At 48.5% G+C, this 235,214-nt stretch overlaps 5 protein-coding genes across 11 annotated transcripts in view; 3 read left to right on the top strand and 2 right to left on the bottom strand.

The window, feature by feature from the left end:
• Nucleotides 1–2,413: 2,413 nt before the first annotated feature.
• On the bottom strand, nt 2,414–11,359 carry RPS10 (ribosomal protein S10). The gene is made up of 6 exons (XM_075315750.1): nt 11,265–11,359; nt 7,962–8,111; nt 7,703–7,874; nt 3,597–3,674; nt 3,460–3,515; nt 2,414–2,501 (listed from the first exon to the last, which is right to left on the bottom strand). Exons 2-6 carry the CDS (start codon nt 8,109–8,111, stop codon nt 2,457–2,459), a joined length of 501 nt encoding a protein of 166 aa, XP_075171865.1. The 5' UTR covers nt 11,265–11,359; the 3' UTR covers nt 2,414–2,456.
• Nucleotides 11,360–11,456: 97 nt separating this feature from the next.
• On the top strand, nt 11,457–72,438 carry CCDC13 (coiled-coil domain containing 13). 2 transcript variants are annotated; one of them, XM_075316891.1, is made up of 15 exons: nt 11,457–11,537; nt 16,271–16,483; nt 30,289–30,437; nt 35,646–35,788; nt 36,064–36,138; nt 38,964–39,080; nt 40,886–40,990; nt 46,215–46,379; nt 46,470–46,646; nt 46,777–46,977; nt 48,135–48,262; nt 49,729–49,809; nt 64,414–64,679; nt 70,957–71,059; nt 72,043–72,438. In XM_075316891.1, the coding sequence occupies exons 2-15, from the start codon at nt 16,275–16,277 to the stop codon at nt 72,206–72,208; spliced, it is 2,085 nt and encodes a 694-aa protein (XP_075173006.1). In that variant the 5' UTR covers nt 11,457–11,537; nt 16,271–16,274; the 3' UTR covers nt 72,209–72,438. The 2 variants fall into 2 exon arrangements, with proteins under 2 accessions (XP_075173006.1, XP_075173007.1); XM_075316892.1 differs by having other exon boundaries at nt 11,483–11,526.
• Nucleotides 72,439–83,146: 10,708 nt separating this feature from the next.
• RPS23 (ribosomal protein S23) lies at nt 83,147–120,965 on the bottom strand. Of its 6 annotated transcripts, XM_075315744.1 has the most exons (6): nt 120,900–120,965; nt 116,378–116,429; nt 101,869–102,831; nt 101,395–101,451; nt 101,088–101,123; nt 100,468–100,730 (listed from the first exon to the last, which is right to left on the bottom strand). In XM_075315744.1, exons 2-6 carry the CDS (start codon nt 116,425–116,427, stop codon nt 100,481–100,483), a joined length of 1,356 nt encoding a protein of 451 aa, XP_075171859.1. In that variant the 5' UTR covers nt 116,428–116,429; nt 120,900–120,965; the 3' UTR covers nt 100,468–100,480. The 6 variants fall into 6 exon arrangements, with proteins under 6 accessions (XP_075171863.1, XP_075171861.1, XP_075171862.1 ...); XM_075315746.1 differs by lacking the exons at nt 100,468–100,730; nt 120,900–120,965 and adding an exon at nt 86,256–86,342 and having other exon boundaries at nt 116,378–116,506; XM_075315747.1 differs by lacking the exons at nt 100,468–100,730; nt 120,900–120,965 and adding an exon at nt 86,256–86,342 and having other exon boundaries at nt 101,088–101,120; nt 116,378–116,506.
• Nucleotides 120,966–168,351: 47,386 nt separating this feature from the next.
• HHATL (hedgehog acyltransferase like) lies at nt 168,352–196,929 on the top strand. Its single transcript, XM_075315742.1, has 12 exons — nt 168,352–168,563; nt 174,211–174,354; nt 174,451–174,518; nt 174,741–174,854; nt 175,230–175,424; nt 180,358–180,567; nt 180,681–180,852; nt 186,917–187,061; nt 187,407–187,442; nt 191,405–191,606; nt 195,601–195,742; nt 196,706–196,929. Exons 2-12 carry the CDS (start codon nt 174,249–174,251, stop codon nt 196,825–196,827), a joined length of 1,512 nt encoding a protein of 503 aa, XP_075171857.1. The 5' UTR covers nt 168,352–168,563; nt 174,211–174,248; the 3' UTR covers nt 196,828–196,929.
• A 26,622-nt stretch (nt 196,930–223,551) lies between these two features.
• KLHL40 (kelch like family member 40) overlaps nt 223,552–235,214 on the top strand; it is a 16,270-nt gene continuing 4,607 nt past the window's right edge. The window contains exons 1-3 of the mRNA XM_075316890.1: nt 223,552–224,862; nt 234,132–234,292; nt 234,696–234,803. Coding sequence (XP_075173005.1) covers nt 223,726–224,862; nt 234,132–234,292; nt 234,696–234,803 — 1,406 coding nt within the window. The 5' untranslated portion in view covers nt 223,552–223,725. The remainder of the gene's footprint in view (nt 224,863–234,131; nt 234,293–234,695; nt 234,804–235,214) is intronic.

The raw sequence follows: 235,214 nt of genomic DNA, 5'->3' as shown, positions 1-235,214 counted from the left end.
ATCTACAGGGCAGCAATTCCCCATAGGGGGCAGCAGAGAGCGCTTTCCTTCTGGCAGAGAGCTAATTTGTATTGTCTGATGGAGTCCCAACCTGCAGAATGACAACTGGGACCCTCTATAAGAAGAAGAAAAAAAAAGGGTTGGCATTTGCGTTTATACTTTGCTTTTTAGAGAAAGGTGCTGCAGAGTATAAACACACTAAGGCTATGTGCACACGTTGCGTATTTCGTATTTGCATGGTTACGCTGCGATCTGCACCGCAGCATAACTGCATGCGTCCTGCGTCCCCTGCACAGTCTATGGAGATTGTGCATGAAACGTGTGCACGTGGCGTCTTAAGAGCGCAGCGCTTCGGCTGCTGCCCGAAGCGCGCATTCTAATAAGTGACATGTCACTTACTCCGTGTGCTCTGCCTGCAGCCCCTGCTCTGTCTATGGGAGGGGCTGCATGCAGAGCGCATGGAATCAGCTTTTTTTTTTCATTACGGACTCTTTCTGTAGCGATTTGAAGCGCACGTGTGCTGTTCAGATCGCTGCAGAAATTTCTGCAGGGACAAACGCAACGTGCGCACATAGCCAGTGTTAAAAAGGAGTTATCTGCAATTTTGTTTTTTTAAAAAGTCTGAAGTGTTAAAAATATACCAAAAAAACATAACATACAGAACCTTCACACTCCTACTGGTGCTCCCTGGCTTCCTCTAAGAGGAGCACATCACATGACAGCTGCAGACAATCATTAGCTGCAGTGGTCACAGTACAGGCCCAGAGGGTCTAATGTGGAAGAGAGGACTGAGGCAGCGGTATAGTGCAACAACAGAGGGACAGACATGGAAGTGAAAGGACTGAGGCAGCGGTATAGTGCACCGGCAGAGAGGCAGACATGGAAGCCAAGGGACTGAGGCAGCGGTATAGTGCGAGGATAGAGGGGCCGGCGTGGAAGTGAAAGGACTGAGACAGCGGTATAGTGCACCGGCAGAGGGGCAGACATGGAAGCCAAGGGACTGAGGCAGCGGTATAGTGCACCGGCAGAGAGGCAGACATGGAAGCCAGGGGACTGAGGCAGCGGTATAGTGCGAGGATAGAGGGGCCGGCGTGGAAGTGAAAGGACTGAGACAGCGGTATAGTGCACCGGCAGAGGGGCAGACATGGAAGCCAAGGGACTGAGGCAGCGGTATAGTGCACCGGCAGAGAGGCAGACATGGAAGCCAAGGGACTGAGGCAGCGGTATAGTGCACCGGCAGAGAGGCAGACATGGAAGCCAGGGGACTGAGGCAGCGGTATAGTGCACCGGCAGAGAGGCAGACATGGAAGCCAAGGGACTGAGGCAGCGGTATAGTGCACCGGCAGAGAGGCAGACATGGAAGCCAGGGGACTGAGGCAGCGGTATAGTGCGAGGATAGAGGGGCCGGCGTGGAAGTGAAAGGACTGAGGCAGCGGTATAGTGCACCGGCAGAGGGGCAGACATGGAAGCCAAGGGACTGAGGCAGCGGTATAGTGCACCGGCAGAGAGGCAGACATGGAAGCCAGGGGACTGAGGCAGCGGTATAGTGCGAGGATAGAGGGGCCGGCGTGGAAGTGAAAGGACTGAGGCAGCGGTATAGTGCACCGGCAGAGGGGCAGACATGGAAGCCAAGGGACTGAGGCAGCGGTATAGTGCGAGGATAGAGGGGTCGGCATGGAAGTGAAAGGACTGAGGCAGCGGTATAGTGCACCGGCAGAGGGGCAGACATGGAAGCCAGGGGACTGAGGCAGCCGTATAGTGCACAGGCAGAGGGGCCGGCATGGAAGTGAATGTGGTTGAATTATCACCTTCACGTGACACCTACAAGACCCGAGCCAGGGACCTGCTCTCATCATTGCCATCTTCGTACTCCTATGGAGCACAGACATGAGCTGGACTTCAGAGGAGACGGGGATTCCATATACCGGTATACTACAACACTGTGGTACAAGGTGATAGATAGTATAGGGACCACAAAAAAAAAAAAAAAAAAAAAAAAAAAAAAAAAAAAAGAGAACCGCTGCATCCCAAAAAAAACAAACCTCAGATCAAGATATTAAAAAATTAACATCCGGTAAAGGCCATCAATAGGCGTGAAACCATCAGAACTGTATTTATTTGCTACCTCCCCCCCCCCCCCACACCTGCCCAAAACTGTGTATTAGCACCTTCTGCTTTGTCTTGTCTGTGGCCAGACATGTATCCTGCACAGGCGGCCGCGGGGTCCAGCTCCGGAAGGTGAGGGCAGACTGGCAGTGCCCACACGAGGAGTACAGCTCCGGTCCTGTGCAGACCTCCACCACCACACTTATTAAAAGAGAAGCACTGACAGCGACACATAATGGACACAAATCCCTAAATACCGAAACCCTGAAGGGGTGGGAAATATTAAAAGAAAAAAGGAAGAATATGGTTGTGTCGCAAAAGGTTTTATTGAGAAATAAAAGAGAGCCTCATCACTGTGGGGGTTGTTGTCCGCGTCCACGTCCGAAGCCTCCTCTCTGCAAAACAAGACGACAATGATGAGGATAAGACATGGAGGACGGCGTCACTGGCAGTCGCTGAACCACACACTGTCCGCCACATCCACTTCTGCTCGGCGGATTCTGTGTCACGGTGGATCCGGTGCTACTGTGGCTTCCATAAGAAAACCGAAGCCGGATCGCGGATGTGACAATTAGGAGTCATCCCGCGCCCAAACAACATAACTAGTGCACCCCTTTCCAATCCACCACCCCCCCAATTGCAAAGTCTCCGGTGGTCCCCCTGGTCCTTGGTCATAGAATGACCATTTGTTATCCATAATAATAATAATAATAATAATAATAATAATAATAATAATATTTATTCATTTATATAGCGCTATTAATTCCACAGCGCTTTACATACATTGGCAACACTGTCCCCATTGGGGCTCACAATCTAAAGTCCCTATGAGTATGTTTTTGGAGTGTGGGAGGAAACCCACGCAAACACGGGGAGAACATACAAACGCCTTGCAGATGGTGTCCTTAGTGGGACTAGAACCCAGGACCCCAGCGCTGCAAGACTGCAGTGCTAACCACAGAGCCACCACAAGACTGCAGTGCTAACCACTGAGCCACCGTGCCGCAGCCTAATATGCTGCGGTACTGGCATCATAGCTGCCATCCATTATACAGTTATGGCTGAAAGTGATGGCACCTTGAAAGTGTTCCAGGAAATTATTGTAATTAAACATGTTTATTTTCTTTGTGCGTAGACAAAAAGAAAAAAAAAAAAAAAGGGAGGCAGCTTGGACATAATTTCACAAAAAAAAACAAAATCACAGTAAGTTTACTGGGAAAAATGCTTCATTTTCTGCAAAAATTTCACGGGTGCCAACACTTTCAGCCATGCCTGTATATATTCACACCAAAAAGCCATTGTGGGAACTTAGCCTGAGATAGAAATAGAAACCTGGAGGATGATAAAACTTACAAACTGGAATTCTGTAGCAGCTCCGGCGCCGGCCTCTGCTTTCTTGTCTGCACCAGCTACAAGGGGAAAAAATAGAATCATAAAGATCACGGCACCAACAGGTCCAAATGTACAAGTCATTTCAATGGGAGACTTACGTGGAGCAGCGCTGCGTCTGTAGGTGTCTCTGTCGGTCTCGCCACGGGACAAGCGGGCAGGACGCTCGCCCTCCAAACCTAGGAGAAAGAAGAGTCGTGATTTTACTGAATGCAGTTAGTATTGGTCAGAAAAAAAAATAAAATAAAGGAAACTCCTTTTATTTTAATAATTTTCCGCGCCTTTCTTGGCAGAGCGGGGACTGTCTGTGGAGCGCGATCCTCCCCGAGGACCAACTGTGAAGGAGTGAGGTGCGTGCCTCGCAAACAGCGGAAGCTAAGGCCGGTGCTTATGTTAGGCTATGTGTGCATGCTGCAGTTTTTGGTGCAGTTTTGTAGTCAGAAAGTGCATACTTGACTTCACAGCAAAGTCTAGGAGTATTCAGATTTGCCGTGCGCACGTCGCAGTTTAGGTCACAATTTGTCAATAAAAAAAAAGCAGCGTGTTTTTTTCTAGCATTTTATTGGCTTGCTCCTACTGAAAAACCGCATCAGAAACGCATGGTCAAAAAACGCACCATTACAAGCGCATTTCTTGCATTTCCAGGCTCTGGGACACGGTGCAGTTTTGGTTGAAGTTTTAGTGCAGTTTTTTTTTACTATAAACTGCAGCGTGCGCACATAGAATATTCCGGTAGCGCTATAAGGCTATCCTGGGATTTTAGTCCTGATCCTGACACTCCACAGCCTTTACGAGTCTGCACCCCGATAGATGAGATCTGCTCAAATATTCACAAGACTTGTCCACGGATTGCTTTCTCCTTCTTCCACAAACTATAAGGCTATGTGCGCACTTTGCGTTTTTTCATGCGTTTCCAACTGCAGCGTTTTAATGCCAAAAGGCATGCGTTCTGCTTTTCAAGCAAAGTCTATGGGAAATAGGGCATTCTTGTGCGCACTTTGCGGTTCAAAACGCTGCGATTAATTTGCATAAATTTGGGCAAAAACTCAAGTGCTCAAAGAAGCAACATGTCAATTGTTTTTGCCATTTGGGCTGTGTGTTGGTAACATTGGAGTCAATGAGATCCATCAAAAAGCACAATCAAAATGCTATTTTTTACATGCTTTTTTGCTGCAGAATACAGCTTTTTTAACTAACTAAACGAATGCGTTTTGAACTTTAAATTAATGGCATGATATGTCCCTTTACAGACACACATAATCCGACAATTAAAATAATGAAAATCCAATATATAGCGTTATTATAGTCATAAATATGACAATATATGCTTATACTTAAATTTGCTATTTTATGTATATTTTTAATAACGATTTTTTTATCATTTTTTCCCCTTTTTTCATAGTGTTTGTATGTTTAAACTTTATTTAGTTGTGTACTTGTAGTCAAAATGCATCTGACTTTCAGCAAGGAAAAAGCAGGTAAAACGCGGTAAAACCGCACGCGTATTTATAGAGTTTTGGTGGACCTAATTAATTTTGGCAAAGACAATTTCTGCCAGAGGATGCGTTTAGAACTGCAACTAGCTCGACGCAACGTGCGCATATAGCCTAAACCCCGCAACAACCTACTGGTAATAATAAAAAATAATATTATTCATTTATATAGCGCTATTAATTCCGCAGCGCTTTACATACATTGGCAACACTGTCCCCATTGGGGCTCACAATCTACGTTCCCTATCTGTATGTCTTTGGAGTGTGGGAGGAAACCGGAGGAAACCCACGCAAACACGGGGAGAACATACAAACTCCTTGCAGATGGTGTCCTTAGTGGGACTAGAACCCAGGACCCCAGCGCTGCAAGGCTGCAGTGCTAACCACTGAGCCACCACAAGACTGCAGTGCTAACCACTGAGCCACCGTCCCATGTATCAAGGCTTCATATTTGTAGCAATTTTTCTATTTGTTTCAGCAGAAAACATTTTGATACTTTATATCAGATCTGACAAATATACACTTGGAGATGCCAAACATTTATTTTTCTTATTAACATTTGTTATTTGAATGTTGGGGGCAATACTGCAAAAATAAGTTGTTTTCATGTCCTGATGATCACAGGAGGCAATGAGCGATGGTAGAGACCTCCTCTGATCCGAACCGTCTAGACGCTGCTGTTGAAATAATCAGCGGCATCTAGGAAGTTCAGCTCCGGTGACTTGCAGCAGATAACCTCAGGTGCCGCGCCGTAGAGCAAGTGCATTATGTACCGTGGATACTAAAGGGGTCAATGTGCTGTGGGAATCCACCCTCGGTGGCATCAGTAATACACTCGTCTAAAAACCAACTGTAGCGCCACATTCAGAGACAAATACTGAACAGTTAAAGGGTTTTCTACCAGCCAGGCCGAGCATTTCTGAGCCCTACATTCCCCGCCATGGCTGTGAAGGGGCTGAATATTTAATGTCAAGGACAGGACTGGGTCCCCCATTCCCACCTGGGTGAATAACGAGCCTGGAGATGGGGTGCACAAGTGACCATTCATCTCTTACACAGACTATGATAGCTAAAGTTTCTTCAGAAAAGCGATCATGCTATTAGTTTTAAGGTGTTTTAGCAGACTCCCAATCAGCTGAATGGATAGGTAGAGGTGATCCAGATTTAACCAACTGATCGAAAAATAATCATACAAGTCGCCTTCTACTGGCATCAATATAAAGGATACCTGTCATCACATACAAAGGCCCTGAACCACCGCCATAGCATTATACCGCAAAATAAGTGAAAAAGATGTCACTATACTATAGGCGAAAAATGAAAACAAAAGGTAAAGTCACATACACCCTGTAAGGAGCCCTGGTCTCAGGACTAGTCACGCAGTCCTACCTATATACTCATCACCTCACTGTACAGGGACCGGATGCCACAATCCAGGACTACAAGACTACTTGCGGGACGATGACCGCCCATCCGACGAGTCATTTTACCACAAGCAATTTAGGAACCGGAATCTTCAGTTAAAGTGAACCAGTCGGGTGCAATGTGCACCCAGGAGCACGAGCCGTTCTGGGTGTATATTGCTAATCCCTGCCTATCTGTCCCTGTACACACCAGCATAGATAAAGAGATCTGTAGAAAAAGTATTTCTTAAGATCTTTTTATCTTATGCTAATGAGCGCAGGGACTAGTCCTATGGCTGTTATATTCCCCGAATAGCCGCCCTCTTCGCATGTTATTATGCCCACAGGGGCGTGCTAACATGCTATTCAACATAGCGTTCCCAGTGGTGCCGTGTGTTCCCGCTTCTGAATGCCGGGCACATCCAGTCATGCGCAGTATGATGCCGGGTGTATGCGTCCCGGCTTCAGAAACGTCTACTGCGCATAAAGTGCCGCGACATTCAGAAGCGCGGTCACAGCGAACACTGGTACACGCGGCACCGCTGCATTTAATAGCATATTGGTCCCACAGGGGTGTACTAACATGCTAAGAGAACGGACTAGTCGGGAGATATAACGCTCTAGGGACTAGTCCCCGCGTTCATTAGCATATGATAAAAGATCTTTACAAATACTTTTTCTAAAGATCCCTTTTATCTATGCTAGTGTATACAGGGACAGTTAGGCGGGGATTAGCAATATGCACCCGGAACTGCTTGTGGCTTTGGTTTCATACAATATGTTGCCCCATCTATTGCATCCCTGTGAATCCAGCCTTAGGCTATGTGCGCACGTTGCGTACTGTCCCTGCAGAAATTTCTGCAGCGATTTGAACAGCACATGTGCGCTTCAAATCGCTGCAGAAAAGCCGATATCATGCACTCTGCATGTAGCCCTTCCCATAGACAGAGCGGTGACTGCATGCAGAGCGCACGAAAGAAGGGACAGGTCACTTCTTAGAACGCAGCGCTTCGGCAGCAGCCGAAGCACTGCGCTCTAATATGCCACATGCGCACGGCCCCTGCACAACCTCCATAGATTGTGCTGGGGACAAAGGACGCATGCGGTTACGCTGTGGTGCAGATCGCAGCGTAACTGCATGCAATTACGCAACGTGCGCACAAAGCCTTAGGTTCACTCCCCATAAAGCAGTCTAGGCACGCTCAGTCCCTGCTATCGTTTGGTATGAAGATCATACTCCCCAGGGGAGGTCAGTGACTAGCGGGCCCTTTCTGGTGTCCCCTGTCTCGTGCGCCCCTTGCTCCCGCTCACCTTTGGGTCGTGGTCTGCCGGTCTCGGGACGACTCCTCCTTAGAGTAGCGGGGACGATCTCTGGGGGCAGGTGCAGGAAATCCCGCAGATACTGGATGCCTTCATTTGTCAGGTACCAGTAGAAGTGACGCCAGGCAAACTGCTCCTTCACATACCCACGGGACTTCAGAGACTGCAGGGGAGAAGCAGGGAAGAGTCATAAATTGTCTGAGCACAGCATACCGGTGTAGTCACCCTGCACCTGCACACGGGGACGGACCTGCATGGCCTTCATCACGTGGAGGTTGGGCACGTTCTTGTCGCTCAGTTCTGGATGCTTTGGCATGTGGACATCCTTCTTGGCCACCATAACTCCCTCCTTAAACAGGAGCTCGTAGATGGCAATGCGATCTTTCTTGGGCATCAACATCTAAGAGGAAAGAAAGAAAGACTGATGATCTGGAGAACATACGGCAAATCAGACGTTAGAATTAGGCAGGAACTCCATGCATTTTGGCCTTGATGTTACGGTTTTGAGCCCGATCACAGGTTTTATAACCGGAGCTCAGCAATAAGAATCAATCACTTCATCAGACATTCACACACACAGCGGGATATTCATGCAAAGCACCAGACATGTGGGACATAGGGATAATGGGAGTAGGGCCCGTAATCACTGCAGGAGCTATGGTGGGGGATGGACATAAAGCTCAGGATGGGAGATAAACGGCTGGGATCAGACGTATCACAGAGGGTTAATACTGATGGCCGTATGTAACTGGCTAAAGAGAGGTTTGCAGCCCCTCTGCACCCCATTAGCCAAGTCTGTAGATCCTTGCAGGAGGCTCACGTTTTTTTAGGAGGGAAACGCACATCTTCTATAGTCATTTTTTTTGCTCAATGTAGTAATAATGCGTCTGTTGACCCTTTCAACGTAGCGCAGCCAACCAGAGCCCGGCAGATCCACTATAATGAGCAAACAAATGGGGTAAATTCTACCCGCAGTCTTCTCGAGCTCACCGCACACCTGCTGAAACGCTGCACTGGAGACAAGGAAAAAGACTTGTAGGAACCTGGTGAAGGAGCCAGTTTGGGGCCGCTCCAAGGACCCCCACCCTACGACTTGTCTACCACTACCTGCTGGAAAAAAAAAACTAATCTAAAGATGCGCCAGCCACCTCCGCAGCAGGGAGAAGGATCACCGGGCTCTAGTCCGTAGCCAAAGATTACAAACATGGCTGCCGCTCAGAATGCAGCAAATCTTTTTGCTAATCTCTATAGTGCGGGGGTCGGGATGCTCCAGACAATCACCAAGAATTGCCCGGGTCTTTAGCGACACTTTGCTCAATCCAAAAGGGTGGGCGCCCCCTCAGTTCAAGGCCCTCACACACCAGTACGGCGGGCGCCCTCTCAGACCAATGGGAGTCCAATCTCTGGGAGCCAAATGCAAAACATGAAACTTTAATCCCCCTTACAAAGATGAGCCGCAGTGCCCGACCACCGCCCCATTCATTGGCCCCATAGGGAAGTGTGCTCACTCTTTTCCACAGGGCTCAGGCATACAACCCGCTGCCGTTCATTCCCTATGGGGCCGGTGTGCTCACTTTTCCGAAGGGCTCAGGCATACAACCCGCTGCCGTTCATTCCCTATGGGGCCGGTGTGCTCACTTTTCCGAAGGGCTCAGGCATACAACCCGCTGCCGTTCATTCCCTATGGGGCCGGTGTGCTCACTTTTCCGCAGGGGTCAGGCATACAACCCGCTGCCCCGTTCATTCCCTATGGGGCCGGCGTGCTCACTTTTCCGCAGGGGTCAGGCATACAACCCGCTGCCGTTCATTCCCTATGGGGCCGGCGTGCTCACTCTTTTCCGCAGGGCTCAGGCGTACAACCCGCAGCCCCGTTCATTCCCTATGGGGCCGGCGTGCTCACTCTTTTCCGCAGGGGTCAGGCGTACACCCCACTGCCCCGTTCATTCCCTATGGGGCCGGCGTGCTCACTCTTTTCCGCAGGGCTCAGGCGTACAACCCGCAGCCCCGTTCATTCCCTATGGGGCCGGCGTGCTCACTCTTTTCCGCAGGGGTCAGGCGTACACCCCACTGCCCCGTTCATTCCCTATGGGGCCGGTGTGCTCACTTTTCCGCAGGGGTCAGGCGTACACCCCACTGCCCCGGTCATTCCCTATGGGGCCAGTGTGCTCACTTTTCCGCAGGGGTCAGGCGTACACCCCACTGCCCCGGTCATTCCCTATGGGGCCGGTGTGCTCACTCTTTTCCGCAGGGGTCAGGCGTACAACCCACAGCCCCGTTCATTCCCTATGGGGCCGGTGTGCTCACTTTTCCGCAGGGGTCAGGCGTACAACCCACAGCCCCGTTCATTCCCTATGGGGCCGGTGTGCTCACTTTTCCGCAGGGGTCAGGCGTACACCCCACTGCCCCGGTCATTCCCTATGGGGCTGGTGTGCTCACTTTTCCGCAGGGGTCAGGCGTACACCCCACTGCCCCGGTCATTCCCTATGGGGCCGGTGTGCTCACTCTTTTCCGCAGGGGTCAGGCGTACAACCCACAGCCCCGTTCATTCCCTATGGGGCCGGTGTGCTCTCTTTTCCGCAGGGGTCAGGCGTACACCCCACTGCCCCGGTGATTCCCTATGGGGCCGGTGTGCTCACTTTTCCGCAGGGGTCAGGCGTACACCCCACTGCCCCGGTGATTCCCTATGGGGCCGGTGTGCTCACTTTTCCGCAGGGGTCAGGCGTACACCCCACTGCCCCGGTGATTCCCTATGGGGCCGGTGTGCTCACTTTTCCGCAGGGGTCAGGCGTACACCCCACTGCCCCGGTGATTCCCTATAGGGCCGGTGTGCTCACTTTTCCGCAGGGGTCAGGCGTACACCCCACTGCCCCGGTGATTCCCTATGGGGCCGGTGTGCTCACTTTTCCGCAGGGGTCAGGCGTACAACCCACTGCCCCGGTCATTCCCTATGGGGCCGGTGTGCTCACTTTTCCGCAGGGGTCAGGCGTACACCCCACTGCCCCGGTGATTCCCTATGGGGCCGGTGTGCTCACTTTTCCGCAGGGGTCAGGCGTACAACCCGCTGCCGTTCATGCCCTATGGGGCCGGTGTGCTCACTTTTCCGCAGGGGTCAGGCGTACAACCCACTGCCCCGGTGATTCCCTATGGGGCCGGTGTGCTCACTCTTTTCCTCCAGCCCCATAAGCAGTGATAGTCGCAGCGGTCAGCGTCCTAGTAGGAGACAGAGGTTGCTCTCGGCTGGACACAGCCCACCAGACTTTGTTTTCTCTGGACAATCCCTTTAATTCTCCAAAAAGTTACAAAAATTATAAAAACTGACTGAAAACGAACCCCCAATCTCCGGGGCCTCCACTACCCCAGCGTCCCCGCTGCCCGCCCGGGAGGCCGCAGCCTCTCCGCCTCTATTATCACCTCACTACACGCTACAGCGCACACATATATGGCGGCTCCGCTCCATCCACAGCTCCCGCACACATTGCCCCATCACCAGGCACCGAGCAGCCCCGGATGGCCGCTATCTACACCGGATTCCCGGGCCCCGGCACAAACTCACCTCTGCAGCTTTCTCGGAGGCCTGAGGAGGAAAGGAAAGAGCATGCGCAGAACAGCCGCACTTCCCTCTGAGAGCAGGACCCCGGATGAGGTGTCTTGGGTTGTGCCTGTTTCCAAATGCTGAGCGCGTGGCCACGTGACGTCAGTGCGTGCGGCCTTCACCCGGCTAACAGGGAGGGGCGCTGGATGATGACGTAGCGGCACAGTTTCTATGGCGCCCGTCTCCCTGGTTACGCGTCCTCTTCTTTTTCTTCTTGAGGACGGTGAGAACGGGGTGAGTGATCTGGGGAGACGGGATGACCGGTCACATCCTCTGTAGATCAGTGCCTGCACTGCTGAGGATGCGGCACAGTGTGTGAGGATGAAGGCTGGCATAACACACTCTATAGAGTGTAAACATCTATCCCCTCCCCCATAGTGGACAAACTCAGGTGCCCCCCCCCCACAATAATCAGATCCCCCCATACAGGACAAACTAAGGTCCCCCCATAATAATCATGTCTCTCCATAGTAATCAGAGCCCCACAATAATCAAATCCCCATATAATAATCAGATCCCTCATAATAATCATCAGATCCCCCATAATAATCAGATCCCCCCATAATAATCAGATCCCCCATAATAATCAGATCCCCCATAATAATCAGATCCCCCCATAATAATCAGATCCCCCATAATAATCAGATCCTCCCATAATAATCAGATCCCTCATAATAATCAGATCCCCCATAATAATCATCAGATCCCCCCATAATCATCAGATCCCCCATAATAATCAGATCCTCCCATAATAATCAGATCCCCCATAATAATCATCAGATCCCCCCCATAATCATCAGATCCCCCATAATAATCAGATCCTTCCATAATAATCAGATCCCCCCAAAATAATCAGAGCCCCCCATAATAATCAGCAGATCCCCTGTAATAATCAGATTCCCCTACAATAATCAGATCCCCCACAATAATCAGATCCTCCCATAATAATCAGATCCCCCCATAATAATCAGAGCCCCCCATAATAATCAGCAGATCCCCCGTAATAATCAATTCCCCTACAATAATCAGATCCCCCACAATAATCAGATCCTCCCATAATAAATCAGAGCCCCCCATAATAATCAGAGCCCCCCATAATAATCAGATCCCCCCATAATAATCAGATCCCCCCATAATAATCAGATCCCCATATGTGACGGGGTAAGGACCGGGGATTATTAAACTGGTGGCAGCAGAGGGAATGGAGAACAGTGGCCCGGCAATGAATGAAGCCATCACCTCAGGATACAGGGATTGGACTGTGAGGAGCCTACAAAGCCGTGAATTAGGGATCCATTACTGAGGATCAACTGGTTGAGGCTTTGGAAGGAGCTAGCCTTCAAGATGGCACCGAGAGGGATCCCCAGAGCAACTGGAGGGAAGACGCGACCTGGAGGTAAATACCCGGAAGAGTCAGAGGGCTGTGGTATGAGGAGGAGGTGGCATTGCTGGGGATGAAGCCACCATAGAAGATAAGCAGGAGGCCACTCGGAGAGCTTAGGAGAGGCAGCTCCTTGTGGAAGCATCTAGAAGCCCCAGGCAGACCTTCACCACCACACCCACCATGAAGGAATCCCCAAGAGTGTCCCACAAGGACTCTAAGCCATTCAATGAGGCTTCAGGGACATTGAAGGCTTCTTCCAAGACTTCGGACACCAATGTCAGTTCATGGAAGTTCCAGAGATGGAGTGGGTCAGACACCTGGTGGGGCTCACAGAGGGTGGAGCTGCAGAGGCGTATCGAGCTATGGACCCTCGATGTCCGTGAGTATGAGGACATTAAGAAAACCGTCCTGGAACACTGCGGTAACTCCAGACATTTCCAGGACTCAGCTCCACACATCGGACTGTAATGGAGCAGGCTCTTATGTATACCCATAGGGTCAAGCAGGCGTGTCATCTCTGGCTGGAGGGACGGGGGCCCTAACTATGGGGAAGGTCCTCCAGGACATCCAAAAAGAGCAGTTCTTTGCCAAATGCCCTGCTGAGATCAGAAAATGGGTGCGATAAAGAAAACCAGCAACCGTGGAACAAGCTGCTGCTCCAACTGATGAGGGGCCTCAGTGGAAGATGCTGGAGGATGGAGAGAGGACTACCAGCACCCCACCACCGGAGGTCCCATCCTTCATTCCCCAGTGTTCTTGTCCCTCTTGGTCAACATCTCATGTTGATACCCGTGTGAATGTGACTCCAGTTGCTCCTACCACATTTTCTGGGATGCGACAAGGAGTGATCGTAGAAGATCGCAGATGTTATGGTTGTGGCATCCTTGACATCAGCAGGCCACATGCCCAGCTAACCAGTGGAGAAGCCATCCTCCAATACAACAATCACCTCCGGCACCTGCACATCGATATCAGTCCCGGGGTTCCCCTACCTCCTGCCCCAGAATGTAAATTGGGGGTAGTACGACTCAGCGCAGGTGTCATCGATGGGGGCAGCCTGGGCATCTGAAGACACCTGCCCTGCCGGTCCATTGAAGAGTGAGGTGAAACAGCCAGGATCGGGGATTATCATTGAATTTGCTGGATGTCAGTGGAGAAATATCCCAAAAGAGACTGTAGATCTGGACTTTGGTTTTGGGATGATGAGCGGCCTGCAGATATTATCCTACTAAATAATGTGGGAGATCTACAATGCTGATTTGTGGGTAAGTCAAAGAAGATACGATATGGAGCTCGGTCCTTCAAACCTACAACATCACCATACAATATAGAAGATGCAGCCAACACCAAACTGTTGATGAGCTGTCCAGACAGGAGAGCCCTGAGTCCTGTCAGCCATGTCTATTTGTACGTGATAAGCGACCTGTTGAGATCACTGGTCTGTACACAAGTTGAGGGGGGAAGGGGTTGTAACAAAGTATCACCCCCATCCTATTGTATGGAGTGTAATGTAATCAGGCCTACTTTAGCATTTCCTGTCCTGTATCTGGTGGGGGCTTGTGAGCCTTTATTCCTCTCTGCAGGGGGCTTCCCTAATACACAATACATGTAGACAGGCTGGAGCCTGGGTTTCAGGAACCTTCTTCATACTTTGAGATACAGGTAGACAATATTTAACGGGGTGGGTGTGAGCACTTCTGGGAGGGAACCGATCCAAAGAGGGGCAGAATAGTAAGCCCTTCTGGTCAATAGCTAGGATCTCTTCCTGCGGCCGGGTCCTGGTGCCGTGTGTGGACCACTAGAAATTGGAGATCAGTTGGCACGTGGTATTGTGTTGTGTTGCCCATCCTGCTGGATTTGGGGACCTCAGCTAAGGACTGTTGTTGCATTTTCCTTGGAATCAGATTATAGGATTGCTCCCCGGATCTGTCCTGTTTGTTACGGCAATCTTGCAGACTGTAAGGCTATGTGCGCACGTGTGCGTATTACATGCAGTTACGCTGCGTTCTGCACTGCAGCGTAACTGCATGCGTCCTGCGTCCCCTGCACAGTTTATGGAGATTGTGCAGGGGCCGTGCGCACGTGGCATGTTAGAACGCAGCGATTCGGCTGCTGCCCAAATCGCTGCGTTCTAAGAAGTGACATGTCACTTCTTTCGTGTGTTCTGCACGCTGTCTATAGGGAGAGGCAGCAAGCAGCGCGCACGAATCTGCCGGCACCATGCGCTTCAGAACGCAGCTTTTCAGCTGCGCTCTGAAGCGCACATTTTCGGTGCGGTGCAGAGCGCACACAGTGCGCACATAGCCTAAGGAATGATATCCATGTCTGGTGTTTTCTTTTTCCAGTTCAAATAAAGTTTTTTTGGATTATTCATTGGCCCGCTGTCCCTGCCTGCTCTGTCACACCCCTCATCACTCACTAATAATCAGGAGACCCCATGATAATCAGATCCCAATACAATAATCAGATCCCCATAACAATCAAATCCCCCATAATATTCAGTTCCCCCATAATAATCAGATCCCCATAATATTCAGTTCCCCCATAATAATCAGATCCCCCATAATAATCAGATCCCCCATAATATTCAGTTCCCCCATAATAATCAGATCCCCCACAATAATCAGATCCCCCATAATAATCAGATCCCCCATAATAATCAGATCCCCCCATATTAATCAGGAGATCCATAATAATCAGATCCTCCCAATAATAATCAGGGGATCCCATAATAATCAGATCCCCCCATAATAATCAGATCCCCCATAATAATCAGATCCCCCATAATAATCAGATCTCCCATAATAATCAGATCCCTCCATAATAATCAGATCGTCTATAATAATCAGATCCCCCCATAATAATCAGATCTCCCATAATAATCAGATCTCCCATAATAATCAGATCCTCTATAATAATCAGATCCCCCCATAATAATCAGGAGCTCCATAAAAATCAGATCCCCCCACAATAATCAGATCCCCCATATTAATCAGGAGCCCCATAATAATCAGATCCCCCATAATAATCAGATCCCCCATAATAATCAGATCTCCCCATAATAATCAGATCTCCCATAATAATCAGATCCCTCCATAATAATCAGGAGCCCCATAATAATCAGATCCTCTATAATAATCAGATCCCTCCATAATAATCAGATCGCCCCATAATAATCAGATCCCCCCCATAATAATCAGATCTCCCCATAATAATCAGATCTCCCATAATAATCAGATCCTCTATAATAATCAGATCCCCCCATAATAATCAGGAGCCCCATAATAATCAGATCCTCTAAATTAATCAGATCCCCCCATAATAATCAGGAGCCCCATAATAATCAGATCCCCCCATAATAATCAGATCTCCCATAATAATCAGATCCTCTATAATAATCAGATCCCCCCATAATATTCAGATCTCCCATAATAATCAGATCTCCCATAATAATCAGATCCCGCATAATAAGCAGATCCCCGCATAATAATCAGATCCCCATATAGTAATCAGATCCCATAATAATCTGATCCTCCCCATAATAATCAGCTCCCCCACAGTAATCAGGTGTTCCTCCCTACAGGGTGATGATGGACCCGGACTCCGCTGTGGAGGAGAATCTGCGGCTGCAGTTCCGGGCGTTGCAGGAGCAGCAGCAGAAGCGTCTGCAGAGACTGATCGAGCGCAAGAGGGAGAAACTCAACGAGGATGACAAGAAAGCCGACGCGTTCGGTGTCCAGGACCGGCTGAACCTGCTGCACACGGACAGCGAGTCCTCCACTGAGCTGGGGAAAAGGTGGGACCCCCACCTCCATGTGACCCCTGCAGAGTACGGGTCGATCTGGTTACTGCACGCTGTGATGGATCGCCTCCAGATATTGCAGGGGCTATAGCCTCAGTACTACATAGTGTTATCGGAGCCACATTACTTATCCATAAATGTGTCAGTGAGCACAAATACATGTTATACACCTGCCTGACCCGGGATCCAGAATGCAGCCACCTTCACCAGCTCCTGTATATCAGCACAGCTTCATTCCTGCAGAGATTTCCCTCATGAGGAGCAGTGAGTGAAATTCCCCTCCTGTAGACTCTGCCTTCATCCCTGATCACTCCCCTCCTGCAGACTCTGCCTTCATCCCTGATCACTCCCCTCCTGCAGACTCTGCCTTCATCCCTGATCACTCCCCTCCTGCAGACTCTGCCTTCATCCCTGATCACTCCCCTTCTGCAGACTCTGCCTTCATGCCTGATCACTCTCCTCCTGCAGACTCTGCCTTCATGCCTGATCACTCCCCTCCTGCAGACTCTGCCTTCATCCCTGATCACTCCCCTTCTGCAGACTCTGCCTTCATGCCTGATCACTCTCCTCCTGCAGACTCTGCCTTCATGCCTGATCACTCCCCTCCTGCAGGCTCTGCTTTCATCCCTGATCGCTCCCCTCCTGCAGACTCTGCCTTCATGCCTGATCACTCCCCTTCTGCAGACTCTGCCTTCATGCCTGATCACTCCCCTCCTGCAGACTCTGCCTTCATCCCTGATCACTCCCCTTCTGCAGACTCTGCCTTCATGCCTGATCACTCTCCTCCTGCAGACTCTGCCTTCATGCCTGATCACTCCCCTCCTGCAGGCTCTGCTTTCATCCCTGATCGCTCCCCTCCTGCAGACTCTGCCTTCATGCCTGATCACTCCCCTCCTGCAGACTCTGCCTTCATGCCTGATCACTCCCCTCCTGCAGACTCTGCCTTCATGCCTGATCACTCCCCTTCTGCAGACTCTGCCTTCATGCCTGATCACTCTCCTCCTGCAGACTCTGCCTTCATGCCTGATCACTCCCCTCCTGCAGACTCTGCCTTGATGCCCGATCACTCCCCTCCTGCAGACTCTGCCTTCATGCCTGATCACTCCCCTCCTGCAGACTCTGCCTTCATGCCTGATCACTCCCCTCCTGCAGACTCTGCCTTCATGCCTGATCACTCCCCTCCTGCAGACTCTGCCTTCATGCCTGATCACTCCCCTCCTGCAGACTCTGCCTTCATGCCTGATCACTCCCCTTCTGCAGACTCTGCCTTGATGCCCGATCACTCCCCTCCTGCAGACTCTGCCTTCATGCCTGATCACTCCCCTCCTGCAGACTCTGCCTTCATCCCTGATCACTCCCCTTCTGCAGACTCTGCCTTCATGCCTGATCACTCTCCTCCTGCAGACTCTGCCTTCATGCCTGATCACTCCCCTCCTGCAGACTCTGCCTTCATGCCTGATCACTCCCCTCCTGCAGACTCTGCCTTCATGCCTGATCGCTCCCCCCCTGCAGACTCTGCCTTCATGCCTGATCACTCCCCTCCTGCAGACTCTGCCTTCATGCCTGATCACTCCCCTCCTGCAGACTCTGCCTTCATCCCTGATGACTCCCCTCCTGCAGACTCTGCCTTCATGCCTGATCACTCCCCTCCTGCAGACTCTGCCTTCATCCCTGATCACTCCCCTTCTGCAGACTGCCTTCATCCCTGATCACTCTCCTCCTGCAGACTCTGCTTCATCCCTGATCACTCCCCTCCTGCAGACTCTGCCTTCATGCCTGATCACTCCCCTCCTGCAGACTCTGCCTTCATCCCTGATCACTCCCCTCCTGCAGACTCTGCCTTCATGCCTGATCACTCCCCTTCTGCAGACTCTGCCTTCCTGCCTGATCACTCTCCTCCTGCAGACTCTGCCTTCATCCCTGATCACTCTCCTCCTGCAGACTCTGCCTTCATCCCTGATCACTCCCCTCCTGCAGACTCTGCCTTCATGCCTGATCACTCCCCTCCTGCAGACTCTGCCTTCATCCCTGATCACTCCCCTTCTCGAGACTCTGCCTTCATGCCCGATCACTCCCCTCCTGCAGACTCTGCCTTCATGCCCGATCACTCCCCTCCTGCAGACTCTGCCTTCATCCCTGATCACTCCCCTCCTGCAGACTCTGCCTTCATCCCTGATCACTCCCCTTCTGCAGACTCTGCCTTCATCCCTGATCACTCCCCTCCTGCAGACTCTGCCTTCATCCCTGATCACTCCCCTCCTGCAGACTCTGCCTTCATCCCTGATCACTCCCCTCCTGCAGACTCTGCCTTCATCCCTGATCACTCCCCTCCTGCAGACTCTGCCTTCATCCCTGATCACTCCCCTCCTGCAGACTCTGCCTTCATCCCTGATCACTCCCCTCCTGCAGACTCTGCCTTCATGCCTGATCGCTCCCCTCCTGCAGACTCTGCCTTCATGCCTGATCACTCCCCTTCTGCAGACTCTGCCTTGATGCCCGATCACTCCCCTCCTGCAGACTCTGCCTTGATGCCCGATCACTCCCCTCCTGCAGACTCTGCCTTGATGCCCGATCACTCCGCTCCTGCAGACTCTGCCTTCATCCCTGATCACTCCCCTCCTGCAGACTCTGCCTTCATCCCTGATCACTCCCCTTCTGCAGACTCTGCCTTCATGCCTGATCACTCTCCTCCTGCAGACTCTGCCTTCATGCCTGATCACTCCCCTTCTGCAGACTCTGCCTTCATGCCTGATCACTCCCCTCCTGCAGACTCTGCCTTCATCCCTGATCACTCCCCTTCTGCAGACTCTGCCTTCATGCCTGATCACTCCCCTCCTGCAGACTCTGCCTTCATGCCTGATCGCTCCCCTCCTGCAGACTCTGCCTTCATGCCTGATCGCTCCCCTCCTGCAGACTCTGCCTTCATGCCTGATCACTCCCCTTCTGCAGACTCTGCCTTCATCCCTGATCGCTCCCCTCCTGCAGACTCTGCCTTCATGCCTGATCACTCCCCTCCTGCAGACTCTGCCTTCATGCCTGATCACTCCCCTCCTGCAGACTCTGCCTTCATCCCTGATCACTCCCCTCCTGCAGACTCTGCCTTCATGCCTGATCACTCCCCTCCTGCAGACTCTGCCTTCATGCCTGATCACTCCCCTCCTGCAGACTCTGCCTTCATCCCTGATCACTCCCCTCCTGCAGACTCTGCCTTCATCCCTGATCACTCCCCTTCTGCAGACTCTGCCTTCATCCCTGATCGCTCCCCTTCTGCAGACTCTGCCTTCATGCCTGATCGCTCCCCTCCTGCAGACTCTGCCTTCATGCCTGATCACTCCCCTCCTGCAGACTCTGCCTTCATGCCTGATCATTCCCCTCCTGCAGACTCTGCCTTCATCCCTGATCACTCCCCTTCTGCAGACTCTGCCTTCATGCCTGATCACTTCTCTCCTGCAGACTCTGCCTTCATCCCTGATCACTCCCCTCCTGCAGACTCTGCCTTCATCCCTGATCACTCCCCTCCTGCAGACTCTGCCTTCATCCCTGATCACTCCCCTCCTGCAGACTCTGCCTTCATGCCTGATCACTCCCCTCCTGTAGACTCTGCCTTCATGCCTGATCGCTACCCTCCTGCAGACTCTGCCTTCATCCCTGATCGCTCCCCTCCTGCAGACTCTGCCTTCATGCCTGATCGCTCCCCTCCTGCAGACTCTGCCTTCATCCCTGATCACTCCCCTCCTGCAGACTCTGCCTTCATGCCTGATCACTCCCCTCCTGCAGACTCTGCCTTCATGCCTGATCGCTCCCCTCCTGCAGACTCTGCCTTCATCCCTGATCGCTCCCCTCCTGCAGACTCTGCCTTCATCCCTGATCACTCCCCTCCTGCAGACTCTGCCTTCATGCCTGATCACTCCCCTCCTGCAGACTCTGCCTTCATCCCTGATCACTCCCCTCCTGCAGACTCTGCCTTCATCCCTGATCACTCCCCTCCTGCAGACTCTGCCTTCATGCCTGATCACTCCCCTCCTGCAGACTCTGCCTTCATGCCTGATCACTCCCCTCCTGCAGACTCTGCCTTCATGCCTGATCACTCCCCTCCTGCAGACTCTGCCTTCATCCCTGATCACTCCCCTCCTGCAGACTCTGCCTTCATCCCTGATCACTCCCCTCCTGCAGACTCTGCCTTCATGCCTGATCACTCCCCTCCTGCAGACTCTGCCTTCATGCCTGATCACTCCCCTCCTGCAGACTCTGCCTTCATGCCTGATCACTCCCCTCCTGCAGACTCTGCCTTCATGCCCGATCACTCCCCTCCTGCAGACTCTGCCTTCATCCCTGATCACTCCCCTCCTGCAGACTCTGCCTTCATCCCTGATCACTCCCCTCCTGCAGACTCTGCCTTCATGCCCGATCACTCCCCTCCTGCAGACTCTGCCTTCATCCCTGATCACTCCCCTCCTGCAGACTCTGCCTTCATGCCCGATCTCTCCCCTCCTTCAGACTCTGCCTTCATCCCTGATCACTCCCCTCCTGCAGACTCTGCCTTCATCCCTGATCACTCCCCTCCTGCAGACTCTGCCTTCATCCCTGATCACTCCCCTTCTGCAGACTCTGCCTTCATGCCTGATCGCTCCCCTCCTGCAGACTCTGCCTTCATCCCTGATCACTCCCCTCCTGCAGACTCTGCCTTCATGATTGATGACTCCCCTCCTGCAGACTCTGCCTTCATCCCTGATCACTCCCCTCCTGCAGACTCTGCCTTCATGCCCGATCACTCCCCTCCTGCAGACTCTGCCTTCATCCCTGATCACTCCCCTCCTGCAGACTCTGCCTTCATCCCTGATCACTCCCCTCCTGCAGACTCTGCCTTCATCCCTGATCACTCCCCTCCTGCAGACTCTGCCTTCATCCCTGATCACTCCCCTCCTGCAGACTCTGCCTTCATCCCTGATCACTCCCCTCCTGCAGACTTTGCCTTCATACCTGATCACTCCCCTCCTGCAGACTCTGCCTTCATGCCCGATCACTCCCCTCCTGCAGACTCTGCCTTCATGCCTGATCACTCCCCTCCTGCAGACTCTGCCTTCATCCCTGATCACTCCCCTCCTGCAGACTCTGCCTTCATCCCTGATCACTCCCCTCCTGCAGACTCTGCCTTCATCCCTGATCACTCCCCTCCTGCAGACTCTGCCTTCATGCCTGATCACTCCCCTCCTGCAGACTCTGCCTTCATGCCTGATCACTCCCCTCCTGCAGACTCTGCCTTCATGCCTGATCGCTCCCCTCCTGCAGACTCTGCCTTCATCCCTGATCACTCCCCTCCTGCAGACTCTGCCTTCATCCCTGATCACTCCCCTTCTGCAGACTCTGCCTTCATGCCCGATCACTCCCCTCCTGCAGACTCTGCCTTCATGCCTGATCACTCCCCTCCTGCAGACTCTGCCTTCATGCCTGATCACTCCCCTCCTGCAGACTCTGCCTTCATGCCTGATCGCTCCCCTCCTGCAGACTCTGCCTTCATCCCGGATCATTCCCTTCCTGCAGACTCTGCCTTAATGCCCGATCACTCCCCTCCTGCAGACTCTGCCTTCATGCCTGATCACTCCCCTCCTGCAGACTCTGCCTTCATGCCTGATCACTCCCTTCCTGCAGACTCTGCCTTCATGCCTGATCACTCTCCTCCTGCAGACTCTGCCTTCATCCCTGATCACTCCCCTCCTGCAGACTCTGCCTTCATCCCTGATCGCTCCTCTCCTGCAGACTCTGCCTTCATGCCCGATCACTCCCCTCCTGCAGACTCTGCCTTCATGCCTGATCACTCCCCTCCTGCAGACTCTGCCTTCATCCCTGATCACTCCCCTCCTGCAGACTCTGCCTTCATCCCTGATCACTCCCCTCCTGCAGACTCTGCCTTCATGCCCGATCACTCCCCTCCTGCAGACTCTGCCTTCATCCCTGATCACTCCCCACCTGCAGACTCTGCCTTCATGCCCGATCTCTCCCCTCCTTCAGACTGTGCCTTCATGCCCGATCACTCCCCTCCTGCAGTCTCTGCCTTCATCCCTGATCACTCCCCTCCTGCAGACTCTGCCTTCATCCCTGATCACTCCCCTCCTGCAGACTCTGCCTTCATGCCCGATCACTACCCTCCTGCAGACTCTGCCTTCATGCCTGATCACTCCCCTCCTGCAGACTCTGCCTTCATGCCTGATCACTCCCCTTCTGCAGACTCTGCCTTCATGCCTGATCACTCCCCTCCTGCAGACTCTGCCTTCATCCCTGATCACTCCCCTCCTGCAGACTCTGCCTTCATCCCTGATCACTCCCCTCCTGCAGACTCTGCCTTCATCCCTGATCACTCCCCTCCTGCAGACTCTGCCTTCATCCCTGATCACTCCCCTCCTGCAGACTCTGCCTTCATGCCCGATCACTCCCCTCCTGCAGACTCTGCCTTCATCCCTGATCACTCCCCTCCTGCAGACTCTGCCTTCATCCCTGATCACTCCCCTCCTGCAGACTCTGCCTTCATCCCTGATCGCTCCCCTCCTGCAGACTCTGCCTTCATGCCTGATCACTCCCCTCCTGCAGACTCTGCCTTCATCCCTGATCACTCCCCTCCTGCAGACTCTGCCTTCATCCCCGATCACTCCCCTCCTGCAGACTCTGCCTTCATGCCCGATCACTCCACTCCTGCAGACTCTGCCTTCATGCCCGATCACTCCACTCCTGCAGACTCTGCCTTAATGCCCGATCACTCCCCTCCTGCAGACTCTGCCTTCATCCCTGATCACTCCCCTTCTGCAGACTCTGCCTTCATCCCTGATCACTCCCCTCCTGCAGACTCTGCCTTCATGCCTGATCGCTCCCCTCCTGCAGACTCTGCCTTCATGCCTGATCACTCCCCTCCTGCAGACTCTGCCTTCATGCCTGATCACTCCCCTCCTGCAGACTCTGCCTTCATCCCTGATCATTCCCCTCCTGCAGACTCTGCCTTAATGCCCGATCACTCCCCTCCTGCAGACTCTGCCTTCATCCCTGATCACTCCCCTCCTGCAGACTCTGCCTTCATGCCCGATCACTCCCCTCCTGCAGACTCTGCCTTCATCCCTGATCACTCCCCACCTGCAGACTCTGCCTTCATGCCCGATCTCTCCCCTCCTTCAGACTCTGCCTTCATGCCCGATCACTCCCCTCCTGCAGTCTCTGCCTTCATCCCTGATCACTCCCCTCCTGCAGACTCTGCCTTCATCCCTGATCACTCCCCTCCTGCAGACTCTGCCTTCATGCCCGATCACTACCCTCCTGCAGACTCTGCCTTCATGCCTGATCACTCCCCTCCTGCAGACTCTGCCTTCATGCCTGATCACTCCCCTTCTGCAGACTCTGCCTTCATGCCTGATCACTCCCCTCCTGCAGACTCTGCCTTCATCCCTGATCACTCCCCTCCTGCAGACTCTGCCTTCATGCCCGATCACTCCCCTCCTGCAGACTCTGCCTTCATCCCTGATCACTCCCCTCCTGCAGACTCTGCCTTCATCCCTGATCACTCCCCTCCTGCAGACTCTGCCTTCATGCCCGATCACTCCCCTCCTGCAGACTCTGCCTTCATGCCCGATCACTCCCCTCCTGCAGACTCTGCCTTCATGCCCGATCACTCCCCTCCTGCAGACTCTGCCTTCATGCCCGATCACTCCCCTCCTGCAGACTCTGCCTTCATCCCTGATCACTCCCCTCCTGCAGACTCTGCCTTCATCCCTGATCACTCCCCTCCTGCAGACTCTGCCTTCATCCCTGATCACTCCCCTCCTGCAGACTCTGCCTTCATCCCTGATCACTCCCCTCCTGCAGACTCTGCCTTCATGCCCGATCACTCCCCTCCTGCAGACTCTGCCTTCATCCCTGATCACTCCCCTCCTGCAGACTCTGCCTTCATCCCTGATCACTCCCCTCCTGCAGACTCTGCCTTCATGCCCGATCACTCCCCTCCTGCAGACTCTGCCTTCATGCCCGATCACTCCCCTCCTGCAGACTCTGCCTTCATGCCCGATCACTCCCCTCCTGCAGACTCTGCCTTCATGCCCGATCACTCCCCTCCTGCAGACTCTGCCTTCATGCCCGATCACTCCCCTCCTGCAGACTCTGCCTTCATCCCTGATCACTCCCCTCCTGCAGACTCTGCCTTCATACCTGATCACTCCCCTCCTGCAGACTCTGCCTTCATGCCCGATCACTCCCCTCCTGCAGACTCTGCCTTCATGCCCGATCACTCCCCTCCTGCAGACTCTGCCTTCATCCCTGATCACTCCCCTCCTGCAGACTCTGCCTTCATCCCTGATCACTCCCCTCCTGCAGACTCTGCCTTCATCCCTGATCACTCCCCTCCTGCAGACTCTGCCTTCATCCCTGATCGCTCCCCTCCTGCAGACTCTGCCTTCATGCCCGATCACTCCCCTCCTGCAGACTCTGCCTTCATGCCCGATCACTCCCCTCCTGCAGACTCTGCCTTCATGCCCGATCACTCCCCTCCTGCAGACTCTGCCTTCATCCCTGATCACTCCCCTCCTGCAGACTCTGCCTTCATCCCTGATCACTCCCCTCCTGCAGACTCTGCCTTCATCCCTGATCACTCCCCTCCTGCAGACTCTGCCTTCATGCCCGATCACTCCCCTCCTGCAGACTCTGCCTTCATCCCTGATCACTCCCCACCTGCAGACTCTGCCTTCATGCCCGATCTCTCCCCTCCTTCAGACTCTGCCTTCATGCCCGATCACTCCCCTCCTGCAGTCTCTGCCTTCATCCCTGATCACTCCCCTCCTGCAGACTCTGCCTTCATCCCTGATCACTCCCCTCCTGCAGACTCTGCCTTCATGCCCGATCACTACCCTCCTGCAGACTCTGCCTTCATGCCTGATCACTCCCCTCCTGCAGACTCTGCCTTCATGCCTGATCACTCCCCTCCTGCAGACTCTGCCTTCATCCCTGATCACTCCCCTCCTGCAGACTCTGCCTTCATGCCCGATCACTCCCCTCCTGCAGACTCTGCCTTCATCCCTGATCACTCCCCTCCTGCAGACTCTGCCTTCATCCCTGATCACTCCCCTCCTGCAGACTCTGCCTTCATGCCCGATCACTCCCCTCCTGCAGACTCTGCCTTCATGCCCGATCACTCCCCTCCTGCAGACTCTGCCTTCATGCCCGATCACTCCCCTCCTGCAGACTCTGCCTTCATGCCCGATCACTCCCCTCCTGCAGACTCTGCCTTCATCCCTGATCACTCCCCTCCTGCAGACTCTGCCTTCATCCCTGATCACTCCCCTCCTGCAGACTCTGCCTTCATCCCTGATCACTCCCCTCCTGCAGACTGCCTTCATCCCTGATCACTCCCCTCCTGCAGACTCTGCCTTCATGCCCGATCACTCCCCTCCTGCAGACTCTGCCTTCATCCCTGATCACTCCCCTCCTGCAGACTCTGCCTTCATGCCTGATCACTCCCTTCCTGCAGACTCTGCCTTCATGCCCGATCACTCCCCTCCTGCAGACTGTGCCTTCATGCCCGATCACTCCCCTCCTGCAGACTCTGCCTTCATGCCCGATCACTCCCCTACTGCAGACTCTGCCTTCATGCCTGATCGCTCCCCTCCTGCAGACTCTGCCTTCATGCCTGATCGCTCCCCTCCTGCAGACTCTGCCTTCATGCCCGATCACTCCCCTCCTGCAGACTCTGCCTTCATGCCTGATCACTCCCCTCCTGCAGACTCTGCCTTCATCCCTGATCACTCCCCTTCTGCAGACTCTGCCTTCATGCCCGATCACTCCCCTCCTGCAGACTCTGCCTTCATGCCTGATCACTCCCCTCCTGCAGACTCTGCCTTCATGCCTGATCGCTCCCCTCCTGCAGACTCTGCCTTCATGCCTGATCGCTCCCCTCCTGCAGACTCTGCCTTCATGCCTGATCACTCCCCTCCTGCAGACTCTGCCTTCATCCCTGATCATTCCCCTCCTGCAGACTCTGCCTTAATGCCCGATCACTCCCCTCCTGCAGACTCTGCCTTCATGCCCGATCGCTCCCCTCCTGCAGACTCTGCCTTCATCCCTGATCACTCCCCTCCTGCAGACTCTGCCTTCATCCCTGATCACTCCCCTTCTGCAGACTCTGCCTTCATGCCCGATCACTCCCCTCCTGCAGACTCTGCCTTCATGCCTGATCACTCCCCTCCTGCAGACTCTGCCTTCATGCCTGATCACTCCCCTCCTGCAGACTCTGCCTTCATGCCTGATCGCTCCCCTCCTGCAGACTCTGCCTTCATCCCTGATCACTCCCCTCCTGCAGACTCTGCCTTCATGCCCGATCACTCCCCTCCTGCAGACTCTGCCTTCATGCCCGATCACTCCCCTCCTGCAGACTCTGCCTTCATGCCCGATCACTCCCCTCCTGCAGACTCTGCCTTCATGCCCGATCACTCCCCTCCTGCAGACTCTGCCTTCATGCCCGATCACTCCCCTCCTGCAGACTCTGCCTTCATCCCTGATCACTCCCCTCCTGCAGACTCTGCCTTCATCCCTGATCACTCCCCTCCTGCAGACTCTGCCTTCATCCCTGATCACTCCCCTCCTGCAGACTCTGCCTTCATCCCTGATCACTCCCCTCCTGCAGACTCTGCCTTCATGCCCGATCACTCCCCTCCTGCAGACTCTGCCTTCATCCCTGATCACTCCCCTCCTGCAGACTCTGCCTTCATCCCTGATCACTCCCCTCCTGCAGACTCTGCCTTCATGCCTGATCACTCCCCTCCTGCAGACTCTGCCTTCATGCCTGATCACTCCCCTCCTGCAGACTCTGCCTTCATGCCCGATCACTCCCCTCCTGCAGACTCTGCCTTCATGCCCGATCACTCCCCTCCTGCAGACTCTGCCTTCATCCCTGATCACTCCCCTCCTGCAGACTCTGCCTTCATCCCTGATCACTCCCCTCCTGCAGACTCTGCCTTCATGCCTGATCACTCCCTTCCTGCAGACTCTGCCTTCATGCCCGATCACTCCCCTCCTGCAGACTCTGCCTTCATGCCTGATCACTCCCTTCCTGCAGACTCTGCCTTCATGCCTGATCACTCCCCTCCTGCAGACTCTGCCTTCATCCCTGATCACTCCCCTCCTGCAGACTCTGCCTTCATGCCCGATCACTCCCCTCCTGCAGACTCTGCCTTCATGCCTGATCACTCCCCTCCTGCAGACTCTGCCTTCATGCCTGATCACTCCCCTCCTGCAGACTCTGCCTTCATGCCTGATCGCTCCCCTCCTGCAGACTCTGCCTTCATCCCGGATCATTCCCTTCCTGCAGACTCTGCCTTCATCACTGATCACTCCCCTCCTGCAGACTCTGCCTTCATGCCCGATCACTCCCCTCCTAAAGACTCTGCCTTCATCCCTGATCACTCCCCTCCTGCAGACTCTGCCTTCATGCCTGATCACTCCCCTCCTGCAGACTCTGCCTTCATGCCTGATCACTCCCCTCCTGCAGACTCTGCCTTCATCCCTGATCGCTCCCCTCCTGCAGACTCTGCCTTCATCCCTGATCACTCCCCTCCTGCAGACTCTGCCTTCATGCCCGATCACTCCCCTCCTGCAGACTCTGCCTTCATGCCTGATCACACCCCTCCTGCAGACTCTGCCTTCATGCCTGATCACTCCCCTCCTGCAGACTCTGCCTTCATGCCTGATCACTCCCCTCCTGCAGACTCTGCCTTCATCCCTGATCACTCCCCTCCTGCAGACTCTGCCTTCATCCCTGATCACTCCCCTCCTGCAGACTCTGCCTTCATGCCCGATCACTCCCCTCCTGCAGACTCTGCCTTCATGCCCGATCACTCCCTTCCTGCAGACTCTGCCTTAATGCCCGATCACTCCCCTCCTGCAGACTCTGCCTTCATGCCTGATCACTCCCCTGCTGCAGACTCTGCCTTCATCCCTGATCACTCCCCTCCTGCAGACTCTGCCTTCATGCCCGATCACTCCCCTCCTGCAGACTCTGCCTTCATGCCTGATCACTCCCCTCCTGCAGACTCTGCCTTCATGCCTGATCACTCCCCTCCTGCAGACTCTGCCTTCATGCCTGATCACTCCCCTCCTGCAGACTCTGCCTTCATGCCTGATCGCTCCCCTCCTGCAGACTCTGCCTTCATCCCGGATCATTCCCTTCCTGCAGACTCTGCCTTCATCACTGATCACTCCCCTCCTGCAGACTCTGCCTTCATGCCCGATCACTCCCCTCCTAAAGACTCTGCCTTCATCCCTGATCACTCCCCTCCTGCAGACTCTGCCTTCATGCCTGATCACTCCCCTCCTGCAGACTCTGCCTTCATGCCTGATCACTCCCCTCCTGCAGACTCTGCCTTCATCCCTGATCGCTCCCCTCCTGCAGACTCTGCCTTCATCCCTGATCGCTCCCCTCCTGCAGACTCTGCCTTCATGCCTGATCACTCCCCTCCTGCAGACTCTGCCTTCATGCCTGATCGCTCCCCTCCTGCAGACTCTGCCTTCATGCCTGATCGCTCCCCTCCTGCAGACTCTGCCTTCATGCCTGATCACTCCCCTCCTGCAGACTCTGCCTTCATGCCTGATCACTCCCCTCCTGCAGACTCTGCCTTCATGCCCGATCACTCCCCTCCTGCAGACTCTGGCTTCATGCCTGATCACTCCCCTCCTGCAGACTCTGCCTTCATCCCTGATCACTCCCCTCCTGCAGACTCTGCCTTCATCCCTGATTACTCTACTCCTGCAGACTCTGCCTTCATGCCTGATCGCTCCCCTCCTGCAGACTCTGCCTTCATCCCTGATCACTCCCCTCCTGCAGACTCTGCCTTCATCCCTGATCACTCCCCTCCTGCAGACTCTGCCTTCATCCCTGATCACTCCCCTTCTGCAGACTCTGCCTTCATGCCTGATCGCTCCCCTCCTGCAGACTCTGCCTTCATCCCTGATCACTCCCCTCCTGCAGACTCTGCCTTAATGCCCGATCACTCCCCTCCTGCAGACTCTGCCTTCATGCCTGATCACTCCCCTCCTGCAGACTCTGCCTTCATTCCTGATCGCTCCCCTCCTGCAGACTCTGCCTTCATGCCTGATCACTCCCCTCCTGCAGACTCTGCCTTCATCCCTGATCACTCCCCTCCTGCAGACTCTGCCTTCATCCCTGATCACTCCCCTCCTGCAGACTCTGCCTTCATCCCTGATCACTCCCCTCCTGCAGACTCTGCCTTCATGCCCGATCACTCCCCTCCTGCAGACTCTGCCTTCATGCCCGATCACTCCCCTCCTGCAGACTCTGCCTTCATCCCTGATCACTCCCCTCCTGCAGACTCTGCCTTCATCCCTGATCACTCCCCTCCTGCAGACTCGGCCTTCATGCCCGATCACTGCCCTCCTGCAGACTCTGCGTTGTGTTCGCTTTCCTCCTTCTCTGCAGTTCTCTTTCTCGGATGCTTTCCCCCTCTCCGCACTTTAGTCTTCTGGGTACAGCCTCCTCCTCCGCTCTGCTGCTCTCTCAAATGTGTCCAATGTAATCCTATAGGATTCCATTAGCTAAAATCCAAGACCATAGCTAAAATCCAAGGACGACCCTCAGGTCCATCACTGGGACTAATCCTCCGCTTTTCACAGTGTCCCCATAAAGTGAGCGGCACATTCTGGTAATCGGCGATTTCCCCGTCCTGGATCTACGGCTGCAGCCAGTCACTGCGCCCGGTTCCCCAGCGCCATGGATTGAGTCTGTATGACCCGAGTACTAATCCTTTCCCACATTCCAGGGTCCTGGAAGATGAGAACGAGCAGCTGCAGGGCCAGATCCGGGAGCTGCAGGACCAGAACGGCCGGATCCACAAACTCCTCAAGGAGAAGGACTTTGAGATCAAACATCTGAGGAGGAAGGTAGAAGAAAGCAAGATGGCGCTGACAGGTGACCGCACCCCGACCGCAGGGACGCAACCGCGTACAACAAGAAATGGAAGCAACAAAATAACAATATACAACAAATCAGGTTTATGTATTAAATAATTAACATCACATAAAAGATAAAAAGGGGAAACAAGAGGCACAAAATATCCGAAAAGCAAAGGAGGCGCGAGACATAAGGCACCGGGATATTCTGTGCCTCTTGTTTTTTATTTTTATTTGTGATGTTAATTATTTAATAAATAAACCTGGTTTGTCCTATATTGAAGTTGTTACTCTTGTGTTTTTGGTCTAATCTCTACAGGAAGATTTATATCCTTGATTTTTTGGTATTTATATTCTGTATCAGACTGGAAGTTCTCCGGCTACAACTGCGGGATTTGTGGTGAAAGTGTAACTCCGCTGTCACTATCACTCGGATGTATCATCACTGAAGCTGACAATGACGGGGCTGGAGCGGTGATAGAGCGCGGTGATAGAGCGCGGTGATAGAGCGCAGTGATAGAGTTTGGTGATAGAGCGCGGTAATAGAGTGCGGCGATAGAGCCTGGTGATAGAGCGCGGCGATAGAGCCTGGTGATAGAGCGCGGCGATAGAGCCTGGTGATAGAGCGCGGCGATAGAGCCTGGTGATAGAGCGCGGCGATAGAGCCTGGTGATAGAGCGCGGCGATAGAGCCTGGTGATAGAGCGCGGCGATAGAGCCTGGTGATAGAGCGCGGCGATAGAGCCTGGTGATAGAGCGCGGTGATAGAGCCTGGTGATAGAGCGCGGTGATGGAGCCTGGTGATAGAGCGCGGTGATGGAGTGCGGTGATGGAGCTCAGTAATGGAGCGCGGTGATAGAGTACGGTGATAGAGCGTGGTGATAAAGCGCGGTAATAGAGCCTGGTGATAGAGCGCGGTGATAGAGCGCGGTGATCGGCCCCTTTGTGGTTGTTACGGGCGCCAATGTGCAGAAAACTTCAGCGGGATCCCTTAGGAGTCTTAGGCGGGCTTTGCACATTGCGACATCGCAAGCCGATGCTGCGATGTCGCACGCGATAGTCCCCGCCCCCGTCGCAGGTACGATATCTTGTGATAGCTGGCGTAGCGAAAATTATCGCTACGCCAGCTTCACATGCACTCACCTGCCCTGCGACGTCGCTCTGGCCGGCGACCCGCGTTCTTACTAAGGGGGCCGGTCGTACAACGTCACAGCGACGTCACACGGCAGGCGGCCAATCAAAGCGGAGGGGCGGAGATGAGCAGGATGTAAACATCCCGCCCACCTTCTTCCTTCCGCATAGCCGGTGGAGGCAGGTAAGGAGATGTTCCTCGCTCCTGCGGCTTCATACACAGCGATGTGTGCTGCCGCAGGAACGAGGAACAACATCGTACCTGTCGCGGCAGTGTAATTTTGAAAAAGTCGGAGCCTGCACCGATGATACGATAACGACGCTTTTGCGCTTGTTCATTGTATCATCTAGGATTTACACACTACGACATCGCAAGTGACGCCAGATGTGCGTCACTTTCGATTTGACCCCACCTACATCGCACCTGCGATGTTGCAACGTGCAAAGCCGCCCTTAGAGTATGTGTGCACATGCTGCATCTTTGTGGTGACCACGAAGATGAACGTTTTTGGCTCCAAAAAACGCACCCACGACAAAAATGCATAAACAAAATGCATGTGTTTTTGACGCTTATTATGATCAATGCAGTGAAATCTATTGCCTGGAAGGACTCAAAAACACAGAAAGAATTGCCATGCTGTATTTTTGTGAGAACAGACTGTCTGGAACACCAATATGTGTGAGCTGGGTGCTAGCTTAAAAAACACATAACTATAGTAAAGTGAAAAAGCTGCACACTAAACACTATATTATAAGGAAATATTGGTAAAGCATAACCACTATAGGAATATAAGAACAATGAAAAATACATTTGGCTAACTGGAAAAAATGGAAAACTGCATAACTGCTAAGGATATTTGAAATAGAACAGATATTTAGCAAATGTATTGATCAATGCAATTGTGCCCGAATACCACGACAAGGTAATCTCTTATTATTTGGGAACCTAACCATAAAGGCCTCTATATGTGCGACTAAAAATCTGCAGGTCTGGGCAGACAGACTCCTGGCTATACAGAGTGGTGAACGGAGCATAGCAGACGGGCGGGGTCCTCAGACAGAAATAACTGAATGCTAATGAGAAAAAACTATCTGGAACACCAATGTGTGTGAACTAGGTGCTAGCTTAGAGGCATTTACGGTTAGGTTCCCGAATAATAAGAAAAAATATATATATATAGAAATAAATTCTTATATGTAAAAAATCTGTGCTGAACCAAGGTATATTTGTATTGATATTTATATTTTAATTTCTATTTCTACTCACAGAATGGGGATATTTATGGTTAAAAGATTGCAAGAAAGAAGTACGTAAAACACATAAATTTGCACAACAATAAAATAATCACTCAAAAAAAACGCTTAAAAGACGCTTATAAAAATGTGGAGCCCCGGCCGGCGGCTGCCATCTATTTTAAAATCCCCGGCCGGGGCTCCACAGTTTTATAAGTGTCTTTTAAGCGTTTTTTTTGAGTGATTATTTTATTGTTGTGCAAATTTATGTGTTTTATGTACTCTTTTCTTGCAATCTTTTAACATAAATACATAAATATCCCCATTCTGTGAGTAGAAATAGAAATTAAAATATAAATATAAATACAGATATACCTTGGTTCAGCACAGATTTTTTACATATAAGAATTTATGTATATATATATATATATATATATATATATATATATATATACTAGAAGGTGGCCCGATTCTACGCATCGGGTATTCTAGAATTTACGTATTGTGTAGTTCATGTATGATTTTTGTTATATATATATATATAGATGTTGTTGTCTGTAGTTACCAAGTGTTTGTGTAGGGCGCTGTACATGTTCTGGGTGTTGTCTGGGTGTGGCGGGGGGGTGAGAGCGGTGTTGTTTGTGTGTTGCGTTGTTCGTAGAGCGCTGTGTGTCTGTAGCGTTGTGTGTGTGTTGCATGGTTTGTGTGGGTGTGGTGTGCGTGTGTGTGTTTTGGGGGGAGGTATGTTTTGTGCAATGTGTGTGTTGCGCGGTATGTGCGTATATTTGTGTATGCTGCGGTGTTTGTGTGTTGGTTGTTGTGTGTGTGCGGCGTTGTCTGTGTTTGTGGGTGTCAGTGTAGGGCGGTGTTTGTGGTTCCCAGTGTGTGGTGTGGTGTGTTGTGCGGTGCGCATGTGGCGGTGTGTGTGTGTTTTGGGGGGAGGTGTGCACCCCCATCGTGCTCCATCCCCCATGCTATAATAGTTCTCCTATTATACTCAGAGAGGAGTATAATAGGAGGATAGGAGGACTGTAATAGGAGGAGTAGTCCTGGGGGGAGAGGAGTATAATGCCGGCTCCCTGCACATGTGTACCGGGAGCCGGTGTACGCTGGTAACTATGATACACATCGGGTAACTAAGGGACCTTAGTTACCCGATGTGTATAATGGTTACCAGCGTTCACCGGCTCCGTCACGATCCCAGCATCGCAAGGTTATGTCTGGCGATGCGTGCGGAGGGCCGGGGCGAGCGGTCAATCCATGCGGAGGGCGGGGCCAGGCCAAGGCGAGCGACCAATCCGTGGGGGGGCGGGGCCAGGCCGAGCCCAGCGGCGACCAATCCGTGGGGGGGGCGGGGCCAGGCCGAGCCCAGCGGCCAATCAGACGGTTGTCACTGTAATGACACTTATTACCGTGACACAATTTTGGAGCAAGACAGACAGACAGACAGAATAAGGCAATTATATATATATATATATATGTTCTAGGTTAAACCCAGGCAATAAGGGGTTTATTACCTTAAAAATCTAGCTGCAGATCCATAAAAACATTGGGTCATAGCGCTGACCTTTTTCCATACAGATTTTTCCCGAATAATAAGAGATTACCTTGTCGTGGTATTTGGGCACAATTGCATTGATCAATACATTTCGTAAATACCTCTTCTATTTCAAATATTCTTAGCAGTTATGCAGTTTTCATTTTTCATGTTTTCTGTTTTTTCCAGTTAGCCAAATGTATTTTTCGTTGTTCTTATATTCCTATAGCGGTTATGCTTTACCAATATTTCCTTATAATATCGTGTTTCGTGCGCAGCTTTTTCACTTTACTATATGCTGTATTTTTTGTGGCCATCACAAAGTTGCAGCCAAAAAAAAAAGCGGCAAAGTGCAAACAGAAACACTGTAATTTCATGGACTTTGCTAGGGAAGGAAATTAATGCGGTTTGGGGACCAAAAGTGCACCCCAAAAATGCTGCAAAAACACAGCACAGTGTGCGCATGAGGCTTTAACCTTAAATCTAAAGCTCTCTAGATAATGGCATTAACCCTTCCCAAGCCCAACCCACCAGGAAAAATAGATGTTAATAGACTTGGATAGAAATGAGCAAAAAATATTCACACCCCCCGGGTCCGGATCCTTTTGAGTCCATCCGTGGCAGTGAGATGAGGGCAGCAGTCTAAAGCCGGCACCTCGTGTGACATCATGATGCGGGGGCCCAGGACGGTCCATGCACGGTCCATGCGGAAATTACCCTGCGGTAGACCCTGCACGGTCCATGCGGAAATTACACTGCGGTAGACCCTGCACGGTCCATGCGGAAATTACCCTGCGGTAGACCCTGCACGGTCCATGCGGAAATTACCCTGCGGTAGACCCTGCACGGTCCATGCGGAAAATACCCTGCGGTAGACCCTGCACGGTCCATGCGGAAATTACCCTGCGGTAGACCCTGCACAGTCCATGCAGAAATTACCCTGCGGTAGACCCTGCACGGTCCATGCGGAAATTACCATGCGGTAGACCCTGCACGGTCCATGCGGAAATTACCCTGCGGTAGACCCTGCACGGTCCATGCGGAAATTACCCTGCGGTAGACCCTGCACGGTCCATGCGGAAATTACCCTGCGGTAGACCCTGCACAGTCCATGCGGACGTTACCCTGCGGTGCGGATTTGGAATCATCAGCTCGGTGATTTATGGTGCAATGTAGGGGATAAAATCTGCAACAAATCCGCATGTATCCGCTCGTCTTCTGATATTTAATACTAAAACCTCCCAATGTAATAACAGGTGATCTGCTATGTGTAGAAAGTCATTAGAACGAGCCGTGCCGTAATAACTCTCCGTCCGTCTGACCGCAGGGACGGCCGGCCTGGCTGGGGATGTCGCAGCCACGAAGATCGTAGAATTGTCCAAAAAGACCCGGGAGCTGAGCGCTGAAATAGAGAGCGAGAAAAGCAAAGTGAGACAACTAAATAACAAAGTGAAGACGCTGGAGAGACAGGTAAGAAACAGACCACAGGGGGCGCTGTGCCCGGCCTGACCTAGCAGCTATGGCTGTAACTATCACTCCTACTGTACACAGCTCCCACCCATGCAGAGCGATGTGTCTTCATGGTTACTCTTCTACAGTCTGATCCTTACGTGATTTACCTTAACCCTCTCTGCCTCTTCTCCTACCATCTGTGGCAGGGTTTGGGGTAATGACTGCAGAGTTGGAGCACAGTCTGCATATGGGTGTTATTCCTCATTTTTGGGGTATCTGAACTTTTCTTGCAGCTTCAGAACTCAAGTCTTGGTGAAAACGTTGGGAAGGACACGAGAGCTGAGCTGAAGGTCTCCCGCTCTGCAGAGGTCAGTCCAGTGAGTCTACGGCTTAGAGGGGACGTCCATTCATCCAGGTCTTATACAGTGTGTCTACCCATATCCTGTCCACCGCCATTACCTTGAGAACGGCGGCAGCTATAGGCATAGAAGTGGTGTCTAGGTATAGTAAAGTAGTCATGCGCTACACAATGAAACCACCTATAGCGCCACCTGGTGGAAAACGATGGAGTTAGCATTTTTATCTCGAAAACGGAACAAGGTAGAGAAAAAGAGCAAATTACAAAGTTGTAGGGCATCATCAATTCAATAAGAATCCACATCTTGCATACAGAAATGCTATGGTATAAAGCCCATGACCCCCCCCAAAACACTGAATGCTGGTCACACATATGGCGCTCATTAGTGTCCCCCGTCAGCTGCAATGCACATCTGGCCTCTGCACAGCATACTGTATCTTGCTGCAATGCACATCTGGCCTCTGCACAGCATACTGTATCTTGCTGCAATGCACATCTGGCCTCTGCACAGCATACTGTATCTGGCTGCAATGCACATCTGGCCTCTGCACAGCATACTGTATCTTGCTGCAATGCACATCTGGCCTCTGCACAGCATACTGTATCTGGCTGCAATGCACATCTGGCCTCTGCACAGCATACTGTATCTTGCTGCAATGCACATCTGGCCTCTGCACAGCATACTGTATCTTGCTGCAATGCACATCTGGCCTCTGAACAGCATACTGTATCTTGCTGCAATGCACATCTGGGCTCTGCACAGCATACTGTATCTGGCTGCACGTTGTGCAATATGGTAGGTGACACGTTGGCACAAGCATCTGTGATACGTGGTCGTAGGTCCTGCAATGTTGGTGGAGGGGTCGCATACACCTGATGTGTGATGTGACCTCACAGAAAGAAGTCCAATGGGGTCAGGTCAGGTGAGCGTGGAGGGCACTCCACACAGCCACCATACCCAATGACTTGTAGGAAGGTCTCCATGAGGTATCGCTTCACGTCCGCAGCCTTGTGAGGTTTACACGTTCTAATCATAGCATTTCTGTATGCAAGGTGTCGATTCGTATTGAACTGATGATGCCCTACAACTTTGTCATTCACTTTTTTTCTCTATCTCGTTCCGTTTTTGAGATAAAAATGCTAACTCCATTGTTTTCCACCAGGTGGCGCTATAGGTGGTTTCATTGCATAGAGCATGGCTACTTTACTATACCTAGACACCACTTCTATGCCTATAGCTGCCGCCGTTCTCAAGTTAATGGCAGTGGACAGGATATGGGTGGACACATTGTATATAGGTGCGGTGTATACAGGAGATGGGTGGACCCACTGTATATAGGTGCGGTGTATACAGGATATGGGTGGACACACTGTATATAGGTGCGGTGTATACAGGATATGGAGGGACACACTGTATATAGGTGCGGTGTATACAGGATATGGAGGGACACACTGTATATAGGTGCGGTGTATATAGGAGATGGGTGGACACACTGTATATAGGTGCGGTGTATACAGGATATGGGTGGACACACTGTATATAGGTGCGGTGTATACAGGATATGGGTGGACACACTGTATATAGGTGCGGTGTATACAGGATATGGGTGGACACACTGTATATAGGTGCGGTGTATACAGGATATGGGTGGACACACTGTATATAGGTGCGGTGTATACAGGATATGGAGGGACACACTGTATATAGGTGCGGTGTATATAGGAGATGGGTGGACACACTGTATATAGGTGCGGTGTATACAGGAGATGGGTGGACACACTGTATATAGGTGCGGTGTATACAGGATATGGAGGGACACACTGTATATAGGTGCGGTGTATACAGGAGATGGGTGGACACACTGTATATAGGTGCGGTGTATACAGGAGATGGGTGGACACACTGTATATAGGTGCGGTGTATACAGGAGATGGGTGGACACACTACATGTTACACGTGAACCTGCGCTCTCACCGCACCGCAGCGTCCAAGGGATCATAAATGGTCTCGGATCACTAACATTCACATGAGCCCAACAAGCCAACCCCACCATTATACTAATAGAAGAGCGGAATACGCCGCAGTCAGACGCCGGGGTTCGCTCACACTCCCTTTATAGTCATTTATGGGGTCACACTGAAATACAAGACACTTTACTGATTTTTACCCCAACATCTACCAGGACCTCACATTGTGTAGTGGGTTTTATAGCGGGGTTTGTCGTATCACACGTCACATGTAATCACACATCCATGTTACTCATCCATTTTTTGCGGACAGCTTTCAGTCACATAGCGTAGAGTGGGTGTAGTCACATCCGCTAATATTGGGGTGAATACAGCCATATGCCACATTCACACTTGGGTTGTCCGGCCTAAATCCGCAGATCCGCAGTTTCTCAATGTGTCCCTCTCTATGCAACTGCTGAAAACAGACCCTGACTAGAGGCTGGAGACCCCACTGAATACAGGAGTAGTACACGAGGCCGTCCCCATCTAGTCAGATTTTGGCCGGGAGTCTACCTATTTCATACTCGCGGTCACGTGACCTCCATTATCGGCTCTGACCCCGTGCAATCCTTACAGTGCACACAATGCGAGGAGTCACACGTCTGCAGTCACAGAGCGACACATACAGAGACTGCGGACTTGTGGATTTAGAGCGGACATCCCCTATAAAGTGAATGTTATTTAAGCTGTAGTACTAAGACCAACCAATACACAGTGTTTGGCGGACTCCTATACATACCGCCACAGCTGGAGCTAGTAAAGACTGGTGAGTGGGGATGCCAGCCATATTCCTTCACCTCGTCTTCTGCCGTTATATGTCTGCAGCAGGACAGCTCGGAGATGAAGGCTGTACAGGAGAAGCTGGCGGCGGCCAACCTGAAACTGTCCGAATATCGGAACCAAATCCAAACCACCAGGCAGGAGCTGAAGATGGCGCAGAAGGTACGGCTCCTCAGAGTAGAGGTGCGCAATGTACAGTCATATGAAAAAGTTTGGGCACCCCTATTAATGTTAACCTTTTTTCTTTATAACAATTTGGGTTTTTGCTATTTCAGTGTCATATATCTAATAACTGATGGACTGAGTAATATTTCTGGATTGAAATGAGGTTTATTGCACTAACGGAAAATGTGCAATCCGCATTTAAACACAATTTGACCGGTGCAAACGTATGGGCACCCTTATCAATTTCTTGATTTGAACACTCCTAACTACTTTTTACTGACTTACTAAAGCACTATATTGGTTTTGTAACCTCATTGAGCTTTGAACTTCATAGGCAGGTGTATCCAATCATGAGAAAAGGTATCTAAGGTGGCCACTTGCAAGTTGTTCTCCTATTTGAATCTCCTATGAAGAGTGGCATCATGGGCTCCTCAAAACAACTCTCAAATGATCTGAAAACAAAGATTATTCAACATAGTTGTTCAGGGGAAGGTACAAAAAGTTGTCTCAGAGATTTAAACTGTCAGTTTCCACTGTGAGGAACATAGTAAGGAAATGGAAGACACAGGTACAGTTCTTGTTAAGCCCAGAAGTGGCAGGCCAAGAGAAATATCAGCAAGGCAGAGAAGAAGAATGGTGAGAACAGTCAAGGACAATCCACAGACCACCTCCAAAGACCTGCAGCATCATCTTGCTGCAGATGGTGTCAATGTGCATCGGTCAACAATACAGCGCACGTTGCACAAGGAGAAGCTGTATGGGAGAGTGATGAGAAAGAAGCCGTTTCTGCAAGCACGCCACAAACAGAGTCGCCTGAGGTATGCAAAAGCACATTTGGACAAGCCAGTTACATTTTGGAAGAAGGTCCTGTGGACTGATGAAACAAAGATTGAGTTGTTTGGTCATACAAAAAGGCGTTATGCATGGAGGCAAAAAACACGGCATTCCAAGAAAAGCGCTTGCTACCCACAGTAAAATTTGGTGAAGGTTCCATCATGCTTTGGGGCTGTGTGGCCAATGCCGGCACCGGGAATCTTGTTAAAGTTGAGGGTTGCATGGATTCAACTCAGTATCAGCAGATTCTTGACAATAATGTGCAAGAATCAGTGACGAAGTTGAAGTTACGCAGGGGATGGATATTTCAGCAAGACAATGATCCAAAACACTGCTCCAAATCTACTCAGGCATTCATGCAGAGGAACAATTACAATGTTCTGGAATGGCCATCCCAGTCCCCAGACCTGAACATCATTGAAAATCTGTGGGATGATGTGAAGCAGCTGTCCATGCTCGGCGACCATTAAACTTACCTGAACTGGAATTGTTTTGTAAACAGGAATGGTCAAATCTACCTTCATCCAGGATCCAGGAGCTCATTAAAAGCTACAGGAAGCGACTAGAGGCTGGGATTTCTGCAAAAGGAGGATCTACAAAATATTAATGTCACTTTTATGTTGAGGCGCCCATACCTTTGCACCGGTCAAATTTTGTTTAAATGCGGATTGCACATTTTCTGTTAGTACAATAAACCTCATTTCAATCCAGAAATATTACTCAGTCCATCAGTTATTAGATATATGACACTGAAATAGCAAAAACCCAAATTGTTATAAAGAAAAAAGGTTAACATTAATAGGGGGGCCCAAACTTTTTCATATGACTGTAACTTAAAGGGGTGTTCCTGTAATCTCGAATTCTAACAGACACTTATCGACAAAACTGCGAATGAGTAACATTTTGGAACACCCCTTTAAGGTTTGTGCATCCTAAGATTAGATTTACATTGTCACATGCACCTGCAGGTGTTAGTCAGCGAGATCGGGGAAGATGTGACCATTTCTCAGCTGCTGTCCTCCGCGGGCGGCTGGAGGGGGCGAGCGCAGCAGATACTGGCGCTGCAGGGACGGGTGAGTACAACTGGGGGGGACCTGTGCGTGAGCTGCCACCTAATGGCTGTAATGTGCACTGCAGCCTGCACAAGTAACTCACTAAAAAGGACATCAACCCCCAAATTACTGTAAACAAGACTACTCTCCAATAAATGGTTAAATTACAGTGCCTTGCGAAAGTATTCAGCCCCTTGAATTTTTCAACCTTTTCCCACATTTCAGGCTTCAAACATAAAGATAAAAATGTTAATGTTCTGGTGAAGAATCAACAACAAGTGACACAATTGTGAAGATGAAGGAAATTTATTGCTTATTTTAAACTTTTTAAAAAAATAAATAACTGTAAATTGGGGCGTGCAATATTATTCATCCCCTGTAAGTTAATACTTTGTAGCGCCCCCTTTTGCTGTGATTACAGCTGCGGTCTCTTGGGGTATGTGTCTATCAGTTTTGCACATGGAGAGGCTGACATTCTCGCCCATTCTTCCTTTGTAAACAGCTGGAGCTGAGTGAGGTTGGATGGAGGCGTTTGTGAACAGCAGTTTTCAGCTCCACAGATTCTCGATTGGGTTCAGGTCTGGACTGTGACTTGGCCATTCTAACACCTGGATGCGGTTATTTGTGAACCATTCCATTGTAGATTTTGCTTTATGTTTGGGATCATTCTCTTGTTGGAAGACAAATCTCCGTCCCAGTCTCAGGTCTTTTGCAGACTCCAACAGGTTTTCTTCAAGAATGGTCCTGTATTTGGCTCCATCCATCTTCCCATCAATTTTAACCATCTTCCCTGTCCCTGTTGAAGAAAAGCAGGCCCAAACCATGATGCTGCCACCACCATGTTTGACAGTGGGGATGGTGTGCTCAGGGTGATGAGCTGTGTTGCTTTTACGCCAAACATATCGTTTGGCATTGTGCCCAAATAGTTTGATTTTGGTTTCATCTGACCAGAGCACCTTCTTCCACGTTTGGTGTCTCCAGGTGGCTTGTAGCAAACTTTAAGGCTACATGCGCACGCAGCTTCTTTTTCGTGTTCACAAACTGCACCTTGTCAGAGAGAGCCTGGAAATGTCACAAAAAATGTAGGTGCTTTTTTGGTGCGTTTTTGCTGCTTTTTTGGTGCGTTTTTGGCTGCAGTTTTGTCAACAATTGTTTCATGTATTTTTCAGTTCAAACAAGCCCATAAAGCTTGTTGAATTGAAAAAAAAAAAATTAGAAATAAATAAATAATTAAAAAAAACTGGCGTGCGGTCCCCCCCAATTTTAATGCCAGCCAGATAAAGCCATACGGCTGAAGGCTGGTATTCTCAGGATGGGGAGCTCCACATTATGGGGATCCTCCCAGCCTAACAATATCAGTCAGCAGCCGCCCAGAATGGCCGCATCCATTAGATGTGACAGTTCTGGGACTGTACCCGGCTCTTCCCGATTTGCCCTGGTGCGGTGGCAAATCGAGGTAATAAGGAGTTAATGGCAGCCCATAGCTGCCAATAAGTCCTAGATTAATCATGTCAGGCGTCTCCCCGAGATACCTTCCATGATTAATCTGTAAGTTACAGTAAATAAACACACACCTGAAAAAATCCTTTATTAGAAATAAAAAAACACTAACAAATTCCCTCGTTCTCCCATTTAATAACCCCGACAAAGCCCTCCATGTCCGGCGTACTCCAGGATGGTCCAGCGTCGCTTCAAGCTCTGCTGCATGGAGGTGACCGGAGAAGCAGAAGACACCGCCGCTCCTGTCAGCTCCACGCAGCAACTGAAGACAGCCGCGCGATCAGCTGCTGTCACTGAGGTTACCCGTGGCCACCGCTGAATCCAGCGGTGGCCGCGAGTAACCTCAATGACAGCTCAGCTGATCGCGCTACTGCGTGGAGCTGACAGGAGCGTGGAGGACGGGACTATCAGCGGCGGCGGTGGCAGCGAGAGGGGTCCATCTTCTCCCCTGGGGACAGCGGTACTTTGGGGAACACGTGGAGGACGGGACGGGACCACTTGCCTGACCTCACTTCCTGACAAATCACCTGCGTTTTTGGTACCAAAAATGCAGGTAAAAGGCAGGTAAAATGCACCACTTTTGATTAGCATGCATTTTTCCTGCGTTTTTGATGCCCTCATTGATTTCAATGGGTGACAAATGTTGACAAAAACGCAGGAAGAATGAACATGCTGCATTTTTTTTGTCACAAACTTTTGACAAAAAAAACGCTGACAAATAAACTGCAATGTGCGCATGACAAATCTCACTTCTCATAGACTTTGCTGGGAAGTCAGATGTCAGAAAGTTCTGCTGACAAAACTGCAGCCAAAAAAGCAGCAAAAAAGCAGCAAAAAAAGCAGCGTGCGCATGTAGCCTAAACAACACTTTTATGGATATCTTTGAGAAATGGCTTCTTCTTGCCACTCTTCCATAAAGGCCAGATTTGTGCAGTGTAGACTGATTGTTGTGCTATGGACAGACTCTCCCACCTCAGCTGTAGATCTCTGCAGATCATCCAGAGGGATCATGGGCCTCTGGCTGCATCTCTGATCAGTCTTCTCCTTGTGTGAGATGATAGTTTGGATGGACGGCCGGGTCTTGGTAGATTTGCAGTGGTATGATCCTCCTTCCATTTCAATATGATCGCTTGCACAGGGCTTCTTGGGATGTTTAAAGTTGTGGAAATATTTTTGTAACCAAATCCGGCTTTAAACTTCTCCACAACAGTATCCTGGACCTGCCTGTTGTGTTCCTTGGTCTTCATGATGCTCTCTGCACTTTACACAGAACCCTGAGACTATCACAGAGCAGGGGCATTTATACGGAGACTTGATTAGGCTGGTTTCACACTACGTCTTTTTAACATCCGTTTTTACTTCAATGCATTTTCAATGGAATCGCGTCCACCTGCGTTCGCATGCGTTTGCGTCCGTTAGACGCAGGATCCGTCCTTTTGCGTTATTTTAACATGTTTCAAAAACGCAACATGTAGCGTTTTTGAGCTCCGTCCAAGGACTGCAATCTCTCTCTCTCTCTCTCTCTCTCTCTCTCTCTCAGCAGCTGCAGACACTCGTAACCAACATAAATATCGGGTATCCAAGGCCGATGTTTACCTTGGTTACCAGCGTCTGCAGCTGTCACAAGCCTCCTCCCAGTCTAGTTCCCCTCACTCCCGATCACATGACTACAATGCCCGCCCCTAAACATCCAGTGCAGGATCCTCCAAAATAACATATGCGTTTGCATACGTTATGTGCTGTAAAAGCAGGATCCGTACTTCCGCTAAAAAAACCTTTTCAGCGGATGTTAAAAAGACGTAGTGTGAAACCAGCCTTACACACAGGGGCTTATATTTATCATCATCAGTCATTTAGCACAACATTGCATCATTCAGAGATCCTCAATCAACTTCTGGAGTGAGTTTGCTGCACTGAAAGTAAAGGGGATGAATAATATTGCACGCCACAATTTTCAGTTATTTATTTTTTTAAAAAATTTAAAATAAGCAATAAATATCGTCCAACTTCACAATTGTGTCACTTGTTGTTGATTCTTCACCAGAACATTAACATATTTATCTTTATGTTTGAAGCCTGAAATGTGGGAAAGGTTGAAAAAAATCAAGAGGGCTGAATACTTTCGCAAGGCACTGTATATTCCAATATGGCATTTTTGACCATTCTTGCACACACACGCTCCTCACATCCTCCAGGTCCCGGCTCCTTCTGTGAACTCTGAGCTTTAGATCCTTCCATACTTCTGACTGCAGAAAGTAATAAAAATGCCTGAAATCATTCTCTCTCTCTCTCTCATTATTCTGCATTTGTCAAATAGAAATCATATTGGTTCCTAATGGACCAAAAACAGGAAAGGTTTATTCTGATTTCATGTCAGATAGTGAGAAAAACCTGCAGATGTGTCTGTATAGAGAGCGGAGGAAAAAGCTGCAGATGTGTCTTTATAGAGAGCGGTGGGAATAACCTGCAGATGTGTTTTTTTAGAGAGTGGAGGGGGAAAACCTGCACATGTGTCTGTATGGAGAGCGGAGGAAAAAACTTGCAGATGTGTCTTCATAGAGAGCAGAGGGAAAAACCTGCAGATGTGTCTGTATAGAGAGCGGAGGAAAAAGCTGCAGATGTGTCTTTATAGAGAGCGGAGGAAAAAGCTGCAGATGTGTCTTTATAGAGAGCGGTGGGAATAACCTGCAGATGTGTTTTTTTAGAGAGTGGAGGGGAAAACCTGCACATGTGTCTGTATGGAGAGCGGAGGTAAAAACCTGCAGATGTCTGTATGGAGAGCGGAGGACAAAACCTGCAGATGTGTCTTCATAGAGAGCGGAGGGAAAAACCTGCAGATGTGTCTTCATAGAGAGCAGAGGGAAAAACCTGCAGATGTGTCTTTATAGAGAACGGAGGGAAAAATCTGCAGATGTGTCTTTATAGAGAGCAGAGGGAAAAACCTGCAGATGTGTCTTTATAGTGAGCAGAGGGAAAAACCTGCAGATGTGTCTGTATAGAGAGCGGAGGGAAAAACGTGCAGATGTGTCTTCATAGAGAGCGGAGGGAAAAACCTGCAGATGTGTCTTCATAGAGAGTGGAGGGAAAAACTTGCAGATGTGTCTTCATAGAAAGCGGAGGGAAAAACCTGCAGATGTGTCTTCATAAAGAGCAGAGGGAAAAACCTGCAGATGTGTCTTTATAGAGAGCGGAGGAAAAAACCTGCAGATGTGTCTGTATAGAGAGCGGAGGAAAAAGCTGCAGATGTGTCTTTATAGAGAGCAGAGGGAAAAACCTGCAGATGTGTCTTCATAGAGAGCGGAGGGAAAAACCTGCAGATGTGTCTTTATAGAGAGCAGAGGAAAAAACCTGCAGCTGTGTCTGTATAGAGAGCGGCGGAAAAAGCTGCAGATGTGTCTTTATAGAGAGCGGAGGGAAAAACCTGCAGATGTGTTTTTATAGAGAGCAGAGGGAAAAACCTGCACATGTGTCTTCATAGAGAGCGGAGGGAAAAACCTGCAGATGTGTTTTTATAGAGAGCGGAGGGAAAAACCTGTAGATGTGTCTGTATAGAGAGCGGAGGGAAAAACCTGCAGATGTGTTTTTATAGAGAGCGGAGGGAAAAACCTGCAGATGTGTCTGTATAGAGAGCGGAGGGAAAAACCTGCAGATGTGCCTATATAGAGAGTGGAAGGAAACTAAGTGTTTACACTGTATATAACGGTCTCCTTCATCCCTTATGTGACCCGTTCCTGTTTCCCCCAAGGTGCGGGAGCTGGAGGCTCAGCTCGGGCAGGCGAGGAGTCCGGCCTCGGAGCTCAGCCTCGAGGAGGAGATGTTGGGCATTTCTGTACCCCGGAGACTCGCGGCTCAGGAGAAGAACCTGTTCAGGATCCGCAACCTGGAGAAGGAAAGGAAGGAGACTTCAGAGGTGAGTGATCCGCCCGTGTGGCACTATATGGCAGCACATTGTGTCGCCTCTACAGCACGGAGCCTTGATTCTCGTTGTGTGTGATCCTAGCGGCTGACGGCAGAATACGACGCTCTGAAGAAAGAACACGAGGAGCTCAAAAAGAAGTTTGATGGCTCAAAAGCCAGGAACAAGTCCTTGTGTAATGAGCTGAAGACCCTGAAGATGCAGATGGTGACGCTGCTGGAGAAGGGGAAACACGACGACGAGCTGATCGATGCCTTACTGGTAAGGTACAGCGGGGCGGGAGACCTGCGCCCTTACCTGTGTGCGTAGTCACAGCCGGGGCGGGAGACCTGCGCCCTTACCTGTGTGCATAGTCATACATAGTCATGCTGTAATACACGTATCCTTCCAGAACCAGCAGAAGAACTTGCAGGAAATTTTGAGTCGCCTCAGTCAGCAGGAGCAGACGCACCACAACTCCCAGCAGACCCTGAACCTGCAGCTGAACAGCGAGAGCCAAAAACAGAACGCCCTGGTGGCCCAGCTGAAAGGGATGGTGGCCGAGAGGGAGGCGAAGGTGACGGAGCTCGAGAAGGAGCTGCAGCAGCTGAAGGTGAGACGTCCGGCTCCTGTCCAGTAATGTCTGTATGCTACATATGGAGAAAAGTATGTGCACCCCAGAATTAAGATTTCCCTTCACTGGGACCAAGGAGCCGCAGCTGCCCCCTGATAACAGCCCGGAGCATTATCCTCCTCCACCATCTGTAGAGCGGGCACAATGCAGTCAGGGGGTAACGTCCTCCATCACCAAACCCAGACTCTTCCATCACACGCAGACGTGTGATCCGTCCCTGCACAGAACACGTCTCCTCCTGAGCCCAGGGGTGGCGGCTTTACACCGCTCCATCCGATGCTCATTGTGCTTGGTGATGTAAGGCTCGGCATTGTGCTTGGTGATGTACGGCTCGGCATTGTGCTTGGTGATGTACGGCTCAGCATTGTGCTTGGTGATGTACGGCTCGGCATTGTGCTTGGTGATGTATGGCTTGGCATTGTGCTTGGTGATGTACGGCTCAGCATTGTGCTTGGTGATGTATGGCTCGGCATTGTGCTTGGTAATGTATGGCTCAGCATTGTGCTTGGTGATGTATGGCTCGGCATTGTGCTTGGTGATGTATGGCTCGGCATTGTGCTTGGTGATGTACGGCTCGGCATTGTGCTTGGTGATGTACGGCTCAGCATTGTGCTTGGTGATGTACGGCTCGGCATTGTGCTTGGTGATGTACGGCTCGGCATTGTGCTTGGTGATGTATGGCTCAGCATTGTGCTTGGTGATGTATGGCTCAGCATTGTGCTTGGTGATGTATGGCTCGGCATTGTGCTTGGTGATGTACGGCTCAGCATTGTGCTTGGTGATGTATGGCTCGGCATTGTGCTTGGTGATATACGGCTCGGCATTGTGCTTGGTGATGTACGGCTCAGCATTGTGCTTGGTGATGTACGGCTCAGCATTGTGCTTGGTTATGTATGGCTCGGCATTGTGCTTGGTGATGTACGGCTCAGCATTGTGCTTGGTGATGTATGGCTCGGCATTGTGCTTGGTGATGTACGGCTCAGCATTGTGCTTGGTGATGTACGGCTGGATGTTATACATCGGGGAGGTGGGGGGATGGGTCGGATGTTATACACCGGGGGCAGTGGCACAATCGCTTCTTCCATACACTGCACTCACCTTCTGTTTTATGTGTAATTCTGGATTTCTAATCACAGAGCCCGTATGAAAAACAAGCGAGAAGTAAAAGTGCCGACACCAAAAAGTCAGCGGAGGGGATGAGAGGTGAGGACCGCACCCCGGAGAGATCAGCGTCAGACAGCGAGGACTCGCTCCACTCATGCAGGTAACAGGACCCCGGGAGCAGGGATCGGTAGCGGGATTATTACCGGTAGATGCTGTTCATAGATAAATCCAACCAGGAAACATTCCAGTATAAAGCTAAACTAAAAGCCACTTTGTGATGGCAGCGTGTATGTGACGGGGCAGCGCGGCAGTGCACAGTGTGGCAGTATTATTAGGTTATGCCGAGGATTGGTGATAACGTCCTGATCACTGGGGGCCCATAGTTGGTGCCAAGAACCGCGGCTGGAAAGGTCCTCCATGTGCATGGAGCAGTGGTCGATCCTGGACATTGCGGCTCCATTCACTGTTATGGGAGCTCTGCATGATAAGACCACCGCTCCATTCACTGTTATGGGAGCTCTGCATGATAAGACCCCTGCTCCATTCACTGTTATGGGAGCGCTACATGATAAGACCCCCGCTCCATTCACTGTTATGGGAGCTCTGCATGATAAGACCACCGCTCCATTCACTGTTATGGGAGCTCTGCATGATAAGACCCCTGCTCCATTCACTGTTATGGGAGCGCTACATGATAAGACCCCCGCTCCATTCACTGTTATGGGAGCTCTGCATGATAAGACCACCGCTCCATTCACTGTTATGGGAGCTCTGCATGATAAGACCACCGCTCCATTCACTGTTATGGGAGCTCTGCATGATAAGACCCCTGCTCCATTCACTGTTATGGGAGCGCTACATGATAAGACCACCGCTCCCTTCACTGTTATGGGAGTGCTGTATGATAAGACCACCGCTCCATTCGCTGTTATGGGACCGCTGCATGTTAAGACCCCTGCTCCATTCACTGTTATGGGAGCGCTGCATGATAAGACCCCTGCTCCATTCACTGTTATGGGAGCGCTGCATGATAAGACCCCCGCTCCATTCACTGTTATGGGAGCGCTGCATGATAAGACCCCCGCTCCATTCACTGTTATGGGAGCGCTGCATGATAAGACCACCGCTCCATTCACTGTTATGGGAGCGCTGCATGATAAGACCACCGCTCCATTCACTGTTATGGGAGCGCTGCATGATAAGACCCCCGCTCCATTCACTGTTATAGGAGCGCTGCATGATAAGACCCTCTCTCCATTCACTGTTATGGGAGCGCTGCATGATAAGACCACCGCTCCATACACTGTTATGGGAGCGCTGCATGATAAGACCCCCGCTCCATTCACTGTTATGGGAGCGCTGCGTGATAAGACCACCGCTCCATTCACTGTTATGGGAGCGCTGCGTGATAAGACCACCGCTCCATTCACTGTTATGGGAGCGCTGCATGATAAGACCACCGCTCCATTCACTGTTATGGGAGCGCTGCATGATAAGACCCCCGCTCCATTCACGGTTATTGGAGTTCTGCATGATAAGACCCCCGCTCCATACAGAATACATGCTCCGCTCTCTTCTATAGGACGGGGCTCGTATATAATGTCATTAATGTCTCCTCTCATCCAGGACAGTCTCCAAACTGGGCCATGAACTGATAGAGGCAGCGCCGGCCTCCACCGCTGCACGCCCCGGATCAGCACCGCACAGGTACACACCGCATTCACTGCATGGGATAATCAGTATAACCTACAGCTTTTATCAGGGGAAATACAGAAGCAGCAGATGACGATGACTCAGGAACCGGGGGAACAAGATCCACAGACCCCAACATCTCCCCCCATAAACTGATCTACACGACGCGCAACACCACTCATCAGGAGACCCCAAAAAGAGGCTAAACCCAGAAAATCATGTGAATAATGGGGTCTCGTTAAACCATAGGAATTTTTCTACTTGTTATATAAAATTAATGCTTTATTAATATCAAATGAACATACATACATGAATTACATAAAATAGGGGGGAAAAGGAAAGAGGATAGTTAGCCCTGTCCTTTCTCCTACCTCTAATACGGGGGTCGGCGTCCTACAGTTATAGACGCCCCCGTTCCACGACGACTGACCCTGGGTGGGCCCTACCAACAGAAACAAAAAACCTATTGCTCACAGTCATCAATAAGAGCTAATTATACATGACGTCTTTATAACAATAATTGCATACTTAGTTTAAGGTTCCAGATTGGTCCGATTTTCATATGTTTTTCTCTATGGTTACTCAAAGAGTTCACAACGCCTATATCTTTAAAGTGTAACCCTTGTGATCCTCACACCAGCAACCTATAATTTTGGGGAAAGCACATGGAGTAGGGCTCACTAAGATAATATAATATACATTACATAGGCACAGGTAAAAGGTAAAAAGAACTACCTTACTTAGATCTGAGAGAGTGAATACTTCCAGATGGTCAATCACCCTGTGGTAACACACGCTGGATCAGTGCTGACTCCTGCATTAATAGGCAGGAACTAGCACAGCCATGGACCTATATGAAAACATACAATACTTAGTATGTATCACAATTGTAAGCCATGCCCAGTAGTCCAGGAATTGGCAATATAACCATAATTAATTACCTGGATAATATCCCACAATGGGGTAACGGAAATCCCCAGCAGCAGGTATCTAAGATGTATAACAAGGAAGAATATATCGATCTATTTAAGTCTTTTAGCCTGTATTCCCACATGATGTAAAGGGTCCTACCTTTTGAGGTCCGTATGGAGGGTCCCAGGTCCGGTGCTCAGTGATCGCTAGCCTGTCTGGACTGAGCACCCTTTTTAAAGCAGGGTTTGGCGCCATAATCCGGAGAACCGGAAGTGACGTTACGCCATTTGTTCCCCACCTCCTCTGATTCCCGGTGCTAGGTTTACGTCATCGTCATCACCCGATCATGTGACCGGGTGATGTGCAACCATGTTTCCCTTCCCTGTGTCTTAGAGATAATGGTTCCGTGGTGAAAACTGTTCCACATACTCGCGCATGCGCAGTATCAATATTGTTCCCGTTTTTTAAAAAGAAAAGTATAAGTGCGTCTACAAAGAATTGTAGCATAAGTTATAATTCGATATGGCGTATACCCTGGTATATGTGGGTCATTAGACCCTGGGACCTTAATCTTTCGTTATACGGAGTTGTTGGTCCTAATTTGCTATTGCGTTAGGACACCCAATGTAAATAAGATATATTGATGGACTTAATCTATCATAATATAACAATTTGAGGGACAATTAAAAAATGAGTATGTTATTTATATATGTAGTAGGTCATAAATAACTAGTTACTAGTGTGTTGAGTACTGTAACTGAGGCCCATAGAATTTCTTATGGGTATATAGGATAAAAAAAGGGGGCGTCCACTACAGACATAGTGTCCCTAATTAGTGTGACTGGTAGGGTATGTGCGCACGTTGCTTTTTACCTGCTTTTTACCTGCTTTTTACCTGCTTTTTTGCTGCTTTTTCTTCTGCGCTGTTTAATGCCAAAATGGATGTGTTCTTCTGTTCAAGCAAAGTCTATGGGAATTTGGGTTTCTTGTTCACACTATGTTGTTCAAAATGCTGCCTTTTTGTGGCAGAACTTTGGTCAAAAACTCAGCTTTGCAGTGCAAAACCCAAATAGCAAAAACAATTGACATGTTGCTTCTTTGAAAAGCTGAGTTTTTGACCAAAGTTCTGCCTCAAAAAGGCAGCATTTTGAACAACATAGTGTGAACAAGAAACCCAAATTCCCATAGACTTTGCTTGAATAGAAGAACACATCCATTTTGGCATTAAACAGCGCAGAAGAAAAAGCAGCAAAAAAGCAGGTAAAAAGCAACGTGCGCACATACCCGTACTTAGTTTTATTCAGATGAAGGGCGTGAAACTAATCTGTTCATTTAGGCCATCTGGATGCACTGAGCCCATCCAGAAGATCCATCTCGCTTCTCTTTGCAAAAGGAGCCACGTCCCAATTACCTTTTCTTTCTGGCTCCGGTATTGTTTCAATAGCTTTGAAACCAATACCTTCCGTTTTTCCTGCATGTTCCAAATTTATATGGCGTGCAATTGGTGTGTCACGTTGATTCCTGATATCTCCAAGGTGTTCCCCTATCCTGACCCTGAACTGTCTTTTTGTTTTACCTACATAGTTTTTGGGGCACCCACAGCTGAATAGGTAGATAACCCCCTGGGTCCGACAATTGGCGAAGTTTCTATTAGTGTATATTCTGCCTGTCTTTGCGCATTGAAAATCCTTAGAGGGGGAAATAAATTTACAGAATTTGCAAGACCCACACCGAAAGGTGCCATTTTCTCTTGACCTCAGCCACATACTCCCGGATGTCGTTGGGGCCACATAGTGACTTCTAACTATGTGGTCCTTCAGATTTCGACCTCTTCGGAAGGTCACTGAGGGGTAAGGAAGGATATTGTCCACAATGTCCAAGTCCTGTTTCAATATACCCCAATACTTCCCAAGTATCTTCATGACCTGGTTATTTTGGTCATCAAAGGTTCCTACTAGTCTGGTTATCCCTCCTACTTTCTCTCTAAGTGTAGAATTTAGTAACACATGTCTATCCTTACCTGCCGCGAATTTGTAGGCTTTGTGGATCACCCTACCTGGGTATCCCCTATCCAAGAACCTCCTAGTGAGTTGGCCTGCCTGTCTGTCAAACTCATGTTTGTCTGAGCAATTCCTGCGTATCCGCAGGAATTGGCCCTTCGGTATACCTCTTTTTAGACTCTCGGGGTGGTGGCTATTCCACTGGAGAAAGCTATTGGTGGCACTCGGTTTCCTGTATAGGGTTGTTTGTGGAACAACACTTTGTTATTCCACTTATTTTCTAGAGTGGTGAAAAGGAATTTATCAGTACGGGTTAGTAGTAGTGTCCTGACACAAACTTGACACCCTTTGGAGATAATCATTGGATAATAATGAGGGCATTATTTATTCTGTGTTTTTTCAGAATTACCAAACGGAATATCCTTCAAGGTACAGTTGCAAAGCCCCTGATGAGCCCTTAGAATTTAAAAAAAAAAAGGGCGAAACGCGTCGGGCAGTCTTTTGAAAAACTAATTGGGCAGCAAATTATTCTATATGTTTTCCTATCTGTATCTGTTACTGAGCACACAGACCAACTGACAGTCTCTGACCCTAAAGGTACCGTCACACTAAGCAACTTACCAGCGATCCCAACAACGATAGGGATCGCTGGTAAGTTGCTAGGAGGTTGCTGGTGAGATGTCACACTGCGACGCTCCAGCGATCCCACCAGCAACCTGACCTGGCAGGGATCGCTGGAGCGTGGCTACACGAGTTGCTGGTGAGCTCACCAGCAACCAGTGACCAGCCCCCAGCGCAGCGTGGAAGATGCTGCGCTTGGTAACTAAGGTAAATATCGGGAAACCAACCCGATATTTACCTTGGTTACCAGCGCACGGAGCTACACGTGCAGAGAGCAGGGAGCAGCGCACACTGAGCGCTGGCTCCCTGCTCTCCTAGTTACAGCACACATCGGGTTAATTACCCGATGTGTGCTGCAGCTAAATGTGCACAGAGCAGGGAGCAGCGCACACTGAGCGCTGGCTCCCTGCTCTCCTAGTTACAGCACACATCAGGTTAATTACCCGATGTGTGCTGCAGCTAAATGTGCACAGAGCAGGGAGCAGCACACAATGCTTAGCGCTGGCTCCCTGCTCTCCTAGTACAGCACACATGGGGTTAATTACCCGGTGTGTGCTGCAGCTAAATGTGCACAGAGCAGGGAGCAATGCACACTGAGCGCTGGCTCCCTTCTCTCCTAGCTACAGCACACATCGGGTTAATTAACCCGATGTGTCCTGCAGCTACATGTGCACAGAGCAGGAGCCGGCACTGACAGTGAGAGCGGTGGAGGCTGGTATCAAAGGTAAATATCGGGTAACCAAGGACAGGGCTTCTTGGTTACCCGATGTTTACATTGGTTACCAGCCTCCGCAGAAGCCGGCTCCTGCTGCCTGCACATTTAGTTGTTGCTGTCTCGCTGTCACACACAGCGATCTGTGCTTCACAGCGGGACAGCAACAACTAAAAAATGGCCCAGGACATTCAGCAACAACCAGCGACCTCACAGCAGGGGCCAGGTTGTTGCTGGATGTCACACACAGCAACATCGCTAGCAACGTCACAAAAGTTGTTCGTTAGCAGCGATGTTGCTTAGTGTGACGGGGCCTTTAGGCCCCCAAATCCCCGTAGGTCATATGGTGATACAGACAAATTAGCCATTATTGACTGAGCACCTCTTCCTCACAGTGGTGTTACTATTGTTGGGGTTGATCCATTCTTTAGAGGGATGCACATGCTAATCAATAGGGAGGGCAACCCAGGGTCAGTCGTCGTGGAACGGGGGCGTCTATAACTGTAGGACGCCGACCCCCGTATTAGAGGTAGGAGAAAGGACAGGGCTAACTATCCTCTTTCCTTTTCCCCCCTATTTTATGTAATTCATGTATGTATGTTCATTTGATATTAATAAAGCATTAATTTTATATAACAAGTAGAAAAATTCCTATGGTTTAGCGTAATATCTACTTTAATATTTAAATCGGTATATAATGAATAATGGGGTCTCCAATATTGTCTGTGCCCAAATATGATAAGAGCCGATCCCCACAGGGATGTAAATATCTAGGTTTATTACCCTCTTACCAAAGGGGTCCGCACGATCACGCCCCCAATAGTATATATCCCGGGTATTATGGTGCACTAGGGCTCATTGTTCCCCTTTATGGCCACTGATCCATTGCTGAATAGAGCTTCTCATAATGCAGAATCACACTGCTAATCTGCTGTTTGCTAAGAATAATGGTCAGCACCAGAGCTAGCCCCCCACATGTGCATAACAGTAATGTGAACCCCTCATATCAGTGACAGCAATGCTGAGTGCTGCCAATTGTCTGTATGCGGGGTCTGCTAATAAATGACAGGGCATTGTGCAGGGACCTGCTCCTCGTGTATGTACAGAGCCGCAGGAGGCTGCACAATGCTTAGATAGACTATCAGTGAGACTCATTGTCTGTATTTGGGTCGCACAGTATCACAGTAGATTACTTGGAGCTGGTGTGTTGGCAATGTATTGAATTTACAGTGCCTTGAGAAAGTATTCAGCCCCCTTGAATGTTTCAACCTTTTCCCACATTTCAGGCTCAAACATAAAGATAAAAATGTTAATGTTCTGGTGAAGAATCAACAACAAGTGGACACAATTGTGAAGATGAATGAAATGTATTGCTGTTTTAAACTTTTATAGAAAACTAGAAGGTGGCCCGATTCTACGCATCGGGTATTCTAGAATTTACGTATTGTGTAGTTCATGTATGATTTTTGTTATATATATATAGATGTTGTTGTGTGTAGTTACCAAGTGTTTGTGTAGGGCGCTGTACATGTTCTGGGTGTTGTCTGAGTGTGACGGGGGGTGAGAGCGGTGTTTGTGTGTTGCGTTGTTTGTGGAGCGCTGTGTGTCTGTAGCGTTGTGTGTGTGTGTTGCGCGGTTTGTGTGTGTGTGGTGTGTTTTGGGGGGAGGTGTGTTTTGTGCAATGTGTGTGTTGTGCGGTATGTGCGTATATTTGTGTGTGCAGCGTTGTCTGTGTGTGGGTGTCTGTGTAGGGCAGTTGTTTGTGGTTCCCAGTGTGTGTGTGTGGTGTGTTGTGCAGTGCGCGCGCGTGTGTGTGTGTTGGGGGGAGGTGTGCACTTCCCATCGTGCTCCATCCCCCATGCAATGCACTCACCATCGTGCTCCATCCCCTATGCTGCGCACCCCTCATCGTGCTCCATCTCCCATCCTGCGCACTCGTAAACGTGCTCCATCCGCCATGCAGCGCACTCCCCATCGTGCTCCATCCCCCATGCTGCGCACTCCCAAACGTGCTCCATCCGCCATGCTGCGCACTCCCAAACGTGCTCCATCCCCCATGCTGCGCACTCCCAAACGTGCTCCATCCGCCATACTCCGCACTCCCCATCGTGCTCCATCCCCCATGCTGCGCACTCCCCATCGTGCTCCATCCCCCATGCTGCGCACTCCCAAACGTGCTCCATCCGCCATGCTGCGCACTCCCCATCGTGCTCCATCTCCCATGCTGCGCACTCCCAAACGTGCTCCATCCGCCATGCTGCGCACTCCCAAACGTGCTCCATCCGCCATACTCCGCACTCCCTATCGTGCTCCATCCCCCATGCAGCGCACTCCCCATCGTGCACCATCTCCCATGCTGCGCACTCCCAAACGTGGTCCATCCGCCATGCTGCGCACTCCCAAACGTGCTACATCCGCCATACTCCGCACTCCCCATCGTGCTGCATCCCCCATGCTGCGCACTCCCAAACGTGCTCCATCCGCCATGCTGCGCACTCCCAAACGTGCTCCATCCGCCATGCTGCGCACTCCCAAACGTGCTCCATCCGCCATGCTGCGCACTCCCAAACGTGCTCCATCCGCCATGCTGCGCACTCCCAAACGTGCTCCATCCGCCATGCTGCGCACTCCCAAACGTGCTCCATCCGCCATGCTGCGCACTCCCAAACGTGCTCCATCCGCCATGCTGCGCACTCCCAAACGTGCTCCATCCTTCATGCTGCGCACTCCCAAACGTGCTCCATCCGCCATGCTGCGCACTCCCAAACGTGCTCCATCCGCCATGCTGCGCACTCCCAAACATGCTCCATCCGCCATGCTGCGCACTCCCAAACATGCTCCATCCGCCATGCTGCGCACTCCCAAACATGCTCCATCCGCCATGCTGCGCACTCCCAAACATGCTCCATCCGCCATGCTGCGCCAGCATCAGACTCTCTACCCGCAGCATCAGCCTCTCTCCTCCCAGCATCAGCCTCTCTGTCCCCAGCATCAGCCTCTCTGTCCCCAGCATCAGCCTCTCTGTCCCCAGCATCAGCCTCTCTGTCCCCAGCATCAGCCTCTCTGTCCCCAGCCTTCCCCTGGATAAGCCTCTCTCATCCCAGCATCAGCCTCTCTGTCCCCAGCATCAGCCTCTCTGTCCCCAGCATCAGCCTCTCTGTCCCCAGCATCAGCCTCTCCATCCCAGCCTTCCCCAGGATCAGCCTCTCTCATCCCAGCATCAGCCTCTCTGTCCCCAGCATCAGCCTCTCTGTCCCCAGCATCAGCCTCTCTGTCCCCAGCATCAGCCTCTCTGTCCCCAGCATCAGCCTCTCTGTCCCCAGCATCAGCCTCTCCATCCCAGCCTTCCCCTGGATCAGCCTCTCTCATCCCAGCATCAGCCTCTCTGTCCCCAGCATCAGCCTCTCTGTCCCCAGCATCAGCCTCTCTGTCCCCAGCATCAGCCTCTCTGTCCCCAGCATCAGCCTCTCTCATCCCAGCATCAGCCTCTCTCATCCCAGCATCAGCCTCTCTCATCCCAGCATCAGCCTCTCTGTCCCCAGCATCAGCCTCCCCATCCCAGCCTTCCCCAGGATCAGCCTCTCTCCTCCCAGCCTCCTCCAGCACGCCATGCTTCTCTGCCGACACTCACAGATCCGATCGCATACACTCACACACACCGACACACACCCGATCGCATACACTCACACACACCGGATCGCATACACTCACACACACCGACACACACCCGATCGCATACACTCACACACACACACATTGACTATATTGCACATACGCGCTCATACTCACAACATCCGGAGATACCACATGCTTCTGGCCATGTGATCCTCCGGCAGGTCCTGGAAGGTCACAACAGCAGAGTATCGAGGCCGAGAAGCAAGCGATATCGCCGGATGCTGTGAGTGTGTGGATGCGATGTGTGTGTGTGAGGTGTTTGTGAGAGTGAGTGTGATCTGATGTGTGTGTATGTGTGTGTGTGTGTGCTGTTATGTGTGTGCGTGTGGATCTTCCGCCGCTGCAGGTTGTACAGTACTCACCTGGGAGCCGTGACCGTGTCAGTTCGGGGAATGCGCGGGGGAGGGGCAGAGCTAACGTCCATTGCGTGAGGGGGGCGGGGTGTGGCGTGGCCGAGTTGCCAATGCCTGCAGGGTGCCGGGGCGAGAGGCCAATCTGTGGGGGGGCGGAGCCTGGGCGAGCGGCTGGCCAATCCGTGTGGGGGCGCAGCCTGGGCGAGTGGCCAATCTGTGTGGGGGGGCGGGGCCATGGCGAGCCCAGCGGCCAATCAGCTTTGTGTCACCGTAAGGACACAATGTCACCGGAAGGACACAATTTTGAAGCATGACAGACAGACAGACTAAGGCAATTATATATATAGATAACTGAAAAGTGAGGCGTGCAATATTATTCATCCCCTTTACTTTCAGTGCAGCAAACTCACCCCAGAAGTTGATTGAGGATCTCTGAATGATCCAATGTTGTCCTAAATGACTGATGATGATAAATATAAGCCCCTGTGTGTAATCAAGTCTCCGTATAAATGCCCCTGCTCTGTGATAGTCTCACTGCTCTGTGTAAAGCGTAGAGAGCATCATGAAGACCAAGGAACACAACAGGCAGGTCCGTGATACTGTTGTGGAGAAGTTTAAAGCCGGATTTGGTTACAAAAAGATTTCCACAACTTTAAACATCCCAAGAAGCACTGTGCAAGCGATCATATTGAAATGGAAGGAGGATCATACCACTGCAAATCTACCAAGACCCGGCCGTCCATCCAAACTATCATCTCACACAAGGAGAAGACTGATCAGAGATGCAGCCAAGAGGCCCATGATCCCTCTGGATGATCTGCAGAGATCTACAGCTGAGGTGGGAGAGTCTGTCCATAGCACAACAATCAGCCGTACACTGCACAAATCTGGCCTTTATGGAAGAGTGGCAAGAAGAAGCCATTTCTCAAAGATATCCATAAAAAGTGTTGTTTAAAGTTTGCCACAAGCCACCTGGAGACACCAAACATGTGGAAGAAGGGGCTCTGCTCAGATGACACCAAAATCACACTATTGGGGCACAATCCAAATGATATGTTTGGCGTAAAAGCAACACAGCTCATCACCCTGAACACACCATCCCCACTGTCAGACATGGTGGTGGCAGCATCATGGTTTGGGCCTGCTTTTCTTCAGCAGGGACAGGAAAATGGTTAAAATTGATGGGAAGATGGATGGAGCCAAATACAGGACCATTCTTGAAGAAAACCTGTTGGAGTCTGCAAAAGACCTGAGACTGGGACGGAGATTTGTCTTCCAACAAGACAATGATCCCAAACATAAAGCAAAATCTACAATGGAATGGTTCACAAATAACCGTATCCAGGTGTTAGAATGGCCAAGTCACAGTCCAGACCTGAACCCAATCGAGAACCTGTGGAAAGAGCTGAAAACTGCTGTTCACAAACGCCTCCATCCAACCTCACTCAGCTCCAGCTGTTTACAAAGGAAGAACGGGCGAGAATTTCAGCCTCTCCATGTGCAAAACTGATAGACACAAACCCCAAGTGACTGCAGCTGTAATCGCAGCAAAAGGGGGCGCTACAAAGGATTAACGTGAAGGGGATGAATAATATTGCACGCCACAATTTTCAGTTATTTTATTTTAAAAGTATAAATTTCCTTCATCTTCACAATTGTGCCACTTGTTGTTGATTCTTCACCAGAACATTAACATTTTTATCTTTATGTTTGAGCCTGAAATGTGGGAAAAGGTTTAAAAATTCAAGGGGGCTGAATACTTTCGCAAGGCGTTGTATTGGGGTTTAACATTGCAACATTAAATTGAACATGTCACCAGGTTTTCCCCTATGAGTGGCGGCCACCACCAGTGAGCCCTTATATACAGGATTCTAGAATTACTGTATATAAGAGCCCAGACCACACTGTAGAAAGTAAAAAAAAAGGTGTTTTCTACATTATACAGAGCGGCCTGGGCTCTTATATACAGATTCTGGAGTCCTGTATATAAGAGCTCACTAGTGGTGGTCGCAGCTCATAAGGGAAAATTCTGTTGACAGGTTCCCTTTAAGCACTTTTCAGCAATGGATCAGTGGCCATAAAGGCTGAGCCCTAGTGCACCATAATACCCGGGATATATACCATTGGGGAGTGATTGTGCGGACCCCGCGGGTATGAAGATAATTCACCTAGATATTTACCTCCCTGGGGGGATCAGCTCTTATCATATTTGGGCACAGAAGATATTGGAGACCCCATTATTCATACGATTTTCTGGGTTTAGCCTCTTTCCTTTTTAGGGTCTCCTGATGAGTGGCGTTGAGCGTCGTGTAGATCAGTTTATGGGGGGAGATGTCGGGGTTTATGGATTATTTATTTTATTCTCCCGGTTCCGGATTCTCAGGACATCGTCATTTACCTCTAGTGCTTATGTATTAATCATTGTCCTAATAAAGATTATAATTTATATTGAATGTCAGTGAAGTTGTACTGCTCTGGGATTATCATGAATATTCAGGGATTTGGAGTCATTCATTGCATCACACCTAATAGCATCACTAGTGCATCCATAATGTCAGACATCACTAGTGCACACAATGATACTGCAGACATTACTAGTGCACATGATGGCTCTGCAGACATTACTAGGGCACATGATGGCTCTGCAGACATTACTAGTGCATATGATGGCTCTGCAGACATTACTAGTGCACATGATGGCTCTGCAGACATTACTAGTGCACATGATGGCTCTGCAGACATTACTAGTGCACATGATGGCTCTGCAGACATTACTAGTGCACATGATGGCTCTGCAGACATTACTAGTGCACATGATGGCTCTGCAGACATCACTAGTGCACATGATGGCTCTGCAGACATCACTAGTGCACATGATGACTGCAGACATTACTAGTGCACATGATGGCTCTGCAGACATTACTAGTGCACATGATGGCTCTGCAGACATTACTAGTGCACATGATGGCTCTGCAGACATTACTAGTGCACATGATGGCTCTGCAGACATTACTAGTGCACATGATAGTGTCAGACATTACTAGTGCACATGATGGCTCTGCAGACATTACTAGGGCACATGATGGCTCTGCAGACATTACTAGGGCACATGATGGCTCTGCAGACATTACTAGTGCACATGATGGCTCTGCAGACATTACTAGGGCACATGATAGTGTCAGATATTACTAGTGCACATGATGGCTCTGCAGACATTACTAGTGCACATGATGGCTCTGCAGACATTACTAGTGCACATGATGGCTCTGCAGACATTACTAGTGCACATGATAGCGTCAGGCATTACTAGGGCACATGATAGCGTCAGGCATTACTAGGGCACATGATGGCTCTGCAGACATTACTAGGGCACATGATGGCTCTGCAGACATTACTAGTGCACATGATGGCTCTGCAGACATTACTAGTGCACATGATAGCGTCAGGCATTACTAGTGCACATGATAGCGTCAGACATTACTAGGGCACATGATGGCTCTGCAGACATTACTAGTGCACATGATGGCTCTGCAGACATTACTAGTGCACATGATGGCTCTGCAGACATTACTAGGGCACACGATGGCTCTGCAGACATTACTAGTGCACACGATGGCTCTGCAGACATTACTAGTGCACACGATGGCTCTGCAGACATTACTAGTGCACATGATGGCTCTGCAGACATTACTAGGGCACATGATGGCTCTGCAGACATTACTAGGGCACATGATGGCTCTGCAGACATTACTAGGGCACATGATGGCTCTGCAGACATTACTAGGGCACATGATGGCTCTGCAGACATTACTAGTGCACATGATGGCTCTGCAGACATTACTAGTGCACATGATGGCTCTGCAGACATTACTAGTGCACATGATGGCTCTGCAGACATTACTAGTGCACATGATGGCTCTGCAGACATTACTAGTGCACATGATAGCGTCAGGCATTACTAGGGCACATGATAGCGTCAGGCATTACTAGGGCACATGATGGCTCTGCAGACATTACTAGGGCACATGATGGCTCTGCAGACATTACTAGTGCACATGATGGCTCTGTAGACATTACTAGTGCACATGATAGCGTCAGGCATTACTAGTGCACATGATAGCGTCAGACATTACTAGGGCACATGATGGCTCTGCAGACATTACTAGTGCACATGATGGCTCTGCAGACATTACTAGTGCACATGATGGCGTCAGGCATTACTAGGGCACATGATGGCTCTGCAGACATTACTAGTGCACATGATGGCTCTGCAGACATTACTAGGGCACACGATGGCTCTGCAGACATTACTAGGGCACATGATGGCTCTGCAGACATTACTAGGGCACATGATGGCTCTGCAGACATTACTAGGGCACATGATGGCTCTGCAGACATTACTAGGGCACATGATGGCTCTGCAGACATTACTAGTGCACATGATGGCTCTGCAGACATTACTAGTGCACATGATGGCTCTGCAGACATTACTAGTGCACATGATGGCTCTGCAGACATTACTAGTGCACATGATGGCTCTGCAGACATTACTAGTGCACATGATGGCTCTGCAGACATTACTAGTGCACATGATGGCTCTGCAGACATTACTAGTGCACATGATGGCTCTGCAGACATCACTAGTGCACATGATGGCTCTGCAGACATCACTAGTGCACATGATGACTGCAGACATTACTAGTGCACATGATGGCTCTGCAGACATTACTAGTGCACATGATGGCTCTGCAGACATTACTAGTGCACATGATGGCTCTGCAGACATTACTAGTGCACATGATGGCTCTGCAGACATTACTAGTGCACATGATAGTGTCAGACATTACTAGTGCACATGATGGCTCTGCAGACATTACTAGTGCACATGATGGCTCTGCAGACATTACTAGGGCACATGATAGTGTCAGACATTACTAGTGCACATGATGGCTCTGCAGACATTACTAGTGCACATGATGGCTCTGCAGACATTACTAGTGCACATGATGGCTCTGCAGACATTACTAGTGCACATGATAGCGTCAGGTATTACTAGGGCACATGATAGCGTCAGGCATTACTAGGGCACATGATGGCTCTGCAGACATTACTAGGGCACATGATGGCTCTGCAGACATTACTAGTGCACATGATGGCTCTGCAGACATTACTAGTGCACATGATAGCGTCAGGCATTACTAGTGCACATGATAGCGTCAGGCATTACTAGGGCACATGATGGCTCTGCAGACATTACTAGTGCACATGATGGCTCTGCAGACATTACTAGTGCACATGATAGCGTCAGGCATTACTAGGGCACATGATGGCTCTGCAGACATTACTAGTGCACATGATGGCTCTGCAGACATTACTAGGGCACACGATGGCTCTGCAGACATTACTAGTGCACACGATGGCTCTGCAGACATTACTAGTGCACACGATGGCTCTGCAGACATTACTAGGGCACATGATGGCTCTGCAGACATTACTAGGGCACATGATGGCTCTGCAGACATTACTAGGGCACATGATGGCTCTGCAGACATTACTAGTGCACATGATGACTCTGCAGACATTACTAGTGCACATGATGGCTCTGCAGACATTACTAGTGCACATGATGGCTCTGCAGACATTACTAGTGCACATGATGGCTCTGCAGACATTACTAGTGCACATGATGGCTCTGCAGACATTACTAGGGCACATGATGGCTCTGCAGACATTACTAGGGCACATGATGGCTCTGCAGACATTACTAGTGCACATGATGACTCTGCAGACATTACTAGTGCACATGATGGCTCTGCAGACATTACTGGTGCACATGATGACTCTGCAGACATTACTAGTGCACATGATGGCTCTGCAGACATTACTAGTGCACATGATAGTGTCAGACATTACTAGTGCACATGATGACTGCAGACATTACTAGTGCACATGATAGTGTCAGACATTACTAGTGCACATGATGACTGCAGACATTACTAGTGCACATGATGGCTCTGCAGACATTACTAGGGCACATGATGACTCTGCAGACATTACTAATGCACATGATGACTCTGCAGACATTACTAGTGCACATGATGGCTCTGCAGACATTACTAGTGCACATGATGGCTCTGCAGACATTACTAGTGCACATGATAGTGTCAGACATTACTAGTGCACATGATGACTGCAGACATTACTAGTGCACATGATGACTGCAGACATTACTAGTGCACATGATGGCTCTGCAGACATTACTAGTGCACATGATGACTCTGCAGACATTACTAGTGCACACGATGAGATTTCAGGCTGTAATTGAGCTATTGTTCTCTGGTGACAGCCCGGAGCTGCGGCTTTGGCAGGCGCAGGCTGCGGAGTTCAGAGCGCTGTGCCAGGCCGCCGAGGTGGAGCGGGACCGTCTGGTGGAGTTTGTGTCCGTCCTGCAGAGGAGGGTGGAGGAAAGCAACAAGAAGGTCCTGGAGGCCGAGAAGAAGCTTCAGGAGGAGAGGAAACGCTCCGTGCTCCTGGAACAGCAGATGGAAAAGATGAAGATGGAGGCAGGAAAAAACGGAAGTACCCAGAAGCTGTCTGCCCGCGGCAAGGCTGGTACGTAACCGCCATCTGTGGAGTTCAGGGGTCAGGTGTGGAGTCACCTATAATACAGGGAGAACGGAGACCCCAGGGATAATACAGGGGCAACACACGCCTGGCCGAGGATGGTCAATCCCATTATATATCCCTGGCGCCCCCTGCTGGTTCACTGTCTTCATAGACCAGCCGCGCTTCCATCGCTCCAGGGGTTGCAGTAGTAAGCACTGAACGGAGCGTTTCTCCCCCTAACACTGCGTTTTCTTTGTCGCTCCATTGGGAGACCCAGACAATTGGGTGTATAGCTTCTGCCTCCGGAGGCCACACAAAGTATTACACTTAAAAGTGTAAGCCCCTCCCCTCTGCCTATACACCCCCCCGTGCATCACGGGCTCCTCAGTTTTTATGCTTTGTGTTGAAGGAGGCACACATGCACGCAAGCTCCACAATTTAGTCAGCAGCAGCTGCTGACTATATCGGATGGAAGAAAAGAGGGCCCATAACAGGGCCCCCAGCATGCTCCCTTCTCACCCCACTCTGGTCGGCGGTGCTGTTAAGGTTGAGGTACCCATTGCGGGTACAGAGGCTGGAGCCCACATGCTGTTTTCCTTCCCCATCCCTTAGGGGCTCTGGGTGAAGTGGGATCCTAACCGGTCACCATGCATGGGACCGGGCTCCCTCCGCAGCCCCTGGGGGAATCTGCTGGACAGAAGCCGGGTATCATCAGGGACAAGGCCCTGCTACTCTGAGGTACTCTGTGTCCCCTTGGGGACGGCGCATAGAGCGCCTGTGTTATGGACGCTAATGCAGCTGCTGGGTGTGTTAGTGCGCCGGGACTACCGCGCTGACCGCGCTTGTTTGCCGGCCGCGCTTATTACTTTAGTCCCCGGCTTTTGCGGCCTAGTACCGCATACTCCCGCCCCCGGGCCTGCCCTTCAGGGGTAAGGGCGGGACGCTGCACTGGACGTCAGCGCTGAGGGCTGGAGCATACTTTGTATCCTCCTCCCCCCTCACTGAGCACCGTGGGGCACCAGATTCCCGCACTTTCTGAGGCACGCCCACGGCTCCCTCCTCCTCTCAGAACGCTGGCAGCCATTCCTGTCAGCACTTCAGACGCTGGAGAATTTCAGAGGGGAGACAACACCGAGCTCCACAGCTCTGGGAGGCCCGGGCAGGGAATCTGGTGGTCACACAACCGCTGCAGGCGGTCGGTAAGCCGCACCTGTTACTAGGTGCTGGCCCCCTGGGTGCCGAAGTGTATATTTATATACTTATTTTGTATACATTTACTCTATACGGCTGCACTATTTGCTTTTGGCTATATACCCTCACTGATTGCTCTAAGGGGAGACAACAGCATGTCGTCCGCAAAAAGCAAGGGTGCCAAGGCACAGGCTTACTTTGCAACCTGTACCTCATGTGCGGCTATGCTACCTGCAGGTTCCACCTACCCTCATTGTGTGCAATGCTCGGCCCCTGTGACACTCACTCAGCCGGAGCCTCTGCCACTGGTGGAACCCCCGGCCCAGGTGGAACCACCTGCTGCCACTGTCCAGGTGACAGGGACAGAGTTTGCAGTATTCGCTGACAAACTGTCTGAGTCTATGGATAAATGGTCTGTTAAAATACTAGAAGCTTTGCAGTCCAGACCGGTAACACTGGCCCCGGGCACAGTTGAATCATTGACCCCAGGCCCCCCTCGGTTGGAGCAGCAAAGTGCTCCTGGGGCGACTCATAGGTCCCACGGTGAGGACTCTGACACGGACCGCAGTCCCAGACCGACTAAGCAGGCTCGCTGGGAAATTCCCTCGACTTCATCACACTGCTCAGGGTCTCAGCATGAGGACTCTCTGGAGGATGAAGCGGAGGTGGCAGATCAGGGCTCTGATCCTGACGCCGCTCTCAACCTTGATACACCTGAAGGGGACGCCATAGTAAACGACCTTATAGCGTCCATCAATCAGGTGTTGGATCTTTCTCCTCCAGCTCCTCCGATTGAGGAGTCAGCTTCTCAACAGGAGAAATTCCATTTTAGGTTCCCCAAACGTCCACGGAGTGGGTTTCTTGATCACTCCGACTTCAGGGATACAGTCCAGAAACACCGAGCTTTTCCAGATAAGCGCTTTACTAAGCGCCTTAATGACACTCGTTATCCCTTCCCCCCTGACGTAGTCAAGGGTTGGGCTCAGTGTCCCAAGGTGGATCCTCCAGTCTCTAGACTGGCGGCTAGATCCATAGTTGCAGTGGCAGACGGTGCATCACTCAAGGATGCCACTGACAGGCAGATAGAGCTCCTGATGAAATCCATCTATGAAGCTATTGGCGCGTCCTTTGCTCCGGCATTCGCAGCCGTATGGGCACTCCAAGCTATCTCAGCTTGTCAGTCTGAGATTAATGCAGTCACACGTGCCTCTACTCCGCAAGTAGTGTCCTTAACCTCTCAGGCGTCGGCGTTTGCGTCCTACGCCATGAATGCTGTCCTGGACTCTGCGAGCCGTACGGCGGTAGCATCCGCCAATTCGGTGGCAGTCCGCAGGGCCATGTGGCTACGTGAATGGAAGGCAGACGCTGCTTCCAAAAAGTTCTTAACCGGGTTGCCATTTTCTGGCGACCGCCTGTTTGGCGAGCGACTGGATGAAATCATTAAACAATCCAAGGGAAAGGACTCATCCTTACCCCAGTCCAAACCAAACAGACCTCCACAAAGGAAGGTACAATCGAGGTTTCGGTCCTTTCGGCCCTCAGCCAGATCTCAATTCTCCTCGTCCAACAGGCCACAGAAGGGTCAGAGGAACTCCGATTCATGGCGGTCTAAGTCACGTCCTAAGAAGACCGCCGGAGGAACCGCTCCTAAAGCGGCCTCCTCATGACTTTCGGCCTCACCAAACCGCATCCTCGGTCGGTGGCAGGCTCTCCCGCTTTTGCGACGCCTGGTTGCCACATGTCCAAGACCGATGGGTGAGAGACATTCTGTCTCACGGTTACAGGATAGAGTTCAGCTCTCGTCCCCCGACTCGTTTCTTCAGAACATCTCCACCCCCCGAGCGAGCCGATGCTCTTCTTCAGGCGGTGAGCACTCTGAAGGCAGAAGGAGTGGTGATCCCTGTCCCCCTTCAGCAATGGGGTCACGGTTTTTACTCCAACTTGTTTGTGGTGCCAAAAAAGGACGGATCTTTCCGTCCCGTTCTGGACCTAAAACTGCTCAACAGACACGTGAAAACCAGGCGGTTCCGGATGGAATCTCTCCGCTCCGTCATCGCCTCAATGTCCCAAGGAGACTTCCTAGCATCAATCGACATCAGAGATGCTTATCTCCACGTGCCGATTGCACCAGAGCATCAGCGCTTCCTGCGCTTCGCCATCGAGGACGAACACCTTCAGTTCGTGGCACTGCCTTTCGGCCTGGCAACAGCCCCACGGGTCTTCACCAAGGTCATGGCAACAGTGGTACCAGTCCTACACTCTCAGGGACACTCGGTGATCCCTTACTTAGACGATCTGCTTGTCAAGGCCCCCTCTCGGGCGGCATGCCAACACAGCCTGAACATTGCTCTGGAGACTCTCCAGAGATTCGGGTGGATCATCAATTTCCCAAAGTCAAAATTGTCACCGGCCCAATCACTGACATATCTCGGCATGGAGTTTCATACTCTCTCAGCGATAGTGAAGCTTCCGCTGGACAAACAGCGTTCACTACAAACAGGGGTGCAATCTCTCCTTCGAGCCCAGTCGCACCCCTTGAGGCGCCTCATGCACTTCCTAGGGAAGATGGTGGCAGCAATGGAGGCAGTTCCTTTTGCGCAGTTTCATCTGCGTCCACTTCAATGGGACATTCTCCGCAAATGGGACAGAAAGTCGATGTCCCTCGACAGGAACGTCTCCCTCTCGCGGGCAGCCAAGGCCTCCCTTCAGTGGTGGCTTCTTCCCATTCCTGCCCCCATCCTGGGCTGTGGTCACGACGGACGCGAGTCTGTCAGGGTGGGGAGCGGTCTTTCTCCACCACAGGGCCCAGGGTACCTGGACTCAGCCAGAGTCCTCTCTTCAGATCAATGTTCTGGAGATAAGGGCAGTGTATCTAGCCCTAAAGGCGTTCCAGCCGTGGCTGAAAGGCAGGCAGATCCGAATTCAGTCGGACAACGCCACGGCGGTGGCATATATCAATCACCAAGGCGGCACACGCAGTCGGCAAGCCTTCCAGGAAGTTCGGCGGATTCTGCTGTGGGTGGAAGCCACAGCCTCCACCATCTCCGCAGTTCACATCCCGGGCGTAGAAAACTGGGAAGCAGACTTTCTCAGTCGCCAGGGCATGGACGCAGGGGAATGGTCTCTTCACCCGGACGTGTTTCAAGAGATCTGTTGCCGCTGGGGAACGCCGGACGTCGATCTCATGGCGTCTCGGCACAACAACAAAGTCCCGGCATTCATGGCACGGTCTCAAGATCACAGAGCTCTGGCGGCGGACGCATTAGTTCAGGATTGGTCGCAGTTTCGACTACCTTATGTGTTTCCTCCTCTGGCAATGCTGCCCAGAGTGTTACGCAAGATCAGGTCCGACTGCCGCCGCGCCATCCTCGTCGCTCCAGACTGGCCGAGGAGGTCGTGGTACCCGGATCTGGGGCATCTCACGGTGGGCCAACCGTGGGCACTACCAGACCGACCAGACTTGCTGTCTCAAGGGCCATTTTTCCATCTGAATTCTGCGGCCCTCAACCTGACTGTGTGGCCATTGAGTCCTGGATCCTAGCGGCTTCAGGGTTATCTCAAGAGGTCATTGCCACTATGAGACAGGCCAGGAAACCAACGTCAGCCAAGATCTACCACAGGACGTGGAGGATCTTCTTATCCTGGTGCTCTGATCGGGGGTTTTCTCCCTGGCCATTTGCCTTGCCCACTTTTCTGTCCTTCCTTCAATCCGGAATGGAAAAGGGTTTGTCTCTCGGCTCTCTTAAGGGACAAGTATCGGCGCTCTCTGTGTTTTTTCAAAAGCGTCTAGCCAGGCTCCCGCAGGTACGCACGTTCCTGCAGGGGGTTTGCCACATAGTCTCTCCTTACAAGCGTCCGCTAGAACCCTGGGATCTGAACAGGGTGCTAACGGCTCTTCAGAAACCACCTTTCGAGCCAATGAGAGATATTTCTCTATCACGTCTCTCGCAGAAGGTGGTCTTCCTAGTGGCAGTCACGTCACTTCGGAGAGTGTCTGAGCTAGCTGCACTGTCATGCAAGGCCCCCTCCCTGGTGTTTCACCAGGACAAGGTGGTTCTGCGTCCGGTTCCGGATTTTCTCCCTAAGGTGGTATCCCCTTTTCATCTCAATCAGGATATCTCCTTACCTTCTTTTTGCCCTCATCCAGTTCACCAATGTGAAAAGGATTTGCACTTGTTAGATCTTGTGAGAGCACTCAGACTCTACATTTCCCGTACGGCGCCCCTGCAACGCTCGGATGCGCTCTTTGTCCTTGTCGCTGGCCAGCGTAAAGGGTCGCAGGCTTCCAAGTCAACCTTGGCTCGGTGGATCAAGGAACCAATTCTTGAAGCCTACCGTTCTTCTGGGCTTCTGGTTCCGTCAGAGCTGAAAGCCCATTCTACCAGAGCCGTGGGTGCGTCCTGGGCATTGCGGCACCAGGCTACGGCTCAGCAGGTGTGTCAGGCGGCTACCTGGTCGAGTCTGCACATTTTCACTAAACACTATCAGGTGCATACCTACGCTTCGGCAGATGCCAGCCTAGGTAGGCGAGTCCTTCAGGAGGCGGTTGCCCACCTGTAGGAAGGGGCCGTGTTACGGCTCTATTACCGAGGTATTCTTTTACCCACCCAGGGACTGCTTTTGGACGTCCCAATTGTCTGGGTCTCCCAATGGAGCGACAAAGAAGAAGGGAATTTTGTTTACTTACCGTAAATTCCTTTTCTTCTAGCTCCTATTGGGAGACCCAGCACCCGCCCCTGTTCCCTTCGGGCTGTTGTTCTTTTGTGTACACATGTTGTTCATGTTGAACTGTTCTGGGTTCATGGTTTTCAGTTCTCCGAACATCCTTCGGATTGAATTTACCTTAGACCAATTTATATGTTTCCTCCTTCCTGCTTTTGCACCAAAACTGAGGAGCCCGTGATGCACGGGGGGGTGTATAGGCAGAGGGGAGGGGTTTACACTTTTAAGTGTAATACTTTGTGTGGCCTCCGGAGGCAGAAGCTATACACCCAATTGTCTGGGTCTCCCAATAGGAGCTAGAAGAAAAGGAATTTACGGTAAGTAAACAAAATTCCCTTCTTCTCCCCCTAACACTGCGTTTTCTCCGCAGCTTTGTCCCTCAACAACTCCAGACACTTCCTGAATCTGAATGAAATAAGTGAACTCTCGTCCAACGTCCCCCTGGAGACTCAGCTGGAGGAACTCCGCACACAGTAAGGCTGCCCTCCGCCCCGGCACCGTCTGTGGCCCCTCATAAATGGCCCCCCACAGACAGATCCGCTATAGCCATAAGAGATCATCTGGAGGGTGATTACTGGGGGCAGTTGATCCCCCCTTAAGAGATTTTTAGGTCTTCTTTAAAAGGTACCTGATCCTCCAAAACAAATTGCAGTTTCTTTGATATTAGGGAGGATTTTAAAGGAATTGTCCTCTTGCATAATCTCTTTGCCATTGAGGAGCATGTTGATTGGGTGATTGCTGCGGACCCTGTAGCTGAAAACCCCCCCGACATGTAGGAGGCTGCATCCACTGCAGATGAGGCCTACTACATGGTGTTCACTTAAAGGGGTTTAACCAAGAGCTGGGAATTTGAGATATTTAAAAAATAAAATAAGAAAAACCCTACTGGCCTTCTTCAGACCTCTGCTGCTCCTGTGCGGCTGATCCAGGGGTCCCCGCCAGTCTCTGATTTCCTGCTGCTGTCATGTGATCAGCATTCACGTGACCATCGCAGCCAATCACAGGCCTGCATGTGTGGCACATGACCTCCAAGAGCCAATGATTGGCTTCAGAAGTCACAAATGTTGTACAGTACTCAGTGCAGGAAGTGGAGACCGGTGGGGACCACCACAGCGGCAGCAGAGGGCGATATGGCAATTATAGGATTTTTTTTTCTCTATTCTTGGTTGTTTAAATAAATCCTAGAAAGTCCCTTTAAACAAATTAGGGATCATGTAATCAATGGCCACACGGAGTCCTCCAGAGCGGCAGCTTCAGCTATTAGACACTTTCTCTAATAAGAGGGTTTCTTCCATGACGTCCGTATATCCTCAATGACGGGGTGGTCCTAATCCCTTTAAGCCCCCGCTGTTAGAGGGACGGCTACTATGATAGGAATGGAGCAGTCAGGAGCGGTAACAGCAGCCGGGTCCACGAGCAGCGCAATCATTTTCTCTCCATTACCTCCTTATTTCAGGCTGGACATTCAGGTGGATGAAAACGAGGCTCTGAAAACGTCTCTGAAGAGCGCGCTGAGGACCAAGGAGGACGACCTGCGGCTCTACCACGACATGATCACCCAGGTGAAGCAGATCTTCCTCCAGGCCCTGCGGCAGCACAGGCAGGAGCACAGCGCCCTCTAGTGTCACCCAGGTGAAGATCTTCCTCCAGGCCCTGCGGCAGCACAGGCAGGAGCGCAGCGCCCTCTAGTGTCACCCAGGTGAAGATCTTCCTCCAAGCCCTGCGGCAGCACAGGCAGGAGCACAGCGCCCTCTAGTGTCACCCAGGTGAAGCAGATCTTCCTCCAGGCCCTGCGGCAGCACAAGCAGGAGCACAGCGCCCTCTAGTGTCACCCAGGTGAAGCAGATCTTCCTCCAGGCCCTGCGGCAGCACAGACAGGAGCGCAGCGCCCTCTAGTGTCACCCAGGTGAAGATCTTCCTCCAGGCCCTGCGGCAGCACAAGCAGGAGCGCAGCGCCCTCTAGTGTCACCCAGGTGAAGATCTTCCTCCAGGCCCTGCGGCAGCACAAGCAGGAGCACAGCGCCCTCTAGTGTCACCCAGGTGAAGATCTTCCTCCAGGCCCTGTGGCAGCACAAGCAGGAGCACAGCGCCCTCTAGTGTCACCCAGGTGAAGATCTTCCTCCAGGCCCTGCGGCAGCACAAGCAGGAGCGCAGCGCCCTCTAGTGTCACCCAGGTGAAGATCTTCCTCCAGGCCCTGCGGCAGCACAAGCAGGAGCTCAGCGCCCTCTAGTGTCACCCAGGTGAAGATCTTCCTCCAGGCCCTGCGGCAGCACAGGCAGGAGCGCAGCGCCCTCTAGTGTCACCCAGGTGAAGATCTTCCTCCAGGCCCTGCGGCAGCACAGGCAGGAGCGCAGCGCCCTCTAGTATCACCCAAGTGAAAATCTTCCTCCAGGCCCTGCAGCAGCACAGGCAGGAGCGCAGCGCCCTCTAGTGTCACCCAGGTGAAGATCTTCCTCCAGGCCCTGCGGCAGCACAGGCAGGAGCGCAGCGCCCTCTAGTGTCACCCAGGTGAAGATCTTCCTCCAGGCCCTGCAGCAGCACAGGCAGGAGCGCAGCGCCCTCTAGTGTCACCCAGGTGAAGATCTTCCTCCAGGCCCTGCAGCAGCACAGACAGGAGCGCAGCGCCCTCTAGTGTCACCCAGGTGAAGATCTTCCTCCAGGCCCTGCGGCAGCACAGGCAGGAGCACAGCGCCCTCTAGTGTCACCCAGGTGAAGATCTTTCTCCAGGCCCTGCGGCAGCACAGGCAGGAGCGCAGCGCCCTCTAGTGTCACCCAGGTGAAGATCTTCCTCCAGGCCCTGCGGCAGCACAGGCAGGAGCGCAGCGCCCTCTAGTGTCACCCAGGTGAAAATCTTCCTCCAGGCCCTGCAGCAGCACAGACAGGAGCGCAGCGCCCTCTTTTGTCACCCAGGTGAAGATCTTCCTCCAGGCCCTGCGGCAGCACAGGCAGGAGCACAGCGCCCTCTAGTGTCACCCAGGTGAAGATCTTCCTCCAGGCCCTGCAGCAGCACAGGCAGGAGCACAGCGCCCTCTAGTGTCACCCAGGTGAAGATCTTCCTCCAGGCCCTGCGGCAGCACAGACAGGAGCGCAGCGCCCTCTAGTGTCACCCAGGTGAAGATCTTCCTCCAGGCCCTGCGGCAGCACAGACAGGAGCGCAGCGCCCTCTAGTGTCACCCAGGTGAAGATCTTCCTCCAGGCCCTGCGGCAGCACAGACAGGAGCGCAGCGCCCTCTAGTGTCACCCAGGTGAAGATCTTCCTCCAGGCCCTGCGGCAGCACAAGCAGGAGCGCAGCGCCCTCTAGTGTCACCCAGGTGAAGATCTTCCTCCAGGCCCTGCGGCAGCACAGGCAGGAGCGCAGCGCCCTCTAGTGTCACCCAGGTGAAAATCTTCCTCCAGGCCCTGCAGCAGCACAGACAGGAGCGCAGCGCCCTCTAGTGTCACCCAGGTGAAGATCTTCCTCCAGGCCCTGCGGCAGCACAGACAGGAGCGCAGCGCCCTCTAGTGTCACCCAGGTGAAGATCTTCCTCCAGGCCCTGCGGCAGCACAAGCAGGAGCACAGCGCCCTCTAGTGTCACCCAGGTGAAGATCTTCCTCCAGGCCCTGCGGCAGCACAGGCAGGAGCGCAGCGCCCTCTAGTGTCACCCAGGTGAAGATCTTCCTACAGGCCCTGCGGCAGCACAGGCAGGAGCGCAGCGCCCTCTAGTGTCACCCAGGTGAAAATCTTCCTCCAGGCCCTGCAGCAGCACAGACAGGAGCACAGCGCCCTCTAGTGTCACCCAGGTGAAGATCTTCCTCCAGGCCCTGCGGCAGCACAGACAGGAGCGCAGCGCCCTCTAGTGTCACCCAGGTGAAGATCTTCCTCCAGGCCCTGCGGCAGCACAAGCAGGAGCGCAGCGCCCTCTAGTGTCACCCAGGTGAAGATCTTCCTCCAGGCCCTGCGGCAGCACAGGCAGGAGCGCAGCGCCCTCTAGTGTCACCCAGGTGAAAATCTTCCTCCAGGCCCTGCAGCAGCACAGACAGGAGCGCAGCGCCCTCTAGTGTCACCCAGGTGAAGATCTTCCTCCAGGCCCTGCGGCAGCACAGACAGGAGCGCAGCGCCCTCTAGTGTCACCCAGGTGAAGATCTTCCTCCAGGCCCTGCGGCAGCACAAGCAGGAGCGCAGCGCCCTCTAGTGTCACCCAGGTGAAGATCTTCCTCCAGGCCCTGCGGCAGCACAGGCAGGAGCGCAGCGCCCTCTAGTGTCACCCAGGTGAAAATCTTCCTCCAGGCCCTGCAGCAGCACAGACAGGAGCGCAGCGCCCTCTAGTGTCACCCAGGTGAAGATCTTCCTCCAGGCCCTGCGGCAGCACAGACAGGAGCGCAGCGCCCTCTAGTGTCACCCAGGTGAAGATCTTCCTCCAGGCCCTGCGGCAGCACAAGCAGGAGCACAGCGCCCTCTAGTGTCACCCAGGTGAAGATCTTCCTCCAGGCCCTGCGGCAGCACAGGCAGGAGCGCAGCGCCCTCTAGTGTCACCCAGGTGAAGATCTTCCTACAGGCCCTGCGGCAGCACAGGCAGGAGCGCAGCGCCCTCTAGTGTCACCCAGGTGAAAATCTTCCTCCAGGCCCTGCAGCAGCACAGACAGGAGCACAGCGCCCTCTAGTGTCACCCAGGTGAAGATCTTCCTCCAGGCCCTGCGGCAGCACAGACAGGAGCGCAGCGCCCTCTAGTGTCACCCAGGTGAAGATCTTCCTCCAGGCCCTGCGGCAGCACAAGCAGGAGCGCAGCGCCCTCTAGTGTCACCCAGGTGAAGATCTTCCTCCAGGCCCTGCGGCAGCACAGGCAGGAGCGCAGCGCCCTCTAGTGTCACCCAGGTGAAAATCTTCCTCCAGGCCCTGCAGCAGCACAGACAGGAGCGCAGCGCCCTCTAGTGTCACCCAGGTGAAGATCTTCCTCCAGGCCCTGCGGCAGCACAGACAGGAGCGCAGCGCCCTCTAGTGTCACCCAGGTGAAGATCTTCCTCCAGGCCCTGCGGCAGCACAAGCAGGAGCGCAGCGCCCTCTAGTGTCACCCAGGTGAAGATCTTCCTCCAGGCCCTGCGGCAGCACAGGCAGGAGCGCAGCGCCCTCTAGTGTCACCCAGGTGAAAATCTTCCTCCAGGCCCTGCAGCAGCACAGACAGGAGCGCAGCGCCCTCTAGTGTCACCCAGGTGAAGATCTTCCTCCAGGCCCTGCAGCAGCACAGACAGGAGCGCAGCGCCCTCTAGTGTCACCCAGGTGAAGATCTTCCTCCAGGCCCTGCGGCAGCACAAGCAGGAGCGCAGCGCCCTCTAGTGTCACCCAGGTGAAGATCTTCCTCCAGGCCCTGCGGCAGCACAAGCAGGAGCACAGCGCCCTCTAGTGTCACCCAGGTGAAGATCTTCCTCCAGGCCCTGCGGCAGCACAGGCAGGAGCGCAGCGCCCTCTAGTGTCACCCAGGTGAAGATCTTCCTCCAGGCCCTGCAGCAGCACAGGCAGGAGCGCAGCGCCCTCTAGTGTCACCCAGGTGAAAATCTTCCTCCAGGCCCTGCAGCAGCACAGGCAGGAGCGCAGCGCCCTCTAGTGTCACCCAGGTGAAGATCTTCCTCCAGGCCCTGCAGCAGCACAGGCAGGAGCACAGCGCCCTCTAGTGTCACCCAGGTGAAGATCTTCCTCCAGGCCCTGCAGCAGCACAGGCAGGAGCACAGCGCCCTCTAGTGTCACCCAGGTGAAGATCTTCCTCCAGGCCCTGCAGCAGCACAGGCAGGAGCGCAGCGCCCTCTAGTGTCACCCAGGTGAAGATCTTCCTCCAGGCCCTGCGGCAGCACAGGCAGGAGCGCAGCGCCCTCTAGTGTCACCCAGGTGAAGATCTTTCTCCAGGCCCTGCAGCAGCACAGGCAGGAGCACAGCGCCCTCTAGTGTCACCCAGGTGAAGATCTTCCTCCAGGCCCTGCGGCAGCACAGGCAGGAGCACAGCGCCCTCTAGTGTCCCCGACAGTGACCGCCCCCAGCGGATCTAACACTGAGAACTTAAGTGTCTCAACACTTGTCCCGTCAAACTGAACCAACCAGCACTTACATATATACTCGACAGACCCAGATCCTGTATACAGTGCAATGTTTCATCCGCGTCTCCTGCTGGGGGATAACGACAGCTTTTATGCTCAGAGTGAGGGTCTCCGCTGGTGCCCCCTTGTGTTTGGAGCACATCCCGGCTCAGATTGCCCCTTATCCTGGTTTTCAACGAGTAGCCAAGTAAAGGCCGGTCTCACTCCTCCAACATTCATGGCCCGAGTACAGAGCGCAATGTCCAGAACAAGGCAGCGGTCGAAACTCAGCAGCCCACGGCTACAGTCACACATCAGTCTGTGTAAAAGGCACCAGGTTTGTCTGGGGTCGTGCGGTCATTTTTTTTTATGAAGCAATAAACTTTCAGAACACTTTTTTTTTCTATCCATGAACTTGGAATGCATCAATTAAAAATGGATGAAACCGATGGAAAAATAAGAATAAAAGGACATTTTTTTTTACTTTTTATGACTTCAGAATATCAATAACAAATAAAGACAAATCTCTTGATTTTGAGTCACAAAACCTAAGCGGGTGCAAAAAAAAAAAAAAAAAAAAAGGGACAATGCAGACAATGTTTTTGTTGCATTAGGGGTAAAATTAGGCAGAGACCCTCACCAGACTCAGGAACCCCTGGAGGAAAAAAGGGGGCAGCAGCTTTTATTTTCACCATTTTGTAAGCCACTGGCATCATTAGAAGTATCTAGGCATCGCTAGCATGAGATGGGACTGTTAGGGACCGGTTATATTGCAGTTCTCATATTCCTGTACATTTCACCCCCACCCTTGGTGAACACGCGCCCTGTGATTGAGGGTCTGCACACAGATCCTGGTGGACGGTGATTATACCTCTTTTTGTAACCGCACTGCCGCAGCTTCTGATCTGTTGTGTAGATTTTTTTTTTTTGTTTTTTAAATCGTTAATAAAAATTGTCTGGTCTGTAACACGCCGGCTATATAATGAAAGGATGTCTGTTGTAGTCTTTAGAGATATATAATAAAAAAAAAAGTACACATTATTGGCAACAGTGGTCCAGAGCTGTACAGGACGGTTTATAGGCAGCTGATAACTGATCGTGGAGGTGCTGGTGACCGGCTGTCGATTTACACAGCGCAAAGTGAGTGACGTAATACACAGGAGCATCGACCCAGCGCACAGCTTCTGCCATCACTATATTGCCAGGTGTCGGCCTCCTCAGCCGTGACCCACATAATACTGGTTCCGTTCCTCTAATGTTCCTACAAATGCACCAGTTACATTACAAGAATAATTTCCCAGTGGTCTGTTACTTCCCAGCTACTTGCCCTAGTTTTGATAAAATTATTTTATCTGTTGCAGTTTTGCTCGTCTCCTTAAAGAGAACGGCCCAGCACTATGCAGCGGTGCAGGTGTGTGTGGGTCAGGTCTATATTCCTCCTCCTCCTGCACTTTCTATGGTGCGCCCCCTTTTCTTTATATATTGTGCCGCTATTGCTGCTGTTGGCATCGCGTGCATTGATTGCCACAGTAATTTTGTCTTCATTATAATGGTGTCAGGTCCACACCTGCTGCAATCTCCAGCACCATTTTATTGACAGCAGCAGGGGTGCGTGCACAGAAAAAAACCCAAAAACAAAAACACAAACCCTGCGCATATGCAGATGCCGCGCCGCCTTCTCCAGTGTCTCCAATAAAATGGCTTCAGATCTCAATGCACGCAGACTCCAGCACCATTTTAATGAATACCATGTGGCAATGTGCACACACCACCACCAACAGCGGTGCAACACGAAATTTAAATAAAAGGGGGCAAGCCAGGAGGACGAAAATACAAAGCACCCAACCCAGAGACCTGCCCCCGATGCACCCGTGAATCAAAGTGCAGGGCATTTCTGCTACTTTGATTAAAAGGTAAGGTGTCTTTTTTTATAATAGTGATGAAATCAAGTATTTGTAATCCAAAATTAAAATTGACTGTTTAGTTTTCATTTAATTCTAGTGTTACTGAAGCACTGGGGGCGGCCATCTTTGATTTGCTGTGAGTAACGAGTTACTCACCTCCATTATGGCAGCCCCTGGGCATAGAAGCCCATTGTCAGACTGCGACCCTACACTTAACACAGAAACAGGGTCTGCTGTCCAGATCACAGCAGAGGGAGGAGATCAGCGCCATCTTTGTGGAGCTCACAGCATCTGCTAGGTGCTCCACTTTCCCCGTCACCTGCTGGGATGGATGGGGCGAATACCAGTGCCAGGCAGTGGTGATTGCACTGTAACTGATCCTAGCGTACTGCTCCCCCCTCACGTGCTCACTTTGGGCTTCTGCTCCTTGCTGCTATGCACTGTGATTGCTGACCAGACAGGCTGCAAGGGGCACAGGTCAGAGGCGAGTGCATGCGGATCACCCCTCCTCACCACATGTCACCTGGGATCTCCGATCCCGACTAGCAGCCCAGTATATGGGGTCGTGGGATACAGGCAGTGGGGCATTGGGATACAGTGCAGCACGATGCAGCTGGCCTTAGTGACACAAACATATTAGGATCACTTTTCGGTCACCAACAAAATGGCTCCGCACTGTGATCCTAAACTTATTGTTTTTGTCTATACAAGCCCCCACCTGATTGTAAAGTGCTGCAAAATATGTTGGCGCTATATAAACTTTTATTATTATTAATTATTATTAAACTTCATTCTCTTATCCTTTTGGAAATACCCAGATTGGGAGGTCAAGGCGCAACATCACACACAGGAGAGCAGATTCTGCCCACGTAATGTGAGCTAGTTCTACAGTAGCTCTAAAGTCGGATTTCTGCAGCTGCTCCCCCTAGTGTTTAAGGCTATGTTCACACTAGAAAAATGATTTTTCTTAAGAAATTTCTTAAGAATGCACCTGTGTTAAAAAACGCACCAAAAACGCACCTGCGTTTTTGCCGCGTTTTCGGTGCGTTTTTACCGCTGGTTGCTCCCTGCGTTATTGTGCCAATTATATATGGCACATAACGCAGTTAGCTGCAGAAAAGAAGTGACATGCCCATTCTTTTTCTTAAGAAAAAAACGCAGTGCGCGCACAGCTAATTTTTTTTGCCATAGGTTTTGCTGGGGAATGTCTGCAGAAAGGTTACAAGAATTTCTCAAGAAATTTCTGCAGCAAAAAACGGACCAAAGACGCAGGTAAGAAACGCAGTGTGTGAACATAGCCTAAGAGTGGAAAATATCAAACTTAAATTTTTTTTTTATATTTCTCAATTAAAAACAAATATTAAACATAACATTAATACTTTTTTTTAGTTATTTGACGACACCTTCCCTTTAAATATATTTAAATCAACCAAGCACCAGATCTTTCCTTAACAGGTATGCCTGGATCCAGCATCTTACTGCCTGTATGGCACTGCCTGGATCCAGCATCTTACTGCCTGTATGGCTCTGCCTGGATCCAGCATCTTACTGCCTGTATGGCACTGCCTGGATGCAGCATCTTACTGTCTGTATGGCACTGCCTGGATCCAGCATCTTACTGCCTGTATGGCACTGCCTGGATACAGCATCTTACTGCCTGTATGGCACTGCCTGGATCCAGCATCTTACTGCCTGTATGGCACTGCCTGGATCCAGCATCTTACTGCCTGTATGGCACTGCCTGGATCCAGCATCTTACTGTCTGTATGGCACTGCCTGGATCCAGCATCTTACTGCCTGTATGGCACTGCCTGGATCCAGCATCTTACTGCCTGTATGGCACTGCCTGGATTCAGCATCTTACTGCCTGTATGGCACTGCCTGGATCCAGCATCTTACTGCCTGTATGGCACTGCCTGGATTCAGCATCTTACTGCCTGTATGGCACTGCCTGGATCCAGCATCTTACTGTCTGTATGGCACTGCCTGGATCCAGCATCTTACTGCCTGTATGGCACTGCCTGGATCCAGCATCTTACTGCCTGTATGGCACTGCCTGGACCCAGCATCTTACTGTCTGTATGGCACTGCCTGGATTCAGCATCTTACTGCCTGTATGGCACTGCCTGGATTCAGCATCTTACTGTCTGTATGGCACTGCCTGGATCCAGCATCTTACTGCCTGTATGGCACTGCCTGGATCCAGCATCTTACTGCCTGTATGGCACTGCCTGGATTCAGCATCTTACTGCCTGTATGGCACTGCCTGGATCCAGCATCTTACTGCCTGTATGGCACTGCCTGGATTCAGCATCTTACTGCCTGTATGGCACTGCCTGGATCCAGCATCTTACTGTCTGTATGGCACTGCCTGGATCCAGCATCTTACTGCCTGTATGGCACTGCCTGGATCCAGCATCTTACTGCCTGTATGGCACTGCCTGGACCCAGCATCTTACTGTCTGTATGGCACTGCCTGGATTCAGCATCTTACTGCCTGTATGGCACTGCCTGGATTCAGCATCTTACTGCCTGTATGGCACTGCCTGGATTCAGCATCTTACTGCCTGTATGGCACTGCCTGGATCCAGCATCTTACTGCCTGTATGGCTCTGCCTGGATCCAGCATCTTACTACCTGTATGGCACTGCCTGGATCCAGCATCTTACTGCCTGTATGGCCCTGCCTGGATTCAGCATCTTACTGCCTGTATGGTACTGCCTGGATTCAGCATCTTACTGTCTGTATGGCACTGCCTGGATTCAGCATCTTACTGCCTGTATGGCACTGCCTGGATCCAGCATCTTACTGCCTGTATGGCACTGCCTGGACCCAGCATCTTACTGCCTGTATGGCACTGTCTGGATCCAGCATCTTACTGCCTGTATGGTACTGCCTGGATTCAGCATCTTACTGCCTGTATGGCACTGCCTGGATTCAGCATCTTACTGCCTGTATGGCACTGCCTGGATTCAGCATCTTACTGCCTGTATGGCACTGCCTGGATCCAGCATCTTACTGCCTGTATGGCACTGCCTGGATCCAGCATCTTACTGTCTGTATGGCACTGCCTGGATCCAGCATCTTACTGCCTGTATGGCACTGCCTGGATCCAGCATCTTACTGCCTGTATGGCACTGCCTGGACCCAGCATCTTACTGCCTGTATGGCACTGCCTGGATTCAGCATCTTACTGCCTGTATGGCACTGCCTGGATTCAGCATCTTACTGCCTGTATGGCACTGCCTGGATTCAGCATCTTACTGCCTGTATGGCACTGCCTGGATCCAGCATCTTACTGCCTGTATGGCTCTGCCTGGATCCAGCATCTTACTGCCTGTATAGCACTGCCTGGATCCAGCATCTTACTGCCTGTATAGCACTGCCTGGATCCAGCATCTTACTGCCTGTATGGCACTGCCTGGATCCAGCATCTTACTGCCTGTATGGCACTGCCTGGATCCAGCATCTTACTGCCTGTATGGCCCTGCCTGGATTCAGCATCTTACTGCCTGTATGGCCCTGCCTGGATCCAGCATCTTACTGCCTGTATGGTACTGCCTGGATTCAGCATCTTACTGCCTGTATGGCACTGCCTGGACCCAGCATCTTACTGCCTGTATGGCCCTGCCTGGATTCAGCATCTTACTGCCTGTATGGCTCTGCCTGGATTCAGCATCTTACTGCCTGTATGGCACTGCCTGGATGCAGCATCTTACTGTCTGTATGGCACTGCCTGGATCCAGCATCTTACTGTCTGTATGGCACTGCCTGGATCCAGCATCTTACTGTCTGTATGGCACTGCCTGGATCCAGCATCTTACTGCCTGTATGGCACTGCCTGGATTCAGCATCTTACTGCCTGTATGGCCCTGCCTGGATCCAGCATCTTACTGCCTGTATGATACTGCCTGGATCCAGCATCTTACTGCCTGTATGGCTCTGCCTGGATCCAGCATCTTACTGTCTGTATGGCACTGCCTGGATCCAGCATCTTACTGTCTGTATGGTACTGCCTGGATCCAGCATCTTACTGTCTGTATGGTACTGCCTGGATCCAGCATCTTACTGCCTGTATGGCACTGCCTGGATCCAGCATCTTACTGCCTGTATGGTACTGCCTGGATCCAGCATCTTACTGTCTGTATGGCACTGCCTGGATCCAGCATCTTACTGTCTGTATGGCACTGCCTGGATCCAGCATCTTACTGTCTGTATGGTACTGCCTGGATCCAGCATCTTACTGCCTGTATGGCACTGCCTGGATCCAGCATCTTACTGTCTGTATGGTACTGCCTTTACTTCATGTAGCAAAATCCTACTACTATTAGTTGCCTTTAACAAGCTCTGAACCACCACTTCGCTCTGTCTACAGTGCACAGAGGAAGAAGCTGCCTATCAATGGCAGGCAGAGGCTGATCAACGACAGCACTGGAATCAGGATCTCTACACTTTGATGCTGTAGCATGATATATATTATAATGGGGGGGGGGGGTAGAATGCATTATCTTGCACAACTAAATGCACTCTAAATACGTATGTACGTAACTGCAGTAATAAGCCCAGAGCTGTTCCTGCAACTACCCGCACAAGTCAGGACGACAAACCGGAGTGTGGGGAAAGCTGTTTATTGGAGGGGATGGCAGAACACGTCTAGGATCTGGGCCTCTCCTTCTTGCCTTTGTACAAGGCCAACAGCGACACATTGGCGACTTTCACAACCTTGAACCTAACACCGGGAATGTCACCAACGGCGTGACCGGCCCGACCGAACCCAGCCACCAAAACTTCATCGTTCTCCTGAAAGAGAAAAGGGGAAACATTCATGTCACAAAGAATCACTCAAAACACTAAGTGCACACCCTGTGTGTGTCTGCTGCAGGGGGTGCACTGTACACTCATTCCTGTATTCTCGCCGTCTGCAGACCCTTCACTCACTCCTGTATTCTCACTGTCTGCAGACCCTTCCCTCACTCCTGTATCCTCGCTGTCTGCAGACCCTTCTCATTCCTGTATCCTCGCTGTCTGCAGACCCTTCACTCATTCCTGTATCCTCACTGTCTGCAGGCCCTTCACTCATTCCTGTATCCTCACTGTCTGCAGGCCCTTCACTCACTCCTGTATCCTCACTGTCTGCAGGCCCTTCACTCACTCCTGTATCCTCACTGTCTGCAGACCCTGCACTCATTCCTGTGTTCTCCTCGCTGTCTGCAGACCCTTCACTCATCCCTGTATTCTCCTCGCTGTCTGCAGACCCTTCACTCATCCCTGTATTCTCCTGTCTGCAGACCCTGCACTCACTCCTGTATTCTCCTCGCTGTCTGCAGACCCTTCACTCACTCCTGTATCCTCACTGTCTGCAGACCCTTCACTCACTCCTGTGTTCTCGCTATCTGCAGACCCTGCACTCATTCCTGTAGTATCGCTGTCTGCAGACCCTTCACTCATTCCTGTATTCTCCTCGCTGTCTGCAGACCCTGCACTCACTCCTATATTAGTGGAGGAACCTCAGTAAGATTTCTCCTACCAGTTGCTGTTACATTAGAAGTTTTCCTTATAAAACTGTTGTGAGAAGTCAGAGCCTCCACAATTCACAAGAAAAAAAGAAAGCTAACCTATAGTGGTTAAGACAACCCCTCTAATCACACAGGTCGCTGTAAGCAAGTTATCCTGCTGGGGCGAGGGGCTGGAGCTGCTGAGATTAGTCCCGGGGACGGGGGGAGGGGTAGGTACATTGTTGGAAGGCTGGCCGACCCTCCGTTGACTGTGCTGCCCCCAACGACAATTACCTCAATGAAGTTCAAGCAGCCGTCATTGGGTACGAAGGCGGTGATCTTCTTGCCGTTCTTGATGAGCTGCACTCGGACACATTTCCTGATGGCAGAGTTGGGCTGTTTGGCCTCAACACCACTAAAAAAGACAAGAACAGACCAGGATAAGATCAGGCTGCCAATCACACAGTGCCCGCGATCACAGGAGAAGATCAGGCTGCCGATCACACGGTGCCCGCGATTACAGGATAAGATCAGGCTGCCGATCACACGGTGCCCGCGATCACAGGAGAAGATCATGCTGCCGATCACACGGTGCCCGCGATCACAGGAGAAGATCAGGCTGCCGATCACACGGTGCCCGCGATCACAGGAGAAGATCAGGCTGCCGATCACACGGTGCCCGCGATCACAGGAGAAGATCAGGCTGCCGATCACACGGTGCCCGCGATCACAGGATAAGATCAGGCTGCCGATCACACGGTGCCCGCGATCACAGGAGAAGATCAGGCTGCCGATCACACGGTGCCCGCGATCACAGGAGAAGATCAGGCTGCCGATCACACGGTGCCCGCGATCACAGGAGAAGATCAGGCTGCCGATCACACTGTGCCCGCGATCACAGGAGATCAGGCTGCCGATCACACGGTGCCCGCGATCACAGGAGAAGATCAGGCTGCCGATCACACGGTGCCCGCGATCACAGGAGAAGATCAGGCTGCCGATCACACTGTGCCCGCGATCACAGGAGAAGATCAGGCTGCCGATCACACTGTGCCCGCGATCACAGGAGAAGATCAGGCTGCCGATCACACTGTGCCCGCGATCACAGGAGAAGATCAGGCTGCCGATCACACTGTGCCCGCGATCACAGGAGAAGATCAGGCTGCCGATCACACTGTGCCCGCGATCACAGGAGAAGATCAGGCTGCCGATCACACTGTGCCCGCGATCACAGGAGAAGATCAGGCTGCCGATCACACTGTGCCCGCGATCACAGGAGAAGATCAGGCTGCCGATCACACGGTGCCCGCGATCACAGGAGAAGATCAGGCTGCCGATCACACGGTGCCCGCGATCACAGGAGAAGATCAGGCTGCCGATCACACGGTGCCCGCGATCACAGGAGAAGATCAGGCTGCCGATCACACGGTGCCCGCGATCACAGGAGAAGATCAGGCTGCCGATCACACGGTGCCCGCGATCACAGGAGAAGATCAGGCTGCCGATCACACGGTGCCCGCGATCACAGGAGAAGATCAGGCTGCCGATCATACGGTGCACATGATCAAACACCGCAGTCAGGCTTAGTTCACACACTGAAGAAAAAACAAAAAGCCAGCACTAAATGTGCACTTCAGCACTAAAAATTCCAAACTGTACTTATAAAAAATTGAGATTTTTCAGCAAAAAATTGCAGTTTCTAGAGCTGCCTCGCCACGTCATAGCAAATCTCATTTGAGGCAGTCCTACACTAAAATATTTTTATAAAATGTGCCATACGGCCTCACATATGAATAGTAGAACTGCTCTTAGCAGCACTCACCTGGTCTATTTCAATCCCGTACCCATGACTGAGTCATGGCTGTGGGCGGGACAGGTCCAGGCAAATGCTGCATGAAGTAAATAGCCTGTGGACAAGGCCTGATGACTGAATGTGAACAGCCACCAACCGCCAAAATCTAGACAGGTGGAATACATCCCAAATTGGGGTGCATAGCAAGGTGGGGGTCAGCCACCAACCAATTCAATGAAGAAAAAGCAAAAAGCAGCACCAAATGTGCACTACAGCACTAAACATTCCAAACTGTACTTATTATAAAAATGTTGAGAAGTTACAGTTCGGGCATTTAGGACGGGCTGGTGCTGCCTCTTACACTTTTTCCAGGACGATGCCTTTGGCGTGGGACGCGCCTCCGAAGGGGTTAGCCTTGAGCGCGGTCCCCAGGTGGGCCTTCTTGTACTGCTTGTCGTGCCATTTCTGCTCACGCCGGTTGTCGCGGAGCTTTCTTGCTGTACGGAGACCACGGCACTTACCTGAGACAAGAGAAATAAATTAGTAAGAGGAAAAAAACCTAAAATCCATCAGTTGCCCAGGCATGCTGGGAGTTGTAGTGTCTGACCAGCGTAAACAGTCAAAAGTTTCAGAACAGAACCGCCGTAAGGACTCAAATGGGTTTTCTTTATGGCCTTCAGATTGCAATACCTTCTTACCCCCTTGGGCTAGTGGTGTAAGGTGCATTTAGTGCATCAAGAGAAAGGCAGAATAAGGGGAAGAAGGAAATTTTGTTACTTATGTTACTGCTGTGGATATTGTTTACGTTCATATCTTTAGAGAGGATTTCAGTTAAGTGGATTTTTTTTTGTTTTACACATACAAATTTTAATAAAGTTTTTTGCCTTTTCACTTTTTTTTATTCCTGAGTGACAAATATCTGCGCCCCCCGCATACTCTGTCAGTGTCCGCCCACTGCTGTCAAGGTGGCCAGCGCACGTGGATTGATGCAGCCTGTCAGGAGCTGTAGTGATCGGCTGCAGCTCTCAAGTGCCAGTCAGGCCAGAAAAGCCGACCAATAGGGGGCACGACCAGAGGAATGGGGGGGGGGGGGGGAGCAGGTAAGCACGTTATTTTTACCACATAGCGGCCATATGTAAAATTAGAGCCTTTCATTTTGTTTGTTATTAGCCCAGTATAGGGAAAATGTGCAAAGATGGCCACTGTTGCAGAAACTGCAACAGCCATCATTATCCATGGCATGCAATGCATAAAACAGCCAGGATCGGCGTCATCTCTGATCCCTGCCATTAGAGAGGGGGCAAAGCTGCAAAATCCACAAGTTACGGCACAGGAAGCATTAAAGGAAGAGTTTAGGAGGTAGCACTCATCACCCACAAGAAAGCTGTGGATCAGTGTTAATACACAGACTGCTAAAACATAGGGGGGGAAAGGTGACGGGGACAGGTATGGTGAGCAGTGGGGGAAGCGTAGGGGGAAAGGTATGGTGAGCAGTGGGGGAGCGTAGGGGGAAAGGTGACAGGGGCAGGTATGGTGAGCAGTGGGGAAGCGTAGGGGGAAAGGTGACGGGGACAGGTATGGTGAGCAGTGGGGAAGCGTAGGGGGAAAGGTGACAGGGGCAGGTATGGTGAGCAGTGGGGAAGCGTAGGGGGAAAGGTGACAGGGGCAGGTATGGTGAGCAGTGGGGGAAGCGTAGGGGGAAAGGTGACAGGGGCAGGTATGGTGAGCAGTGGGGAAGCGTAGGGGGAAAGGTGACAGGGGCAGGTATGGTGAGCAGTGGGGAAGCGTAGGGGGAAAGGTGACGGGGACAGGTATGGTGAGCAGTGGGGAAGCGTAGGGGGAAAGGTGACAGGGGCAGGTATGGTGAGCAGTGGGGAAGCGTAGGGGGAAAGGTGACAGGGGCAGGTATGGTGAGCAGTGGGGGAAGCGTAGGGGGAAAGGTGACAGGGGCAGGTATGGTGAGCAGTGGGGGAAGCATAGGGGGAAAGGTGACGGGGACAGGTATGGTGAGCAGTGGGGAAGCGTAGGGGGAAAGGTGACAGGGGCAGGTATGGTGAGCAGTGGGGAAGCGTAGGGGGAAAGGTGACGGGGACAGGTATGGTGAGCAGTGGGGAAGCGTAGGGGGAAAGGTGACAGGGGCAGGTATGGTGAGCAGTGGGGAAGCGTAGGGGGAAAGGTGACAGGGGCAGGTATGGTGAGCAGTGGGGGAAGCGTAGGGGGAAAGGTGACGGGGCAGGTATGGTGAGCAGTGGGGAAGCGTAGGGGGAAAGGTGACAGGGGCAGGTATGGTGAGCAGTGGGGAAGCGTAGGGGGAAAGGTATGGTGAGCAGTGGGGAAGCGTAGGGGGAAAGGTGACAGGGGCAGGTATGGTGAGCAGTGGGGAAGTGTAGGGGGAAAGGTGACGGGGACAGGTATGGTGAGCAGTGGGGAAGCGTAGGGGGAAAGGTGACAGGGGCAGGTATGGTGAGCAGTGGGGAAGCGTAAGGGGAAAGGTGACAGGGGCAGGTATGGTGAGCAGTGGGGGAAGCGTAGGGGGAAAGGTGACAGGGGCAGGTATGGTGAGCAGTGGGGGAAGCGTAGGGGGAAAGGTGACAGGGGCAGGTATGGTGAGCAGTGGGGAAGCGTAGGGGGAAAGGTGACAGGGGCAGGTATGGTGAGCAGTGGGGGAAGCGTAGGGGGAAAGGTGACAGGGGCAGGTATGGTGAGCAGTGGGGGAAGCGTAGGGGGAAAGGTGACAGGGGCAGGTATGGTGAGCAGTGGGGGAAGCGTAGGGGGAAAGGTGACAGGGGCAGGTATGGTGAGCAGTGGGGAAGCGTAGAGGGAAAGGTGACGGGGGCAGGTATGGTGAGCAGTGGGGAAGCGTAGGGGGAAAGGTGACGGGGGCAGGTATGGTGAGCAGTGGGGGAAGCGCAAGATCAGGGTTTGTTTTTAACCCCTTCCAGGTTATTAGAATTATTCAGAAAATAAATTAATACAAGTCAGCAAATTTTTCACAATAAAAAATAAATAAATCTGCAAATAAATGATTTTTACAGATCGCTTTGCTCATCGCCAGCTGTCGCCCCAATAGAAGGAACTGACTGCGGATTCATGTACAATATCACACCACATATAATGTAGCACTAGGACGACAATGTCTACACATGTATACGGGATTATACTGTATGTGTAATAATGTAAGGGATATAGTAAGAGGATATTAATATTTAACCCCTTACAGACAGATATACCGATACATCAAAGGTTGTGCGTTTCCCCGCATGTCAGCTAACATATTCGGAGATCCACCGGAGCCTGTAAAATCGTTAAAGGGAACCTGTCAGGTCCCTTGTGTGTTCTAACCTCCAAGCAGGGTGATGTGTGGCCTAGTAACCCCTTCCTACCCATCCGTGTTGTAATAATGTGTAATATGAATGTATTAAAAAAAAAAATTATTACTTACATGTTCTTTATGTAAATGATCAGAGGGTCTAGTCCCATGGACGTTGCATTGCCCCATGGGCATTTGCATGGTTTATGTGGTATCACAGCCCTGTGGGCGATACCATGGATTTGCATGAGTGACGTCCTTGAGATCCCACGCGTGCGCACTTACCATACCCGCAGCTTTGTTATCTGGGTGCTTACTTGTCGGCTTCAGACGCGCTTTGTGCATGGTCGGAACTGCAGGAGTCTTCTGAGCATGCGCAGAGCGCGTCTGAAGACAACAAGCAAGCACTGGTATAACAAGGCTGCGGGCAATGGTAAGTGCACACGTGCGGGATTTCAAGGAGCTCACGGTGACGTCGCTCATGTAAATCCATGGTATCACCCGCGATACCACGGAAAGCATGCAAACGCCAACAGGGCGATGCAACGCCCAGGGGACTAGACCCTCCGATCATTTACATAGGGAACATTAAGTAGTAAAAGGTTTTTTTTATACATTCACATTACACAATATTACAACACAGGGATGGGTAGGAAGGGGTTACTAGGTCACATCACCCTGCTTGTAGGTCAGAACGCATATGGGACCTGACAGGTTCCCTTTAAATCTTGCCATCAATCTCTTGACTGCGGGATGCTATGCACCAGCGGGGAGAGAGTCATCCCCTGCTCCTATTGGTGGCCTCGTGACATGGCGCACCGATGAGTTGCCATAACAGCCGGGGGTCCACTGCTGACCCCCATCACGGCCATGCTATAGTTCCTGTGAAACCAATGATCACAGATGAAGATTTGCCAGTAGAAAAACATTGGCGGGGGGGGTTTGGGGGAAAAAAAATTTTTTTAAATAGAAAAAAAATTTTTTGCACTATAGGAAGAAGGGGTGGAGCAAAAAATACAAAAAAACCCCACCAAGTGGTGAAGGGGTTACTGTGCAGTAATAGCAGCATTATACAGCTCAGGTGCTATATATGGTGTAATACAAGGAGCGCAGTGTGTAATATAGTCACATCCGCCGCAGTATACACGTGTAGTGTGATATATGTGATAGCTGGAGGGACAGGAGGGATACCGCTCCATTACATAGAGTAACACGGCGCAGTGCTGTAGTAGAAGGCCGGTCACACGGCAGCAGCCTGCGGCCTCCTCACACGCTGGCCGTCATGGCGCCTCCGCCCCGGCCGCATGGAGTCACCAGTCTGCCCGGGTGTCCTCTCCCACAGCCCCGTGGCTCCCCGGACACCCCCGGCCGCTCCCCGCGCCTCTCCCGCACGCTCAGCCTCACTCACCCATCCTGCCTGCACGACGGCCAACTGCGGAAAGAACGATACCCAGAAGCCACCGAGAGACCCAGGCGCTGCCAGGACCCCAGAGAGGCTGTCCTGAGCTATGCCTGATCCGGAAATATCCACTCTACAGCCTGTTTCGCTTGATAGGCCAGCCTCACATACGGGATATCTGCCTGGACGTGATTAATATTGTCCCCACACGACTCGCTGATGATTTTATGCTTCAAATGTTGCAGCTTTATTTTGCTCGACTCAGGCAGTAGTCGGCTAGCGCCTTAAGAAAACTACAACTCCCATGATGCTTAGCGTTTCCTGGGGCTTTAAACAGGCTTCTTACAAAGGCGTCTGGTCACGTGGGCATAGCCCTCAACTCATGGCAGCTGTGTGGCACGGAGCTGAGACCTGTAGATCCCCCCCCACCCCACACACACTATGGTTGAGCCTAAAATATGCGGGCTCCTGTTGATATATTAGTGAGGACATTAGGACGTATGGGTTACTGGTATATGTTCCCATCTTGATATAAATGTTCCAATCCTGGGGGCTCCTTCGCGGTATATATGTCCCCATCCTGGGTCCCATCCTAGTATATATGTCCCCACCCTGGGTCCCATCCTGATATATATGTCCCCACCCTGGGTCCCATCCTGGTATATATGTCCCCACCCTGGGTTCTATCCTGGTATATATGTCCCCACCCTGGGTCCCATCCTGGTATATATGTCCCCACCCTGGGTCCCATCCTGGTATATATGTCCCCACCCTGGGTCCCATCCTGGTATATATGTCCCCACCCTGGGTCCCATCCTGGTATATATGTCCCCACCCTGGGTCCCATCCTGGTATATATGTCCCCACCCTGGGTCCCATCCTGGTATATATGTCCCCACCCTGGGTCCCATCCTGGTATATATGTCCCCTCCCTGGGTCCCATCCTGGTATATATGTCCCCACCCTGGGTCCCATCCTGGTATATATGTCCCCACCCTGGGTCCCATCCTGGTATATATGTCCCCTCCCTGGGTCCCATCCTGGTATATATGTCCCCACCCTGGGTCCCATCCTGGTATATATGTCCCCACCCTGGCTCCCATCCTGGTATATATGTCCCCACCCTGGCTCCCATCCTGGTATATATGTCCCCACCCTGGCTCCCATCCTGGTATATATGTCCCCACCCTGGCTCCCATCCTGGTATATATGTCCCCACCCTGGGTCCCATCCTGGTATATATGTCCCCACCCTGGGTCCCATCCTGGTATATATGTCCCCACCCTGGGTCCCATCCTGGTATATATGTCCCCTCCCTGGATCCCATCCTGGTTTATATGTCCCCACCCTGGGTCCAATCCTGGTATATATGGTCCCATCCTGGTATATATGTCCCCATCCTCGTATATACAGCTCTGGCAAAAATTAAGAGACCACTGCATAGTTTTAAAAAAATCAGCATCTCTACATGTCTGATAGCAATTGTTCCATTCCAGTATCAGTTGAATTCCACCAGAGTCCACCTCATTCTACTTAATGAGCTTCTGATTAGGTGATCACCTGAACGAAATTTTATGTAAGGAAGGAAAGCATAAGAAACACTGCTGTGGTCTCCACAATCCTCCTGCAATAGGAGAAGCTGGAGGCAAAACAAGTGCTAGGAATATCCCAAAAGTAATAGGAATGAAAAAATAACTTTTAACCATGCCAAAGGAGGTGAAAAGTCTTGAGTGAGGAAAAGAAGGGCTCAATTCTGGCTTTACGAGCAGAGGGATACAGTGAGCATCATGTTGCCTCCATCCTTAAAATTTCTAAGACGGCCGTCCATTACAACAAGGTGAAGCAGCAGACATTGGAGACAACAAAGCTACAGCCCGGCAGAGGGCGAAAGCGACTCTCCACTGACCGGGATGACTGTCATCTTATTCGAATATCACTCAGCAACCGCAGGATGACATCAAGTGACCTACAAAAGGAAGGGCAAATGGCAGCCGGGGTGAAGTGCACGGCAAGATCAGTTCATAACAGGCTCCTAGAGGCAGGGCTCAAGTCATGTAAAGCTAGAAAAAAGCCTTTCATCAATGAGAAGCAAAGGAGAGCCTTTAAGGATATAAGGATTGGACCATAGAGGACTGGAGTAAGGTCATCTGCTCTGATGAGTCTAATTTTCAGTTTTGCCCAACACCTGGTCGTCTAATGGTTAGATGGAGACCTGGAGAGGCGTACAAGCCACAGTGTCCTGCACCCACTGTGAAATTTGGTGGAGGATCGATGATGATCTGGGGATGCTTCAGCAAGTCTGGAATTGGACAAGTTAATCTTTGCAAAGGATCAAGCCGCATACAAGGTTATCCTGGAAAAACAGTTGCTTCCTTCTGCTCAGGCAATGTTCCCCAACTCTGAGGACTGGTTTTTCCAGCAAGACAAGGCGACATGTCACACAGCTAGGTCAATCAATGTGTGAATGACGGACCACCACATCAAAACCCTGTCATGGCCAGCCCAATCTCCAGACCTGAACCCCATTGAAAACCTCTGGAATGTAATCAAGAGGAAGATGAATAGTCACAAGCCATCAAACAAAGAAGAACTGCTTACATTATAGCACCAGGAGTGGCATAAGGTCACCCAAAAGCCGTGTGAAGAATGGTGGAAAGCAGCCAAGACGCATGAAAGCTGGGATTGAACATCATTGTTTTTCCACAAAATATTAATTTCTGAATCTTCCTGAGATAAAACATTATTAGTATTGTTGTGTGTAAATGATTCTGAACTTGTTTTCTTTGCATTATTTGAGGTGTGAAAGCGCTGTGCATTCTGTGCATTGTTCTGTTATTTTCACCATTTCTCATTTTCATAAAATAAATACAGAATTTATTGCTTAGAAATTCAGAGATGTCGTCAGGAGTTTATACAGTCATGGCCAAAAGTTTTTAGAATGCTACAAATATTAATTTTTACAAAGTCTACTGCTTCAGTTTTTCTAATGGCAATTTGCATATACTCCAGAATGTCATAAAGAGTGATCAGCTTAACAGCAATTACTTGCAAAGTCAATATTGGCTAAGAAAATGAACTTCAACCCCCAAAACACATTTCAACATCATTGCTTTCCTGCCTTAAAAGGAGCAGCTAACATTGTTTTAGTGATTGTTCTATTAACACAGGTGTGGGTGTTGATGAGGACAGGGCTGGCGATCAATCAGTCATGATTAAGTAAGAATGACACCACTGGACACTTTAGGGCTGCTTCTCACTTGCGAGTTTCTCGCAGTAGAGCAATGTGAGAAAATCTCGCATTGGAATCGGACACATGTTAGTGAATGATTCAGCTCTCATCTGCGATTTTTTTCTCAGTCCAAATCGGACCGAGAAAAAAATCGCAGCATGCTGCTTTTTTGCGAGTTTCTACTGCGAGTTTCTCCAATGCAAGTCTATGGGAGCGTGTAAAAAATCGGATGTCACGGGACGGCACTCACACCATCTTAGTGACATCCGATTTTCTAAATACATTTCTCGCATGTTTCCTAAAACACTGGAAACGAGCGATGTCTCCCAATGTCTGTCAATCACTATTCCCTGTCAGTCGGTCTCTCCCTCTCGGTCTCTATTCTCTCTCTGTCGGTCCGTCACTATCTCTGTCCCTCTCTCACAGTCTGTCGGTCAGTTTCCACCCCTCTCTCATACTCACCGATCCCCGGCGCGGCGCTGCACGGCTTTCTCACTGCTCCGGCGGCTTTTACTATTTTGAAAAAGCCGGCCGCTCATTAAAGAATCTCGTATTCCCTGCTTTCCCCGCCCACAGGCGCCTATGATTAGTTGCAGTGAGACACGCCCCCACGCTGAGTGACAGGTGTCTCACTGCACCCAATCACAGCAGCCGGTGGGCGGGTCTATACTGTGCAGTGAAATAAATAAATAAATAATTAAAAAAAATGGCGTGCGGTCCCCCCCAATTTTAATACCAGCCAGATAAAGCCATACGGCTGAAGGCTGGTATTCTCAGGATGGGGAGCTCCACGTTATGGGGAGCCCCCCACCCTAACAATATCAGCCAACAGCCGCCCAGAATTGCCGCATACATTATATGCGACAGTTCTGGGACTGTACTCGGCTCTTCCCGATTTGCCCTGGTGCGTTGGCAAATCGGGGTAATAAGGAGTTATTGGCAGCCCATAGCTGCCAATAAGTCCTAGATTAATCATGTCAGGCGTCTATGAGACACCCTCCATGATTAATCTGTAAATTACAGTAAATAAACACACACACACATGAAAAAATCCTTTATTGGAAATAAAAAACACAAACACATTCCCTCATTACCAATTTATTAACCCCGACAAACCCTCCATGTCCGGCGTAATCCACGGACTCCAGCGTCGCTTCCAGCATGAAGGTGACAGGAGCTGCAGAAGACACCGCCGCTCCGGTCACCTCCAAGCAGCAACTGAGGTGAGTAGCGCGATCTGCTGAGCTGTCACTGAGGTTACCCGCTGTCACTGGATCCAGCGGTGACAGCGGGTAACCTCAGTGACACCTCAGCAGATCGCGCTACTCACCTCAGTTGCTGCTTGGAGGTGACCGGAGCGGCGGTGTCTTCTGCAGCTCCTGTCACCTTCATGCTGGAAGCGACGCTGGAGTCCGTGGAGTACGCCGGACATGGAGGGTTTGTCGGGGTTAATAAATTGGTAATGAGGGAATGTGTTTGTGTTTTTTATTTCCAATAAAGGATTTTTTCATGTGTGTGTGTTTATTTACTGTAACTTACAGATTAATCATGGAGGGTGTCTCATAGACGCCTGACATGATTAATCTAGGACTTATTGGCAGCTATGGGCTGCCAATAACTCCTTATTACCCCGATTTGCCAACGCACCAGGGTAAATCGGGAAGAGCCGGGTACAGTCCCAGAACTGTCGCATATAATGTATGCGGCAATTCTGGGCGGCTGTTGGCTGATATTGTTAGGGTGGGGGGCTCCCCATAACGTGGAGCTCCCCATCCTGAGAATACCAGCCTTCAGCCGTATGGCTTTATCTGGCTGGTATTAAAATTGGGGGGGACCGCACGCCATTTTTTTAAATTATTTATTTATTTCACTGCACAGTATAGACCCGCCCACCGGCTGCTGTGATTGGGTGCAGTGAGACACCTGTCACTCAGCGTGGGGGCGTGTCTCACTGCAACCAATCATAGGCGCCTGTGGGCGGGGAAAGCAGGGAATACGAGATTCTTTAATGAGCGGCCGGCTTTTTCAAAATAGTAAAAGCCGCCGGAGCAGTGAGAAAGCCGTGCAGCGCCGCGCCGGGGATCGGTGAGTATGAGAGAGGGCTGCTAACTTCAGTCACTCGGGGGATTAGTGGTCACCGGTGAGCCCTTCACTGGTGACCGCTAATCAGGGCGCGACACAGACAGAGCCGCGGTATGACAATGAAGTCGGGTGAAGTTCACCCGAGTTCATTCTGACAGTGCGGCTCTGTCTGTGTCTGCTGTCATCTGCCATTCAGCTCTGCTACATGGCTGTCTGTGTCTGCTGTCAGCGGCCATGTAGCAGCGCTGAATGGCAGATGACATAGTAAAAAATACGCATTACACACGCTAGTAAAATCTCAGAAATAGCATCGCACTTGCGTTGCACTCGCACCTAACGTGAACTAAAATCAGCCGAGTTTTTTTCAGCCCAGTCGGACCGATTTTACTCGCATAGATGTGTTTCCACCCTTAAAAGGAGGCTGGTGCTTGGTATAATTGTTTCTCTTCAGTTAACCATGGTTATCTCTAAAGAAACACGTGCAGCCATCATTGCTCTGCACAAAAATGGCCTAACAGGGAAGAGTATCACAGCTACAAAGATTGCACCTCAGTCAACAATCTATCGCATCATCAAGAACTTCAAGGAGAGAGCTTCCATTGTTGCCAAAAAGGCTCCAGGGCGCCCAAGAAGGACCAGCAAACGCCAGGACCATATCTTAAAACTGTTTCAGCTGCGGGATGGGACTACCAGCAGTGCCGAGCTAGCGCAGCAATGGCAGCAGGCTGGTGTGAGTGCTTCTGCACGCACTGTGAGGCGGAGACTGCTTGAGCAAGGCCTGGTTTCAAGGAGGGCAGCAAAGAAGCCACTTCTCTCCAGAAAAAACATCAGGGACCGACTGATATTCTGCAAAAGGTGCAGGGAGGGGACTGCTGAGGACTGGGGGAAAGTCATTTTCTCAGATGAATCCCCTTTTCGATTGTTTGGGACATCTGGAAAACAGCTTATTAGGAGAAGAAGAGGTGACGCTACCACCAGTCTTGTCTCATGCCAACTGTTAAGCATCCGGAAACCATTCATGTGTGGGGTTGCTTCTCAGCCAAGGGAATCGCACCACTCACAGTCTTGCCTAAAAACACAGCCATGAATAAAGAATGGTACCAGAATGTCCTCCAAGAGCAACTTATCCCAACTGTCCAAGAGCAGTTTGGCCCCAACAATGCCTTTTCCAGCATGATGGAGCTCCTTGCCATAAAGCAAAGGGGATCACTAAATGGCTCATGGAACAAAACATAGAGATTTTGGGTCCATGGCCTGGAAACTCCCCAGATCTTAATCCCATTGAGAACTTGTGGGCAATCATCAAGAGACGGGTGGACAAACAAAAACCAACAAATTCTGGCAAAATGCAAGCATTGCTTATGCAAGAATGGACAGTTATCAGTCAGGATTTGGTCCAGAAGATGATTGAGAGCATGCCCGGGAGAATTGCAGAGGCCCTGAAGAAGAAGGGTCAACACTGCAAATATTGACTTGCTGCATTAACTCATTCTAACTGTCAATAGAACCTTTGGTCTCATAATATGATTGCAATTATATTTCTGTATGTGATGTAAACATCAGACAAACACAATAAAACACCAGAGGGCAACAGATCATGTGAAAATAGCATTTTGGTGTCATTCTCAAAACTTTTGGTCATGACTGTAGAATAAAGAACAATTTACATTTTACTCAAAAATATAAAGAGAAAAATCAGAAAAACTGACAATTGTGCAAGCGGTCTCTTAAATTTTGCCAGCGCTGTATGTCCCCATCCTGGGTCCCGTGTTGGTATATATGTCCCCATCCTCGGTCCCATGCTGGTATATATGTCCCCATCCTGGGTCCCGTGTTGGTATATATGTCCCCATCCTCGGTCCCATGCAGGTATATATGTTCCCACACTGGGCCCCTTCTCTTAACACAAGAAAAAAAATAACATTCTACTCACCTTTGCCGTCTCCCATGTTGCACGGTCCTCTGTAGGCAGCGTCAGCTGGTGGCCTCTGTTTGGCTGGCAGCATGTATTGCAGTGCAGGGAACTGACAGGACTCTGTGGCGCAATACATTTCAGCTGTATTGTGCGCCCACAGACAGACTTGCAGCTGAAGCAGGCACTGGGGTTGGTGGCGATTGTTTTGCTCCTACCACCACCTTTGTCATTGCGCCTCCCCCAGCATCCAGCACAACGCAAGCAGCGCTATGTAAGTAACATAAAACCCTCCTTCACGTCGCCCCACATACGTTAGTCATCATCTTTCACACTCAGGCAGGTAACATCACCCCCTTTTCCATACAGTCGGACTAGAGTAACATCACCTCCTTCCCCACGTAACTCCCCAGCAAGCAGCCCCACGAGAGTAAAATCACCCCCTACCAAGGCAGCTCCCCAGCACCACGCGAGTAATATCACCCCCTTTTCCTTCATGCGGCCCCGCAGCTCCGCTCCATGCAGCACGCAGCCCCGCTCCACGCAGCACGCAGCCCCACTCCACGCAGAACGCAGCCTCACGTGAGTAACATTACACCCAAGCCCTACACATAAAGTGATCACACTGCGATGCCACCCGGAGTGGAATCTTTACACTGATGTCCCTGGTTACGGAGCCACCTTCTCCGCTGAGTGAACAATTCTCAGTTGTCACCTAGAAAGGAGTTTGGAAACTGCACAAAACAATTCGGCAATTAGCAAGACGCCCCCTATAAAAGAGCAGTCCTGCAGGTGGTGACCGCAGACCATTTCTCTGTTCTCATCCTTTTTGGCTGTTGTTTTGGTCACTTTTGCATATTGTCATTGCTCTCACCCCTAGAGGTAGCATGAGGCGATGTCTACCACCCACAGAAGTTGCTCCGGTAGTGCAGCTCATCCAGGATGGCTCATCAATATGAGCTGTGGCAAGACGTTTAGCTGTGTCTAGACTAGGAGACAGGCCAGTACACCAGGAGACGTGGAAAGGGCCGTAGAACGGCAGCGACCCAGCAGCAGGACCGCAACCTCTGCCTTTGTGCAAGCAGGAGCAGCGCCAGAGCCCTGCAAAATGACCTCCAGCAGCCACTAATCTCCATGTGTTTGCTCAAACTGTCAGGAACAGCCTCCATGAGGGTGGTATGAGGGTCCGACATCCACAAGTGGGTGCTGCGCTTACAGCCCAACACCGCGCAGGGCGATTGGCAGATCCGACACCGGCACCCCGTGCTCTTCACGGATGAGATCAGGTTCACACTGAGCACGTGGCATTATGTCTTGTCCTTTCTCGCAGTCTCCACCGCTAATTCATTCACTTTAAAGTAAAAAAAGAGAATGGCCTCCTCGGGGGACCCCCGGCTCCTCCACTGCATCCCTCTTGTGGCCGGTGTGTTCATGCTAAATGATGCAACCGGCACCATGACGTAATATCGCCAGCGGAGCTACATGAAGGCTTCCTGATCCTCCAAGAGTGACGGCCATCGATCTTCCCCCCACAGAGTGACTGATGGACCACGGATCCCCCCAGAGTGACTGATGAGCCACGGATATCCCCAGAGTGACTGATAGGCCACGGATCCCCCCAGAGTAATGACGGGCCATGGATGTCCCCAGAGTGACTGATGAGCCACGGATATCCCCAGAGTGACTGATGAGCCACGGATATCCCCAGAGTGACTGATGGGCCACGGATCCCCCCAGAGTAATGACGGGCCACGGATCTCCCCAGAGTGACTGATGAGCCACGGTTCCCCCCAGAGTGACTGATGAGCCATGGATATCCCCAGAGTGACTGATGGGCCACAGATCCCCATAGAGTGATGGGCCACAGATCCCCAACGGAGTGATAGTTCACAGATCCTCCAAGAGCGACGGCCATAGATCTTCCCCCCCAACAGAGTGATGAGACTTGGATTCTCCAAGAGTGATGGCCATGGATCCTCTCCTACACTGAGTGACTGACGGGCCACAAATCCTCCCAGAGTGATGAGCCACAGATCCCCATAGAGTGACAGGCCACAGATCACCATAGACTGACAGGCCACAGATCCGCATAGACTGAAGGGCCACAGATCATCCAAGAGTGATGGCCATGGATCTTCTCCCCCACGGAGTGACTGACGGGGCACAGATCCCCCCAGAGTGACGAGCCACAGATCCCCATAGAGTGGCGAGCCACAGATCCCCATAGACTGATGGGCCATAAATCCCCATAGAGTGACGGGCCACAGATAATCCAAGAGTGATGGCCATGGATCTCCCCCCCCCCACCGGAGTGACTTATGGGCCACAGATCCTCATAGAGTGGCTAACGGGTCACAGATCCCCATAGAGTGACAGGCCACAGATCCCTCCAGAGAGATGGGCCACGGATCCTTCCAGAGTGATGGGCCATGGATCCCCTTAGAGTGACGGGCCACGGATCATCCCAGAGTGACAGGCCACGGACACTGTCCAGAGTGAAGGGCCACGGATCCCCCTAGAGCGACGGGCCATGGATCCCCACAGAGTGATGGGCCACGGATCCTCCAGAGTGACAGGCCACGGATGCCCCTATATTGATGGGCCACGGCTTCCCCCGGAGTGACGGGCTATGAGCAGTAGTCCAGATTGCTGTTCTAAAAATCCTTCCGTGGTTGCTACAGACACTGTGATACCAAAAATGTGTAGTATGTTTGTTTGCTTTGTTTTTTAAATAATAAAGGACTTTTTCCCAGGCTCACTCTCAGCCCTCTCCGCATCTACACCGGTGGTCCGGGGCTCAGTTTGAAGCCAGTTGGGGTCACAGTCCAAGTCGGCCGGGGTCACGGACACAGCAGGGTTTCTGGGGCTCGGTTGTGACTTTATACTTTTTTGGTCTGTGTCCCCTTTTCTTACCCCGGCACCATCCTCCTTAGTCCTTGGTGTCCTTACACAGCACCAAAATAAGGATCTGAAGAATCTGCAGGAGATAATATCGGGGTGAGGATTCCTGAGAATGGACGGGTCTGGGGGGGACAAGGGGTCTGCTGAGAAGGGTCCAAACTGGGGAGGAGGGGGGGGACCATTTCTCTGTGATCTTGCTATAATTCCTGGAGACCCCAGATGCTTTTGGGGAGTCTTACACGCGGGTCCCCCACAATCTGCAGGGAAATGTTTGGGAAACTCCAGGAAATCTTAAGGGTAAACTGCATTAGTGTAAATGTGAGTAATTTGGCTTTCGGTAATAGAGAGGGGTCCTAACGGGAGAACCCTCCCCGTTACCTCTATTTATTCTAATCTGGCAGGAATAAAGGGATCTCCATAGTTTTGCACATACCTGGAAGGTTTTCTCTCCCCTTTGCTGCTTTTGCTGCTAATAGGAAAGATAAGAATTCATTATTAATACATTTTGGGGTAAAAGTAGATGAGAGTCAAATTCCTGTAACAACTCCCCCCATCCTCCTCCTCTACCTCTGGAGCACTTTATGCAATCACAGATAAATAACTTTTATATCCTTTTTGCCGCCACCAGAGGGCGCTCACCGCAGACTGATTTATGAGTCTGTGTTTCCTGTATAAATCCCTATGTAGTGAGCGCCCTCTAGTGGCAGCACCAAATAAACCGAAGATAAACCGTCACTCACGTGTTCTTCTCTTTGTATCTTCTGAGAAATTTTGGTCTCCACCACCTGCGTCTTGTCCTAAGAGAGAGATTAAAAAAAAACAAAAAAAAAAACCAAAAGTGGTAAATTTTAGATGTGACCTGAATGTCCGCTACAAGGACTTCAGTCTTAGGGCATGGTCACGTGTGACGTTTATTTTTTGTCTTGCGCCCATACACTTGCATTGGTGAGTCTGATCCGATATTTGCAGATATACGCAGCACGCTGGGATTTATTCCTCAGTCCGAAAACAGCAGAGGAAAAAACAGAACATCACGGACGCATTGAATAACATGGGGCGAGGGCCGCCTGATTACGGGTCACACTCGGTGATTTATAAGCAGAAGTGAGAGGACACAAACTGTGTATTATTCATTATAAGTCACAGTAAAATGTAAACTCTGCGGTCACTGCACGGAGAATACAGGGGGGTATATACACACATATAGCACATACCTCTCTACGGCTGTGGCCTCTGATTTTCTCTCCTCCTCTTCCTCGATGTTACTCTCCTCCTCTTCCTCGATGTTACTCTCCTCCTCTTCCTCGATGTTACTCTCCTCCTCTTTCTTGATGTTACTCTCCTCCTCTTTCTTGATGTTACTCTCCTCCTCTTTCTTGATGTTACTCTCCTCTTCTTCCTTGATGTTACTCTCCTCCTCTTTCTTGATGTTACTCTCCTTCTCTTTCTTGATGTTACTCTCCTCCTCTTTCTTGATGTTTCTCTCCTTCTCTTTCTTGATGTTACTCTCCTTCTCTTTCTTGATGTTACTCTTCTCTTTCTTGATGTTACTCTCCTCCTCTTTCTTGATGTTACTCTCCTCCTCTTTCTTGATGTTACTCTCCTCTTTCTTGATGTTACTCTCCACTTTCTTGATGTTACTCTCCTCTTTCTTGATGTTACTCTCCTCCTCTTCCTTGATGTTACTCTCCTTCTCTTCCTTGATGGTACTCTCCTCCTCTTCCTCAATGTCACTCCCCTCCTCAATGTCACTCACCTTCTCCTCTTCCTCGATGTCACTCTCCTCCTCCTCTTCCTTGATGTCTCTCTCCTCCTCTTCCTCAATGTCACACCCCTCCTCCTCTTCCTCGATGTCACTTTCCTCTTCCTCAATGTCACTCTCCTCCTCCTCCTCGATGTTACTCTCCTCCTTCTCTTCCTTGATGTAAATCTCCGTGATGTTTCTCTCCTCCTCCTCTTCCTCGATGTCACTTTCCTCTTCCTCAGTGTCACTCTCCTCCTCCTCCTCGATGTTACTCTCCTCCTTCTCTTCCTTGATGTAAATCTCCGTGATGTTACTCTCCTCCTCCTCTTCCTTGATGTCACTTTCCTCTTCCTCAGTGTCACTCTCCTCCTCCTCCTGGATGTTACGCTCCTCCACCTCCTGCCTCTTCATCTCCTCCTCGTCTTCCTCCACCCTATAAGTAGATAAGGCAGTGAGAGTTCGGTACGCATTCTCTGTGCTCTATAGATGTATTATTTATTTCCCGTACTTTTATAGCACCATTATACTCATACACCGCTGGGGCTCACAATTTAAATTCACTATCTGTACATTTTTTTCTGTTTGGTAAGAAACATAAACCCATGAAAACACCGAGAAAACACAACAACTCCTCATAGATGTTGTCTTTAGTTGAATTTGAACCCAGGAATTTAGCAGTGCAAAGCAACAGTGCTAACCACTGAGCCACCGAATAGTGCTAACCACTGAACCCACCGTACAGTGCTAACCACTGAGCCACCGAATAGTGCTAACCACTGAACCCACGTACAGTGCTAACCACTGAGCCACCAAATAGTGCTAACCACTGAACCCACCATGCAGTGCTAATCACTGAGCCACAGTACAGTGCTAACCACTGAGCCATTGAATAGTGCTAACCACTGAGAGACTCTACAGTGCTATCCACTGAGCCACCATGAAGTGCAAACTGACCCACCATACAGTATTAACCAATGAGCTACTGTGCAGTGCTAATGTGTCGCCCTGGGCAAGCCAGGGGACACAGGTCACACACCACCACACCCTACATCCCAGGTAGGAACATCTAAGCTAACCAAAAATCCTTGTTGCCTTCCTCCAGAGGCTGATGATACACACCAGGGGGTGGGCCAGGCGGTTGGCTCCGCCCACCGAGGAGTTCACAGCTCTGGAGGCGGGAGAAACCAGGCAGTCAGCTCAGGGACGAGCTTGAGTAAACAACGAAGTCGAGTCAGGGAGGAGGAAGTGGAAGGAGTGGAGGAGTAGCCCAGACAGGGCTAAAGTAAACAGCTAAGTGAAAGTGAAGGAACAAAAGGAGTAAAGGAGGAAAGCAAGAGTGGTGACAGAACAGAAAGAGTGTGCAAAGCCTGAAGAGTCCAGCTGAGTGCAGGGCAGGTCAGCAAGGTCAGCAACGGCGGTGACTGTCTGGAGGGGGACCGTTTGGAAGTTCCTGGAAGGACCCCATAGGCTGTGTGCCCGGTGGTCTGGAGCAGTGTTCCGAAGGACAGTCAGCACCAGGGCAGGGGCCTCTCGGACCCCGGCAAGGCTTGTAGTCACCGTAATTTGCCGAATCCGTCAGTGAAGGGGACGTAGATCCCCCAACAACCAAGTCCCGATTGAAGGCAACAGCCCAGCCAGTGTAAGAGAGACACCGCCACCGCCAAGGCACCAGTTTCTTAGGGCCAGCGCCTGCGGGCAAAGAGTAGAGCTCCTCCGGTCCAGCTTGAAGCCGGGGAGCGGGTTACCGGTGGGGACCCATCGCAACCAACAAGTACACAAAGGTGCTAGGAAGAGGGACATCACCGTCACCTACCGGGAGAGCAAGTGCAGCCGTCTGTGGGACCGTTTTACCAGCCGTTTGGTTTACCGTAAAAACTGTGTCAACGTCTCAGGCTGAGTGAGTACCACAGTGCCGCAAGGCACAGCGCTGCCCCCGCGTCCCTGCGCCCACCAGGCCCTGCACCCCCCAAGCCATCACCGGGCCCCGGGATCACCAACCCCTACCCACGGAGGGGCAACACAACACCTGGCTGCTCCGCATCACCATCCCCGGGATCCCCATCCAGAGCAGCGGTGGTGCAATCACCACAACCGTGGGTGGCGTCACGGACAATAAACAATCCCCACACCCAAACAACCCCTTTCACTCACGGGCGAGGAGTGCCGCTCGAGAAACCCCCGGGATCCGGCCCACAGCTCGAGCCACCACTGAGCAGCAGCCGCCGGACCCGAGCAGAAGGGGTGAGCGTAGTGTGCTGACACCCTCCTCTCCGCCCGCGACACTAACCACTGAGCCACCATGCAGTGCTAACCACTGAGCTACCATGCAGTGCTAACCACTGAGCTACCAAGCTGCTAAATGATCTTTAGCAGTCACTGAGGATCTCTACAGTACCCCAGAGTAGCAGCATTACCCAGATCTGTGCCCACATACAAGCCCTTCTCACTGGTATCCAAAAAGGACCCCCATTATTTACAGGGTAATCCTGAGTGTGGCTCATATTCTTCCCACAGTCTCAGACTTTCTGTTAGCAGCCTATGAAGACCAGTCTCCCTCTCCCCATATTATGACGCTCCTGTGGGTTTGATAACATGATTTGCAAGAGTCGGCAACACCGCCTGCTCTCCGCATCTGTGACGCCCTGGGCAAGCCAGGGGTCACAGGTCATCACACCACCACACCTTACATCCCAGTTAGGAACACCAAAGCTATCAAAATCCTTGTTGCCTTCCTCCAGGGGCTGATGTTCACACCAGGGGGTGGGCCAGGCGGTTGGCTCCGCCCACCAAGGAGTACACAGCCCTGGAGGCGGGAAGAACCAGGCAGATAGAAGTGGAAGTTCAAAGTAGAAGGAAGTGGTAGAGGAGCTAAGTGAAAGTGAAGTGGTAGTAGAGCAAGGAAGAAAAGGAACAAAAGTGTACGTAGAAAGGCCTGAAGTTAGTCCAGCTAAGTGCAGGACAGGTCAGCAAGGTCAGCAACAGCGGTGATTGTCCGGAGGGGGACTGCTCGGAGGTTGCTGGAAGGACCGCGTATGGGTAGTGGCCCGGCGGTCTGGAGCAGTATACGAAGGACAGTCAGCACCAGGGCAGGGGCCTCTCGGACCCCGGCAAGGCTAGGAGTCGCCATAATTTGCCGAATCCGTCAGTGAATGGGACGTCGATCCCCCAACAACCAAGTCCCGATTGAAGACAACAGTCCGACCATTAGTGAGGAACACCGCCACCGCCAGGGCACCAGCTCCTCGGGGCCAGCGTCTGCGGGCAAAGTAGGGCTCCTCCGGCCCATATCCAAGCCGAGGAGCGGGTTACCGGTGGGAACCCATCACAACCAACATAGAAATATCAGGTGCAGGTCAGAGGGATATCACCGTTACCTGCTGGGAGAGCAAGTGCAGCCGTCCGTGGGAACCGTCTTTCCAGCCGTGTGGTTTACCGTAAAACTGTGTCAACGTCTCAGGCTGAGTGAGTACCACAGTGTCGCAAGGCACAGCGCTGCCCCCGCGTCCCTGCGCCCACCAGGCCCTGCACCTTCCACTCCATCACTGGGCCCTGGGATCACCAACCCCTACCCACGGAGGGGCAACACAACACCTGGCTGCTCCGCATCACCACTCCCGGGATCCCCATATTGAGCAGCGGTGGTGCTACAAATCACCACAACCATGGGTGGCGTCACGGACAATCTCCCCCAACAAAATTCCCCTTTTCACTCACGGGCGAGGAGTGCCGCTCGAGAAACCCCCGGGATCCGGCCCACCGCTCGAGCCACCACTGAGCAGCAGCAGCCGGACCCGAGCAGAGGGGTGAGCGCGGGGCCGGCACCCTCCTCCCCGCCCGCGACAACTTGGCGTCACGAACAGGATCTTACCGCTCTGCCGTTGGGTAGAGGTGCGCCTTGTGACCGCCGGAGGTATCCGGCTGAAAATTTCCAGAAGTCGCCATCTTTGGCGCGAAAAGTTCCCGCTCGAGCGTCTTCTCGAGTAGCAGAGGCGCGAAGGCCAAAACTCCGCCCCAATAGAGGAGTGGCCGGAAAGAAGCTAAGGGGGACGCAGATGGAGAAATGGCAGCGTCCTCGAATTGGAGTGCGAGAATACCCACCACCGGAGTACCCAAGCTCTGGGGGAAACGAGGCGGAGTAGCTTTTGAGGACTGCGGCCCGGGTGAACTCCCCGCCGGGACCGCTGCGTGGCTGGAGCGGGAGTTGGGCCGATTCTGCGTGAAGGTGAGGGCGCAGAGCCTGCAGCAGTTGATGGATTGGAAGGCAGAGATGCGAAGGATGGTTGCCGTAGTGGGGGCCCGTGAGCAAGGGGCCGCTGCAGCCGTGCCGCGTCGCGATCAGTCCACCCAAACCCCAGAACCGGCCCTGATTGAGTGGGAGACGGACATCAGCACCACGGCTGGGGGTCTGGAGAGAATGTCGTTGATGGAGGAAGAGGTCCCAAGCATGCCGCCTCCGCCGCCATTCCTAACGGCTGTTAGCGGTTCGGGGTTGAACTGCCAGTGGGAAGAAAACCCCATGTACCGCTCGGTCCCGGAGTGGGCCGACCCCCTGCGGTGGTAGCCGCCTCAAGGGCAGCGGATGCCCGCTGCAGCAGTCCCCGTTGGGACCACCTTTGTGTTTGTTTGAAAAGTTTACAGTGAATGATGAAAAATGATTAACCGAAGTTTAACCTGATTCTTTGTGATTGAACCGGCTGGAGCCGTCACCGTTGTCCCCATGGGGACCGTTTAAAAAGTTGTTTTGCATGGGAACTATCCATGGACAAGCCCGTGAACTTGCAGGGCAACCACAAACGTTAAGTGGCTTGTAAGTATGTTGTTTTACAGTACCGTTTTCCGCATTTGCCGCCTCCGGAGAGGCAGGTTGGAGGGAGGGCCCTCAGCAGAGCAGGCTGGGGCCCAGCCACCAAAGGAACCGGTGGCTACCCTCTGGAGGGGAAGGACAGATCCCGCTCGGGTGACTTGTGCTGGACTGTGGGTCAAGGGGTGCTGCCTTGGCTTTAGGGGCAGCATCAGGGCCAGGTTGCTTGGGTGGGAGAGAGCGGAAACCGTACCCGTAAAACTGTTTAGTAACGTTTAAGAAATGTGCCTCCCGTTGTGGGAAGATGTTATGAATCATATGTTATCTTTTTACATTTTACAGAAAAATAAAACCGGTGTTGGACGGGCAGCCCGCGGACGGTCTGCATTTTGCTAAGGGGGAATGTGACGCCCTGGGCAAGCCAGGGGTCACAGGTCATCACACCACCACACCTTACATCCCAGTTAGGAACACCAAAGCTATCAAAATCCTTGTTGCCTTCCTCCAGGGGCTGATGTTCACACCAGGGGGTGGGCCAGGCGGTTGGCTCCGCCCACCGAGGAGTACACAGCCCTGGAGGCGGGAAGAACCAGGCAGATAGAAGTGGAAGTTCAAAGTAGAAGGAAGTGGTAGAGGAGCTAAGTGAAAGTGAAGTGGTAGTAGAGCAAGGAAGAAAAGGAACAAAAGTGTACGTAGAAAGGCCTGAAGTTAGTCCAGCTAAGTGCAGGACAGGTCAGCAAGGTCAGCAACAGCGGTGATTGTCCGGAGGGGGACTGCTCGGAGGTTGCTGGAAGGACCGCGTATGGGTAGTGGCCCGGCGGTCTGGAGCAGTATACGAAGGACAGTCAGCACCAGGGCAGGGGCCTCTCGGACCCCAGCAAGGCTAGGAGTCGCCATAATTTGCCGAATCCGTCAGTGAATGGGACGTCGATCCCCCAACAACCAAGTCCCGATTGAAGACAACAGTCCGACCATTAGTGAGGAACACCGCCACCGCCAGGGCACCAGCTCCTCGGGGCCAGCGTCTGCGGGCAAAGTAGGGCTCCTCCGGCCCATATCCAAGCCGAGGAGCGGGTTACCGGTGGGAACCCATCACAACCAACATAGAAATATCAGGTGCAGGTCAGAGGGACATCACCGTTACCTGCTGGGAGAGCAAGTGCAGCCGTCCGTGGGAACCGTCTTTCCAGCCGTGTGGTTTACCGTAAAACTGTGTCAACGTCTCAGGCTGAGTGAGTACCACAGTGTCGCAAGGCACAGCGCTGCCCCCGCGTCCCTGCGCCCACCAGGCCCTGCACCTTCCACTCCATCACTGGGCCCCGGGATCACCAACCCCTACCCACGGAGGGGCAACACAACACCTGGCTGCTCCGCATCACCACTCCCGGGATCCCCATATTGAGCAGCGGTGGTGCTACAAATCACCACAACCATGGGTGGCGTCACGGACAATCTCCCCCAACAAAATTCCCCTTTTCACTCACGGGCGAGGAGTGCCGCTCGAGAAACCCCCGGGATCCGGTCCACCGCTCGAGCCACCACTGAGCAGCAGCAGCCGGACCCGAGCAGAGGGGTGAGCGCGGGGCCGGCACCCTCCTCCCCGCCCGCGACACATGTCTCACATGTGTGCACACCCTTGGTCATTTCATGCCAGCTCTCGATGAAGCTGGATACATGTCCCCAGCTTTCTAGGTGCAGTGTGCATGAAGCTGGATACATGTCCCCAGCTTTCTAGATGCACTGTGCATGAAGGTGGATATATGTCCCCAGCTTTCTAGATGCACTGTGCATGAAGCTGGATACATGTCCCCAGCTTTCTAGATGCACTGTGCATGAAGCTGGATACATGTCCCCAGCTTTCTAGGTGCACTGTGCATGAAGGTGGATATATGTCCCCAGCTTTCTAGGTGCACTGTGCATGAAGCTGGATACATGTCCCCAGCTTTCTAGATGCACTGTGCATGAAGCTGGATACATGTCCCCAGCTTTCTAGGTGCACTGTGCATGAAGGTGGATATATGTCCCCAGCTTTCTAGGTGCACTGTGCATGAAGCTGGATACATGTCCCCAGCTTTCTAGATGCACTGTGCATGAAGCTGGATACATGTCCCCAGCTTTCTAGGTGCACTGTGCATGAAGGTGGATATATGTCCCCAGCTTTCTAGATGCACTGTGCATGAAGCTGGATACATGTCCCCAGCTTTCTAGATGCACTGTGCATGAAGCTGGATACATGTCCCCAGCTTTCTAGGTGCACTGTGCATGAAGGTGGATATATGTCCCCAGCTTTCTAGGTGCACTGTGCATGAAGCTGGATACATGTCCCCAGCTTTCTAGATGCACTGTGCATGAAGGTGGATACATGTCCCCAGCTTTCTAGATGCACTGTGCATGAAGGTGGATACATGTCCCCAGCTTTCTAGGTGCACTGTGCATGAAGGTGGATATATGTCCCCAGCTTTCTAGGTGCACTGTGCATGAAGGTGGATATATGTCCCCAGCTTTCTAGGTGCAGTGTGCATGAAGCTGGATACATGTCCCCAGCTTTCTAGGTGCAGTGTGCATGAAGCTGGATACATGTCCCCAGCTTTCTAGATGCACTGTGCATGAAGGTGGATACATGTCCCCAGCTTTCTAGATGCACTGTGCATGAAGCTGGATACATGTCCCCAGCTTTCTAGATGCACTGTGCATGAAGCTGGATACATGTCCCCAGCTTTCTAGGTGCACTGTGCATGAAGGTGGATATATGTCCCCAGCTTTCTAGGTGCACTGTGCATGAAGCTGGATACATGTCCCCAGCTTTCTAGGTGCACTGTGCATGAAGGTGGATATATGTCCCCAGCTTTCTAGGTGCACTGTGCATGAAGCTGGATACATGTCCCCAGCTTTCTAGGTGCACTGTGCATGAAGCTGGATACATGTCCCCAGCTTTCTAGATGCACTGTGCATGAAGGTGGATACATGTCCCCAGCTTTCTAGATGCACTGTGCATGAAGGTGGATACATGTCCCCAGCTTTCTAGGTGCACTGTGCATGAAGGTGGATATATGTCCCCAGCTTTCTAGATGCACTGTGCATGAAGGTGGATATATGTCCCCAGCTTTCTAGATGCACTGTGCATGAAGCTGGATACATGTCCCCAGATTTCTAGATGCACTGCGCATGAAGGTGGATATATGTCCCCAGCTTTCTAGGTGCACTGTGCATGAAGCTGGATACATGTCCCCAGCTTTCTAGATGCACTGTGCATGAAGGTGGATATATTTCCCCAGCTTTCTAGGTGCACTGTGCATGAAGGTGGATATATGTCCCCAGCTTTCTAGGTGCACTGTGCATGAAGGTGGATATATGTCCCCAGCTTTCTAGGTGCAGTGTGCATGAAGGTGGATATATGTCCCCAGCTTTCTAGGTGCACTGTGCATGAAGCTGGATATATGTCCCCAGCTTTCTAGGTGCACTGTGCATGAAGCTGGATATATGTCCCCAGCTTTCTAGGTGCAGTGTGCATGAAGGTGGATATATGTCCCCAGCTTTCTAGGTGCACTGTGCATGAAGCTGGATACATGTCCCCAGCTTTCTAGGTGCACTGTGCATGAAGCTGGATATATGTCCCCAGCTTTCTAGGTGCACTGTGCATGAAGCTGGATACATGTCCCCAGCTTTCTAGGTGCACTGTGCATGAAGCTGGATATATGTCCCCAGCTTTCTAGGTGCACTGTGCATGAAGGTGGATATATGTCCCCAGCTTTCTAGGTGCAGTGTGCATGAAGGTGGATATATGTCCCCAGCTTTCTAGAAGCACTGTGCATGAAGGTGGATACATGTCCCCAGCTTTCTAGGTGCACTGTGCATGAAGGTGGATATATTTCCCCAGCTTTCTAGGTGCACTGTGCATGAAGGTGGATATATGTCCCCAGCTTTCTAGGTGCACTGTGCATGAAGGTGGATATATGTCCCCAGCTTTCTAGGTGCAGTGTGCATGAAGGTGGATACATGTCCCCAGCTTTCTAGATGCACTGTGCATGAAGGTGGATACATGTCCCCAGCTTTCTAGATGCACTGTGCATGAAGGTGGATACATGTCCCCAGCTTTCTAGGTGCACTGTGCATGAAGCTGGATACATGTCCCCTGCTTTCTAGGTGCACTGTGCATGAAGGTGGATATATGTCCCCAGCTTTCTAGGTGCACTGTGCATGAAGGTGGATATATGTCCCCAGCTTTCTAGATGCACTGTGCATGAAGGTGGATATATGTCCCCAGCTTTCTAGATGCACTGTGCATGAAGGTGGATACATGTCCCCAGCTTTCTAGGTGCACTGTGCATGAAGGTGGATATATGTCCCCAGCTTTCTAGGTGCACTGTGCATGAAGGTGGATATATGTCCCCAGCTTTCTAGGTGCACTGTGCATGAAGGTGGATATATGTCCCCAGCTTTCTAGGTGCACTGTGCATGAAGGTGGATATATGTCCCCAGCTTTCTAGATGCACTGTGCATGAAGGTGGATATATGTCCCCAGCTTTCTAGATGCACTGTGCATGAAGGTGGATATATGTCCCCAGCTTTCTAGGTGCACTGTGCATGAAGGTGGATACATGTCCCCAGCTTTCTAGGTGCACTGTGCATGAAGGTGGATATATGTCCCCAGCTTTCTAGATGCACTGTGCATGAAGGTGGATATATGTCCCCAGCTTTCTAGGTGCACTGTGCATGAAGGTGGATATATGTCCCCAGCTTTCTAGGTGCACTGTGCATGAAGGTGGATATATGTCCCCAGCTTTCTAGGTGCACTGTGCATGAAGGTGGATATATGTCCCCAGCTTTCTAGATGCACTGTGCATGAAGGTGGATATATGTCCCCAGCTTTCTAGGTGCACTGTGCATGAAGGTGGATATATGTCCCCAGCTTTCTAGGTGCACTGTGCATGAAGGTGGATATATGTCCCCAGCTTTCTAGGTGCACTGTGCATGAAGGTGGATATATGTCCCCAGCTTTCTAGGTGCACTGTGCATGAAGGTGGATATATTTCCCCAGCTTTCTAGATGCACTGTGCATGAAGGTGGATATATGTCCCCAGCTTTCTAGGTGCACTGTGCATGAAGGTGGATATATGTCCCCAGCTTTCTAGATGCACTGTGCATGAAGGTGGATATATGTCCCCAGCTTTCTAGGTGCACTGTGCATGAAGGTGGATATATGTCCCCAGCTTTCTAGGTGCACTGTGCATGAAGGTGGATACATGTCCCCAGCTTTCTAGATGCACTGCGCATGAAGTGTACATGTCGCGCCCAAGGATATGAGGTACTCGGTCCCGGGCAGTGTACGTCTTGGGAATGTCACGGTGGTGGCCGTTGCCCGGTTCCGTGCCCTGGTCCCTTTTTGTAAAGGGGGTATAGTTACAAGAGATTAGGTTAGTGTTCATATGTGATGCCACTTGTGGTGTTGCGGCTATAGGCAGCCACCGCTGCAGAATGTCACTACTAGGGTTGGTGTTATTTGCAGCCTGGATGTTAGGCCCTCCGCAAGCAGGGCCGGGCCCCAGACGATGGGTGATGTGACCGGTGCTAGAAGAAGGGAGTCCACACCAAAGTTCAGTGCAACTGGTTTTACTCACTGTCCGGTGATGGTAACTGGTTGCCCGAGGCCGGCTGGTTTCACCTCCAGGTCTCCTTTGTCCCAATGCCAGTCTGGTTCTCTGGTACCTTCTTCCCTTGCACCTCTCTCTTGTTAGTGGGTCCCCGTGGCGTAGAGCAACTGGGGGTGCCCGTCCGGTGTTTTTTTCACTTCTGTCCGCCTGACGGCAGCGTGAACCCTGTGGGGATGGAGTCTCTTGTCCTGTCCCCGGTTCTCCCTTTGCTACTGAGTCTTCGGATTCTCAGGGTCAGCGAGGTCCTTGATGGTCTCCTCGCTGTGCAGGTGTTCACAGGTCAGCTTGGAGCTCTTTCCTGTCCTAGGGTCCTGTACCCCGTCGGTGCGTAGTTCCGAGAGTACTCCACCGGCAACCACCTCTCCTGGGTACCAGGTCACCATTAACCCGAGTTAGGACGTCACTTCACTTTCACCTTCGCACTACTGTCCTCACACCTCCTCTGTCACAGCTCGACTCACTACTCTACACAGTCCACCCCTCCCACCTGGTCAACTAGTGGACTGGACTGGCTCCACCTCTAGGCGGCTATCCATTGGTCCGACCCTAGCCCTGTACCATTGTATGGGGGAATGTGGGGGAAAACTTTGATTACATGGGTTTTTGATGTTACCGGCATTGGATATCTGGGTTCCTAAGGGGGTAGACCCTGCATCCTGGTGGGGATGCAGAACCTTGTAGCACCCTGAGGGGTTCATGGGGCCTACATACGCCCCATCTGCCTGTGATGTTTCTGCAGGTGGAGACAATGATCGCTGATAATGTCGCTCCATATAGTGAAGATGAGAATGTTCTCTGGGTATAAACAGCAGCTGAGCGTTATGATAGTTTATATACAGTGCCTTGTGAAAGTATTCAGACCCTTGAATTTTTCAACCTTTTCCCACATTTCAGGCTCCAAACATAAAGATACAAATGTTAATGTTCTGGTGAAGAATCAGCAACAAGTGACACAATTGTGAACATGAACAATATTTATTGCTTAGTTTAAACCTTTATTAAAAAATAATAAACTGAAAATTGGTGCGTGCAATATTATTCATCCCCTTTACTTTCAGTGCAGCAAACTCACTCCAGAAGTTGATTGCGGATCTCTGAATGATGCAATGTTGTCCTAAATGACTGATGATGATAAATATAAGCCCCTGTGTGTGATCAAGTCTCCGTATAAATGCCCCTGCTCTGTGATAGTCTCAATGTTCTGTGTAAAGCGCAGAGAGCATCATGAAGACCAAGGAACGCAACAGGCAGGCCCGTGATACTGTTGTGGAGAAGTTTACAGCCGGATTTGGTTACAAAAAGATTTCCACAACTTTAGACATTCCAAGGAGCACTGTGCAAGCGATTATATAGAAATGGAAGGAGCATCATATCACTGCAAATCTACCAAGACCCGGCCGTCCATCCAAACTATCACCTCACACAAGGAGAAGACTGATCAGAGATGCAGCCAAGAGGCCCATGATCCCTCTGGATGATCTGCAGAGATCTACAGCTGAGGTGGGAGAGTCTGTCCATAGCACAACAATCAGTCGTACACTGTACAAATCTGGCCTTTATGGAGGAGTGGCAAGAAGAAAGCCATTTCTCAAAGATATCCACAAAAAGTGTTGTTTAAAGCTTGCCACAAGCCACCTGGAGACACCAAACATGTGGAGGAAGGTGCTCTGCTCAGATGAAACCAAAATCACACTATGTGGGCACAATGCTAAACGATATGTTTGGCGTAAAAGCAACACAGCTCATCACCCTGAACACACCATCCCCACTGTCAAACATGGTGGGGGCAGCATCATGGTTTTGGCCTGCTTTTCTTCAGCAGGGACAGGGAAGATGGTTAAAATTGATGGGAAGATGGATGGAGCCAAATACAGGACCATTCTTGAAGAAAACCTGTTGGAGTCTGAGATTCTTTTGACCTGAGACTGGGACAGAGGCAAAATCTACAATGGAATGGTTCACAAATAACCGTATCCAGGTGTTAGAATGGCCAAGTCACAGTCCAGACCTGAACCCAATCGAGAATCTGTGGAAAGAGCTGAAAACTGCTGTTCACAAATGCCTCCATCCAACCTCACTCAGCTCCAGCTGTTTACACAGGAAGAATGGGCGAGAATTTCAGTCTCTCCATGTGCAAAACTGATAGACACATATGTAGCGGCCCTGAAACCATCAGGGTGCTACAAGGTTCTGCATCCCCACCAGGATGCAGAGCCTACCCCCTTAGGGACCCGGAAACCCAGTGCCAATAACAACAAGAACCCAGGTAATCCCACTTTTTACCCAACAATCCCCCATACAATGGTACAGGGCTAGGGTGGGACCAATGGATGGCCGCCTAGAGGTGGAGCCAGTCCAGTCCACTAGTTGACCAGGTGGGAGGGGTGGACTGTGGGGAGTAGTGAGTCGAGCTGTGACAGAGGAGGTGTGAGGACAGTAGTGTGAAGCTGGAAGTGAAGTGACATCCTGACTCGGGTTAACAATGACCTGGTACCCAGGAGAAGTGGTTGCCGGTGGAGCTGGTGGAGGACTCCCGGAACTACGCACCGACGGGGTACAGGACCCTAGGACAGTAAAGACCTCCAGGCAGACCTGTTAACACCTGCACAGCGAGGGGACCATTAAGGACCTCGCTGACCCTGAGAATCCGAAGACTCAGTAGTAAAGGGAGAACTGGGGACAGGACAAGAGACTCCAACCCCACAGGGTTCACGCTACCGTCAGGCGGACAGAAGTGGAACAACACCACCAGATGGGGACCCCCAGTTGCTCTACGCCACGAGGACCCACTTACCAGAGACTGGTGCAGGGGAAGAAGGCACCAGATTACTAACTGGTACTGGGTACAAGGGAACCTGGAGACGAAACCAGCCGGCTTCGGGCAACCAGTTACCATCACTGGACAGTGAGTAAAACCAGTTGCACTGAACTTTTGTGTGGACTCCCTTCTTCCGACACCCACTACATCACCCATCCTCTGGGGCCCGGCCCTGCTTGCGGAGGGCCTACCATCCAGGCTGCAAATAACACCAGACCCAGTAGTGACATTCTGCAGCGGCAGCTCCATCCCCATAGCTGCAACACCGCAAGTGGTGTCACGTGTGAACACTATGTTAATCCCTTGTAAATAGACCCCCATCACAAAAAGGGCCCAGGGCACGGAAACGGGAAACAGGCAACGGCCACCACCGTGACATTCCCGAGACATACACATATCCCTGGGCGGGACACATACCCCGAGCGACTGCAGCTGTAATCGCCGCAAAAGGTGGCGCTACAAAGTATTAACTTAAAGGGGATGAATAATATTGCACGCCCCAATTTTCACTTATTTATTTTTTAAAAAGGCTAAAATAAGCAATAAATTTTGTTCAACTTCACAATCGTGTCACTTGTTGTTGATTCTTCACCAGAACATTAACATTTTATCTTTATGTTTGAAGCCTGAAATGTGGAAAAAGGTTGAAAAATTCAAGGGGGCTGAATACTTTCGCAAGGCACTTTACATTTATAGTAATAATTCTTACCTGACTCCATCCAAATGAAGACGTCCGAATGCCCAATACGCAGGAACCATCGCTGAAGAGAAGAGGAGATAGAAGAGAATGAAGGACACAAGAGGAGGACCATACAACAGAAGAAAAATTACACCATAAACATCAACCTACGAGGAGTGTCAGCTCTGCAGCTCACTTTAGAAAGACTGATGTCATATGCAAGGGGGCGGAGCCAGAATCCCCAACATTCCGTGACATCATCAGCAGGAGCAGTGACTGTTATTTAAAGGGACCACGCCAGGCCGTGCAGCCCATTCAATTCAATAACGATTAAATGGTCTCTAATTCTCCACCTCGGCCCCTGAAACCATTTAGAAGGGCCACAATGTGATTATCGCGGTACAGTATAATGCTGGATAGTTTCTGCTGGTTTTAACATTGATAGATCCACAGCAATCCCCCATATATCCCAGTAATACAAATTACATGGTGTGGATCAGGGGCTGGCGGTCACATTTTGTCCTGAGGGGCCGCACACAGCAGTGGCCCACCCTTAGTGTAGGTTCACATGATATATTTTTGGTCCTAGTGCTGTCTATGAAAAATCAGAGAGCACCTGGACACCACTCAGACCAATGTTATTCACTGATGAGGCTTGTCCATTCAACTCTATGGGTGTGCAAATAAAAAAAAATCTGATTCCATACAAAGCCGCCCTATAGCATCCAATATCTACAGATACATTGCAGGACTGTAACAGGAAACTGTATTTAGTCTTGTAAATTTGTAATAACTGATGATTTATAAAAATGGACTACACGTACCATAAAAACCTTCTACCTAGAGTCTTGTACGTAGAACTTCTGCATTCCAAATCGAAATCTGGTATAAATCTCTCTAATGAGTGGGTTCAATGCAGCGGAGTCTATTAGGAAATATTCTCACCAAAGATCCAAACACTCAGTACACGGATACAGTACAAGAACAAGGTAAGTACATACAAGTGCATCTCAATACATTAGAATATCCTCAAAAAGTTAATTTATTTCAGTAATTCAATACAAAAAGTGAAACACATATATTATATAGAGTCATTACACACAGAGGGATCTATTCCTTATATATTATATAGAGTCATTACTCACAGAGGGATCTATTCCTATATATTATATAGAGTCATTACACACACAGGGATCTATTCCTATATATTATATAGAGTCATTACACACAGAGGGATCTATTCCTATATATTATATAGAGTCATTACACACAGAGGGATCTATTCCTATATATTATATAGAGTCATTACACACAGAGGGATCTATTCTTATATATTATATAGAGTCATTACACACACAGGGATCTATTCCTATATATTATATAGAGTCATTACACACAGAGGGATCTATTCCTATATATTAATATAGAGACATTACACACAAAGGGATCTAGTTCTATATATTATATATAGTCATTACACATAGAGGGATCTATTCCTATATATTATATAGAGTCATTACACACAGAGGGATCTATTCCTATATATTATATAGAGTCATTACTCACAGAGGGATCTATTCTTATATATTATATAGAGTCATTACACACAGAGGGATCTATTCCTATATATTAATATAGAGACATTACACACAAAGGGATCTAGTTCTATATATTATATAGAGTCATTACACACACAGGGATCTATTCCTATATATTATATAGAGTCATTACACACAGAGGGATCTATTCCTATATATTATATAGAGTCATTACTCACAGAGGGATCTATTCTTATATATTATATAGAGTCATTACACACAGAGGGATCTATTCCTATATATTAATATAGAGACATTACACACAGAGGGATCTATTCCTATATATTAATATAGAGACATTGCACACAAAGGGATCTAGTTCACATGTTTATTTCTGTTAATGTTGATGATTATGGGTTACAGCCAATGAACACCCAAAAGTCATTATCTCAGAAAATTAGAATATTATATAAGACCAACTGAAAAAAATATGTTACACTCAGAAATGTTGGCATCTACTGAAAAGTCTGTAGAGTAAATGCCTCAATACCTGGTCGGGCTTCTGTTACATGAATTCCTGCATCAATGCGGCAATGTGGCTGGAGGCGATCAGCCTGTGGCACTGCGGAGGTGTTATGAAGCTCAGGTTGCTTTGATAGCCGCCTTCAGCTTGTCTTCATTGTTGGCTCTGGTGTCTCATAGATTCTCTATGGGGTTTAGGTCAGGCGAGTTTGCTGGCCAATCAAGCACAGTGATACTATGGTTAGTAAACCAGGTGTTGGTACTTTTGGCAGTGTGGACAGGGGCCAAGTCCTGCTGGAAAATTAAATTTTCATCTCCAACAAGCTTGTCGGCAGAGAGAAGCACGAAGTGCTCTAAAATTGGTCTTGATAAGACACAATGGACCTACACCAGCAGATGACGGCTCCCCAAACCATCACTGATTGTGGACACTTCACACTGGACCTCAGCAGCTTGGATTGTGGCCTCCGCTCTTCCTCCAGACTCTGGGACCGCGATTTCCAAATGAAATGCAAAATTTACTTTTATCTGAAAACAACACCTTGGACCCTGAGAACAGTCCGGTTCTTTTTCTCCTTGGCGGAGGTAAGACGCTTCTGGCGTTGTCTATTGGTCATGAGCGGTGACACAAGGAATGCGACACTTGTAGCCCATGTCCTGCATACGTCTGTGTGCGGTGGCTCTTGACTCCAGCATTGTCCACTCCTTGTGAATTTCCCCCAAATTTTTGAATGGCCTTTTCTTAACAATCCTATCAAGGCTGCGGTTATCTCGGTTGCATGGCACCTTTTTCTACCACACTTTTTCCTTCCACTCAACTTTCCATTAATATGCTTGGTTACAGCACTCTGTGAACAGCCAGCTTCTTTATCAATGACCTTTTGTGGCTTACCCTCCTTGTGGAGCGTGTCAATGACTGCCATCTGGACATCTTACAAGTCAGTAGTCTTCCCCATGATTGTGTAGCCTACTGAACCAGAGTAAGGGACCATTTTAAATGATTTGGAAACCTTTGCAGGTGTTTTGTGGTAATTATTCTAATTTTCTGAGATAATGACTTTTGGGTTTTCATTGGCTGTAAGCCATAATCATCAACATTAACAGAAATGAACACGTGAACTAGATCCCTCTGTGTGTAATGACTCTATATAATATATAATAAACATGTGAAACAGATCCCTCTGTGTGTAATGACTCTATATAATATATAGGAATAGATCCCTCTGTGTATAATGACTCTATATAATATTACACATGGATGGATCTATTCCTATATATTATATAGAGTTATTACACACAGAGGGATCTATTCCTATATATTATATAGAGTCATTACACACAGAGGGATCTATTTCATGTGTTTATTATATATTATATATAGTCATTACACACAGAGGGATCTATTCCTATATATTATATAGAGTCATTACACACAGAGGGATCTATTCCTATATATTATATAGAGTCATTACACACAGAGGGATCTTTTTCACGTGTTTATTATATATTATATAGAGTCATTACACACAGTGATCTATTTCATGTGTGTATTATATATTATATAGTGTCATTACACATGGATGGATCTATTCCTATATGACACTATATAATATATAATACACACATGAAATAGATCACTGTGTGTAATGACTCTATATAATATATAATAAACACGTGAAAAAGATCCCTCTGTGTGTAATGACTCTATATAATATATAGGAATAGATCCCTCTGTGTGTAATGACTGTATATAATATATAATAAACACGTGAAATAGATCCCTCTGTGTGTAATGACTCTATATAATATATAGGACTAGATCCCTCTGTGTGTAATGACTCTATATAATATATAGGTATAGATCTATCTGTGTGTAATGACTTTATATAATATATAGGAATAGAGCTCTCTGTGTGTAATGACTCTATATAATATATAGCAATAGATCCCTCAGTGTGTAATGACTCTATATAATATATAGGAATAGATCCCTTTGTGTGTAATGACTCTATATAATATATAGCAATAGATCCCTCTGTGTGTAATGACTCTATATAATATATGCGTTTCACTTTTTGTATTGAATTACTGAAATAACTTAACTTTTTGTTGTCTAGTTTATTGAGACGCATGCCTAGATAGGTAAAGATGCTGGTTGCAGTTCTTCCTATCATCCTGCAGAGGTCACTCTCGGTACTTATTGATCCTCAGTCAGTTGTTGGTGTATGTGCCGCTCTTTTCTGGAGGACGGTCCTGAAACGTTATGTTAGTTATGTCTCCTCTCATTTTATTCAGGATGGTATCTAAACTTTGATATGAATTTATAGAGACTGCGCCAGCCTAATTCATGGTTGTACGTCCCAGATCATCACCTCACAGGTAGACCTAGGCCAGGGATGGCGAACCTTTCACACTCCGAGTGCCAAAACTGAAGCCCTAAACTCATTTTTGTTTCCGATTTCTATTGTGTAAATAATTGATTTTAACCTTACCTCTGCAGTCTTCTCTTCTCCTCAGCAGGGGGCATCACGCTCATGCATGCTTACCACACATTGAAGCTGAGCCCCTGCCCTCTCCAGACACAGCAGTTGGATTGATCTGTCTGGAAAAAAATGCAGCATATTAGACAGAGATTTTAGCCTGGAATGCAATCAGATGTCCCCCTGTAATCCACATCTACATTTCAAAGTCTGAACATCTCGAAATCCCAAAAAGACGTACGAGTGGCTCCCCTCCCCCTTCATTGTGTAGTTATGTCCCCTTCCTGGCCACTTCCTGGTGAACCCCATCCTGATATATATTTACTACATTCTGGTATATTTGTACCCATCATGGCCCCATCCTGGTAAATGTTCCCCATCCTGGTAAATGTACCCCCATACTGTTAAATGTTCCCCCATCTTGGCATGTACCCCATCCTGGTAAATGTCCCCATCCTTGCATGTTCCCCCCATCCATGCATGTTCCCCCCATCCTAGCATGTCCCCCCATCCTGGCATGTCCCCCCATCCTGGCATGTCCCCCCATCCTTGCATGTTCCCCCCATCCTAGCATGCCCTCCCATCCTGGCATGTCCCACCATCCTGGCATGTTCCCCCCATCCTAGCATGTCCCCCCATCCTGGCATGTCCCCCCATCCTGGCATGGTTGTGGCTAAATCCTAGTGGGTACAAGGACTTGTGGGCGTGACCGGTTTGGTTAGTGGGCGTGATGGCTTGTTTGGTGGGCGTGGTGATGTTTCCTCCTTGCCAGTATAATCATGCAAGTGGGGGCTTAGCCCCACCCTGCACCACACCCACCAGGGGGTTGTCTATTTTAATCAACTCTATACCCATGTGAACTTGGAAGAATAATTCTGCTTCCAGGTATCAGCTATGTTGGCAGAGGCCTCGCCCCTTCTGGTCACATGGGCATAACGTCAGCAGAGGTCCCTCTGGCCACTAGGATTTAAACTTTACCATGCGCCGCTGGACCCTCAGTTCCTGCGCGGCCACAAGACGTCATTACGCCGGCGTCGCTTACTGACGCTCCGATGTCTCCTAGGCAACAGGCCTGCGGCCTAGGAGGGGAGTGACAGAGCGAGGAGAAATATCTCCTCCACTCCAACACAACTTTGAACTGCCGGCACGATCACACCAGCAGTGCAAAGCGGCTGAATGAGACGACAGCGCGCGTGCCGACAGAAAGGGCTCTGCATGCCAGAGACTCGCCATCACTGTAGTGATTCATTGCATCACACCCCAATTAATGGCATTACCAGTACACATGATGATGTCAGGCATTACCAGTACACATGATGAGGTCAGGCATTACCAGTACACACGATGATGTCAGGCATTACCAGTACACATGATGATGTCAGACATTACTAGTACACATGATGATGTCAGGCATTACCAGTACACATGATGATGTCAGACATTACCAGTACACATGATGATGTCAGGCATTACCAGTACACATGATGACGTCAGGCATTACCAGTACACATGATGGTGTCAGGTATTACCAGTACACACGATGACGTCAGGTATTACCAGTACACATGATGATGTCAGGTATTACCAGTACACACGATGACGTCAGGTATTACCAGTACACATGATGATGTCAGGCATTACCAGTACACATGATGACGTCAGGTATTACCAGTACACATGATGAGGTCAGGCATTACCAGTACACACGATGATGTCAGGTATTACCAGTACACATGATGATGTCAGGTATTACCAGTACACATGATGACGTCAGGTATTACCAGTACACATGATGATGTCAGGTATTACCAGTACACATGATGACGTCAGGTATTACCAGTACACATGATGATGTCAGGTATTACCAGTACACATGATGACGTCAGGTATTACCAGTACACATGATGAGGTCAGGCATTACCAGTACACACGATGATGTCAGGCATTACCAGTACACATGATGGTGTCAGGTATTACCAGTACACACGATGACGTCAGGTATTACCAGTACACATGATGAGGTCAGGCATTACCAGTACACACGATGATGTCAGGCATTACCAGTACACATGATGATGTCAGGCATTACCAGTACACATGATGATGTCAGGCATTACCAGTACACATGATGATGTCAGGCATTACCAGTACACATGATGACGTCAGGCATTACCAGTACACATGATGATGTCAGACATTACCAGTACACATGATGATGTCAGGCATTACCAGTACACATGATGATGTCAGGCATTACCAGTATACATGATGATGTCAGACATTACCAGTACACATGATGATGTCAGGCATTACCAGTACACATGATGGTGTCAGGCATTACCAGTACACATGATGATGTCAGGCATTACCAGTACACATGATGACGTCAGACATTACCAGTACACATGATGATGTCAGACATTACCAGTACACATGATGACGTCAGGCATTACCAGTACACATGATGATGTCAGGTATTACCAGTACACATGATGATGTCAGGCATTACCAGTACACATGATGACGTCAGGCATTACCAGTACACATGATGGCGTCAGGCATTACCAGTACACATGATGATGTCAGACATTACCAGTACACATGATGATGTCAGGCATTACCAGTACACATGATGATGTCAGGCATTACCAGTACACATGATTATGTCAGGCATTACCAGTACACATGATGACGTCAGGCATTACCAGTACACATGATGATGTCAGGCATTACCAGTACACATGATTATGTCAGGCATTACCAGTACACATGATGATGTCAGGCATTACCAGTACACATGATGGCGTCAGGCATTACCAGTATACATGATGATGTCAGGCATTACCAGTACACATGATGACGTCAGGCATTACCAGTACACATGATGACGTCAGGCATTACCAGTACACATGATGATGTCAGGCATTACCAGTACACATGATGGTGTCAGGCATTACCAGTACACATGATGGTGTCAGGCATTACCAGTACACATGATGATGTCAGGCATTACCAGTACACATGATGACGTCAGGCATTACCAGTACACATGATGGTGTCAGGCATTACCAGTACACATGATGGTGTCAGGCATTACCAGTACACATGATGGTGTCAGGCATTACCAGTACACATGATGACGTCAGGCATTACCAGTACACATGATGACGTCAGGCATTACCAGTACACATGATGGTGTCAGGCATTACCAGTACACATGATGGTGTCAGGCATTACCAGTACACATGATGGTGTCAGGCATTACCAGTACACATGATGAGGTCAGGCATTACCAGTACACATGATGACGTCAGGCATTACCAGTACACATGATGACGTCAGGCATTACCAGTACACATGATGATGTCAGGCATTACCAGTACACATGATGGTGTCAGGCATTACCAGTACACATGATGGTGTCAGGCATTACCAGTACACATGATGGTGTCAGGCATTACCAGTACACATGATGATGTCAGGCATTACCAGTACACATGATGACGTCAGGCATTACCAGTACACATGATGGTGTCAGGCATTACCAGTACACATGATGGTGTCAGGCATTACCAGTACACATGATGGTGTCAGGCATTACCAGTACACATGATGGTGTCAGGCATTACCAGTACACATGATGATGTCAGGCATTACCAGTACACATGATGACGTCAGGCATTACCAGTACACATGATGACGTCAGGCATTACCAGTACACATGATGACGTCAGGCATTACCAGTACACATGATGACGTCAGGCATTACCAGTATACATGATGACGTCAGGCATTACCAGTACACATGATGACGTCAGGCATTACCAGTACACATGATGGTGTCAGGCATTACCAGTACACATGATGGTGTCAGGCATTACCAGTACACATGATGGTGTCAGGCATTACCAGTACACATGATGATGTCAGGCATTACCAGTACACATGATGATGTCAGGCATTACCAGTACACATGATGATGTCAGGCATTACCAGTACACATGATGATGTCAGGCATTACCAGTACACATGATGATGTCAGGCATTACCAGTACACATGATGATGTCAGGCATTACCAGTACACATGATGATGTCAGGCATTACCAGTACACATGATGATGTCAGGCATTACCAGTACACATGATGACATCAGGCATTACCAGTACACATGATGATGTCAGGCATTACCAGTACACATGATGACATCAGGCATTACCAGTACACATGATGATGTCAGGCATTACCAGTACACATGATGATGTCAGGCATTACCAGTACACATGATGACATCAGGCATTACCAGTACACATGATGATGTCAGGCATTACCAGTACACATGATGACATCAGGCATTACCAGTACACATGATGATGTCAGGCATTACCAGTACACATGATGACATCAGGCATTACCAGTACACATGATGATGTCAGGTATTACCAGTACACATGATGATGTCAGGCATTACCAGTACACATGATGATGTCAGGTATTACCAGTACACATGATGACGTCAGGCATTACCAGTACACATGATGATGTCAGGCATTACCAGTACACATGATGATGTCAGGCATTACCAGTACACATGATGACGTCAGGCATTACCAGTACACATGATGATGTCAGGTATTACCAGTACACATGATGATGTCAGGCATTACCAGTATAAGCCCTCCTGTATAGGAATCTGTCTGTGGAGTGACAGCGCGGAGCTGCCAGAGTGACAGGCACTGGCTGCAGAGTATGGGGGGTCTAAGCTCAGGGTTAATATCACATACAGTGAATGGAGCGTTTCCCCCCTAACACAATCTATTCTTTCCGCAGCTCAGTCTCTCGGCAACTCCAGACCCTCCATGAATCTCAATGAAGTGAGCGAGCTCTGATCTCACGTCCTGATGGAGACACAAATGTCAGAACCCTATAGAGCGGGGGGGGGGGGGGGGAATTATTCTCCAGAGAGGCTACAAGGGAGGCCGTGACTAGTGTTGAGGCCAAACCAATAAGCTGAATAAATTCAGCTCAATATTAATCTTAACATATTAATTAGAATTATTATTACTTTATATTAATTGTATCACTTAATATTGAGCAGAATTAAGTATGCTGACATCCCCTATATACAACAGGAGCCTCCACATAGCCTCCTATAAACAGCATGAGCCCCCACATAGCCTCCTATATACAGCATGAGCCCCCACATAGCCTCCTATATACAGCATGAGCCCCCCCATAGCCTCCTATATACAGCATGAGCCCCCACATAGCCTCCTATATACAGCATGAGCCCCCACATAGCCTCCTATATACAGCATGAGCCCCCACAAAGCCTCCTATATACAGCATGAGCCCCCACATAGCCTCCTATATACAACATGAGCCCCCACATATCCTCCTATATACAGCATGAGCCCCCACATAGCCCCCTATATACAGTATGAGCCCCCACATAGCCTCCTATATACAGCATGAGCCCCCACATAGCCTCCTACATACAACATGACCCCCCACATAGCCTCCTATATACAGTATGAGCCCCCACATAGCCTCCTATATACAACACGATCCCCCACATAGCCTCCTATATACAGCATGAGTCTCACATAGCCTTCTATATACAGCATGAGCCCCCACATAGCCTCCTATATTGTCACGCTCCCCGTGTCCCAGCACCACTCCTTACCCACTGATCCAGTCCACGTGTCCACCAGTCATGGCTGCCGTTCCCGCTCATGCTCCCCAGAGTCCTGTTCCTGGTCTCAGGAGTCTGATTCTGACTAATGTTCCGTATAGGACCGGGCCGCGCCCGCTCACCTGGTCTTATAGCCCCAGCACTGCTGCAACAGGAAATGACCTGAGGCTGTGCTGAGTATATAAGACTGGCCTCTTCATGTGGGCGGGGCCTGATCATCGCTTGTGTTTCTATGCCTTGTCTTGTGAGCTAGGTGCTCAGGTCTTTGTTCCTGTTTCCTATTACTGCCTTAAAGTCCGCTGTGACCTTAGTGACCTGGTCCTGTCTTTGCTTCCTGATACCTGCACCCGTTCCTGCCACGTTAGTGCTCCAGCTACCGTGTACCCTGCCCTCCAGGTGGGGTGCTCGGTCCAGTGGATCCACCTCCTGGGCCTACCAGTCCTCCCTGGCCCTCACAGTATGATCAGGCCATGGATCCCGCTGGATCACAGGCCATGGATTCCACTGAAGCACAGAAATCAGAGCTGGCTGAGCTGCGCCAGGAGCTGGCACGACAGCGTGAAACCCTGAACCGGATGATGAAATTCTTGGCGTCCGTGGACCACCGGTTATATACGCTGCAGACCGCCGCCTCGTCCACGCAGCAACCAGTCTCCAGGTCTGAACCAGGTTCCTCCACAGCCTCGCAACTTCGCCTTGCTGCTCCGCCTCGCTACGCAGGGGATCCCAAGTCCTGCCGAGGCTTCCTGAACCAGTGCTCCCTGCACTTCCAGTTGCTCCCGCACTTGTTTGCCTCAGACCAGGCCAAGGTGGCGTTCCTGATGTCACACCTGGAAGGTGAAGCCCTGGCCTGGATTAACCCCCTGTGGGAAAATAAGGACCCGATGATCACCGACATCCAGGAGTTCCTGCAAGCTTTCCGAAGTACCTTCGATGAGCCTGGACGAACTACAGAAGTGACCTCTTCGCTTCTCCGGCTACGCCAAGGGACCCTGACCGTCGGCCAATACGCCATCCAGTTCTGCACGCTCGCCTCTGAGCTGGGCTGGAACAATGAGGCCTTGACGGCGGCCTTTTGGGAAGGTCTCTCTGGCCGCATCAAAGACGAACTAGCCGTCCGTGACGTTCCACGAACCTTGGACGCTTTGATTTCCCTGGCCACCCGGATTGACCTCCGTTTTCAGGAGCGTACCAAAGAGATAGTCCGGGAGAAGCGACCACCTCGCCACATCTTGCCCCCACAGAGGTCTGCCGCTCCCTCGTCCCTGCCTTTCCGCGCCTTATCGCCAGAACCCATGCAAGTGGACCGTCTGACCCAAGCCAAGCAACGCCGTGCAGAACGGATCGCCCGGGGCCTGTGCTTCTATTGCGGAGACAGTTCACATATGCTCCGTTCTTGCCCGGAGAAACCAGGTAGACCCCAGGTCCAAGGGATGGTGGGAACCGCCACCCTTGCCACCGAAATCCCTTTGGTTCCAGTTAAACAGACTGTCCGGGTGACGACAGAGGGGACCCGGTTTTCAGCTGAGGCCCACATCGATTCCGGGGCAGCAGGCAACTTTATTCACCAGGCCACGGTAGACAAATACCAGGTCTCTGTCACCCCGCTGAAGAAGCCTCTCTGGTTCGCCTCAGTGGACGGCAAACCGCTCTATGAACCTGTCCGGTTTACCCCCGAGCCCGTGAACCTCCAGGTTGGCACTTCGCATACAGAGACCATCGCCTTCTATGTGATCCCGAGGATGGCTCCTGAGCTCCTGTTGGGCCTGCCCTGGCTGAAACTCCATGACCCTGTTATTAGTTGGCGCTCTGGCGCGATTACCCGCTGGAGTCCCTTGTGCCACGAAACCTGCTTGCAGCCTGTTCCTCAGCCCCTGGCACTTGACTCAGTCAAGCTGCAGGATCCTGAAGAAGAGACTACGCTATCCAGTGACGTTCCACCGCCCCAGGCATCCGAGACCTCGATTCCACCATCTTCTGGAGATGAGACTTTGATTTCACCGCCTTCTAGAGTTGAGACTTTGACTCCACCGGCTGCCCAGGATGAGACATTGTCTGATACCCAGTCCGAGACGCCCGATCCGGTCGTCCAAGATTCCAGTCCTGCTTCTGACTGTCCTTCCCTTTCCGTTGCCTCCCTTGCCGCTGACATGGGTTCCCCGATACGGGACATAGTGGCCATGAAAACGGTCCGGGGTAAGCAGTCCTTCCTGGTCGATTGGGTGGATTGCGGTCCTGAGGCCCGGTCCTTTTTGTCCCGGAAGTACGTTGCTGCCCCTCTTCGGTGTGCCTTCCTGTCTTGGTGGAGGGGAGGGGGGCTTCAAGGGGGAAGTACTGTCACGCTCCCCGTGTCCCAGCACCACTCCTTAACCACTGATCCAGTCCACGTGTCCACCGGTCACGGCCACCGCTCGTGCTCGTGCTCTCCTGCGTCCTGCTCCTAGTCTCATGAGTCTGACTCTGAGTCTTAGACTCATGCTTCTGTATAGGACCGGGCCGCGCCCACTCACCTGGTCTTATAGCCCCAGCACTGCTGCAACAGGAAATGACCTGAGGCTGTGCTGAGTATATAAGACCGGCCTCTCCATGTGGGCGGGGCCTGATCATCGCTTGTGTTTCTATGCCTTGTCTTGTGAGCTAGGTGCTCAGGTCTTTGTTCCTGTTTCCTATTACTGCCTTAAAGTCCGCTGTGACCTTAGTGACCTGGTCCTGTCTTTGCTTCCTGATACCTGCACCCGTTCCTGCCACGTTAGTGCTCCAGCTACCGTGTACCCTGCCCTCCAGGTGGGGTGCTCGGTCCAGTGGATCCACCTCCTGGGCCTACCAGTCCTCCCTGGCCCTCACATATATACAGCATGAGCCCCCACATAGCCTCCTATATACATCATGAGCCCCCACATAGCCTCCAATATACAACATGAGCCCCCACATAGCCTCCTATATACAACATGAGCCCCCACAAAGCCTCCTATATACAACATGAGCCCCCACATAGCCTCCTATATACAACATGAGCCCCCACATAGCCTCCTATATACAGTATGAGCCCCCACATAGCCCCTTTATACAGTATGAGCCCCACATAGCCTCCTATATACAGCATGAGCCCCCACATAGCCTCCTATATACAACATGAGCCCCCCACAAAGCCTCCTATATACAGCATGAGCCCCACATAGCCTCCTATATACAACACGAGCCCCCATATAGCCTCCTATATACAGCATGAGCCCCCACATAGCCTCCTATATACAATATGAGCCCCCACAAAGCCTCCTATATATAGCATGAGCCCCCACATAGTCTCCTATATAAAGCATGAGCCCCCACATAGCCTCCTATATACAGCATGAGCCCACACGTAGCCTCCTATATACAACATGAGCCACAGCAGTCCAACAGTCCGGTAGCTGTGAGGCCCTGAAATCTTAAAGAGGCCTTTATGGTTCCTGGAGTTGCCAGCTTTTGGGACACCTGGATACTATGAACTCTGGTAAACGTTCACAGTCTCCAGATGTCCCAGCAGCTGGGGGCTCTAGGAACCTTAAAGGGTCCATTATGGTTTCCAGGCCTCACAGCTTCCGGACTGTCGGACTGCACTGCCCTGTGTCACACAGTCTGACAGTCTGGCACTGAGTTCACATGAGGTCACTTCTGGTGGTTTTCATGGTACCCTCTGTGTGAGCCGCCAGCTGTGACCTCAGGTGAACTCACTGTCAGGATGCGTTGCCACTGTGACAGGCGGTCCGATAGTCCGGCACTGAGTTCACCTGAGGTCACAGCTGGTGGCTCAAACAGAGGATACCGTGACAACCACCAGAAGTGACCTGTGTCACGGCAGCAGCACAGTCTGACTGTCTGGCACTGTGTTCACCTGAGGTCACTGCTGGCATCTCCCATGCTGCTCTCAGTGTCTCCCAGAGGCCACGGTAAGTGGTCACGTGTTCTAATGTCACTAATCACCATGGCCCCAGGATGTAGCAGAGCTGGGATTGCAGTGGGACATTGTGTGGATTACGTCAGACCTGCATGGGTATTTTGGGGGTTAATACATTGGTGAAAGAGGGTGTGTTTTTTTAAATAAAGGATTTTTGTGTTTTTTTCTTTTTTACTTACAGGGTTCATAATGGGGAAGAGGGTTCTCATAGACACCTCTCCATTACCAACCCAGCTGACTACAACCCCATATATTACCCCGATTGCCAGGTAAAGCACCACAATTGGTGCATCAAATGGATGTGCAAATTGTAGGGTGGCTGTGGCCTGCTATTTTTAGGCTGGGGATGACCCAATAAACATGGACCCTCTCAGAATGAGAATACCAGTCCCCAGTTGTCTACTTTATCTGCGCTGGTTATTAAAAATGGTTGGGCGCCCACATAGCTTTTCTATCATTTATTTAAAGAAAAAAAACCATTGTGGGATCGCTTCTATTTTTGATAATGAGCCAATATAAAGCACACGGGTGGGGGCTGCAGCCCTCAGTTGTCCACTTTACATGCACTGGTTATCAAAAATAGGTGGTGTAATACTCTGACAACATTGTTCCCAGAAGTGACCTGTGTTTCAGAGGTGCATCCAGGCACCTTCCCCATCCATTGCAGCATTATTACAGCCCCGCCAGACATCCTGGGAGGGTCCGCTGGAAAATTATTTGAGTTTCCCATTGACTTGCATTAGATTCGTTATTCATGATGAATATATGAATAAAATGGTACCAATAACAAAAAACAAGCCCTCAGTTTCAAGTCTCCCCTCCAGGCAGGAGCGCAGCGCCACCTAGTGTCCTGGAAAGTGATAATGATCCAGAATGTCAGATTATATTATTATTATTATTATTATTATTATTATTATTATTATTATTATTATTATGCCATTTATTCCATGGAGTCTTTCGTTTAAAAATTCACATTCATTATTTATCACGACTGATTAATCAGCATCAACCTGCACTAATGTATTGGAAAATCGCATAACCAGCAATTCCATATAACAGGGGATTGCTACTTAGGCGATTCCCTAATGTAACCTCCCTCTGGATTAGATGCTGAGTGTGGAAACCCTGCGTCTGAAGCTGATCCCCCGGACTGGGAACATTGCCCCGACTCAAGGAGAGAAAGGGGCCACGGCCGATACTAATATAGACTGGAAACCGAATCCTGCTCTATATTAAGAGCGCTGTGAGCCAAGGGAGGGTACGATTACTGAGCGCAGCCTCCTCCGTACCTGCACCTGCTGTCTAGAGAATTAAAGGGGCTTCTCATAACTCCAAGGAGACAGTCACCTTACACACCACAGCCAACACGATCATAGTACACAGTATATAGTGTATGTACACAGACCCAACTGGTGAGGAGCTCATAGATCTGCACTGCAGGCAGTATTATAGTAGTTATATTCCTGTATTTAGGAGCAGTATTATAGTAGTTATATTCTTGTATATAGGGGGCAGTATTATAGTAGTTATATTCTTGTACATAGGAACAGTATTATAGTAGTTATATTCTTGTACATAGGAGCAGTATTATAGTAGTTATATTCTTGTACATAGGGGACAGTATTATAGTAGTTATATTCTTGTACATAGGGGGCAGTATTATAGTAGTTATATTCTTGTACATAGGGGGCAGTATTATAGTAGTTATATTCTTGTACATAGGGGGCAGTATTATAGTAGTTATATTCTTGTATATAGGAGCAGTATTATAGCAGTTATAATCTTGTACATAGGGGGCAGTATTATAGTAGTTATATTCTTGTACATAGGGGGCGGTATTATAGTAGTTATATTCTTGTATATAGGGGACAGTATTATAGTAGTTATATTCTTGTATATAGGGGGCAGTATTATAGTAGTTATATTCTTGTACATAGGGGCAGTATTATAGTAGTTATATTCTTGTACATAGGAGCAGTATTATAGTAGTTATATTCTTGTACATAGGGGCAGTATTATAGTAGTTATATTCTTGTACATAGGGGCAGTAATTTAGTAGCTATTTTCTTGTACATAGAGGGCAGTATTATAGTAGTTATATTCTTGTACATAGGGGACAATATTATAGTAGTTATATTCTTGTACATGGGAGCAGTATTATAGTAGTTATATTCTTGTACACAGGGGGCAGTATTATAGTAGTTATATTCTTGTATATAGAGGGCAGTATTATAGTAGTTATATTCTTGTACATAGGAGGCAGTATTATAGTAGTTATATTCCTGTACATAGGGGCAGTATTATAGTAGTTATATTCTTGTGCATAGGGGCAGTATTATAGTAGTTATATTCTTGTACATAGGAGCAGTATTATAGTAGTTATATTCTTGTACATAGGGGCAGTATTATAGTAGTTATATTCTTGTACACAGGGGGCAGTATTATAGTAGTTATATTCTTGTACATAGGAGCAGTATTATAGCAGTTATATTCTTGTACATAGGGGCAGTAATTTAGTAGTTATATTCTTGTACATAGAGGGCAGTATTATAGTAGTTATATTCTTGTACATAGGGGCAGTATTATAGTAGTTATATTCTTCTACATAGGGGCAGTAATTTAGTAGTTATTTTCTTGTACATAGAGGGCAGTATTATAGTAGTTATATTCTTGTACATAGGAGGCAGTATTATAGTAGTTATATTCTTGTATATAGGGGGCAGTATTATAGTAGTTATATTCTTGTACATGGGAGGCAGTATTATAGTAGTTATATTCTTGTACATAGGGGACAGTATTATAGTAGTTATATTTTTGTACATAGGGGGCAGTATTATAGTAGATATATTCTTGTATTTAGGGGCAGTATTATAGTAGTTATATTCTTGTACATAGGGGCAGTATTATAGCAGTTATATTCTTGTACATAGGGGCAGTATTATAGTAGTTATATTCTTGTACATAGGGGCAGTATTATAGTAGTTATATTCTTGTACATAGGGGGCAGTATTATAGTAGATATATTCTTGTACATAGGGGCCGTATTATAGTAGTTATATTCTTGTACATAGGGGCCGTATTATAGTAGTTATATTCTTGTACATAGGGGCAGTATTATAGTAGTTATATTCTTGTACATAGGTGCAGTATTATAGTAGTTATATTCTTGTACATAGGGGGCAGTATTATAGTAGATATATTCTTGTACATAGGGGGCAGTATTATAGTAGTTATATTCTTGTACATAGAAGCCGTATTATAGTAGTTATATTCTTGTACATAGGTGCAGTATTATAGTAGTTATATTCTTGTACATAGGGGCACTATTATAGTAGTTATATTCTTGTATATAGGGGCAGTATTATAGTAGTTATATTCTTGTACATAGGTGCAGTATTATAGTAGTTATATTCTTGTACATAGGGGCAGTATTATAGTAGTTATATTCTTGTACATAGGGGCAGTATTATAGTAGTTATATTCTTGTACATAGGGGGCGGTATTATAGTAGTTATATTCTTGTACATAGGGGCAGTATTATAGTAGTTATATTCTTGTACATAGGAGCTGTATTATAGTAGTTATATTCTTGTATATAGGGGGCAGTATTATAGTATAGTAGATTGTAGAGAGAACAGTAGATCTGTTTCTTGCTGATGGATGATGAGTTTTGCATTGATAGTAGACACAATAGATAGAATGCTGCTTCCCTCCTGGAATCCTCGCCATGTATCGGCACAATGTCTTCCATTCACGCGGTTACAGTACAGGTGTATACAATCTTAGGTGACGGCCTCGGGCTTTATAATTCTTGCACTTTTAAGGAAATTACCTGAGCCTCGTCCATTTTTCAGAGCAGCTGGAGACAGTACTTGGTAGACACATTTCTTTTACTTACATTTTCTGGTCTGGTGGGACATATTTCTTATGCTGTAGTCACATAGAGTGAGGAAAGAGGCAGGACTATGATTGCAGCTCTGGATGTGACTGGAGTAGAAGGCATGATAAAGAGAGGAAGATTGATAAAGATGCTGAATGTTCTGCAGAATGAAGTTCCCAGATCGCCGTCTCCTTTGTAGGGACATGTATAATGATGCCCGGTGATATATGCCTGGCGCGGTGAGAAGGGGCATCTCTCGGGATACAATGCTCAGCTTGTCTGCAGGTTTTTAGTCTTTGTCACATGATCAGACCCACATTACCATAATTGTGTTATAGGAAATACTAGCTGACCCCATTACAGAGATTACACAATGCCCCCGCTGTTACCTGCCCACCATCGATGCCAAGGTGCCCACATGTAGGAGCCAGGAGGGCACAGAATGGGGAACATGAGAGGCCATTCATCCAGCGCCGGAGCCACATTCTGCTTCCCATCCTATAATAATAGGAGAGTTACAGAGAGAACGAGAACAGAACTGGACCAGACAGGACAGAACAGATCGTGGAGAACAGGACAGAAAAGGACAGGACAGAAAAGGACAGGACAGAAAAGGACAGGACAGAAAAGGACAGGACAGAAAAAGACAGGACAGGAGAGAACAGGACAGAAAAAGAGAGGACAAGACAGAAAAGGAGAGAACAGAACAGGACAGGACAGAAAAGGAGAGAACAGAACAGGACAGGACAGAAAAGGAGAGAACAGGACAGGACAGAAAAGGAGAGAACAGAACAGGACAGGACAGAAAAGGACAGATCAGGAAAGGACGAGACAGGACATAATGGGATGAAACGGGACAGAATGGGACATGACAAGACAGGATAGTACAGTACAGGACAGGACATAACGGGACAGGACAGGACATAACGGGACAGGACAGTCACAGGACATAATGGGACATGACAGCACAAGACAGGACATAATGGGATGATACGGGACAGGACATAATGGAATGGGAGAGGACATAATGGGACAGGAAAGGACATAATGGAACGAGATGGGAAAGGACATAATGGGACGGGAAAGGATGTGACAGAATGGGAAGGGACAGAAAAGGCCAAAACAGGACAGAAAAGGACAGAAAGGAACAGAACAAGACAGGGACAGATTAGGACAAAACAGGACAGGGACAAATCAGTACAGAACAGAACATGACAGAACAAGACAGAACGGGATGGGACAGGACAGGACAGGACATAATGGGACGAGACGAGACAGGATGGGACAGAATGGGAAATGACAGACAGGACAGTACAGGACATAATGGGACAGGACAGGACGGGGCAGGACATAATGGGATGGGAAAGGACATAATGGGATGGGAAAGGACAGGACATAATGGGACGGGACAGGACAGGACATTATGGGACAAGTCAGGACAGGACATAATAGGATGGGACAGGACATAATGGGACGAGATGGGACAGGATGAGACAGAATGGGACAGGACATGACATAATGGGACAGGACGGGATAGGACATAATGGGACGGGACAGGACAGAATGAGACAAAAAAGGACAGAATGGGACAGGACGGGACAGATCAGGACAGAACAGGACAGGGACAGATTAGGACAATGCAGGACAGGGACAAATCAGGACAGGTCAGAACAGAACAAGACAGAACAGAACATGACAGAACAAGACAGAACGGGATGGGACAGGACAGGACCAGATGCAGATAGGACAGAACGGGACAGAACAGAACCAAATAGAACAGGACAGATCAGGACAGAACTGAACTGAACAAGACAGATCAGGACAAGACGGTACAGACAGGACAGCATGGGACAGATCAGGGCAGAACAAAACAGAACAGATCTGGACAGGTGCAGACAGGACAGAATGGGACAAGGAAAGGACAGAACAGAACAGGACAGGACAGAACGGGACAGGACAAAATGGGAAAAACACAATAGATTAGGACAGGACATGACCAGACAAAATACAACTGGGCAATACTAGACAAGGCAGAACAAGACCAGACAGGACAGAATGATAAAGGACAGAACAGGACAGGAGGACAGCACCGGATAGAACGGGACAGGACAGAACACCACAGATCAAGACACAACTGGACAAAAAAAGGACAGAACCCAACTGTGCAATAATGGACAGAACAGGAAAGAATGGGACTGGACAGAAGTCAACAGATCAGGACAGGACCAGACGAAACACAACTGGCCAATACTGGGCAGGGCAGAACAGGACTAGACAAGACAGAACAGACCAAGACAGGACAAAACAGAACTGGACAGACAAGGACAGAATACAACGGGCAATACTGTAGAGAGCAGAACAGGACCAGACAGGTCATAAGACAAGATAGCACAGAACCAGCTACAACAGGACAAGAAAGAAGAGAACAGGACAGAACACAACCGGGCCATACTGACAGCGCAGAACAGATTATCCACGAGTATTCATGAATAGGACAGGACAAAAGAGAAAAGGATTGAACTGGACGGGACAAAATAAACCGGGCCAGATACAGAAAAACAAAACAGGACAAGACTGAACAGAGAGGATGAGAAGAAGAAGAATTCCTCTGGGAACGGCTCACATTCAGCCTCTGCATCATTATGATCAGTGCCAGCCCAGGGACCCGCCGCCTGCGACCCTCCTGTCACCCCCCCCCCCACCCCCATCAGATCCTGCAGATTTCACACCAGGGTTAGGCATTATAGACATGTCTAGAGGCGCAGAACCTTACTTTAAGAATTTAGCTTTTTTTTCATACATCTTTGCTTGTTGTCAATATCTATAGTTATAAAATATGTAACAAACTTTTCAACTAAAAGCTAAACAGACCAGACCCCGGACTGATACATGTCACCTGCACTGATACATTGTAACAACCCACCAGCCCGGACCCCAGACTGATACATGTCACCTGCACTGATACATTGTAACAATCCACCAGCCCGGACCCCAGACTGACACATGCCACCTGCACTGATACATTGTAACAATCCACCAGCCCGGACCCCAGACTGATACATGTCACCTGCACTGATACATTGTAACAATCCACCAGCCCGGACCCCAGACTGATACATGTCACCTGCACTGATACATTGTAACACTCCACTAGCCCGGACGCCAGACTGACACATGCCACCTGCACTGATACATTGTAACACTCCACTAGCCCGGACGCCAGACTGATACATGCCACCTGCACTGATACATTGTAACACTCCACCAGCCCGGACCCCAGACTGATACATGTCACCTGCACTGATACATTGTAACACTCCACCAGCCCGGACCCCAGACTGATACATGCCACCTGCACTGATACATTGTAACAATCCACCAGCCCGGACCCCAGACTGATACATGTCACCTGCACTGATACATTGTAACACTCCACCAGCCCGGACCCCAGACTGATACATGTCACCTGCACTGATACATTGTAACACTCCACCAGCCCGGACCCCAGACTGATACATGTCACCTGCACTGATACATTGTAACACTCCACCAGCCCGGACCCCAGACTGATACATGTCACCTGCACTGATACATTGTAACAACCCACCAGCCCGGACCCCAGACTGATACATGTCACCTGCACTGATACATTGTAACACTCCACCAGCCCGGACCCCAGACTGATACATGTTACCTGCACTGATACATTGTAACACTCCACCAGCCCGGACCCCAGACTGATACATGTTACCTGCACTGATACATTGTAACATTCCACCAGCCCGGACCCCAGACTGACACATGTCACCTGCACTGATACATTGTAACAAACCAGCAGCCCGGACCCCAGACTGATACCTGTCACCTGCACTGATACATTGTAACACTCCACCAGCCCAGACCCCAGACTGATACATGTCACCTGCACTGATACATTGTAACACTCCACCAGCCCGGACCCCAGACTGATACATGTCACCTGCACTGATACATTGTAACACTCCACCAGCCCGGACCCCAGACTGATACATGTCACCTGCACTGATACATTGTAACAATCCACCAGCCCGGACCCCAGACTGATACATGTCACCTGCACTGATACATTGTAACACTCCACCAGCCCGGACCCCAGACTGATACATGTCACCTGCACTGATACATTGTAACACTCCACCAGCCCGGACCCCAGACTGATACATGTCTCCTGCACTGATACATTGTAACACTCCACCAGCCCGGACCCCAGACTGATACATGTCCCCTGCACTGACACATTGTAACAACCCACCAGCCCGGACCCCAGACTGATACATGTCACCTGCACTGATACATTGTAACACTCCACCAGCCCGGACCCCAGACTGATACATGTCACCTGCACTGATACATTGTAACACTCCACCAGCCCGGACCCCAGACTGATACATGTCACCTGCACTGATACATTGTAACACTCCACCAGCCCGGACCCCAGACTGATACATGTCACCTGCACTGATACATTGTAACACTCCACCAGCCCAGACCCCAGACTGATACATGTCACCTGCACTGATACATTGTAACACTCCACCAGCCCGGACCCCAGACTGATACATGTCACCTGCACTGATACATTGTAACACTCCACCAGCCCGGACCCCAGACTGATACATGTCACCTGCACTGATACATTGTAACACTCCACCAGCCCGGACCCCAGACTGATACATGTCACCTGCACTGATACATTGTAACACTCCACCAGCCCAGACCCCAGACTGATACATGTCACCTGCACTGATACATTGTAACACTCCACCAGCCCAGACCCCAGACTGATACATGTCACCTGCACTGATACATTGTAACATTCCACCAGCCCGGACCCCAGACTGATACATGTCACCTGCACTGATACATTGTAACAATCCACCAGCCCGGACCCCAGACTGATACATGTCCCCTGCACTGACACATTGTAACACTCCACCAGCCCGGACCCCAGACTGATACATGTCCCCTGCACTGATACATTGTAACACTCCACCAGCCCGGACCCCAGACTGATACATGTCACCTGCACTGATACATTGTAACACTCCACCAGCCCGGACCCCAGACTGATACATGTCACCTGCACTGATACATTGTAACACTCCACCAGCCCGGACCCCAGACTGATACATGCCACCTGCACTGATACACTGTAACAAACCACCAGCCCGGACCCCAGACTGATACATGTCACCTGCACTGACACATTGTAACACTCCACCAGCCCAGACCCCAGACTGATACATGTCACCTGCACTGATACATTGTAACAATCCACCAGCCCGGACCCCAGACTGATACATGTCTCCTGCACTGATACATTGTAACAATCCACCAGCCCGGACCCCAGACTGATACATGTCACCTGCACTGATACATTGTAACAATCCACCAGCCCGGACCCCAGACTGATACATGTCACCTGCACTGATACATTGTAACAATCCACCAGCCCGGACCCCAGACTGATATATGTCACCTGCACTGATACATTGTAACACTCCACCAGCCCGGACCCCAGACTGATACATGTCACCTGCACTGACACATTGTAACACTCCACCAGCCCGGACCCCAGACTGATACATGTCACCTGCACTGATACATCGTAACACTCCACCAGCCCGGACCCCAGACTGATACATGTCACCTGCACTGATACATTGTAACAATCCACCAGCCCGGACCCCAGACTGATACATGTCACCTGCACTGATACATTGTAACACTCCACCAGCCCGGACTCCAGACTGATACATGTCACCTGCACTGATACATTGTAACACTCCACCAGCCCGGACCCCAGACTGATACATGTCACCTGCACTGATACATTGTAACACTCCACCAGCCCGGACCCCAGACTGCTACATGTCACCTGCACTGATACATTGTAACACTCCACCAGCCCGGACCCCAGACTGATACATGTCTCCTGCACTGATACATTGTAACAATCCACCAGCCCGGACCCCAGACTGATACATGTCACCTGCACTGATACATTGTAACAATCCACCAGCCCGGACCCCAGACTGATACATGTCACCTGCACTGATACATTGTAACACTCCACCAGCCCGGACCCCAGACTGATACATGTCACCTGCACTGATACATTGTAACACTCCACCAGCCCGGACCCCAGACTGATACATGTCACCTGCACTGATACATTGTAACACTCCACCAGCCCGGACTCCAGACTGATACATGTCACCTGCACTGATACATTGTAACAATCCACCAGCCCGGACCCCAGACTGATACATGTCATCTGCACTGATACATTGTAACACTCCACCAGCCCGGACCCCAGACTGATACATGTCACCTGTACTGATACATTGTAACACTCCACCAGCCCGGACCCCAGACTGATACATGTCACCTGCACTGATACATTGTAACAATCCACCAGCCCGGACCCCAGACTGATACATGTCATCTGCACTGATACATTGTAACAATCCACCAGCCCGGACCCCAGACTGATACATGTCCCCTGCACTGATACATTGTAACACTCCACCAGCCCGGACCCCAGACTGATACATGTCACCTGCACTGATACATTGTAACAATCCACCAGCCCAGACCCCAGACTGATACATGTCACCTGCACTGATAAATTGTAACACTCCACCAGCCCGGACCCCAGACTGATACATGTCACCTGCATTGATACATTGTAACAATCCACCAGCCCGGACCCCAGACTGATACATGTCACCTGCACTGATAAATTGTAACACTCCACCAGCCCGGACCCCAGACTGATACATGTCACCTGCACTGATACATTGTAACACTCCACCAGCCCGGACCTCAGACTGATACATGTCACCTGCACTGATACATTGTAACAACCCACCAGCCCGGACCCCAGACTGATACATGTCCCCTGCACTGATACATTGTAACAATCCACCAGCCCGGACCCCAGACTGATACATGTCACCTGCACTGATACATTGTAACACTCCACCAGCCCGGACCCCAGACTGATACATGTCACCTGCACTGATACATTGTAACAATCCACCAGCCCGGACCCCAGACTGATACATGTCACCTGCACTGATACATTGTAACAATCCACCAGCCCGGACCCCAGACTGATACATGTCATCTGCACTGATACATTGTAACAATCCACCAGCCCGGACCCCAGACTGATACATGTCACCTGCACTGATACATTGTAACACTCCACCAGCCCGGACCCCAGACTGATACATGTCACCTGCACTGATACATTGTAAAACTCCACCAGCCCAGACCCCAGACTGATACATGTCACCTGCACTGATACATTGTAACACTCCACCAGCCCGGACCCCAGACTGATACATGTCACCTGCACTGATACATTGTAACACTCCACCAGCCCGGACCCCAGACTGATACATGTCACCTGCACTGATACATTGTAACAATCCACCAGCCCGGACCCCAGACTGATACATGTCACCTGCACTGATACATTGTAACACTCCACCAGCCCGGACCCCAGACTGATACATGTCACCTGCACTGATACATTGTAACACTCCACCAGCCCGGACCCCAGACTGATACATGTCCCCTGCACTGATACATTGTAACACTCCACCAGCCCGGACCCCAGACTGATACATGTCACCTGCACTGATACATTGTAACAATCCACCAGCCCGGACCCCAGACTGATACATGTCACCTGCACTGATACATTGTAACACTCCACCAGCCCGGACCCCAGACTGATACATGTCACCTGCACTGATACATTGTAACAATCCACCAGCCCGGACCCCAGACTGATACATGTCACCTGCACTGATACATTGTAACACTCCACCAGCCCGGACTCCAGACTGATACATGTCACCTGCACTGATACATTGTAACACTCCACCAGCCCGGACCCCAGACTGATACATGTCACCTGCACTGATACATTGTAACAACCCACCAGCCCGGACCTCAGACTGATACATGTCACCTGCACTGATACATTGTAACACTCCACCAGCCCGGACCCCAGACTGATACATGTCACCTGCACTGATACATTGTAACAATCCACCAGCCCGGACCCCAGACTGATACATGTCCCCTGCACTGATACATTGTAACAACCCACCAGCCCGGACCCCAGACTGATACATGTCACCTGCACTGATACATTGTAACAATCCACCAGCCCGGACCCCAGACTGATACATGTCCCCTGCACTGATACATTGTAACAATCCACCAGCCCGGACCCCAGACTGATACATGTCACCTGCACTGATACATTGTAACACTCCACCAGCCCGGACCCCAGACTGATACATGTCACCTGCACTGATACATTGTAACAATCCACCAGCCCAGACCCCAGACTGATACATGTCACCTGCACTGATACATTGTAACACTCCACCAGCCCGGACCCCAGACTGATACATGTCACCTGCACTGATACATTGTAACAATCCACCAGCCCGAACCCCAGACTGACACATGTCACCTGCACTGATACATTGTAACAAACCACCAGCCCGGACCTCAGACTGATACATGTCACCTGCACTGATACATTGTAACACTCCACCAGCCCGGACCCCAGACTGATACATGTAACCTGCACTGATACATTGTAACAATCCACCAGCCCGGACCCCAGACTGATACATGTCCCCTGCACTGATACATTGTAACAACCCACCAGCCCGGACCCCAGACTGATACATGTCACCTGCACTGATACATTGTAACACTCCACCAGCCCGGACCCCAGACTGATACATGTCACCTGCACTGACATATTGTAACACTCCACCAGCCTGGACCCCAGACTGATACATGTCACCTGCACTGATACATTGTAACAATCCACCAGCCCGGACCCCAGACTGATACATGTCACCTGCACTGATACATTGTAACACTCCACCAGCCCGGACCCCAGACTGATACATGTCACCTGCACTGATACATTGTAACACTCCACCAGCCCGGACCCCAGACTGATACATGTCACCTGCACTGATACATTGTAACACTCCACCAGCCCGGACTCCAGACTGATACATGTCACCTGCACTGATACATTGTAACACTCCACCAGCCCGGACCCCAGACTGACACATGCCACCTGCACTGATACATTGTAACACTCCACCAGCCCGGACCCCAGACTGATACATGTCACCTGCACTGATACATTGTAACACTCCACCAGCCCGGACCCCAGACTGATACATGTCACCTGCACTGATACATTGTAACACTCCACCAGCCCGGACCCCAGACTGATACATGTCACCTGCACTGATACATTGTAACAATCCACCAGCCCGGACCCCAGACTGATACATGTCACCTGCACTGATACATTGTAACACTCCACCAGCCCGGACCCCAGACTGATACATGTCACCTGCACTGATACATTGTAACAATCCACCAGCCCGGACCCCAGACTGATACATGTCACCTGCACTGATACATTGTAACAATCCACCAGCCCGGACCCCAGACTGACACATGTCACCTGCACTGATACATTGTAACAAACCACCAGCCCGGACCTCAGACTGATACATGTCACCTGCACTGATACATTGTAACACTCCACCAGCCCGGACCCCAGACTGACACATGTCACCTGCACTGATACATTGTAACACTCCACCAGCCCGGACCTCAGACTGATACATGTCACCTGCACTGATACATTGTAACACTCCACCAGCCCGGACCCCAGACTGATACATGTCACCTGCACTGATACATTGTAACAATCCACCAGCCCGGACCCCAGACTGATACATGTCCCCTGCACTGATACATTGTAACAACCCACCAGCCCGGACCCCAGACTGATACATGTCACCTGCACTGATACATTGTAACAATCCACCAGCCCGGACCCCAGACTGATACATGTCCCCTGCACTGATACATTGTAACAATCCACCAGCCCGGACCCCAGACTGATACATGTCACCTGCACTGATACATTGTAACTCTCCACCAGCCTGGACCCCAGACTGATACATGTCACCTGCACTGATACATTGTAACACTCCACCAGCCCGGACCCCAGACTGATACATGTCATCTGCACTGATACATTGTAACACTCCACCAGCCCGGACCCCAGACTGATACATGTCACCTGCACTGATACATTGTAACACTCCACCAGCCCGGACCCCAGACTGATACATGTCACCTGCACTGATACATTGTAACAACCCACCAGCCCGGACCCCAGACTGATACATGCCACCTGCACTGATACATTGTAACACTCCACCAGCCCAGACCCCAGACTGATACATGTCACCTGCACTGATACATTGTAACAACCCACCAGCCCGGACCCCAGACTGATACATGTCATCTGCACTGATACATTGTAACAATCCACCAGCCCGGACCCCAGACTGATACATGTCACCTGCACTGATACATTGTAACAATCCACCAGCCCGGACCCCAGACTGATACATGTCACCTGCACTGATACATTGTAACACTCCACCAGCCCGGACCCCAGACTGATACATGTCACCTGCACTGATACATTGTAACACTCCACCAGCCCGGACCCCAGACTGATACATGTCACCTGCACTGATACATTGTAACAATCCACCAGCCCGGACCCCAGACTGATACATGTCACCTGCACTGATACATTGTAACACTCCACCAGCCCGGACCCCAGACTGATACATGTCACCTGCACTGATACATTGTAACAATCCTCCAGCCCGGACCCCAGACTGATACATGTCACCTGCACTGATACATTGTAACACTCCACCAGCCCGAACCCCAGACTGATACATGTCACCTGCACTGATACATTGTAACAATCCACCAGCCCGGACCCCAGACTGATACATGTCACCTGCACTGATACATTGTAACACTCCACCAGCCCGGACCCCAGACTGATACATGTCACCTGCACTGATACATTGTAACACTCCACCAGCCCGGACCCCAGACTGATACATGTCACCTGCACTGATACATTGTAACACTCCACCAGCCCGGACCCCAGACTGATACATGTCACCTGCACTGATACATTGTAACACTCCACCAGCCCGGACCCCAGACTGATACATGTCACCTGACCTGATACATTGTAACACTCCACCAGCCCGGACCCCAGACTGATACATGTCACCTGCACTGATACATTGTAACACTCCACCAGCCCGGACCCCAGACTGACACATGTCCCCTGCACTGATACATTGTAACACTCCACCAGCCCGGACCCCAGACTGATACATGTCACCTGCACTGATACATTGTAACACTCCACCAGCCCGGACCCCAGACTGATACATGTCTCCTGCACTGATACATTGTAACACTCCACCAGCCCGGACCCCAGACTGATACATGTCACCTGCACTGATACATTGTAACACTCCACCAGCCCGGACCCCAGACTGATACATGTCTCCTGCACTGATACATTGTAACACTCCACCAGCCCGGACCCCAGACTGATACATGTCACCTGCACTGATACATTGTAACACTCCACCAGCCCGGACCCCAGACTGATACATGTCTCCTGCACTGATACATTGTAACACTCCACCAGCCCGGACCCCAGACTGATACATGTCACCTGCACTGACACATTGTAACACTCCACCAGCCCGGACCCCAGACTGATACATGTCACCTGCACTAATACATTGTAACAATCCACCAGCCCAGACCCCAGACTGATACATGTCACCTGCACTGATACATTGTAACAATCCACCAGCCCAGACCCCAGACTGATACATGTCACCTGCACTGATACATTGTAACACTCCACCAGCCCGGACCTCAGACTGATACATGTCACCTGCACTGACACATTGTAACACTCCACCAGCCCGGACCCCAGACTGATACATGTCACCTGCACTGATACATTGTAACAATCCTCCAGCCCGGACCCCAGACTGATACATGTCTCCTGCACTGATACATTGTAACACTCCACCAGCCCGGACCCCAGACTGATACATGTCACCTGCACTGATACATTGTAACACTCCACCAGCCCGGACCCCAGACTGATACATGTCACCTGCACTGATACATTGTAACAATCCACCAGCCCGGACCCCAGACTGATACATGTCACCTGCACTGATACATTGTAACAATCCACCAGCCCAGACCCCAGACTGATACATGTCACCTGCACTGATACATTGTAACACTCCACCAGCCCGGACCCCAGACTGATACATGTCACCTGCACTGATACATTGTAACAATCCACCAGCCCGGACCCCAGACTGATACATGTCACCTGCACTGATACATTGTAACAATCCACCAGCCCGGACCCCAGACTGACACATGTCACCTGCACTGACACATTGTAACATTCCACCAGCCCGGACCCCAGACTGATACATGTCACCTGCACTGATACATTGTAACACTCCACCAGCCCGGACCCCAGACTGATACATGTCACCTGCACTGATACATTGTAACAATCCTCCAGCCCGGACCCCAGACTGATACATGTCTCCTGCACTGATACATTGTAACACTCCACCAGCCCGGACCCCAAACTGATACATGTCACCTGCACTGATACATTGTAACACTCCACCAGCCCGGACCCCAGACTGATACATGTCACCTGCACTGATACATTGTAACACTCCACCAGCCCGGACCCCAGACTGATACATGTCACCTGCACTGATACATTGTAACACTCCACCAGCCCGGACCCCAGACTGATACATGTCACCTGCACTGATACATTGTAACAATCCACCAGCCCGGACCCCAGACTGATACATGTCACCTGCACTGATACATTGTAACACTCCACCAGCCCGGACCCCAGACTGACACATGTCACCTGCACTGATACATTGTAACAATCCACCAGCCCCGACCCCAGACTGATACATGTCACCTGCACTGATACATTGTAACACTCCACCAGCCCGAACCCCAGACTGATACATGTCACCTGCACTGATACATTGTAACACTCCACCAGCCCGGACCCCAGACTGATACATGTCACCTGCACTGATACATTGTAACACTCCACCAGCCCGGACCCCAGACTGATACATGTCACCTGCACTGATACATTGTAACACTCCACCAGCCCGGACCCCAGACTGATACATGTCACCTGCACTGATACATTGTAACAACCCACCAGCCCGGACCCCAGACTGATAAATGTCACCTGCTCTGATACATTGTAACACTCCACCAGCCCGGACCCCAGACTGATACATGTCACCTGCACTGATACATTGTAACAACCCACCAGCCCGGACCCCAGACTGATACATGTCACCTGCACTGATACATTGTAACAATCCACCAGCCCGGACCCCAGACTGATACATGTCACCTGCACTGATACATTGTAACACTCCACCAGCCCGGACCCCAGACTGATACATGTCACCTGCACTGATACATTGTAACACTCCACCAGCCCGGACCCCAGACTGATACATGTCACCTGCACTGATACATTGTAACACTCCACCAGCCCCGACCCCAGACTGATACATGTCACCTGCACTGATACATTGTAACAATCCACCAGCCCGGACCCCAGACTGATACATGTCCCCTGCACTGATACATTGTAACAATCCACCAGCCCGGACCCCAGACTGATACATGTCCCCTGCACTGACACATTGTAACACTCCACCAGCCCGGACCCCAGACTGATACATGTCACCTGCACTGATACATTGTAACACTCCACCAGCCCGGACCTCAGACTGATACATGTCACCTGCACTGATACATTGTAACACTCCACCAGCCCGGACCCCAGACTGATACATGTCACCTGCACTGATACATTGTAACACTCCACCAGCCCGGACCCCAGACTGATACATGTCACCTGCACTGATACATTGTAACACTCCACCAGCCCAGACCCCAGACTGATACATGTCACCTGCACTGATACATTGTAACAATCCACCAGCCCGGACCCCAGACTGATACATGTCACCTGCACTGATACATTGTAACACTCCACCAGCCCGGACCCCAGACTGATACATGTCACCTGCACTGATACATTGTAACACTCCACCAGCCCGGACCCCAGACTGATACATGTCACCTGCACTGATACATTGTAACAATCCACCAGCCCGGACCCCAGACTGATACATGTCACCTGCACTGATACATTGTAACACTCCACCAGCCCGGACCCCAGACTGATACATGTCACCTGCACTGATACATTGTAACACTCCACCAGCCCAGACCCCAGACTGATACATGTCACCTGCACTGATACATTGTAACAATCCACCAGCCCGGACCCCAGACTGATACATGTCACCTGCACTGATACATTGTAACACTCCACCAGCCCGGACCCCAGACTGCTACATGTCACCTGCACTGATACATTGTAACACTCCACCAGCCCGGACCCCAGACTGATACATGTCACCTGCACTGATACATTGTAACAATCCACCAGCCCGGACCCCAGACTGATACATGTCCCCTGCACTAATACATTGTAACACTCCACCAGCCCGGACCCCAGACTGATACATGTCACCTGCACTGATACATTGTAACACTCCACCAGCCCGGACCCCAGACTGATACATGTCACCTGCACTGATACATTGTAACACTCCACCAGCCCAGACCCCAGACTGATACATGTCACCTGCACTGATACATTGTAACACTCCACCAGCCCGGACCCCAGACTGATACATGTCACCTGCACTGATACATTGTAACACTCCACCAGCCCGGACCCCAGACTGACACATGTCACCTGCACTGATACATTGTAACACTCCACCAGCCCGGACCCCAGACTGATACATGTCACCTGCACTGATACATTGTAACACTCCACCAGCCCAGACCCCAGACTGATACATGTCACCTGCACTGATACATTGTAACACTCCACCAGCCCGGACCCCAGACTGATGCATGTCCCCTGCACTGATACATTGTAACACTCCACCAGCCCGGACCCCAGACTAATACATGTCACCTGCACTGATACATTGTAACACTCCACCAGCCCGGACCCCAGACTGATACATGTCACCTGCACTGACACATTGTAACACTCCACCAGCCCGGACCCCAGACTGATACATGTCACCTGCACTGATACATTGTAACACTCCACCAGCCCGGACCCCAGACTGATACATGTCACCTGCACTGATACATTGTAACACTCCACCAGCCCGGACCCCAGACTGATACATGTCCCCTGCACTAATACATTGTAACAATCCACCAGCCCGGACCCCAGACTGATACATGTCACCTGCACTGATACATTGTAACAATCCACCAGCCCGGACCCCAGACTGATACATGTCACCTGCACTGATACATTGTAACACTCCACTAGCCCGGACCCCAGACTGATACATGTCCCCTGCACTGATACATTGTAACACTCCACCAGCCCGGACCCCAGACTGATACATGTCACCTGCACTGATACATTGTAACACTCCACCAGCCCAGACCCCAGACTGATACATGTCACCTGCACTGATACATTGTAACAATCCACCAGCCCGGACCCCAGACTGATACATGTCACCTGCACTGATACATTGTAACAATCCACCAGCCCGGACCCCAGACTGATACATGTCACCTGCACTGATACATTGTAACAATCCACCAGCCCGGACCCCAGACTGATACATGTCACCTGCACTGATACATTGTAACACTCCACCAGCCCGGACCCCAGACTGATACATGTCACCTGCACTGATACATTGTAACAATCCACCAGCCCGGACCCCAGACTGATACATGCCACCTGCACTGATACATTGTAACACTCCACCAGCCCGGACCCCAGACTGATACATGTCACCTGCACTGATACATTGTAACACTCCACCAGCCCGGACCCCAGACTGATACATGTCACCTGTACTGATACATTGTAACACTCCACCAGCCCGGACCCCAGACTGATACATGTCACCTGCACTGATACATTGTAACACTCCACCAGCCCGGACCCCAGACTGATACATGTCATCTGCACTGATACATTGTAACAATCCACCAGCCCGGACCCCAGACTGATACATGTCCCCTGCACTGATACATTGTAACAACCCACCAGCCCGGACCCCAGACTGATACATGTCCCCTGCACTGATACATTGTAACAACCCACCAGCCCGGACCCCAGACTGATACATGTCACCTGCACTGATACATTGTAACACTCCACCAGCCCGGACCCCAGACTGATACATGTCACCTGTACTGATACATTGTAACACTCCACCAGCCCGGACCCCAGACTGATACATGTCACCTGCACTGATACATTGTAACACTCCACCAGCCCGGACCCCAGACTGATACATGTCCCCTGCACTAATACATTGTAACAATCCACCAGCCCGGACCCCAGACTGATACATGTCACCTGCACTGATACATTGTAACAATCCACCAGCCCGGACCCCAGACTGATACATGTCACCTGCACTGATACATTGTAACACTCCACCAGCCCGGACCCCAGACTGATACATGTCACCTGCACTGATACATTGTAACACTCCACCAGCCCGGACCCCAGACTGATACATGTCACCTGCACTGATACATTGTAACACTCCACCAGCCCGGACCCCAGACTGATACATGTCACCTGCACTGATACATTGTAACACTCCACCAGCCCAGACCCCAGACTGATACATGTCACCTGCCCTGATACATTGTAACAACCCACCAGCCCAGACCCCAGACTGATACATGTCCCCTGCACTAATACATTGTAACAATCCACCAGCCCGGACCCCAGACTGATACATGTCACCTGCACTGATACATTGTAACACTCCACCAGCCCGGACCCCAGACTGATACATGTCACCTGCACTGATACATTGTAACAATCCACCAGCCCGGACCCCAGACTGATACATGTCACCTGCACTGATACATTGTAACACTCCACCAGCCCGGACCCCAGACTGATACATGCCACCTGCACTGATACATTGTAACAATCCACCAGCCCGGACCCCAGACTGATACATGTCACCTGCACTGATACATTGTAACACTCCACCAGCCCGGACCCCAGACTGATACATGTCACCTGCACTGATACATTGTAACACTCCACCAGCCCAGACCCCAGACTGACACATGTCACCTGCACTGATACATTGTAACACTCCACCAGCCCGGACCCCAGACTGATACATGTCACCTGCACTGATACATTGTAACACTCCACCAGCCCGGACCCCAGACTGATACATGTCACCTGCACTGATACATTGTAACACTCCACCAGCCCGGACCCCAGACTGATACATGTCACCTGCACTGATACATTGTAACACTCCACCAGCCCGGACCCCAGACTGATACATGTCACCTGCACTGATACATTGTAACACTCCACCAGCCCGGACCCCAGACTGATACATGTCCCCTGCACTGATACATTGTAACACTCCACCAGCCCGGACCCCAGACTGATACATGTCACCTGCACTGATACATTGTAACAATCCACCAGCCCAGACCCCAGACTGACACATGTCACCTGCACTGATACATTGTAACAACCCACCAGCCCGGACCCCAGACTGATACATGTCACCTGCACTGATACATTGTAACACTCCACCAGCCCGGACCCCAGACTGACACATGTCACCTGCACTGATACATTGTAACAAATCAGTAGGAGATATATTTCTGCTGCAGATGTGTTTTTCTCAGAGGATTGTCTGTACTGAACTCCATTGTAACAAACCCTCAGCTGTGAGATGGACATTATTGCAATCCCTGGATGTAACCTTTACATTCACTGACAGTAGCAGAGATCCTGAAAATAGAAATTTAATACAAGGTGTATTAGAAAGTTACAGAACTCTTCTTTGTGACTCGTCTTCCGTCGCTGGAGGGGATAAGTCGTGTTCAGGGTGAACAAACCCATTTGGAAATTGGGGTATCACCTGACAGAGGGGACCCCATAACCCGCACTGCCAGTATGGTAAGTATCACATTAAACTAGGGAGGCATTTAGGATCCAAGGTGCAGGGGCTGGATGAGACCCCCCTCACAGTAAATGAATATAACTCCCCCATCCCCTAAAGCAACAGCCTCATATGAGTGAAGGGAGGAGGGACAGACATCTGACCCCCAAAATATCTGGTCCCAGAGTCTGTGCATCTGCCCTTCCTGCAGAGCCCCTCTCTCCAGGGAATGTGTGACAGTGACTCCTGGGTCCACCTGTGCACCTGCCCTTCCTGCAGAGCCCCTCTCTCCAGGCAGTGTATGACAGGCGGTCCCTGTGTCCACCTTTGCACCTGCCCTTCCTGCAGAGCCCCTCTCTCCAGGCGGTGTGTGACAGGCGGTCCCTGTGTCCACCTTTGCACCTGCCCTTCCTGCAGAGCCCCTCTCTCCAGGCAGTGTGTGACAGTGGCTCCTGGGTCCACCTTTGCACCTGCCCTTCCTGCAGAGCCCCTCTCTCCAGGCAGTGTGTGACAGTGGCTCCTGGGTCCACCTTTGCACCTGCCCTTCCTGCAGAGCCCCTCTCTCCAGGCAGTGTGTGACAGTGGCTCCTGTGTCCACCTGTGCACCTGCCCTTTCTGCAGAGCCCCTCTCTCCAGGGAATGTGTGACAGTGGCTCCTGTGTCCACCTGTGCACCTGCCTTTCCTGCAGAGCCCCTCTCTCCAGGCAGTGTGTGACAGTGGCTCCTGTGTCCACCTGTGCACCTGCCCTTTCTGCAGAGCCCCTCTCTCCAGGGAATGTGTGACAGTGGCTCCTGTGTCCACCTGTGCACCTGCCCTTTCTGCAGAGCCCCTCTCTCCAGGGAATGTGTGACAGTGGCTCCTGTGTCCACCTATGCACCTGCCCTTCCTGCAGAGCCCCTCTCTCTAGGGAATGTGTGACAGTGACTCCTGGGACCACCTGTGCACCTGCCCTTCCTGCAGAGCCCCTCTCTCCAGGCAGTGTGTGACAGTGGCTCCTGGGTCCACCTGTGCACCTGCCCTTCCTGCAGAGCTCCTCTCTCCAGGGAATGTGTGACAGTGACTCCTGGGTCCACCTGTGCACCTGCCCTTCCTGCAGAGCCCCTCTCTCCAGGCAGTGTGTGACAGTGACTCCTGTGTCCACCTGTGCACCTGCCCTTCCTGCAGAGCCCCTCTCTCCAGGGAATGTGTGACAGTGGCTCCTGTGTCCACCTGTGCACCTGCCCTTCCCGCAGAGCCCCTCTCTCCAGGGAATGTGTGACAGTGGCTCCTGTGTCCACCTTTGCACGTGCCCTTCCTGCAGAGCCCCTCTCTCCAGGCGGTGTGTGACAGGCGGTCCCTGTGTCCACCTGTGCACCTGCCCTTCCTGCAGAGTCCCTCTCTCCAGGCAGTGTGTGACAGGCGGTCCCTGTGTCCACCTTTGCACCTGCCCATCCTGCAAAGTCCCTCTCTCCAGGCGGTGTGTGACAGTGGCTCCTGTGTCCACCTTTGCACCTGCCCTTCCTGCAGAGCCCCTCTCTCCAGGGAATGTGTGACAGTGGCTTCTGGGTCCACCTGTGCACCTGCCCTTCCTGCAGAGCCCTTCTCCAGGCAGTGTGTGACAGTGACTCCTGGGTCCACCTTTGCACCTGCCCTTCCTGCAGAGCCCTTCTCCAGGCAGTGTGTGACAGTGGCTCCTGGGTCTACCTGTGCACCTGCCCTTCCTGCAGAGCCCCTCTCTCCAGGCAGTGTGTGAGAGTGACTCCTGGGTCCACCTTTGCACCTGCCCTTCCTGCAGAGTCCCTCTCTCTAGGCTGTGTGTGACAGTGACTCCTGGGTCCAGCTTTGCACCTGCCCTTCCTGCAGAGCCCCTCTCTCCAGGCAGTGTGTGATAGTGGCTCCTGTGTCCACCTGTGCATCTGCCCTTCCTGCAGAGCCCCTCTCTCCAGGGAATGTGTGACAGTGACTCCTGGGTCCACCTTTGCACCTGCCCTTCCTGTAGAGCCCCTCTCTCCAGGCAGTGTGTGACAGTGACTCCTGGGTCCACCTGTGCATCTGCCCTTCCTGCAGAGCCCCTCTCTCCAGGCGGTGTGTGACAGGCGGTCCCTGTGTCCACCTGTGCATCTGCCCTTCCTGCAGAGCCCCTCTCTCCAGGGAATGTGTGACAGTGACTCCTGGGTCCACCTTTGCACCTGCCCTTCCTGCAGAGCCCCTCTCTCCAGGGAATGTGTGACAGTGACTCCTGGGTCCACCTTTGCACCTGCCCTTCCTGTAGAGCCCCTCTCTCCAGGCAGTGTGTGACAGTGACTCCTGGGTCCACCTGTGCATCTGACCTTCCTGCAGAGCCCCTCTCTCCAGGGAATGTGTGACAGTAGCTCCTGGGTCCACCTGTGCACCTGCCCTTCCTGCAGAACCCCTCTCTCCAGCCAGTGTGTGACAGTGACTCCTGGGTCCACCTGTGCACCTGCCCTTCCTGCAGAGCCCCTCTCTCCAGGCAGTGTGTGACAGTGGCTCCTGGGTCCACCTGTGCACCTGCCCTTCCTGCAGAGCTCCTCTCTCCAGGGAATGTGTGACAGTGACTCCTGGGTCCACCTTTGCACCTGCCCTTCTTGCAGAGCCCCTCTCTCCAGGCAGTGTGTGACAGTGGCTCCTGGGTCCACCTGTGCACCTGCCCTTCCTGCAGAGCTCCTCTCTCCAGGGAATGTGTGACAGTGACTCCTGGGTCCACCTGTGCACCTGCCCTTCCTGCAGAGCCCCTCTCTCCAGGCAGTGTGTGACAGTGACTCCTGTGTCCACCTGTGCACCTGCCCTTCCTGCAGAGCCCCTCTCTCCAGGGAATGTGTGAGAGTGACTCCTGGGTCCACCTGTGCACCTGCCCTTCCTGCAGAGCCCCTCTCTCCAGGCAGTGTGTGACAGGCGGTCCCTGTGTCCACCTTTGCACCTGCCCTTCCTGCAGAGCCCCTCTCTACAGGCGGTGTGTGACAGGCGGTCCCTGTGTCCACCTGTGCACCTGCCCTTCCTGCAGAGCCCCTCTCTCCAGGCAGTGTGTGACAGTGACTCCTGGGTCCACCTTTGCACCTGCCCTTCCTGCAGAGCCCCTCTCTCCAGGCAGTGTGTGACAGGCGCTCCCTGTGTCCACCTGTGCACCTGCCTTTCCTGCAGAGCCCCTCTCTCCAGGCAGTGTGTGACAGTGGCTCCTGTGTCCACCTGTGCACCTGCCCTTCCTGCAGAGCCCCTCTCTCCAGGCAGTGTGTGACAGTGGCTCCTGTGTCCACCTGTGCACCTGCCCTTTCTGCAGAGCCCCTCTCTCCAGGGAATGTGTGACAGTGGCTCCTGGGTCCACCTGTGCACCTGCCCTTCCGGCAGAGCCCCTCTCTCCAGGCTGTGTGTGACAGTGGCTCCTGTGTCCACCTGTGCACCTGCCCTTCCTGCAGAGCCCCTCTCTCTAGGGAATGTGTGACAGTGACTCCTGGGTCCACCTGTGCACCTGCCCTTCCTGCAGAGCCCCTCTCTCCAGGGAATGTGTGACAGTGACTCCTGGGTCCACCTTTGCACCTGCCCTTCCTGTAGAGCCCCTCTCTCCAGGCAGTGTGTGACAGTGACTCCTGGGTCCACCTGTGCATCTGACCTTCCTGCAGAGCCCCTCTCTCCAGGGAATGTGTGACAGTAGCTCCTGGGTCCACCTGTGCACCTGCCCTTCCTGCAGAGCCCCTCTCTCCAGCCAGTGTGTGACAGTGACTCCTGGGTCCACCTGTGCACCTGCCCTTCCTGCAGAGCCCCTCTCTCCAGGCAGTGTGTGACAGTGGCTCCTGGGTCCACCTGTGCACCTGCCCTTCCTGCAGAGCTCCTCTCTCCAGGGAATGTGTGACAGTGACTCCTGGGTCCACCTTTGCACCTGCCCTTCTTGCAGAGCCCCTCTCTCCAGGCAGTGTGTGACAGTGGCTCCTGGGTCCACCTGTGCACCTGCCCTTCCTGCAGAGCTCCTCTCTCCAGGGAATGTGTGACAGTGACTCCTGGGTCCACCTGTGCACCTGCCCTTCCTGCAGAGCCCCTCTCTCCAGGCAGTGTGTGACAGTGGCTCCTGGGTCCACCTGTGCACCTGCCCTTCCTGCAGAGCTCCTCTCTCCAGGTAATGTGTGACAGTGACTCCTGGGTCCACCTTTGCACCTGCCCTTCTTGCAGAGCCCCTCTCTCCAGGCAGTGTGTGACAGTGGCTCCTGGGTCCACCTGTGCACCTGCCCTTCCTGCAGAGCCCCTCTCTCCAGGCAGTGTGTGACAGTGACTCCTGTGTCCACCTGTGCACCTGCCCTTCCTGCAGAGCCCCTCTCTCCAGGGAATGTGTGACAGTGGCTCCTGTGTCCACCTGTGCACCTGCCCTTCCCGCAGAGCCCCTCTATCCAGGGAATGTGTGACAGTGGCTCCTGTGTCCACCTTTGCACGTGCCCTTCCTGCAGAGCCCCTCTCTCCAGGCGGTGTGTGACAGGCGGTCCCTGTGTCCACCTGTGCACCTGCCCTTCCTGCAGAGTCCCTCTCTCCAGGCAGTGTGTGACAGGCGGTCCCTGTGTCCACCTTTGCACCTGCCCATCCTGCAGAGTCCCTCTCTCCAGGCGGTGTGTGACAGTGGCTCCTGTGTCCACCTTTGCACCTGCCCTTCCTGCAGAGCCCCTCTCTCCAGGGAATGTGTGACAGTGGCTTCTGGGTCCACCTGTGCACCTGCCCTTCCTGCAGAGCCCTTCTCCAGGCAGTGTGTGACAGTGACTCCTGGGTCCACCTTTGCACCTGCCCTTCCTGCAGAGCCCTTCTCCAGGCAGTGTGTGACAGTGGCTCCTGGGTCTACCTGTGCACCTGCCCTTCCTGCAGAGCCCCTCTCTCCAGGCAGTGTGTGAGAGTGACTCCTGGGTCCACCTTTGCACCTGCCCTTCCTGCAGAGTCCCTCTCTCTAGGCTGTGTGTGACAGTGACTCCTGGGTCCAGCTTTGCACCTGCCCTTCCTGCAGAGCCCCTCTCTCCAGGCAGTGTGTGATAGTGGCTCCTGTGTCCACCTGTGCATCTGCCCTTCCTGCAGAGCCCCTCTCTCCAGGGAATGTGTGACAGTGACTCCTGGGTCCACCTTTGCACCTGCCCTTCCTGCAGAGCCCCTCTCTCCAGAGAATGTGTGACAGTGACTCCTGGGTCCACCTTTGCACCTGCCCTTCCTGTAGAGCCCCTCTCTCCAGGCAGTGTGTGACAGTGACTCCTGGGTCCACCTGTGCATCTGCCCTTCCTGCAGAGCCCCTCTCTCCAGGCGGTGTGTGACAGGCGGTCCCTGTGTCCACCTGTGCATCTGCCCTTCCTGCAGAGCCCCTCTCTCCAGGCAGTGTGTGACAGTGACTCCTGGGTCCACCTTTGCACCTGCCCTTCCTGCAGAGCCCTTCTCCAGGCAGTGTGTGACAGTGGCTCCTGGGTCTACCTGTGCACCTGCCCTTCCTGCAGAGCCCCTCTCTCCAGGCAGTGTGTGAGAGTGACTCCTGGGTCCACCTTTGCACCTGCCCTTCCTGCAGAGTCCCTCTCTCTAGGCTGTGTGTGACAGTGACTCCTGGGTCCAGCTTTGCACCTGCCCTTCCTGCAGAGCCCCTCTCTCCAGGCAGTGTGTGATAGTGGCTCCTGTGTCCACCTGTGCATCTGCCCTTCCTGCAGAGCCCCTCTCTCCAGGGAATGTGTGACAGTGACTCCTGGGTCCACCTTTGCACCTGCCCTTCCTGCAGAGCCCCTCTCTCCAGGGAATGTGTGACAGTGACTCCTGGGTCCACCTTTGCACCTGCCCTTCCTGTAGAGCCCCTCTCTCCAGGCAGTGTGTGACAGTGACTCCTGGGTCCACCTGTGCATCTGACCTTCCTGCAGAGCCCCTCTCTCCAGGGAATGTGTGACAGTGGCTCCTGGGTCTACCTGTGCACCTGCCCTTCCTGCAGAGCCCCTCTCTCCAGGCAGTGTGTGAGAGTGACTCCTGGGTCCACCTTTGCACCTGCCCTTCCTGCAGAGTCCCTCTCTCTAGGCTGTGTGTGACAGTGACTCCTGGGTCCAGCTTTGCACCTGCCCTTCCTGCAGAGCCCCTCTCTCCAGGCAGTGTGTGATAGTGGCTCCTGTGTCCACCTGTGCATCTGCCCTTCCTGCAGAGCCCCTCTCTCCAGGGAATGTGTGACAGTGACTCCTGGGTCCACCTTTGCACCTGCCCTTCCTGCAGAGCCCCTCTCTCCAGAGAATGTGTGACAGTGACTCCTGGGTCCACCTTTGCACCTGCCCTTCCTGTAGAGCCCCTCTCTCCAGGCAGTGTGTGACAGTGACTCCTGGGTCCACCTGTGCATCTGCCCTTCCTGCAGAGCCCCTCTCTCCAGGCGGTGTGTGACAGGCGGTCCCTGTGTCCACCTGTGCATCTGCCCTTCCTGCAGAGCCCCTCTCTCCAGGCAGTGTGTGACAGTGACTCCTGGGTCCACCTTTGCACCTGCCCTTCCTGCAGAGCCCTTCTCCAGGCAGTGTGTGACAGTGGCTCCTGGGTCTACCTGTGCACCTGCCCTTCCTGCAGAGCCCCTCTCTCCAGGCAGTGTGTGAGAGTGACTCCTGGGTCCACCTTTGCACCTGCCCTTCCTGCAGAGTCCCTCTCTCTAGGCTGTGTGTGACAGTGACTCCTGGGTCCAGCTTTGCACCTGCCCTTCCTGCAGAGCCCCTCTCTCCAGGCAGTGTGTGATAGTGGCTCCTGTGTCCACCTGTGCATCTGCCCTTCCTGCAGAGCCCCTCTCTCCAGGGAATGTGTGACAGTGACTCCTGGGTCCACCTTTGCACCTGCCCTTCCTGCAGAGCCCCTCTCTCCAGGGAATGTGTGACAGTGACTCCTGGGTCCACCTTTGCACCTGCCCTTCCTGTAGAGCCCCTCTCTCCAGGCAGTGTGTGACAGTGACTCCTGGGTCCACCTGTGCATCTGACCTTCCTGCAGAGCCCCTCTCTCCAGGGAATGTGTGACAGTAGCTCCTGGGTCCACCTGTGCACCTGCCCTTCCTGCAGAGCCCCTCTCTCCAGGCAGTGTGTGACAGTGGCTCCTGGGTCCACCTGTGCACCTGCCCTTCCTGCAGAGCTCCTCTCTCCAGGGAATGTGTGACAGTGACTCCTGGGTCCACCTTTGCACCTGCCCTTCTTGCAGAGCCCCTCTCTCCAGGCAGTGTGTGACAGTGGCTCCTGGGTCCACCTGTGCACCTGCCCTTCCTGCAGAGCTCCTCTCTCCAGGGAATGTGTGACAGTGACTCCTGGGTCCACCTGTGCACCTGCCCTTCCTGCAGAGCCCCTCTCTCCAGGCAGTGTGTGACAGTGGCTCCTGGGTCCACCTGTGCACCTGCCCTTCCTGCAGAGCTCCTCTCTCCAGGTAATGTGTGACAGTGACTCCTGGGTCCACCTTTGCACCTGCCCTTCTTGCAGAGCCCCTCTCTCCAGGCAGTGTGTGACAGTGGCTCCTGGGTCCACCTGTGCACCTGCCCTTCCTGCAGAGCTCCTCTCTCCAGGGAATGTGTGACAGTGACTCCTGGGTCCACCTGTGCACCTGCCCTTCCTGCAGAGCCCCTCTCTCCAGGCAGTGTGTGACAGTGGCTCCTGGGTCCACCTGTGCACCTGCCCTTCCTGCAGAGCCCCTCTCTCCAGGGAACGTGTGACAGTGACTCCTGGGTCCACCTGTGCACCTGCCCTTCCTGCAGAGCCCCTCTCTCCAGGCAGTGTGTGACAGTGGCTCCTGGGTCCACCTGTGCACCTGCCCTTCCTGCAGAGCCCCTCTCTCCAGGCAGTGTGTGACAGTGACTCCTGTGTCCACCTGTGCACCTGCCCTTCCTGCAGAGCCCCTCTCTCCAGGGAATGTGTGACAGTGGCTCCTGTGTCCACCTGTGCACCTGCCCTTCCCGCAGAGCCCCTCTCTCCAGGGAATGTGTGACAGTGGCTCCTGTGTCCACCTTTGCACGTGCCCTTCCTGCAGAGCCCCTCTCTCCAGGCGGTGTGTGACAGGCGGTCCCTGTGTCCACCTGTGCACCTGCCCTTCCTGCAGAGTCCCTCTCTCCAGGAAGTGTGTGACAGGCGGTCCCTGTGTCCACCTTTGCACCTGCCCATCCTGCAGAGTCCCTCTCTCCAGGGAATGTGTGACAGTGGCTTCTGGGTCCACCTGTGCACCTGCCCTTCCTGCAGAGCCCTTCTCCAGGCAGTGTGTGACAGTGACTCCTGGGTCCACCTTTGCACCTGCCCTTCCTGCAGAGCCCTTCTCCAGGCAGTGTGTGACAGTGGCTCCTGGGTCTACCTGTGCACCTGCCCTTCCTGCAGAGCCCCTCTCTCCAGGCAGTGTGTGAGAGTGACTCCTGGGTCCACCTTTGCACCTGCCCTTCCTGCAGAGTCCCTCTCTCTAGGCTGTGTGTGACAGTGACTCCTGGGTCCAGCTTTGCACCTGCCCTTCCTGCAGAGCCCCTCTCTCCAGGCAGTGTGTGATAGTGGCTCCTGTGGTGTCCACCTGTGCATCTGCCCTTCCTGCAGAGCCCCTCTCTCCAGGGAATGTGTGACAGTGACTCCTGGGTCCACCTTTGCACCTTCCCTTCCTGCAGAGCCCCTCTCTCCAGGGAATGTGTGACAGTGACTCCTGGGTCCACCTTTGCACCTGCCCTTCCTGTAGAGCCCCTCTCTCCAGGCAGTGTGTGACAGTGACTCCTGGGTCCACCTGTGCATCTGCCCTTCCTGCAGAGCCCCTCTCTCCAGGCGGTGTGTGACAGGCGGTCCCTGTGTCCACCTGTGCATCTGCCCTTCCTGCAGAGCCCCTCTCTCCAGGCAGTGTGTGACAGTGACTCCTGGGTCCACCTTTGCACCTGCCCTTCCTGCAGAGCCCTTCTCCAGGCAGTGTGTGACAGTGGCTCCTGGGTCTACCTGTGCACCTGCCCTTCCTGCAGAGCCCCTCTCTCCAGGCAGTGTGTGAGAGTGACTCCTGGGTCCACCTTTGCACCTGCCCTTCCTGCAGAGTCCCTCTCTCTAGGCTGTGTGTGACAGTGACTCCTGGGTCCAGCTTTGCACCTGCCCTTCCTGCAGAGCCCCTCTCTCAAGGCAGTGTGTGATAGTGGCTCCTGTGTCCACCTGTGCATCTGCCCTTCCTGCAGAGCCCCTCTCTCCAGGGAATGTGTGACAGTGACTCCTGGGTCCACCTTTGCACCTGCCCTTCCTGCAGAGCCCCTCTCTCCAGGGAATGTGTGACAGTGACTCCTGGGTCCACCTTTGCACCTGCCCTTCCTGTAGAGCCCCTCTCTCCAGGCAGTGTGTGACAGTGACTCCTGGGTCCACCTGTGCATCTGACCTTCCTGCAGAGCCCCTCTCTCCAGGGAATGTGTGACAGTAGCTCCTGGGTCCACCTGTGCACCTGCCCTTCCTGCAGAGCCCCTCTCTCCAGCCAGTGTGTGACAGTGACTCCTGGGTCCACCTGTGCACCTGCCCTTCCTGCAGAGCCCCTCTCTCCAGGCAGTGTGTGACAGTGGCTCCTGGGTCCACCTGTGCACCTGCCCTTCCTGCAGAGCTCCTCTCTCCAGGGAATGTGTGACAGTGACTCCTGGGTCCACCTTTGCACCTGCCCTTCTTGCAGAGCCCCTCTCTCCAGGCAGTGTGTGACAGTGGCTCCTGGGTCCACCTGTGCACCTGCCCTTCCTGCAGAGCTCCTCTCTCCAGGGAATGTGTGACAGTGACTCCTGGGTCCACCTGTGCACCTGCCCTTCCTGCAGAGCCCCTCTCTCCAGGCAGTGTGTGACAGTGGCTCCTGGGTCCACCTGTGCACCTGCCCTTCCTGCACAGCCCCTCTCTCCAGGGAACGTGTGACAGTGACTCCTGGGTCCACCTGTGCACCTGCCCTTCCTGCAGAGCCCCTCTCTCCAGGCAGTGTGTGACAGTGGCTCCTGGGTCCACCTGTGCACCTGCCCTTCCTGCAGAGCCCCTCTCTCCAGGCAGTGTGTGACAGTGACTCCTGTGTCCACCTGTGCACCTGCCCTTCCTGCAGAGCCCCTCTCTCCAGGGAATGTGTGACAGTGGCTCCTGTGTCCACCTGTGCACCTGCCCTTCCCGCAGAGCCCCTCTCTCCAGGGAATGTGTGACAGTGGCTCCTGTGTCCACCTTTGCACGTGCCCTTCCTGCAGAGCCCCTCTCTCCAGGCGGTGTGTGACAGGCGGTCCCTGTGTCCACCTGTGCACCTGCCCTTCCTGCAGAGTCCCTCTCTCCAGGCAGTGTGTGACAGGCGGTCCCTGTGTCCACCTTTGCACCTGCCCATCCTGCAGAGTCCCTCTCTCCAGGCGGTGTGTGACAGTGGCTCCTGTGTCCACCTTTGCACCTGCCCTTCCTGCAGAGCCCCTCTCTCTAGGGAATGTGTGACAGTGGCTTCTGGGTCCACCTGTGCACCTGCCCTTCCTGCAGAGCCCTTCTCCAGGCAGTGTGTGACAGTGACTCCTGGGTCCACCTTTGCACCTGCCCTTCCTGCAGAGCCCTTCTCCAGGCAGTGTGTGACAGTGGCTCCTGGGTCTACCTGTGCACCTGCCCTTCCTGCAGAGCCCCTCTCTCCAGGCAGTGTGTGAGAGTGACTCCTGGGTCCACCTTTGCACCTGCCCTTCCTGCAGAGTCCCTCTCTCTAGGCTGTGTGTGACAGTGACTCCTGGGTCCAGCTTTGCACCTGCCCTTCCTGCAGAGCCCCTCTCTCCAGGCAGTGTGTGATAGTGGCTCCTGTGTCCACCTGTGCATCTGCCCTTCCTGCAGAGCCCCTCTCTCCAGGGAATGTGTGACAGTGACTCCTGGGTCCACCTTTGCACCTGCCCTTCCTGCAGAGCCCCTCTCTCCAGGGAATGTGTGACAGTGACTCCTGGGTCCACCTTTGCACCTGCCCTTCCTGTAGAGCCCCTCTCTCCAGGCAGTGTGTGACAGTGACTCCTGGGTCCACCTGTGCATCTGCCCTTCCTGCAGAGCCCCTCTCTCCAGGCGGTGTGTGACAGGTGGTCCCTGTGTCCACCTGTGCATCTGCCCTTCCTGCAGAGCCCCTCTCTCCAGGCAGTGTGTGACAGTGACTCCTGGGTCCACCTTTGCACCTGCCCTTCCTGCAGAGCCCTTCTCCAGGCAGTGTGTGACAGTGGCTCCTGGGTCTACCTGTGCACCTGCCCTTCCTGCAGAGCCCCTCTCTCCAGGCAGTGTGTGAGAGTGACTCCTGGGTCCACCTTTGCACCTGCCCTTCCTGCAGAGTCCCTCTCTCTAGGCTGTGTGTGACAGTGACTCCTGGGTCTAGCTTTGCACCTGCCCTTCCTGCAGAGCCCCTCTCTCCAGGCAGTGTGTGATAGTGGCTCCTGTGTCCACCTGTGCATCTGCCCTTCCTGCAGAGCCCCTCTCTCCAAGGAATGTGTGACAGTGACTCCTGGGTCCACCTTTGCACCTGCCCTTCCTGCAGAGCCCCTCTCTCCAGGGAATGTGTGACAGTGACTCCTGGGTCCACCTTTGCACCTGCCCTTCCTGTAGAGCCCCTCTCTCCAGGCAGTGTGTGACAGTGACTCCTGGGTCCACCTGTGCATCTGACCTTCCTGCAGAGCCCCTCTCTCCAGGGAATGTGTGACAGTAGCTCCTGGGTCCATCTGTGCACCTGCCCTTCCTGCAGAGCCCCTCTCTCCAGCCAGTGTGTGACAGTGACTCCTGGGTCCACCTGTGCACCTGCCCTTCCTGCAGAGCCCCTCTCTCCAGGCAGTGTGTGACAGTGGCTCCTGGGTCCACCTGTGCACCTGCCCTTCCTGCAGAGCTCCTCTCTCCAGGGAATGTGTGACAGTGACTCCTGGGTCCACCTTTGCACCTGCCCTTCTTGCAGAGCCCCTCTCTCCAGGCAGTGTGTGACAGTGGCTCCTGGGTCCACCTGTGCACCTGCCCTTCCTGCAGAGCTCCTCTCTCCAGGGAATGTGTGACAGTGACTCCTGGGTCCACCTGTGCACCTGCCCTTCCTGCAGAGCCCCTCTCTCCAGGCAGTGTGTGACAGTGGCTCCTGGGTCCACCTGTGCACCTGCCCTTCCTGCAGAGCTCCTCTCTCCAGGTAATGTGTGACAGTGACTCCTGGGTCCACCTTTGCACCTGCCCTTCTTGCAGAGCCCCTCTCTCCAGGCAGTGTGTGACAGTGGCTCCTGGGTCCACCTGTGCACCTGCCCTTCCTGCAGAGCTCCTCTCTCCACGGAATGTGTGACAGTGACTCCTGGGTCCACCTGTGCACCTGCCCTTCCTGCAGAGCCCCTCTCTCCAGGCAGTGTGTGACAGTGGCTCCTGGGTCCACCTGTGCACCTGCCCTTCCTGCAGAGCCCCTCTCTCCAGGGAACGTGTGACAGTGACTCCTGGGTCCACCTTTGCACCTGCCATTCCTGCAGAGCCCCTCTCTCCAGGCAGTGTGTGACAGTGACTCCTGGGTCCACCTGTGCACCTGCCCTTCCTGCAGAGCCCCTCTCTCTAGGGAATGTGTGACAGTGACTCCTGGGTCCACCTTTGCACCTGCCCTTCCTGCAGAGCCCCTCTCTCCAGCCAGTGTGTGACAGTGACTCCTGGGTCCACCTGTGCACCTGCCCTTCCTGCAGAGCCCCTCTCTCCAGGCAGTGTGTGACAGTGGCTCCTGGGTCCACCTGTGCACCTGCCCTTCCGGCAGAGCTCCTCTCTCCAGGGAATGTGTGATAGTGACTCCTGGGTCCACCTTTGCACCTGCCCTTCCTGCAGAGCCCCTCTCTCCAGGCAGTGTGTGACAGTGGCTCCTGGGTCCACCTGTGCACCTGCCCTTCCTGCAGAGCTCCTCTCTCCAGGGAATGTGTGACAGTGACTCCTGGGTCCACCTGTGCACCTGCCCTTCCTGCAGAGCCCCTCTCTCCAGGCAGTGTGTGACAGTGGCTCCTGGGTCCACCTTTGCACCTGCCCTTCCTGCAGAGTCCCTCTCTCTAGGCTGTGTGTGACAGTGACTCCTGGGTCCAGCTTTGCACCTGCCCTTCCTGCAGAGCCCCTCTCTCCAGGCAGTGTGTGATAGTGGCTCCTGTGTCCACCTGTGCATCTGCCCTTCCTGCAGAGCCCCTCTCTCCAGGGAATGTGTGACAGTGACTCCTGGGTCCACCTTTGCACCTGCCCTTCCTGCAGAGCCCCTCTCTCCAGGGAATGTGTGACAGTGACTCCTGGGTCCACCTTTGCACCTGCCCTTCCTGTAGAGCCCCTCTCTCCAGGCAGTGTGTGACAGTGACTCCTGGGTCCACCTGTGCATCTGCCCTTCCTGCAGAGCCCCTCTCTCCAGGCGGTGTGTGACAGGTGGTCCCTGTGTCCACCTGTGCATCTGCCCTTCCTGCAGAGCCCCTCTCTCCAGGCAGTGTGTGACAGTGACTCCTGGGTCCACCTTTGCACCTGCCCTTCCTGCAGAGCCCTTCTCCAGGCAGTGTGTGACAGTGGCTCCTGGGTCTACCTGTGCACCTGCCCTTCCTGCAGAGCCCCTCTCTCCAGGCAGTGTGTGAGAGTGACTCCTGGGTCCACCTTTGCACCTGCCATTCCTGCAGAGCCCCTCTCTCCAGGCTGTGTGTGACAGTGACTCCTGGGTCTAGCTTTGCACCTGCCCTTCCTGCAGAGCCCCTCTCTCCAGGCAGTGTGTGATAGTGGCTCCTGTGTCCACCTGTGCATCTGCCCTTCCTGCAGAGCCCCTCTCTCCAAGGAATGTGTGACAGTGACTCCTGGGTCCACCTTTGCACCTGCCCTTCCTGCAGAGCCCCTCTCTCCAGGGAATGTGTGACAGTGACTCCTGGGTCCACCTTTGCACCTGCCCTTCCTGTAGAGCCCCTCTCTCCAGGCAGTGTGTGACAGTGACTCCTGGGTCCACCTGTGCATCTGACCTTCCTGTAGAGCCCCTCTCTCCAGGGAATGTGTGACAGTAGCTCCTGGGTCCACCTGTGCACCTGCCCTTCCTGCAGAGCCCCTCTCTCCAGCCAGTGTGTGACAGTGACTCCTGGGTCCACCTGTGCACCTGCCCTTCCTGCAGAGCCCCTCTCTCCAGGCAGTGTGTGACAGTGGCTCCTGGGTCCACCTGTGCACCTGCCCTTCCTGCAGAGCTCCTCTCTCCAGGGAATGTGTGACAGTGACTCCTGGGTCCACCTTTGCACCTGCCCTTCTTGCAGAGCCCCTCTCTCCAGGCAGTGTGTGACAGTGGCTCCTGGGTCCACCTGTGCACCTGCCCTTCCTGCAGAGCTCCTCTCTCCAGGGAATGTGTGACAGTGACTCCTGGGTCCACCTGTGCACCTGCCCTTCCTGCAGAGCCCCTCTCTCCAGGCAGTGTGTGACAGTGGCTCCTGGGTCCACCTGTGCACCTGCCCTTCCTGCAGAGCTCCTCTCTCCAGGTAATGTGTGACAGTGACTCCTGGGTCCACCTTTGCACCTGCCCTTCTTGCAGAGCCCCTCTCTCCAGGCAGTGTGTGACAGTGGCTCCTGGGTCCACCTGTGCACCTGCCCTTCCTGCAGAGCTCCTCTCTCCACGGAATGTGTGACAGTGACTCCTGGGTCCACCTGTGCACCTGCCCTTCCTGCAGAGCCCCTCTCTCCAGGCAGTGTGTGACAGTGGCTCCTGGGTCCACCTGTGCACCTGCCCTTCCTGCAGAGCCCCTCTCTCCAGGGAACGTGTGACAGTGACTCCTGGGTCCACCTTTGCACCTGCCATTCCTGCAGAGCCCCTCTCTCCAGGCAGTGTGTGACAGTGACTCCTGGGTCCACCTGTGCACCTGCCCTTCCTGCAGAGCCCCTCTCTCTAGGGAATGTGTGACAGTGACTCCTGGGTCCACCTTTGCACCTGCCCTTCCTGCAGAGCCCCTCTCTCCAGCCAGTGTGTGACAGTGACTCCTGGGTCCACCTGTGCACCTGCCCTTCCTGCAGAGCCCCTCTCTCCAGGCAGTGTGTGACAGTGGCTCCTGGGTCCACCTGTGCACCTGCCCTTCCGGCAGAGCTCCTCTCTCCAGGGAATGTGTGATAGTGACTCCTGGGTCCACCTTTGCACCTGCCCTTCCTGCAGAGCCCCTCTCTCCAGGCAGTGTGTGACAGTGGCTCCTGGGTCCACCTGTGCACCTGCCCTTCCTGCAGAGCTCCTCTCTCCAGGGAATGTGTGACAGTGACTCCTGGGTCCACCTGTGCACCTGCCCTTCCTGCAGAGCCCCTCTCTCCAGGCAGTGTGTGACAGTGGCTCCTGGGTCCACCTGTGCACCTGCCCTTCCTGCAGAGCTCCTCTCTCCAGGGAATGTGTGACAGTGACTCCTGGGTCCACCTTTGCACCTGCCCTTCCTGCAGAGCCCCTCTCTCCAGGCAGTGTGTGACAGTGGCTCCTGTGTCCACCTTTGCACCTGCCCTTCCTGCAGAGCCCCTCTCTCCAGGGAATGTGTGACAGTGGCTCCTGTGTCCACCTTTCCACCTGCCCTTCCTGCAGAGCTCCTCTCTCCAGGGAATGTGTGACAGTGACTCCTGGGTCCACCTTTGCACCTGCCCTTCCTGCAGAGCCCCTCTCTCCAGGCAGTGTGTGACAGTGGCTCCTGTGTCCACCTTTGCACCTGCCCTTCCTGCAGAGCCCCTCTCTCCAGGGAATGTGTGACAGTGACTCCTGGGTCCACCTTTGCACCTGCCCTTCCTGCAGAGCCCCTCTCTCCAGGCAGTGTGTGACAGTGGCTCCTGTGTCCACCTTTCCACCTGCCCTTCCTGCAGAGCCCCTCTCTCCAGGCAGTGTGTGACAGTGGCTCCTGGGTCCACCTTTGCACCTGTCCATCTTGCAGAGCTCCTCTCTCCAGGGAATGTGTGACAGTGACTCCTGGGTCCACCTTTGCACCTGCCCTTCCTGCAGAGCCCCTCTCTCCAGGCAGTGTGTGACAGGCGGTCCCTGTACCATCCCATCCTGCTCAGCTCATTCCAGCCTCCCAGATCCATCTAAACTTACTTGTGCCACCCTGAGACAGTCACTCCCTGGATTCATGGCTCTCTCGCTCCTGACTCTTCTCTGCTCTCCCCCTGCTGGACCCTGATCTCCTGGCTTCCTCCATCCTGGGCTCCCACATTCTGCACCTCAAGGTCAGTGATAAAGGGGGGACCCTCCATAATGGGGCATTGTGTCCAGCCTTGATTAGCATTGCAGAGCCTGTCACATGGGGCTGTGGGCTTCTGTACATGCCCCGCTCTATACCACCCAGTACACTGGAGCAGAATACTGATTTCTGCACTGCAGACATTTCTCTGAGGCTGAGATATCACACTGCTATGTGGGACATTACGTCACATTGTCTTATAATAGCTCTGGATATAATAGATCAGCGCAGATTGATACTTTATCATTGCTACATTGTAACATTTCACAATAAATATGAAAAGCCAGAGACCCCCCCCCCTCCCACCTTGGCCCCCCTCAGCCTTTTCCCAGGGGGTTGGGGGCAATGGTTTGCTGGTGGATATTCTGGATACATTGTATCAGTAAATTCAGCTGGTGATACATTGTATCAGTGTGGATGGTTTTGCTGCATTCTCCATGCACTGTAGCCACAGATCAGCGGCTGCGCTATTAATGGAAAGAGACGGAGAACACAGCTGAATCCGCTGCCACCAGCATTGCTGACATTACAAAGTGCCAGAAGTAACCCGAGTCACCAACTGCACACCAACTGCACGCATCCTCCTTATAGAAGATCCCTGCAGCACTTCTTCACTCTGGAGGTGTGTATTGTGATACCGCCCACCACCACCAGGGGAGCTATAGCAATTGCTGGGATTGGCTTAAAGGGACTATTTTTCCATGACTTTTCATATTTTGGGAGAAGTTGAGAGCACAAGACTCCTCCTGGCATCCCATCATATAGGTAGGGGGAACCGTGTGCGAGGGCTTTGTAGTGAAATCAATAGACTTCCATTAATTTCAGTGGGAACCTCACACAGTTAATAGGTAAGGGCTGCAGAGAGATATGTCTGGAAGAATATGTCAGCAATGGAGATAAGTAATGAACCCGTATATTCCTAAAAATAAAATTAAATTATAATCATTAATACATTTGTAAAAACGCATGCAAGAATAAATGAATTTCTGGAATACTACTAGCCATAGACCCAGCCAACTAGCCATAGACCCAAACTACTAGATAAAGACCCAAACGACTAGATAAAAACCCAAACTATTAGCCATAGAGCTAGACAACTAGCCAAACACTCAAACAACTAGCCATAGACCCAGACAACTAGCCAAAGACCCAGACAACTAGCCATAGACCCAGACAACTAGCCATAGACCCAGACAACTAGCCATAGACCAGCCAACTAGCCATAGACCCAAACTACTAGATAAAGACCCAAACGACTAGATAAAAACCCAAACTATTAGCCATAGAGCTAGACAACTAGCCATAGACCCAGACAACTAGCCATAGACCCAGACAACTAGCCATAGACCCAGCCAACTAGCCATAGACCCAAACTACTAGATGAAGACCCAAACGACTAGATAAAAACCCAAACTATTAGCCATAGCGCTAGACAACTAGCCATAGACCCAGACAACTAGCCATAGACCCAGACAACTAGCCATAGACCCAGACAACTAGCCATAGACCCAGACAACTAGCCATAGACCCAGACAACTAGATAAAGACCCAAACTATTAGCCATAGAGTCAGACAACTAGCCATAAACACAGACATTTAGCCATAGACCCAAGCTACTAGCCAAAGACCCAAACTACTAGCCATAGACCCAGTATACAATCCATAGACCTAATCTACTAGCCATAGGAGCCAGATAAAATTTACTGCCCTACACCATCGCCCTGAAGAGTCACCCTCTATCATCTACTTATTGAAAGTGAAGAATTTCCTTATTTTACTCCAAAAATTCATCAATTGGTAATGCCTTGTATAAACGTAAAGAGATGGCAACATAAGGACAGGAAAGTGTCAGAATAGTGTAATATATCACAGTACGGCACCGCCACCTCCGCCACAATGAGAGTCAGCCCAGACTGAGCCCAATGTTATCAGCAAGAAACAGGAGCAAAAAGGAGGGAACGAGAGAAGATAAAAAGATACAGTCACATAACAAATACTAGAAACACTTCCAAACAGACGTGATGTGCAGCCGCCGACACCCCGGGTAACAGCAAAATAACACACAACCGCCGCCGCCATGTAACGACCTGTTCACACTGAAAGCAGAGCGATCACACAACACATCTCTGCACTCACATCAACATTCTATAATGTAGCAGAAGTGTTTACACCGGACGATGTGCTGCCGAGAAAGATTATCCCTACTTTAATACTGCCCCTATATAGAAGAATATAACTACAATAATACTGCCTCTATGTACAAGGATATAACTTCTATAATACTGCCCCTATGTACAAGAATATAACTACTATAATACTGCCCCTATTTACAAGAATATAAGTACTATAATACTGCACCTATGTACAAGAATATAACTACTATAATACTACTCCTATGTACAGGAATATAACTACTATAATACTGCTCCTATGTAAAAGAATACAACTACTATAATACTGCTCCTATGTACAGGAATATAACTACTATAATACTGCCTCTATGTACAAGAATATAACTACTATAATACTGCTCCTATATACAAGAATACAACTACTATAATACTGCTCCTATGTACAAGAATACAACTACTATAATACTGCCTCTATGTACAAGAATATAACTACTATAATACTGCCCCTATGTACAAGAATATAACTGCTATAATACTGCCTCTATGTACAAGAATATAACTACTATAATACTGCTCCTAAGTACAGGAATATCACTACTATAATACTGCTCCTATGTACAAGAATACAACTACTATAATACTGCTCCTATGTACAGGAATATAACTACTATAATACTGCCCCCTATGTACAAGAATATAACTACTATAATACTGCCCCCTATGTACAAGAGTATAATTACTATAATACTGCCCCTATGTACAAGAATATAACTACTATAATACTGCCCCCTATGTACAAGAGTATAATTACTATAATACTGCCCCTATGTACAAGAATACAACTACTATAATACTGCCCCTATGTACAAGAATATAACTGCTATAATACTGCCTCTATGTACAAGAATATAACTACTATAATACTGCTCCTAAGTACAGGAATATCACTACTATAATACTGCTCCTATGTACAAGAATACAACTACTATAATACTGCTCCTATGTACAGGAATATAACTACTATAATACTGCCCCCTATGTACAAGAATATAACTACTATAATACTGCCCCCTATGTACAAGAGTATAATTACTATAATACTGCCCCTATGTACAAGAATATAACTACTATAATACTGCCCCCTATGTACAAGAGTATAATTACTATAATACTGCCCCTATGTACAAGAATACAACTACAATAATACTGCTTCTATGTACAAGAATATAACTACGGTACTATAATACTGCCCCTATGTACAGGAATATAACTACTATAATACTGCTCCTATGTACAAGAATAGAACTACTATAATACTGCCCCTATGTACAAGAATATAACTACTATAATACTGCTCCCTATAATAATAATTAATAATTTTATTCATTTATATAATAATAATTTTATTCATTTATATAGCGCTATTAATTCCACAGCGCTTTACATACATTGGCAACACTGTCCCCATTGGGGCTCACAATCTAGAGTCCCTATCTGTATGTCTTTTGGAGTGTGGGAGGAAACCCACGCAAACAAACTCCTTGCAGATGGTGTCCTTGGTAGGATTTGAACCCAGGACCCCAGCGCTGCAAGGCTGCAGTGCTAACCACTGAGCCACCGTGCCCCCTATGTACAAGAGTATAATTTCTATAATACTGCCCCTATGTACAAGAATACAACTACTATAATACCGCCCCCTATGTACAAGAATATAACTACTATAATACTGACCCTATGTACAAGAATATAACTGCTATAATACTGCCCCCTATATACAAGAATATAACTACTATAATACTGCCCCTATGTACAAGAATATATCTACTATAATACTGCTCCTATGTATAAGAATATAACTACTATAATACTGCCCCTATGTACAAGACTATAACTACTATAATACTGCACCTATGTACAAGAATATAACTACTATAATACTGTTCCTATGTATAAGAATATAACTACTATAATACTGCCCTTATGTAGAAAAATATAACTACTATAATACTGCCCCCTATGTACAAGAATATAACTACTATAATACTGCCCCCTATGTACAAGAATATAACTACTATAATACTGCCTCTATGTACAAGAATATAACTACTATAATACTGCTCCTATGTACAAGAATATAACTACTATAATACTGCCCCCTATGTACAAGAATATAACTACTATAATACTGCACCTATGTACAAGAATACAACTACTATAATACTGCCCCTATATACAAGAATATAACTACTATAATACTGCCCCCTATGTACAAGAATATAACTACTATAATACTGCTCCTATGTACAAGAATATAACTACTATAATACTGCCCCCTATGTACAAGAATATAACTGCTATAATACTGCCTCTATGTACAAGAATATAACTACTATAATACTGCTCCTATGTACAAGAATATAACTACTATAATACTGCCCCCTATGTACAAGAATATAACTACTATAATACTGCACCTATGTACAAGAATATAACTATCATAATACTGTTCCTATGTATAAGAATATAACTACTATAATACTGCCCTTATGTAGAAAAATATAACTACTATAATACTGCCCCTATATACAAGAATATAACTACTATAATACTGCCCCCTATGTACAAGAATATAACTACTATAATACTGCTCCTATGTACAAGAATATAACTACTATAATACTGCCCCTATGTACAAGAATATATCTACTATAATACTGCCCCTATGTACAAGAATATAACTACTATAATACTGCCCCCTATATACAAGAATATAACTACTATAATACTGCCACCTATGAACAAGAATATAACTACTATAATACTGCCCCTATATACAAGAATATAACTACTATAATACTGCCCCCTATGTACAAGAATATAACTACTATAATACTGCCCTTATGTAGAAAAATATAACTACTATAATACTGCTTCTATGTACAAGAATATAACTACTATAATACTGCCCCTATATACAAGAATATAACTACTATAATACTGCTTCTATGTACAAGAATATAACTACTATAATACTGCCCCTTATGTACAAGAATATATCTACTATAATACTGCCCCTATGTACAATAATATAACTACTATAATACTGCCCCTATGTACAAGAATATAACTACTATAATATTGCCCCTATGCACAAGAAAATGACTACTATATCACTGCTCCTATGTACAGGAAAATAACTGCTATAATACTGCCCCTGTGTACAAGAATATAACTACTATAATACTGCCCCCTATGTACAAGAATATAATTACTATAATACTGCCCTTATGTACAAGAAAATGACTACTACCATCTCTGTATAATATATTGAATGTGAGTGGGTGGCAGACCCTTCCCATCTCTCGGTAGGACATATACGGTATAATAATAATAATAATATTTATTCATTTACATAGCGCTATTAATTCCATAGCGCTTTACATACATTGAGATACATTGGTATATTTTCTTAGCTGATGTACGGTATTCTTTCCTTTGTAGATTTCCATATATCTTGGCTGAGTTGATTTGCCGCCATTATGGGGATTAAGACGGCATTACCGCACTATGAGCTCGGCTTCTACGCTCTGGTCCTGACCTGCGCTTTGGTTTACTCTATGAATGGGATCTTTGAAGCATCTCGCGGTATGGCGTGTTTTTTTTTATTCTTTTATGACTATAGTGGAGGATAATATTGTATATGATGCTGATCGCCATTGGTGACGTCTTCTTGTTTTGCAGATAATATGGATCGGAAATCGTTCAAAGAGAACGTGAAATCCGGCTGGTATTACTTTGGGAGAAAAATGGTGAGAGAATGCAGTGACTGACGCCGGCAGCAATTATAACAGCGCCACCTCGTGGCCATTTAAGTAACTACAACTCCTATATGAAAGTACCCCATAACTACTGTATGTTGACGGCCATTGCTGCTGTTGTCACCCAGCTTTCCCGAGCTCCTGAGTGTTACATTTTTCGAATCATCTCATATATGTATATGTCCCATGGAGTGAAACTTGTGATTGTTGCAGGACGCCGCTGACTTTGAGTGGGTCATGTGGTTCACGACCTTCAGAAATTACATCATTTTTGCGCTGGCCGGACACGTCATTTTCGCCAAGATCTTCTCCCTCCTGATCCCGCAGGTGGGTGATGCACTTGCAGATGACAAGGGTCTATAGGTCTATCTATAGGATACAGGCTGCTGCCACTAGGGGGAGCTCACTGCATACAGGGAACGTGGGCAGCAAATACAGCCGGCTCCAGCAAGCTCCCCCTAGTGGCAGTGACCTGAAACTGTAATTGGAAACACCATTTTTTTGAGGGTCCCTCTGTACATAAATACAATCTACACACATTTGTATCAATAAAATGTATCAAGACCCTAAGAAATGATTATAATCTGTAATAATGGATGGAATCAATCTCCAAAAGGTTTAGTACACTTCTCTCCTGAAATACTCTGTGCTGCTGTTACAGCTTTTGACGCTGTCTTTTTTTGGGCTCTCATCTCTTCACAGCACAGGTCCTGGGTTTACATGCTCTATGGGATGTTGACCGTCCTGACAATCATGGGCAGTAACTACCTCTTCCTGATCCTGTCGCACTGCGTCCTCCTCTACACGGTGTCGCTGGTAAAACAGAAGTGGCTCTGCTTCATCGCCGGTCTGTGCAGTCTCGCAACCTTCAAACTGGAACCTTTCAGCTCTTGGCAAGTATGTTCTCTGAGCTATAGGAGCTGCAATGACCGAAAAAAAGGAGTTAGAATAAGCCAGCTGAGGACTACAAATCCCAGCATAACCCATCAGCCAAGATCAGACGTTCCACTAGTGAGACAAGAGAAACATCACAAGTTTAAAGATGTGTTTCCATGGCTGAGATATGCATTTTTATAGGGGTGATTCTGTCTGCAGCCACCACTAGGGGGAGCTCCCTGTATACAGAGATACATGATAAGATCCTGTCTGCAGCCACCACTAGGGGGAGCTCCCTGTATATAGAGATACATGATAAGATCCTGTCTGCAGCCACCACTAGGGGGAGCTCCCTGTATACAGAGATACATGATAAGATCCTGTCTGCAGCCTCCACTAGGGGGAGCTCAATGTATACAGAGACACATGATAAGATTCTGTCTGCAGCCACCACTAGGGGGAGATCCCTGTATACAGAGATACATGATAAGATCCTGTCTGCAGCCACCACTAGGGGGAGCTCCCTGTATACTGAGATACATGATAAGATCCTGTCTGCAGCCACCACTAGGGGGAGCTCCCTGTATACTGAGATACATGATAAGATCCTGTCTGCAGCCACCACTAGGGGGAGCTCCCTGTATATAGAGATACATGATAAGATCCTGTCTGCAGCCACCACTAGGGGGAGCTCCATGTATACAGAGATACATGATAAGATCCTGTCTGCAGCCACCACTAGGGGGAGCTCCCTGTATACTGAGATACATGATAAGATCCTGTCTGCAGCCACCACTAGGGGGAGCTCCCTCTATACAGAGATACATGATAAGATCCTGTCTGCAGTCACCACTAGGGGGAGCTCCCTGTATACAGAGATACATGATAAGATTCTGTCTGCAGCCACCACTAAGGGGAGCTCCCTGTATACAGAGATACATGATAAGATCCTGTCTGCAGCCACCACTAGGGGGAGCTCCCTGTATACAGAGATACATGATAAGATCCTGTCTGCAGCCACCACTAAGGGGAGCTCCCTGTATACAGAGATACATGATAAGATCCTGTCTGCAGCCACCACTAGGGGAAGCTCCCTGTATACAGAGATACATGATTAGATTCTGTCTGCAGTCACCACTAGGGGGAGCTCCCTGTATACAGAGATACATGATAAGATTCTGTTTGCAGCCACCACTAGGGGGAGCTCCCTGTATACATAGATATATGATAAGATCCTGTCTGCAGTCACCACTAGGGGGAGCTCCCTGTATACAGAGATACATGATAAGATCCTGTCTGCAGTCACCACTAGGGGGAGCTCCCTGTATACAGAGATACATGATAAGATCCTGTCTGCAGTCACCACTAGGGGGAGCTCCCTGTATATAGAGATACATGATAAGATCCTGTCTGCAGTCACCACTAGGGGGAGATCCCTGTATACAGATATACATGATAATATCTGCAGCCACCACTAGGGGGTGCTCCCTGTATACAGGGATACATGATAAGATCCTGTCTGCAGCCTCCACTAGGGGGAGCTCCCTGTATACAGAGATACATGATAAGATCCTGTCTGCAGCCACCACTAGGGGGAGCTCCCTGTATACAGAGATACATGATAAGATTCTGTCTGCAGCCACCACTAGAGGGAGCTCCCTGTATACACAGATACATGATAAGATCCTGTCTGCAGTCACCACTAGGGGGAGATCCCTGTATACAGAGATACATGATAAGATCCTGTCTGCAGCCACCACTAGGGGGAGATCCCTGTATACAGGGATACATGATAAGATCCTGTCTGCAGCCACCACTAGGGGGAGCTCCCTGTATACATAGATACATGATAAGATCCTGTCTGCAGCCACCACTAGGGGGAGATCCCTGTATACAGATATACATGATAATATCTGCAATCCACCACTAGGGGGAGCTCCCTGTATACAGAGATACATAATAAGATTCTGTCTGCAGTCACCACTAGGGGGAGCTCCCTGTATACAGAAATACATGATAAGACTCTGTCTGCAGCCACCACTAGGGGGAGCTCCCTGTATACAGAGATACGGGATAAGATCCTGTCTGCAGCCACACCTAGGGGGAGCTCCTTGTATACAGAGATACATGATAAGATCCTGTCTGCAGCAACCACTAGGGGGAGCTCCTGTATACAGAGATACATGATAGGATTCTGTCTGCAGTTACCACTAGGGGGAGCTCCCTGTATACAGAGATACATGATAAGATTCTGTCTGCAGCCACCACTAGGGGGAGCTCCCTTTATACAGAGATACATGATAAGATCCTGTCTGCAGTCACCACTAGGGGGAGCTCCCTGTATACAGAGATACATGAAAAGATCCTGTCTGCAGCCACCACTAGGGGGAGCTCCCTGTATACAGAGATACATGATAAGATCCTGTCTGCAGTCACCACTAGGGGGAGCTCCCTGTATACAGAGATACATGATAAGATTCTGTCTGCAGCCACCACTAGGGGGATCTCCCTGTATACAGAGATACATGATAAGATCCTGTCTGTAGCCACCACTAGGGTAAGCTCCCTGTATACAGAGATACATGATAAGATCCTGTCTGCAGTCACCACTAGGGGGAGCTCCCTGTATACAGAGATACATGATAATATCTGCAATCCACCACTAGGGGGAGCTCCCTGTATACAGAGATACATAATAAGATTCTGTCTGCAGTCACCACTAGGGGGAGCTCCCTGTATACCGAAACACATGATAAGACTCTGTCTGCAGCCACCACTAGGGGGAGCTCCCTGTATACAGAGATACGGGATAAGATCCTGTCTGCAGCCACACCTAGGGGGAGCTCCTTGTATACAGAGATACATGATAAGATCCTGTCTGCAGCCACCACTAGGGGGAGCTCCCTGTATACAGAGATACATGATAAGATCCTGTCTGCAGTCACCACTAGGGGGAGATCCCTGTATACAGATATACATGATAATATCTGCAGCCACCACTAGGGGGAGCTCCCTGTACACAGGGATACATGATAAGATCCTGTCTGCAGCCTCCACTAGGGGGAGCTCCCTGTATACAGAGATACATGATAAGATTCGTTCTGCAGCCACCACTAGAGTGAGCTCCCTGTATACACAGATACATGATAAGATCCTGTCTGCAGTCACCACTAGGGGGAGATCCCTGTATACAGAGATACATGATAAGATCCTGTCTGCAGCCACCACTAGGGGGAGATCCCTGTATACAGGGATACATGATAAGATCCTGTCTGCAGCCACCACTAGGGGGAGCTCCCTGTATACATAGATACATGATAAGCTCCTGTCTGCAGCCACCACTAGGGGGAGATCCCTGTATACAGATATACATGATAATATCTGCAATCCACCACTAGGGGGAGCTCCCTGTATACAGAGATACATAATAAGATTCTGTCTGCAGTCACCACTAGGGGGAGCTCCCTGTATACAGAAATACATGATAAGACTCTGTCTGCAGCCACCACTAGGGGGAGCTCCCTGCATACAGAGATACGGGATAAGATCCTGTCTGCAGCCACACCTAGGGGGAGCTCCTTGTATACAGAGATACATGATAAGATCCTGTCTGCAGCAACCACTAGGGGGAGCTCCTGTATACAGAGATACATGATAGGATTCTGTCTGCAGTTACCACTAGGGGGAGCTCCCTGTATACAGAGATACATGATAAGATTCTGTCTGCAGCCACCACTAGGGGGAGCTCCCTTTATACAGAGATACATGATAAGATCCTGTCTGCAGTCACCACTAGGGGGAGCTCCCTGTATACAGAGATACATGAAAAGATCCTGTCTGCAGCCACCACTAGGGGGAGCTCCCTGTATACAGAGATACATGATAAGATCCTGTCTGCAGTCACCACTAGGGGGAGCTCCCTGTATACAGAGATACATGATAAGATCCTGTCTGCAGCCACCACTAGGGGGAGCTCCCTGTATACAGAGATACATGATAAGATCCTGTCTGCAGTCACCACTAGGGGGAGCTCCCTGTATACAGAGATACATGATAAGAATCTGTCTGCAGCCACCACTAGGGGGAGCTCCCTGTATACAGAGATACATGATAAGAGCCTGTCTGCAGCCACCACTAGGGGGAGCTCCCTGTATACAGAGATACATGATAAGATCCTGTCTGCAGCCACCACTAGGGGGAGCTCCCTGTATACAGAGATACATGATAAGATCCTGTCTGCAGCCACCACTAGGGGGAGCTCCCTGTATACAGAGATACATGATAAGAATCTGTCTGCAGCCACCACTAGAGGGAGCTCCCTGTATACAGAGATACATGATAAGATCCTGTCTGCAGCCACCACTAGGGGGAGCTCCCTGTATACAGAGATACATGATAAGATCCTGTCTGCAGCCACCACTAGGGGGAGCTCCCTGTATACAGAGATACATGATAAGATCCTGTCTGCAGCCACCACTAGAGGGAGCTCCCTGTATACAGAGATACATGATAAGATCCTGTCTGCAGTCACTACTAGGGGGAGCTCCCTGTATACAGAGATACATGATAAGATCCTGTCTGCAGCCACCACTAGGGGGACATTTTATCAGGACAGAATTTTGACCTTTTCGGTTTTAGAAAAAGCAAACTGTCAGTTCAGCTGTGGAAAGAAAAAAAATGAAAATATACAAATTTTAATTTAATAAAAAAATGTAAAAAAAATTAACAATTCTAAAAATTGTAGCAAAAATCAGTTCAGTTATTTATGTGCATTACCCAATGTCTTGTGCTGCCGCCTGTTGCTACCACTAGGGGGCAATCTGTATTCAGCTGTATTCGGACACACAGACCTGGGTATGGTCTGCCCTCTAGTGGTGGTAGCAGGTAACTATAATTGTCATAGCATTGCTGACGTCTCCGGTCGGTGACCGATGATACTTTTGTGTTTCTACAGGGCGGTTTTGTTTCTGGGACCTTCACCCTCCAGGACATCCTCTTCTACGGGGGCAGCGGCTTCTCCATCCTGCGCTGCATGAGCTTCGCCCTGGAGACCTGCGACCGGAAGGAAGGATTTTACACCCCCATCCAACTCCTCAAATATAACTTCTACCTTCCGTTCTTCTTTTTCGGCCCAATTATGACCTTTGACCGTTTTCGGGAGCAGGTGAGAAGAGGTGGTAAATTAAAAAACCAAAACAGTATAGCCATGAAAAGTATTTGCCCCCTCTCTCGATATATAATGAGAGTGTATATAATCTCTACCTTCCGCCTCTCCAGGTGAGCAGTAAGAGCACGGCCCGTAAAGACTACGAGATGAGGAGCATCCGCGTCCAGGCCGTGGTCCAGGTCCTCATCATCCTCCTGGTGGACGTCTTCTTCCACTTCCTCTACATTCTCTCCATACCGTCAGACCTGAAGATGGTGAAGAAACTTTCAGACTGGTCCTTGGGTGAGTCAACTTTTTCTTTTTTTTCTGGAGCCTAATTCCAATTTTTGAAGTAGCAATGCTCATTGTAACACAATAACATAAAAGCATCATGAGCGCCCCCTAGTGGCTCTCTGCAACTTAATTCATCTCAAAAAGGTTGATAAGATCCTATCTGCAGCTACCATTAGGGGGAGCTCCCTGTATACAGAGATACATGATAAGATCCTGTCTGCAGCCACCACTAGGGGGAGCTCCCTGTATACAGAGATACATGATAAGATCCTGTCTGCAGCCACCACTAGGGGGAGCTCCCTGTATACAGATACATGATAAGATCCTGTCTGCAGCCACCACTAGGGGGAGCTCCCTGTATACTGAGATACATGATAAGATCCTGTCTGCAGCCACCACTAGGGGGAGCTCCCTGTATACAGAGATACATGATAAGATCCTGTCTGCAGCCACCACTAGGGGGAGCTCCCTGTATACAGAGATACATGATAAGATTCTGTCTGCAGCCACCACTAGCGGGAGCTCCCTGTATACAGAGATACATGATAAGATCCTATCTGCAGCTACCACTAGGGGGAGCTCCCTGTATACAGAGATACATGATAAGATTCTGTCTGCAGCCACCACTAGGGGGAGCTCCCTGTATACAGAGATACATGATAAGATCCTGTCTGCAGCCACCACTAGGGGGAGCTCCCTGTATACAGAGATACATGATAAGATCCTGTCTGCAGCCACCACTAGAGGGAGCTCCCTGTATACAGAGATACATGATAAGATCCTATCTGCAGCTACCACTAGGGGGAGCTCCCTGTATACAGAGATACATGATAAGATTCTGTCTGCAGCCACCACTAGCGGGAGCTCCCTGTATACAGAGATACATGCTAAGATCCTGTCTGCAGCCACCACTAGAGGGAGCTCCCTGTATACAGAGATACATGATAAGATCCTGTCTGCAGTCACCACTAGGGGGAGATCCCTGTATACAGAGATACATGATAAGATCCTGTCTGCAGCCACCACTAGGGGGAGCTCCCTGTATACAGAGATACATGATAAGATCCTGTCTGCAGCCACCACTAGGGGGCGCTCCCTGTATACAGAGATACATGATAAGATCCTGTCTGCAGCCACCAATAGGGGGAGCTCCCTGTATACAGAGATACATGATAAGATCCTGTCTGCAGCCACCACTAGGGGGAGGTCCTTGGATACAGAGATACATGATAAGATCCTGTCTGCAGCCACCACTAGGGGGAGCTCTCTGTATACAGAGATACATGATAAGATCCTGTCTGCAGCCACCACTAGGGGGAGCTCCCTGTATACAGAGATACATGATAAGATCCTGTCTGCAGCCACCACTAGGGGGAACTCCCTGTATACAGAGATACATGATAAGATCCTGTCTGCAGCCACCACTAGGGGGCGCTCCCTGTATACAGAGATACATGATAAGATCCTGTCTGCAGCCACCACTAGGGGGAGGTCCCTGTATACAGAGATACATTATAAGATCCTGTCTGCAGCCACCACTAGGGGGAGCTCCCTGTATACAGAGATACATGATAAGATCCTGTCTGCAGCCACCACTAGGGGGAGGTCCTTGGATACAGAGATACATGATAAGATCCTGTCTGCAGCCACCACTAGGGGGAGCTCCCTGTACACAGAGATACATGATAAGATCCTGTCTGCAGCCACCACTAGGGGGAGGTCCTTGTATACAGAGATACATGATAAGATCCTGTCTGCAGCCACCACTAGGGGGAGCTCCCTGTATACAGAGATACATGATAAGATCCTGTCTGCAGCAACCACTAGGGGGAGCTTCCTGTATACAGAGATACATGATAAGATCCTGTCTGCAGCCACCACTAGGGGGAGGTCCTTGTATACAGAGATACATGATAAGATCCTGTCTGCAGCCACCACTAGAGGGAGCTCCCTGTATACAGAGATACATGATAAGATCCTGTCTGCAGTCACCACTAGGAGGAGCTCCCTGTATACAGAGATACATGATAAGATCCTGTCTGCAGCCACCACTAGAGGGAGCTCCCTGTATACAGAGATACATGATAAGATCCTGTCTGCAGTCACCACTAGGAGGAGCTCCCTGTATACAGAGATACATGATAAGATCCTGTCTGCAGCCACCACTAGGGGGAGCTTCCTGTATACAGAGATACATGATAAGATCCTGTCTGCAGCCACCACTAGGGGGAGCTTCCTGTATACAGAGATACATGATAAGATCCTGTCTGCAGCCACCACTAGAGGGAGCTCCCTGTATACAGAGATACATGATAAGATCCTGTCTGCAGCCACCACTAGGGGAGCTCCCTGTATACAGAGATACATGATAAGATCCTGTCTGCAGCCACCACTAGGGGGAGCTCCCTGTATACAGAGATACATGATAAGATTCGTTCTGCAGCCACCACTAGGGGGAGCTCCTTGTATACAGAGATACATGATAAGATCCTGTCTGCAGCCACCACTAGGGGGAGCTCCCTGTATACAGAGATACATGATAAGATCCTGTCTGCAGCCACCACTAGAGGGAGCTCCCTGTATACAGAGATACATGATAAGATCCTGTCTGCAGTCACCACTAGGGGGAGCTCCCTGTATACAGAGATACATGATAAGATTCGTTCTGCAGCCACCACTAGGGGGAGCTCCTTGTATACAGAGATACATGATAAGATCCTGTCTGCAGCCACCACTAGGGGGAGCTCCCTGTATACAGAGATACATGATAAGATCCTGTCTGTAGTCACCAGTAGGGGGAGCGCCCTGTATACAGAGATACATGATAAGATCCTGTCTGCAGCCACCACTAAGGGGAGGTCCTTGTATACAGAGATACATGATAAGTTCCTGTCTGCAGCCACCACTAGGGGGAGCTCCCTGTATACAGAGATACATGATAAGATCCTGTCTGCAGCCACCACTAGCGGGAGCTCCCTGTATACAGAGATACATGATAAGATTCGTTCTGCAGCCACCACTAGGGGGAGCTCCTTGTATACAGAGATACATGATAAGATCCTGTCTGCAGCCACCACTAGGGGGAGCTCCCTGTATACAGAGATACATGATAAGATCCTGTCTGTAGTCACCAGTAGGGGGAGCTCCCTGTATACAGAGATACATGATAAGATCCTGTCTGCAGCCACCGCTAGGGGGAGGTCCTTGTATACAGAGATACATGATAAGATCCTGTCTGCAGCCACCACTAGGGGGAGCTCCCTGTATACAGAGCTACATGATAAGATCCTGTCTGCAGCCACCACTAGAGGGAGCTCCCTGTATACAGAGATACATGATAAGATCCTGTCTCCAGCCACCACTAGAGGGAGCTCCCTGTATACAGAGATACATGATAAAATCCTGTCTGCAGCCACCACTAGCGGGAGCTCCCTATATACACAGATACATGATAAGATAGTGTCTGCAGTCACCACTAGGGGGAGCTCCCTGTATACAGAGATACATGATAAGATCCTGTCTACAGCCACCACTAGGGGGAGCTCCCTGTATACAGAGATACATAATAAGATCCTGTCTGCAGTCACCACTAGGGGGAGCTCCCTGTATACAGAGATACATGATAAGATCCTGTCTGCAGTCCCCACTAGGGGGAGCTCCCTGTATACAGAGATACATGATAAGATCCTGTCTGCAGTCACCACTAGGGGGAGCTCCCTGTATACAGAGATACATAATAAGATCCTGTCTGCAGTCACCACTAGGGGGAGCTCCCTGTATACAGAGATACATGATAAGATCCTGTCTGCAGTCACCACTAGGGGGAGCTCCCTGTATACAGAGATATATGATAAAATCCTGTCTGCAGCCACCACTAGGGGGAGCTCCCTGTATACAGAGATACATAATAAGATCCTGTCTGCAGCCACCACTAGGGGGAGCTCCCTGTATACAGAGATACATGATAAGATTCTGTCTGCAGCCACCACTAGGGGGAGCTCCCTGTATACAGAGATACATGATAAGATCCTGTCTGCAGCCACCACTAGGGGGAGCTCCCTGTATACAGAGATACATAATAAGATCCTGTCTGCAGCCACCACTAGGGGGAGCTCCCTGTATACAGAGATACATGATAAGATTCTGTCTGCAGCCACCACTAGGGGGAGCTCCCTGTATACAGAGATACATGATAAGATCCTGTCTACAGCCACCACTAGGAGAAGCTCCCTGTATATAGAGATACATGATAAGATTCTGTCTTCAGCCACCACTAGGGGGAGCTCCCTGTATACAGAGATACATGATAAGATCCTGTCTGCAGCCACCACTAGGGGGAGCTCCCTGTATACAGAGATACATGATAAGATCCTGTCTGCAGTCACCACTAGGGGGAGCTCCCTGTATACAGAGATACATGAAAAGATCCTGTCTGCAGCCACCACTAGGGGGAGCTCCCTGTATACAGAGATACATGATAAGATCCTGTCTGCAGCCACCACTAGGGGGAGCTCCCTGTATACAGAGATAGATAATAAGATCCTGTCTGCAGCCACCACTAGGGGGAGCTCCCTGTATACAGAGATACATGATAAGATTCTGTCTGCAGCCACCACTAGGGGGAGCTCCCTGTATACAGAGATACATGATAAGATCCTGTCTACAGCCACCACTAGGAGAAGCTCCCTGGATACAGAAATACATGATAAGATCCTGTCTGCAGCCACCACTAGGGGGAGCTCCCTGTATACAGAGATACATGATAAGATCCTGTCTGCAGTCACCACTAGGGGGAGCTCCCTGTATACAGAGATACATGATACGATCCTGTCTGCAGTCACCACTAGGGGGAGCTCCCTGTATATAGAGATACATGATAAGATTCTGTCTGCAGCCACCACTAGGGGGAGCTCCCTGTATACAGAGATACATGATAAGATCCTGTCTGCAGTCACCACTAGGGGGAGCTCCCTGTATACAGAGATACATGATAAGATCCTGTCTGCAGTCACCACTAGGGGGAGCTCCCTGTATACAGAGATACATGATAAGATCCTGTCTGCAGCCACCACTAGGGGGAGCTCCCTATATACAGAGATACATGATAAGATCCTGTCTGCAGCCACCACTAGGGGGAGCTCTCTGTATACAGAGATACATGATAAGATCCTGTCTGCAGCCACCACTAGGGGGAGCTCCCTGTATACAGAGATACATGATAAGATCCTGTCTGCAGCCACCACTAGGGGGAGCTCCCTGTATACAGAGATACATGATAAGATCCTGTCTGCAGCCACCACTAGGGGGAGCTCCCTGTATACAGAGATACATGATAAGATCCTGTCTGCAGCCACCACTAGGGGGAGCTCCCTGTATACAGAGATACATGATAAGATTCTGTCTGCAGCCACCACTAGGGGGAGCTCCCTGTATACAGAGATACATGATAAGATCCTGTCTGCAGCCACCACTAGGGGGAGCTCCCTGTATACAGAGATACATGATAAGATCCTGTCTGCAGTCACCACTAGGGGGAGCTCCCTGTATACAGAGATACATGATAAGATCCTGTCTGCAGTCACCACTAGGGGGAGCTCCCTGTATACAGAGATACATGATAAGATCCTGTCTGCAGTCACCAGTAGGGGGAGTTCCCTATATACAGAGATACATGATAAGATCCTGTCTGCAGCCACCACTAGGGGGAGCTCCCTGTATACAGAGATACATGATAAGATCCTGTCTGCAGTCACCACTAGGGGGCGCTCCCTGTATACAGAGATACATGATAAGATCCTGTCTGCAGCCACCACTAGGGGGAGCTCCCTGTATACAGAGATACATGATAAGATCCTGTCTGCAGCCACCACTAGTGGGAGCTCCCTGTATACAGAGATATATGATAAGATCCTTTCTGCAGCCACCACTAGGGGGAGCTCCCTGTATATAGAGATACATGATAAGATCCTGTCTTGATCATGTCTTGATCTTGAAAACAACGATAAATTGAAACAGAAAGTATCCGTTCCTGATAATGACATTCTATAACCCCGTGCTTTGATTTTTCCGGCAGCCGGATTGGCGTACTCTAACTTAGTCTACGATTGGGTGAAGGCAGCCGTGATGTTTGGGGTGATAAACACCATCTCCAGACTGGATCACCTCGACCCTCCGCAGCCCCCCAAGTGTATCACCATGCTCTACGTCTTTGCCGAAACGTAAGTTAACGCCTAATTTTTAAATAGCTTGGATAAAAAAAAATCTGATAGACGTTTGTGTACACAGCTCCTATGTGTCGCCATGGTAACAGACTACAAACAAACCCCGTGTAGTCTGATCTCACATACACCTACGTATGAAGTCATCATGTAAGGTTCCTTTTTCTTTGGATAATCTACTGACAGTATAGGTAAAAATAAGCAAGCTTGGAGACATTTAGGTCTGCACCGGAGCTGTGTGCACAAAACGGTAGCAGATATTCAATGGTTTCTGTTTACAAAGTTGCTCAAAAAAGTGAAAAAAAAAAAGAGTAAGTAATACCCAGTACTTTGGTTTTGTTTCAGGCACTTTGACAGAGGAATCAATGACTGGCTCTGCAAGTGAGTATCAGCGAAGGTGTCAGATACTCTCATATCCGTCTGTTTGTGACCAAGAAATTAAAGAGACTCTGCGAAGTGAAGTATCAAGTTTTGCAAAACTTCTTACACTATACAGTACCTGTCAAGAAGACAGCGGGGGGGGGGGGGGGGGGGGAGTTACACAGATCCCCCACCGCTGCCTCCAATCGTCAGGACAATGCACAATTGACTGACGATTGAAGGACGAGGCGACAGCTGCTTTCACTACTTTCGCTGATTATTGAGGAACTGACAGCGAGTGCATTGTATATACAACCAATTCTAATGCATGGAATATATATATATATATATATATATATATATATATATACACGTTGGTACTATCTCTGTCAAGCTACACAATAACCTAAGGAAAACTACAATCTGCCACCACCAATTGCTTTACATCCTGATTGGATGCTCATTACAGATAGCGTACGGATTCAGGGATGCTGTTTATAGAGCAAGAGGAGCAAAGCTATTAAGCTTTATATATTTACAATTGAAAAAGTAGGCTGTGCTTCTACTATATATATATATATATATATATATATATATATATATATATATATATATATATATATGCAAAGGGGACAAAACAATACAGTATATACAGTTTTATAACATAAAAGGAATAAACAAGATAAATATACTTGACCTGAAGTTGCAGGAATGGCACAATTCTTTTTGTATACTTTAATACATTTTAAGGGGTTTACAATAACAGGGGAGGGGGTAATTGAATTTTTTAAAATGCATTCTTAAAAATATTGTTGAAATAACAAAGAAGGGGAAGAGGAAGGGTAGGCTAAAAGTGGATGGGAAGGGGTATTGGAGGGGAAGTGGGAATGGAAGGAGCTAGGGAATGTAAAGGCGGAGGAGAAAGGGAAGAAGGAAGACGTTGAGGCAATTCGTTAAGTTTCAAAGTCAAGCAAGATTATAAACTCATATTCATTTAGCACAGTATATAAACACATTCGGAAATAACATATTACATTTATATTATTTAGATAATGTCAAGGAACTAAGTCAAAACAAGGTTTGGCATGTACATCTGCGACCAAAGAGACCATCTTATTTTATATCTTTGATAGTTTTTCTCTTTTAACGCAATATTATACTCATATAAATTATGAGCTGAAACCCTGTCCGTAACTTCTGAAATAGATGGGATTCTTTCTTCTCTCCAGTTGGCTGCTAATAAAGTCTTAATAACTAAGAAAATGTGACAGACAATGTATCGATACTTTTTCTCATATTCTTCTAACCCTATGGAAAGAATAACCAATTCTGGAGTAAGATTTATATCTTTTGTAGTTAATTGCTTTAAGAGGTCTCTGACTTTCTTCCATAAGGGTTTAAGTAAAGGACATCCCCAGAAAATATGGATAAAGGATCCATTTTTCCCGCAACCTCTCCAACATAGTGGTGAGTTTTCAGCAGAAAACTTGCACAACTTTAGAGGGGTATAGTACCATCTGGAAAACACTGTTTATAATATGTCTCCTGAAGAGAAGCACAGGTTGCAGTTGCATAAGTTGTTTCCAGAGCTTGTTTCCATGGACTTATAGGGAATTCCTTGTGCAAATCTTTCTCCCAATTATTTAGGTTTAGCTTTTTGCACAATTCTTTTTGGAGGAAAGTGCTCCAATTGAAATATGGAACAATCTTACAGTGAGCTGTATCTTCCCAGATTGAACATAGACAAAAACTCAAAATCAGTATTTATTAGATAACAGTCGCTCCCACATACTCCTACACATACCTCAGTTGGAGGCTGGCCAATGGGATGCAGCGTGGGTCCCAAAAATTATGAGATTCCCGATCTTCAAGATATCTGTCCCCCTAGACATTCCAGAGGAAAGATATTAATGCCATATTTCCCATCATGATTTTAGCTTTCTATAGATAGGAAATATGGCCTATAGAATCTCATCCATATCTTTCCCCTAAGGAAAAATGTGTCTCCTATAACTTTAGGACCTTTGCTTGTCACAAAAAAACCCCCAAAATAATCATAACTGGACTTCGGCTACAATAAGTCTCCTTGTAATACTTTTAAAGTCAGGAAAAGTTACACCCTAGACGTGATACCTTTGTCACTTCTCAGCCTCTTGTATATACATAGCCCAGACTTTGTGTCGGCTGTCTAGCATATAAACCAGTTGAATTACTTGTTCACACTAGGAGGTCCCAGATTAAGAGGGGTCAGATGATAAGAGTGCTTGATCTTGTTTCCTTAGCAATTTGTTAAGACATGTTTCAATAGATTGGGAGGAGCATGGTCATAATGATAAAATTTGACCATTTGTATAGGTCACTTACAACCTTACTCTATGCTCCTCCCATTTATATAGATCACTCCCAACTTTACCCTAGGCTCCTCCCACTTATACAGGCATTACCCAAACCTTACTCTATGCTCCTCCCATTTATATAGATCACTCCCAACTTTACTCTAGGCTCCTCCCATTTATACAGGCGTCACCCAAACCTTCCTCTATGCTCCTCCCATTTATATAGGTCACTTCCAACCTTACTCTAAGCTCCTCCCATTTATATAGGCCCCACCCAAACCTCACTCTATGCTCCTCCCATATATATTAGTTACTCCCCAGATTTACTCTATAACCCTCCCATTTATATGGGTTACACCTCAACTTTTCTTTATGCCCCTCTCATTTGCATAGGTCACTCCCCAACCTTACATTATGCCCCTCCCATTTACATAGGTCACACCCAAACCTTAATCTATGCCTTTCACAGTTATTTAGGTCACACCAAACTTTATTCTCCTCCCATTTAAAGAGGTCACTCCCGAACCTGTGGCAATTAAATATGTAGTGAATATGTCCCTGCTACAAAAATCATTACAGACCCCCTTAATGTGAAATAAAGTTTTGGAATTTATTGTTTGGGAATTGCCAGACTTTTCTTGGATTTTTTTGGATTGCTCCTAAAATAATGTTGACTCCAGACCCTCTAAATAAATACACACCCCAGACAGGACCCTATAAAACAAGACCACCTAAACAGATGCAGACCAAACACCAAAAGTACATACTCCATAAAAAAAATCCAGGTCTAGTGTTGACACGTACAATACAGACCCCAAGCCAAACCTTTTAAATAAATTGAGACCCCAGAATGAATAAACTAATGCAGTCCTCAGACTAAATACAGACCACTACTCCATAAAAACAGTTCAAGTCAAAAGTCTGGCTATACCTGTTCATGCATCGGTTTTTCCTTTTTCATATTTGAATGTGCACATTATTGATTTAGACTGAAGGCAGCAAAACCATGAAGGGACATATGGAGTAAAGAAACACGTGTGAAACAAACCTTTACTCTGAAGACAAAGGTCAGTCATTCTGGAAAATTGCTAGAACCTTAAAGGTATCCTCAAGTGCAATCATCATGATAGAACTGGCTCTTATCAGGAGCGACCCAGGAAAGGAAGACCATGGATGACCTCTGCTGCAGAGGATAAGTTCATCCAAGTTTCCTACTCATCTCCATCCACCTTTGTGATTTTACTGCCTTCAGTCTGAATCTACAGTGTGCACATTCCAAAAAGAACAAGGAAAACCAGAGCATTACACTTTTGACTGGTACTGTACATACATACTATAAACCCTCTACATAACTAGACCAAAAAGCAACTGTGAAATTCTAACTATCTGTATACTGCCGCTTTTATTACTGTCTATTCTTTCCATTATATGATGACTGGTATATTTGTCAGATCCCTGTGTAGTTACGTTATATGTCGAATATTAACATTCAGCTCAATAAATATCATGAGGATTTATACACAAGTCTTACATAATAATAACAATATAAGGAAAATCTTTCCCATTTCTCTGCAGTTTTGGCATTAAAGGTGTAAACAGCCCAGATTATAAAAGTCATTTTCTTATACATTCTCTTCTTCCACACAGATACGTCTACGACTACCTCGGGGAAAATCACGATAATATAAAGAAAGAGCTAGTGGCCACTATTGCCACATTCATAGTCACTACCCTGTGGCTCGGCCCATGTGAAATTGTCTATATTTGGTCTGTCTGCAACTGCTTTGGTCTGAACTTTGAACTTTGGGTACAGAAGTTTTTTGAACTGAAGCCATTTGCCACAATAGAGGTAATTTATGGAATTACTGCCTGATAATTACATTGAAGCAATACTGCCCCTATGTACAAAAATATAACTACTATAATACTGGCCCCTATGTACAAGAATATAACTACTATAATACTGGCCCCTATGTACAAGAATATAACTACTATAATACTGGCCCCTATGTACAAGAATATATCTACTATAATACTGCCCCTATGTACAAGAATATAACTACTATAATACTGCCCCTATGTACAAGAATATAACTACTATAATACTGCCCCTATATACGAGAATATAACTACTATAATACTGCCCCTATATACAAGAATATAACTACTATAATACTGCCCCTATATACAAGAATATTATTACTATAATACTGCCCCTATATACAAGAATATAACTACTATAATACTGACCCCTATGTACAAGAATATAACTACTATAATACTGCCCCTATGTACAAGAATATAACTACTATAATACTGCCCCTATGTACAAGAATATAACTACTATAATACTGCTCCTATGTATAAGAATATAACTACTGTAATACTGCCCCTATATACAAGAATATAACTACTATAATACTGCCCCTATATACAAGAATATAACTACTATAATACTGCCCCTATGTACAAGAATAAAACTACTATAATACTGCCCCTATGTACAAGAATATAACTACTATAATACTGCCCCTATGTACAAGAATATAACTACTATAATACTGCTCCTATGTACAAGAATATAACTACTATAATACTGACCCCCTATGTACAAGAATATAACTACTATAATACTGCCCCTATGTACAAGAATATAACTACTATAATACTGCCCCTATATACAAGATTATTATTACTATAATACTGTCCCTATATACAAGAATATAACTACTATAATACTGACCCCTATGTACAAGAATATAACTACTATAATACTGCTCCTATGTATAAGAATATAACTACTGTAATACTGCCCCTATATACAAGAATATAACTACTATAATACTGCCCCTATATACAAGAATATAACTACTATAATACTGCCCCTATATACAAGAATAAAACTACTATAATACTGCCCCTATGTACAAGAATATAACTACTATAATACTGCCCCTGTGTACAAGAATATAACTACTATAATACTGCTTCTATGTGCAAGAATATAACTACTATAATACTGACCCCCTATGTACAAGAATATAACTACTATAATACTGCCCCCTATGTACAAGAATATAACTACTATAATACTGCTCCCTATGTACAAGAATATAACTACTATAATACTGCCCCTATATACAAGAATATTATTACTATAATACTGCCCCTATGTACAAGAATATAACTACTATAATACTGCCCTCTATGTACAAGAATATAACTACTATAATACTGACCCCCTATGTACAAGAATATAACTACTATAATACTGCCTCTATGTACAAGAATATAACTACTATAATACTGCCCCTATATACAAGAATATTATTACTATAATACTGCCCCTATATACAAGAATATAACTACTATAATACTGACCCCTATGTACAAGAATATAACTACTATAATACTGCTCCTATGTATAAGAATATAACTACTGTAATACTGCCCTGTGTACAAGAATATAACTACTATAATACTGCCCCCTATGTACAAGAATATAACTACTATAATACTGCCCCTATATACAAGAATATAACTACTATAATACTGCCCCTATATACAAGAATAAAACTACTATAATACTGCCCCTATGTACAAGAATATAACTACTATAGTATTGCCCCTATGTACAAGAATATAACTACTATAATACTGCTTCTATGTGCAAGAATATAACTACTATAATACTGACCCCCTATGTACAAGAATATAACTACTATAATACTGCCCCCATGTACAAGAATATAACTACTATAATACTGCTTCCTATGTACAAGAATATAACTACTATAATACTGCCCCTATATACAAGAATATTATTACTATAATACTGCCCCTATGTACAAGAATATAACTACTATAATACTGCCCTCTATGTACAAGAATATAACTACTATAATACTGCTCCCTATGTACAAGAATATAACTACTATAATACTGCTCCTATGTACAAGAATATAACTACTATAATACTGCCCCTATATACAAGAATATAACTACTATAATACTGCCCCTATGTACAAGAATATAACTACTATAATACTGCTCCTATGTATAAGAATATAACTACTATAATACTGCTCCTATGTATAAGAATATAACTACTATAATACTGCCCCTATATACAAGAATATAACTACTATAATACTGCCCCTATATACAAGAATATAACTACTATAATACTGCCCCTATGTACAAGAATATAACTACTATAATACTGCCCCTATATACAAGAATATTATTACTATAATACTGCCCCTATATACAAGAATATAACTACTATAATACTGACCCCTATGTACAAGAATATAACTACTATAATACTGCTCCTATGTATAAGAATATAACTACTGTAATACTGCCCCTGTGTACAAGAATATAACTACTATAATACTGCCCCCTATGTACAAGAATATAACTACTATAATACTGCCCCTATATACAAGAATATAACTACTATAATACTGCCCCTATATACAAGAATAAAACTACTATAATACTGCCCCTATGTACAAGAATATAACTACTATAATATTGCCCCTATGTACAAGAATATAACTACTATAATACTGCTTCTATGTGCAAGAATATAACTACTATAATACTGCTTCCTATGTACAAGAATATAACTACTATAATACTGCCCCTATATACAAGAATATTATTACTATAATACTGCCCCTATGTACAAGAATATAACTACTATAATACTGCCCTCTATGTACAAGAATATAACTACTATAATACTGCCCTCTATGTACAAGAATATAACTACTATAATACTGACCCCCTATGTACAAGAATATAACTACTATAATACTGCCTCTATGTACAAGAATATAACTACTATAATACTGCCCCTATATACAAGAATATTATTACTATAATACTGCCCCTATATACAAGAATATAACTACTATAATACTGACCCCTATGTACAAGAATATAACTACTATAATACTGCTCCTATGTATAAGAATATAACTACTGTAATACTGCCCCTGTTTACAAGAATATAACTACTATAATACTGCCCCCTATGTACAAGAATATAACTACTATAATACTGCCCCTATATACAAGAATATAACTACTATAATACTGCCCCTATATACAAGAATAAAACTACTATAATACTGTCCCTATGTACAAGAATATAACTACTATAATATTGCCCCTATGTACAAGAATATAACTACTATAATACTGCTTCTATGTGCAAGAATATAACTACTATAATACTGACCCCCTATGTACAAGAATATAACTACTATAATACTGCCCCCTATGTACAAGAATATAACTACTATAATACTGCTTCCTATGTACAAGAATATAACTACTATAATACTGCCCCTATATACAAGAATATTATTACTATAATACTGCCCCTATGTACAAGAATATAACTACTATAATACTGCCCTCTATGTACAAGAATATAACTACTATAATACTGCTCCCTATGTACAAGAATATAACAACTATAATACTGCTCCTATGTACAAGAATATAACTACTATAATACTGCCCTCTATGTACAAGAATATAACTACTATAATACTGCCCCTATATACAATATAACTACTATAATACTGCCCCTATGTACAAGAATATAACTACTATAATACTGCCTCCTATGTACAAGAATATAACTACTATAATACTGCTCCCTATGTACAAGAATATAACTACTATAATACTGCCCCTATGTACAAGAATATAACTACTATAATACTGCCCCTATGTACGAGAATATAACTACTATAATACTGCCACTATGTACAAGGATATAACTGCTATAATACTGCCACATATTATGTGTGTTTTCCCGTTAGGCGAAGCTGCCGGAGTCCATGTCTCGGAGGATCAGGGGCTTTTTCGGGGCTGCTAACTTTTGGGCCATTATATTGTATAACATCTTAGCCCTGAACAGTTTGGATTTCGCTCTGTTGGTGGCTAAGAGGATTCTCATCACAGGTCAGTGTATACTGGTGACGGGAGTATATACACTATATATACACTGTATATACTGGTGATCGCTGCAGGTCCGGCTCTCCCGGGGGAAATCGTGTCTGGCATATATTTATTATAATGTGAATTGGGATCTAATACATGGAACATTCCAGATGTGTTTTCTTCGAGGACAGGTCCGGAATGCGGCCTCTTTATAGGGTGCTCACGCCTTTTATTAGACAACCTCTTTTATGCTGCACATCTCTTTGGGTCATTCTACTATTTGGACACTAGAGGGCAGAAAAATTCAAAGACACTTTTATCACACAATGATATTGTCATGTAGAACTCGTTCCCCAAATTAATGACCAGTCCAGGTCTCAGGGGTAAACACCACCTCTGTGCTCCTCTATCGCTGTCTCATTATGGAACACAACTGCAGTGTAAAGCATGGGGGATGGACTGAGAAGACACTTGGAACCACTGACAGAAGTGGAGGTGAATTTCAGACGTACTCGGATAATAATAATAATAATAATTTTATTCATTTATATAGCGCTATTAATTCCACAGCGCTTTACATACATTGGCAACTCTGTCCCCATTGGGGCTCACAATCTAGAGTCCCTATCTGTATGTCTTTGGAGTGTGGGAGGAAACCGGAGTACCCGGAGGAAACCCACGCAAACACGGGGAGAACATACAAACTCCTTGCAGATAATGCTCCAAGCTGTAGTCACCGGTCATAGTTGTCCTCTGGTGGGGGTGAAGCTGCAGTGTAAAGCATAGGGGATATAGTGCAGCAACGTGAGACTCTGAGGAGACAGGCAATGGGTTTTTGATTTCCATAGACTCCAATGGACAGGGCCTACCTTGAGCTGTGAGACATTGTATGCCCTTTGATGTTTGTGGAGACCCCCAGAGAAGAGTACAGCAATATTTGGGGGGGGGGTGAGGCAGATGTGACCCCGTGTCCTCTGATTTCAGGCTTCCCGGTCAGCACCTTCTCCATCTGGTTTGTGACATACTGCGGAGTGCAGCTCATCAAGGAGAGAGAGCGGGTCCTGGCCATAGAGGAGGAGAGGGGCGAGAAGCTGAAGGCCGCCTGACCCCAAACCCAAAGACCCCCGTAGATCAGCGCTGCAGGACCCCCCTGCACAGGAGCCGCGGACCTCAGCACAGAGACAATAAATATTTTATATAAGGACGAATTCTGTTACTTTGTATCAACAGGTGGAATCTCTTAAAGGGCCAGTGTCCAGTCTTTTCTTCATCATCCCAAATTCTACAATGTTCACTTTGTATTTCAGACTTTGTTATCTTCCAGATCTCTGCTTTCTGTCACTGAATGAGACCATTGCTGAAAACCCATCTGGTTTCTGCTGAGGATTTGCTACAATTAGACTGTGACACATTGCTGCTGCTGATGTCTCGACTGGAGGCAACTGTAACAAATTCTCTGCTGTAAAAAGCATTAGGTCTGCGCAGGTCAAGAGGACTATTCTCATTCACTGACAGCAAGCAGATCTGAGGAACTTCAATATAAGTACTTTAGATAAATTGTTTAAAGTAGCAATGGCCGGGGTTAGAGAAAACTCCGATCCCGGCTGTTTACCTGTTACCTAACCCCAATAATGGCAGGAAGGGGCCTCACCGTGACCCCCACGTCCACCATCTTACTATAGGTATAATGATCTGAATTGCAAAAATAAAACACTTAAGAATACCTTTTTTAATTAGATACATAGAATTAATATTATCGCATCCAGAGCAACCTGAACTATAAAATTATTTATTATTATTATTTATTCGAAATACGAAAAAAATACATTTTTCAATTTTTTTTTGTTCTCTCCGACTCTCAAAAACTGAATAAAAGCAAATAAAAAAAGCTGATTGTACTGCAACATAATGCCAATAAAAACTACCACTCCCAAAGCAAATAAAAAACGGTGAGCAACAGCTCTAAAAATAATAGTACAAAAAAAAAATAACAATTTTGTATATATATATTATATATATGTACAGTATATACAGTATATATTTACATATACAGTATATATACATATATATATATATATATATATCTCAAAAAAATAAAGGGAATACAGACAAGGATTTTGCATTTTGGTGTTCCCTTTATTTTTTAGAGCAGTATATATATATATATATATATATATATATACTTATTTATATATATTTATAAATATATTATATATTATATATGTTTATATATATTCTTTATATATATATATATATATATAAAAAATTTATTTTATTTTTCAAGGTTTTTTATATATATATATATATATATATATATATATACAGTATATACAGTATATATTTACATATACAGTATATATATATATATATATATATATATATATATATCTCAAAAAAATAAAGGGAATACAGACAAGGATCTTGCATTTTGGTGTTCCCTTTATTTTATTATACTTATTTATATATTTTATTATACTTATTTATATATTTATATATTATATAATATATATATTCTTTTATATATATATATATATATATATATATATATATATAAAATTTATTTTATTTTTCAAGGTTTTTTATATATATATATATATATATATATATGTATATATACAGTATATACTGTATATACTTATATATACTATATATATATATATATATATATATATATAAAAAATAAAGGGAATACAGACAAGGATCTTGCATTTTGGTGTTCCCTTTATTTTTTAGAGCAGTATATATATATATATATACTTATTTATATATATTTTTATATATATATATATATATATATATATATATGATATATTTATATATTCTTTTTATATATATATATATATATATATATATATATATATATATAATATATATATATATAAAAATTTATTTTATTTTTCAAGGGTTTTTTTATGACAATGTAGCAAAATATAAAAGAAAACTGTACTGAACTGAGAAACCAAAAAAGTAATATAATTTATAGCACATTGTAAATTGTGCATAAAATCCCCTGAAAATTGATAAATGGTCTTTTCCCCAAATCCAATCTCACCCTCTCTCAAAATAAAAACTTCAAAAAAAGATCTCCACAGCCCAAAAATTACAATTCACCCTGTAACACCACAAAGGTTGAAAAAAACCCCAAATAAATTGGTGTCGTAAAAGCCAAAAAAGTGGAATGAAGGGGAAAATGAAAGCTTCTTCTAAGCTCCAGTCACATTCAGAGCTGCATTCACCATTCTGCTGTTTTGAAGGCTGCAGGATTGTGTCTTTTTTTGCAGGTGGGCAGTATGGTCATTATCTGCTGTCCTCCACTGTGGGGGGTGTAGTGTTTACCCAATGCAATGCCAGAGGATTAAACTAGCAACCAGCAGAATTGTGATTGCTGCTCTGGATGAGACTGGAGTAAAATATATATAAAGCATTAGCATTAATAGTGAGGATTTCCTCTTTCGGCAGACTGCAGCACATTGCTCAGCAGGGGTCCTGCGTACTGTGAGGTCATCAGAGTCTTTATAAAATGATTATTAAGGATCACACAGTGTATCAGCAGTGACAGGACGGTGTAAATATAGAGCAGAGATCCAGGGGATCTGCGAAAGGTCACAAGTCACAGCTGCTGGGAGACCTCATCCCATCCAGGGGCTGCAGCTCAGCTATTGTCTCGCTGTTTTCAGCCCATCTATATGTATCTGGTCCCTCTCCCATGGAGTGATGTCGCTATTGCAGTATCTTTCATAAAGACCAACACTTAATGGGGCATCTGCACGTCTATGGAGAAGGGGGCTATTGTGCTTCAGTTTTCGAAGTCCCATTGAAGTGAATGGAGAAAGTCACCTCTGCATTCAGATTTCTTTATGATTATTATTACTATGATTTCGAGTCATGGTGACATGATGGATGAACATTCTGCAGGAACAAGGACCGTGTGCATCCTAGATACAGCGCACCACAGCCAGAGAGTGAAAGAATACAGGACTACCGGCTGCCACCACTAGAGGGAGCTCCCACTGAACTCAATCATCCATCTCTATGGAGTAGTGAGCTCCCTCTAGTGGTGGCTGTGGAAGAAAAAAACCCAGAATTTTATTATTTAATTCTTTCCCACTCTATGATGTACTAATATGTCGTGCTGCAGGTCTATGGAGCTTTGTTATACAGCCAGCATTTTCAGGGACCAGAGCAAACTCTAGTTGCTGCTGTTTATGCTGCAGTCAATCAGTGGCATTTATGCTTTAGAAGTATTTAAGTTGCACCATCCTGGTTCTGACCCATCTCCAGCCCTCGTGACGGGATTGTTTGGTGCCAATGGGTATCCATGGCGGGTCACTGCCATCCTGGCATTTTTCTGGAGCACGACCAGAGGCTGAGCCCTATATAAGACGCAGTGAACAGAATAGAACAAGCGATGACACCACTGCAGATTTGGGACTAAAAAATAAATGTAATGTGAAAAGAAACATAAAAAACAAACATTGTGTCTGCAAAAGTCCAATCTGTGAAAATATTATTAAACCCATAAAATCAACAGTGTAAAATATATATATATATATATATATATATATATATATACCAAAATTGACATTTTCTGGTCACTGCAGGAGCAACATTCAATACAAAGAGCAAAATGATGTCAAATAATAAGAATATCAGTTCACTCCGCAAACTACAACATCCATGGAAGATTAAAGCTATGGCCGGCAGAGGAATGCAACACAAATAAAACATTTTTTTTTCTTGTTTGTTTGTTTTTTTACAAAATTAATAAAAGTAACAAACTCCCCAGGCTCGTCATCACTGTGATCCTACTGATCCGAGAATCCCGCGACCGATTCACCGCACAATGGACACCGCAAGAAGAAAAGCGAAAAGAACAATCACAGAATTGTGGGTTTTTCACCATTACACTGAAGTACAGTAACACGTCCTAAATAATGAGATCACAGAGGAACGAGGACAGAAAAATAACAAGGGCTCCTGGAATAGCCATTATCACTGTTATTGCACAAATCACTAATGCACAGGAAAATAAGAAGCTTTGTAATAATCTTATCAGAGAAATCCACTTCTTCCTGCTCCTGGAAGGATCTTTCCTGCTCAATAGTCTCAGTTCCCGGGTAAAATCTGTATTCAGCGAAGACAGAAGATAATATCACCTAGATGGGAGATGGCAGTCACCACTGACGAGATAGAGGCAGAGGGAGGGGCTAGAGGCAGAGGGAGGGGCTAGAGGCAGAGGGAGGGGCTAAATTCAGAGGGAGGGGCTAGAGGCCGAGGGAGGGGCTAGAGGCCGAGGGAGGGGCTAGAGGCAGAGGGAGGGGCTAAATTCAGAGGGAGGGGCTAAAGGCAGAGGGAGGGGCTAGAGGCAGAGGGAGGGGCTAGGGACAGAGGGAGGACCTAGAGGCAGAGGGAGGGGCAAGAGGCAGAGGGAGGAGCTAGAGGAAGAGGGAGGGGCAAGAAGCAGAGGGAGGGGCTAGAGCCAGAGGGAGGGGCTAGGGGTAGAGGGAGGAGCTAGAGGCAGAGGGAGGGGCTAGAACCAAAGGGAGGAGCTAGAGGCAGAGGGAGGGGCTAGATGCAGAGGGAGGGGCTAGGGTAGAGGGAGGAGATAGAGTCAGAGGAAGGGGATAGGGGTAGAGAGAGGGGCTAGAGCCAAAGGGAGTGGATAGAACCAAAGGAGAAGCTAGAGGGAGGGGCTAGGGGTAGAGGGAGGGGCTAAATGTAGCTGGAGGAGCTGGAGGCAGAGGGAGGAGCTAGACGCAGAGGGAGGAGCTAAAGACAGAAGGAGGAGCAAGAGGTAGAGGCTAGAGGCAGTGAGAAGAGCTAGAGGGAGAGGGAGGGGCTAAATGTAGATGGAGGAGTCAGATATTGAGGGAGGAGCTAGAGGCAGAGGGAGGAGTTAGATGGAGAGGGAGGGGCTATAGGCAGAGGGAGGAGCTATAGGCAGAAGGAGAGGCTAAATGTAGATGGAGGAACTCAAGGGAGAAGGTAGAGGCAGAGGGAGGGGCTAGGGACAGAGGGAGGATCTAGAGGAAGAGGGAGGGTCTGGGAGCAGAGGGAGGGCCTAGAGGGAGGGGTAGAGGAAGAGGGTGAAGCTAGAGGCAGAAGGAGGGGCTAGAGGCAGGAGCTAGACGCAGAGGGAGGGGCTAGAGGCAGATGGAGGGGCTAGAGGCAGGTAAACAGCCTAAAGAACAAAATAAATTAAAACTCCAGAATTACGTTAAGTTTTTTGTAACATTACAATAAAATACAATAACAGATGATCCAAACATCGCATCTACCCAAAAATGGTATCAGTAAAAACGTCAGCTCAGGACGCAAAAAATAAGCCGTCACTGAGCCCCAGATCCCGAAAAAGGAAAATGTAATGAATCTCAGAAAATGGCGACAAAAGCCACATTTTGTTTTACAAACGTCTGAATTTTCACTACTTAAATTGAAAGAAAACTCTACATGTTTGGTGTCTGCGCCCTCGTCCTGACCTGGGGAATCATGATGCCGGCTCAGTTTTACCATATGAACATGTTAATTTAAAAAAAAAACAATTGTGGAATTGTACTTTTTTTTGCAATTTCACCACACTTTGAATTTTTTTCCAATTTTCCAGTACACTATATGGCTAAATGAATGGAGGCATTCAAAAGTACAACTCAACCCGCAAAAAATAAGCCCTCATATGGCAAGATTGCCAAAAAATAAAAAAAGTTATGGTTCTTGGAAGAAAGGAGGAAAAAACGAAAACAGAAAATCTCCGGGGGTGAAGGGGTTAAGGTTTTAGAATTGCTTTGGGTTTTTTTGCTGAGTTTTTTGTGTCACAGGCTCAGATTAATAAAGATATGAATTGTAAAATGAAGTTCAGAAGCGTCGCTACTCGAGGGAAACTGCCTGACACTTTATACTTTCCCCAGCAGATGGCGATGGTGAGCAGCAGTGATGGTAATGCTGCGGAGAGAAGTGACCGATCATTAGTGATTATTAGTGATGGGCGAATAGTAATATATTCAGGTTCGGATTATTTGTACCGAATACCGAGTAGTCAGTAGTAATCAGTTCTGCGGCCCCTATCATATTTCCGGGACCACAGTGCTCGGTGCAGCAACCGCATTTTGCTGGCTGACGACCCTTTAAACCCGCACTTGTAGTGTGAGCACGCGCATTGAGGTTTATCGTGGGTAGAGCTAGCGCACAATGCGCTCCCTTCCCACAGATGAAAAGTAGTCACAGTGCCAGCATCTCCCAGTTCTGTCTGTCCCCCCCCCCAGCAACATGTTTGCCCCCCAGGCTGTCTGCCCGCACCCCAGTAACCATCTGAAACAGTATGATTGACCCTGCACAAACCTTCATACTGTGTAATTACTTGTATATAGTAGAGTGACCCTCAAATGCGGCTAGATAAAGTATAACAACCCCGTCATAACCCTCCAAAAATGATAATACATACCCCATAATCCTCCAAATAATATAAAGATGTGCACACCATATACAGTGTATATATATATAGTGTGTGTGTATATATCTAATATATAAAGCTGAATGTGTGTCTGTGTGTGTGTGTGTGTGTGTGTGGTGTGTGTGTGTGTGCGTGTATATGTGTGTGGTGTGTGTGTGTGTGTGTGTGTGTGTGTGGTGTGTGTGTGTGTATGTGTGTGTGTGTGCGTGTATATGTGTGTGGTGTGTGTGTGTGTGTGTGTGTGTGTGTGGTGTGTGTGTGTATGTGTGTGTGTGTATGTGTGTGTGGTGTGTGTGTGTGTATGTGTGTGTGTGTGGTGTGTGTGTGTGTATGTGTGTGTGGTGTGTGTGTGTGTGTGTGTGTGTGTGGTGTGTGTGTGTGTATGTGTGTGTATGTGTGTGTGTGTGTATGTGTGTGTGTATATGTGTGTATGTGTGTGTGTGTGTGGTGTGTGTGTATGTGTGTGTGTGATGTGTGTGTGTGTGTATGTGTGTGTGTGTGTGTGTATGTGTGTGTGTATATGTGTGTGTGTGTGGTGTGTGTGGTGTGTGTGTATATGTGTGTGTGCATGTGTGTGTGTGTGTGCGTGTGTGTGTGTATATGTGTATATGTGTATGTGTGTGTGTGTGTGTGTCCGGGATTGGCATCTGCACCGTAGCAGCTACAGCCACAAAATTTTGCACACTCACACGTCTGGACCCCGAGAGCATCATAGGCTATGTTGAGAGGCGATATTTTAACCCCGCGTGTTCCAATTTACCAATCAATTTTGCCCCTATCTACATAATGGGGAAAAAGGGAAACGAAACGTGTATCCGCACCGGCGCATTTCCAATCACAAAATTTTTGCACAGACTCCCCATGTGACCCAGGGAACGTCGTAGACTATGTTTTGACAAGAAAATTTAACTCTGTGCTTTACAGTTACTCTCCAAAAAACATGCCTCCATTAAAGTAAATGGAGCCTGGAACTAGAGGTTATTAGTAGGAGCTGTGATTGGTTGCTATAGGAACAAAAGACATTCATAGTATAAGAAGCTTATATGTGAGGTAATAAGATGTCGGTGGGGAGGCGTATAGAGAGAGACAGACAGAGACAGACAGAGACAGACAGGGAAAGAGACAGACAGAGAGACTGAGAGACAGACAGAGACAGACAGGGAAAGAGACAGACAGAGACACAGAGAGAGAGAAAGACAGAGACAGACAGAGAGACAGAGACATTCAGACAGAGAGACAGATAGAGACAGACAGGGAAAGAGACAGACAGAGACAAACAATGAAAAAGACAGACAGAGACAGACAGGGAAAAAGACAGACAGAGACAGACGGTGAAAAAGACAGAGACAGATGGGGAAAGACCTGGAAAGAGACAGACCTGGAAAGAGACAGATGGGGAAAGAGACAGACAGACATGCAGACAGGGACAGAGACAGGCAGACAGGGAAGGAGGAGACAGCAAGAGAGACAAACAAAGATAGATGGGGAAAGACACAGACCTTGAAAGAGACAGATAAATAGAGACAGAGAAATAGAGACAGACGGGGAAATAGGCAGACAGGAAAAGACACAGACAAAGGGACAGGGAAAGAGACAGACCTGAGAAAGAAACAGAGAGATAGAGACAGACAAAGAAAGAGACAGAGACAGGCAGACGAGGAAAGAGACAGACCTGGAAAGAGGCAGACCTGGAAAGAGACAGACCTGGAAAGAGACAGACCTGGAAAGAGACAGACCTGGAAAGAGACAGACCTGGAAAGAGATAGACCTGGAAAGAGACAGATGGGGAAAGAAACAGAGATAGAGACAGGCAGACGGGGAAAGAGACAGACGGAGCACATTACTTGGCCAATTTAGTTAAATCTGTGTGGAATATCTGTGGTGTTGAAATATATGTTGTGAAATGCTTCTATTAGCTTAGTTTTTGCCTTTTAATAATTACATTTCTATCTATTTGTTTTGTGGTTTTTGTGCAGAATACATTTTTGTTAATACATTCTATTTTGTTAACAGCAGTTCCGCTACAGGAATCCGCACCGTCGCATTTACAATCACAAAATTTTGCAAAGACGCCCCATGTGACCCAGGGAATGTCATAGACTATGTTTTGACGGGAAAATTTGACCCCGCGCTTTACAGTTACTCTCTTTATATTAAACTGAATGGAGGTGGGAGCTACAGGCTATTAATTGCAACTGTCAGTGGTTGATATAGGAACAAAATAAATAAGAAGCTTATGTGTTAGGTAATAAGATGTCGGTGGTGAGACGGATAGAGAGAGACAGACGGGGAAAGAGAAAGCCCGGGAAAGAGACAGACCTGGAAAGAGACAGACGGGCAAAGAGACAGACCTGGAAAGGGACAGACCTGGAAAGAGACAGACCTGGAAAGAGACAGACCTGGAAAGAGACAGACCTGGAAAGGGACAGACCTGGAAAGGGACAGACCTGGAAAGAGACAGACCTGGAAAGAGACAGACCTGGAAAGGGACAGACCTGGAAAGAGACAGACCTGGAAAGGGACAGACCTGGAAAGAGACAGACTGGGAAAGAGACAGACCTGGAAAGAGACAGATGGGGAAAGAGACAGACCTGGAAAGAGACAGATGGGGAAAGAGACAGACCTGGAAAGAGACAGATGGGGAAAGAGACAGACCTGGAAAGAGACAGACCTGGATAGAGACAGACCTGGAAAGAGACAGACTGGGAAAGAGACAGACCTGGAAAGAGACAGATGGGGAAAGAGACAGACCTGGAAAGAGACAGCCCTGGAAAGAGACAGATGGGGAAAGAGACAGCCCAGAAAAGAGAGACAGCCGTGGAATGAGACAGATGGGCAAAGAGACAGACGGGCAAAGAGACAGACGGACAAAGAGCCAGACTGTGAAAGAGACAGACGGGGAAAGAGACAGACAGGAAAGAGACAGACAGGAAAAGAGACAGACGGGGAAAAAGAGAGACAGACACACACATAGAGACAGAGATAGAGACAGATAGACTGATACAAATACAGACAGAGAGATAGAAACAGACAGACAGAGACATAGACACTGACAGACAAAGAAAAACACAGACAGAGAGACAGACACACGGATAGAGGCTGGGAGAGAGACAGTTACTATTCTTCTAATTATACATTCTCTGCATGGTGCGGCACCCTTGGCTCTATATATATTTTTTAGAAAGTTTAGTGCACCCCATGCTTAATACTTTGGCTCCATATAGTATAATGCACCCCATAGTTCTTATAGTATAACGCACCCCTATAGTCCTCCATATAGTATAATGCACCCCATAGTCCTCCATATAGTGTAATGCACCCCCCATATATCTCCATATAGTATAATGCACCCCCCATATATCTCCATATAGTATAATGCACCCCCATTGTATAACTACTAAATAACCACCCCATACATCTCATAAAATAACTACTATAATACTGCCCCCTATGTACAAGAATATAACTAATACTGCTCATATGTAAAAGAATATAACTACTATAATACTGCCCCCTATGTACAAGAATATAACTACTATAATACTGCCTCTATGTACAAGAATATAACTGCTATAATACTGCCCCTATGTACAAGAATATAACTACTATAATACTGCCCCTATGTACAAGAATATAACTACTATAATACTGCCCCCTATGTACAAGAATATAACTACTATAATACTGCCTCTATGTACAAGAATATAACTATTATAATACTGCCCCCTATGTACAAGAATATACCTACTCTAATACTGCTCCTATATACAAGAATATAACTATTATAATACTGCCCCCTATGTACAAGAATATAACTACTATAACACTGCCTCTATGTACAAGAATATAACTACTGTAATATTGCCCCTATGTACAAGAATATAACTACTATAATACTGCCCCTATGTACAAGAATATAACTACTATAATACTGCCTCTATGTACAAGAATATAACTGCTATAATACTGCCCCTATGTACAAGAATATAACTACTATAATACTGCCCCTATGTACAAGAATATAACTACTATAATACTGCCCCCTATGTACAAGAATATAACTACTATAATACTGCCTCTATGTACAAGAATATAACTATTATAATACTGCCCCCTATGTACAAGAATATACCTACTCTAATACTGCTCCTATATAGAAGAATATAACTATTATAATACTGCCCCCTATGTACAAGAATATAACTACTATAACACTGCCTCTATGTACAAGAATATAACTACTGTAATATTGCCCCTATGTACAAGAATATAACTACTATAATACTGCCCCTATGTACAAGAATATAACTACTATAATACTGCCCCTATGTACAAGAAGATAACTACTATAATACTGCCTCTATGTACAATAATATAACTACTATAATACTGCCCCCAATGTACAAGAATATAACTACTATAATACTGCCCCTATGTACAATAATATAACTACTATAATACTGCCCCCAATGTACAAGAATATAACTACTATAATACTGCTCCCTATGTACAAGAATATAACTACTATAATACTGCCCCTATATGCAAGAATATAACTACTATAATACTGCTCCTATGTACAAGAATATAACTACTATAATACTGCTCCTATGTACAAGAATATAACTACTATAATACTGCCCCTATGTACAAGAATATAACTACTATAATACTGCCCCTATGTACAAGAATATAACTACTATAATACTGCCCCTATGTACAAGAATATAACTACTATAATACTGCCCCTATGTACAAGAATATAACTACTACATTACTGCCCTCTATGTACAAGAATATAACTACTATAATACTGCTCCTATGTACAAGAATATAACTACTATAATACTGCTCCTATGTACAAGAATATAACTACTATAATACTGCTCCCTATGTACAAGAATATAACTACTATAATACTGCCCCTATGTACAAGAATATAACTACTATAATACTGCCCCTATGTACAAGAATATAACTACTACATTACTGCCCTCTATGTACAAGAATATAACTACTATAATACTGCCCCTATGTACAAGAATATAACTACTATAATACTGCTCCTATGTACAAGAATATAACTACTATAATACTGCTCCCTATGTACAATAATATAACTACTATAATACTGTCCCTATATGCAAGAATATAACTACTATAATACTGCTCCTATGTACAAGAATATAACTACTATAATACTGCCCCCAATGTACAAGAATATAACTACTATAATACTGCCCTCTATGTACAAGAATATAACTACTATAATACTGCCCCCAATGTACAAGAATATAACTACTATAATACTGCTCCTATGTACAAGAATATAACTACTATAATACTGATCCCTATGTACAAGAATATAACTACTATAATACTGTCCCTATATGCAAGAATATAACTACTACATTACTGCCCTCTATGTACAAGAATATAACTACTATAATACTGCCCCCAATGTACAAGAATATAACTACTATAATACTGCTCCTATGTACAAGAATATAACTACTATAATACTGCTCCCTATGTACAAGAATATAACTACTATAATACTGCCCCCAATGTACAAGAATATAACTACTATAATACTGCCCCTATGTACAAGAATATAACTACCATAATACTGTCCCTATGTACAAGAATATAACTACTATAATACTGCCCCCAATGTACAAGAATATAACTACTATAATACTGCCCCTATGTACAAGAATATAACTACCATAATACTGCCCCAATGTACAAGAATATAACTACTATAATACTGCCCCTATGTACAAGAATATAACTACCATAATACTATCCCTATGTACAAGAATATAACTACTATAATACTGCTCCTATGTACAAGGATATGACTACTATAATACTGTTCCCTATGTACAAGAATATAACTACTATAATACTGCCCCTATGTACAAGAATATAACTACCATAATACTGTCCCTATGTACAAGAATATAACTACTATAATACTGCCCCTATGAACAAGGATATGACTACTATAATACTGCTCCCTATGTACAAGAATATAACTACTATAATACTGCCCCTATGAACAAGGATATGACTACCATAATACTGCTCCCTATGTACAAGAATATAACTACTATAATACTGCTCCTATGTACAAGAAGATAATTACTATAATACTGCTCCCTATGTACAAGAATATAACTACTATAATACTGTCCCTATGTACAAGAATATAACTACTATAATACTGCCCCTATGTATAAGAATATAACTACTATAACACTGCCTCTATGTACAAGAATACAACTACTGCAATATTGCCCCTATGTACAAGAATATAACTACTATAATACTGCCCCTATGTACAAGAATATAACTACTATAATACTGCCCCTATGTACAAGAAGATAACTACTATAATACTGCCTCTATGTACAAGAATATAACTACTATAATAGGGCCCCTATGTACAATAATATAACTACTATAATACTGTCCCTATGTACAAGAATATAACTACTATAATACTGCCCCTATGTACAAGGATATGACTACTATAATACTGCTCCCTATGTACAAGAATATAACTACTATAATACTGCTCCCTATGTACAAGAATATAACTACTATAATACTGCTCCTATGTACAAGAAGATAATTACTATAATACTGCTCCCTATGTACAAGAATATAACTACTATAATACTGTCCCTATGTACAAGAATATAACTACTATAATACTGCCCCTATGTACAAGGATATGACTACTATAATACTGCTCCCTATGTACAAGAATATAACTACTATAATACTGCTCCCTATGTACAAGAATATAACTACTATAATACTGCTCCTATGTACAAGAAGATAATTACTATAATACTGCTCCCTATGTACAAGAATATAACTACTATAATACTGTCCCTATGTACAAGAATATAACTACTATAATACTGCCCCTATGTACAAGAATATAACTACTATAATACTGCCCCCTATGTACAAGAATATAACTACTATAATACTGCCCCTATGTACAAGAATATAACTACTATAATACTGCCCCCTATGTACAAGAATATAACTACTATAATACTGCCCCTATGTACAAGAATATATCTGCTCAGTTACTGCTGCAGTATACACAAAACACATGAATCCCTTTCTCGGACTATAGTCAGATTGCAGCGTTATAATGATTTTCTAGTGATGGGTGAGAGTCGCCCCCTATAGTCGCAGTGACGTCTATCTGTACAGGGACCTCATAGACATTCTATGATGAGTCCCTTCACACGTGGACTATGACTCTGCCGGTCACTCCGCTGTGTCCACGCCTCGCACTTGTAACCCGAGCGCCTACTGTAGTGTGGACCATTCCCTAGAGCTAATATAAGACCTAAGAATAGACAGCAGGTGAGCATAGCAGAGGGCTGAGGGTGAGAAATATACATAGAAGATGCCTGGACACAACAGGCACCAGATTATCAGAAGCCAAATGTCAGAACACAATGTAACTCACCAAATATGCACCGTGGCTTGCAAAAGTATTCACCACCATGGAATTTTTTGTGTTTTGCTACCTAACAACCTGGAATGTTACTGTTTTTTTAAAAGTTCAGTTCATGTAAAGAACATGCCTACAACTGTGAACATGTTGGATCTTTTGGAAAGCAAACAAATAGGACAAAAATAACTGAAAACTTTAGTGTGCACAACTATTCCCCCCCCTCAAAGTCTGTACTTTGTAGCGCCTCCTTTTGCGACAATTACAGCTGGACTATCGCATCTTCAGCTCAACTCAGACCATTTTCTCCTTTCCTGCTGCCGAAAAACATCCCCATAGCATGATGCTGCCACCACCTTGCTTCACTGTGGGGATGGTGTTCTTGGGGTGATGAGCTGTGATGGTTTGGCTCCAGACATAGCGTTTACCTTGGTGGCCAAAAAGTTAAATTTTAGTCTCATCTGACCACAGCCCCTTCTTTCATACATTTGGGGACTGTTTCGACAAAGTCAAAACAAGCCTTCCAATTTTTGGCTGTAAGTAAAGGCTTAATTCTGGCCACTCTCCCATAACGGCTGGCTATATGGAGTATGCGGCTTATTGTGGTCATATGGACAGACACTCCAATGTTAGCTTGGAGGGTTATCCTTGGTCTCTGTGCTCCCTCTCTGATTAATGCCCTCCTTGCCCAGGCTGGGAGTTTTGGTGGGCGGCCCTCTCTTGGCAGGTTTGTTGTGGTACCATGTTCTTTCCATTTGATGATAATGGATTTGATGGTGCTCCGGGGATCATCAGCGATTGGGATTTTTTTTAGAACCCAACCCTGTCTTTTACTTCTCAGCACTTTCTCTCTGACTTGTTTGGAGATCTCCTTTGTCTTCATGGTGTTTGGAGATCTCCTTGGTCTTCTTGGTGTTGTTTGGAGATCTCCTTGATCTTCATGGTGTTGTTTGGAGATCTCCTTGATCTTCATGGTGTTGTTTGGAGATCTCCTTGGCTTTCATACTGCTGTTTGGAGTCTCCTTGGTTTTCATGGTGTTGTTTGGAGTCTCCTTGGTCTTCATGGTGTTGTTTGGAGAGCTACTTGGTTTTCATGGTGTTGTTTGGAGATTTCATTGGTCTTTATGGTGCTGTTTGGAGATCTCCTTGATCTTCATGGTGTTGTTTGGAGATCTCCTTGGTTTTCATGGTGTTGTTTGGAGATTTCATTGGTCTTCATGGTGTTGTTTGAAGATCTCCTTGGTCTTCATGGCGTTATTTGGAAATCTCACTGGTTTTCATGGTGTTGTTTGGAGATTTTATTGGTCTTCATGGTGTTGTTTGGAGATCTCACTTGTTTTCATGGTGTTTGGAGATTTTATTGGTCTTCATGGTGTTGTTTGGAGATCTCACTTGTTTTCATGGTGTTTGGAGATTTTATTGGTCTTCATGGTGTTGTTTGGAGATCTCCTTGGTCTTCATGGTGTTGTTTGGAGAGTTCATTGGTCTTCATGGTGTTGTTTGGAGATCTAACTGGTTTTCATGGTGTTGTTTGGAGAGTTCATTGGTCTTCATGGTGTTGTTTGGAGATCTTCTTGGTCTTCGTGGTGTTGTTTGGAGATCTCCTTGGTCTTCATGGTGTTGTTTGGAGATTTCATTGGTCTTCATGATGTTGTTTGGAGATCTTCTTGGTTTTCATGATGTTGTTGGGAGATCTCCTTGGTCTTCCTGACATTGTTTGGAGATCTCATTGGACTTCATGGTGCAGTTTGGTTAGTGGAGCCTCTTGCTTAATGGTGTTGCGGCCTCTGTGGCTTTCAGAAAAGTTGTATATATACTGACAGACCCTGCGACACCTAGATTGCACACATGTGGGCTTCTTCTTACTAAGCATGTGACTTATGAAGGTAATAGTTTTCACCAGACATCTTTAGGGGCTTAATAGCAAAAGGGGTGAATACATATGCACATATAAAATTTTATTCACTTCTCCAACTATTTAATGATAATGCATCACACAAATTGGATAACAAAAATATGTAAACACAGGTTGTAATGTAACAAAATAAGTAAAAAGCCAAGGGGGTGAATACTTTCGCAAAGAATTGAAAGAATGCAATGATTTAAAAAACTCTTATTGACATATTTTATCCACAGCAGCACATAGACCAGCTCAGAAGTTGAATGTTGGCCTTTTTTCAATTTAATTTGAAAAAAAAAACCCAAAAACAAAAACTAATTACGAAATTGATGGCAGAAACTCATCTCAAACATAACTTGGGAAAGGGAGAATAAAAGGCTGGAAAAGTAAATACTAATGAAAAACAGCTGGAGGGTCAATATTTAACTAAGCCTCATGACTGTGTATAAAAAGGGCATGTTAGAGAGGCAGAGTCTCCCAGAAGCAAAGATAGTCAGAGCTCACCATTCCAACAACTGCATCTAAAAATGATGTACCAATAGCTAAGACTATGAATATCCTCCATCTACAAGACATATTATCACCAAAAGATTCAGAGATTCTGGACAAATTCATGAGCACAAGGGACAAGATTGACGGGTCAGTAATGGATTCTTGTGATCTCTGCACCCTTGGGTGGTGCTGCATTAAATATAGACATTATTTGGTCATAGGCTGAGGAGTATTTTCAGAAATCATTACCTGTGTTCACAGTTCGCTGTTCAATCCACAAATGTAAGTGAGCGCTCCATCATCCAAGGAAAAAGCCAAATATCAGCACAATCCAGAAACTCTGCCTTCTTCTCTGGGCCAAGGCTCAATTATAATGGACGGAGGCAATTCTGTGGTCAAATTATTCAAAAATGTGAAATCAGTTCCTGCATCTCTGATGTATAAGGAGCAGAACACATTTTGGAAGGCGCCATCACCGCTGAGCATTATATAAAGGTGTTAGCGCAACATCTGCTCCATCCAGACAATGTCTGTTTCAGGAAAGGCTTTGCACATTTCAGCAAGTTAATGCTAAACACCATTCTGCATCCATCCCAGCAGCACGGTTCAAAAGAAGAAGAGTTTGGGGGACGAACCGGGTGCCTGCAGTCATTGATAAAAAAAATTTAATGGGTTAAGAAATGAAAAATCTGGCATAAATACTGAGGATCAGCAAAAATCCAACATCAGAGAAGAAGCAAACAACATTCCTCCCATAAATCTCCAGCAACTGTCTCTTCACCTCCTTAAGACGTTTACAGGCTGCTGTACAAAGAAAAAGAAGGGACGTTGCACAACGGTCCGGGAACAACTGTTCTGAGATACCTCGCTGCCGTCAATTACTATTTCCAAATCATTGCATCATTGTTTTCTCTACTTTTTGCACAAAGGATAAACTTTTTTTTAGTAAATGTGGTTCTATATACACTAATCCTAAGTGACATCAAGAAGGAAAAGTTGTGGAATTATGAAAGTCACAGGATTGAGACAATAATGATGAAAAAAGTAATAACAAAATACTCAAAGATCTCAATTTATTCCTTATGAAGTATGAGTACAATTTGCAGAAATCCTCGTACTTACAGCCTTGGCTGCACCTCCACATATTTTTCTGCACCCCTGTTCCTATGATTTCCTGCAGTAGTTGAGCAATTCCTGCAGAAGGTTTGGCATTTTGGTCCTTTTCTCGGGGTTCTTCTCCAGTATAACACAATCAACAGAGCGAGAGATGTGAGCAATCCAAAGAACATTTTTCCAAGCAAATCAGAAGGTCCATAAAATAATCCACCATACAGAGGGTAAAATAGTCCAGGAACACGAATATAGTCCAATAAGCAAAAAATGTCCAGGTCTCTCTGGGGAGCCTCAGCTTCTCCCTAAGAGGATGAAACTTCCTGCTCGTCTCTTGTCCTTCTCCAGACAGACTGAATAATCCCCCCAGGTAAACAGAGAGGTTGGGTGGATTCCAGGCCCCCTCCCCCAGACTTAGGGACAAAAGCCTGGCAGGGGGTGATTAACCTACAAACACAGGACAATGTACACACAAGGCAAGCAAATGGTAACTGAGCTAATTAACTTGCAGGCAAGACAAGGAATACACAGAATGAATGGAGCAAGGCTCCTAAAAAATGAACCTACACAAAATGATACGCAACCCACAATATCACACCATCACAGTACAATTCTTCCAAAAAGACCACTTTTGACCAGACATCTCTGAACAGTAGATGGGTGTTGCTGGTCCCACAGGTTGTTGCCGGTTCTGAGGTGATGCCACTGATGGACGTCTTCCAATTTCGAATTGACGCATGATGTTTATTTAGTGTCTTGCACTAAGGTTCCTTGGTTGGCCACTGCCATATGGGTTCCTCGATATTGCTCGATTCTTGGTGGTTCTTCAAAAAAGCTTAGACAACACATATGGAAACCTCAGTTTTCTCACAAGTCTTTGCCTCGGAGACATATTGCTGATGCAGTATCACTACCTTGTGCTCAATCTTGACAGGTGACACGAAACTCTCTTCCACAACCTCACCTTTGTAGCAGAGCTTGGCTGTTTCAGCCATTTCTAAGCATTCAACATGGTTTCTGTTTATGATATTGTTTAAACCCATACAGTTGTACTCAAAAGTTTACCTACTCCAGCAGATTTTTTGCTTTCTTGACCTTTTCCCAGAGAATATGAATGATAACACACAATCTTTTTTTCCCTTCATGATGAGTGGTCGGGTAAAGCCATTTATTGTCATCTACTGTGTTTTCTCTTTTTAAATCATAATGACAACCAAAAAAATCCAAATGACCCTGATGAAAAGTTCACACACCCCGGTGATTTTAGCCTGATAACATGCACAGAAGATAACATAAAGGTAACATCCTCACCTGTGACCTGTTTGCTTGTAATCTGTGTGTGCATAAAAGCTGAGTGAGTTTCTGGGATCCAGACAGACTCTTGCATCTTTCATCCAGCTACTGACGTTTCTGGATTGTGAGTCATGGGGAAAGCAAAAGAATTGTCAAAGGATGTATGGGAAAAGATAGTTGAACTGTATAAAACAGGAAAGGGATAGATAAAGATATCCATGGAATTGATAATGCCGGTCAGCAGTGCTGAAACTGTGATTAACAAATGGAAATCAGGGGCTCTGTAAAAACCAAACCATGATCAGGTAGCCCAACACAAATATCAGCCACAACTGCCAGGAACATTGTTTGGGATGCAAAGAAAAACCCACAAATAACCTCAGCTGAAATACAGGACTCACTGAAAACTAGCGGTGTGGCTGGTTCAAGATGCACAAAAAGGAGGCACTTGAAGAAAAATGGGCTGCATGGTCGAGCCACCAGAAGAAAGCCATTACTGCGCAAATGCCACAAAGTATCTCACCTACAATACGCCAAACAGCACAGAGACAAGCCCCCAAACAGCACAGAGACAAGCCTCCAAAGTGCTGGAACAAGGTAATTTGGAGTGATGAGACCAAAATCAACCATAAATGTTACATTTGGAGAGGTGTCAACAAGGCTTATGATGAAAGGAACACCATTCCTACTGTAAAGCACGGAGGTGGATCGCTGATGATGTGGGGATGTGTGAGCTACAAATGCGCAGGAAACTTGGTCAAAGCTGAAGGAAAGATGAATGCAGCACGTTATCAGCAAATACTGGAGGAAAATGTGCACTCATCAGCCCAGAAGCTGGACATGGGATGTACTTGGACATTCCAACACGACAACGATCCAAAACACAAGGCCAAGTCGACCTGTCATTGGTTACAGCAGAACAAAATGAAGGTTCTGGAGTCTCCTGACCTCGATATCATTGAGCCACTCTGGGGAGAACTCAACCGGAGTCAACAATTAAGCCTCATTAAATATTCACTGCTTTCCCCGCCCAATGGCGTGTGTAATTGGTTGCAGTTAGATGCACCCCCACCCTGAGTGTCAGCGTGTCAGCGTTGACTGCAACCAATCACAGGCGCCAGGACGGCCGGTGGGCGGGGAAAGTAGAGCAAATGTCTGCGGGTCAGTATGATGGTATAAAAATAAATGAAAAAATCGAATCGAAAAAACAATCGGCGCAGGGTCCCCATATTCTGATACCAGCACAGATAAAGCCCACGGCTGCAGCCCCCCACTGTCAGGCTTTATCATGGCTGTGTATCAAAATAAGCTGGAGTCACACACTTGCACAAGTCTTGCATCGCATCACCCGGCAACCGCACACTCTCCTGACAGGAGCATGCATCTGCATATAGTTCTATGCAGCTGAACACTCCTGTCAGGAGAGTGTGTGCGGCCGTGCTGGGTGATGTGATGCGAGACTTGTGCAAGTCCTTCGCAAGTGTGACTACAGCCTAAGAGAAACCGCATGTGGCTTTTTTTTAATTATTATTTAAATAAATAAATAAAAAAAAATGATGTGTGAGCCCCCCAATTTTGATACACAGCCAAGATAAAGCTGGACAGCTGGGGCCTGGTATTCTCAGGCTGGGGACGTCTAAATTAAAAATATCAGCCTCCAGCTGCTCGGAATTTTTGTATCCATTAGATGTGACAATCCCGAAATTTTACCTCACTCTTTCCTATTGATCTGGTGCCAATATCAGCCACTAAGTTCTTGATAAGTAATGGCAGCGTCTATGACACCCCATTACCAATCTGTAAGTGACAGTAAATAAACACAGACACCAAAAAAATTCTTTATTTGGAATAAAATACAAACCCCCCCTCTTTCACCACTTTATTAAACCCAACAGACCCTGCAGGTCTGACGTAATCCACACAAGATCCCACAACGATTCAGCTCTGCTACATCTGAATATCACAGTGAGCGCCCATAGAGTATGACCGCTCGCTGTGAATGCAGAATGAATGAGCAGTGACTGGATGCAGGGAGACACGTCACACAGGCTGGGGGCGCGTCTGACTGCACCAATCACAGACGCCAGGCCGGCCGGTGGGTGGGTGTAGTCGTACATATGAAATGAGCAGTACAGCGAGGCAGCAGGAGCAGCGTACAGCCGTCCGGAGCCTTGCTAAATATCATTCTTATTTTCTTTATTTTTCTTTTATTCTTTTTAATTTTTCGAGATCCGAATCACAACCCGAAATCCTGAGCCCAGTCCTCCACAGGTGTGTGGCTTTCATTCCACAAATCAACTGCACCACCAGCACTGGCCACAAGAGGGAGCCCCAAACTGGAAAATGTATTCACAACAGTCCGCCCAGCTCTACCCATTTTCCTTTTTTGTTAATTTAAAAATATAAAAAAAATTTTTTTTGCCTAAAATACAATGCAAATGGGACATCTTTAACTTTCTGCCTTTTAAAGATTATTTCATCTTCAACTTGCTTAACCTCATAACGACGGCCGTACGACTTAAAGCGGCGGCAAAACAGGGTACTTATTCTGTTCCGCCGCTTTAAAGCGTTGGTCCGAAAAAACCCTGTAGCGCTCCCCAGCAACCGAAAATCTCGGGGGTTTCAGCTACCGGGGTTAGCTGAGACCCCCCAGATTATGAATCGGGGTGTTTTTTTTGGACCCCGATAATGTGATTGCCAGTATACACTGTATACTGACGATCACATAAAAAAAAAAAGAAATGGCCGGTAAAACTGATTTCTTTTTCATCTGACGTTATCAAACATGTCAGATGAGAAAGAAATATAAACCCCTAGTGCCCCCAAAACCCCCGGTACCGGAGAGTCCCCCACCACCCTTACACCCCCTCCGAAACAGTCAAAATGGCGCCGAAGCGCACCGAAAACTGCCGCCGCCGGCTCTGCATTCATTTCCCTCCGATCTGAAATGATCAAACATTTCAGATCGCAGGGAAATGTCCTCCCCCTTAGCCCTCCTCCGGTACACTGAAAGCCCTCTGGTCCCCCGGAGCCACCTTCGGTTCTCCAGTGCCGCCCCCCTTCCCCCCTCCGGAGCATGCAAGATGGCGGCGCGCAGCGCACAGTAGCGCGCGGCCACATTCATCCTGCTCTTTCTGCCGCATGTGACACGTCACATGTGACAGAAAAGTTGTCCCCAGGTCCCGCCAGGTCTCCCGCTGTCACCCCCCGTCAGCCCCCGGTCTTCCCCATTACCTGGCTGCTGCTCCATGCCTGCAATCACTTTGCCTCCTTCTGGAAAGCTGGTGGCGCATGTGCAGACAACGGCTGTCAGCTGGATCCTTGCAAGCAGGGACGCTGACCTCGCTGCTGCACATGCTGCTGCACTGTTGATCGGGGGAGAGTGAGTGCAGTAATCTGCAGCCACACTCCTCAGATGGAGAGCCTGCTGTTCTAGAAAATGGGGGGTACGTTCTGTGAGCATGCCCCTCATATTCTGAAATGAGGTTACTGCAGGTCACTCTGCCCTAGGTTGGACCGGGGCAGTGTGAGTGCAGTATTCTCAGATTACTGCACCCACACTGCTCATGGAGAGCTTGCTCTTCCAGAAAATGGGGGATACGTTCCCTGAACGAGCCCCTCATATTCTAGAAGGTCCAGAGTCGTCGAGGGACCTTCAAAATGGATTAAAGCGACCGGAATTTGTTTATTTTCAATAAATTGGTGAAAGAGGGAATGTTTCGGGGAGTTTTTTTTCAAATCAATTTTTTTTTTTGTCTTTATTTTTTTCTATTACTGACTGGGTTAGTGATGTCGGGTATCTTTTTAGATGCTGTGACATCAGTAACCCCAGGGCTTGATGCCAGGTGACATTACAGCTGGTATCAACCCCGTAGTTTATCCCGTTTGCAACCGCACCAGGGCGCGGGATGAGCTGGGGCGAAGCGCCAGGCTTGGCGTATCTAATGGATGCGCCACTTCCGGGGCGGCTGCGGCCTGCTATTTTTAGGCTGGGAAGAGTCCAATAACCATGGCTCTTCCCACCCTGAGAATACCAGACCCCAGATGTCCGCTTCACCTTGGCTGGTGATCTAATTTGGGGGGGACCCCACGTTTGTTTGTTTTTTTTAAAAAAAAAAACACCTGGGGAGCCCTCCAAATTGATCACCAGCCAAGGTGAAGCTGTCAGCTGTGGTTTGCAGGCTACAGCTGTCTGCTTTACCCTAGCTGGCTATAAAAAATAGGGGGGACCCCACATCGTTTATTTTAATTATTAATTTTTTGGGGGGCTAAATACAAGGCTAGGCACTCTTTGGTGCCACATGAAAGGCACTAAAGGGCGCCAGCTTAGAATATGCAGGGGGTGGGACGTTATATTTGTTTGACATCTATCCATTCATCCATTGTAGCATTTTAGGCTGTGCGTCCACGATCAGGGTTTGCAGCATTTTGGGCGCAGTGTTTTCCCTGCGTCCATAACGCTGCATTGTGCAGTAGAAGCACAGTGGAAGGATTTTTAGAAATCCCATGCCCACTGTGCTTCTCTTCTCCGCAGCATACACTGACCTGTGGTGCAGCTTCCCGAGCCTCAGCATGTCAATTTATGCTGCGGAGACAAGAGTGTTCTCTGCAGGTAGCATAGAGCTCCACAGCGGCCTGAACCCAAATCGTGGGCATGGGCAGCTGCGTTCTCCCGTGGACAACACTCACATCTCTGCAGGAAGGCTGACACTGTGTACTAGACACTGTGTCGCTGGATCATGGCCACATAGCCTAAAAGTGAAAAATTTGTTGCTACAGCAACATTTTTGTGAAGTACCTGTGGATTCAAAATGTTTACTATACTCCTGAATAAAATCCAGTTTCCAAAATGGGGTCACTTGTGGGGGGTTTCTGCTGTATAGATACCCAAGGGGCCCTGCAAATGTGACATGGTGCCCGCAATTTATTTCAACTTTTCCAGAATTCAAATGGTGCTCCTTCCATTCCAAGCCCTCCCATTTATCCAAACAGAGGTTTTTGGCCACGTGTGGGGTATCCCTGTGTTCATAAGACATTGGATAACAACCAGCTGGGTCCACAGTTTGTTGTTGCCTCTTGAAAAAGTAAGAAATATGATGCTAAAGCAACATTTTTGTGAAAAAAATGAAAATTTTCAATATGGCAACCTAAGCTTATCAAATTCTGTGAAGTACTCTTGGATTCAAACTGCTCACTATACACCTAGATAAAAGCCTTGAGGTGTCTTGTTTCCAGAATGGGGTCACTTGTGGGGGACCTCCACTGTTTAGGCACCTTAGGGGCTTTCCAAATGCAACATAGCGTCCGCTAATGATTCCAGCCAATTGTGCAGTCAAATGGCGCTCCTTCCCTTTTGAGCCCTGCTGTGCACCCAAACAGTTGATTTTCATCACACATAAGGTATCAGCATACTCAGGAGAAATTGCACAATAAATCTTATGCTGAATTTTTTCCTTTTACACTTGTAAAAAAAAGCTACCTGGTTGAAGTAACAATTTTGTGGTAAAAATGTATTTTTTTATTTTCACAGCTCAACATTATAAACTTCTGTGAAGCACCTGAGGGTTCAGAGTACTCACCAAACATCTAGATAAATTCCTTCAGGGGTCTATTTTCCAGAATGGGGCCATGTGTTGGGGAGCTTCACTGTATAGGCACCTCAGGGGCTCTCCAAATGCAACATAGCGTCCGCTATTGATTCCAGCCAATTTTGCAGTCAAATGGCGCTCCTTCCCTTCCGAGCCCTGCTGTGCGCCCAAACAGTTGATTTCCACCACATATAAGGTAACGCCAAACTCAGGAGAAATTGCACAATATATTTTATGCTGAATTTTTTCCTTTTACTCTTGTAAATAGAAAAGCTACCTGGTTGAAATAACAATTTTGTGGTAAAAATGTATTTTTTTATTTCACAGCTCAACATTATAAACTTCTGTGAAGCACCTGGGGGTTCAGGGTACTCACCAAACATCTAGATAAATTCCTTGTGGGGCCTATATTCCAAAATGTGGCCACATGTTGAGGAGCTTCACTGTATAGGCACCTCAGGGGCTCTCCAAATGCAACATGGCGTCCGCTATTGATTCCAGACAATTTTGCAGTCAAATGGCACTCCTTCCCTTCCAAGCCCCGCCGTGTACCCAAACAGTTGATTTCCACCACATATAAGGTATCCCCAAACTCAGGAGAAATTGCACAATAAATTTCATGGTGATTTTTTTCCTGTTACCCTTGTGAAAAAAAAGCTACCTGGTTGAAATAACAATTTTGTGGTAAAATTTTATTTTTTTATTTTCATGGCTCAACGTTATAAAATTCTGTGAAGCACTTGGGGGCTCAGGGTACTCACCAAACATCTATATAAATTCCTTGAGGGACCTAGTTTCCAAAATGGGGTCACATGTGCAGGGTTTCTGCTGTTTAGGTACCTTAGGGGACCTCCAAATGCCACATGGTGCCCGCAATCTTTTTCAGCCAAATTTCCTTTCCAAAATTCAAATTTTGTTCCTTCCGTTCCAAGCCCTTCCATTTGTCCAAACAAAGGTTTCAGACCACATGAGACATATCACTGTGCTCAGAAAAAAGTGGGTAACAAACCTTGAGGTCAAATTTTTGGAATTACCTCTTGAAAAAGTGAGAAAATTGATGCTAAAGCAACATTTTTGAGAAAATTATTACAATTTTCAATATGACAACATAACGTTAACAAAATCTGTGAAATACCTGTGGATCCAAAATGCTCACTATACCCCTAGATAGAAGCCTTGAGGGGTCTAGTTTCCAAAATGGCATCACTTGTGAGGGGTTTCCTCTGTTTAGGTACCTTAGCAGACCTGTAAATGCAACATGGTGCCCGCAATCTATTTCAGCCAAATTTGCTTCCCAAAATTCAAATATTGCTCCTTCTGTTCCGAGCCCTCCCATTTGTCCAAACAGAGGTTTCTGACCACATGTCGGGTATCCATACGTTCATAAGAAAGTGGGGAACAAGTTTTGGGGTCCATTTTGTTGTGTTATTTCTTCTAAAAGTGAATAAATTTGGGTTAGAGCAACATTTTTAGGTAAAATTTAATTTTTGATTTTTTTCATTCCACATTGCTTTTGTTCATGTGAAGCACCTGAAGGGTTAATAAACTTCTTGAATGTGGTTTTGAGTACTTTGGGGGGTGCAGTTTTTAGAATGGTGTCACTTTTGGGTATTTTCTGTCATCTAGGCCTATCGAAGTCACTTCAAATGTGATATGGTCCCTAAAAAACTGGTTTTGTAAATTTTGATGTAAAAATGAGAAATCGCTGATAAACTTTGAACTCTTCTAACTTCCTAACAAAAAAAAATTTTGTTTCCAAAATTGTGCTGATGTAAAGTAGACATGTGGGAAATGTTATTTATTAACTATTTTGTGTCACAGAAATCTCTGGTTTAACGGTATAAAAATTCAAAAGTTGAAAATTGCTAAATTTTTAAAATTTTTGCCAAAATTCAATTTTTTTCAGAAATAAACGCAAAAAATATTGTCCTAAATTTTGTACTAACATAAAGTCCAATATGTGATGAAAAAAAACAGTCTCAGAATCACCGGGATCCGTTGAAGCGTTCCAGAGTTATAACCTCATGAAGTGACACTGGTCAGAATTGCAAAATTTGGTCTGGTCATTAAGGTGAAAATTAGCTCCGTCACTAAGGGGTTAACTGTTTACAAATACAGGAATTTTGACCAGGGGTGCCCAAACTTCTGCATGCCACTATATATATATCATACTGTATACTTAGTGTGTGACGTTATTGGATTATCAGGACGCACGGCGTTATGAGAATGGTCGTCACACGGCTGAGTGTAAAGGGTCTTTTTAGATTTTGATTCATGATTCCGGGATTATGGATGGAACCAATGATTCACTTCACCATGAAGAGCTGTGACAGTTCTCTCGCTCTAGAAGGTGGCAGCAGTTTTTGCAGTCCTTGAGTGATGAGTCACGCCTGGACGCTCTACGGACGGCCGGTGTCCTCCGCAGACAGCTGTCCCTCCACTCGTCCAATGTGTCATGTCAGTGTGGAGATCACGTTACCCTCAGGATCCCACTGCTTTGTAATGTGGATACTATATATAGGGAGCAGCTGATGAGATAAGTCAGCTGTAATAGCAAGGCTTTCACATACTGGGCGGTGGCCGCGTGTTAGCTCGCAAAAAAGACATTCTTCTTCTGAGACATACATAGAAGAAGAAAGTCCCTTCTGACCAGTTTCGGTGGTCAAAGCAGAAGATCTGTGACCCAAAATGACGCTTCCCGTGCAACAAACCGAAGAACAGAGACTCTACCAGCAAACGTTACTTCAAGATGGTCTCAAAGATATGTTGGACAATGACAAATTCATAGACTGCATCTTGAAGATCAAGGGGAAGGAATTTCCCTGCCACCGGTTGGTCTTGGCGGCTTGCAGCCCTTACTTCCGAGCCATGTTTCTCTCAGACTTAGAGGAGAGCAAGAAAAAAGAAATTGAACTTGAAGATGTGGATCCCGACGTGATGGGAAAGATTCTTCATTACATCTACACTTCAGAAATCGAGATTACGGAGAAGAACGTTCAGGATATCTTCTCAGTGGCCAATATGTTCCAGATCCCTTCCATATTCACGGTTTGTGTCTCCTTTCTCCAGAAGAAGTTGTGTCTTAGTAATTGTCTGGCCATTTTTCGCTTGGGTCTGATGTTGGATTGTCCTCGCCTGGCCGTCTCCTCTAGGGACTTTCTCTGCGATCGCTTCAACCTGATCACCAGAGACGACGAGTTCTTCCAACTGTCCCCCGATGAACTCATTGCCGTGATATCCAGCGACAACCTCAACATTGAGAAGGAAGAGGACATCTTCGAAGTTGTCATGAAGTGGGCTGCCAAGGAGAAAGAAAACAGAGTCAAAGACCTGCCAGTCATCTTCGAAAGTATTCGCTTTCGTCTCATGCCCCCGGACTACATCAAGAACAAGGTAGAGAAACATGAGTTAGTTAAATCTAATCCAGACATCTTGAAGAAGCTTCAGATGGTCAAGGAGGCCCAAGAAGGAAAACTACCAGTAGTGAAAAAGACGTCTGGAAAATCAGATCAAGACAAAGATGGGGAGAAGGTGGTCAATGGAGATGTTGAGGATGGTGAAGAAGATGAAGAAGCCCTTCCCGGAATTCTGAATGATACATTGAGATTTGGAATGTTCTTGAAGGACCTGGTCTTCATGATCAGTGACACGGGGGCCGTCGCTTATGATCCAGTCGCAAACGAGTGTTACTTTGCTTCACTATCGGCCCAGATTCCAAAAAATCACGTCAGTTTGGTAACGAAAGAAAACCAGATCTTTGTGGCTGGCGGACTCTACTACAATGAGGAGAGCAAAGAGGAGCCACTCGGTTCATACTTCTTACAGGTAAGACCAGAGTTACGGCTCTCTAAGAAAATAAACTGTAATTATTGTATCTATGGTTCTCACAGACATTTCACAGTCCAAACCAAGATGAAGGACAGCTGGTATAACCTGGGCATCTCCTGTATATAATTATATATGTACAGCTGGTATAACCTGGGCATCTCCTGTATATAATTATATATGTACAGCTGGTATAACCTGGGCATCCCCTGTATATAATTATATATGTACAGCTGGTATAACCTGTGTATCTCCTGTATATAATTATATATGTACAGCCGGTATAACCTGGGCATCTCCTGTATATAATTATATATGTACAGCTGGTATAACCTGGGTATCCCCTGTATATAATTATATATGTACAGCTGGTATAACCTGGGCATCTCCTGTATATAATTATATATGTACAGCCGGTATAACCTGGGCATGTCCTGTATATAATTATATATGTACAGCCGGTATAACCTGGGCATCTCCTGTATATAATTATATATGTACAGCTGGTATAACCCGGGCATCTCCTGTATATAATTATATATGTACAGCTGGTATAACCTGGGCATCTCCTGTATATAATTATATATGTACAGCTGGTATAACCTGGGCATCTCCTGTATATAATTATATATGTACAGCTGGTATAACCTGGGCATCACCTGTATATAATTATATATGTACAGCTGGTATAACCTGGGCATCTCCTGTATATAATTATATATGTACAGCTGGTATAACCTGGGCATCTCCTGTATATAATTATATATGTACAGCTGGTATAACCTGGGCATCACCTGTATATAATTATATATGTACAGCTGGTATAACCTGGGCATCTCCTGTATATAATTATATATGTACAGCCGGTATAACCTAGGCATCTCCTGTATATAATTATATATGTACAGCCGGTATAACCTGGGCATCTCCTGTATATAATTATATATGTACAGTCGGTATAACCTGGGCATCTCCTGTATATAATTATATATGTACAGCCGGTATAACCTGGGCATCTCCTGTATATAATTATATATGTACAGCCGGTATAACCTGGGCATCCCCTGTATATAATTATATATGTACAGCCGGTATAACCTGGGCATCTCCTGTATATAATTATATATGTACAGCCGGTATAACCTGGGCATCTCCTGTATATAATTATATATGTACAGCCGGTATAACCTGGGCATCTCCTGTATATAATTATATATGTACAGCCGGTATAACCTGGGCATATCCTGTATATAATTATATATGTACAGCTGGTATAACCTGGGCATCTCCTATATATAATTGTATATGTACAGCCGGTATAACCCGGGCATCTCCTGTATATAATTATATATGTACAGCTGGTATAACCTGGGCATCTCCTGTATATAATTATATATGTACAGCCGGTATAACCTGGGCATCTCCTGTATATAATTATATATGTACAGCCGGTATAACCTGGGCATCTCCTGTATAAAATTATATATGTACAGCCAGTATAACCTGGGCATCTCCTGTATATAATTATATATGTACAGCCGGCATAACCTGGGCATCTCCTGTATATAATTATATATGTACAGTCGGTATAACCTGGGCATCCCCTGTATATAATTATATATGTACAGCCGGTATAACCTGGGCATCTCCTGTATATAATTATATATGTACAGCCGGTATAACCTGGGCATCTCCTGTATAAAATTATATATGTACAGCCGGTATAACCTGGGCATCTCCTGTATATAATTATATATGTACAGCCGGTATAACCTGGGCATCTCCTGTATAAAATTATATATGTACAGCCGGTATAACCTGGGCATCTCCTGTATATAATTATATATGTACAGCCGGTATAACCCGGGCATCTCCTGTATATAATTATATATGTACAGCTGGTATAACCTGGGTATCTCCTGTATATAATTATATATGTACAGCTGGTATAACCTGGGTATCTCCTGTATATAATTATATATGTACAGCTGGTATAACCTGGGCATCACCTGTATATAATTATATATGTACAGCCGGTATAACCTGGACATCTCCTGTATATAATTATATATGTACAGCTGGTATAACCTGGGCATCTCCTGTATACAATTATATATGTACAGCTGGTATAACCTGGGCATCTCCTGTATATAATTATATATGTACAGCCGGTATAACCTGGACATCTCCTGTATATAATTATATATGTACAGCCGGTATAACCTGGGCATCTCCTGTATATAATTATATATGTACAGCCGGTATAACCCGGGCATCTTCTGTATATAATTATATATGTACAGCCGGTATAACCTGGGCATCTCCTGTATATAATTATATATGTACAGCCGGTATAACCTGGGCATCTTCTGTATATAATTATATATGTACAGCCGGTATAACCTGGGCATCTCCTGTATATAATTATATATGTACAGCTGGTATAACCTGGGCATCTCCTGTATATAATTATATATGTACAGCTGGTATAACCTGGGCATCTCCTGTATATAATTATATATGTACAGCCGGTATAACCTGGGCATCTCCTGTATATAATTATATATGTACAGCCGGTATAACCTGGGCATATCCTGTATATAATTATATATGTACAGCTGGTATAACCTGGGCATCTCCTATATATAATTATATATGTACAGCCGGTATAACCCGGGCATCTCCTGTATATAATTATATATGTACAGCTGGTATAACCTGGGCATCTCCTGTATATAATTATATATGTACAGCCGGTATAACCTGGGCATCTCCTGTATATAATTATATATGTACAGCCGGTATAACCTGGGCATCTCCTGTATAAAATTATATATGTACAGCCGGTATAACCTGGGCATCTCCTGTATATAATTATATATGTACAGCCGGCATAACCTGGGCATCTCCTGTATATAATTATATATGTACAGTCGGTATAACCTGGGCATCCCCTGTATATAATTATATATGTACAGCCGGTATAACCTGGGCATCTCCTGTATATAATTATATATGTACAGCCGGTATAACCTGGGCATCTCCTGTATAAAATTATATATGTACAGCCGGTATAACCTGGGCATCTCCTGTATATAATTATATATGTACAGCCGGTATAACCTGGGCATCTCCTGTATAAAATTATATATGTACAGCCGGTATAACCTGGGCATCTCCTGTATATAATTATATATGTACAGCCGGTATAACCCGGGCATCTCCTGTATATAATTATATATGTACAGCTGGTATAACCTGGGTATCTCCTGTATATAATTATATATGTACAGCTGGTATAACCTGGGTATCTCCTGTATATAATTATATATGTACAGCTGGTATAACCTGGGCATCACCTGTATATAATTATATATGTACAGCCGGTATAACCTGGACATCTCCTGTATATAATTATATATGTACAGCTGGTATAACCTGGGCATCTCCTGTATACAATTATATATGTACAGCTGGTATAACCTGGGCATCTCCTGTATATAATTATATATGTACAGCCGGTATAACCTGGACATCTCCTGTATATAATTATATATGTACAGCCGGTATAACCTGGACATCTCCTGTATATAATTATATATGTACAGCCGGTATAACCTGGGCATCTCCTGTATATAATTATATATGTACAGCCGGTATAACCTGGGCATCTCCTGTATATAATTATATATGTACAGCCGGTATAACCTGGGCATCTCCTGTATATAATTATATATGTACAGCCGGTATAACCTGGGCATCTCCTGTATATAATTATATATGTACAGCCGGTATAACCTGGGCATCCCCTGTATATAATTATATATGTACAGCCGGTATAACCTGGGCATCTCCTGTATATAATTATATATGTACAGCCGGTATAACCTGGGCATCTCCTGTATATAATTATATATGTACAGCCGGTATAACCTGGGCATCTCCTGTATATAATTATATATGTACAGCCGGTATAACCTGGGCATATCCTGTATATAATTATATATGTACAGCTGGTATAACCTGGGCATCTCCTATATATAATTGTATATGTACAGCCGGTATAACCCGGGCATCTCCTGTATATAATTATATATGTACAGCTGGTATAACCTGGGCATCTCCTGTATATAATTATATATGTACAGCCGGTATAACCTGGGCATCTCCTGTATATAATTATATATGTACAGCCGGTATAACCTGGGCATCTCCTGTATAAAATTATATATGTACAGCCAGTATAACCTGGGCATCTCCTGTATATAATTATATATGTACAGCCGGCATAACCTGGGCATCTCCTGTATATAATTATATATGTACAGTCGGTATAACCTGGGCATCCCCTGTATATAATTATATATGTACAGCCGGTATAACCTGGGCATCTCCTGTATAAAATTATATATGTACAGCCGGTATAACCTGGGCATCTCCTGTATATAATTATATATGTACAGCCGGTATAACCTGGGCATCTCCTGTATAAAATTATATATGTACAGCCGGTATAACCTGGGCATCTCCTGTATATAATTATATATGTACAGCCGGTATAACCCGGGCATCTCCTGTATATAATTATATATGTACAGCTGGTATAACCTGGGTATCTCCTGTATATAATTATATATGTACAGCTGGTATAACCTGGGTATCTCCTGTATATAATTATATATGTACAGCTGGTATAACCTGGGCATCACCTGTATATAATTATATATGTACAGCCGGTATAACCTGGACATCTCCTGTATATAATTATATATGTACAGCTGGTATAACCTGGGCATCTCCTGTATACAATTATATATGTACAGCTGGTATAACCTGGGCATCTCCTGTATATAATTATATATGTACAGCCGGTATAACCTGGACATCTCCTGTATATAATTATATATGTACAGCCGGTATAACCTGGGCATCTCCTGTATATAATTATATATGTACAGCCGGTATAACCCGGGCATCTTCTGTATATAATTATATATGTACAGCCGGTATAACCTGGGCATCTCCTGTATATAATTATATATGTACAGCCGGTATAACCTGGGCATCTTCTGTATATAATTATATATGTACAGCCGGTATAACCTGGGCATCTCCTGTATATAATTATATATGTACAGCTGGTATAACCTGGGCATCTCCTGTATATAATTATATATGTACAGCTGGTATAACCTGGGCATCTCCTGTATATAATTATATATGTACAGCCGGTATAACCTGGGCATCTCCTGTATATAATTATATATGTACAGCTGGTATAACCTGGGCATCTCCTGTATATAATTATATATGTACAGCCGGTATAACCTGGGCATCTCCTGTATATAATTATATATGTACAGCTGGTATAACCTGGGCATCTCCTGTATATAATTATATATGTACAGCTGGTATAACCTGGGCATCTCCTGTATATAATTATATATGTACAGCTGGTATAACCTGGGCATCTCCTGTATATAATTATATATGTACAGCTGGTATAACCTGGGCATCTCCTGTATATAATTATATATGTACAGCTGGTATAACCTGGACATCTCCTGTATATAATTATATATGTACAGCCGGTATAACCTGGGCATCTCCTGTATATAATTATATATGTACAGCCGGCATAACCTGGGCATCTCCTGTATATAATTATATATGTACAGCCGGTATAACCTGGGCATCCCCTGTATATAATTATATATGTACAGCCGGTATAACCTGGGCATCTCCTGTATATAATTATATATGTACAGCCGGTATAACCTGGGCATCTCCTGTATAAAATTATATATGTACAGCCGGTATAACCTGGGCATCTCCTGTATATAATTATATATGTACAGCTGGTATAACCTGGGCATCTCCTGTATATAATTATATATGTACAGCTGGTATAACCTGGACATCTCCTGTATATAATTATATATGTACATCCGGTATAACCTGGGCATCTTCTGTATATAATTATATATGTACAGCCGGTATAACCTGGGCATCTCCTGTATATAATTATATATGTACAGCTGGTATAACCTGGGCATCTCCTGTATATAATTATATATGTACAGCTGGTATAACCTGGGCATCTCCTGTATATAATTATATATGTACAGCCGGTATAACCTGGGCATCTCCTGTATATAATTATATATGTACAGCTGGTATAACCTGGGCATCTCCTGTATATAATTATATATGTACAGCTGGTATAACCTGGGCATCTCCTGTATATAATTATATATGTACAGCTGGTATAACCTGGGCATCTCCTGTATATAATTATATATGTACAGCTGGTATAACCTGGGCATCTCCTGTATATAATTATATATATACAGCCGGTATAACCTGGGCATCTCCTGTATATAATTATATATGTACAGCCGGTATAACCTGGGTATCTCCTGTATATAATTATATATGTACAGCCGGTATAACCTGGATATCTCCTGTATATAATTATATATGTACAGCCGGTATAACCTGGGTATCTCCTGTATATAATTATATATGTACAGTTGGTATAACCTGGGCATCTCCTGTATATAATTATATATGTACAGCCGGTATAACCTGGGCATCTCCTGTATATAATTATATATGTACAGCTGGTATAACCTGGGCATCTCCTGTATATAATTATATATGTACAGCCGGTATAACCTGGGCATCTCCTGTATATAATTATATATGTACAGCTGGTATAACCTGGGCATCTCCTGTATATAATTATATATGTACAGCCGGTATAACCTGGGCATCTTCTGTGTATAGGGTAAAGATGGATGGTGATTCCGGCTCTTGGGTGATAGCTGGTGGCCATTATTCAGGGCTTACTCAGCACAGTCACACAGCAGTCTGGCTCTCTGCCCTGATGCCCCACGCGCTTTTAAAGGACCCATTCAGCTTTTCTGCAGGGAGGGGCGGGTGTAACATGACATGATGTGACCTCCGCATAGAAGAAATGTGTGATGGGACCTTACAGCGCAGAGGCAGCTGCCAAATGCCAGAGCCTTAATAATTAGTGCAGGATAGGAACAGATTAACTTCCCGACAGAGACAAGAGGGGGCAATAATGAGGGTATCAGCAAAATCTGCCCTAGAACCAGATCACCAGGAACCAGTGTATCCAGGAGAGCAACAAGACTGGTCTAAACTCAAAGGTGGGCACATCATAATGCAACCTGTGCAGAGCCCCCTGGGGTTTACAGGGGGCAGTATTATAGTAGTTATATTCTTGTATATAGGGGAAGTATTATAGTAGTTATATTCTTGTACATAGTGGCAGTATTATAGTAGTTATATTCTTGTACATAGGGGCAGTATTATAGTAGTTATATTCTTGTACATAGGAGCAGTATTATAGTAGTTATATTCTTGTACATAGGGGCAGTATTATAGTAGTTATAGTCTTGTGCATAGGGGCAGTATTATAGTAGTTATATTCTTGTACATAGAGGCAGTATTATAGTAGTTATATTCTTGTACATAAGGGCAGTATTATAGTAGTTATATTCTTGTATATAGGGACAGTATTATAGTAGTTATATTCTTGTACATAGGGGACAGTATTATAGTAGTTATATTCTTGTACATAGGGGCAGTATTATAGTAGTTATATTCTTGTACATAGGGGACAGTATTATAGTAGTTATATTCTTGTACATAGGGGCAGTATTATCGTAGTTATATTCTTGTACATAGGGGCAGTATTATAGTAGTTATATTCTTGTACATAGGGGACAGTATTATAGTAGTTATATTCTTGTACATAGGGGACAGTATTATAGTAGTTATATTCTTGTACATAGGGGACAGTATTATAGTAGTTATATTCTTGTACATAGGGGACAGTATTATAGTAGTTATATTCTTGTACATAGGGGACAGTATTATAGTAGTTATATTCTTGTACATAGGGGACAGTATTATAGTAGTTATATTATTGTACATAGGGGCAGTATTATAGTAGTTATATTCTTGTACATAGGGGGCAGTATTATAGTAGTTATATTCTTGTATATAGGGACAGTATTATAGTAGTTATATTCTTGTACATAGGGGCAGTATTATAATAATTATTAGCATGTCTTGTAATTGGTGTTTTAGATGATTTGCAGAAAAACAAAAAGCCAGCACTAAATGTGCACTTCAGCACTAAAAATTCCAAACTGTACTTATTATAAAATTTTTTTGAGATTTTTGGCAAAAAAATTGCAATTTCTTGAGCTGCCTCGCCACATCACGGCAAATCTCATTTGGGGCAGTCCTACACTAAAATATTTTTATAAAATGTGCCATACGGCCTCACATATGAATAGTAGAACTGCTCTTAAGGCTACTTTACATGCTGTGATATCGGTCCCGATATCGCTAGTGTGGGTACCCGCCCCCATCTGTTGCGCGACATGGGCATATCGCTGCCCGTGCCGCACAACATCGCCCAGAGCCGTCACACATACTTACCTGTCCGGCGACGTCGCTGTGACCGGCGAACCGCCTCCTTTCTAAGGGGGCGGTCCGTGCGGCGTCACAGCGACGTCACTGAAGCGTCATTGAACCGCCGCCCAATAGCAGCGGAGGGGCGGAGATGAGCGGGACGTAACATCCCGCCCACCTCCTTCCTTCCGCATAGCAGCCGGGAGGCAGGTAAGGGGAGCTTCCTCGTTCCTGCGGTGTCACACGCAGTGATGTGTGCTGCCACAGGAACGAGGACCAACTTCGTTACTGCTGCAGTAACGATTTTTAAGAATGGACCCCCATGTCGCCGATTAGCGATTTTGCACGTTTTTGCAACAATGCAAAATCGCTTATCGGTGTCACACGCAACGGCATCGCTAATGCGGCCAGATGTGCGTCACAAATTCTGTGACCCCCAACGACTCCGCATTAGCGATGTCGCAGCGTGTAAAGCCCCCTTTAGCAGCGCTCACCTGGTCTATTTCAATCCCGTACCCATGACTGAGTCATGGCTGTGGGCGGGACAGGTCCAAGCAAATGCTGCATGAAGTAAATAGCCTGTGGATAGGGCCTGATGACAATGTGAACAGTCACCAACCGCGAAAATCTAGACAGATGGAATACATCCCAAATTGGGGTGCATAGCAAGGTGGGGGTCAGCCACCGACCAATTCAATGAAGAAAAACAAAAAGCCAGCACTAGATGTGCACTACAGCACTAAAAATTCCAAAGAAAATTTTAGATGATTTGTGTAGCTTTTTTATCTTTATCTATTTCTTGCTTCTTCTTTTAGTTTGATCACCTGGACTCTGATTGGCTGGGAATGCCCCCGGTCCCTTCTGCCAGGTGTCTCTTCGGTCTTGGAGAGTCTGAGAATTCTATCTACCTGATTGGGGGGAAAGAACTGAAGGAAGGAGAACAGACTCTGGATTCTGTCTTGTGTTATGACCGACCGTGAGTTGTAATAATAATACCGTAAATATACATATCCGGTAAAAGAGGAAAGCGATATCAGACACTGGAGGAGTCAATTGATTTATTCTCAGTTTTTCCCTCTGTGTCTTATTTTACCCAATATATAACCATTGTTATATGTGTGGAGTGAACACTTCATCAGTGATTCTTTGATTCTTCCATTGATAAATTCCATTGTTATCCTAGAATGCTACATCCCATCTTCCCTGCATTGAACGGTTTGGTCTCTATGCTGGTGGCTGAGCCTAGAGGTGGATGGTTGCTGTAGCCACAAGCAGCCGCCCAGCTCCATACAATGCAGAGTATACATGAATGAAAGGTTTATTTATACTTTCTTTTAGTGTTGAATCTTTATGTTCGTTTTTGTTTTCATCATTTTCAGCTCCTTTAAATGGGGGGAGTCTGACCCGTTACCCTACCAAGTGTACGGCCATGCTGTGATTTCACATGAAAACCTTGTCTATGTAATTGGGGGAAAAGACGTCGACAAGTGAGTATCGCATATTTACCATATTTGCATCAGTATTGAAGCCCCCATTAGCAAAACCCTGGGGGCACAATCTGACTTTGTAGCCCATAAATGAAAAAAGTCAGTGTCCTCTGATGTAGGGAAATGCAGAAATAATAGATAATGGGGGTGAGGGGGAGATGAAGCTGCAGTTTCTCTGTGTGTGTGCTGAGACTGTTCGCTGTGAGAGGGGAGGAGGAGATTCTAAGGGAGAGATCTGATTGGATGAGAGCAGCAGAGGGACGAGAAATGGAGCCAAAATCTGATGCTAACACAGTTCTGCCTGTAGGAGAAGCATTTTCAAGTTACAATCAGTCCTGAGAAAAGCTTCTCCCCATGACAACACTTCCTGTCAATGGTCTTGGGAGGACCATTAACAATAAAATGAACAAG

This window comes from Anomaloglossus baeobatrachus, chromosome 6 (genome assembly GCF_048569485.1).
Source record: "Anomaloglossus baeobatrachus isolate aAnoBae1 chromosome 6, aAnoBae1.hap1, whole genome shotgun sequence".
Classification (NCBI taxonomy): Eukaryota; Metazoa; Chordata; class Amphibia; order Anura; family Aromobatidae; genus Anomaloglossus; species Anomaloglossus baeobatrachus.
The sequence above is the reverse complement of the archived record's forward strand: the minus strand, read 5'-3'. Positions and strand labels throughout refer to the sequence as shown.

Coding starts and splice junctions, on each gene's coding strand:
- HHATL (XM_075315742.1), top strand. CDS start 174,249: ATGGGGATTAAGACGGCATTACCGCACTATGAGCTCGGCTTCTACGCT. Junction 174,519..174,740: donor ATTACTTTGGGAGAAAAATG/GTGAGAGAATGC, acceptor TGATTGTTGCAG/GACGCCGCTGACTTTGAGTG. Junction 187,443..191,404: donor ATCAATGACTGGCTCTGCAA/GTGAGTATCAGC, acceptor TCTTCCACACAG/ATACGTCTACGACTACCTCG.
- RPS10 (XM_075315750.1), bottom strand. CDS start 8,111: ATGTTGATGCCCAAGAAAGATCGCATTGCCATCTACGAGCTCCTGTTT. Junction 7,875..7,961: donor ACGTGATGAAGGCCATGCAG/GTCCGTCCCCGT, acceptor TCTCCCCTGCAG/TCTCTGAAGTCCCGTGGGTA. Junction 3,675..7,702: donor CGGCAGACCACGACCCAAAG/GTGAGCGGGAGC, acceptor TCTTTCTCCTAG/GTTTGGAGGGCGAGCGTCCT.
- CCDC13 (XM_075316891.1), top strand. CDS start 16,275: ATGATGGACCCGGACTCCGCTGTGGAGGAGAATCTGCGGCTGCAGTTC. Junction 36,139..38,963: donor AGGTCTCCCGCTCTGCAGAG/GTCAGTCCAGTG, acceptor ATATGTCTGCAG/CAGGACAGCTCGGAGATGAA. Junction 71,060..72,042: donor CTGGAGGAACTCCGCACACA/GTAAGGCTGCCC, acceptor TCCTTATTTCAG/GCTGGACATTCAGGTGGATG.
- RPS23 (XM_075315744.1), bottom strand. CDS start 116,427: ATGGTTCCTGCGTATTGGGCATTCGGACGTCTTCATTTGGATGGAGTC. Junction 101,452..101,868: donor GAGGCCACAGCCGTAGAGAG/GTATGTGCTATA, acceptor TCTCTCTCTTAG/GACAAGACGCAGGTGGTGGA. Junction 101,124..101,394: donor AGATACAAAGAGAAGAACAC/GTGAGTGACGGT, acceptor CTTTCCTATTAG/CAGCAAAAGCAGCAAAGGGG.